Genomic DNA, 288,358 nt, shown 5'->3' with positions numbered 1-288,358 from the left:
TTAAATTTTACAAAGCTTGCTGTCTACACTCTTTTCTGTTACTTTTTGTAAGCGCCTAGACTAGTAACAAACGTAACAATCCAAAGTCAATGAGCACGTCATTATTCTAATTAAAATTTTAAATGATTCTTCTTGAATTATATCTGAACAATTTCTAAAATCCTATAACAGATGGATTTCAAAGACTGATATGAGACAGGAGTGAATTATTTGTTTTTCAAGTTCATATTTATATACATTTTCACTTGACCTAGATGCGATTGATTCCAATCAAATTGTAAAAAAGTGTGTTTATAGAATATTCAAAACACAGTCATGGACTAATTTTACGTATGTAAACATGACGTTTATAAATGACCATTTTGTTAAAGTACAATATACAATCATGAACATTAGTTAAGAATACATTTAAATATACCTTAAATTATTGTAGTGATATATATCGTTTATTAATTACAATTATTACCAGAGATTAGCAGTAATTATTGGTGACCAGTAATTGTTATTATATTTTTGCACAGTAGTTATTACTATTATTATAATTATTAATATGACCCAGAAGCGACAGCTGACTCGACAAGATATAGAAGTTATTCGTGCGTGTTGTGGTAAAGAACCCGTGGAAACTACTCGTAAACGAGTTCAGATTGGATGGCTCTTTATAAATACCTTGTAAATACCATGTCTATTGTTCAAAGAACTTTATTTCGTATTATTTTGGTGTATGATTGACGAGTGTATTGTGTGTTATAGGGTACACAGCTTGGCCTTACTTAAGATGAGCACTTAGGTATGAAGAAGAAAAATGCTAATTCCGCTTGGTTATTTTCACTTCATGGACTTCAAAGATAAATTGCAAATAAAAAGGGGGAAAAAAAAGAAACAGTCGATAACCTTTTATTTTACTTTTTACATAGTTTGAACAAATCTAATCTCACATTAATATTTCCGATAAAAGTCTCCAAATAACATTTTACCAAGGTGAGGGGCGTGACACTACCTTGCAGGGCATGCCTAAGGAGTTTTGGCGCCCTAGGCGCCCTATGACTGTGTCGCCTTCAGCCTAGTTCGCCTATATGGTCGGGTTGGCAGTGTTCTTGTGCGTGTCACTGCTGACAATCTAGTGTCGGTTTGGGTGTTTTATAGTGATCCTGTATCGTCATGAGATATTTGACTTGTGTTACCATGTGGAAGACGTTTCAGACCAGAAAATTTAAACTACTTAAAGAAGCACGTAAATGGTTATCACACGATGAAGAACAATGTAATATTATCAGTGCTGGATTACACATTAAGAACACTAAGCACGTGCTTTGGGCACCAGCCCAACAGGGGCACTAGAAAAAAAAATCAGATTAATTGTTGACAATAAAATTGAATGAATTATGCATGACCATTTCGATTTGCATGTAAGAATATTTTGATTTAGAATGATGGCAACGCTGGTATTTTCCAAACTGTTTAGCTTTAAATATTGTTTTTCAAGTTTCACATTTTGTGGGATAGGGGCACCATAATATTTTCAGTGTTTAAGGCCCTGGGAGGACTTAATCCGGCACTTAATATTATCGCGAAAAAAACTTTTACAGATAAGTCCGTAGTTGCTTCTGTAGCACGAGAGTAGTATATAGGGACGATTCAGCGACAATGGGAATTAGCATTAAAAACACCCCTGGGACTGTTTAGCGACTATGTAAATTTAACATTAACCACCCTGGGACTGTTTAGCGACTATGTAAATTTAACATGGACGAAAAACCCTGGGACTGTTTAGCGACAAGGGAAATTAACATGGGAAATAGATTTTTGGACTGTTGAGCGACAAGGGGAATTGAACTTGGGAATAAGGGACTGTATAGCGTCAAAGGAATTTAAACAGGGTGGGACTGTATAGCGTCAAGGGAAATTTAACATGGGATTATTTTTTTTTTTTTTTAAAACAAAAAGGGGGGTAGGCAATGGAAAGTCAATCTCTTTTCGAGACCTATGAGTGGCCCTGAAAAGGGCCTTTGGGTTTATGTTAATGTATCCATTAACATAAAGGGCACCGCATTGGTCTTCTTGTCCTTAGGCTGCGTCTCACTGTAGGACCGTAAATCAGGACTCTTTTGAGGCATCCTTGTCTTTCTACGTAGATCCTACGTATCCACAGACTGGTGTCTGTCCTGTGGACAACTGTCCACTTGGATCGGACATACATGGGTATGTCCGTCTGGAACATCATTGAAGACACAAGCGTAGAAGATTGCACATCGGTCCACATCTTGAGGCACCAAGAACAGGTGAATCAATGCAGTGAACTGCACTTATTTATAGGTAGAGATAGGATTGAAACGGATTGAGTTTGTTGACCAATCCAAACACGCGTTACAAAATTCAGTCAGCCCGCATCCAATCCGAAGAGAGCAGTCTGTGACGTCACGTGGTCTATATAGATTCGCTAGCGCCTGTGTGCAGTCAATCTATGCGACAGTGATTCAACATGACGGAAACTCAGAAAACGATCCATTGGGGTGCACCAGCAGTGGAGACCGCCCAAGGGAATCCGGACTTACTTTCAGAAGAGGTAAATTGGGATTTTGTGGATTTTCTTACCTCGCAAGAATTTGTTCCGGAACCTTCGTCACCTTCATTACCGCAATTGGAGAATTTTAGACAGAGACAGAAAGAAGAATTGGAGAAATTTATACAACGACAAAAGGAAGCGGAACAAGCTTTTCTCCTACAGCAACAGCAGCAAGAAGAAGACGTAAGAAAAAAAACAACAACAAGAAGAAGTAGCAGCAAAGAAACAAGAGGGTGAAAATCAAACGGTCACGGTACTGTTGGACATAGGGGCCCCGAGTGGCCGAGTGGTCTAAAGCGCTGTCCGTTACGGACCACTGCCATCTCACCTCTGTCTGCGTGGGTTCGAGTCTCGGATTCAGCCAATGTGGGTATGTGAGAAAGCTTGCCAGTAGCTTCTCGTGGGTCGGTGGTTCTTTCCGGGGTTTTCCCGGGTTCTTCCTCCACCATTAATACTGGCCGCCATATATGGCCTATCGTGTGCTGAAAAATGGCGTTAAACCCTACAACAACAACAACAACAACAACAACTGTTGAACATTTTAGCGGAGTTAAGAAGTCTGAAACAAATGTATCAGACTTCTTTATTACGACCGAAGAGAATACGACCTTCCCGAGCTAAACACGTCAACCCTGTGACTAAGCCTATCGTACCACCCTTAGTGATTTCAACCAAATCATCATCATCAACAGTACGCAGTCCAGAAGTAGGCCTTGGCCGTGGCAAAGGCTTAAGGCAGTTAAAGTTGATTGCTTAAACTCACCCCTACACCAAAACCCAAAGGCCCTTTTCAGGGTCACCCACGTCTCTCGAAAAGAGATCGACTTTCAATTGCCAATAACTCAAAAATCAACAAAAAAAACCATTTAACCCCTATAGTACGTGTATATGAGTGCGTGAGTGTAGCTTCTTATTTTAAAATGAAAACTCAAAGACACTTACCTTATATAATTAATGTATTCTTTTATCAATAGTTACAATCCAATTCACAATTCACAACAGAGCACTTTAAAAAGTTCTTACACTCCTTCTGTTTCATTGTTTAGTCTCTCTGTTTTTTAAATTTCTTCACCGTCACATTCTTTTCCTCCTCTTCCTCTTGACTTTCTTCCCTTCTTCTTTTCTTCTCCTGTTTCTTTTTCTTTACCTGGCTGCTTTCTTCCTCTGAAGAATCCCTCTCTTCTTCTGAAGAATCCCTCTCTTCTTCTGATTCCTCTTGTTTCTTTTTTAGGCAATCTGGAGACCAATGTCCTTTTTCTTGACAATAATAACAGGTATCTTGACTTCTGTCTCTTTTAACCCCTGTTTTTCTTTTTTGACGGTCTGGACACTCTGAAGACTAATGCCCTTTCTTCTGACAGATATAGCAAGTATCTTCACTTTTATCTCGAAAGGAAGGAGAATAGTCCGTCGGCTGGTCTGAAGAAAGTTTTCTAATGACCCCTCGCAAAGCTCTGATGAAACGTTCGATTTGGCTAGTCTCTTCCATCGTTGTGCTCAGTTAGAGAGTGAAATGAATAGTGAAAGGACAAGACACGCACCCTTTTATATACGCTGGTCTGCCATGACTATAAATTAGCCTATGGTGTTTAAACTTTAGTCATTTGACGTTTTTCACTCAAGATGAAACGATCCTATTCATTCGAGAAGAAAGAAGAAGAAAGTAAGAGGCAGAAACGTGATCTATCGCCTCGTACCAGGGCTGAAGTCTTGGCACAAATTCATGCCAGTGATTTTGAAGAGGACGTGAGTGAACCAGAATCCGAACCCTCTAAACAAAGTTCACCACCCTTAGTCAACCCTGAAAAGTACTATTCCATTCGAGAGACGGAAAAGCGCTCCTCTAGAAAATTTAGAACCACGGCTTACAAATACACAGTGAAGTTTAAAGATTTCAAGGCTGAAGTACCGTTAGAGAAAGCAGAAGGGTTCATCACTTGGGTGTGGGATTCTTTGCTCACCGCACTCAAGCGACAGTGTCAACCCAAAGAAGACGATCGCTTGAGACTTTCCATACAACATGACGGTTTGAAATCCCCTGTTTGGATCGAGTTTAGCAGACCCGCAGAACTAACTGCTTCCAAAGTCATGGACAAGATTCAACACGTGCAACAATCTAATGACCAGTTTGACATAACCGATGGAAAAGCCACACTGGACATGACCCACGTCTCTCCTCCTCAAGGGACCGGACAACGCAATAAGGTGTTACTGGTGAACGACCTTCGCAGCACCAAAAAGAGTCTCCTCCAAATTCACAATTCTCAAGACCAGATGTGTTTAGCCCGAGCCATCGTGGTGGGACGAACCTATGCCAACAAGAACGACACGGTAGAATGGAAAAGAGCCTGGAAAACTATTCGACAATCGGACCGAGCCAAGCAACGAAACGAAGCAGAACTCCTGTTACAACAAGCCGGACTGTCCAAAGACACACCCTGTGGCATTCCTGAGATGCAAAAATTGCAAGATACCCTAGCTCCACTCTACACCTTGAAAGTGCACCCTCAAGAAGTGCGCGGACCTCTGTTGTTTCGAGGGAAAGACTTTAAGGATGGAAAATACATTCATGTCTATTATCACGATGACCATTTTGATACCATTACCGCCATCCCCGGATTCCTGGGATACAGTTATTACTGTGAGAAATGCGACTATGCCTATAACAATCGAGAGCAACACAAACATTGCGGATTGAAATGCTCAGGATGTTTGGCCTCTCCACCCTGTCTGAGCGAAGGACAAGAAAGAGTACATTGTCCTGCTTGTCTGCGTACGTTTGTCAGCCCTGCCTGTTACCAACAACATTTGAAGATGCAAGGTTCACAGCAGAAATGTGCTTGTCAACTCCTGAGATTGTGTCCTACGTGTGGACAAGGCCTACGTACCAATAATGCCAAGGCACACGTATGTTCAGGAAAGAAAAAATGTCACATTTGTCACCACATCGTGGACTTGGAACACGAATGCTACGTGCAAAAATACCAACCCCCACCAGAGAAAGAGGACGGTCACAAGAAGAAAGGCAATTTCATCTTTTTCGATTTCGAATGCATGCAAGAGACCGGTATTCACATTCCTAATTTCTGCGTGGCTCATCGAGCGTGCGAGAAGTGCATTCAAGAACCTATCTTCAGTCATTGCCCTCACTGCAGCAAGATTCCTGGAATACGTGAAAAAATCTTTCGGGGACCGAACACGCTAGCCGATTTCGCTCGATGGGTCTTAGACCCCATCGACAAGACGTGGAGCCAAGAGGACATCGAACGTTACGGAGATTGTCATCGTCATGCCACGGTGATGGCTCACAATTTCTCCGGATACGATGGACAGTTTCTTTTGAGGTACTATACGGAACATGGCACCGAACGTCCTAAAGTCACTTTGAACGGAGCCAAACTCATTTTCATGCAAGTGGGACAAGTACAGTTTAAAGATTCGATGAGCTATTTGGCCATGCCTTTGAGTCGAATGCCTAAAACATTTGGAATGACAGAAATGGCTAAAGGGTACTTTCCACACTTTTTCAATACGGAAGCCAATCAACACGCCGTTCTACCCCATTTGCCTGAGGCTCACTATTACGACCCCGACAACATGCGTACCGAACAACGAGAAGCTTTCTACGCTTGGTACCAGGCTCACGCCTCCGACCCTTTCGACTTTCAGGAAGAAATGCTAAAGTATTGTCGTTCCGACATGGACATTTTACGGCGATGCTGTGGAAAATTTCGAGAACTGTTCATGGAACACGGAGGGGTCGATCCTTTGAAAGAAGCTTGCACCATTGCCAAAGCGTGTTCCTTAGTGTACAGGCAACGATTCATGCCTGAAAACACCGTGGCTGTCATCAGTCCTCAAACGACCAACTATGTCAAACGTCAATACTCGGTCAAAGCCCTACGCTGGTTACATTACTTGTGCGACAAGGAAGACAAATGGATTCAGCATGCCCGCAACGGAGGAGGCGAAAAGACCATCGGAACGCATTCGGTCGATGGTTGGGACTTAGAAAACCCCAAGATCGTGTACGAGTTTAACGGTTGCTTATTTCGCGGATGTCCCGTCTGTTACCCTGACCGCGACACTAAAAATCAGTTTTTACAACGAACCATGGAAGACTTGTACCAGGCCACTTGTCAGCGACGCTTGAAGTTAGAACAGGAAGGATACCAAGTGGTGGAAATGTGGGAACACGAGTACGATCACCGTTTGAAAACCGATCCCGAGTTTAAACGCCTTGTAGAAAGTTACCAGTGGGTGGACCCCCTGAACCCAAGGAATAGTTTGTACGGAGGTAGAACCAATGCCACCTGTTTGCTGTACCAAGCCGACGAAGAGAAAGGAGAAGAAATCAAATACTCGGATGTGTGTTCGCTGTATCCTTACGTGTGCAAATATTGTCACTTTCCTGAAGGGCTCTCGCAATTGCTGACGGAACACATCGACCTGAAAAACATTCGACAATACGAAGGTCTGATCAAGTGCAAAGTCTTGCCTCCCACGGACTTGTACCATCCCGTGCTACCTCACCATTGCCAAGGCAAACTGATGTTTCCTTTGTGCCGTACTTGTGCCGAAACGTGCAACCAAGATCAGCCTTGTCAGCACACCCAGGAAGAACGGGCCTTGACGGGGACGTGGGTTAGCGTGGAATTGTTCAAAGCTCTGGACATGGGATACCAACTGTTAGAAGTGTACGAAATTTGCCACTTTCCCAAGACACAACAATACCACAAGGGTGACCCCAGTCAGAAAGGCATTTTCGCAGACTACGTGGATGCCTTTTTGAAACTGAAGCAAGAGGCCAGCGGCTATCCTTCCTGGTGTCACACTCCCGAAGACCAAATAAAATTCAAAGAGAAATACCGGGAACAAGAAAGCATCACTTTAGACCACATCGAGAAAAACGAAGGCAGGCGATCGTTTGCCAAAGTGATGTTAAATTGCTTGTGGGGTAAAATGGCACAACGTCCGTGTTTACCCAAGACGGAGTATTTGACAGAACCTTCCCGCTACTTTCAGATGATTCACGACAAAACCAAATTCATGAAACACGTGGACGTCGTTCGAGAGGATTTGATCTTGGTCAATTACGAAGAAGATCTGGACTTTGTACAAGACGACCCTTTTGGAAATGTCATCATTGCGGCTTACGTGACAGCTCATGCTCGCTTAAAATTGTACGAAGCTTTAGAACTGTTAGGGGAACGCGTCCTGTACTTTGACACGGACAGTTGCATTTACATCCATCACACGAGTCAACAGCACCCTGACATCGAAGGAGACCGTTTAGGAGCCTGGACAGACGAGCATCCCGATGACAAGATTCTAAGTTTCGTCAGTGGCGGTCCAAAACATTACGGCTACGAATACCGGGACCCACAAGGAGAAGTGCACACGACGTGCAAAGTGAAAGGATTGACTCTGAATTATCGTACCAGTCGAGTGGTCAACTTTGGGGTATTGAAAGAAGCCTTGCAATCTGGAGAAGATGAACACTTTAAAGTGACCACCTATCAACCCAACAAGATTGTACGTTTACCCACTCACCACATCGTCAGTCGACCCTTGGAAAAAGTCTATCAAATCGTGTACCAGAAGCGAGTGCGACTTCCCAATCATTTCACTTTACCGTATGGACACGTCGGTATTGGTCTGTATATAAAAAGGAACTCTAGGCAAGATCGATAGTTCATTGTGACTACCAAGCGAACAAGATAATACTTTGAAAGAGTCATCGTTCCAGTTTGGGGATTGTAAAAAAGTTGTATCTTCCTCTAGTGTGACTAATATTAGATGGATAAGACCCAGGCATTGCGACGGAAAATGTCCGGAAGGAAACTGCGATTGTCCATGTGGTTACCATTGTAATTGCGTATCGGAGTTTGCAGACGAGTGCGATTGTGAGCCTTGCGATGGGAACGATGCTGTACGCTGTGACCTTAGCGATGCCGTAAAGCATCATGGGAACTTTAGTGCCCCTACCCCTATCATGGAAAGTGATGCTGTGCGTGTCAAACCTGAGGGATGCGAAAGCGATGCCACTCGTCCTCTTGGACATTTTACTGGGTTTCGTTTTAAAGGGGAATGTCGACCTTCACGTTTACCTCCCTACGGATGTCATCCAGCCCTGAGCAAACTCCTGTTCATGTCACCCAACCCTCATCGAAACGAACCTGTGAAAGACGAATATTCGTTTCCTGTGCGTTTGTCGGAATACTGCGACTTTGAAAATCGTCTTCAATCGTTCAAAGGAAAATGGCCTAAGTATCTGGGAGGACCGACCCCCGAAGAATTAGCCAGAGCCGGATTGTTCTACTTGGGCGAAGGAGATAAGGTCAAGTGCTTCAGTTGCGGTGTGTCACTTCACCACTGGGAACCACAAGATTCGGCCTACGTAGAACATGCTCGATGGTCACCGAATTGTCGCTACTTACCCTTAGTGGGACCGAGACATTGAAGTAACTTACCATGTCGTTGAAGAAGAAGAAACCAGATTGGTTAGGAATCAAATGTTGGACATCACCGAGACCAGTATTTAAACTTCATTTCAAAAACGATATTGAATCATTACCTAAAGAACTGCAAGAGAAGATTTACAAGGAAGTTTGGCAGGGATTTGCCAGAGTGAAATCTCAATGGGTCACTGTAGAACTTTTGTGCCGAGAAATTCACAAGAGGAAAGTGAAAAAAGTCAATCAGTGTGTTAGATTTCTCTGGGTCAAGTGTGCATTCGTCCTATTATATCACTTTAGACCGTTTACATCAAAAGAGTTCAATGAGATTCTTGGACGTTACCCTGAATGGCAGTGGCCAGAAATTACTCACTATGTGGATTACTTTTGCTCTAGGAGAAGATTGTGAATTGTACGGACTGACCTATTCATGGATACTTTGCTAGAGAACATTCGTGCTTTGCCTGTGGAGTTGAGAGAACGCATTTACCGAGAGCTGGTCAAAATACAGGTGAAACGTAAAGAACAGTTGCATCCGTTACGTCACCGGTGTTTGAACCACTGGTACCTGAATGCTATACAAGGACTGACTCAGTTGAAAGTGTTCCATTGGACAGACATTGATCAACAACCCCTGGTTTTAAAAAGGATTGGTTTGCTATGGATGATTCTATCTACTACAATGTGAACTTACTGCATCGAATTCCAGAGGAAGAGTTAACGAATTACCGACATCTTTTACACAATGTCATCTTAGTGAAAGAGGAAACTTCTCAACGAATTTTAATGTGCAAATTAGTGATGAAACGATTTAGATTCGACACTGAAGTAAAACCATGTCTGTGCAAACGGTACATTTCTTCTGTCAGACAAAAGAGGATTTAGTATGACCTATTCATGGATACTTTACAAGAGAACATTCGTGCTTTGCCTGTGCAGTTGAGAGAACGCATTTACCGAGAGCTGGTCAAAATACAAGTCAAACGTAAAGAACAGCTGCATCCGTTACGTCACCAGATCTTTAACCACTGGTACCTGAATGGTATAAGAGAACTGATTCGTCAGAAATTGTTTCAGTGCTCAGACCTTGTTCAATACTTCCAGGGCCCCGATGATCCACGTGTTGATCATTTTGGTTACTTCGAGATTCACCTAGTGCAACGCATTGAGGAAGACAAGTTAAAGGATTACCAACATATTTTACGTGGAATCTACTTAGTGGAAGAGGAAATTCCTGAACAAACTTTGAAGTTTAGGTTACAGTATGCAAGATTTAGATTCCCCACTGGAGAACGAAGATCTCTGGCTAGAAAGTACGTGTATTGTTTCCGAAACAAAGAGACTATAAAAACAGGCTGCCATGCCACGACTTATGTCGTATGTAATTGAACAGATTCCGTGGAGGGAACTCAATGACCATATTCAAACCGTGGATCATTACCATCGATTATTACAAGAACTGTGTCCATTCAATTTGGGTCGACAAGTGGTGTGTGTCTTAGTGACTTGTTTTCTGGGATTTCGTTTACCAGCCGATTCCTTGTGGACTCTTTACGAACAGTATTTACCACCCCATTCAACATGAAAGTGGTGCCTTTAAATGTTCACGAGAGACTCCTTTTGCTCAAAGCCTTACGTTTTCATCTGGATACTTGTCGACCTTCACGGGAAAAAAAGATTCGTCAACTTTTAGCTACCCAAGACGTGTATGACGATGTGTGTGTAGCTTGTGACTTACACCCCCATTGGACAGATGTCCGTGCCTGGAAAAAATGGGATTTTGAGGCTTGGACCCAAGAAGTGGCCCAGTTTGCTCGAGAGTTGTGATCCTTCCTTTCAACGTCCAAAGAAAAAAGTTACTTTTCAACCTGTGTTAGTCACAGTACCAGAAGAACCCGTTACCCAGGACAGAACTGTCGTGGACAGGCCTGAAAGACCCTTTCGGGAGGACACTTGTGTGACCTTACCCCCTATAGAACTGGTCAGAACATTACCCAAAACATGTTGTACAGACACTTGTTTCTATTTCATGTTGATGGTTATCATATGCCTTTTATCGTTGTACTTAAGCCTTTGGCTTTTATGTATTTTTGTCTTTCGTATTCATGTTGAAAACATTCAATAAACGTGTCCTGAAAAAAGTATATAAACTCTCGTCTTCTTTGTTTTCGTGTCACAAGTGACATTCCTAACACTATGGCTACCTCTACTGTCTCTGCTCCCTCTTCCTCCACTGTCAAAGTCATCGACGAACACTTAGATCGTGCCAGTTGGGAGGCTTTGTATCTTCGCCATCCCTTTAACATGCTCATTGCTGGACCTAGCGGTTCAGGCAAAACCGAATTCGTCAAACGTTTGATCGAACATAAACATCATTTGATCGATCGACCACCTCAGCGGATCGTGTGGTGTTACAAAGAGTGGCAATCGGCGTACAGCCTCTTGCGAGAAAGTCAAGGCGATTCCATCGTGTTTGTGGAAGGCATTCCTAAAGAAGACGACGGCATCGTCTCTGACTCCCGTCAAACCCATTTGGTCATTTTCGACGACATGTTAGGAGAAGACGAAGAAGAAATTAAACTGTGGTTCACGCGCAAAGGGCATCACCGTAATGCCAGTGTCGTTTACATCACCCAAAATTTGTTTCAACAAAGTAAAGCCCATCGCACCATCAGTCTCAATGCGCATTACGTGGTCTTGTTTAAAAGCCCTCGAGATAAATCGCAAGTGCAAGTCTTAGCCAAACAGTTAGGAACGCCTTGGCTGACTCAGGTGTACGACGATGCCACTCAAACGCCACACGCCTATTTACTCGTCGATTTGAAACCTACGACTCCCGATGATTTGCGATTTCGTACCCACTTGTTTCACCACTGGTGCCAAGACGGAGGGCCTGTCCTGTACACGTCTCCGTCCTCGACTTAATTTCACTCCACAAAAAAAATTCTATAAAAACCTCAGACCCTTTTCGTCTGTCTCACATTTTGAACATGACGTCCCTTCAGTCGCATCTTCCCGTCAAATTGATTCGTGCCTTGTATAGCATCAGTCGAGAAAAAAATCCACAAATACGAGCTCGTGTCTTAGAAGCTAGTCTCAAAGAAGTCTTACGATGGTTCAAGGTGACGGCACGTCAATTACTCCAAGGAATCATTCAGATTCCTCATCAAACCAAACGCTTTTTTGATCGAAACAAAGTCGCTTTGACCCAACTGGCCGATCCCTGCATCGACACTCAAACCAAAAAACAAATCATTTTGAAACCTGGAGGGAGCGGTACTCTAGGAGGGGTCATCATTCGCTCTCTCTTAAGATGGGATCCTAATGCCCCCAAACTTCTCCCCAAGAAAAAAGTCAAACGAAGCTCCAAGAAGAAGAAAAAGACCAGGTCCCCAAGGAGAACTTCTCCAGTGGCGGGACCCTCCTCTTACCAGACACCACCCCGGAAAAAGAAAAGAAGCCCCCAGAAAAAGAAACAGAGAAAAAGTCCCCAGAAAAAGAAAAGCCCACAGAAGAAAACTAGTCGCAAGAGAGGCACTTCGGCCAGGACGCAACCTTACACTCGCAAACCACGACCTGCCACGGCGGTGACTGCGTCTCCGGCAGCCTCACGTTCATCCACTTCTCCGTTGATGACACCAAGAACTGAAGAGTACTTGGAGACGTTGATCACACTAAGAACTTCTCCGTTGATGACCCCAAGAACTTCCCCAGTGGCAGGACCCTCCAATTTAGTGGCAGTTGCTGCTGCTCACAAGTACCTTCTCCCAAAATCAAAGTTCAAGAAAGATCGGGCATGTAACAAAGTTTACTGGATTTGTCCAAGCAAGAACTGGCTCGATTTAGTCCGTTGCGTACCCCTGCACGACGTGTCATGCCTGTCCTGAAGTTGATACGACGTAAAGACAAGCAGTGGCGACGCGTTCCAGTATAAAAAAGGCCTGTGACCAAGTCGGGGTATCAGTGTTTTTGGTGCTGAAGACTCAAAGATGTCACCCTCCAAAAAACATCCGTCTTCTAAACAGCCCCAAGGAAAGAAAAGAAAAGGACTGCCTCCTCGTTTAGTCAAACATGGGGACATGTTATCTGTCCTGTCCAAAGCTTCTCCACCCCTACGAAAAAAACTCATTCAATCAGCCTCCAAAGAGGTCATCGATACCGTGTGCGAATGCTGTTTGAACGTCTTGAAAGGCACGATCCCTTTGTCCAAACACCAGAAACAATGCTTAGGCAAACATCGTCACGTTCTTCGCCAAATGGTTCAAAAGAAAATTCCCATTCGTCAAAAGAAGAAGATGTTGGTCCAACGTGGAGGCATTTTCCCCCTCTTGTTAGGTCCCTTACTGAAAGGAGTCTTGGGAACCATGTCGGGAGGACTGGTGGGAGCAAGATAAAAGGGCCCTCTGAAGTCCCAAGATCTCAGAATCGACCCCTGACAACCCCATGGAAGGACGAAAACTAGCTTTAGTGCCTTACAAACCATGGATGGAATACCATCGTTGGCAAGAACAACGCACCCCACATTTACCTCCCAATCCCCATTTGAGCGAGATGTCCCAGTTACAACACGAATTGCAGTCCTTGATGGATCGCCAAGATTTGTCCGAAACAGAAAAATCGCAAAAGTACGGTCAACTCTTGCAACGACTGCAACTCTTTCACCAGAAAGCTTTAGACAAAACAGCTCTACCCACTCTGAAAGATTTTAAGACCTTGATGAAAAGTCCAGCACCATCATCACTACCACCACCACCACCACCACTACTACCATCCCCAGGGGTCACCAGAGATGCTACCCCACCAAGACCTGAGGAAGAAGAGATGCGAGAAGTGTTTCAAACACCGTCAGCAGCTCCCATTTCGAGTAAGATTGCAGCATCCTTGTTGACCCCGTCCCCCACACCCCAACGAGAAGAAATGAAAGCTTGGGTTAAAAAGATGATGTCCACTCCTCCTTCGACAGAAGTGAAAAAGAAAGAAGGGAAGCCAGAAGTGAAAAAAGAAAAGAAGACCAAAGCCATTCCATTGCCACCTCCACCACCACTACCTTCGACTTCTACTCCCGTAGCCCATCGGACACGTAAATCCGTTTCTAAACCACCCTTTCGTCCCACTCAAAGTAGCATCACCGAAGAGTGGGTGACTTATTAACACACAAACACAAAAAATGGAAAAAGTGTTAGCCAGCATTTACTACGATCCCTCCCACCCTGCAGGTTACGCAGGAGTTCAAAAATTGTATCGTGCTGCAAAATGCGACTGAAAAGTCTCCGTTTACCTCAAGTGCAACGATGGTTACAAGAACAAGCTAACTACACTTTACACAAACCCATTCGACGCAAGTTTGCCAGAAGTCGCACCCGAGTGGAAGGCATCGATCATCAATGGCAAGCCGATTTAGCCGATGTCTCTCATTTGGCCAGCTACAATCGTGGCTACAAATATTTGTTTTGTGTCATCGACGTCTTTTCCAAATTTGCCTAGGTCGTGCCCTTGACTTCCAAATCGAGCAGCGAGTTAGTGCGAGCCCTGCAACGGGTGTTGAAACAAAGCGGTCGTCACCCTCTTCGATGGCAAACGGACAAAGGCACCGAATTTCTGAACCAAGCTTTCCAAAAAGAATTAAAGAAACGTGACATTCATTTTTTTACCACCGAGAATCCCGAAACCAAAGCCAGCATCGTGGAACGTTTTCAACGCACTTTGAAAGAACGCATGTGGAAATATTTTACGCATCACCACACTCTGAAGTACATCGACATCTTACCGCACCTGGTGCAAGCGTACAACCAATCTTACCATCGAAGCATTGGACGTGCCCCGCAAGAAGTGACTCCCGACAACGAAGTGATGGTGTTTGAGCGCCTGTTTGGTACGTCCCCGACGAGGGCTGTCCCCAAGAAAAGTGGAGAGTTGACCGTAGGAGATTGGGTGCGTATTGGCAAAACCAACGCACTTTCGACAAAGGTTACTTACCTAACTGGACGACCGAATTGTTTCGTGTCACTGGACGAGTGCATGGCCGTCATCCTGCCGTCTATAAATTGGAAGACATGAACGGAGAAGTACTCAAAGGAACGTTTTATTTGCCCGAGTTACAACGTGTCACCAAAAAAGAAGACGACGTGTACGACATCGAAAGCATTCTCGAACGCAGAACCCGTAAAGTGGGCAAACGACGTGTCAAAGAAGTCAAAGTACGTTGGAAAGGATATCCACCCAGTTTTGATTCTTGGATCGACGCTTCGCAAGTCATCGACTATAAAATGAAGTGACCATCATGCCCTTTCACACAGACGCAGCTACGTCGACCACTCCTTCACCTAGTTCTTCTCTGCAAGATTTACAAAAACAACCCTTGTGGGTGTGGTGTGGAGAACGTGAAACCTAAAACACAAATCGTCTTTTTCTGCCAAATCTTCGTGGTGTATTGTGTCATCGGTGCAGCCATCGCCAATTTGAGTTTGCAACAAGGAGACAAACAATTGTGGACCATTTTATTGAGCAGTTGCATCGGTTACCTGCTTCCTAATCCCTCCCTGAAATTCACCTCGAACGCTAACCACGGGAACCTAGTGTCCAGTGTCAGTGCCAGTCACCACTCCAACAACAACAACCCTATTTTGGGCGGAGACACGCCTCTGACGTCCAGTAACCCCTCGGACAGCCACAGAACTCTGGAATTATGAGTCACCAAAACCAATTTTACTTAACCTTACCTAGTGACAGTTCCATGGAGGTGTTTCCCAAGAACACGTTGTGCTGTTACACGGCCAAATTACCTCAGACCATCCCATTAGATCACGAAGCCCATTGGGAAGTGGCTTTAGTGGAAATCATTCACCCGACCCAAGTCCTCAATGTCCTTCCCAATCAAAAATTTTTTACGGTGGAAGTTCATGACGAGTCAATGCAAAAGTACTTGAATACCCATGTCAAATATGACAATAAAACCTATGATGACAAAACTCAAAGGTGGACCTACCAGTTGTTCGTTCCCCCAGGCTATTATTTTAGTGGTCAACATTTGGTCAGCACCATTACCTCCAAATTTAATGTCGTGTTTCTGAAAGCTTTGGAAAGTGTCAAAAACGGTGTCACCCTGGAATACCACAAAACAGCTCGTCGCTTCTTGATGAAATTTGACGGGAGTAAAATCGTGTCCATTTTATTTTGTCCTGAATTGTTTGACATGTTGGGCGGAGACATGAACCTGAGAATGGACATGCTCAAGAAAACCCAATTACCAATCATTTACGACAACGAGTCTTTTAGCAAGTTTTTTCGTGCCCCGGTAGAACTGAACCAAGGACTGAATTTGATGTTTGTGTACTCCGATGTGGTGGAGTATAACGTGGTGGGACACACCTCTGTGCCGTTACTGCGTGTCATTCCTTTCAAAGTGGATTCTGCCACGAGCGCTGACGAGGAAGGTGGAAACACTTGCCACGTTCACCGCGAATTTGTACATCTTCACTATTTGCCTGTCAGCAAGTCGTATTTGGACACGGTCAACATTGCTATAAAAGGAGATCTGGGACAAAATATTGCATTCACCAAAGGAAAAGTCACGGTGAAACTCCATTTTCGAAAACGGTTCTCTCACGACTCGTAAGTCATGTATCCAGTGTACCGAGGGGTTGCTCGACAGCGAGGACACGGTTTAGGAGATATGTTAAAATCGGCTTTTCGTTCGGTGGCCCCGGTGTTGAAACCGATGGTGACACGCGGATTGCACGCCTTGAAAGATGCGGCATTGACACAAGGCAAAGAATTTCTCCAAAATGTCATCATCGACAAACAAAACCCCAAAGAAGCTTTCTTGAGGGCAGGCAAAAATGTCTTGCTGCAAACCGGCCGACGAGACACACCTATAAATGCCCTGCACGCTACCGAGTCAGGCATTCAGCAAGAACAAGGCAGAAAGAGACGACGAAGAAAACACCCTTTCACCAGACTTCACACGTCTAAAGCTAGAAAGACAAAGAAAAGAAGAACCGTTCGAGACTTAGACGTTTTCGATTATTGAAAAACAGAAAAAAATGATGCACCCAGAGTCCTGTGCTTGTTCCAAGTCAGAACTGGAACTGTTTGCCATGCCCCCCACCATGATGACGATGCAAGAATCCCAGTGGGTGGAATTTCATCCCGTCTGCTCTTTGACGGATTCCGCTCCCATCGAGTTTGAAATCAAAGGACAGCCCGAAGATTACATCGATCTGAATAGCAGTTACCTGTACTTGAAAGTGAAAGTGATCGAACCACCCAACGCTAACCTAGACGCTGATGAAGCAGTAGCTCCCGTCAATAATTTCATGCATTCCTTGTTTAGCGAAGTGGACTTGTACTTGAATAACAAACTGGTCAGCAACAGCATGGATACTTACCCTTATCGGGCCTACCTGGAAAATCTCTTGACGTACGGAAAAGAAGACAAGAACACTCATCTGGATGCTTGCGTGGTATGGAAACCTGACAAAGCGACTAAGTTCAACAGCCTTACAATTGCTGGGGATGCTCAAAATACAACGGGATTTGTAGAACGACGAACGAAAATTGCACAAAGTCGTAGAACTGATGGATCGCTTGCATCTAGACATGTGGTTACAAGAAAAATATTTGTTGAACGGGGAGGATATCTGCCTGAGACTGAATCGTAGCAGTGCCTCTTTCCATTTAATGGCTGCTGCTGATGCCACTTACAAAACTATCATTCAAGAAGCCAGACTCTACGTGCGTCGTGTGGAAGTGTTGCCTAAAGTGGGAAACGACATCAGTCAGACGTTGAACAGAACGACCGCCAAGTATCCGATCCGACGAGTGGAAGTGAAAACGTTCACGATTCCCACTGGACAGCGATCCATGATCGAAGATCATCAGTTCCAAGGACAGTTACCCAAGCGTTTAATCGTCGGTATCGTCAAGAATTCAGCCTTCAACGGAGCCTACAACGAAAACCCTTTTGAGTTTCAACCCTACATTGTGTCCAAAATTGAAGTCAGTCGCGATGGCAAAACCTTGTGTACCCGACCTTTCGAACCTAACTTTGGTGCCGCGACGAATTACTTGAGATCGTACTTGTCCCTGTACGAAGTTACCGGACAGTTAGGAACCAACACCAGTCACGGTATTACGTACGAGGATTATGTAGGAGGCTACGCTTTGTGGGCTTTCGATTTCACTCCAGACCAAGGCAGCGACGAGGGACATTTCCACCCTATAAAATCTGGCCAGATTCGTGTGGAAATTCAGTTTACTACAAATCTACCAGAGACGGTGAACGTCCTCCTGTATGCAGAATTCGATAATACCATAGAAATCAACAGTTTGAGAGAAGTCATTCTAGACTATTAGAAGCCATGGAAGACTGTTATCCCTCTTTACCTACTGGAGAAACTTTGGACATGGAATGTGAGGAGACCGTGGAAGAAGAAGAATCCCAAGACGAAGAAGTTATCATGATGAAGTCAAGATGGCCAGAACAAGAAGCCCATTTAGTCTCCTGTTTTACTACATTCCTGACAGATGTAATGAAAGAATTGATCAAGGAAGAGTGCTATGGATGTCACAACGATCATCCCAGTCAAATTCAACACGACAAATGTCTGATGTTGAGCCAAGAAGAAAAATTGGACGAATATCTGGACAAAGCTTGGGGTGTCATCGAGATAGAATTCGTGTTGAACGAGTGGTATAAAGGCTTGGATAAACATTCTTCTCCTCCATTAACGTCTCTGGAGCGCCGTCGCATCGCATCTCTCTTTGACCAGAATAAGAAGTCGGAGCCAAATGCCTTTTACTTGTCAGACATTTTCAAGCAAAAGGTCAGGATCGAATTGATGACTTATCATTACCTGTGAAGAAAAAAACATGGATACCTGGGAAGTTTATTACCTTTTGAACCACAGTTCGTACACGGCTTCTTGGAATCCTGTCGTCTGTGCTAAAGATGAACTCCCTCATCGCAAACCTCAAGACCATCTAGCTTATGTGATCAACACGGACGACAGTCATCTCCCAGGAACCCACTGGGTAGCCGTCTACTTTCCTCAAGAAGGATGTGTGGAATATTTCTATTCGTATGGATTGCCTCCTTTGGAAGACGATATCATCGACTGTATGAGAAGAAATGCTCAGACCACCCGATTCAATAATGTGAAATTACAAGGCACAGATTCCTTGGTGTGTGGACAGTACTGTGTGTATTTTCTGCATCATCGCAGCCTGGGCTATTCCTTAGAACATTTAGTGACTCATTTCGATCCTCGTTCTTCTTCTAGAAACGATGTGAAAGTAGATCAATGGTTTTGTGACCATTATGCTTATCTTTTGTCTCAAACTAGGAAACGTTGTGTCCATCAATGGCCTAATGACTTCCAACAGTGGAAATCACAATTTCATTCACAACGTTGCCAGCCCTGTCCAAAATAATGTGTAAATTGAAAAAAATGTTTGTCATTTGAAAAAAATGTTTGATGTTATATTGTTGGATTATTGTTAAAAATGTTAGAGTTGTTTGTTAGTGTTAAGTGATTTTGAATAAAAAATGTTATGTTTTGAAAAAAAATGCCTTTGTGGTTTGTTTGGCTATAAGAATGTTGATTCATGCTCTTTGACTTCTCTCTATCCCTCTCATGACACTCATTGAACGTTGCGGCTCAAAAACCGTAGAGGGATGTTTTCCTTCACGTCCGCGCTTTGACTTTAAGAACCGGGGCAGTTTCCAGTCTAACCATCCATTGTCGACTCATCCTCCTACGAAGATGTTCTCCAAACTAGCTAAGCTAAACGAAGCCTACTTGAATTTGCATAGGGTCAGACACAGTCTGATACCGAAGCCAGAAGAGATAGAGAATGTGAGAATGTTAAAAGTCACTGAAGACCTGATAGAAGAGCTCTTCAGAGAAGAAGTGAACAGGGAGAAAGAAGAATGGACAGAGAAGTACAGACTTCAGAGACAGCAGCAACGGCAACAACAACAACAGCAGCAGCAGCAGCAGCAGCAACCTGAACCTGACAGAGGCTTTGTCAATTGTCGTATCGACACCAAAGAGTTCTTCTTCTCTTTCAGAAGAAGCAGACCTATCGTCAGAAAGTCTATCCTCAGAGGACGTCGCATTCTTAGAAACTAAAAGATTGCCATAGCAAACAAAAAAAAACAAACAGCAGGGCTACCCAATACTCTAGAAAAGAAATAACAATCGATTTGCCAATGTGTGTAGGTAGAGTAGTGTGAATATAAACACTGACTCTTTTGTGATGTGAGTGTATGTGTTAGTGTGGATAGTAGATCATGATCATGTTTTTTGTTGTTTTTTTTTGCTGTTTGACGTGCGTGGAGAGTAGATTTGGGGTTTGATTGGATTGCTTTGCGTATGTGAATAGTATATTATTCGTTTAATAAATTTTTTTTAGAATAGTGATGGGCAGTATAAAAAAGTGAGTGAGTGTTTCTTTTAGGTCCGCGCGTTGTTTGGTCATGATCTAGGTAAGATCAATTTTGTTTTAGGGGGATGTTTTCCTTCACGTCCGCGCTTTTAGTATAAATTGAAAATCGCTGGGCAGTCTAGCTACCCTGTTCACTCGTTAACAAGACAATGAATACCAGAATTGTAAAGCTTCTAGAACTCCAGATGCACCGGGAATATGCCAGGCGCATACTAAATGAACTGGCCGCGGAGGCCATTGTCGAAGAGGGAAGGATGAAAGAGGAGGAGGAAAGAAGAAAAAAAGAAGAGGCGGAAAAGGAGAGAAGAAATTTCAGAATCCCAGAGACAGAAAATTGGGATTCTGAAGCCACTTATCCCGCCTCTGCACTCCCAACAAAAAAAGGTAAAAGGAGACTGGGGAAGAAGATGTGTGTGTGGTGCCAGGCCTGGAAGGTGCCATCATTAACCAGGTGTCACTGGAGTTCAAAAATAAACAGCCCTTTTCAGGGCTACCCAAACCTTTAGAAAAGAAATAACAATCGATTTGCCAATGTGTGTATGTAGAGTAGTGTGAATATAAACACTGACTCTTTTTTTCTTGTGTGTGTGTGTGTGTGTATGTGTGTGTGTGTGTGTGTGTGTGTTTGTTTGTAAGCGCTGACGTAGGTTTGTGTGGATAGTAGATTTGGGTTTCATTTTAATGCTTTGAGTGTGTAAATAGTAGATTTTGGGTTTGTTTATTGCTGCTTCACGTATGTGGATAGTAGATCATATGAAATGAGAAAGGTAGGGGATGTTTTCCTTCACGTCCGCGCGTTTTAAGTGATAATCTAGGTAATATCAATTTTGTTTTAGGGGGATGTTTTCCATCACGTCCGCGCTTTAACTATTAAGCTAACAGTGTTAGCCATTAGAACCCATTCCACGGAATAAAGACAAAGAAAATGGTGGTAGCAACAGCGTTACTGAATCATTTGATAGGCATTTATTATTGGATAGTAGATGTTACATTTGTCATGGAAAAGATAGAGAAAGAATTCAAGTTAGAAAAGTGTCTTGACTGTTTTAATAATTTGAAGGAAGCAAAGGAGATAGTAACAGGAATGATGGAAGAAGAGGAAAAGAGACTGAGAGGATTGATTGACCCGCCTTATGTAAGAGTGGGAAGTTTAAAGGAAGCACTTGAAAATGTCATCGAAGTCAGGTGCTTCTTAGAAAAGACATTGAATTGGACGGAGTGGCGATACGTAAAATGGGGGTTGGACCAGCTGACAAAAACGGAAGAAGTAATGAGGAAAGTGATGACGGAAGAGGTAAAGAACATCAAAGAAAAGTGGACTAAGGAAAGAAAAGAAGAAGAAAATAGAAAGAGAAAAGAAAGCTTTGAGAAACTCAACAATAACTGGATACGAATACAGGAGAAATTCCGAGCGATAGGCCATCCTGACTGGATGCCTGAATCAGAAATAAAGAAGAAGACAGGAATAATGACAAAAGTTAGAAGATGGCTACAGAAGTGGAGGAAATAAAAGAAGAAGATGATGATGAAACCAAATGCCCTTTTCAGGGCCACTCATAGGTCTCGAAAAGAGATTGACTTTCCATTGCCTACCCCTTTTTTATTTTTATTTTTATTTTTTTTTTTTAAATCCCATGTTAAATTTCCCTTGACGCTATACAGTCCCACCCTGTTTAAATTCCTTTGACGCTATACAGTCCCTTATTCCCACGTTCAATTCCCCTTGTCGCTCAACAGTCCCAAAATCTATTTCCCATGTTAATTTCCCTTGTCGCTAAACAGTCCCAGGGTTTTTCGTCCATGTTAAATTTACATAGTCGCTAAACAGTCCCAGGGTGGTTAATGTTAAATTTACGTAGTCGCTAAACAGTCCCAGGGGTGTTTTTAATGCTAATTCCCATTGTCGCTGAATCGTCCCTATATACTACTCACGAGACAAAAATACTGGAAACTAATTCCGAAATCATTCATGTTAAACATTCATCATTCCTGTGTAAAATAAGATCACGGAGGCCTTTGGAATGTAAGTTATAACGTCGACACGTTATTTGTGTCGATATGGTCGCGTGTTATCCTTGGTTTTCTCAGGTTGATTACAATGTTCTAAACCTCCAATGGCGACACGATTTAATTTTCCTCCTCGATGCATCGGAGCTGAATTATCAATTTTAGGCTCGTTCATGATGTAAATTTTATAACGACTATGGTGACGGATTATGCATTTTCATAATGAACTTTATCAGTTCCAGTTAATGTTCCTGGTGACACTGATGTAGACAACACATGTACACGTTGTCCACGACGACTTTGCTCACGTACTGATTCCATTTTATCCCGGACAACCATTTGGTTATCACTATCTAACGTGATAAATTTAACTAGGAGAAAAAATCGTTGTTTTGATTCCAATATTGATATAATTTTTGTGCGCGTGCTTTATCCATTCGTCCATCATTGATAATATTATGTCCTCGTACCCTTCGATATGGCATAAAATCCTATAATCCCGACGCTGTGGATCTAGTTGTTGAATATGCCATGTTGTAACAACATTAGACCCGTTGAGAACTGGGTGTAATGATTTTTGCTTTCTGTTTGGACCGCTACAAAAAAAATGTCTGACACTGGGAGCTTAAACCTGATCCAGCTCACATGCTCTTAATGGAAGCATTTTCCGTCTCGGGATCCGAAATTGCATCTGACCGTGTAGAAGTATAGTCTTTAAAGGACTTTGCCCCAGAGATTTGGATTGTACAGCAAAAGACCCTTTCAAGGCTTATATTTAGAACAAAGGAATTTTCTTGTACACACATTGTTATTACATTCTTTTCTTGGTGTTTTTGAAAATGAGTTTGAGAATGTAATTGAAAAGAAATTTAACACAGGCGGTAGAAGCCATGAGAAATTTTTTGTAATAACTCATATAGACTGTTAGAACTGCACTTTACGTGTTAAATTTAAGGAAATATCTTGTGGAAATGGACGTGGAGCTAAAGAACGGAAATTGTAAAAGAAAATTAGAATGGCCCTTAATCTATATTACGATTCTTCTACCAATGCTTGCTACTGTCTTATCTGGTATGGAAACCTCTCTACAAGTAGTGAATAGGGATAGTATAGGGTCTATGGGACTTATCATTAAAAACACCCCTGGGACAATATAGGGTCTATGTAAATTTAACATGGAGAAAAATCGTGGGACAATATAGGGTCTATGGGAATTAACATGGCCAAAAACCCATGGGACTGTATAGGGTCTATGTAAATTTAACATGGCCAAAAAAACCCTGGGACTGTATAGGGTCTATGTAAAATTGAAACAGGGAGGGTCTCTATTTTTAAAAAAAAATAAAAAATAAAAAATAAAAAAGGGGTAGGCAATGGAAAGGCTATCTCTTTTCGAGAAATATGGGGGCCCTGAAAAGGGCCTTTGGGTTTATGTTAATGTATTCATTAGCATAAAGGGCACCGCATTGGTCTTCTTCTTGTCCTTAGGCTGCGTCTCACTGTTGGCCCGTAAATTAGCACTCTTTTCAGGCATCCTTGTCTTTCGACGTAGATCCTACGTATCCACAGGCTGGTGTTTGTCCTGTGGACAACGGTCCACTTGGATCGGACATACATGAGCATGTCTGTCCTAAACAGCATGGAAGACACAAGGGTGGATGACTCAACTGTGGTCCACATCTTGAAGCGACGAGAACAGGTGAATCAATGCACTGAACTGCGCTTATTTATAGGCAGAGGTAGGATTGAAACGGATTGAGTTCATTCACCAATCCGAACACGCGTTACAGAATTCAGTCAGCCCGCATCCAATCCGAAGAGAGCAGTCTGTTACGTCACGTAGTCTATATAGATTCGCTAGCGCTTGTGTGCAGTCAATCTATGCGACAGTGATTCAACATGACGGAAACTCAGAAAACGATCCAATGGGGTGCACCAGCAGGGGAGACCGCCCAAGGGAACCCGGACTTACTTTCAGAAGAGGTGAATTGGGATTTTGTGGATTTTCTCTCCTCGCAAGAATTTGTTCCGGAACTTTCGTTACCTTCTTCATTACCGCAAGTGGAGAATTTTAGACAGAGACAGAAAGAAGAATTGGAGAAATTTATACAACGACAAAAGGAAGCGGAACAGGCTTTTCTCCTACAGCAACAGCAACAAGAAGAAGAGGTAAGAAAAAAACAACAGCAACAACAGCAAGAAGAAGTAGCAGCAAAGAAACAAGAGGGTGAAAATCAAACGGTCACGGTACTGTTGGACATTTTAGCGGAGTTAAGAAGTCTGAAACAAATGTATCAGACTTCTTTATCACGACCGAAGAGAATACGACCTTCCCGAGCTAAACACGTCAACCCTGTGACTAAGCCTACCGTACCACCCTTAGTGATTTCAACCCAGTCATTATCATCATCATCAACATTACGCAGTCCAGAAGTAGGCCTTGGCCGTGGCAAAGGCATAAGGCAGTTAAAGTTGATTGCTTAAACTCACCCCTACATCATAAAGAGAAAAAGGCCCTTTTCAGGGCCACCCACATTTCTCGAAAAGAAATACAATTTCAATTTGCCAATAACTCAAAAAAAGAAAACCCACCCATTTTACCCTTATAGTACGTGTCTGTGTATGAGTGCGTGAGTGTACGTTCTTATTTTAAAATCATAACTAAAAGACTCTTACCTTATATCATTAATTTATTCTTTTATCCATTTTTTACAATCCAATTCACAATTCACAACACAACACTTTAATAAAAAGTTCATTGACTTCTTTTTTCTCCTTGTTTAGTCTCTCTGTTTTTTGAATTTCTTCACCGTCTTTTCCTCATTTTCTTCCCTTCTTCTTTTCTTCTTCTCCTGTTTCTTTGCCTCTTGTAAATAGAATTGTCTTTTTTCTTCCTCTTCTTCCTCTGAAGAATCCCTCTCTTCTTCCGAAGAATCCCTCTCTTCTTCTGAAGAATCCTTCTTTTCTTCTGACTCCTCTTGTTTCTTTTTTGGGCAATCTGGAGACCAACGTCCTTTTTCTTTACAATAATAACAAGTATCTTGACTTTTGTCTTTTTTAGTCCCTGTTTTTGTTCTTTTTTGACGGTCTGGACACTCTGAAGACCAATGCCCTTTCTTCTGACAGATATAGCAAGTATCTTGACTTTTATCTCGAAAGGAAGGAGAGTAGTCCGTCGGCTGGTCTGAAGAGAATTTTCTAATGACCCCTCGCAAAGCTCTGACGAAACGTTCCATCTGGTTAGTCTCTTCCATCGTTGTGCTCGGCTTGAGAGTGAAATGAATAGTGAAAGGATAAGACACACACCCTTTTATATACGCTGGTCTGCTATGACTATAAAGTAGCTCATGGTGTTTGAACTTGAGTCATTTGACTTTTTGCTTTCAAGATGAAACGATCCCATTCATTCGAGAAGAAAGAAGAAGAAGAAAGTAAGAGGCAGAAACGTGATCTATCGCCTCGAACCAGGGCTGAAATCTTGGCACAAATTCATGCCAGTGATTTTGAAGAGGACATGAGTGAACCAGAATTTGAAACCTCTAAACCAAGTTCACCACCCTTAGTCAACCCTGAAAAATACTATTCCATTCGAGAGACGGAAAAGCGCTCCTCTAGAAAATTTAGAACCACGGCTTACAAATACACGGTGAAGTTTAAAGATTTCAAGTCCGAAGTACCGTTAGAGAAAGCAGAAGGGTTCATCACCGGAGTGTGGGATTCTCTGCTCACTGCACTCAAGCGACAATGTCAACCCAAAGAAGACGATCGCTTGAGACTTTCCATACAACACGACGGTTTGAAATCCCCTGTTTGGATCGAGTTTAGCACCCCTGCAGAATTGACCGCTTCCAAAGTCATGGACAAGATTCAACACGTGCAACAATCTAATGACCAGTTTGACATCACCGATGGAAAAGCCACATTGGACATGACCCACGTCTCTCCTCCTCAAGGGACCGGACGCAAAAAGATGTTATTGGTGAACGACCTTCGCAGCATTAAGCGTAGCCTTGTCCAAATTCACAATCCTCATGACCAGATGTGTTTAGCCCGTGCCATCGTGGTGGGACGAACCTATGCCAACAAGAACGACACGGTAGAATGGAAAAGAGACTGGGAGAACATTCGACAATCGGACCGAGCCAAACAACGAAGTGAAGCAGAACTCCTGTTACGACAAGCTGGCATGTCCAAAGACACACCCTGTGGCATTCCTGAGATGCAAAAATTGTAAGATGCCCTAGCTCCACGATACACCTTGAAAGTGCACCCTCAAGAAGTGCGCGGGTCTTTGTTGTTTCGAGGGCAAGACTTTAAGGATGGAAAATACATTCATGTTTATCATCACGATGAACATTTCGATACCATTACCAGTATCACCGGATTCCTGGGATACGGTTATTACTGTGAGAAATGTGACCATGGTTATAATAATCGAGAGCAACACAAGCATTGTGGATTGAAATGCTCAGGATGTTTGGCCTCTTCACCCTGTCTGAGCGAAGAACCAGTGCCTTGTTCAACTTGTCTGCGCACGTTTGTCGGCCCTACCTGTTACCAACAACATCTGAAAACGCAAGGTTCACAGAAGAAATGTGCTTGTCAACTCCTGAGATTGTGCCCTACGTGTGAACAAGTCATATGTACCAATGCTGCCAAGGCACACGTATGTCGAGGAAAGAAAAAATGTCACATTTGTCACCACATCGTGGACTTGGAACACCAATGTTACGTGCAAAAATACCAACCCCCACCAGAGAAAGAGGACGGTCACAAGAAGAAAGGCAATTTCATCTTTTTCGATTTCGAATGCATGCAAGAAACCGGCATTCACATCCCTAATTTTTGCGTGGCTCATCGAGCGTGCGAGAAGTGCATTCAAGAACCTATCTTCAGTCATTGCCCTCACTGCAGCAAGATTCCTGGAGGGCGTGAAAAAATCTTTCGGGGACCGAACACGTTAGCCGATTTTGCCCAATGGGTCTTAGACCCCGTCGACAAGACGTGGAGCCAAGAGGACATCGAACGTTACGGAGATTGTCATCGTCATGCCACGGTGATGGCTCACAATTTCTCCGGATACGATGGACAGTTTCTTTTGAGGTACTATACGGAACAAGGCACCGAGCGTCCTAAAGTGACTTTGAACGGAGCCAAAATCATTTTCATGCAAGTGGGACAAGTACAGTTTAAAGATTCGATGAGCTATTTGGCCATGCCTTTGAGTCGAATGCCTAAAACGTTTGGAATGACAGAAATGGCTAAAGGGTACTTTCCACACTTTTTCAATACGGAAGCCAATCAACACGCCGTTCTACCCCATTTGCCTGAGGCTCACTATTACGACCCCGACAACATGCGTACCGAACAACGAGAAGCTTTCTACGCTTGGTACCAGATTCACGCCTCGGACCCTTTCGACTTTCAGGAAGAAATGTTAAAGTATTGTCGTTCCGACGTGGACATTTTACGGCGTTGCTGTGGAAAATTTCGAGAATTGTTCATGGAACACGGAGGGGTCGATCCTTTGAAAGAAGCTTGCACCATTGCCAAAGCGTGTTCCTTAGTGTACAGGCAACGATTCATGCCTGAAAACACCGTGGCTGTCATCAGCCCTCAAACGACCCACTTTGTCAAACGTCAATACTCGGTCAAAGCCCTACGCTGGTTACATTACTTGTGCGACAAGGAAGACAAGTGGATTCAGCATGCCCGCAACGGAGGGGGCGAAAAGACCATCGGAACGTATTCGGTCGATGGCTGGGACTTAGAAAACCCCAAGATTGTATACGAGTTTAACCGTTGCTTATTTCACGGATGTCCTGTTTGTTACCCTGACCGTGGTACTAAAAATCAGTTTTTGCAACGAACCATGGAAGACTTGTACCAGGACACTTGTCAGCGACGCCTAAAGTTAGAACAGCAAGGATACTAAGTGGTGGAAATGTGGGAACACGAGTACGATCACCGTATGAAAACCGATCCCGAGTTTAAACGCCTCGTAGAAAGTTACCAGTTCATGGACCCGCTGAACCCGAGGGATAGTTTGTACGGAGGAAGGACCAATGCCACCTGTTTGCTGTACCAAGCCGACGAAGAGAAAGGAGAAGAAATCAAATACTTGGACGTGTGTTCGTTGTATCCCTACGTGTGCAAATATTGTCGCTTTCCTGTAGGGCACCCGCAATTGCTGACGGAACACATCGACCTGAAAAACATTCGACAACACGAAGGCTTGATCAAGTGCAAAGTTTTGCCTCCCACGAACCTATACCATCCCGTCTTACCTCACCATTGTCAAGGCAAACTGATGTTTTCCTTGTGCCGTACTTGTGCCGAAACGTGCAACCAAGACCAAGCTTGTCAGCACAGCCAGGAAGAACGGGCCTTGACGGGAACCTGGGTCAGCGTAGAATTGTTCAAAGCTCTGGACATGGGATACCAACTGTTAGAAGTGTACGAAATTTGCCACTTTCCCAAGACACAACAATACCGCAAGGGTGACTCTACTCAGAAAGGCATTTTCGCCGACTACGTGGATGCCTTTTTGAAACTGAAGCAAGAAGCCAGCGGCTATCCTTCCTGGTGTCACACTCCCGAAGACCAAATAAAATTCAAAGAGAAATATTACGAACAAGAAGGCATCACTTTAGACCACATCGAGAAAAACGAAGGCAGGCGATCGTTTGCCAAAGTGATGTTAAATTGCTTGTGGGGTAAAATGGCACAACGACCGTGTTTACCCAAGACGGAATATTTGACAGAACCTTCCCGCTACTTCCAGATGATTCACGACAAAACCAAATACATGAAACACGTGGACGTCGTTCGAGAGAATTTGATCTTGGTCAATTACGAAGAAGATCTGGACTTTGTACAAGACGACCCTTTTGGAAATGTCATCATTGCGGCTTACGTGACAGCCCATGCTCGCTTAAAATTGTACGAAGCTTTAGAACTGTTAGAAGAACGCGTCCTGTACTTTGACACGGACAGTTGTATTTACATCCATCACCCGATTCAACATCACCCTAACATCGAAGGAGACCGTTTAGGAGCCTGGACAGACGAGCATCCCGATGACAAGATTCTAAGTTTCGTCAGTGGCGGTCCCAAAAATTACGGCTACGAATACCGGGACAAACAAGGAGAAGTGCACACGACGTGCAAAGTGAAAGGACTGACTCTGAATTATCGTACCAGTCGAGTGGTCAACTTTGGGGTATTGAAAGAAGCCTTGCAATCGGGAGAGGATGGAAACTTTAAAGTGACCACTTACCAACCGAACAAGATTGTACGTTTACCCACTCACCACATCGTCAGTCGACCTTTGGAAAAAGTTTATCAAATCGTGTACCAGAAGCGAGTTCGACTTCGCAATCATTTCACCTTACCGTATGGACACGTTGGTATAAAACATTGGTTGTAAGAGGATAGCCACTCACCAGAAAGATGACTTCGTCACAGCAAGAATCGAGTGAGAAACCCGATGAGAACTCCAAGTTCAAACCCTACCATTTTCCAGTCTTCTTACCTGACTATTGTGATTGTGCCCGTCGATTGGACACGTTTCAGAAATGGCCTACGGATAGGGAAGGATTACCTTCTTCGCATGTTTTAGCTAGAACAGGATTTGTCTACTTGGGACCTGAGTCAGGATTGGGATACGAGGTACAGTGTTTCGCTTGCGGACTGAAGTTACGAATGGATCTATGTATCTATAAAGATTCAGCTATTCTGGAACATACTCGATGGTCTCCGCACTGCCCTTACCTTTCTATGGCCTTTCCACCCATCACACTACGGTACAATGTTGACGGTACCTTAGAGACGGTACCTTCCGAAACAAGACATAAAAAACGTAAAAAAGGAAAGATGTACAAGCTGGAGACTGCATTGCGACTAGTATGAAAAAGGGCTATGGTCAAGATCGATAGTTCATTGTGACTACCAAGACCGAGCGAACAAGATGAATACTTTGAAAGAGACATCGTTCCAGTTTGGGGATTGTAAAAAAGTTGTATCTTTCTCTAGTGTGACTAATACTGGATGGATAAGACCCAGGCATTGCGACGGAAAATGTCCGGAAGGAAACTGCGATTGTCCATGTGGTTACCATTGTAATTGCGTAACGGAGTTTGCAGACGAGTGCGATTGTGAGCCTTGCGATGGGACCGATGCTGTACGTTGTGACCTGAGCGATGCCGTAAAGCATCATGGGAACTTTAGTGCCCCTACCCCTATCATGGAAAGTGATGCTGTGCGTGTCAAACCTGTGGGATGCGAAAGCGATGCTGCTCGTCCTCTTGGACATTTTACTGGGTTTCGTTTTAAAGGGGAATGTTCACCTTCACGTCTACCCCCCTACGGATGTCATCCAGCCCTGAGCAAACTCCTGTTCATGTCACCCAACCCTCATCGAAACGAACCTGTGAAAGACGAATATTCGTTTCCTGTGCGTTTGTCGGAATACTGCGACTTTGAAAATCGTCTTCAATCGTTCAAAGGAAAATGGCCTAAGTATCTGGGAGGACCGACCCCCGAAGAATTAGCCAGAGCCGGATTTTTCTACTTGGGCGAAGGAGATAAAGTCAAGTGCTTCAGTTGCGGTGTGTCACTTCACCACTGGGAACCGCAAGATTCGGTCTACGTTGAACATGCTCGATGGTCACCGAATTGTCACTACTTACCCTTAGTGGGACCGAGACATTGAAGTAACTTCTTACCATAATAATTTGTTCATGGATACTTTACAAGAGAACATTCGTGCTTTGCCTGTGGAGTTGAGAGAACGCATTTACCGAGAGCTGGTCAAAATACAAGTGAAACGTAAAGAACAATTGCATCCGTTACGTCACCGGTGTTTGAACCACTGGTACCTTCAGGCTATACAAGGACTGATTGAGTTGAAAGTGTTCCATTGGACAGACATTGATCAACGACCTCCTGGTTATAAAAAGGAATGGTTTGGTATGGACGATTCTATCTACTACATTGTAAACGTACTGCATCGAATTCCAGAGGAAGAGTTAACGAATTACCAACATCTTTCACGCAATGTCAACTTGGTGAAAGAGGAAACTTCTGAACGAATTGTAATGTGTAGATTAGTGGTGAAACGATTTAGATTCGACAATGAATTAAAACCATGTTTGTGCAAACAGTACATTTCTTGTGTCAGACCAAAGAGGATTTAGTATGACCTATTCATGGATACTTTACAAGAGAACATTCGTGCTTTGCCTGTGGAGTTGAGAGAACGCATTTACCGAGAGCTGGTCAAAATACAAGTCAAACGTAAAGAACAATTGCATCCGATACGTCACCAGATCTTTAACCACTGATACCTGAATGGTATAAGAGAACTGATTCGTCAGAAATTCTTTCAATGGTCAGACATTGTTCAAAACTTTGAGGTCGCTAATGATCGACATGTTCATGATTATGGTTACTTCGAGATTCACCTAGTGCAACGCATTGAGGAAGACAAGTTAAAGGATTACAAACATATTTTACGTGGAATCTGCTTAGCGGAAGAGGAAACACCTAAACGAACTCTGACGTTTCGGTTACAGTATGCAAGATTTAGATTCCCTACTGGAGAACGAAGATCTCTGGCTAGAAAGTACGTGTATTGCATCCAAAAAAAAGAGAATATAAAAACAGGCTGCCATGCCACGGTTTATGTCACATGTCATCCAACAGATTCCGTGGAAGTAACTCAATGACCATATTCAAACCGTGGATCATTACCATCAATTATTACAAGAACTGTATCCATTCAATTTGGGACGACAAGTGGTGTGTGTCTTAGTGACTTGTTTTTTGGGATTTCGTTTACCAGCCGATTCTTTGTGGACTCTTTACGATCAGTACTTACCACCTCAATGGCCTTAAATGGTCACGAAAAACTCCTTTTGCTCAAAGCCTTGCGTTTTCATCTGGATACTTCTCGACCTCAACAGGAAAAAAAGATTCGTCAACTTTTAGCTACCCAAGACGTGTATGACGATGTGTGTGTAGCTTGTGACTTACATCCCCATTGGACAGATGTCCGTGCCTGGAAAGAATGGGGTTTTGAGGCTTGGACCCAAGAAGTGGCCCAGTATGCACGAGAGTTGTTCAAGGAAAAAAGTTACTTTTCAACCCGTGTTAGTGACGGTGCCAGAAGAACCCGTCACCCAGGACAGGACTGTCGTGGACAGGCCTGAAAGACCCTTTCGGGAGGACACTTGTGTGACCTTACCCCCTACTATAGAACTGGTTAGAACATTACCCAAAACATGTTGTACAGACACTTGTGTTTATTCCACGTTCATCGTTATCATGTGCCTTTTATCCTTGTACTTAAGCCTTTGGCTTTTATGTATTTTTGTCTTTCGTATTCATGTTTGATAAAAAACATTCAATAAACGTGTTCTGCAAAAGTATATAAACTCTTGTCTTGTTTGTTTTCGTGTCACAAGTGACATTTCTGACACCATGGCTACCTCTACTGTCTCTGCTCCCTCTTCCTCTACTGTCAAAGTCATCGACGAACACTTAGATCGTGCCAGTTGGGAGGCTTTGTATCTTCGCCATCCCTTTAACATGCTCATTGCTGGACCTAGCGGTTCTGGCAAAACCGAATTCGTCAAACGTTTGATCGAACATAAACATCATTTGATCGATCGGCCACCTCAACGGATCGTGTGGTGTTACAAAGAGTGGCAATCGGCGTACAGCCTCTTGCGAGAAAGTCAAGGCGATTCCATCGTGTTTGTGGAAGGCATTCCTAAAGAAGACGACGGCATCGTCTCTGACTCCCGTCAAACCCATTTGGTCATTTTCGACGACATCTTAGGAGAAGACGAAGAAGAAATTAAACTGTGGTTCACGCGCAAAGGGCATCACCGTAATGCCAGTGTCGTTTACATCACTCAACATTTGTTTCAACAAAGTAAAGCCCATCGCACCATCAGTCTCAATGCGCATTACGTGGTCTTGTTTAAAAGCCCTCGAGATAAATCGCAAGTGCAAGTCTTAGACAAACAGTTAGGAACGCCTTGGCTGACTCAGGCGTACGACGATGCTACTCAAACGCCACACGCCTATTTACTCGTCGATTTGAAACCTACGACCCCCGAGGATTTGCGATTTCGTACCCACTTGTTTCACCACTGGTGCCAAGACGGAGGGCCTGTCCTGTACACGTCTCCGTCCTCGACTTCATTTCACTCCCCATGAAAAAATCTATAAAAACCTCAGACCCTTTTTCGTCTGTCTCACACAGTGTGAACATGACGTCCCTTCAGTCGCATCTTCCCGTCAAATTGATTCGTGCCTTGTATGGCATCAGTCGAGAAAAAGATCCACAAACACGAGCTCGTGTCTAGAAGCTAGTCTCAAAGAAGTCTTACGATGGTTCAAGGTGACGGCACGTCAATTACTCCAAGGAATCATTCAGATTCCTCATCAAACCAAACGCTTTTTCGATCGAAACAAAGTCGCTTTGGTCCAACAGGCCGATCCCCGCATCGACACTCAAACCAAAAAACAAATCATTTTGAAACCTGGAGGGAGCGGTACTCTAGGAGGGGTCATCATTCGCTCACTCTTAAGATGGGATCCTAATGCCCCCAAAGTTATCCCCAAGACAAAAGTCCAACGAAGCCCCAAGAAGAAAAAGAAAAAGACCAGGTCCCCAAGAAGAATAACTTCTCCAGTGGCAGGACCCTCCTCTTACCAGACACCACCCCGGAAAAAGAAAAGAAGCCCCCAGAAAAAGAAAAGTCCACAGAAGAAAACTAGTCGCAAGAGAGGCACTTCGGCCAGGACGCAACCTTACACTCGCAAACCACGACCTGCCACAGCGGTGACTGCGTCTCCGGCAGCCTCACGTTTGTCCACTTCTCCGTTGATGTCACCAGGAACTGAAGAGTACTTGGAGACGTTAATCACACCAAGAACTTCTCCGTTGATGACCCCCAAAAGAACTTCCCCAGTGGCAGGACCCTCCAATTTAGCGGCAGTGGCTGCTGCTCACAAAGTACCTTCTCCCAAAATCAAAGTCCATGAAAGATCGGGTATGTTACAAAGTTTACTGGATTTGTCCAAGCAAGAACTGGCTCGATTTAGTCCGTTGCGTACCCCTGCACGACGTGTCATGCCTGTCCTCAAACTGATACGACGTAAAGACAATCAGTGGCGACGCGTTCCAGTATAAAAAGACCTGTGACCAAGTCGGGGTATCAGTGAACTTGTAAAAGATGTCACCTCCAAGAAGCCACAAAAGAAAGAGACAAAGGCAGACGCGTCATCCGACAAAGCGCTTAGCCAAGCATCGACGTTACCCTAAGAAAAGACACAGTCGTTCCAAGAAAAAGAGACGTCAACAAAGGGGAGGATTCCTTGGCGATTTTGGGAAAAACATTGTCACCTTTATGACAAAGCGATAGTCCCAAAAAAAAGATAAAAGGGTGTGCGTTAAGTCATCGACGTTAGTGTCTGTTCGGTGAATGTCCCGGAACCCACAAGCAAAAATGTCACCCTCCAGAAAACCCCAAGGAAAGAAAAGGAAAGGACTGCCACCACGTTTAGCCAAACATGGGGACATGTTATCTGTCCTGTCCAAAGCTTCTTCACCCCTACGAAAAAAACTCATTCAAACGGCCTCCAAAGAGGTCATCGATACCGTGTGCGAATGTTGTTTGAACGTTTTGAAAGGCACGATCCCTTTGTCCAAACACCAGAAACAATGCTTAAGCAAGCATCGTCACGTTCTTCGCCAAATGGTTCGAAAGAAAATTCCCATTCGTCAAAAAAAGAAGATGTTGGTCCAACGTGGAGGCATTTTACCTCTCTTGTTAGGCCCCATACTGAAAGGAGTCTTGGGAACCATGTTGGGAGGACTGGTGGGAGCAAGATAAAAAGACCCTCTGAAGTCCCAAGATCTCAGAATCGACCCCTGACAACCCCATGGAAGGACGAAAACTAGCTTTAGTGCCTTACAAACGATGGATGGAATACCATCGGTGGCAAGAACAACGCACCCCGCATTTACCTCCCAATCCCAATTTGAGCGAAATGTCCCAGTTACAACACGAATTGCAGTCCTTGATGGATCGCCAAGATTTGTCCGAAACAGAAAAATCGCAAAAGTACGGTCAACTCTTGCAACGACTGCAACTCTTTCACCAGAAAGCTTTAGACGAAACAGCTCTACCCACTCTGAAAGATTTTAAGACCTTGATGAAAAGTCCAGCACCATCATCATCATTACCACCACCACTACCATCCCCAAGGGTCACCAGAGATGCTACCCCACAAAGACCTGAGGAAGAAGAGATGCGCGAAGTGTTTCAAACACCGTCAGCAGCACCCATTTCGAGTAAGATTGCAGCATCCTTGTTGACCCCATCCTCCACACCCCAACGAGAAGAAATGAAAGCTTGGGTTAAAAAGATGATGTCCACGCTTCCTTCGACAGAAGTGAAAAAGAAAGAAGGGAAACCAGAAGCAAAAAAAGAAAAGAAAACCAAAGCCATTCCATTGCCACCTCCACCTCCACCACCATTACCTTCGACTTCTACTCCCGTAGCCCATCGGACACGTAAATCCGTTTCCAAACCACCCTTTCGACCCACCCAAAGTAGCATCACCGAAGAGTGGGTGACTTATTAACACACCAACACAAAAAATAAAAAATGGAAAAAGTCTTAGCCAGCATTTACTACGATCCCTCGCATCCTGCAGGTTACGCAGGAGTTCAAAAATTGTATCGTGCTGCCAAAACGCGACTGAAAAGTCTCCGTTTACCTCAAGTGCAACGATGGTTACAAGAACAAGCTACCTACACTTTACACAAACCCATTCGACGCAAGTTTGCCAGAAGTCGCACCCGAGTGGGAGGCATCGATCATCAATGGCAAGCCGATTTAGCCGATGTCTCTCATTTGGCCAGCTACAATCGCGGCTACAAATATTTGTTTTGTGTCATCGACGTCTTTTCCAAATTTGCCTGGGTCGTGTCCTTGACTTCCAAATCGAGCAGCGAGTTAGTGCGAGCCCTGCAACGGGTGTTGAAACAAAGCGGCCGTCACCCTCTTCGATGGCAAACGGACAAAGGCACCGAATTTCTGAACTAAGCTTTCCAAAAAGAATTAAAGAAACGTGACATTCATTTTTTTACCACCGAGAATCCCGAAACCAAAGCCAGCATCGTGGAACGTTTTCAACGCACTTTGAAAGAACGCATGTGGAAATATTTTACGCATCACCACACTCTGAAGTACATCGACATCTTACCGCACCTGGTGCAAGCGTACAACCAATCTTACCATCGAAGTATCGGACGTGCCCCGCAAGAGGTGACTCCCGACAACGAAGTGCTGGTGTTTGAGCGCCTGTTCGGTACGTCCCCGACGAGGGCTGTCCCCAAGAAAAGTGGAGAGTTGGCCGTAGGAGATTGGGTGCGCATTGGCAAAACCAAACGCACTTTCGACAAAGGTTACTTACCTAACTGGACGACCGAATTGTTTCGCGTCACTGGACGAGTGCATGGCCGTCATCCTGCCGTCTATAAATTGGAAGACATGAACGGAGAAGTACTCAAAGGAACGTTTTATTTGCCCGAGTTACAACGTGTCACCAAAAAAGAAGACGACGTGTACGACATCGAAAGCATTCTCGAACGCAGAACCCGTAAAGTGGGCAAACGACGTGTCAAAGAAGTCAAAGTACGTTGGAAAGGATATCCACCCAGTTTTGATTCTTGGATCGACGCTTCGCAAGTCATCGACTATAAAAAGAAGAAGTGACCATCATGCCCTTTCACACAGCAGACGCAACTACGTCGACCACTCCTTCTTCACCCAGTTCTTCTGTGCAAGATTTACAAAAACAACCCTTGTGGGTGTGGTGTGGAGAACGTGTGCCTAAAACACAAATCGTCTTTTTCTGCCAAATCTTCGTGGTGTATTGTGTCATCGGGGCAGCCATTGCCAATTTGAGTTTGCAACAAGGAGACAAACAATTGTGGACCATTTTATTGAGCAGTTGCATCGGTTACCTGCTTCCCAATCCCTCCCTGAAATTCTCCTCGAACGGGAACGTTGTGTCCAGTGCCAGTGCCAGTCACCACTCCAACAACAACAACCACAACCAGAACCCCATTTTGGGCGGAGACACGCCTCTGACATCCACTTACCCCTCGGACAGCCACAGAACTCTGGAATTATGAGTCACGAAAACCAATTTTACTTAACTTTACCCAGTGACAGTTCCATGGAGGTGTTTCCCAACAACACGTTGTGCTGTTACACGGCCAAATTACCTCAAGCCATCCCCTTAGATCACGAAGCCCATTGGGAAGTGGCTTTAGTAGAAATGATTCACCCGACCCAAGTCCTCAATGTCGTTGCTGATCAAAATAAATTTGATGTGGAAGTTTATGACGAGCAATTACAAAAGTGGATGGATGACAATAGCAAATATGACAAGAAAACCCCTCCCACAAAAACTCAAAAGTACACCACCTATCACTTGTCCATTCTCCCAGGCTATTATTTCAGTGGTCAACATTTGGTCAACACCATAGCCACCAAGTTTAATGGCGTGTTTGGGGAAGCTTTAAAGAATGCCAAGAAAAGTGTCACCCTGGAATACCACAAAACAGCTCGTCGCTTCCTGATGAAATTTCCTGAGGGGGATAAAATCATGGGTTTCTATTTTTATGATGAATTGTTTGACATGTTGGGCGGAGACATGGAGATGAGGAAGAATGTAGAACAAAAAAACCCCCCCGAATTATCAGTCATTTTCAGCAACGTGTCTTTTGGCCAGTATTTTCGTACCCCGGTAGAACTGAACCAAGGACTGAATTTGATGTTTGTGTATTCCGATGTGGTGGAATACAACGTGGTGGGACACACCTCCGTACCGTTACTGCGTGTCATTCCTTTCAAAGTGGATTCTGCCGCAAACGCTGACGAGGAAGGTGGAAACACTTACCACGTCCACCGCGAATTTGTCCATCCTCACTATTTGCCGGTCAGCAAGTCGTATTTGGACACGGTCAACATTACTATAAAAGGAGATTTGGGACAAAATATTCCATTTACCAAAGGAAAAGTCACGGTGAAACTCCATTTTCGAAAACGGTTCTCTCACGATTCGTAAGTAAGTCATGTATCCAGTGTACAGAGGGGTGGCTCGACAGCGAGGACACGGTTTAGGAGACATGTTAAAATCGGCCTTTCGTTCGGTGGCCCCGGTGTTGAAACCGATGGTGACACGCGGATTGCACGCCTTGAAAGATGCGGCACTGACGCAAGGCAAAGAATTTCTCCAAAATGTCATCATCGACAAACAAAACCCTAAAGAAGCCTTCATGAGGGCTGGTAAAAATGTCTTGCTACAAACAGGCAAAGACATTTTAGGCCGACGAGACACACCTATAAATGCCCTGCACGCTACCGAGTCAGGCATTCAGCAAGGACAAGGCAGAAAGAGACGACGAAGAAAACACCCTTTCACCAGACTTCAAGCGAGAAAGGCCAAGAAAAGAAAAACCGTTCGAGACTTAGACGTTTTCGATTATTGAGAAAGAACAGAACAAAAAATGATGCACCGAGAGTCTTGCGCTTGTTCCAAGACGGAACTGGATCTGTTTGCCATGCCCCCCACCATGATGACGATGCAAGAATCCCAGTGGGTGGAATTTCACCCCGTCTCCTCATTGGTAGCCTCAGCTCCCATCGAGTTTGAAATCAAAGGACAGCCCGAAGATTACATCGATCTGAATAGCAGTTCCTTGTACTTGAAAGTCAAAGTTGTCGAAGAAGACAATTCAACCCTAGAAAATACTGATGTAATAGCTCCCGTCAACAATTTCATGCATTCCTTGTTTAGCGGAGTGGACTTGTACTTGAATAACAAACTGGTCAGCAGCAGCATGGATACTTACCCTTATCGAGCGTACCTGGAAAATCTCTTGACGTACGGAATAGACGCCAAGAACACTCATCTCGATGCCTGTGTGCTATGGGAAGCTGACGAAGCTAACGAGTTTGAAACAAAAGAAATTGATACAAAGGATAAAACTAAATCATACAATGAGGGATTTACAGAACGAAGAAACAGAATCATAGAAAACAAAAGTTTAGAACTGATGGATCATTTGCATTTGGACATGTGGTTGCAAGAGAAATATTTGCTGAACGGGGTGGATGTCCGCCTGAGACTGAATCGTAGCAGTGCCGCTTTCCATTTGATAGGTACTGACGCTTGCAAAACTGTCATCGAGGAAGCCAGGCTCTACGTACGACGCGTGGAAGTGTTACCTAAAGTGGGTAACGACATCAGTCAAACATTGAGCAGAACGACCGCCAAGTATCCCATACGACGCGTGGAAGTGAAAACCTTCACCATTCCTAGGGGACAGCGATCCATGATCCAAGATCATCTGTTCCAAGGACAGCTACCCAAACGTTTGATCGTTGGTATGGTCGAGAATACAGCCTTCAACGGAGATTTGGGTAAAAATCCTTTTAACTTTCGACACTTTGGCGTGTCCAAAATCGAAGTCAGTCGCGATGGCAAGACCTTGTGTACCCGACCTTTCGAACCTGACTTTAAAGAGAAGAATTACTTGAGATCGTACTTGTCCCTGTACGAAGCCACCGGACAGTTAGGAACCAACACCAGTCACGGTATTACGTACAAAGATTACGCAGGAGGCTATGCTTTGTGGGCTTTCGATTTCACTCCAGACCAAGGCAGCGACGAGGGACATTTCCACCTTATAAAATCAGGCCAGATTCGTGTGGAACTTCAGTTTGCAGACCCAGCCCCTGATGTAACGGTGAACGTCATCCTGTATGCAGAATTCGACAATACCATAGAAATCAACAGTTTGAGAGAAGTCATTCTAGATTATTAGAAGTCATGGAAGACTGTTATCCCTCTTTACCTAGTGGAGAAACTTTGGAGATGAAATGTGAGGAGACTGTGGAAGAAGAAGTGATCATGATGAAGTCGAGATGGCCAGAACAAGAAGCCCATTTAGTCTCCTGTTTTGCCAAACACTTGGTCGATAAAATGACGGAATTGATCAAGAAAAATTGTTATGGATGTCAAAACGATCATCCCAGTCAAATTCAACACGATAAATGCCTAATGTTAAGTCAAGAAGAAAAATTGGACGAGTATCTGGACGAAGCTTGGAGTCTCATCTCGAACAAAGACGTGTTGCACCAGTGGTATAAAGACTTGCGTGAACATTCTTGTCCACCATTAACCACTCAAGAGATCCATCGTATCGAAGCTCTCCTGAATCAGAGTGAAGAAACAGAACGAATAACCGTTTATTCGTCAGACATTTTCAAGCAAAAAGTCAGGATCGAATTGACAACTTATTATTACCTGTGAAGAAAAAACACAAAACAATGGATACCTGGGAACTTTATTACCTTTTGAACCACAGTTCGTATACGGCTTCTTGGAATCCTGTCGTCTGTGCTAAAGATGAACTCCCTCATCGCAAACCTAAAGACCATCAAGCTTACGTGATCAACACGGACGACAGTCATCTCCCAGGAACCCACTGGGTAGCCGTCTACTTTCCTCAAGAAGGATGTGTGGAATATTTCGATTCGTACGGATTGCCCCCTTTGGAAGACGATATCATCGACTTTATGAGAAGAAATGCTCAAACCACCCGATTCAATAATGTGAAATTACAAGGCACAGATTCCTTGGTGTGTGGACAGTACTGTGTGTATTTTCTGCATCATCGCAGCCTGGGCTATTCCTTAGAACATTTAGTGACTCATTTTGATCCTCGTTCTTCTGCTAGAAACGATGTGAAAGTAGATCGATGGTTTTGTGACCATTATGCTTATCTTTTGTCTCAAGCTAGGAAACGTAGTGTCCATCAATGGCCTAATGATTTCCAACAGTGGAAATCACAATTTCATTCACAACGTTGTCAGCCCTGTTTAAAGTAGATTGTCTATTGAGAAAAAAATGTTTGTGATTAGAAAAAATTGTTTGATGTTATAGTGGTGGATTATTGTTTAAAAAATGTTAGAGTTGTTGTTGTTTAGTGTTAAGTGATTTTTGAATAAAAAATGTTGTGTTTTGAAAAAAATGCCTTTGTGGTTTGTTTAGCTATAAGACTGTTGGATTGATGCTCTTTCATTTCTTACTATCCCTCTCATGACACTCACTAAACGTTGCGACTCGAAAACCGTGTGGGGGATGTTTTCCTTCACGTCCGCGCTTTGACTTTAAGAACCGGGGTTGTTTCCAGTCTAACCATCCATTGTCGACTCATCCTCCTACGAAGATGTGCTCCAAGCTAGCTAAGCTCAACGAAGCCTACGTGAATTTGCATAGGGTCAGACACAGTCTGATACCGAAGCCAGAAGAAATAGAGAATGTGAGAATGTTAAAAATCACTGAAGACCTGATAGAAGAGCTCTTCAGAGAAGAAATGAACAGGGAGAAAGAAGAATGGACAGAGAAGTAAAGATTTCAGAGACAGCAGCAACAGCAGCAACAGCAACAACAGCAACAGCAGCAGCAACAACCTGAAGCTGACAGAGGCTTTGTCGATTGTCGTATCGACACCAAAGAGTTCTTCTTCTCTTTCCGAAGAAGCAGACCTATCGCCAGAAAGTCTATCCTCAGAGGACATCGCATTCTTAGAAACTAAAAAAGAATGCCATAGCAAAACAAAAAAAACAGCCCTTTTCAGGGCTACCCAATACTCTAGAAAAGAAATAACCATCAATTTGCCAGTGTGTGTAGGTAGAGTAGTGTGAAAATAAACACTAACTCTTTTATAAAAAAATGTGAGGGTATGTGTTTGTGTATAGGATTGTGTGTTTGTGTTTGTAAGTGATCACGTAAGTTGGTGTGGATAGTAGATTAAAATCATGTCTTTTTTGGTGTTTGAGGTGTATATTTGGGGTTAGATTGGATTGCTTTGCTTATGTGGATAGTCTATTGAAGTGATTTATAAAAAATTTTACAATAGTGATGGGTAGCATAAAAAAGTGAGTGAGTGTTTCTTTTAGGTCCGCGCGTTGTTGTTGTTTTTTGGTCATGATCTAGGTAAGATGAATTTTATGTTTTTTAGGGGATGTTTTCCATCACGTCCGCGCTTTCAGTATAAATTGAAACTCGCTGGGCAGTCTAGCTACCCTTGTTGATTGATCAACACAAGAATGAATAGCAGAATAGTGAAACTGTTAGAACTCCAGATGCACCTGGAATATGCCAGGCGCATAGTAAACGAACTATCAGCGGAGGCTATCGTAGAAGAAGCAAGAATAAAGAAGGAAGAGGAGGAGAGAAGAGAGAGGGAAGAAGAGGAAAAAAAACTAGAAGAGAGGATGTCGTACAATATTCCCGAGACAGAGGATTGGGGTGCTGAAGCGAATCATCCCGCCTCTGCACTCTCAAGGCAAAAAGTAAAAAGAGACTGGAGTCAAAGATGCGTGTGTGGCGCCAGGCCTGGAAGGTGCAACCATTAGATAGGTGCATCTGGAGTTGAAAAAAACTAACAGCCCTTTTCAGGGCTACCCAATACTCTAGAAAAGAAATAACGATCAATTTGCCAATGTGTGTTGGTAGAGTAGTGTGAATATAAAAACTAACTCTTTATTTATAGTGAGAGTGTATGTGTTTGTGTGTTTGTGTTTGTAAGAGCTCTGGTATGTTTGTGTGAATAGTAGATTATAGGTTTCTTTATTGTTTCTTAGCGTATGTGGAGAGTATAGTTTGGGTTTGATTATATGAAATGAGAAAAGTGGGGATGTTTTATTTCACGTACGCGCGTTGATGGGTCATGATCTAGGTAAGATTAATTTTATGTTTTTAGGGGGATGTTTTCCATCACGTCCGCGCTTTTACTATAATAACCCACCACGTTCGTCGTTCGAACCATTCTACGGAATAATAAAAACGAAGATGGTGGTTGTAAGTGACTTGTTCAACAATTTGGTACATATATACAACTGGATAATAGATGGTATCTATGTAGTGGAGAGACTGGAAAAAGAATGGAAGATAGCAGAGTACCTGGACTACGCTAAATGTCTAAACATAGCAAAAGAAGTGATAGCAGGAATGATTGAAGAGGAGGAAAAAAGATTGAGAGGTATGATAAATCCCACCTATGTCAGAGTGGGAAGCCTAAAGGAAGCACTTGACAATGCAAGCAAAGTCAGGTGCTTTCTTGAAAAAATGTCACATGGGACAGAGTGCTCTTATGTGGAGAGAGGCCAGGAAAGACTGAGGAAAGGAGAGGAGTTGATGAGAAAAGTGATGGAGGTAGAAGTCAAGAAGATTAAAGAGAGATGGTATAAAGAAAGAAAAGAAGAAGAAAATAGAAAAAAAGGGATGAATTTGAAAAACTGAACACAAACTGGATGAAAATCCAAGAGAAGTTCCGGGCCATGGGCCACCCGGACTGGCTGCCGGAAACAGAAAAGAAAAAGAAGAAAGAAATGATGGACAAAATAAGAGGATGGTGGAAGAAGTTAAGAAGTTAAAAGAAGAAGAAAAACCCAAAGGCCCTTTTCAGGGCCCCCATATTTCTCGAAAAGAGATAGCCTTTCCATTGCCTACCCCTTTTTTTATTTTGTTTTTTATTTTTTTTAAAAAAGATAGAGACCCTCCCTGTTTCAATTTTACATAGACCCTATACAGTCCCAAGGGTTTTTGGCCATGTTAAATTTACATAGACCCTATACAGTCCCATGGGTTTTTGGCCATGTTAATTCCCATAGACCCTATATTGTCCCACGATTTTTCTCCATGTTAAATTTACATAGACCCTATATTGTCCCAGGGGTGTTTTTAATGATAAGTCCCATAGACCCTATACTATCCATATTCACTACTTCTACATAGCGACCATAATGATCAAGACCGGATGGCCTCAGTGACATATGCAGGAGAGTCTCATGAGGGCAAAGTGCTCCCTTGACTGTATTGTACTCGAATAAATCAAGCTAACTAGATAATATCCCCTGACCCTGGTCATTTGATGAAGGTAATCAGTAGACTTCAAAGTCACGTTGATAGACTGCACAAACAACTGAACAAACTTGCTGAAAAAAAAAAAAAAATAGCACTTGTTACAGACAAAATTTCTGCCCAAAAAGACGCACCTAAACCATTATAGCAGAGGTGGGTAAACTTTCCAGTGCAAGTGCCGCATACACAAATTTACACCTTGTCGCGGGCCGCATAGTTCATTAAGTAAAATAATAAATATTTGAAATAGCAAAAACAAAAGGTTTTCTAAATAACATCATAATTAATATTCAGTTGTTAATATGTTGTTAATATTTGAAAACTTAAACTTCAAAAGAAGCACATTTATTTGATAAACAGAGTAACATACACAGAGTCAGTGCGAATGATGACTTGTTCCTAGGCCGCATGAAAACCCTTGGCGGGTCGCATGAAAGCCCTTGGCGGGCCGCATGCGGCCCGCGGGCCGTAGTTTGCCCACCCAACACACAGAGTACACAGAGATTATCTGTGCCTCAGGTCAATAAGTATGCCCAAGAGGAAATGAATGTTGCGCCAGAAAATAGCAGACAAAATCTGACTCCAGTCAGTAATGAGAAAAAACAAAAGAAAATTTCAGATCCCTCAAACAATAACCTCAGCTCAGGAACGCGACATTCAAAATAATAATCTTCTGATACGAGGCTTATTTCAGTAAACCATAAATATGGAAGGACAGGGGAGAAATTATTTTTAAAAATACATGCTGTATGAACGGAACGCTAGATGAGAGTGTGTCATGGTTTAGGTCCTAAGGCAAAAATCCATTATACTAATGGGTCATAGGGGTTCACCAGCGATGCCGACCACAAGAACACTAATGTCTCTACTATTGGTGGCGTTACCTCCCATACCACTATCAATAATACACATATTTATATTTAAAAAATGTGACAACAGCAATCGGGAAATATCTTGCAAGGTTTAAACTTATGCTCACTATATGAATAATGATAAAATCATGCAGATGCAGCTAACGTTTATGTATTTTTAAGTAATGATATCTCCTTGAGTGCACAATCAAGAACTAACATCTTGAACTTATAGATAAATGCGAACGTTATTAATATAGGACATATAAATATACGAGGACTAAGGGGCAAAATAGATCAAATAAGACTTAGGCTTACATCACTAGAAAGTAATGTCCATGCTTTTGGAATTCCTGAAACATTGTTAAAGGATAACCATTTAGATAATTTTTATTAGAAAACAATTACAATATACCCTTCCGTAAAGACAGGAAAAAGGCTAAATTAAAGACAGGTGACTTAAGCCTTTTGTATGATAATGAGAAAGAAACCTGAAAGCGGTTTCGAATGACAAATTCTTGGTATTCTTGTTGACAATAAATTACTTTGGTCCGAGACTATACGTCTCATTACAAAGAAAACAAACTCCTATAATTGGATAATAACAACAATAACATATTTTATTCTAAAACAGTACGTGTCACTTTTTTTTGCAAGAGCTTCATTCAGCCCCATTTGGATTACTGTAATATCATGTGAGGAAATACTTCTGATGTTAATATTAAGAAAATATTTCTGCTGCAAAAACGAAACTGTATAATAATACTAGATGGTCACCCTGGAAACATTATAGAGACAATGATACTTTAAACATCCTAGCTTTTCAAGTGCTACTTCTACGGAAAGCCAAAATGGTGTATACATTTTCTGTGAAGTCAGCCCTAGTTTACCTAAGAAATAATTTTAAATGCAGAGAAACCAGCAGCACCCCAAACTTAAATCAACGACTGCCCAAAACAGCCTAATTCCAAAACCAAAGAAAGAATTATTTAAAAACGGTTTTTAATATTCTGGGCTATTTTATGGAATAATATCCCCCAAAAAATCAAAGAATCTTATAGCATGTCAGCTTTTCACCATAGGTGCGTGATATTAAATGGATGAAATCTAAATTTTAATTAATACCAAATGATCTATCCACCTCTTCCAAGAATTTTTTTTGTATATGTCTTTATATGTTATGCCATTGTTTAACTTTGACTAGTAATCCCCGATAATAACTTCACCTCTTAGTGTGCTTACAATTGTATGGGTCTGTAATTTCTATGTACATTATTAATGTATGTGAACATGTATGTATAAGACGGGTAGTAGTTTATTGCACTCGGTATATATCTGTACATTATATTTGAAGTCTTCAAGGTAGGTTAGTATTGTTTTGTAACTAACTGAGTTCACCTCATGAAATAAAATCTTTTTTTTATTATTACTATAAGAAGAAATTCATTTCGATCATATTTAAAATGTTCATCTAAATCATGACAAACCTTTCGCGAAAGAACCACTCCATGTGGGGTTATTCTACTGAGATTAAATGGTAATGTAATTTAGTCTCAGCTTGTCGACTTTATTCTTCTTCGTACATAATTAGATCAATCTTAGAACAAAGTTCATTGAACATAGCATGCGATCTTAGTGAATTTACTCAGGCAAGTAAAATATTGCTCTTACTTATTAAGAGTCAATTCACGATAATTTATTGCCATCAGTTACATTAAAAAATAAGCGTGAAAATTTAAATGAGAAAATGATTGATGATGAAATGTATCTTAATTCGTATTAACGCAGAAGCTTTACTATCTTCGTTGCAGATATTCCAAAGAACCTAATTCGCGCACTTTTTTACACAACGAATATCGAGCCTTTTTACACCAATCTCGTATATTTTCCAGCAACATTCATTTATACATCATTGACTATATCGGTATGTTTATCACGTAAAAAGCAAATTACAAGGTTTTAACGGTCATTATTAAATATATATTTTTCATTTTTAATTCATATTTTGCAATACAAATGATAAATTGTTGATTAACATAATAAAGTTCCTTTTTTTGCTGCAGCAGCATTTACGTTTTATATTCTGGTCATAATGTATTTGAACGAGCGGAAGAAGGTCCACTCAGCCACCCACTCACCAACCTCCATACTGCTTCAAGTGTAAAATGAAGAGGAAGGGTCATATTAAGTATAATATTTTCGGAAGAGTATGCATGCTTTCAGGGAAATTATTGTCAGCTATTTTCAGTCCAACTTCATAGACAAGTGATACATCTGAACGTATTTATGCTTGTGAAGAACAAGTACGAAGGGCATGCAATACGAGCCAACAATCAAAGCATTTTTGTGATACGTGTTATCAGCTCAATTCGCAAATATCTTTCAGTTGATGCCACTAAAACACTTGTGTGTTCATCAGTACTTTTTAGACTGGACTATTGTAACTCAATTCTGTCTGGTTCATTTCAATATCTACTCCAGAAACTTCAAAAAGTTCAAAACACAGCTGCTCGGATCATACTAAGAGTACCACGATCAGAGCACACCTCCCCGCTGCTCTGTACCCTACACTGGCTATCCGTTCGATCCAGAATCAAACACAAAATTTGTTCTCTGTGCTACATTTCACTGTCGGACTCTAGTCCAACATACCTATCTGACCTCACCCATGTGTACACACCAGCAAGATACTTACGCTCCTCTTCTGACAATCGTATACTCTTTATTCCCACTATGAAAACAAAGTCATATGGACAGCGTTCTTTTGCATAACAGGGCCCAGCAACGTGGAATGAATTGCCCACAGAACTTAGACACAAAGACACAGTGATCACATTCAAGAGGGCTCACAAAACTAACTTATTTCGACTGCAAGAACAAACTTAAAGACCTAATAATGTTTCCTACCTGAAATATTCCCCCCATGTTTTTTTTATTTTTTTTAAATGTTTTTCTAATTTCGTGTTGTTTGTTTTTGTAATAATATTATTATGTTTCTTATCTTATAAGTGTTGTCTAATGTTGTAAAGTGCTTAGAGCTTCTAAAGATTAGGCGCTATACAAAAGTCCTCATTATTATTATTATTATTATCTTGACCCAGAAGATTAATACGTGGAGCAAGCATGTCGTAGAATGAATGGTCTTAGCTTCATAGTAATTAATCTAATGTATGTAGATTACTGCTCAAACCGATATATATATCTATCTATCTATAAAGCAATTTGATACACCAGTACTATTGGTATATCAAATTGTGATCCGCCAATGGAGCAAAAATATGCATATATAAACATTCTTGCACCTGTACTGTTGATTCTAGATAAATAATGAATTTCCACTAATTGATCATTAGTGACGTATGAAAACAACTATTATAATAATCCCCGTTTTCTAAATGAATTTAATATGGTACACATTTTCATTGCAATCCTTTCTGCTTTCCTTTCTCCCTCCATCTCATGCATAAGGGACAAAATACGCAGAAATATGGAGTGAGAGAGAAAAAGAATTTGGGCTGGATGAAAACCTTGAAACCGAACTTACACCAAGTAACCTACAAGAATATTATTCGTCGTAACCGTGTGTGTACACTTTCCTTGAGATGCACCAACAGTGTTTATATGATCAATGATACAAAGTTGCAATGGCCTGCCGACACTGTACGGTTAATTTATTTGTTTACGAGACACACATATTGTATTTACTGCTTTATTATTATTGTGTTTTATTAGTATTGCTGTTTCTTAAACCTATTATAATGTTCTAAAAGTCGATTATTATTAATTAAATATGAAAATGTTCAAAGGCCAGCCCCCCCCCCCCCCAACATAATAGCAAGATACGGGCGAAAATCCATGAAAAGACGAGCGTAGAGGATTTTTGCTTGTCATACGACATCTCTGGACCAATGAATGATGGTAAAAGTTAAGTTACACTTCAGAGAGAGAGACAGACAGACAGACATACAGAGAGAGAGAGAGAAAATTTTCTGAGTTTATGGTCGGTAGTAATGTTAATTCAAGCAGAATAATGATTTAGATCAATTGTAATTATATTATATATTTTAATTGCCTCTTGTTGGTTCGTCATCTCGCTTAGTTTCTATGCCACATTTATTTCCACGCGCTTGTATGCGAATGGCTGAGCGTTCAGTGTTTGTAGTGCTCTACTTTCTTCATTAGAACCATCTTTCATGTTTAAATCATAAGTGTGTCTTATATTGATCTAATCAACGTTAATAAGAATATAAACTCAAAAAAGAAAATAATCAACTTATCAATATGCAAAAGTGGTTGTGAATAGCCAAAAGGCACAGAACTACATTATGTAGCGGACACTCGGCAGCGATGTTAGGAGTCCATTCAGTCGGTCAATACACAGTTGCCTGTAGTCAATCTGAACTCCATTCAAGGGGCAAATATGTGTACTTGTATGTGATATAAATAAAATATATGCATAGTATGTGCGTTGTATCAATGATATATTACTCGTTAAATAAATGTTTCATTAAAAGGAAACGAGGCTTGCCGAGTTTTCTTTTATTGAAAAATGTACGCATCTCGTGGTATATATATATATATATATATATATATATATATATATATATATATATATATATATATATATATATATATATGAGGGTTTTAGAAAATATTTGGAAAAGAAAATACTTTTAATAAAACACCTTGATGCAGATCTTCTGTGAGAAGTACCTTTATCCCAGGTACGAGGAGCCAGTGCGCATGTTATACAACGAATTACTTAGCTTTTAAGCGATTCCTGCCAGGTATGATGATAATCAGTCAAGGAAGATATAACACATAATGCAAATGAAAACCAATGCCAAAACAAACCACAAAAAAACTTGGCGCTGAAATAGTGAATGCAGTATCTCGCTTTGTACTAAAATAGACTTGATAATAACCTCCAGAAGTTTACCCTCTTAGTCAAGTTTCACGTTAAACCCGATTGAAAGGTCCCGCTTCCTAACTTCGAAACGGTCTTGCAGATGGCGATATGGCTAAATAAATGTATGCACTTTTATGTCGGCTTCAAGTATTATTAAAGGATTTGGACCAGGTCATGCATCGCAGCCTCTGCAGACTTCTTGACGGAGAAGATAGGACGCATGACCAGTTTTTTTAAAAATTGACCGTTGACGGGAACCTTTTATTTGCTACGAAACCTTGGTGGATCGTTTGGGTTTATGGTTTTATATCTTTAACACCAGATTTTAGCAGATTATTGGCTGTTGATTGCGGTCAGCGTATTTTATGTAAAAAGAAAACTCCGGGAAGAACCACCGACCACGGGAAGCTACTTACAAGCTTTCTCAAATAACAACACTGGCCAAGCCCCAAACTGGAACCCACGCGGATAGAGGCGAGATGGCAGTGATTGGTACAGGTGACCGCCTTAGACCACTGGGTCACCTGCGGCCCCGTGTCGTTATGGCGACGGAACCATCTGATCTGAACTGAATATAATTTGGGTTTGCTTAAATGGCATACAATTCCCTCACCCACTATGCTGAAGCCAGTGCCATCAGAAATTGGACAGTGTTGGCAGCTTCAACAAACTTCTAGCTGACGGTCCAAAATGATCTTAATTGAACCATGGCAGAAATTATATATTTATTTCCTTTAAGACTCTGGGTGAGAAATTTTGCCCCAATGAAGTCACAACTGGCTGATATATCTGGTAAATGGTTTTTTTTTTCATGACCTATATCATCTCCACCATGATTCCTGAATATTTGAGATCATGGAGCCGTAGACTTTGATAGCACTTGTGCCTAACTGTGGGACTGAGGAACGCAACAGGACGACGCTGTTGAATTTGCAAAATTCCATGAAAACACTCTACGTTCCCTGGAACAATTTCAAAGTGGAGATCTTCTAGCTCGTTAGATTCTATTCACGATCACAAGCCTGACTTTTTTTCTTCCTTTAAGTGGCTCCCCTGAAAAGAGGCACAAGTAAAAAAGTAATTTGTCCGGGCAGGGATTTTTAAGAGAAATCGTTTGTTGCGGCACTGGTGTAGGAAGGATACTGCGTTGTAAATAATCATAATTTGTTGATAGAGTTGACCAGAAAAGGGACGCTACTGTGCCAAGACAACCATCTGCGAAGGGTGCATTAACAGATGAACGAGGAGAATCCGCCACCGCTGCACTGAACAGACCGAGTAGTTAAAGTAACTCTTTCAGAAATCCATTCCCTACTGGACACAGACTAAGCTAATTGGATAATCCATGTCGCGCGTATTTGAGATAGGTAAACAAGGTTAAGACTCCTAAGAAAATATTTCATGCGCAGCTGTACGAATGATGGGATGGACTGAGGTCTGACTTGTTCCAATTGATTAGAAACCCTAAATGGGACATAGTTATTTGGACCCATCACCAATGATAAACATGTGTTTATGTACACTCTTGGAGGATGAAGTCGAGATACGACCTGAGGAGAGTGGCAACACAGTTAAGGACCTTGATAATTGCCCATGGGCTGGTGTTGAGACCGAATGGGAGAGTGCGAAAATGGTATATAGTTTATTAGAAACCGAACCAAAGGAACTTGCGCGATGACGTGTATAAAAATTGAAATTATACATTAGTTTTAACTGGCCACAAAATTCATCCCTTTTTACAGACACTCTGGCCGACTTTGCTTCTCCATTTTCAACCTCTTTGCATCTCGGTACTTGTTGAATTGGCTGACTGGCTCGAGATTTCCTTGGACTTTGGGCACTAAAAACAACATGGAGTAAAACTGCCTGCTTTTCGAGTAATGACCAGATCTCCATCTGCAAAATGTCTGCCTTCTCACATTCGGACGGCAAGTCTGTCATGGAAGTTGGGGTTGAAAGTGGAGACTTAGATAAGTGAAATCCAAAATCCCTCTGAAACAAATTGGATCGCCGTAAAAGTGAAGGAGTCTGGCATCCACCGGCTGTTAGGAATTGATGCAGAAACCTCATTTCCTCTCTCCTTTATTAAATTGCCTCTGGAACTGAGGGGCATGTTGCTGCCTAAAGCTTGATCGCGGTCGAAATATAGCTGAGAATGATTTAGCCTGAAAACTGGTGCTGGAGGAAAAACAAGTTTCTCAAGGGTGCAGAACAGAGAGCCAAGGAATGACGCAGTTTACAGCACATGAGCTCTACAGGTGTCTTGTCAGATACAGATATCGCAATGCGATATTAGCCATCGCAATGTGCGCGGCCGTTAATGTTATCAATCCTGGCCGTGGATTCCACACATCTGCTACCTCAGTTTTCATCATGAGAGTAAATCACCAGGTCTTGAACATATAAAATGGGACAATTTTTCACAGTTTTAAAGATAACACGTAGGACATTCTTATCCACTGTATACAAAAATGAGTTGGTCGAATTCACCAGTGCAATGTTCTCATCCATGGATATTATCTTGGTGCTAAATGTCAAAGAATAAAAACGATATCAGCATGATGACACTGATAACTAACCTTCTGTATAAAGAAAGTCTTACGAATTACTTTCGTCCTCTACTTTGTTTGTCCTGTGATTGAATATTTCCTTGACCTTCACCGACTGAGGAAGTAGATGGAAAGATGGCTGATTGTCGTCATCTTCCATGTTTAATGAGGCTCTAACCTTATATGCTTGGCTTGTAACTGACAGGATTGGGTACTCAGAAATCGCCACAACTCCATAGATTTCTACCACCGCTGCCTTAAAACGAAACTCTGCTCCATGGTGGGGTTGGAATATGCTATGTCAGTGAGGTTATCCATCCACTCCTCTGGAGGTTGTCCTCCTCAGGCATTGTGTGTACATCAGAGCAGAACATTTCCGGGGACAGGGACAAAGCAGTGCCATCATCCTGTCTAAAGCTGGCTATCTTCCCAATAGGCACACCGTAGAGTTTACTTGGCAGAAAAGCAGGGAAAGTGCCATGGATCATCTAGCTGCCATGTATTGCCAGGAAGTCTGCTCACTAGTTGGATGGACGGGCTGGCTGGCTGGTCAAACAGCTTGGTTATTGGTTGGTCAGTTAGACTGGTGCAGAGAAATGTATGGATCAGCTAACAAGACCCATGTACAACTTCACAAACAACGGTTTTGTCAGCTGGAATGCTGCATTGGTTGTCAAAACAACAGATTCATGGTCAGTCATGAACCTGTATGACTGGAAATGCTGGATGGAAGGCTGGCAGCTGAAAGTGGTGTAGTGTCAGGACGGATGCCCAAATAGATTGTCAAAGTTTGAAATATACTCTTTGTGCCCAGACTTACAGGCCCTAAGGTCAAACTCAAACATGTGGGGGGTATATATGCCCAAAAGGCTTCTTAATAACGGGAAAAACAGTCTCCCATTTTAACCAAGCCATCAACTGTGTTATTGCCTCTTGCTCTACTTGTCTTATCTGCAACTCCATCACTGTCTGTAAAGAATGCAGGGCTAACAACTCTGCAATCCCATGTTCTTCTATCTCAATCCAATGTAATTGTTGCTTTAAACACTGCTTGCATCACTTTTTATTTTGAGGTGTGAGGAATCATATTGGCGTGCCCCACTACAATGGTCAGAACAATATTTTAGGATGTAGATTCAGGTTGTCACATTTTAGTGTACTGAACTTCCTATGTCTCTCTTTGCACTTAAGACCCCTCACAGTCAAACACATTCTAACCACAATGTACAAGCACCGCATGCTGTATTGGAGGAACACTTGGTACAAGCTAGGCATATCTCATACATGTCCTCCATAGCTTTAAATCTCTTATATTTAATGCATTTCATTACCATTTCCTAAATGTTTTGGAAAGACAAGAATGGCCAAAAATTAAGACCCCCATCCCCAAAAAAAACCCAATTGTTCGCATAAGCAAATAATCAGTGTTTGTTACTGAACTCATTAACCCCTGGGACCGCGTTTACATGACAGGAGGTCGTAGCCTACTGCCGAGCTCTGTAGTGTCAAGGTCATGTGTGATACACTATAGTGGGTGGTATTATAGAAAGGTAGATGTAGCTCTACAATGATACTAAATAATCTGGACATTTTAGTTGCACTACAAAATACAGAGGGAAAAACCTAAGTTTTTGGACCTGATTTTTTTCCACCCAAAATTCGCCCATGGTCAGAATCTGATATTGTGTCTAGATATTTGGAATAAAGAGTGGTCTCGATAAAAAAATGATGGGTCCATTAAGTGAAAAAAAAGAAGAATAAAACCTCCAACTTTTACCCTTCTGCTTGTGCACGAACAAAATAGCCAATGAAAAACGATATTTCTAACACAACTAGGAATTAGGTTAATGGAAAATCACTTGGAAGTCGATGTATTAACATGTATTCAGAAATAGTCCACAAAATGTGTTTCCTACTCACATTTCAGGCAAAAATGACAAAAACCTCCAGGGGTTAATGAGTTAAATAAGTAGGAAAATACATGCAGTGTGCAAATACCCAAACATAGGCACCAGAACTACCATGTTTGAACACCAGGTCATAAAACAAAACAAAGCCCACAATTTAGATAAAATTAAAATAAATTATCAACAAAAATTTAGGAAAATAATGATTGTTATTATGGGCTTATTGCCAATTCTCAGCATATGAGAGGCTGTCAATGGCAGCCAGTATAACTGGTGGAGGCAGAACATGGGTAAACCCCAGTAATAACTACTGACCCACAAGAATTTACTGGCAAGTTTTCTTACATAGCCAGACTGGCTGAGCCTAAGACTCAAACCCACATGGGCAAAGGTGACATGGCAGTGATCGATAAAGGTGAACACTTTAGACCACTTGTCCACCCATGTCCCAAGTAATGATTGCAACATAATGTAAATGTCTTTAGAGTCAATACTGTACTAACTTTATCAATAAATGATTGGTGTTTCTTGGAATTTTGAGAGGCACTGCAAACAATGTTGATCATATTCATCAAGATCAATAACTGAGTAAACAGTAGCCTTCAGGCAGTGATAAGGATAGGTAATGGGTAAGAGTTTCTTTCCTTTGTGTAGCTGTTATATAGATGGGAAAGATAAAGTTTTTGTCTTTTCACCAATGCTACGTTCAAGATATATCAGAGCTTCTTTCCTAATGTTTGTGTGTTATTGGCAAATGAATTCAAAGGTGAAACAATAGTTCCCACAAAATTATATATTTTAACCTGGCCAATTTAACGTTGACAATATTACTGAAATAGTGCTCTCTATTTCTCACCTGTTTTCACATGTCTGACATCCACACTGGCTGATGTAAACATGGTACAGCTGATGGTCTTGTCACTGTACTGATATTACTGATATAATGAAATAATAGAGAATAAAGACAGAAGTGTGATCCATTCGTTTATTACCAGAGTTTTATCAAAAGTAACTATGGAGAGAATCCTGAACAGATACATTTATAATTTAAGTAGAAATACCGCAACTGGAACAAAACAGTTCTACTAATAAGGATTGTGTTAGACTTGTCATCAAATCTGATTTCCAAATACACAAACCCTTTTAAGGGGTCCTATTCCCACATAAACACCTGCTTCTTTTTACACAGCAGCCTTACATGATTACATACAAATTTGTTTTTCTTTTACTTCCTTATACATGACATGTGCATAACACTGTATCACAAAACAAAGCTGACAATCTGACAACTCAGTGAACACAGACATAGGTGGTCATCTTCTCCCCCTCCTCTTCATGGCTGCTGTACATTGGGGACAGTACCATTTTCCCTTAGGAGCCTGCGTAAGACCAACACAGCCATAGTGGAACCACTCGATTGGACACTGAAATACAGAAATTTTTGTTTTGCAGTGCAAATGAACTGAATTTATTAAAGAAAATGTTTGTAATAAGGTACATGTAAATTTTCATGTTGTTGGGGTTCTTTTGTCCAAAAATAGGTAGAAAAAGATCACAGTATTAATGACACATAAGTGTACAGAACAGTTCCTCTGAATGCCAAACAATCAATTTACACAAGTACCTTTCAGTTCAATTTTTTTCCGGAATTTGTTGAGTGATTGTGAAAAATTGTTCTAATGTTTCTTTTTCTCAAGTATCTTAAACTATATTTGATGGCAGATAAGCATCATTTTGTAAAACATTTAAAGGCCTTCCATCCAGGATACTTTTTGTACAGTTTGGTTGAATTCTGTGAAGCCATTTTTTTACTAGTCATTTACAAACTTTTTATATTTTTAGGACTGGTAGTCACAACTGGATTGCAGACTGGCATAACTGACACAAATTTTAAAAGGCCTTCAAGTTTATTATTTTTATTTCTGTCAATTTTGGTCAAATTCTTTTAAGTAGTTTTTGAGAAAAAATTCACATTTGTTTAGTAACATTGGTCTTACTGGAAATCAGACAGGCATGCTTAAATTAAATAAATAAATAAATAAATAAATAAATAAATAAATGAAGGGCCTTCAAGCCAGAATGCCTGTGAACACTGGTCAAAATCTATTCCAAGTTTTTTGATGGGACAAGTCTTTTTAAGTTTTTTCTTTTTTTTTTGTAAATGCAGTCATAGTGGTCATGGACAATGATCATTTCCATACAATTAAAGGCCTTTATGATGTTTTCTGTCGAATTTGGTCTAAACAGCAGGATCTTAAGTCATTACACTCATTAGTAGTGGCAGCCATATTGACTGGGGAATTGGTATCATTTGTTTCAATTCAGAAAACGTTTATGTCAGTATGCTGTAAAATTTGGAAAAAATTTGGATAAACTGATTCAAGCAGCTGATTTATTGGATGGCAGTTTAGAGAGTGTGTGATTTGGATTTTTAACATAGCTATAAAAAAAAAAATTCACTCATACTGCCACAATGCCTGCAGTGTAGCTGTTTATAGTGATATCTAGCACTGGGGAACCCAGTCACATTATCCTGAAACCAGGCCAACCAATCCTAACGCTAACCTCTTAATGCTGAGCGCCTAGTGAGGCAGCTGCTAGTACCATTTTTATAAGTCTTTGGAATGACTCAGCCATGATATCCGACATCCAAGGCAGATGTCTTTTTAAGGCAGTTGATTTTTTCTGTAAGTTTAACCAGTTTTCAGTAAAATGTAACAAAATATAACATACTGCTATTGTAAAGTTGGAAAACATGTAATTTAAAACGTTTGGTATTCAAAACATATGCAGAGATGATAAAATAATGTTCAACTGAAAAGTTTGTAAAATATACATAGACCTTATTTACCTTTAGTACAGTTGCACAAACTTTAGTTCCAAACCCTATGCAGCTCAATGGCTTGTTGCCATCTCTCATGCAATCCTTAGAAAATTTTCTTTATTTTACATGATGATGGCAATCATATCTGATGCCATGTGACATACTCAAATTGACACATGATATCCAATAACTGTAACTGTATCACTCCCTAGTTTTATTAACAAGAATCTGCATATTGCTTTTTATTCTTCAGTACTGATTATTAACACTTTTTAATGGGCTTATTTTCCCTTTAGTCTTCAATATATACTGCTTGTTAGATGCCTTTTTTTTAAAAAATTTCTATAATCAACAGTTTGACCATAAAGAAGCTTTGCATGAAAAAATGTGTGCAGTTCAAAGCATCTGAGGTACTACTGTAAAGTTAGTCTGGTTCCCTGATTAACTCCACTAAATATAACATGAAACCTGGATTAAAATCAAACATGAATGAGCCAATTATCCAGATTTTACTGCAACATTCTTTTTTCCATAGGTTTTGCTTTTATTCCATAAGTCTGTATTTTAAGGGTCGTTTTTAAAGACCGATGGCAAACTCATAAGAGTTGGCAGGCCTGCATTTAATTATTGTGAAGAAATTTGCTGTATGACCTTGGATTCCTTTCTTGAACTGATCAAGAGTCAGACAATTTTCAAGAAAGTCAAGTCTGAGTGAAACTGCTGAAGATGACAATGTATATTCAATATGGAAACTTTGTTCTGCACAAAGAAAAACCACACAATGCAACAATCTATACATGTGCTGAGTATCTCAAACCACAGATAATCATGTTAATCATTTATTCAAAACTTAACCTTATCTACCATTAACTGTTATTATAAACAATATGACTAAATCAATGTACTTAACTATGTGTGCATGAATAATCATGTAAGGTTGGGTCAGTGATGAACAAAGCAAAACAATTAAAAAGTTTACATTTGATGATTATTATATAATTAAATGACAATTTATTCTAAATTAATTTCTACATAATATTTAGAAAATACATAAAGATGAAAACTTACATCTTCATTATCACAGCCGACCATTTCACCATAAGACACTTGATTGCACAAGCAATATCTGGGTTCATTAGGGTCATTCTGCCAGTCTACTGGTTCCCCATTTTCATCCACTATCTGAAGTTCTGTGTTGTACTCCTCAACTGGTTCTAGTGTTGTTTGAAGAGGTGGTGTTGGAGTGGGTGTTGGTTGTATTTGTACTGGCTGTTTTTGTTGTTGTTGCTGTTGCTGCTGCTGTTGTAATAATTGTGCTGCTTTCGATGTTTGTCTGAAAATGAAGAAAACAAACCACAATATGATTTGAAAGACACCAAAATTTAAATCATTTGTTTTTTAGTGGTAGGCAAGAATTATTTAAAACCAACAACAGGATTTCTTATACAATAATGATAAATGTCTCCAAGGGATATATGACGTGCTGATAGCTATGACCTTTGTATTAGTTGTAGTGAAAATCCTTTTAGACATAAAAAGATGTTTTCTCTCCTGCAAAAGTATGCCAAGTAACAGCACTACGAACATTTTGTCATATCAAGCGAAAGCACAAGTCAGACCTCATGTGACACAAAATGACAATGCTAATGCCAACACAAAGTTGAATTAATTCCACCCTCACCCCCCACATGAGGGATGAAGCCCCCATGCAAATGGTTACCATAAGGTTAACTTTTATACCAAGTTTAGTGAGGTTCCACCCACTGGTTGATAGGTTATAGACAGAGAGATAGCTGGTCACACAGAAGGAGGGTAAAACAATATCTCTGACATTAAAACATGGAGATAATGAGTATTTCTTGTGTCTTGCTTTTGAAACAAGATAGAAAGAAGAATCTAGAGTTAGAGAGATCACCGCTTTGATCATCCATCACATGCACATTAAATACATTTCAAAACATAAATTTTGATCCCTAGGTAAAATCTAAAGTGTTTCATGTACAAGTTGGTATAACCTGAAATCATTATAAAGTCAGATAAGAGGGAAGATTAGGAACCAAGAAAATGTCAGGAACTGATGCCCTGCACTTTTATTTGCAAGTTGGGGAGTGCAGTTTTAGTACAAGAAAGGACTAGGTGACAATGGTAATATAATAAAGGAGTTAATTTACATTTGTAAAGGAAAACACTGATGCTGATGCAGGACATTAACAATCAATGGACAAGCATACACTTTTGTTGTAGTTACGTAGAAGCCGTCTTTTCTTGAATAAGGTCTAAAATATTAATGGGATGTTAATAAAAATGAGAAAACAAATTAACTTTTTTGGAAGGGGGATATACTGAAAATGCATAATCTGAATACATCTAAATGTAAGGCGTAATTTAGTGAAAGAAAGTGTAATGATTATGCCAAAAGTGTAATGGTTGGCATGTATGTGATGCAGACTGAACTCTGAAAATCCAACCTAAGTCAAGATGTCATCAACACTAAATTGCAAAGCTATGTTTAATAATTGAAGTCAACAGGAATTATAGGAATTATTTCACAGAAAGTAAAGTGGGTAAGCTGACAATCAGGGGAAAAAAACTTTGCAAAAAGTTGTTGCTGCCAAACAAGATGTACCTAAGCAACACTGACAATCAAACTCAGCCTAGGTCTCATTAATATCAGCTGCTCCCTAAATCTGTTTATATCCAACAAAGCTGTCTTTGTGCAGAAACAAGTTGTTGGGTCAAACAATCAGGGGCCATAACTGCTAAATGTAGAATGCTGACAAAGGAACTCAGCCAAGGTTTTATCAATAATCAGGACTACTTTCCAAATTTGAAAGCAATCCAAATGAAATTGAATTATTGTGCAGAAATAAAAGTAATCAGGTCCAACAGCCTAGGGCTACAACTCCCATATATAATAAAGTACAAAATGCCTATTATTAAAATCAGCCAACCACTTATTAATATCAAGCGGTCCACCAAAATTTCTTGAAATCCATTCATAAATAAAGGAGTTGTTCTGCTCAATATCAATATCAATATCAAGCCACATATATGACTTAGTTGAAAAGCAAAAAAAATAAAGGAAGTTATGAAGATGTGCAAACATGAGTTTGACAATCTGGGATTGTAAATCTGGTAAACGATGATTTAGATTGTTGACAGTCAAACTACAGCCCTGTGTCAAAAAAATCAAGCAGCATACCAAGTTTGGGTAAAATGTGATAATAAATGAGTGAGTTCTTGTGCATAAACAAAAGTAGGTGGATCTGACAATTAGGGGCTAGAATTCTGCTAAATGATGTTCAATGTTGGCAATCAAACTCATCACGATAAAGCAGCATTTGAAATCTGTGTGAAATCCAATAATGGTTAAGGGAGCTATTGTGCAGAAACAAACATGGGATGCATGGACAGACAGAAAGAAGGATAGGATAAATTTAATATGCCACATTTTCAAAATAAAAAGAAGAAAATTGTAGTGTAAAAAGCGCAAATACATTTCTGTTGTCATTGGCTTGGAGATTCCATCTCCAACCCTTCCTCCACCTGATGGCATTCTGAAGAAGTTAAACATTAATTTATTACCATGATTACTTGCAATACAAGTCAAATAATAAGCCAAAAAATACTTCTTGATTTGATAACATTTGTTACTGATCTTTTATGACATGTAACAGATCGATAGGTAGGTTAAAAACAAAGAAAGATAAACAGATTGGTTTCAGTCTCACTTAGTCTTTTATGGTAGACACAGGCACAAGCCATTACGATACATTTTAAGGATTCATAAATTATATCCAGTGAAAATTCAGTATACACCTTTTCCTATATAAAAAAGGAATGCCTGTTTTAGGAATGCAGTACTCTACTCCTAGCAGGGTGAAATGGTTTAAGATGCTTTGGTTATATTAGACAATTTTGAAAATACCAAGAGCTGCATCCCCCTACCTGACTCTTCTGCTAACTCTGTTTCAAAATAGGTACCTTCAAACATGCAAGGACCCCTACCGACTTTGATATGTTAATAGTGACTGTGTTATTGGTTAGAATTGAGACACATATTATGTTGATGTTTATTTTTTAAATACTGATTAGTGCTGATTGCAGTGTACATGGCTAACCAGTGGCCAGTTGAATAATTATGTATTATTTTGTCTTTATTAATTATAAAAGATCACTTAAATAGAACAGTTTAATATTAAATTTAAATTGTGTTTACTCAGCTCCATTTTGAAGGCATTGTGTATATACATATTGGAGAAAGGCAAAGTGCCTCCAAGTCCTTTACAATCTTGAAGACTAACTCATACTGCTGTGCAATTGCAGCTGTTATAAAGCAAATCAATTGTAATCTCAAAAAATGGAATAATTATTCAGTGAAAATATAAATATCTGTGATAAAATCGATCTATAACAACCTCCATAATTATAAATTTAGATTCATCTGACTAATAGGAAAGCAGCTTGTGTGATTCCCCTATAGAAAAGCTAGTGTCATTACAGAGTTATTGTTACTCTCCAAGAAAAGTCACAGAGATTGGAGACAAATGGAAGCAGCATATCAGGTGATTTCACTGGTGAACAAGTGCTTGTTTATTCCTGAATATAGCAAAACATCAACTGTGTGATCATCACAGTATTTGTAATGAGATTATATAAATAATGACAGGGATCATATAAATAATGACATGGATATATAAATAATGACAGGGATTATACAGATAATGACAATCATAACAGTGATATTATTTTGACACAGAACATTCCAAACTTTTATCATATTCACGACATCAAGCTAGAAATATTTTCTTACTTTTTAACTCTCTGTGATCTAGATGAGGACTCAGAAGCAGCCAAAGTGGGTGTGGAGGGTTGTGATCCAAAGCTGTGACTTGCAATAGCCATTTCTTTTGCAAGCTCTGGATTCTTGGTCATGGCAACATAGCTAGCTTTCATACTTGGAGTTCTTCGGCCCTGCTGCTGCATCTGAATGAAAAAAATAAGTGTAATTGATGGCACTTAACTTTGGCAATTTTTTCAAAAGAATATATCAGCATAAATAACTTTTCGCAAAAATCTAGCTGAAAGCTTACTTGGTTTTTTCAGCACATCTCTCTTAACATACAACTAGCAGTGTTAAATTTTGGTGCCATTGGCATTCACCTGCAATACAGCCAAAATTTAGTTTTATAAATTAGGCTAATGACCTCACAAAGAATATTTATCCGATCATATCATATCATTAAAGTAAACTGCAATGTATTTTTCTTACCAGTTTATGTCATTCATAATCACATGAAATATAAATCAAAACAGCTGTAACACAACGGTTGGCCAATGAAATGAAATTGATCTCAAACAAATAATCATTACTGAAGAAGAAACATCATTCAGACCATAAACATTTGGAAAATCAATACAATTGAGACATTATGTTTGAAGGCCAGGCTTATCCCATTGGAGTTGTAGCTAGTGCTTATGGGTTTACACCTTTTTTTTCTTGCCTTAACCAGTATGAAGAACAGCTGCCACAGACATGATTTTGGTCCTCCATAAAAAAACTTTAAAAATCTGAAGGGAAGGTTTGGGATCTTCCCCCAATGGGGTCTCGAGGAGAAGCAGGGGATCCAAAAGCCCTCATCCAAAAATGAATTTTAATATCATAAAAAAACTACTCCTGGTGAACTTATTATCATAATATTTAACAAAATAATCATTTGAAAAATTAACAAGATTCACAAAATTATCAACTTTATTTGAAGAATTACACAATATTCATTGTCACATCAGACTATACTCCAAAACAATTAATGCTTAAGTTATTTCATGTGTATATCAGATCTTCACACGGTAATTCAGTCACAAAATTTTTCAATTTATGCAACAAAGATTACACTTTTCCTCTTTTCCAAAATACTCTGTAAAATAAAACACCAAAATACATTAACTATATGCAAATAATCACATCAATTCATTTTTCTCTTCCCCATTTTTGTCAGAAAAAAAGCCCAATTCTGCTATAAAATGGAGAAAATTGTGTCTGCATTCACTATGTGCCTCAGATAGCATCTGAGAGAATGTAACAGGTCCTGCAACTTTGACTCTCTCAACAGTTCAACTGAGGACTGAAAGCAGATAGTTATTTGTTGCTTCCCTATAAAGAGTAACCTGTTTTCTGAAATGAAACAAGGCTGCATGATTTGTTAGTATGATTGAACTGTTGGAATGTAACTGAATGCAGTTAGTATCCATGGACAGAGCATGCAACTCACTCACCACTGAAGCTGAAGCTAGTGCAATCAGGAAGCAAATCTTGTAAGATACCTGCTTCAGTGAGGTGGTAGACAAGGGTTCAAACTTAGATGAGTTGAGCCATGTCAAGATACAAGAGAGGTTCATTTTGGGAACAAGGTGAGTGAACATGGCCTGGGATATGTTGCAACTGGACGAGTTTGGAAGGTCCTTGCTGCAGCCAATGTCGTCTCTTCACTATGTCTGAACATGGCCAAGATCATGGAATGGTATCTCTTGGTTGTGATATGGGCTACATTCTTGTTTTCAAAGAAGAGAAGAAAGAAGTTAACCAGTTGGGAGATGGAAGCTGAGAGTGGTGTTATGTCACTAAAGTAACAAGAATCGTTGAAAATGCTCCCCTCATTTGCTTTCAAAGTGGAGAGTGGTCTAACTGCTACAATACTTTCCAGAATCTAAGTGCGAATCTCTCTTTTTCTTAGGTCAAATAAGGAGTTTCTCTGGACATGGATGGAATAATGGTGCCCTCAGCTGCTTAAATTTAGGGGTTGCTACAATTTTCCTGTGTATGGCTCACAAACTCCAACAGATTGTTGATCCAGGATCTGTCCCACGGAAGAGACAGTCTGAACTATTCTGCAAGCCATGGCTGTTTAGTTTCAGTATCAGAACCACTGGTGAGAAGGTACATGCCCATATTCCATCCCATCTGATTAAAAGGGTGTCAACAGCTCATACTTCTGGGTCCAGGAACAGAGAGAGAAAGTGGGCAGTTTGTTGTTCCACCTCATCATGAATAGGTCTAGCACTGGTTCACACCATAAAGTGCAGACTCAAAGGAAGATGGATGGATATAGACAACTTAGTATGAAGAAGTTGGCTTTTCCTTGATAATGAGTTGGCGAGGACACTGAGTCTGCCTGGGATATGTCAGACTTGAATGTTTATATCATACTAGGCACACCAACAAAGGTACTCCAATAATGCAAAGGTCAAATGATTATGTTCACCCTAATTTGAAGAGGTAGTTCATTACAACTGAGTTGTCCAACATTAAAAGAATGGTCTTCTTTTGGATGATCTCCTTCCAAGCATGAAGGAATGAAGAATGGCCTTAATTTCCTGGAGACTTATGTGAAGAACCTTCTCTAGCAGCATCCACTTGCTACAGACTGTCACAAAGTCTGGTACCAAGTGTGCCCCAAGCTGACAGACTGGCATCTGTACAGATTGTGATTTCTGGTTGTGGGGCTTCTAAAGGTATTCCTGCCACCAGTTACTGCCTGACCACTGATGCAGGAAGTGTTTCATTTTGTTTAAGATTGTAACCTGGTGACCTAAACAACCTGAGATTAGTCACCACTGTCCCAGAAGGGCTATCTGTAGAGGTGTATGTAAATGCAGGTAAGGTATAACAGGTCTGCTGCCACACAGACAGGCCAAGTGGCTGAAGAAACTCCCTTGCCAATATAAATATCCTGGTGGATGCTTTCCCTTATGCATGAACTATACTGTCAATGCATTTGGTTTGAAGATGAACCAGGCTGATATGAGTCAGAATCTCCATACCTAGACATACATGCCAAGCTCTGCAAGAGTTATACACATAACTGAATTCAAGTGGGAAAATTGTGTTATTTGGACAAATGTGTAATCTATATATTACATGCCACAATTACAGTACACTTTACGAAAAACATGCATTTTTTTTAGCTACTAACCTGGTTGTTCAGCTGGTCAAAATTCTTGTCACAAATAGGCAAAATCAATGTAGATAAGTATAAAAATACAAATGCAAAATATCCTGACAAATTATTTATATTCAGCACTCACTTTAACTAGTCTACATATGTAACTTTTGCTGACTGATCGTGAAGTTGTGAATTCTGCAATAAGCACGTCAATCATGTGCTCAATCCGAGGGCTCTATTACATCGCTTTCATTTAAAGTTTGTAAAGCAGTTTTGTTTTGCCCTGTTTTTGATTTGACAATTGTTGAAGTTTGAAAAGATCCATCTGCTCCAACATTTTCAGTCATAACATCCATAAATCACACCAATAAGCCTGTTCTGCTTAATATCTGGTGCCATTTTCTTAAAAATATAGACTGGTCTGCTACTAAACAATCTTATGAAGATTTAGAATTTGCGAGGAAAAGTTTCAAATTGAAGAAGGCCATCTGTTTTCTAGGAAATGTGTCACATACAGTTGTTGTAAATAGAAAATAAGGAAAGCACACATACATCTAGGCCATCAAGTACTCTTACATTATTCATATGCAGCAGTAATCATGTTAACAATATGTTCAAATTTATGAGTAGAATTAAAAATATGATAATAAAAATGAAAATCACAACTTTTTTCCTTTATTTTTATTTAATTTTTTAGTACTAAAATAACATAATCCATATACAAACCTGCGTAGGATGTAATTAGGTGAAAAAAGTATAATTAGGTCAGAAACATAATGGTTGGAATGTATACGTAGATTAATAAAATGTTGAGAATGGACAAGATTCAACTTCTCCATATTGACTATCCACCCTAAACTGGAAGTGAGGGAGAGAACGTTGTTTAATTATGACCCAAAACTGAACTTATCAAATTTTTGGGCAGCATATCATCCAGGTATGCTATTGCTTAGGTGGAGCAGGATGTTTTGAAGTGGGATATGGCATAGTCAAAGGGCTGAGATTGAGGCCTAATGGAAGGATGAGGAATTGGTACCCTGAAGAAGCTGAAGCAAAGGAATTTGCATGATATCTTGTGAACAGTACATGGAAATAGGCGTGAAACAGGTCAAGATTGTGTATTTGTCACGTTGCACAAACATACAGATGGATCTTGCCATCTCCTTCCTGAACTTCAAAGCAGAAATAAACTGACTGAGTCTGCTGATGTCTATGACAAGTGTGGATTTTCTGCTGGTTTCTGTCAAATGTCTGACTGTTGAATTACTTGTGATGTCCATCATGAAGGTGAATGATGAAAGGAGGGGGTTAGGAGAATGAAATCCATGGCACTTCCTGAATGACTTGAATTACCCATTCATTTGTTAAAAATATGTTGTGGAAGATGAATGTCACCATAGGGCAGGAGAGATGGCATGTCACTGATGGTTGATAGGAGGCTGGGGGAGGAGAAACTTTGTTTTCTCCCCCCTCCCCCATCCTGGCCTGCTTTCAAAAGTTAGAGACATATAGCTGCTGAAAAGTCTCCTTGCTCCAAAAGGCTGTCACTTTTGCTGAGAATTACCCCTGTGGTCTTTCTGTTGATAATTATCTCTTAGCTGGTCACCCCTGATGGGGTTGTACAGAGACAGGGGTTTGCATGAACCCAAATTAAAAGGGCAAAATCATAAGGAAGGTTTGGTTTTTTAGTTTGTGGTTCTAATGCCTTTTTCAGCACTTGATACACATGGCGGCCACTACATTTGGTGAAGACCCCAGGAAGCACCCCTGACCAATAGGAAGCTACTGCCAAGCTTTTTCACATACCCATGCTAGCTGAGCTGAGTCTCGAACACACACACATATAGAGATAAGATCTCAGTGACCTGTAAAGGCCTTGGACCAGTGGGCCACCTGATGCGGTTGCCCCTGGTGGAGTTTCAGAGATGAAGATGACAGGTGTGCATCTCTTCTTATCAGTCAAAGTAACATGAGGCTGTAGAGAGTTTGCCAACATGTGGTGAGCAGCACTAATGACTACTTTGGAAATATGGCATAAAGATTTATGGCCTTCTTGGCTATCCAAAGATAACAAGAGACATCAGGTCGAGTAGAGAGGTCTAAACAACATTCCTGACCAACTTAGAAGTGGCATTAAATACTTGTCTATTTCATAACAGACTGAAACAGAGCTGTTGAAGGCATTAATATCTTTGTCAGAGCTAGGTACATCTGAAGGATAAACATCGATATGTGATTTGTACCAATGTGATGAGAATGTTTGTACCAGCATGATGAGAAAGTTGAAGGAAAATGACTCAATAAAAAGGCAGCCCTTGAATTACCAGGGTTGCCAACTTTATTCGAGTGACCTGGTAATATCTGCAATCTTCATGACTGAGGTAAATTCTTAAGGACTGATATTCATCATCCTTATCAAGATCCAAAGAGGTCTTGACCTTGAAGGCAGTACTGATTGCTGGTGGAAGAAGTCTTTCTGACAGAGGCAAAAGTCTGTACACCTCTTTCAGGTATATCAACCTTTTGACCCACTATACAACTGAAAATAACAGTAGGAATAAGGGGATTAGTCTGTACAAATTACTACCCTTTGTCTATAAATGATACAAAGATGGAAAGATTATTTTCATCTTTCTGCGATGTCAGGATTCAAAAGTAGCAGAGTAATTTCCTAATAATGTGATCACATAATGTATTTGGTGGAGAAAAATACTTGACATAGTGAGCATTACGTCATCTGCTAATGTTCAGCATGAACTCAATGTTAATAATGTTTTCCAAGGCAACAAACTAAAGAAATGTATTCTATGGAACCCTTGTGTTACAACAAACACCATTAAAGAGCAGTTCCCCTGCATTCATTGTATGAAAAAATGCAAATGCTAAACTATGGGCCTTACCACTTGCTGAGTTGCTGCTATTGCTTGTGACGCTGCAGCAGCTATGGCTGCATTACTGCCAGCTCCCATGTGACCTGGAAATAAAAATTGAAGTCTACAGTCAACCAAGCTCTGTCAATGTAGTACTCCCCCACCACCACCCTGGCAACAAAAAAAACTTGATATTTTAAATGATTTAAGAAATTACCATTTGGGTACAATAACATATTTTGTCACAAATTAGTGGTGAAGTCCATAATTGTTAATACCTACCAAAATGTTTATTGAACAGAGTAACCGGCAGATGACTACACATTTGTATAGATACCTTGCTTAATTTATGCAGTACACATAATGCCCTGCAACTAGTTATGTCAAGTTGCTCTAGGTGCACAATACGTGACATGTTGTGCTTCATGTGTAGTATGAACGAGGAATGGTAAATAGGTTAATGCCTAGACTGCTTCTACCTCTGACAAGGAATTCTGCAACAAGAATGCCTAGTTGTACATGTCAGCTTTTGTACGCAAAGCACATGCTAAATGAATAATAACACATGTAATAAGTACCTCACTGTAACGAATAATATATGCCAGTGTAAAGAAACCATATTGCCTGATATACTAGGGAATGCTATATTAAGCTATTTCATACATGTCAACCTTTCAAAAGACAAGTAGGAAGAATGAGAGAAAAAAATATGGAGACTGGGACCTAAAATTGGGAGGTTTTTTAAAGCCTCATTTTCGTTAAAAATTGACAGATCTTCCGGGTCCAATACATGTGAAATTCTCAAAAAAAAACATTTCTTGCTGTGATGCACCTTATTTTCCACCAGGATGTACCCTCTTGTCATATTCGGGTCAGCTATGGACAAACTGCACAATAGCTAAAGGTTAGTTTTAAGTAAATAAGCAAGAAAGCCAGCATGACTAATTAACAGTTAATCCTTATCACTGCAATCATCTTGTGAAAAGGACTAGTCCTCCAACATAATTCAAGGAAACCATGTTCTACAGTGTGTGTAAGCACCAGCAATTGATTGGCAAATAAACGATGCCCTATTTTGTTGTAACTAGTGGTGCCTAAATAAGGTGCTCCTATACCATAATGCAAAGGTTCAGTGATTTTGTCCCCTCTTGTTTGAAGAGGAAGTTCATTATGACCAAACTGTCTAACATTATCAGCACTGTTTTCCATTGGATGCATTGTTCCTTTGCACCCCCCACCCTCGACAAACTGGCATCTGAACAGATTCAGATTTCCAGCCATGGGGCTTCTAAAGGTATTCCTGCTGCTAGCCAGTCCCTGTATTGCTGCTGAAGCAGAAAGTATTTGATTTTGGTTGAGACTGTAATCTGATGATCTAAACTATGTGAGATCGGGTAACATTGAGCGTGAACAGGCATCTGCAAAGGGCAAATATAAAGGAAGCCAAGGTAGAATAGGTTTGCTGCTGCTTCACTGAGCAGGAGGATGCCTTCTGCAATTCATGAATATTAATAAGTGACTGAAAATAAGACGAACTAGGTTGAATCAAGTTAGAAATTTCATATCTAGATGAACAAAATAATTGGGCAGGGACAAGATCCGGCTTCTCCACAATGACTATCAACCCTAGACTACAAATGAGAAAGAGAAGGTTGTTCATATGATGAACCAAAACCAAATGTTTTTGCAGCGTATTGTCCAGTTATACCGACATTGTTGTGGAAGATGATGTCCTGAAGTGAGATATGGCATAGTCCCATGTCCTGGTGAACACCTTCACCATAGAATTGCTAAGCTAATTCGCAGTAGGTGATGCAAAGGTATTTGCATGACACTGTGTGAACAGGTATATGGAAATAAGCATCAGACCTTGTCATCTCCATCTTCAGGGCAGTAAAAAATTTACTGAGGCTGCTCAGATTTATTATGAGTCTCAATTTCCTGTTGGTTTCACAACCAGAAACAATCTAAAATTGAAACCTTGAAGTCAGGATTTTGGACTACAGCCAATTTTGTCTGTAAAATGTTTGCCTTCATGGGATCACTTGGCAACTCTGTCATGAAGGGGAATGACAAGAGTGGTAACAACAGGATGAACAAGTTCCAGAATCCCTCGGAAATAACTTGGATTAAAGTTACCAATTATTTTAACAACCATGGTGATTCTACCTATGAATCCCTGTCACTTCTGGCCTTCCTGGTTAGACAAAACACTGCCACAGATATCTAGCTGTGAGGGGAGGAATTTGACACAAAGTTCTTGACCAACTTAGATGTGGTGTGAAACACTTGTCTATCCACTTTATAGCAGAGTGAAACAGACATGTTGACAGCAGTAGTATCCTTGTCAAGGCTAGGTATATCTGAATGATAAACATGGGTATGTGATTTGTACAGTGCATTGAGACACATGAAGGCAAATGACATGCCAAAAAGTCTGCAGTCACGAACTTTATCAGAGAGATGTCTGATAATTTCTGCAATCTTCAAAAACTGATACAATTATGAAGGACAGATGCTGGTCATCATCATCCATGTCCACAAAGGCTATTACCTTGTATACAATGTTGACTGCTAGTGGAAGAGGACATTCTTACAGTGGCAAAATTCTGTATATTTCTTTGATCGCCACCATAAAAATAAATTCCACCATTCCATGGATAGGTTGGAATGATCAGGCAAAAGTCTTTGTTGTTCCACTTGTTGACCAGGGATTGTCATCCAAGTCCAGGGATATAGCTTTTGACCTGTCAGTATACCATTAACATTCTACCTGTCAAATATTCTAGTAGAACCAGATGCGTTATGTCCAGCAAAAAGTGTGATCTATCTGGGAAATGCCAGTCTGGCATGGTCAGTTGGACGGGATCTGATGACTCAAAAATCTGAAGCTTGTTTGCCAAGTACTGGTATCATGGATATGGTCAACTGGCCAGGTGGTGAGGGCAGTCTGCTGGACGTAACACATCAAAACTGTAGGAACTGTTTAACACATGCTGTTCACCAGCCAGAGATGACGGAGTCATGATGCCAAAACCTACAATCAGTTGTCTGGACAGTTGGACTGGTTGGTCAACTGCTGAGTTAGCATAAAGTAAATGGTATATAACTTATGGGCCACCATGGAAAGCAAAGGTGTAAAGTAATCCTGCATGCCTGGCTTCAACGTTCCTAATTCCATACACAAGTGGAATCGCTTGGTGTTACCTCAAATGGATCTAAAGTGACCATCACCATTGGTACTGTTTTAATTATTGTTGTAGGAGGTGTGGGCAGCATCTCAATGTCCCACATAAAATTGATCAACAATTCTGATTTTGCATGAATGCTTAATACTTCATGCCCAGAAGATTTGCATATTCCTTTTTTGTTGCTCTTCATTTGTATTTTCAGGGTGTTGGACTAAATGTCTTCTTCCCATAACAAACACATGATACATATGTAAGGAAGAACATTTTGTGCAGACCAGGTACATCTCATGGTTGTCCTCCATGACATTAAAGCACATGCACTTCTTGCATTTAATTGATATCACTGTAATGAACAAGTTAAAAACAAACAACTGCATTGTTCAAATAGGCAAACTCACATTACCACAATGTTTGAAGAGTGAAATTTAACAGCACAACTCAATACACCAGTGAAAACTTTAATGCTATCAATGAATATCACATGGACAATAATCACAAAAACTGCATGGATTTGAATAAGCTCACTTGAAAAACTGCAAATGTTGTACACACCAGGTATATCAACAGTTTGACTTGCTATATGACTGAAAACAAAAGAAGGAACAACCAAAATATATATGAATTGCGTTGGATTCTTTGTTATTAAGGTTTATAAAAAACAATAAAAAATTTCAACTGGTGGTCACAGAGCAGGAACATGGGGAGCTAATTTGGAAGAGTTACTTCCCTTCATCTAAATGATGTCTCTTTCAGGGAATGCTGGATTGTGATGTAGGAGAATAAGTTCCTCATGTTAATGTGATCAGGTAAAAATTTATTTGATGGAGGAATAAAGATATTTACAGACCATGAAACATAATTCTACCAGATCTGCATTTCATACGCATTAATTCTGCATTCCAATCATGTTCCATTTTAAGTCCATTCATGTCTGCTTTTCTGCAACAATCTCATCATTTTCCATGTATGGCCTCAGAAAAGCATTTTAGTTTTTGTTTATAGCTTGCATACAACACTTTCTTTTTGTTTCTTACAGTCTGAAGGCATTTTCCAAAACTTGGATTTTTATTTTCAATGGTATCAGTTTCATATCTTGTCTAATTAAATAAAATAGGAAATGCATAATATTCAAAGGACAGAACTCTGTTTCTTTCAAAATGAATCCATCATTTCATCTGCATTTCATTTTTGTTTCAAAAGTTAATTACACATTAATTACCCATTGCATGTTCTGCAACTTTACCATGCGATGACTGTGGATTCTAACATGAGGCACATGTAGTCAAGATATTACTTAACTGGCCTATTTTATAACCTAGATTACATGTAATAGGCATTGAACATGGATCTGAAAATACAATATAAGAAAAGGGGCTACAGTGGAAATAATGATATTTGACTGATTATATTTCCTTTAAAAATACCTAGATTAATGTCATAGATAACCTGTGGTAGAATCAATGATCAAGGAGATGAAATAGGATGGACACAATAGACTTGCATGACCCTAATGTTGCCCTTCTAGCTTTAATTAGATTTCTTGACCTAGATTAAATGTTTGAGAGGAAAATGACATATTACAGTTGAACATGCAGATACAAGTCCATGAAAAGAGTGGGTATTAAAGTTCAAACTTGAACTTTCCTACCTAGACTGTATGTTAAAGGAGATGCTGTTGTACTAGAGTTGAACATAGAGATGGCAGGAGAGCTGGATGCCGAGTTTGATTTCTTGATTGCTAGTGTTTCCCTGGCTGCTTCATTAGCCAGTGTAGAAAAAACCTTGTCTGTAGTCACTCGCTTTTCTGTGTGGTTTGTCTGTGTTACTGTGGGCAATTTTCGTTCTGTGAAATACAGATGGGTAGCAATAAAACATAATTAGAAAATTGTATACGTGGAATGAATTTGATAACAAATCCAACAAATATAAAAACCAATTTTAGGCACAGTTGTAGGTCCTGAAAACCATTTAATCTGAGGTTGGTTTTCCACAAGTTTGAAGAATAGATCATGACAGCATAGCACTTCTTTTATGTATGTAAGAAAACTATTATTATCAGGACATCTCAGATTTCTTTGAATATATTATAAACTTCAACTATGCAAAATGAATCAAAATGTGACTTAATTATCAACATGAATTCTAAGATTTGAGAAGAAAGATTAGCAGCTACTCAGACTATAAACTGAGGAACATAGGCATATTGATCCATCTGTGTGGACATAACCAATTCTATATGGCAAATGATTAGTACTTATTTATATTCAGGGGAAAATCTTATTTAATGGTTTTATTGTAAATATTTATGCTTTACTAATTAACAGAAGCATATTCAAATTTATATGCTGAAAATCGAACTTACTTTCAGCTCTTTGATTCTGATTCTGCGGCTTGTCCATTTCAAGAGATCCTTAAAAAAATTAAATGCACTTGAAAAGTATGGTTAAATGAAGCACTGCAGAATGAACAAATGTACACATGTATGAAGGCATAGATAATGTATTAAAGGGCAAACCTTCTCGTTTGTACAGTGTTTTCTGCTTGTGTCCAGGAACATTTATAATTCAACAAAGGTCTGGTAAAATGAAAAAGAAAATTCTTCCAATGAAAGAATGAGGGGTTCCTTAATATTGGAATATAGATATTTCATTGACAATATAATGTAATGCCTTGCAAATTTGGCTGAAGAAGACTATTTATTTCTAGACTCTGCAGAGATGAAATTGCTCATAGAATTCCAAGTGCTACAGAACTCATGATTATTTGAATAAATCCAATAAATACACTGTACCACTTCTTTCTGATTGTTAGACTCCACCAATTGTGTTTGCTTTTATTGTAACATACCATCTGCCCATCTAAGCAGATCTCAGGTCAAAATATACATCATAAACATGTCTCAATCCCATCATGTCCTATGGGAGAGGAAGTGGTGTTAAGTAAATAGCAATTTTCTTGGAACTTGCTATAATACATGCTTGTTGGTTCCTTACATTCTGAGATTTAATTCAATCTCAAAAAGTGGATGTTTGCAATACTGTAAAACCTGCCTTGAGAACCTAGCCCTTTTGCCAATAAAAAAATGGTCTCTCCAGGCAAGTGACCTCTTATTATAGGTCTGTGAAGGCTAGTTTTCAAGGTCCAAAACTCAACTGGATTTAAGAAAAAAATAACAATTTCTATACATGTATTTTAATCTTAATTAAAATTTCTTGTTAAAATATTAGGCTTTTATCTCAAAATAATTTTGCATCACAACAATGATATATCAATCATAACATTTATTTTTGTCAAAATATTGACATGTCAATTGCAATAATAACTGTAGTGCTTCTGATCAGACCTTATATACACATTTGCCACTTGCTGAAACTTGTGGACAAAAACTGGCTGCTTTCTGTCGCAAAACCATTATTTAAAATGCTTTTAAAAAATATATCCTAACTTCTGTTACTTTATTTTTTGTCTGGGGGAGTGGTGGTTGAAACTGAGCAAATGCATGAATTACAGGATGTTAGCTCTTCGAACTTGTTATTCATTACATCGCATCAAAGATAAAATGTTTCATAAACCTGTATAATATCTCTAATACTCAACACATACAAGCATGAGGGTCAGCATGTACTCCAGAATAAGAAAAAGACCTGCAGTGATCAGAGGGGTGAGGTGTTTGATTCCCACCATAGGATCAACCTGGATTGGTCACCATGTTGTGTCTTTTGGCAAGACACTTTATTCTGTATAATAGTTGCTGTGCCATAAAACAGCGAAAAAATCCCAAACTAAACCCTAATAAAAAAATGAGCCTCTTTTACAGATGTAAATGAAATGTCACATTTATTTACTACTACATAATACTCATTAAACTTAACTTTGTGCTCACTGCATAAGAAATTTTTAAAACACTGAATAATTTAGATTTTTCATGCATCAATGTTTGTGAAACATATTCAATCTTATTCTATATATTTAAAAAGAAAATAGTATACATGTAAGATATATTCATATTCAGTTGTTGTTGTTGTAGCTACCATCCAAGGTGTAGAGAGGTGCTGTTTTGATGTGAAATCATGGATGACATGTAACAAGCTGCAGATGAATGATGATAAAACTGAGGCCATTCTGATCACAACACAAAGACTTTCTCATTCACATCCTTTACCTCAAACAATAAATATCTGCAACGCCAACATTAAATTCACACAATCAGTACGAAACCTAGGTGTTACTCTGGACAGTACTCTCACATTGCACCAACATGTCATGAACATATGCAAGGCTGCATATCTTGAGCTGAGACGCATCAGCTCAATTCGCAAATATCTTTCAGTTGATGCCACTAAAACGTGTGTGTTCATCAGTACTTTCAAGACTGGACTATTGTAACTCCATTCTGTCTGGTTCATTTCAATATCTACTCCAGAAACTTCAAAAAGTTCAAAACACAGCTGCTCGGATCATACTTAGAGTACCGTGATCAGAGCACACCTCCCCGCTGCTCTGTACCCTATACTGGCTATCCATTCGATCCAGAATCAAACACAAAATTTGTTCTCTGTGCTACGTTTCACTGCTGGACTCTAGTCCAACATACCTATCCAATCTCACCCATGTGTACACACCAGCAAGATACTTACACTCCTCTTCTGACAATCGTATACTCTTTATTCCCACTATGAAAACAAAGTCATATGGACAGCGTTCTTTTGTATACCAAGGCCCAGCAATGTGGAATGAATTGCCCACTGAACTCAGACACAAAGACACAGTGATCACACTCAAGAGGGCTCTCAAAACTCACTTATTTCAACTGCAAGAGCAAACTTAAAGACCTTATAATGTTTCCTACCTGAAATATTCTCAGTATGTTTTTTTAAAATGTTTTCTGATTTCATGGTGTTTGTTCTTGTAATCATATCATTATGTTTTTTATCTTATAGGTGTTGTCTAATGTTGTAAAGCGCTTAGAGCTTCTAAAGATTAGGCGTTATACAAAGTCCTCATTTTTATTATTATTATTTAAGGGTTTAACATCATTTATAAGCACATGATAGGCTATACATGGTGGCCAGTATTAATGGTGGAGGGAGAACCCGGGAAAACCCCGGAAAGAACCACCGACCCACAAGAAGCTACTGGCAAGCTTTCTCACATACCCACAATGGCTGAATCCGAGACTCAAAACCCATGCTGACAGAGGTGAGATGGCAGTGATCCGTAACAGAGAGCGCTTTAGACCACTCGGCCACTCGGGACCCCTTGATATTTAGTAATGGCAGCCATATTTAATGGTAGATCAGCATCATTTGAATAAATCTGAAAAACTTTTATGCCAGATTCCTACCTTTTCAAGCTTAGGTAAATTCTGTTCAGCAGTGTTTGAAAAGAAGCTGTCTAAAGTTTTCTTTAGTAACTGGCCATATTTGATATAGATCTATCTCACATGAGGATGATTTCTGTAAATTTTGGTAAAATTCTTTTTTTTTTTTTACATTAAGTTGTAAACAGCACCTGTGAATGAATGAGACAAAACAGATGAAGGACCATCCTAATGACCAGGTCAGCTAAAAAGCAAACTCATCCTCTGATATCCCACCAAGTCACAGTTACAACCACTTTTCTTGCTGCTGATGGTGGTCTTAATTGTGAGGTTTGAATTATTTCAAATATTGCAATGAAGTACTTACTCTTTTCCAAAACTTCTGTTATTCCTGCATTATCTGCTTCTAATTCCATTTTAAACTTTGACAATTCCTGGTCAAGTTTTCTTAGATGACGATCAACCTTAGAATGAAAAGAATATCAAACATCATATAATAATTTTGATGCCAACATATATGGCATCCATTTCTTTGCCGAACACTGAACTTCTTGCCCCTATCCAAACTTACGCTGGATCACTTATTTACACGATGCAGAGATTGGTACATAGGACTTGTCAGCATTTAACTGAAAACCAGGGATCCTGAACACGGAGTTCAAATTGGCGATATTTCTGTCAGTTTAATTTATAAATCCAGTCTTAATGATTCTCCTCGAAAGCAATGTATGTCAATTCTCATATCTTAAAAAAAGGCATCACACTGTGTTCTAAGATAGCAAATCTGACCATTATCATTCAACATACCTGTAATACTCTTGTGATAAAAATTTGTGTGGGGACTATTTGAATTAGTACAAAGAGGCACAGACTCAAGTTAACCTTGCATATGACAGAAAGATAATATGGTTTTGTTCAAGAGCAACAAGAAATATTGCCCAAGTTTGCCCTGTACTGTGACTGTCCTTTATAGACAAATTGCACTGTATCTAAAACACTCAAAGATAATACTGAAACAAATCGGGCTTGAATTTCAACAAGATTTGACTTTAAGTCCAGAACCCAGTGATCTGATTGGTTGAAATTTAAGTCCGACTTAGGACTGACCAATGATATATCTTATTTCAAGACCTAATCTGAGACTAAGGCCATAATAAATTTATCAGATGGACCTTATTAATATATGTCAAACCAGTAAATGGTGACACAATATTACTTTTCTGGCATTGACTACATCATCATTCTTGTCAACAATATTGAGATTTGTGTTTCAGGTTTTCCAAAAGTCATACAATTTTTACAAGTGGGGAAAGCATGGTGACTCTGGCTAGTGTGAGAGGCTCAAAAGCTAGTGTGCAAGTTTCATTTCCAACCTAGATCAGCCTTGGTCAGCTGCATTTGTGTCTCTCTAGACAAAGAACTTTACTTATTATCACTGCATTTGTGTCTCTATAGGTAAAGACTATTGCCATATCTCTGTATTTGTCTCTCTTGGTAAAGGACTTTACTCACATTATCTCAGAATTTGTGTCTCACCAGGGCAAAGGACTTTATTTTCATTATCTCTGCATTTGTGTCTCTCTAGGCAAAGGACTTTACTCCCATTATCTCAGCATTTGTGTCTCACAAGGGCAAAGGACTTTACTTTCATTATCTCTGCATTTGTGTCTTTCTAGGCAAAGGACTATTTTCCAAATCTATGTATTTGCTTCTCTAGGAAAAGGACTTTATTTCATTATCTCTGCATTTGTGTCTCTCTAGGCAAAGGACTTAACTTCCTTTATCTCTGCATGTGTTTTTCTCTAGGCAAAGGACTTTACTTCCATTATCTCTGCCTTTGTGACTCTCTATGCCAGGTCTCAAACATGTGGCCAACAGGATACATGCAGCATGCCAAGCTGTATCAATTGGCCCACCAAATAATTGGCGGCACAAGTGTCATGAGAGATAACAAAGGTGGTGTGACCCTTAGGCCACCAAAAGATGCCTCATGTGGCCCTCAGTTGGTTTGAGTTTGAGACCCCTGCTCTAGGCAAGGATTTTACTTCCATTATCTCTGCATTTGTGTCTTTCAAGGCAAAGGACTTTACGTCCATTATCTCTGCATTTGTGTCTCTCTAGGTAAAGGACTTTATTTACATTATCTCTGCATTTGTGCCTCTTAGAGCTGAATATTTTATTTCATTATCTCCCCCATCAGTGTCTCTCATGGCAAGGAACATTATTTAAATTATCAATGCATTAGGCTTCTATGTGCTTATATGCCATGATTCATATTTCACCTGCTCAATTCTGTTCCGAGACTTGACATAGCAGTCATCAAAATCCTGATTTTTATATCATCTATTTCAGTTTTAACACATTTGTTAATGTGATTTGTGTGGGGGAAAAACCCACTTGAGAATCACACAAATGAATGATCAATGAGAATGTTGACAGAAACAATGCAAGAAAATAAGCAAGATACCAGAGCATTTAACATTGTTTTAACTAACAAAAGCTTTCTCCTTTATTCATTCATTTCACATACCCACTGACCACTGTATCTAAAAATTAAATGATGTTCATAATATAGGTTTAAAATGACTTTCATAACTTATTTCTAACAATTTTTGCACAATATCCAGATACTGTTCATTTACAAAACTTAGTAAAAGAACCATTTCATTAGTCATTGTAAAATGTCAACCATTTCATAATAAGCATTTGTTTTACATGATAAAAATAATCAATTATACTCACTAAATCATAGATATGATTAGCAAGTTGTACTTTTTCATCCGCTTCTTCGAGTGTTTTATAATAATCCTGAAAAAGAATATAAATAAAACTGATCTTTGAAAAATAGCCATTTTTACATCTTTAGTAAATACTGAACAACAAATTGTTTCAAATGAAATTTGTGATATGGATTCATTTTTGTGTAGGTTCACATAACTTTTAATTTCTTGACAAAGTATCAGATATCTTAAGTATGAACCTATTAAGAATGTTATTTATTCTGAGAATACTGATGAAAATTATATACATGTGTTCACATGACAAACTACAGGATGAAGTTTATCATAAATATGCTATAAGGAATTTATGACTTGATTAAATTTCTGTCCAAGAACCCTTTTTTTTGGTATTACTTATTTCACAATGTATGTTGACAAATATGGTGGCAAACAATAATTTCAGTGGAGATGAATCTAAAGTCTCTTTACATTATATGAAAACTAGACACTGGCAATCAACAGAACATCACAGCGCAATATGCAGACACTAGCAATCAACAGAACATCAAAGCACAATATTCAGACACTGGCAATAAAGAGAACATCACAGCGCAATATGTAGACATTGGCAATCAATAGAACATCACAGTGCAATAATGCAGACACTGGCAATCAAGAGAACATCAAAGCACAATATGCAGACACTGGCAATCAAGAGATCATCACAGCAAAATATGCAGACACTGGCAATCAAGAGAACATCACAGCACAATATGAAGACACTGGCAATCAAGAGAACATCACAGCACAATATGCAGACAATGGCAATCAAGAGAACATCACAGCGCAATATGCAGACACTGGCAATCAAGAGAACATCACAGTGCAATATGCAGACACTGGCAATCAAAAGAACATCACAGCACAATATACAGACATTGGCAATCAAGAGAACATCACAGCGCAATATGCAGACACTGGCAATCAAGAGAACATCACAGCGCAATATGCAGACACTGGCAATCAAGAGAACATCACAGCGCAATATGCAGACACTGGCAATCAAGAGAACATCACAGCGCAATATGCAGACACTGGTAATCAAAAGAACATCTCAGCGCAATATGCAGACACTGATAATCAAGAGAACATCACTGTTCAATATGCAGACACTGGCAATCAAGAGAACATCACAGCACATATGCAGACACTGGCAATCACGAGAACATCACAGCACAATATGCAGACACTGGAAATCAACAGAACAACAAAGCACAATATGCAGACATTGGCATTCAACAGAATATCACAGCACAATATGCAGACACTGGCATTCAACAGAATATCACAGCACAATATGCAGACACTGGCATTCAACAGAATATCAGTACAATATGCAACACTGGCAATCAACAGAACATCACAGCACAATATGCAGACACTGGAAATCAACAGATCATCACAGCACAATATGAAGACACTGGCAATCAAGAGAACATCACAGCACAATATGCTGACACTGGCAATCAAGAGAACATCACAGTACAATATGCAGACACTGATAATCAAGAGATCATCAAAGCACAATATGAAGACACTGGCAATCAAGAGAACATCACAGCACAATATGCCAACTCTGGCAATCAAGAGAACATCACAGCACATATGCAGACACTGGCAATCAACAGAACATCACAGCACAATAATGGCTTCACAGTGCCAATTAAAAGCAAAGTTCCAAACATAAAATAAGGAATTGCAAAAAAAAGGTCTTAAAGAAGAATTCCACAAAGTTTTTAAATGGTCATCCAATGGTGATCCAAGTTGCCTCAGAAATTAAAAAGCATAAAAATATAATGCAAATTAAAGAGGATTACTTGCAAATGCTTAGTGCAACAGCACATAACAAAGCATATACTGTAATATGTGTATCGAACATGCACCAACATAATTTTAAAAAACCCAAATACAGTGAGTAAAGTGTTTTTAAAGAAATTCCTGGAATTAAATTTCTAAAGTATGTTATTGAAATAACTGCATCATGATTTCAATACAAGAAAGCTAAAAAATTTCATAATAAAGTTTCCTACAAATCAGATACGGATGTAATGAGTATGCTACAATTCACATGACCTATTTCTTGCAACAAGGAAAACAGAATATTCACAAAATGTTCAAATCTAAAGGCACTTTAGTACCATATTTTGCTGGGATCAGATGCATCCATCTTTTTATATTGACTATCAATGATGACAGATGTATCTCTACATGCTACCTCAGCCTATGACAATGTCAATCCAATCGTAACAAGAAATCTAACACTTCTCCATCATTGAAAATGACATTATTTACAACTTTCCTATGACTGTAACAAATTAATTTCAAACTGAAATGTTAAACCTTGTATAGCACAAATTACTTCATAATCTTGAAACAATATAAACTGAAACTGAGAAGATAAAATATGCATGCCTTCTAGTTTACATTTCCTTTGACACTTGATTATACAATACATTCTAAACAACTGTCCAGTTTAAGAACTTATTAGACCTTAACAGCATTTTAGATGGTTCAGACCTGGCCCATGAAAACTGACATGAACATTGTCTGAAATTCAGGATAATCCACAAAAGTTCAGGTCAGGTTAATGATACTGATTGTACATATAATACAGAAACTGTAATGGTGAATTAAATGCAATTTTGTCCATATTAAACCTTAGCAAATTAAACTTCATTTTTAAAATCTTTATTAAAAACATCAGCAAAGCCAAAACCAAAAGAAGAATTTCATTCTAATAGTCAAATAATAAAACAACAGACCTGACACCGCACACCTGGGTAAATGACACACATCAGCTTGAAAATGCAAATTCACACATATTTCAGCTGTTGAGGGGAAAGAAATGTTGAAGCACATAGTTGCTACACTGCACATTAATGTTAATGTAATTTATCTTCTTTCCCAGTTCATATATAATAGATCACTTTCTCTGCAGTGTCATTTATACCACAAGGATTGTCTCCTAAATATCTCTTAGCCCCCTAGGGAATAGGCCAGGTGAGCTAAAATAAGGACTCTTTCATTATCTGCAGGAAGCAATAATTATGTGTCCTGCCACTAATCTTTTACTGATGACTTAATTATTTACTTCCTTACTCATGACTGACCATATAAATATATTTGTTTTGGTCAAGATATTCTCTTAACCAATTCTTGTTCATTATTTTAAGCAAACTTGTATTTCCCATAATTGTAAAATTGTTTTTTATTACAATGTTTATAAAGAATCGACTCTAGTGATCTGAGAGTTTTTAATTTTTTAGTGAAAAGATTTGAAAATATTTTTTCCCCAAGTTTAAACCGAAAATTAAAAAAAAAATATACTATTTTTAAATCCCATTAAGATCACAATAAAAAGAAAGATAAAATATTTTTTTTCGAGCATGGGGCTGACCTTGTCTTGATAAGATATATTCTATTCTCTATATAATTTAGCTGCTTAATTTCAATGTTTTCAAACATACTAGTTCATTATGTAGTGGACACAGGCAATAAAATCATGTAAGTATATTAATATCATTAATATGATGGATACAGAATATTTATATAATAATGAAACAAATGCAATATCATGTTGTAAGGCGCCAGCTTTATCCAATGTATGTCTGTATCCAATGTATATTTTACAAAAAGGTAATGATATTGTAGATTTGACACAGACAAGTACCTAGCCCTTGAATATAAATTATTTTAGCATCTAAACCCAATTTATATATTTTCCTGCAAGAAGATTGTAGATTTGATCCCTAACAAGTGTCTAGCCTTTGAAAATCGATTATTTTGAGTATCTAAATCAGATTTATATATTTTGCTGCAAGGAAATTGTACATTTGACCCCTAATAAGTACCTAGTCCTTGAATATTGATTAATTATTTGAGCATCTAAATGTCATGGACATATTCTGCTGCATAGATACGTACTAAACATTGTTAAAAATATCCTAACTGACTGAGATATGACCTTGTGCATCACAGATGATGACACTTCGACCAGTAGTAAGGTTATACAATGTCTATACACAAGAAGACTACAATCACCCATGTATCACTGTCTTCAGGAGATCAACTGTTAATTTGAACACTTCTTAAATTGTTCTGTCCCTTTTATCATAGTGAAGACACTGTGCACTTCACTTATTGATGAGGAGTGATGTCATATTGCTAATACACTATTCTTTCCTAGTAGTGAATACTGCCATTGGTCAGCAAATTGTAATTATACTGCCAGACATTAATAGTGTAGTATTGGTCAGAAAAAAATGAGTTCAAAATTTCTAAACAAATGTAGTAACTTTTTCATTACATACTCAATTTGCTTTTCTACCTAAGGCTCTACAATAAAAAGAACACTATAAGAAACAAAGTAATTGAATCTCAGCTAGATTCCAATGTATATAGACAAGTGTGGTTAAACAAATACAGTATAACAGTATTCATGTTCACACAGCAATGCCCATCAACCTTTAAACTTGCTATCATACTGCATGCTCAGACATTTGTTATAAAAAGAAATCGCATTTTGATCTACTTAAAAATTAAATTTAGACTCATATTGTGAATGATTGGGCCTTGGAACAACTTCACCATTTGGTCTGGAACGGAGCGATTTGTTTTTCTCTTGATCCATTTAAATTCTGTTTTATCTAGTTGTGATGAACTGGAGTTATCTCATGGGTTGATTCCATATAATGTACCTATGGCTGTGGACAGCAATCTGCACGTTTCTGTTCTGCCACTGATATTTTGGAATCATACATATTTTTATCTTGGGGAATATCAAATTCAATTAGTTTTGGAGTGCAGTAAATTCTCCTTTGGAATATGATTTCTGTTGGAAATGAAGTCTAAGTTGAAGCATACTTTTGGAACCAATGTAATTGTAAATAATTGAAATAACTAAGAAAGTGTATTTAGAGGAAATTCAAGATGCAGAAACAAAAGTACATTTATTGCTATTGTTTTTACCAGCTATAGATGACATTTGTATGCCCTGTCACTTGCATGATCTATGTTCCAGGTACCCCATTTACATGACCTGTGTGATTTGTACAACAGATACCAACACTTTCCCTAAAAGAGGGAATATTGCAAAGCAGTCGGAGTGTGAGAACACATTTTGCCAGCAGACAAAAAGGCTTCTTTGTCATCTTGTTTTACTGGTTCTAAAGCTCTTGCTTTTCTACCAAACCTGCCTTTTTCAGTTCCTGTTTTTCTTGCAAATTTAGTGTTTGGATTGACTTGTAAAATGGGCAGTCTGAGAGAAGGGATAGCCCTTGACTGTACGATGCCTTTCTATACTATATTATGAATCATTATGAAGATTTCTGCTAATTAATTGTTTAAATGATCAGAAAGATATTTTCAATACTGGATGTCCAATATCTGTTACCATAAAGCCAATGCTGAACACTGTGGTCATCACATTCAGTTGCTTGCTTGGCTGAAAGTTTCTTTTATGACTCAATGAACTCATCCTCATTGCCAACTTTATCATCTCTATTTTCAAATGGCTGAAACAGTTTGCTTAGATCATCCAAAGGCAAATCTAACAAATCTAAAGCTCTAGCGTCTCCTACAACAGCATACATTATTTACAATAAAAAGTAGTTCCTAACACATGATGCCATGCAATATGAAGCAGTGCAGTATTGATAAATACTGTACAATTCTGACAATGTAGAATTAACAGAGGAGAAAAAAAAGAGTTTATGATAAACAAGTTTATCTAACAATTTAAAGATTTCAACAAGCATCTGCTTATGCTGCATGAAACTTACACACAAATTAGGTAAAAATTAAATGAAATTTTGAGTATTAATCAGTATGTTTATACTCCTTACCTAAATTTTGGTCAATAATCAGACATGATTTTGGACTTCCAAAAAAAAAAGCTGAAAAAAGTTTAAGGGGGTTTTGGGGGTTCGCTCCCAGCTGGGTCTCGAGGAGCAGTGCCCCTGATCTGGGGGTCCAGAAACGCATTTTACAATCATAAAAAACTGCTCCTGGTGCAACTTCTGATCACAATATAAAACAAAATAATCATTTGAAAAACTAATAGACTTACCAAAAATTTTCAACTTGACTTGAATAATTTTACAATATTTATTGTCACATGAATTTGTTCTCCAATACTATTGATGTTGAAGTTATTTCATGTGTATGTCAGTGTTCACATCATAATTTAGTCACAATAATTTGTCAATATTTGCAGCAAATATATTATACTGCTCTCTTTTCATAAAAAATCTGTAAAATAAACACACAAGTACATCAACTATATACAAATAATCCCATAGATTCACTTGTCTTTTTCTCCACTGGACACAACCTGTTGGTATGCCAGTTGAGCTCTTTTTGTGGCAAAGATATATTTAGCCTTCCTTTTTGCCACCAAAGATTTTTTGGGGTCAATGTGCACTCATTACTTTTCCTTCTCAACAAGAGCCTTTTTCCTTTCAAGCTGGTTCTTGTATTGGCAACATGCAATACACATATTCTGACAGAGGGCTACATCTGTTTTTTCATGCAAAAAATCTTTCTTCTTATAGTAATTAAGTGCACTTTTTCCAGATGCCTTCTGAGCTTCAATTTTTCCATATGCAGCTTCTTTTGTAGATGCTCTTCCAAACAATGGTCCAAACTCTTCCAACTGCAATTACCGTAATTCAGATCTTTCTTGCAGAGGTCACAGAATGCCAGTCCTCTAGTATTCAGTTTTCGTATAAACTGACCAACTAAATTTCCGTCAACTTTTCACTCCAGCCATTCCCATTTCCATACATTTTTTAAAACCTTTATCTAAACTATTTGTGTCATGGTCTCTCTCAACAATTTGGGACACCATGTTTTGCAAGCATGCTTCTTCCTTCCATTGCCATCAGTTTCCCACACAAGAAGATTCACTGGATGAATTTAAACTTTTGACCAATCAGAATAGTCTTTATGAGACTCTTGTGCTAACTATATGGAACGAATACTTTACAAGGGTTTTTGCGGAATGGGACTGGACACACCGTATAAAAATAAAAAACGAATTGGAGATGATACATAAAATGGACTATACCAAGAATAATCTGATTCAAGTCAGAAGAAAAGCAGAATTCCGCTTTAAAACGGAGAAAAATCAAGTCTGAATAATATAAAATATCAGTCATGTGTTGAGGAATGATGCCCAACTAAAATACCTACCTAATCCATTTTATGTCCATTGTACAATATGTTCAACAATCACTGTGAACTGTTGGGTCAGATGTTGAAAATCTGGCCTCTCTGTGACAAAACATTTCAGTAACAAAATGTTTCTCTGGACTTTGAAATCTTACTTTAATTTGATCAAGTATTTTGATTGGCCAGAATATTTGATTGGTCTTTTGATTGGCCAGAATATTTCCAACTTAGATCTGGTGGCAACTAAAGTTTTATGATGGAGAGTTTGAAGTCTTTGAGAAAACAGATAAAAAGAGAATCCAGCAGACATCCTAAGCCTTGGACAGGTGACCAGTTACCACTGTACATACCAAAAGATGAGGATTTTCGGGCTTTTCATACTGATGTCAAGTTAATTTGTTGTAGACAGATCTGAGCTATAATAATTCTTCAGATCAGTTGGATTTTAAAAGGATTAATTCTTTATTCTCTGGAAATATTTTGAGGAGTGCTCACACAGAAATTTTGGAAAGACACTGCTTACAAATTTAATTTGGATTTCCAACAACAGAGTGCCATTATTTGTATTTCTACAAGTATCTGTAGATAAGCACAGTATTGACTATCGTCATCCATCTTGGATTTTACATCAGGATTCGAATTTGAAATTATTAGAACATTTATTACTAGGACTTTTGCAATTTAATTCGTGGATTAATCTTAGATTATTTTTGGATTTGATTCTTGAACCATAAGTTCTTCTCTTTTTTTTCATTTGTAAAGAATTTCCTGGAAAATAAATTATTTGTTAAATTTTAAAAAGCTTGTTGTTTTCACTCTTTCTGTGTTACTGTACGAGCCTAAACATGTAACATAGAAATAAAATACCAACTTGCTACACAGAATCATATACAAAGCTGCCAACATCAGGAAAGATGACCGCTCCAATGGCCTGGTGGTTAGAGCGTCCGCCTCGAATGCGGGAGGTCACAGGTTCAAACCCCGGCAGAGTCATACCAAAACTTACAAAATGGTACTAATAGTTGCCTCACTTGGCACTCAGCATTAAGCAGTTAGTGTTAGGACTGGTCGTCTTGGTGTCAAGATAATGTGACTGGGTGGGACATCATGCTACATGTCTACGGCATGATGCCCCAGTGCTAGACACCACTATAAACTGTCACACTGCAGACATCATAGCGATATGACTGAAAAATTGTTAAAGCTATGTTAAAAATCTAAATCAAACACACACACACACCAGGAAAGATGAGTGTTTCTGTGGCAGAAAAAAATGAAGTCTCTAAAGATAAATGCCAAAATATGTTGGCCATCATTAACTTTAGCTGAAGGAATCAAATTCTGAACCAAAGTGGGCAAAACAAATGGCATCACCAATGTACCATCCACTCACCTGTTTAATTTTCTCATATTGTTCATCTTTCCAATCTGAGTTCACATTAGGCATTAAACACTTCTTAAAGAATGTTGTCACTCTTTCTGTTAAACTGTCCAGCTCATCTGCAACAATAAGAACAAAAAATAAAAGACAAGAATGGAAAGCTAGCAGGTATTCTGAAAGATGCCCATTTATTTAAGCACACACACACACACACACACACACACACACACACAATTCCACGAAGGCAATTTTTTGAAGTTTTATGAAAAAGAGATTTTTATGCATTTTTTAGCAAACCTTATTCTCAGTGATTCAATTCTGACGTGAAAGCCAAAACATTAATTTGACGATGTACCCTTACTGCAAGTTCTGACACAACATGATGGAAATACCAGAGTTTCCCTCAAAAAATGTAAAGGTATAGAGGGTACAGTACTTGTACTGTCAGTTGCAACCAATTCTACATATAGTTTCTTATCATTTTATACTGTTCTGGTTTCTTAGTCTCTAACCACTGATTAAATTATCCTTTCATCATGATACCCTTTTTAACTCTTTCAAGATGGTTCCCAGCATTCTGCTTGTATAATGTAATTTGTTTTTCTTCTCTAATTTAAGTACGATAGACCCTGTACTATATAGTGGTCGACAATTAACACTTCATCACAACACAGTGGTCTACACTTAACACTTTGACACAATATAGCTATTTACACTTAACTCTTCCAAGTAACAACTGATCAAACAAGTTTTATGCTAACATGTCAGCTCCCTGTAATTTTGCCACCTGTTCAACTGCATCCTTTTATAGATTTCACAGACTGTATGATCAAAGTGTAACTTATGTAGTACAAGGTCAGTCTCCGCATAAGTACCCATATGACAGGCATTATAGATTTTAACAGATTTCATTACATACAAATGAATGAACTGTAAGTTGTCAATGTATTTAATTTATCTGTGACAAATTCCACCCAATAATATTCTTGTATCTTACACTGATTTTGTCTTTACTTTTCCTATCTAGCTATCTATCATAGATCCAGTTTAGACTCTTTATTTTTCTAAGTGCAACTCCAACTCACTGATCACAAGCCACCCATTCAGATGGATCTGACTTTAAAAATATACCTCAACTTACTTGAAATTAGCTTTCTGCAGCCTAAGAAAAATGGGGGTGGGGTGGTTGGACGAAGTCAAGATGACTTCTAATCAACCAAATGCCAGGAAATTCCATATTCTCATGGTAACTGATATGTCATTACAAGGCCTTATCATGATTAAAGTTAGTGTAAATGGTTTCTGTAATTAATCAAGTAACACATGCATAAACAGAAAATCATTATATAATCCCATACAAGACAATTACTATAGAAACATTGATTTTTAGGCATTCATACTACATCGTGCCACTGATTTTCCAACATCTGTCATTACATTATGTAGGAAATTCAAATATGTAGGACATACAAATATGCTGAACATGCAGGATATACAAATATGCAGGATATGCAAATATGCAGGATATACAATTATGCAGGCCATGCAAACATGATGAACATGCATATATGCAGGATATGCAAATATGCTGAACATGCAGATATACAGGATATACAAATATGCAAGAAAATGCCATGATGGTTGGCTTGCCTTTTGATGTAAGATGTTTACCATAAAATACACATATGAGCAAACTTGCTCACAACAAGTGAAAAGATACTGAAAAATATGCTAACGATAGCTGAATGATAAGTCAGACATATGCCCATAAGCACAGCAGACCTGTTTACCCAGAAAGAAGTCTACCAGCAGTTTAGCTGAAATCATGCCCATACATTTTCTTGTTATTAAACACCAAACTTGTGTGACATTATAATGTACATACATCAACCGTTTTATCACAACCTAAACTTACTCTGAACCTGAAGATCCATTTCTCTCATCTCTGTCAACCTCTCCCTCATCTCCATTGGTAGATTTTCTATCACTGGAAAAGAAAAACCACACCAGTTATATCTACACTGACATCAAGTAACTATCTACGATGACACTTTATCAACCTTTAATAGGTTAGTATACATCAACTTCTGGTGTTCACAAAAACTAAAGGTGCAAAAGTCTTGTGTATGGAATCATCTCACATTTTGCGCTGTTCTTGACTTGTTAAAATTCAGTTGAACTACTCAAAATGAAGAGAGCTTGAGGTGCTTGTTTATAATACATTCTGATTTAAGGTTCAGGGTCAAAGTGATTAATTATTATTGTATACTATTATACTTCATATATTTCCATTGGTTGAAAATCCAGGTACTAAAAGACATTATACCTGCTGAACTTGTGTATTACGTCCATTTTGCTAGGTTACATTACCCAGCAATGCCTAAATAATGTAACTATTTCATTAGTCAACTGTTAAAAAATATCAAGCATGGTAGCTGCTATGATCCCACTGTGACAGTTATGTCATCAGTAATATGGTCACATGACTGGTCATTTGCATCATCAGCTGGATGATAGTATACTGTGGACTTAAGTGTTGAACATGGATATTTGCTTCTCTTTTTTTTAAAGAAACCAATTAAGTCTATGAATCCTCTACGGGATAAAAATGCTTTTAAATTTCATATTTTGACATACGAATCACAAACATGCTATTTTAGGTAGGTTTTAAAAATGTTTGTAGTTCATTTCATTGTGACCTTGGCCTTTTGTTACTGAAATAGACAAGGTTCTTCCTTAGCCCAAGTGCAATGGATCCACACAGCTTAGTAGTAGTCAATGGTGGATAACTAAAGTTATTGTGAATAAATACTGTATATGTATATAAATCATCAAACAGTTGGTTATAATTCATAATCTTTGCACACTTCATGCATTTCTTTCACGCAATGTTTCAGCAATGGCATAATAAATATTTTCTTTTGGAAAAACAACTAATTTACTTCAATTTTAGATTAGTTATAATTAAGAATAATAATGCTAATTCAAATATATTAATATCAATGACTAAAGTTGTCATACTTCAAAAGCCAGGCTTATATTTTGAAAAAAAGAATGAAAACAAGCATTACATGATCAAAAAGAATAAAACTGACTAAAAATGAGTGTGGAAAAAGGTTTAGTTACCAATTTAAAACTGCTTTTAACAGATGAAAATTACTAAGAGTCAATATGAAAGAGTGTAAAATTTAAATAAGGAAACAGAAAATGTACTATATGGTCTCTCATAATTTTCTTGTTTTGTCTTTTTCTTTTTTTCAATGCTTCAGTAATGTGTACAATCAAAAAGTTAAGTTTCAAGTGATTAAGTAATGATTCATACCACTGACAACCACCCCCACATATAACTGTCAAGTTTCATTTTGCATGTTTTCAGGCTATTACTTGTGTTGAAAATATGTAATCTGATATTAAAGTTTAAGTGACAAAGTTAGCTTTTGCCAAATTTTAAAAATGTTCCCATGTGAACAGAGCCTAAAATTATATCACTGATCAGATAGATGCAATGTCACCTTTCAACAATTTTGCAAATTAGTCTCAAACCAGCTTCAGTATGCACTTTGTAATAAACTGAAACAAATTACCCATAACCAGCCTTTACACCTATCCATGTGGCTATATTACAGGGGTATTTATAAAGTTCTTAATATTAATGCATTGTACAACAAAATTCTTTCTTAATATTATACCAGTGCATCCCCTCCAAGTATTCCCTATGCACATCTACACACTTTCTCAGTCTAGTTATCCAATTACTAAATGCCCTTTTGTATTTACTTTTTGGTACATTGTTCATACACTGGAAAACTGCACTTCCAATGGCAAAGATGCATTCAAAACATCTGCTCCTCTATGACAATGGAATTCAGCTAAACATCAATTGGCATTAAATCATAGCTGTATGGAGGATGTGGCAAGGGTTGGATGCTGTGCTCCTTTCAGAAGTCTGTCGAGACAATGGATTTATGTGCCTGTGCATTGTCATGGAGCAAATGGATACACTGAGAATAAGTGCATGGATGGTCAATTCAGTAGTGCTCCACAACTTCTGGCAAACTTTTGGGGCTTACAAATGTCCAGTGACACTAGCAGAATTAGGCATAGGTACCTGAAGCACTGGGCAATTGCATTGAAAAAATAATGCATATAAAACTCTCCTGACAGTCCAACCAAGTTGTTTGGGTCTTTTAACGGTCTGTGCTTGTTTTCTCCTGTCCAAACTTCAAACATCTCTAGTTAATCTTTTAATATCCGGCAAATATTTGTTTGGTGATTTCAATCTGTGTTTTTCATCAGCCGATAATAAATATGAGCCCAATCTTGCAAAAACTTTCTGAACTTACAATGGTTCTCCATTACATTAAAAACAGCTGACAATTAATACCCATGATAACTGAAATATCTTTAACCAGGTGTCAACCATCCTCATGATTTACTGTCATTTAAGGAATAGTAATTTGTTTTTGTCTTTGACATACAGCTCAATTGTTTGTAATTTTAATTACATACACAAAGAAGAAACATTGCAATTATAATAAAAGTTGTATGTACTTGTAATATTTCTTGAAATCTTATATTCCTCTAATTAGGTAACACTCACACTAATTGTCAATGAACACAAAACAGCGTGTAATATTCAACTAGGTGAAGCCTCATCTTGTACTTCTCTAATACGGTCCTACTCACAGAAATTGTCAGTGAACATAAAACAGCATGTGATATTCATGGGTGAAGCCTCATCTTGTATATTCTTGCTTATGATAATGCCTTTACTTCATTTTTTTTGGTCAAGATCTTCAAAACTGTTACTTGATCATCAATGCCAGTTTATATTCTATAAGAATGGGATCTTCAGTAGTCATGGGCACTTTTCTGTCACATTAAAAATGGAGTCCCCTGAAGGGACTGACACTACTGTTTTAAAAGAATTTCCAAAAATTCAAGATTTTACCACTTCTTTTTAACTGTGGAGTGTTGAAACCTTCTTTGATATTCTTCAATGATAAGAACTGATCCCTGTGGTAGCCATATTGGATTTATAATGGCCACCATTTTCATTTATGATAAATCTCATGCAACAAGACCATCTATTCAGAAGAATTAGTGAAAAGATTTTGATATGTTTGAATTAGTGACAAGATTTAGATATGTTCATTGTGGCAGCCATTTTGGTTGTCTGTGAGGCAATTATTTAATTTAAGAACTAGATATTGTAAGAAATGTACTGGTCAAAACCCTATGTCAATATTGCTATTAATTCTGGGGGGTGTTGTAACAAAATAACAATATTTTCAAGATGGCAACCATGGTGGCCAAACTGGATTTCAGATCTTGATCCTTTTCAATCAGGATCAACTATACACCATAAGAAAGTCTTTTGTGAAAACCTAAATGGCAACAAGATTTTAAAGATGGCTGCCATGGTGACACTATTTTAGGCCATACTGGCACCTCTTCCATTCAGGACTCACTGCATATCACAATTTGTATGGTGAAAACAACATGTTGATATGAATATCCATTGAGAAAGAGTAGCAATAACAAGACTTTCATGGTGGCAGTCATTATGTGCTTAAGAATAGCACCATTTACATTCAGGACCAGCTAGACATCATAGAAAGTCTTTTAATGAAAACCCAATGTTGATCTGACCATCCATTCAAGTGGATTAACTATAACAAGATTTGAAAGCTAGCTACTGTGATAGACATACTGGACATCTGGGTGGCACCATTTGCATTCAGAACCAACTAAGCATCATGAGAAGTCTTCTGGTGAAAACACCATGTGGCTAGGAATTTCTGTTCAGGAGGAGTAACAATATTTTCCACATAGCTACCATGGTGGCCATATTGGCTACCATGGCCGCCATATTGGGTATCAGACTGGCAACATTTTCCTTTAGGACCATCAAGACATCATCGGAAGTCTCCTCATGAAAACCCAATGCTGATATGAGCACCCATTCTATTGGTGTATCAATAGCAAGATTTTCAAACTGGCCTTTGTGGTGGCCATACTGACTGTCCAGGCAGCACCATTTTCATTTGGGAAAAGCTAGAAATCATATAAAGTCTTTTAGTGGAAACCCCATCTTGATATAACCATCCACTGTGTGGTATCAATATTTTCAAGATGTGTACTGTAGTAACCATATTGGATGAATGAGCAGCACCATTTTCATTTAAGACCAACTAGATCATGGTGCAATATGAGTGTAAAGTTTTTATGGTAATGCTCCAAATAGTTTAGGAGTAATGGATAAATGATGGACAACAGCCCGTCACATAAGTTCTTCAGGTCTAACAGCAGAAAAGCTAATAAGAAATTGCCAAAAGCCATGTGCAAACATGATCGATCAGAAGCGTTTGGGAGATGGCCATTTTATCTGCACAATGATTTGCAAATTTCACCCCTGAACAAGGGTCCCTTGAGGGACTTTATGCTCTAATGGCTAAAAAGAATTCCATGATGCAAGGCAAGACCATTTCTTCTTTTCAACTGTTGAGAGTCAAAGCCATCTCATATTTATGAGCAAAAACAAGAATTTTAAATTCAGTGCTGTGGCAACTATACTGGATGTATGATTGGCAGCAATTTAAGACCAACTAAACATTGTCTTTTGGTGAAAACTTTATGCTGACATGACCACCCATCCATGAGGTGAGGATAATAAGATCTTTAAAATGGCCACCATGGCAGACATACACAGGGTTAGATCATCAGCATTTTCATTAAAAACCAACTAAATATCATAAGGAGTCTTCTGGCAGAAAGCACATATCAAAGTGATTGTTCATTAAGGAGTTGACAGCTGGTATATTGGATGTCAGATCAGCACCAGTTTTATTTGAAAGTTGATACCATAATATGTCTTTTGGTGAAAACCCCATGTCAATATTAAAATCCATGTATGGGGAGTAGCAACAAGATTTTCAAGATGGTTACCAAACTGGAGCTTAAACACCACCATTTTATAGTTTAGTATGCATGTATGTAGTATTGTTTTACATCACCCAAACATAACAATAGCTTTATGGTGTCAACAACAGGTAATGTTAGAAAAATGTAAAAGTAAAAACCAAAACAATTTAAGAAGATAAACCCTTCCAAATAAATGTACTGGTAAACATAAGGAACAACAAAATAAAATATTAAACATAAAGAGGTTAAAATACTGTAGAATAAAGGTAACACATATAAAGCAGATTATTTTTTTTATATCAACTGCATTTCCCCAACATTTCCAAGATCTTCTCCATGATAATTTAGAAGCAACTTGATATCACGTTTATATGGCTTTGAGCAATAAAATGATTTTCAAGATGAGTCAAAAAGGATGTCTGACTGACACCATATTCATTTAGGCATCATAGTAAGTAGTGTTCAAGTCATGTTGAATGATTCCATCTCAGTGAAGTAGCAATAACAACACCTTCAAAGTAGCTGCTGTGGGGACTGGATGTAACACAACAGCACCATTTTCATTTGGAACAATTAAACATTATAAGAAGCTGCCAGTGAAAGCACCATGTCAACATAACTTTCCATTCTGAAGGAGAAGTGACAAGATCTACACGATGATTTCCAAAGTGGCAATTTTTTGTCAGATTGACACAAATATATTTAGGACCATTTAGATATCACAAGTGTTCTAATAGAAACTTCATGCTGATAAGATGTTCTATTCAGAAAGTGTAGTGATACAAATATTTTCAAGATGGCTGCTATACTGGACATCAGATCAACACCATTTTCATTTCAGGCATGATATAAAGTCTTTAAGTGAAAACCCACATGTTGATAGGATCATCCACTGAGGAGCAGCAAATAAGATTTTCAAGATGGCTACTGTGGCTGTTGTATTGGATCTCTAAATGGCACCAGTTTCAATCTGGCCATTACAAAAAATCTCCTGGTGAAAACCCCATGTTGATATGATATTCTGTTCAACTGGTGTAGCAATAATTTAAATTTTAAAACAGGTTCTTTTGTGGCCATATAGGGAGTTACAATGGCACCATTTTTGTACAGAACTAACTAAAACACCATAAAAAGTCTTCTAGTGGAAATCACATGCTGATATTCAGGATGAGAATCAATAACATTCTTAAGATGGCCAATGTGGCAGCCATACTGGATGTCCAAACTACACCATTTTCAATTAGTATAAAATGGGATGAAAGCATTTGCAAAGTTTCATGGAATCCTCCAAGGAGTTTAAAAGTAGCAATAATAAACTAGCGGTAATGGATGTATGGATTACAGGTGTTGGAGACCAACAAGAAATCCCATTAGCTCTTTAGTCTATAGTCAGTAGAGCTAAATATTCACCATTCTGCTACATAATAAATTTACTTCACAGACAACTAAATTATTTTAGTAAGTTTGCTAAATTTTCCAAATACCTGAAACTAATAAGTTTAATCAAAGAAATATTAGGTTAAACTTAAATTCCTATTTTCAGTAATAGTACTGTTTATGTCCTAAGACTTCACTTTGTTTTATTCTTTAATGATGCAGCTGGTTGATTTTAATTCTGTTCCAGTGAATCCTTCTTGTTTGTTCATTTCTTTTTGTTTCTGGTTACTATGCTGGTTATCCTGCAGTCATACACTTTTGGAGCCCCAACTATGGACCTATTTAGTGAGGCAAGAAAATTAAAACTACATAAACTGAACAATAGCCTTGCATGACTAAATTTTCTAAAAACAGAATTATTTGGTTGGCATAATTTTAGTGTTTTTCCCAACAAACAAAAAAAAATTGTTCATACCATCCCAAATGAAACTTTGCAGTAAATCATTGGCAGTTTAAAAAAACAAACTGTAATAATAAAGTGGGGTCTGTAATATCATTACTTTACATACATTTACATATTGACAAGATGACAGCAATTTAAATGTGCATGAGTAAATTTGATGTCATAAATCATACCCTCAAAACATATATTGTAAATTAATTAGTTTTACAATGACTAAACTTTCTCATTGTAAATCTTCTCTTTGTTATAATAACAGCTAATTATCAAACACAAAATAAGTTTCTTTTCTGCAGTGCAGTTCCTGTCAAAAATTGCACTTTCTAAAAGAACTAAACTTTGCCAACATGAATATCTAATTATCAATTTTATTATACATAATCAAACAAACTTTTTTAAACTTTGAAATGTACCTAAATTAATAATAAAATACTTTTGAGACCAATGTAAATAGTGAAACATGTAGAGATAAGAGCTACAAACCAGACTATAGTATTAATACACCCTTCTGTTTGTTCTGTACCTTCTTACTGATTTTAAAAACAAAAAAGCAAGGATATAAAAAAATGCTCAAAACTTATTCATTTTATTCACTATGTATAATTTCTAACACAACTGTTGCCATGGGGCCCCAAACACCGTAAACTGATTGGTGTTTTGAATAAAACAGGAGTTTCTTTAGTAACAAAGTCACCATATCTGCATGGGTGAGTCTAATGTTTTCAAATGACAGATATGACCTAGTCCACTGTCTATGATAATCTCAATAATTCTAGAAACTTTGAAGTTACATGTCTTTGAGTTCCTCTTTTTTATTTGTTTATTTTTAAAGAAATATTAAAACAAGACATTGCGAGTCTGGATGCAGATGACAAGAGAGTACTGAAACTGTTTTACAAACCAGAAAAGGACAGTGAGCAATCTTTCTGTCTGTTTACATCAAGAGCTTTCATTTGTTTTGAAAAACCAACAAGTTTACTTTGTCAGGTAGCCCCTATGGGCAATCAGATTGAAATTATAAATTGATGAATGAAATGACTGTTTTATGCAACTGTTATATCCTTGATGGTTTTTATTTTTAAAATCAGTAGTGGGGGACAAACAAATGGGAGGGTGTGTGAATACTATAAATTCACTATATTTGTCTCTTCAATAGGAATATCACCTTAATCAATGAACTTTAAACTCTTTAGAAAACTTGCTTAGATACAGAATAATTCAGAATAAGTTGCAAAATCAGCTAGTCTGTTTTAATTCCTGTTGTTCTGAAGAAATCTAAAGCCAGAGACATCACTGATTATCAGCCGACTCATCTGTTCTTTGGTGAAAAAAATTGTTTCCAACCTTGACAAACAAGCTTTTCTGTATGAAAGCATGTTTTTTGCCGTGATGTGAAAGGAACAGTTATGCTGCACTGTCAAAAATTGTTGTGCACTACTTTTACACAAAATACAGCTGTCCTCCGTAACATATGTATCCTTTCAAAGATCTTGGCATGTCACACTCTTCATGTTGGCACATACTGAGAGTCAAATCTGGGCTGCACAGTAGTACTAGCACAGAATAGAAGGAAAATTCTGATCCAATGTTAATGAAAAAACATAAATTCTGAATAAATCTTTAACATTATTTTATAAAGATCGGAAAAGCATGGGGATTAAAGTCTTACCTTCCACCATTTTGTCTGACAGAAAAATTGACTGTTATAGGACACTGGGTTATTAAACTTATTGCCCTGTTTTGACACGATTCAGCTGATGCCAGTTCAACTCATTATGCCACCACAAACACAAGGTCACATTTGCCAGCTTATATTTTTTAACCTAGGAGCCAAGATTTGATATGCAGTGATAAACAGCTTGAATATTTATCTTATGCATGACTTCCCTCATTTTGGGCCAACTTTCAATAACAATTCTGATGTCAATGACAAAAGTGGTCTGGAAAAAAGTGTAACAAGAAAATAGAGGTGGTGTGTAATAATTACCTTACATAAAGATAAATAATGGAGCTATTAACCTCTGCAAGTCACATTTTGCATGATCCATGATGGTGAAATATAGGTTTCCAAATGCCATCTTGTGTTTAGGGTGGCAGCATTTTGACTTTTCGATAGGCGGCAATTGGCTCTGACATCAACCATCTGTGGAGTAATGTTGGAGATCTGGACTATTTTTACCTATGCTTTTTTTCCAAATGGGCAGTGTTTACAAAAGATTTTTTTCTCCTACTTTGAAATAATGAATTATGATTATCAATTAGTAACAATGTACTTGTACATTGAGAAATAAATTATGCTTTGGGTTCAATGAAATTTTTTAGCATATGATAGGGTATACATGGCAGCCAGTATATCTGGTGGAGGAAAAAACGGGGCAAATCCCAGGATGAACTTAAGACCCACAGGAAGCTACTGGCAAGCTTTCTCACATACCCATGTTGGCCAAGACTGAGACTTGACAGAGGTAAGATGCCGGTGATCTGTAAAGGCAAGTGCCTTAGACAACTCAGCCACACAGGGCCCCAAAATAAATGAAACTGCCTAAAATGTTCCGATTCAGCTTCAGTGATTAACGTTGTTTGCTGTGATGTAATTAGGAATGTAGAATGCTATGTAAATACACGTGTGATGACCATGCATGACACTAGCAAGTATGACATGCATTTGCCCTTTGTGGAGATGTCATTTAAATTTCTTTGTTATTGTTTACTCAGAATAAAAAAGTTATTAGAATCTTGTTTTAGAAAAGCTATACATTAAGCTGAAGGATTGTGGTCTTAAAACCTCAAATTAGCAACTATAACATATAGAACACTTTAACCAAGGTTCTAATATTTTTTATTCAGTCTGAATATTATATGTATCGGATGTTAAAACATAAGGATTCTTTTTTAAAATGCATCTCCTACTGTGAAAAAATTTAAAGTGAGCTTTGAGGACATGTAAATTTTGCAGAAGGTTTGCTGTTATCCTGTTTACTTTTATTATACAAGATGATTTGCACATAACACTGACCTACGGGCACTGAGAAATTTATGGGAAATACTATCTTTAATACTGGTAGTTGTGACAGACAAAGATACATACAATGAAAATAATTTCCTTTACCAAATTCTCTTAATTTCTATCAGAAAGTCCTCATAAAGTCCTTCCAAACTATGCTGATGGGGTAAATAAGCTTCATGAAATATGCATTTAGACAACTACTGATATAGCACAGCAACAGCACTTCCTGTGGGCAATATAATAGGCCCAATGTGTTCTCATGCATATTGTAAGAAGCAACTAATGGAGACAGGAACCACAGTGGCTCAGTAGGTATTGCACTTGACTCATGACTGAAAGGGTGCCGGTTAAAGTCCTACCACTAGATCAGTCTGGGTCAACTACAGAACTGTGGTGTGTCCTAAGTTAAAACACTGTACTAAACTGCTTCATCATTATACAACTTGTGTTGCCAAGCCATAAAACACCAAACCAAAGCACTCTGACTTGCAATGGATACTGCATTATATAAAGAAAATCCATCAAGGGATTTTGGAAATATAAGAAAATGAACAAACTATAACTTTGCACAACTTTTCTGTGACCTTGATTCCAAAGCTGGTGGGATTTTTTTATATCAAAGTCTCTATTTAGTGGTTTCTCAGAAGCCATTAAGTCTTTTTTGATTTTTTGCAACAGTAGCCAAACATGATGGCCTCATTTGTAAACACTTAAAGTTCTTCATGCCAGATTGATCTATGCAAAAAAAGCTCTTCATGCCTGAATGATTTGTGTAAAATTTGGTCATATTCTGTTTAGTGTTTTGTGGGAATTTTTTTTGTCTAAACGATTTACAATTTTTATTAACAATTACCACATTAATATAAATCTGAAAACCCTTATTATGAGACTGCTTTCTGTCAAATTTGATGAATTTCTGCTGAGCATTTCTACAAAGACATTCCAATTGTTTCCATTTTTTAAAGTAATTATGGCAATATTTATTAGTAGATTGGCATCATCTGAATCAATTCTAAAGCCATTTGTGCCAGGGTGTGTTCCATAAAGTCTGGTCACAGTCTGTTGACCAATAACTCATCAGAACTCATTTAACTCTGTTTCTATTTTGAGCAACTCTTGCCAGCTAGTGCATAACACTAAAAGAATTAAATCTGGTCAAAGTACAAATTTGGTCTCTGTGAAGAAGCCATTTAAAAGTCTTTCTATTTTTGCAACTGTCAGGGATTTTGTATTCACTATATTGGTATATGGATAATGTCAGTATGAGAACCACAGTACTTTGAAAATTAACCTGTTTTTGCAGTATTCTTTTCATAAACAGTATGCAAACTTTCTGCTTCAGTTTTTACTGATTTTGCATAATTTTTTTGTCTTTTTCAATTTCAATTGTTTAAAACCTTAAATGATTTCTGAAATATCTGCCAATAATATGGTTGTACTGCACATTATATCCATCCTGTAGCATTGCAACATACCAAAATTGTAAATAGGGAGTTGTAGATTTTTTTTGCATGAGCTTGCATCAATTATGAAGGCAAAGTCACTACTCTTGCTGTATTCTTGGCTGAAATTCCTTAAGGAAAGCTTTAATCCAACAATAAATGAAAACACTTGCAACTTCAAAATATAAACTGATCTTAGTATCTTCATACTGCGAAAGCAATATTTGTATTATTCAGTTGCTCAAGTTGCAAAGATCAAAAGACAGTCGACTTATGTGAGAAGTCTGATTAATGAAAAATTAAAGAAGCCATATATGGCTATTTGTTGTGACCCATGAACCGAAACTTTACCTGCCTTTCTATACATATATGAAAATTGAATTACCCCTAACCCTAACGAAAAGGGATATAATTCGTATCTCTTCTCAGTGATGAACTTTATTCTTCGCAAATAGCTTTAATTCACAGGCAAATAGATGAAGACATCTAACTTTATCCATGACACTGGCACAAAAAGTGACTTCCATTTCTGCCTCGACATCTTTTCCACCATCCAGCAAATAAACTGCTTCAACCTTTACTCTAATGATAAATAAGCCACAGTGGCTAGCATCCTGCACTGATGTCTGAAATGATGCAGGTTAAAGTCCTACCATCAGACTAGCTAGGGCCAGTTACCATGTCCTTGGGCAATGGACTATATGCAATTTTCCTGGGCACTAAAAAATCTATCTGTGCGGATGTGCCATAAACCACCAAACCAAAGCCTCACCTTCGAATCTGATACCAAGACATCTTTTTACATGGTCAACGTAACTGGAGTTACATGTATAAGCAAGATAAAAAATACAAGTACTTCAATTCACCTGCTATCCCTTTATCGAAACATTGCCTTCCTCATGAAACAAAAATTCTATTTGCATAGACTGAATGGAGATATGCTCTATATACCACTTAAGAAAGGGGGAAACTATTGTTTGGTTAGGAAACACCAGGCTACCAACTACAGCGGGCTGGTGACCATTACATACAATTATAGGAAAATTGGGAGGGATTAGAATCGCCATTGTGAACAGGTGACTGCGAGTAAAGGTGACCATTAGGATAGGTTTATCTGTTGCTATTTAGGCTAAAAAACCTGATATCATGGAACTAACTATGGGTCTTAAGTCTGCAAATGGCAATTTTGGTTGCTTACTATCTAAGATCCCTGCCCTTGTCTCTTTTGTTTTACACAAGAACAAAAACAATAGAAATTAATGGTAGATGTGGGAGAAATCTGTTGCATAAATTTGGTGATGACTTGAAGAAACACTGCAAAACGAAATACATGTGGATCATTTAAATGCAACTGTATCTAAATTTGCTTCATAAAAAATTATTATTAGAAAAGCAAGAAGTGTATTTAACTTGTACATTCGAAAGGGCCTTATAGATATTTCAAATAACATTTAATAAACAGCTTTGCAATGTTTATATGCACAAAGATCATTAAACACCGCAAGGAACAAATGAAGTTTACATAGAATTCTTATATTTTGCCACTTGTAAATAAATAAAATTTACAAAACAGTGCTCAAATAAACTCACAAGCCCCAACTGAAGTTCCACAGCCTGGATTCCAACTTTCACATGCCCAAAATTTCCTCTTTTTTAATATTGTCACACAATGTTGCAACAGCTACCATTCAAATATAAATTCAATAGGGTTCAAAGAGGTTTGAAGGTAATGCAAGTTTAATTAGTGTTGTTTGCAGGATGTGCAAAAAATTAATGGCCCCCATCCTCATTTTTTTGCTGGCATGCTTCACAAAGAAAAACTCCTTCAACAAAAGTCTTGGAATTTACTTTTGTTGGGCTTTGCTGATAACCAATTGCTTCGTAAATTGGCTTCAAAGATGAATTACAGTTGAACACTATTCCGTCAAATGAAATGATCATGCTTTGCATTCTATATCTGCAGTAAAAATCCAACTTCAAAGAAATGTTAAACTTGTAAATATTATAATACATATAGCTAAAACATTCTCATTCAAGGCAATGATACGTAATAACTTTTGTTCTTGTACACGCATCTAACATCTCTTGACCTATCTACTTCCCGATCCTACCTATGCAAATTAGCACAATGGGCTCACCCACTGCAGCCTTCAAACACATCTCACTAGCTATTGTCAGTCAATTAAGTAATATGTGAAATACTGGTTTATACCTGACCTCTTTGCCTTTAATTGCCGCTATTTAAACTGCCCAAGGGATATTTTTTTACATCAGTTTGAATCACGACTGTTTACTGTTTATACATGCTATATGTAACAGGCATATGAAAGCAGTGTTTTGTTGACATCACGTGACTATTGGACTTATGATATCACTGGCATGCAGGTTGCAAGATTTGTGTAGTTGTGTGGGTAGTAATGCAAATGGTGAGTTCCAGGTCAAATTTCATCAATGCTATAGTTTCATCTCGTCTGCCAGCAGATTAAAAACATAACAAATGCTATACAATGCTTCAGGTATTTCTGTACATATAATGTATTTGTCTCCAATACTGATTTTGTTGTTGTTGCTGTTTTAGGGTTTAACACCATTTTTCAGCACACGATAGGATATACATGGCAGCCAGCATTAATGGTGGAGGAAGAACCCTGGAAAACCACGGAAAGAACCATCGACCCACGAGAAGCTACTGGCAAGCTTTCCCACATACCCACATAGCCGAATCAGAGACTCGAACCCACGCAGAGGTGAGATGGAAGTGATCCATAACGGAGAGCGCTTTCGACCACTCGGCCACTTGGGGCCCCGTCTCCAATACTGAAGCAAAACGCATACCAAATTCAACCAATAGACGAAAACAAAATACCACAATACTTACCATTTTAAAAGAGGCAATTGTCGCCAGAATATTCTGTTCAAAATAATATTAATTTTGGACACACAGGATACCACCCCCGTGTTGTCATGACTCACGATATGTCGGTCTAATCTGCACACAGCTTTGAAAAGATATGATGTTTATCCCTTATGCTATAGAAATGAAATAAATTACTTTGGACTGTTTCTGTCAGCATTTCAGTTGAATAATTCAGTTTTGCCTGTCACCCCTGCTTGGGTATAGGCCTTCCCACAAAAGATTGCCTGAGACGTCTGTCCTGTACCATCCCCTCAAGCTGACTCCAGGTGTGACCCAGCTTAGTGATGTCCACCTGAAGGTCATGTCGCCAGGTGTTTCTTGGTCAGCCCCTTCTCCGCTTGCCTTGAGGACTCTACCTCAATGCCTGTCTGCTAATGTTGGTTGGCGGCTTATGTAGGGTGTATCCTATCCAACCCCACCTTCTCTTCCAGGTCTCATCCTCTACCGGAACCTGGGAGGTTCTCTGCAAAGTTTGGCATTGCTGATGGTGTCTGGCCAGCAGATCTGGAGAATTCTTCTAAGGCAGCTGTTGATGAAGGTCTGAACTCTCTTTATGGTTGACTTGATGGTTCTCCATGTCTCTGCTCCATACAGTAGGACTAACTTCACAATGGAGTTGATCAATCTGATCTTGGTAGTCAAGGAAATTTCTTTGAAGCTCCAGATGTTCTTGAGCTGCATGAAAGCTGTTCTCACTTTTCCGATCCTTGAATTGACATTGGCATCTGTGCCACTGTGCTGGCTGATAATGCTGCCCAGGTATGTGAAGGACTGCACCTCTTCCTGGGGATTTCCCTGCAGTGTGAGTGGGTTGTTACTGACATATTTGAGCTTGAGGATCTTGGTCTTGTCTTTGTGGATGTTGATGTCAACCTGTGCTGATGTGGCTGCCAGTAGGTTGGTCTAGTCCGGCATTTGCTGCTGACTATGGGACAAGAGTGCTAAGTCATCAGCAAAGTAGAGGTCCTCAAGTTGACTCCACAATGTCCACTGGATCCCATTTCTCCACCTATTGGTGGACGTCTTCATAATCCAGTCTAACATGAGAAGGAAGAGAAACGGCGACAGCAAGCAGCCTTGCCTCATGCCAGTATGCAATAGGAAGCTGTGTGCTGTCCTGCATGAATGACTGCAGAACATTCTGTTATAAGCGTTCTTGATCAGGTTCACCAGCTTGTTTGGGATGCCATAGTGGTGAAGAAGTTTCCAGAGTCTCTCTCAGTCCACGAGTCAAGTAATTTTGTCAGGTTTATAGCTAGTTCTACAACATTCAATGTAACAATGCTTATAAATGGCAAGAGATATTAAGCAGACTCAGAGGTCTTGCTAGGATTTTAAAACTAAGAGTTCAGGACTCCCACCATCAAAAGTTGCAGTCCCTTCTTTCCTACAGAATCTATTTTTAGATGGAGAGGTTTCCGTAATGTAATCACTCACTATAATATAGCTTCATTACAACAGTCCACTGACAGGATCACAAATTTATGGTTTATTTTTTTGTATACGTACTTGTAGTAATTTTAGGCAATAATATGTGATTTGCTGTTTTTTTCCCATATTTTTGCAAATACGTGTCAGAAAATAGCTTAGACCTTAAAGCGCATCTCGCAAATTCCACAACATAGCATTGTCCCATATGTTTCTGACCTACATAATTTGCATTTTAAAGTTAAATCTCTAATAAAATAATACATAGGCTTTGGTTTCAATGATTTGTATATTTTTTCTGAATATATTTGCCTGATGATTTAAGAAAACAGACAATCTAATAAACTGGTACATCCCAGACTTAGCAAAGTCTGCCATTATTTCCTATTAGGCCTACTGGTTCACTTACAGTTTCAAACTAATTTTATGATGAAATATTGTATAAAAGGCAGTTAATATATATCCAGATCACCGATTCTCATCTTAAAACACAAATTTGAATGCTTTATCATCAAAGGATAGCATGCAGGAAATTGATAGCTGCTACCTTACTCAGAAACGGGTTAATGGTCAATCAGCTATCAAAACATACTGCTTGTGAATGGGCAAGAGTTTGTTTGTCAACATAATTGATATAAAAACTAGGCCTAGCTACTGATGCCTTGATGAATGCATTTCGCTACAACACTAGAACTAACCGGGCTAAGGCGAGGGGCATTTAAAAAAAATATGGTATGGTCAGTCAATGAACCTCTTAAATAATCACAGGGTGAAGACGTTTTTGCTTTCCTAGCAGAAGGCGGCAAAGTTTACATCGAAAATGAACACAATATTGAAAGATAAAGTTGTTTATTTGATGTACTTTTATAAATGACCACATGTAAATCTCTGGGTCTTTCTGCCTCTGAATTCAATCACTGTAAATATCAGTACATTTTCCCACCTGGCCGCCAGTCAAAGCCTTTGAACTTGCCGCCCAGCTATTGCATCATGTTCTTTTTTTATGTACTCTCATAAAATAGCAACATGTATGTACATCAAAGGGTCTTTCAGTCACTGAATTCTGTCATTGTAAATATCAGCACAGCTAACTGATCAACACATTTTCCCACAAAGCAGGTGGCTGAAGCAGGACTGGCAAGTCTTTGAATTTTGCCGCACACCTATTACATGTGTATGGAGGACTCCCGCCTCAGTGATTTTCTGTGTCCCAGATCAAAAATTGGCGTCCAAATATGTGTAATTAAGCGTTTCCGAGATCTTTGAGACTAAACCGATCTTGTAAAAATATTAGTAAATTTCAACATTTTATGCAAAATAAGCTATTATGTGGAAGAGAAACAACAATGAATAGGATGTAATGTGTTTACAACATCTTGTTTACAGGGAAATAATAGTAAAGAATTTAGAAACCGACTATATGCAGAGGAATTTCTTGAGAATCCTGTTCTAGTGGCAAGTTGACACGTTGGGTAGCAGATGATTTTGTATGTGTGGGACAACTTCTTGCAAAAATGGAAACTTGGATTAAGATGCAGAATTTTTTTTAAGGTAAACATTTCCATCTTTTAAATATTGTATTTATCTGTATGATTCTAAAAGATACATAGTATTAGTAAATAGGATTTTCTGAGTTACAGGTTCAAGAAGGTCATGCAGTGGGTCTTCATGCTGACATTTAGAAATCACATTTTCATATGCGTTTCAAGTCAAAATGTGGGATAGTTTTGTACATTTTATGAATATCACTTTTCTTAATTAAAAAAATGATCGTTCTTCCTTGATATAAAATGGCTTTTTTTACCCAAAATAACACATTATCCAAAGTTTACAAAAATGACGTATCGTTGCTCAGAACTAATTGACCAACATAGTGGTACTTGCAATTTCTGAGAAAATAAATCATATTCCTAACAATTTCATGCATGTACATCTCGAAAGGTCATTAAAGTTTGCTAGGCTAACTAGTAAGCAGCTATCCTACGCTGACAACGCATTGTGTCGGCAAATTCCAACTTTTTTTTTATAGGCAATGGACCTTGACCTTACATCCCAACATTGTCCAAATATCAAAAATGAGGTGGTTAGGGTCCAAGGAAACTCTGATTAGTATATCGTTTGCTCAAATTATTCGGGGAAAAATTTGATCAAAATAAAATATTTTGTAAATTAATTTATACAATGAATATTTCACACTTTGAAGCCTTAACTGAACTCTCACAATGTATTAACTCCTTTCTGTATTATAAGGTAAAAACTGTGCAAAACATCAGAAACATTATAAAAATGTATTTTTATTCATTAAATCATTCTTCTTTATCGTCTTAAAAATTTTTCCTATTCTACCATCATGAAAAAATTATGTTTCAAATCTGAGGAAATGTTGACTTTCCACACACCAGCTGAAGACGGGATATAATTCAAGCGTTATCAATTACTATCTACACCGACTTAAACCTCATTACAGTCAGTGGCTTTGTTTCGACAAGAAAGTGGCCTATTAATGATTCCCTCGGTATCTGAGAATAACATATGATACATTATATATAAAATATATTATGAAAGAAACTAACTCTCCAAATAATCCTCTAGGTACAACATTTTTGCCTTAAAATTGGTCGCGTGTAACTTCCACAAATTTGCTGTCCCTTTCCAACTTTCAATAGACAAGTCGAATTTTATTGGCTGTTAAGAAACAGTGCCAAACAGTTAATTACTCATATTTATTGCCCTGCAAGCACTTTCAGAAAAAGTACCCTGAAAATGTGATGTACCATGAATACATGTGATTAATTTAAGTTAACAAACTTCAACTGACGTGTGAAAGTAAATATTTATTAATTAAACTCTAATGAATTAAGTTTCTGCTAACCAATCAGATGCAGCGTTACATGTAGTATTTCTGGTCATCAAGCCGCCATCATTTACATTTGGAACATGTTTTTCATTTAAGTCTTCAGCCGAATATGTCCGAATGGAATATTTCCGTCCTCTGCTATCTAGGACAGGGCTGAAAATTTCGCCGACATGATGTACTTATTAAATGGTCTAAGACTTGTTACTGGCGGAAGAAGCGTCAGAAATGTCGTTGAGCTTCTTAAGAGAAATTTGAGTTTTGAGGTAGATTAAATGGACATTGTCAGTTAATACATTTTAGAGCTTGAACAGTATCAACATAAATCGTTCTGTCCTTGGAAGCCAAGACCAAAATTATATTGCAAGATTGCTTGAAATTGGTGCACAAAATATTGGCATCGATTAAAGAAATAAATTAGTCATAAACATGAAACTTGTTTGCAGTGTCTGGTGAATGTCTGAAAATGTGCACACAAAAAATAACATGACAAAGAGCAAGTTCAAAGACTAAATGCTGGATACCATAAATTAGAAAAATCATTAAGGGCAATTCCAACAAGCTTTACATGACGTGGTCAGGCGTAGTCTCCGCTGAGGTAAAATAAGAATCACATATTATGACTTTCCTATTTTCGCAGTACTTAACGTTTGCACTGAAGTTGTACATGATATGCATTTACCTTTATTAAGATGTTTGGAATATATGGGTACCCGGTGGCAAAATGGTCGAAAGTACTCACCTTTACGGATCACTGTCATCTCACCTTTACTTGCGTGGCTTTCAGTCTCTAGCTCGGCCAATGTTAGAAAGTTGCCAGTAGCTTCCTGTGGGTCAGTGGTTCTTACTGGGTTTTCCCAGATTCTTCCTCCACTAGTTATAGCCTATCTTGCATTGAGAAAAAGCAGTAAACATCAAAACAACAACAATACCAAATTGGAGTATATATTATTAACTCTAGAAGAAAACAAGTAGAGGTTTTGTTTACAAAGTTTCATCTGCATGGAAGACATAATTTATCTAATGTCGCTGTTTATCTTGATTAAAATGGAAACCTATCCAGTTTGTATAGTATTGAGTATATTTAACACATTGAATCAATTGTTGACATTTTGCTAAATTTACTGATGGAAAATTTGGAATAATGGGAAAATGTGCAAGTTATCCACATATTTCATGAAATAAATATGATATTTGGTTAATGTATCAACTTAAAAATATTTAAATATAATTGGATTGAATCAGCCATACATTTTATTAACACAAATATGTATTAGTGTTTCCATTAGGCCTTAAAATGGAAGGGTCAATGACTCCTAGACTGAAATTTCCAAAAGTCAAAATTGAAAACTAAGACTAGGCAAAATCTTAAACCCAAGAGTCATGAGAACCATGTGGAGAAAGAAAACACTTTTAAAGGAGACCAGAAACCAATGGAAATATAGAATAATAATAAAAGTACTATAGCAGAAAACCTTATTCTGAAGTATCATCTGCGACCGTAATGCCAATATTTAAATATTGGCCTATCTTCTAGGAGCTGAATTTCCGTGACCTCGTATGCAAAATTTCCGCGCCTATTCGGTTACTTTCGGAATGTGACGTCATAGTAGCGACTCCAGCAACCCAAGTGGGAGTTGCCAGAGTAAAAGACAATACCATTTTGCGTTGCTTACGGGTGTAATAGAACATTAAGAAAAGCCTGTGGACATATTTTTTTTTTCTTTTTCGAAAGATAAAGGCATCATGAAAGAATGGGTACATTATTACAAACGAATCGAGTTCAAAGCAACACCATATAGCACTATGTGCTCGTTACATTTCTCAAAGGAATGTTACGAGAGGGATCATGAAAAAATAGCAGCTCAAAGATACGCAAATGCTAGGCCTAGACTAAAAGTTGGCGCTGTTCCAGACATACCTTTGGACATTTTAAATCCTGGGAAAAGAGTTAAACGTGTGAGTTACGAAAATAAGCAGAAGGACGAGTAAGTGACCACAAAATGCAACAATCAATCCACATACCTTTTATCTAAAACAGCAGTGCTAAAAACAAATCTGATAGCCCGACACCCTGGACCCTTCTGGTTTTAGTTCCGGCCCATCCTGTATTCAAAGTGAGGTGCCTGTCAGGCTTGTCGAAACAAAAATTGTTTGCCTGAGGAAACTTTGATCGCGCTGGTGAAAGGAGTAAATGTATTTTCAAGATGTTGACATACATGCCTTAACACGGCACAATCTAAATCAAATCACCACTGTCCTAGGTGAAATTTAGATTTGATTTTAATCAAATGGAAGCTTTGCTAAAAATAAGAATCTAAACCTGTCGTGTTTCGAGAAAACGCAATTTTCAGTAATCTTATAAAAATTTATTTTTAAAAAAAAAATGCATTGTTTACATGTAGTATGCATAAACGGTAATCTGTATTAATTGGAACTGAAATAAAACTATTCCTTGGGCAGTTTAAAAAGCAGCGATTAAAAAAAGGTCAAAGTTTCACATTAACTGTCTGACAATGGGGGGGGACTATTGACACCCCACCCCCCTTGCCCCAATGTGCGACCGCCCATTTGACATGCCTTTTCTCGCTGTGATACGCCTTATTATTCCCCCATGACAAGCCCCTTTTGCATATTCTGGTCAGTTCTGGCTAAATTGCAAAATAGCTGAAGTTTTGATTCAAGTACGCAAACAATAAAGCCGGTGTGACTAATGAACAGAATCCTTATCCTTGCCTTGATCTTGTTAAAACGACTGCCCTTTGGACATACTTCAAAGAAACCATGTTCGATAGTGTGTGTGTGTGTAAGCACCAGCAATTGATTACTAAATAAACGATGCCTATTTTGTTGTTACTTACGATGCCATGGACTTCATTTTAACAGTTCAAATCTGCAGTCACAAGTTACCGTACATGTGGCAACTGTTTTTCTCAAGTTTTATGCCCCACCTTATTTCCTTTGGTTTAAGTCTTAATGCATGTAACACTGTTTGCTGAATAAAATATTTATTCAGAATTAGTGCTTTAGGGCCACATATACTGCATGGTATATTTTGTTTTATTCCTTGAAATTTAATCGTGGTAATTAAACTTTTCATATACGGTAGAGGAATGTCAGGTGTTAACTGGCCGAGTTTCCTTGGCGGAAATGGAGATGCGATTTTGTTTGCAGAGAAAATTTCAACGTGATCATTCATTTAAGCTAATTGGTGACAATTTTATTCTTTTAATTATTTTTTTTTACTATAGTACTGCTGTAGTTGTTTAAAAAATCTGAAATTTACTTGAATAATGTTTAATCTTCACGTTCTATTTACTGAAGAAGAAAAAAAGAAAGAAAAAAACTGTTGTATGATATTAATTATTTCGTCCAGTGCCGGGTTTAGACGTGTGTGCGTGTGATTTGAATTTTTAACGTAGCTTTAACAATTTTTCATTCATATCGCTACGATGTCAGCAGTGTGGCAGTTTAGACTGTGGATTGCATACGTTATATTTAAAAATGGTTTGGGTTGGGTTTTTTTTCTTCTGACAAATGAAAATTGACTGACATAATGTAATAATCGGGACTTCGCTGCGCAAAATTGAGAGATATTACGAGATCGGGATGTAGATGAGGAAATACTCCCAAAATCGGGAGGTTTTTCTCCCGGCTTGAGAGTTGACAGGTATGAACTGTCCGGGCTTGTGGAATTTCATTCAGGACTTTAGTTTATTTAAGTCACCAGCCCGGGGCCTGTGCCTAACAAATTTCTTTCAGCACTTACCAGTACAGTACATAAACTATTATATCAAACTGCAGATTCAACTTTTGAATGTGCATCCCAAATGTGGTCTCCTGTATGCCTCGCTCGCCAATGTTTATGTTTGTATTCGAGGACTGGCTAGTATAGCGTCACGGTACCACGTGATCTGTCGTCTCATCAAAACTCGGAAAAACTCGGCAATTTACGGAATCGTGGTATCTTCCACGCAATATAATCACTACCCGCTTGCGATATTTAATTTATAAACATTGTAGTCGAATTAAAATCTGTAGAGAATTACATACGTAAAAGGAAAATTTTGATTTCTAGTCTCCTTTAAAACTCATTTACAGCTATTGTCAAACATAAAAGCATCAAAAGGGTATTCTTTATTACACAAACAACACAATTATAACATAAAATATCAATAAAATACCAAAAGAAAATTTGAACATGACCTATTAGATTGAAATGCTGGATTTATAAACCTTTGGCATTACTGATAATGGCTTTGTTTGATATAGCATAATCTGTTATTCACCAGTGACAAGGCAATAAACTAAGATCACACATCAAATTTCTTCCACAAATCCCTGATTTTTTGTGTCAATTTTGAAGGAGTGTCTTTCTGTTTCTTTAAACCATGTTTATTATAACAGACTGGGTTAATATGTTAGTATCACACTGATGTTTCCCAGAGAAATAAGTCAGATTATTCCTTTTGAGCCATGATATTTATATATAATACTTAAATTTGAAAATGGAGTTTGATATAACATAATGCCATGCAGTCAACAATAGAATGATGCACACATCATAACTATAATGCTAGAAATGATCAAATAGGAAGTTGTTTGCATGTAGACCAGAAGCATAGCCAGTTGATAAGAACAAACTGAAATCTTTAATTACAAACAGTTTTTGGGTTGGTTAGTATAGCAGCATGAAAACAAAGATGTAATACTTATCCCAGTCAATTCTCTTTTATTTCCATCAGTTTTTAATTTCTAGTCATCACAGAAGATATACAATCTTACTTAATAAAGAGGTGTTTAATTATCACAATCGGTGTCAAACAATTTGATTATCTTTTCAAAACAACAGATCAAATTTGACATCGATGGTCATTACTGAAAAATCCAATAACAGACTTTCGGGAGAACAATGCATATTTGTTTGTGGGTCACACAGGTGCATTAGCATGGTTGTTCAGCAAGAATGTCAAAGGTTATCATTTGGTGTTTTACACTTAAGGCAAAATTTCTTTGAGGGTTAAACTGATGCATAGAGCAGAATGCTCATGCATTAGTTTTTAGGCCAGATATGAAATTCATGTGTCATAACCTGTTACTATGGGTGAAAGGAAACCATGTATAATATGTCTTATTTTAAAAAAGACTAAATTTTATACAACAAGTTCATTGTTTTGTTTATTATTATTTTGTAATTTTATACCTATTGCATATTGTATATGTTTGTGTTACCATCATCTTCTCTGTGTTCTTCCCATTAATGTTTAATATTATTGGCAGGGGTCTCAGAAACTTGAGTTTCAGGGTCAAATATGCATGACATTTTTAAAGGACACAGTTTTCCATTGTAATGTGCCCCCATGATGCATCTCTTTGTCAACAGTGATGCTACCATTGTTTTGGTCAACCATGGTCAATATGTGGAATATCTGATCGTTCTGATTTTTGTAAACAGACATGAAGCCAGTGTTACTAATTATCAGCTAATCCTTTTTTGATACTATGACTTCAAAGAAACATGTTCTATTGACTGTATTTGAGTGCATGCGATTGTTTGGCAAATGAATGAAGCCCATTGTTGTTTTTAAGGTGTTTGAATGGTTTGCATATCTGATGAAAGTAGGCTAATCAGAACTTTCATAGTTTGTTGGACAATACTATGCAGATAAAAAAAAGTAATAATCATAATCATGGCTACATGTGATTTAGTCTTGGGCTTTGCAGTACAGTAGACATTTTTTAAACTGCTTTGACTCGTAAAAATGATTTCTGTTTTCATTTTTTGGGAAACAGACTTGTGTTGTAAAATGATACTAGTGTTTAAGAAGGCAAAAAATAGATGAAAGTGGGAGCACAAGTAAAGACTACAATTAGAATGGGCTCAGAATGCATATTTAATGGTGACTCCATGTTGACTATGGTGAAAAACAGAGAGAAAAATAGCATCAGAACTTTGAAAGTATGAACAAAAAAGCAGTTCTTGGAGTTTAAAAACAGAGAACCAGGTGCAGAGATTCTGTTACACTGAGATATGCTGGTTTTTACTGGTATAATTTGTCCTTTTACTGGAAAAAAAATTATGCTGTCTGTATTCATGTACCGAAAAAACTGTATGATGTGTTTTAAGTCTTTAAAGTTAACTGTCTCAGCATCAAAGTCAATCAGAAGCTGATCGGTTCTTTTCATGCAGTTGTAGTCTTGTAAGTCTGCCAACTTTGATCAAATATTGACAATAGCAACGCTGCACCAGCAGAAGAGTCATCCTGGCTCATTGATGGATTCGGGTGGTGTAATGGTTTCTACATAAGGTATAATACTGCCTTCCTAGTTTGCTAAAACACAAATTACAATTAGGGCTGGAGTTCCCATGGTTATCAAATTACTGAAACATAATATTGGATTGCTGCTGCAGCTTTGCAAGTGAGGGAACTTGGAAGCCATGTTCATCACAGAGTTGCTGTCAAACAATGACTGAAGCCATCAAAAAGATAAGGCAGCTCTCCTTCTGGTGCTGTTGTGTGTGACTAATTGCTTGTGCATGCATTAAACCAGCAATAAAAACTAAAGCACCCAGTTTTCTGGTTCACTGATGCCAGTCCAAACTTTGATTTTGTTTTTTCAGATTAATAACCACATGTTTTTGCCAAGGGACTTGCATGGTTTTGATTTTGTCACTTTCTATTTATAGATGACCATAGTTATGTGATCTATAAACCATGCTGTAGTTGAAAGCTTTCATTCAAACAAGACCAATAAAATTAAACATGTTATGTGGTGCATGTAAACACCTTAACTATTTACTTTATAAGTGAACTCTGAACCAGTAGTGTTAATTGTGTGTGTTAAGTTGGTGACTGACAGTGACAATAGTACAGTGGGATTATGTAGTTCAGGTTTCCTCTGACCCTTCCCACTCCATTCTAGATATTTTGATATTTATGTTGGGCTTTGAGGTCAAAGTCATTTGGTTATGAAACAGGTGGAATTCACTGCCACCTGTAGAAAGCATGATTCATGAAGCGTAGAGAACTTATCAACAATGTTTTTGTTGGTATCACATGACTACCGCTTTGACATGTGCTCACTGCTTGATGAATCTGGCTTTTAGGGTTGCTGCAACAGCAAAAGGGTCTCTTATCATTGTTCTTGGAACAAATATGTTGAGATTTAATTATGCTTTATTTTCTTTTATAGACATGTGACTTACATTTAATATTTTCCAATGTTTTATACAACAGCAATGGAATGGGTTTATTGTTGATATCATGTGAGTATTGGACCTCTGACGTCTTGGACTTGAAGTTCGTGAGATTTATTTAGTCATGTGGCTAGCAATGCAAATGGCCAGTACCAGGTCATACTTAACTGACACTAGTTTTATCTCATCTATCAGTGGAGTAAAGACATAATGAATATTATAATAAATAATTTCTGAGAAAATAAATAATATTTTTGTCAATTTCATGTAGGTATAGTTTGATGTAAGGTCATTCATGTTTGCTAGGCCTACTGATAAGGGGCTAACTGTGCCATGGCAGCAAATTCCAGCATTTGTCAATAAATATCAGAATGTCAGAATATCTAAAATAAGGTGGGAAGGGTCAGAAGAAACTAAGGCTATGGATTACTCTTCTGTTGTGTGTTGATTTGCGATATTCACTGTAAACACAGCTGCTGTAAAGGCCAGAAACACATTCATTTTCTTTCTCTGGTGTATTATTTGCAACATTATTTGTCCTACTTTATGCAAATGATAATCTGTGCATTGATGATATTGGCTCATTTGCATTTGTACTGTTAAAATTCTGCTTTATATAGACTTTTTCCATCCTTGTTGGTATGAAACTGTTGTACAATCCCAGCGGAATCCTTGCAGGTGGTTCAGTAAAAGCACTTGGTGGGTGGTGTAGGGTGTAGGACTGCTGGAAAGCAACCCTTTCACTCAAAATGGAAACAGTGTGACCCCGCTATATCAAAGCGGTTGGGATCCATAGATCCCAACAGTGTCATAACCAACCAAGTCACTTATCTGAAGAAAATGATGCATGTACCAAAACTTGGTCATGGCTGAAACGGGGTGGGGGCTAATAAAAGCAGGCACAAAAATGCATGCTTTTGATTAAATGAAGCAAAGTAGTCTGAAATAAGCTTGTATATTGATGACTGACACTTGTGTAGTACAATCTGTAATCTGTTAAGTATTGTACATGTATACAAAAAAATCCAGGGTGGCCGAGTGGTCTAAAGCGATCACCGTCATGGATCACTGCCATCTCACCTCTGTCTGCCTGAGTTCGAGTCTCAGGCTCGGCTAACATTGGTACGTGAGAAAGCCTGCCAGTAGCTTCTTGTGGGTCAGTGGTACTTCCCGGGGTTTTCCAGAGTTCTTTCTCCACCAATTATTCTGGCCGCCATGTATTGCCTATCCCATTAGAAAATACAAATATATATTTTAAAAAGGGTAGTCCTCATTTGATTAGTATCTGATTGTCACTAAACAAGTCACGGCGAAATTGTCACCAGTAGGATTGGCTATAGCTATTTACATGCTACATGTACTTAAATCAGCCTAAATTTTGGTCAGCTGGAGACTGCTATCATCTTGTTCAGGCTACCCAGGGGATGTGTCTATTCATAAGGAAATGAAAACATGAACAAATTAAAAAGTTTAACAAATATCCTTGCAAGATACCCCATCATCAACTAAAATGACGGCCATATATCTATGGTTTAAAAAATTGGAAATTTAATTTGTGTTTTTTGCTGCCATTGGTATCCATTGTCAGCATAAACTTTTTGTCATGCAAAAAGGAAACTATCTTGGCACAATAAACATGTTCCAGTCACATTGGAAAATGCAACAATCCATTAGATTCTATTGCTTTTATTCAAGTTTTGTTCTGGCTTCCTCTGATGAAAGGTTCTTTGTTTTTACAGTAAAAACTAAAATGAGCGACCTCTGCCATGACTGACTACCTGTCATTTCCGATCACAATCGTAATACACATATCGATTTTATTATATACATGCTCTGTTATGAGCAGCCACCTGCTGAATGTGACCAGTGACCGCAATGTCTTGGCAAAATATGCATTTTGACACTGCTATGAATGACTGCATCGCAAAAACGAGGATAAACTCCACTGACCTTTATTTAATCCTAAGAACATCCGCTCATACAATTCTATAAAAAAAATTTAAAAACATTAGGCTGGTTACGAATGTCTGAATTTTTTTTAGCCATGCTTATAGTGTTTTATAGTTTTTGTCATATACCAAACTAATGTATTAGGTAGATTATTTCCTAGTCTGGTTCCCTGCGATTTATACTCTTCACGTTGTTCTCCACTATTTGTATAGGGGTGAGCAATGCAGAGGGCATACAAAGCAGGGAACCAGACTGAATATTCCTGCACTTAGCCTGCCTGCTTCCTGGCCTTATCATAGGACCTGGCATCCTTATGAATGACCATATCACAAGAACAGACAGACACCACTGACCTATATGTAATCAATTGTTACAACAACTGCTTGATTAGTAATGCTTGTTCTGATCAAAAACAAACAAAAGGAATATTTAAAAAAAAGGATTGTTGCTACCGGTGATAGATGCTGCAGTCTGTAAACCAGGCTAATGTACATGTCATGAATTGCCATTGTAGTGTCAAAGTTGACGTAGTGGTCATATATATTGTTTGTTTTTAGAGTTCATCCTTATTGCCAGGGGTGAATAAGGTCATTATTTATTAAACCAGCAAGAGAGAATCATTTGCAGGATTGGATTGATAGTGTTCAAGACTTGTGATATTTGTTGTTTTCCCTCAGTCTTAAGTGATTACATCCCAATCACAAAGCTGTCATCTATTCAAGTTGGTATGACTGGGTTACACACTTTGCTTATAGAGTTAATCCCAATATGTCATCTTTGAATGAAGCTATTGACTTTTGTCTCTGAGTAAATAGTTCTGTTTCTGGATGAGATAATGGTTTCTTTTTATTTCATTAATTGTTAGATATGCAATGCATGTGTATAGAATTTTCATGTTTTCCCATAGCCCAGTCAAAACGGTCTTTACGTTCGATATTACAACTGAACACTAATAATTTTAACACCTAGAACCTTAATAACAATGGACTAACCTCCAGCTGAAAAGAGACAAATTTTAAGGTTGGAAAAAAATAATTATTCTAACTGAAAGAAGTGAAATTGAGCAGACCACTCGCAAAAAAGTGGTTTAAACATTGGTAATTCAAATTTAGGTTGTTATAAAGGAAAAGGAGTAAATCAGAAATGATTTTTTATGCTAAAATATGTGATCTTCAAATGTAAATGTGATCTCATGTTTAATGATTGAAGTATGTCTTTATTGCTATATAATTTTGTTTTTAAATTAATGCATGCAATATTTTAGCAAGAACTTTTAATAAAGTATATAATATATGTACAGTTATTGTGGTTATTTTTCTTGAAATTGTTTTGAAACTGGACCTTGGAAACTGGTCTTTTTGTGCAAACCTGCTATGAGAGACCACCTGTCTTGAGAGACCACTTTTTGTTGGCAGATGGGGCAATCTTATAACAGATTTTACTGTATTGAAGATTATTGTTTGCTTTCTTTGATGAAATGTGCATGTGTTATTTAAGTCATTGCTAAAAGACAGCTCTGGAAGATGAAACAGATGCCCATTTCTTACTGTGGCCACAGCATTAAATAAATTTAGCACATTGAGACTGAATTGTTTGTTTCATTTGCTTAGTATTTATAGAGAACAATTGGTGGTTCAGAGATAATAGTTTTCTTTGAAGTTTCAGCAATTTTATTTTTTCTAGGTACAAAAAAAAGGAATTAGTCATCGTTTGGTCACTTGTAGCAGTTACTATTCCTGCTTTAAAATGTTGGCCGATTGTAGCTAATCCTGGCAGCATGACATTGGAGTGTATCACAGCATACAGTCTCAGGCCAGATGTCAGCATAAGTGGATTATGATATAACAATGCACTGTTAAGATGGTTTGTCAATATAAACAAAGAATTTGTTTATTTCACAATAGATTCAGTGTATTTTATATCAAATTTTCTGCTTCATTTCATGGTGCCTCTGAATGGTGCCACTCAAACCCAAGATTGTATATACAAGTAAACAGCAAATAATGTTGCAAAACGAAATGTCCGGATGATGGTATATTTTGTTGCCAATAAGGAATAAATAAATCGCAATTTAGACATTGGTGAAGCGTAAACTTTTTGCACTTGATTTTTTGTACTTTTAATGGGGAAAAAATTTTATGTATGAGGAGCCATGCCACGATTGTCTATTTGAATTCAAATGCAAACTCTTCTCCAAAATGATAATAAACTTTTTACGCATTATTTTTAGACCTCTCCAGTTGCCTACTGGTTAGAGTGCCCATCTCATATGCAGGAGGTCACGGGTTCAAACCCCAGCTGAGTCATACCAAAGACGTATACAAATGGTACTGATAGCTGCCTCGCTAGGCGCTCAGCATTAAGAATTTAGTGTTAGGACTGATTGGCCTGGTGTCAGGATAATTTGACTCAGTGGGACATGATGCAACATGTATGTGGCATGAAACCCCAGTGCTTGACATTGATATAACTGCCACACTGCAGACATCGTAACAGCATGACTGTAAAATTGTTAAAACTACGTTATAAATCCAAATTACACACACACGCATTATTTTTCATACATTTAAGAAAGAAAAAGATTTTTCATGTATGAGAAAAATACATGTTTATGAAATTTTGGGAAAACACCAATATTGTATTAAATCTAAATTTGTGTTATAACAGAGCATGCTGTAACAGGTCAAACTTTACTAATTTGCAGATGTCAGCCTGTAGCAGTCACGAATTTAACCTGGATACACCACGTTCATGTTATATCCAAATTTGTGTTATAACAGAGCATGCTATAGTTGGGTCAAACTATAATTTACAGATACATCAGCCTGTAACAGTCATGAATTTAACCTGGATTACTTAATTGTTGCTAAGGGTTGCCATGCTATGCAAAGAGTTGGACTGTCCCATATGCTTTTCAGAAAATTCGCAAAATTCCACACAGTGAAACAGTGAATACATTAATCAGAAAACCGCTCTTGTGGCCTAGTGGTTAGAGCATCCCCTTCGGAAGCAGGAGGTTGTGGGTTTGATCTCAGGCCGAGTCATACCAGAGACTTACAAAAATGGTACTGACAGCTGTCTCGCTAGGCAGCATTATGAGGTTAATGTTAGGACTGGTCGGCCTGGTGTCAGGATAAAGTGACTGGATGGGACATCATGCTACATGTCTGCGGCATGATGCCCCAGTGCTAGACATCACTGTAAACTGCCACACTGCAGACATCGTAGCGATATGACTGAAAAATTGTTAATGCTATGTTAAAATCCTAATCACACACACACACATTAATCAGAATAATGGATCATCCTGTACTTGAAGACTTTGATAATCAGGATGCCTTACATACATTTTTGTTAAGTCAAAAAACGTAAAAAGCATAGAAACCAACATTTGAAAAACTAGTTTGCAGTATGATATAAAGTATTTCGGACAAGTAATGTAAAATAATTTCTCTTTAATGTGATAATGAGGCTAAGAATTTAATCCAGACATGAAATAAAATAATGATCATGTACTTTTTCATGTTCCCTTCTATCCTGTTGAGAAACCCACGTTGGGATAAGCACACATTAGTATCATGAAATTGTTATGTATATTTAATTTGTATTTGTCTGGGCTTTTCTCCATTATTATATTGTAAGTATATCTGTATTTTTTATCAGAGCATAGTCCAAAATCAAGTTTACGGTTTACCTGAACAGTGACATTTTTGTTGTAAACAACATAATACATAGGTAATAATTCTCTGTGATTATATAATAAATAATCAAATCATTTTTAATGAGGTAAACATGTTAATTTGAATCTGAGTCTAGGACAGGGGGTTGGCAACCTACGGCACGCGTGCCAGACTTGGCACGCAGAGCGATTTTCAATGGCACGTGGAAGACCCCCCTAAAAGGTTGTTGTTGTTGTTGTTGTGGGGTTTAACGCCATTTTTCAGCACACGATAGGCTATACATGGCGGCCAGTATTAATGGTGGAGGAAGAACCCGGGAAAACCCCGGAAAGAACCACCGACCCTCGAGAAGCTACTGGCAAGCTTTCTCACATACCCACATTGGCTGAATCTTAGACTCGAACCGCCACAGACAGAGGTGAGATGGCAGTGATCCGTAACGAATAGCGCCCTAAAAGGTAATAAGTGGGAAAAAAAAAATTTTTTCAATGCAAGTCAAAACAATGTAAGTCAGCATAATTGCTGCTGCGTGCACTGGATGGCGCGATATCCTTTTCTAAATATTTCTTGCATTATCTAGGTGTCGCCACATGTCCGCTTTCACTGGCCAGCAGCAGGCTATATTAGTGTGGCGCCAAAAGCGCTACACCAGTCACTGCATGCTGCCACTACTGAGGGACGCGGCCAACGTGTTAAACGTTTATAGTTTTATTGCTGTTTCTTATGTTCTTGTATTAAATACAGTACCCCTAAAATGGCCGAAAAAAGGCAAGAACTTGATCAACGCCCATTTCAAGAAAATTGGACAAAAGAATATGGATTTATACAACATAAGGATCGTGCTGTTTGTGCTTTCTGTTGTGAAAGTGTTGTGTGTCGTACATATAGTGTACAAAAACACTATGAAACCAAACATCAATCCAAGTTTAAAACCTCTGAAGAGAAAAATGAAGCCATCAAAACGGCTATTTCTGGTTTCAAGAAACAAACTGGTATTTTGAGTCAAGCAGTTGGAATGAAGAATAAAGCTACTGAATGTAGTTACAAAATTGCTCAGTGTGTGGCTTTGAAATCAAACCTTTTACAGATGGAGAGTACATCAAAGAAACTTTTTTGAGCAGTGCTTAAATTCTGTTAAGTGATTTACCAAATAAAGAAACTATACTGTCTCGGATTCGAGAAATACCAGCTTCTGCAAGATCAATTGAGAGGCGCATAACTGATTTGGCTAAACAGTTAAACGAAAGACTGGATTAAATCAAGCTATTGTATTTAGCGTCGTTCTTGATGAAAGCATTGACTTGAATGACTTGCCACCCCTAGCTGTAGTCGCACGATATTGTGAAAATAATCGTATTTATAAAGAGTTTGTGTTGCTTGTTAGCTCTTCATGATACAACCAAAGCAGAGGACATTCTGACTGCATTCGTAAGCTGTTTCAAAAATCAGAACATGGAGTTGAATAAATTATTCTGTGTAACAACTGATGGTGCTGCTGCAATGGTTGGCAAAAACAAAGGATTTGTCACACTTCTTGAGAATCACGTTGGACGTCGACTATTAAACTTCCATTGCATTATACACCAGGAGAGTTTGTGTGCAAAGATCTCATCATTGGACTTGCACTCTGTGATGGTAACTGTTGTTAAGATAGTCAACTTTATAGTTTCCCGCTCTTCATTGATTCACAGGTAATTCAAGTCTCTTCTACAAGAAATTGAGAGTGAATATGCAGATCTCCTGTTGTACAGCAATGTTCGCTGGCTTAGTCGAGGTAAAGTCTTGAATAGATTCCTTTCTTGTCTGGAAGCAATTAAGGTGTTTCTTGATGAAAAAGAACAACATTTTCCGGAATTGAATGATGAGGACTGGCTGTTGAAGCTGATGTTTCTGACAGACATAACGACACATTTAAATGAGTTGAACTTGCATTTACAAGGACAGGGTCAAACAGTACTTGAACTTTTTGGCTACTGGAAAGGATTTGCGCTGAAACTGGACATATTTTGCCGTGATATCAATGCCAAAACATTCAAGTACTTCCCAAATGTGAAGGCTCATTCAGATCGTTTTACAGTGAATATAGATGAGCTTCAGAAGTACATTGAAACACTCAAAGTGGAGTTTGCTAAACGAAGTCAAGACTTTCAAATTCATGGACCCATATTTTCATACCTCATCAAGCCTGACTTGCTTGATCTGACTACTACCCAGTTAGATCTGGATCTTTTTAGGTGGATGGATATTGACGATTTTGAAATGCAGCATGTTGAATTTAAGACATCAGAATTATGGACATCAAAATTTGCCAAATTGCAGAAATCTCTGGAAGGAAACTGCTTAAAAAAGTCAGCTGCTAATTTCAACTGATAGACTTCCCTCCCTGAAGCAGTCATCTGTTTGAAGAAAGTTGCATTTGCTCTACTTTCAGCTTTTGGTTCAACTTATACTTGTGAACAGATTTTCTCTCACATGAAAGCTGTTTTAAGTCCACAAAGAAGTCGCCTAACACCTGAACACTCCGAAGCCTCTGTGAAGCTGAAAGTGACCAAATATGTACCTGCTATTGAACAATTAACCACGAGCATGCAAGGACAAGGCTCACATTAATTGAGATACAGATTAATTACAATTGAAGTTTTTATATTCAATTTCTTTAATTAAACATTAATATAATAAATTCAAGATCAAATTTATTTGTTTTAATAGTAGTATCTTATATACGAGTACTTATATAATATATAAAAATATGGTAGAGCAGGTAGACTTATAGGAATATAGGTTGTTGGCACACTGAATGATTTAGAAATCCTACTTTGGCACGCTATTATCAAAAGGTTGCCGACACCTGGTCTAGGACATCAGTTTTCCACTTGGAAATTTCTAAACTTTTTGACAACTTTGAATGTTTTAGTGAAGAGACTGACCTATATTCTGGCTCTATTGTTGTGTCATACCAATATTTTATACCAATGTTGTTTGCTTGAAAAGTTACTCATTCCTACCTTAATGTTCAAAGTGGAATCAGTCTTAATGTTGTGTTCAGTTTTTAATTTGGGTGGATTTTAAGTGTATCCCCTAGGGGTGCAAGATTGAGTCAAAAATCTCCTTGGTGTCAGAACTGGGGGTCAGACTGAGTAAAAACAAACTCTGGTTTCAAAACTAGGGATTAAATGAAAAATGTGGGGGTCGCTGAAGTACAAATGAACGTAAAGGGAAAAACTGAATTTATTTATTTAGAATTCACTAGAATTACAAAGTGCCCATTAATACTTCTTGAACTAGGTCATTAAGTTGGAATTATATTAAATTCAGTGAAGGATGTTTTGGATTATATGATTGTGATACATCAAAAGACTTTTAACACATCACCTCATTCCAGACCACTGGCACATAAGCACATATGAGACTACAGGTACAGGAGCACGTTCAGTGTTGGAATTTACTTGGAACACCCAACATTTTTTGAAATTTACAAAGCTTGTTTGTTTTCACTCTTTTCTGTTACTTATCTTAACACCATAGAGTCATAATAGAAGATGTGTGAAACAAAGTGTATTATCATAAAAGTGAAAACATTTATATCAGTGAAGCATAAAAAAGCATATATATTTACATAGTATTTTTATTTCCTGAAGTTATAACATGATTCAATTCAAATAAATGATATCCATCATTTCTTCACTTCCATCAATAGGCAAGTCCTTCTGTACTAATTGTCATAATGTAAATCGAAATCTTCTGTGTCAGCTTGTTCCTTAACAAACTTCTGATTCTGTCATCATAGAGAATGAACTTCCACATTCCCCCCAAAAATGGAACATTACAGTTTATTATGTAATTGACATGTAAAAGGTACAAAACTTGTGAGGACTGTTCTTCACTAATTTAATGAATAATCATGTACATATTGGTGAAGCTATCCAAGATATATTTATTCCAAATGTCAAAGACATAACTGGTTTAAGTCCATGTATGGCAGTTATGAAGTTTGTAGAAAATAACTCCCAGATTGAGGTTACACCTTTCACTCGATAACTTGCACCTGGATAACTCAGAAACTGCCTTATAACACATGGTCAGGTGTTAATCCCATTTTGGTTGTCTAGAAAGTACCCACAGATCTGATCTGGCAGATTTAGGCAATTAAATAGACTGGCTACCAGCACTTAGGGAATGTCCTGATACTAGTGTCCAAAAATGCCCTTTTGATATTCAGAAATTCTTCAGTTTAAAATAATTTTAGTGTTGTTTTTTTTTATTTGTCTGCCTATCCATCCATCTCTCCATCTATTGGTAGCATTCTTTTCAGCTCAGGTTAATGTTGGCTGTGTTAATAGTCTTTCCCAGTTCAGGTGCAAAAGTGGCTGTGTGAATAGCCTCTACTCTGCAGAATCTGCATTGCTGCCTCATGTAGGAACGAATGAAAACATGAGTGCTGTTTTAGTATCAGTGTTCATGAGGTCATTGCAAGTATCATTCAGTTCTTTGTCAGTGGTGTTGTCTGCATCATAAAAGCCAGATTCAACTTTGTTAGCAGGTTCTATAAATTCATCAATTGACAGTAGGGGTGCAGTTTTGATGACAGGTTTTTATACAAAGCATGTTGTGGTGGAGGCTGAAATACAGTGGATGTCAGCAGCCATTTCCAGGCAGAAAACAAACTGGCAGGTGAAGTAGAATAGAAAGGGAAAATCACATTAATGTCCTAGTCCAATGGACTCAGAAGAAAAGGAAAAAGAAAAGAAGAACAAATGAAAGCACAAGTGTTGCAGCTGGAGGAGAAAGTAGAGCAGCTAAAGATCAGTGTTTAACAGTGACTTTTTTGTCATTTGCATTTCATATTTCATTACATTTATTTACATCTTTATTGTGTTTAGTTTTGTTTCTTGTATTAAAATTAGCAACTGGAAGTAGAGCACTTGATACTGAGACTGAAACTGATCATCAAAAAGTCATAGAATTTCATTTCTTCTGATCTGTATGGACCAAGTGTTATCTACACTTTCTTTACCAGGGCAGATCTCCAAAACCAAATAAGATATCTCTATGAATTTAGTACTTTAATTAGATTAGCGGTGTAGATGTGATACTTATACAAGACCTACGGTGTAGATGTGGTACTTATATTAGACTAGTGGTGTAGATGTGGTACTTAGACCAGTTTTGTAGATGTGGTACTTATATTAGACTAGTGATGTAGATGTGGTACTTACATTAGACCAGTTTTGTAGATGTGGTACTTATATTAGACTAGTGGTGTAGATGTGGTATTTAGATTAGTGGTGTAGGTGTGGTACTTATATTAGACTAGTGGTGTAGATGTGGTACTTAGACCAGTGGTGTAGATGTGGTACTTAGATTAGACTAGTGGTGTAGATGTGGTACTTATATTAGACTAGTGGTGTAGATGTGGTACTTAGACTAGTGGTGTAGATGTGATACTTAGATTAGTGGTGTAGATGTGGTACTTAGACTAGTGGTGTAGATGTGGTACTTATATTAGACTAGTGGTGTAGATGTGGTACTTATATTAGACTAGTGGTGTAGATGTGGTACTTAGACTAGTGGTGTAGGTGTTGTACTTATGTTAGACTAGTGTAGATGTGGTACTTAGACTAGTGGTGTAGGTGTTGTACTTATATTACACTAGTGGTGTAGATGTGGTACTTAGACTAGTAGTGTACATGTTGTACTTATATTAGGCTAGTGGTGTAGATGTAGTACTTATATTAGACTAGTGGTGTAGATGTGGTACTTAGACTAGTGGTGTAGGTGTTGTACTTATATTAGACTAGTGGTGTAGAAGTTGTACTTAGACTAGTGGTGTAGATGTTGTGCTTTTATTAGGCTAGTGGTGTAGATGTACCTTTTGCAATTTGCAGTTCTTCATTTTAAAGACTTTAAATATTTTTGTCATTTGTTCATCCATCCAACCATCACTTCACACTTTTATTTCAGGTGTGTAACTCCAAAACCATTCAATATATATTGCTGAAAATAGACCATATCTCTATGAAAATATACCTTTGATCTAGTTGTGCCTGATGTTATTTATAATTGTACAGTTTCTGCATCATTAGGTTTAAATGCATTTGTCCATCATTCCAAAGCAACACTAAAAAACTGTTAAAGATTCATCTATGGTACTTGGCACACTTATTAGACTAGATGTGTTTTTGCTGTTCACAATTCTTGTGTTTTAATATTCTTAACATTTTGTTCATCCATCTCTCCATTGTTCACACTATCATTTCCAGAACATAACTCTGAAAACAATACAGATGCCTTGGTGAAAAAAATTCATTTCTTCACCTTCAGTACATGTATTTGTATTTTTTTGTAAGGTTGTCTTTTAATCCATCTGTCCTTCCATGATGCACACTTCTGTTTCTGGAACTAAACTCATTATGCCTATCACTTTGTTGTGTACTTTTTAAAACAAATATCTATCTTTGATCCTTCTGTGTCCAAATAATATACATTTTGTTGGGGTGGACAAATTGATGATTCTATGATCTAGTTAGATCTACTGATCATAGACCAGGAGTAAATTCTTTTCAATTTGTAGAAGCGAGATTGTCTTCTAAGAGACTTTTCTTAATTTTGTATTAAAAAAATTTCTAGAAATTGCAGAATAAATTAGTAATTTGAGACATCAAGCTTCTTTTATATACATTTGTGAGAATAGTACTGAATTGCTGCATGCAAAATCAGTACATTAATCTATTACCTTGTGTCTCCATTTTTATCAAAGAAATTTCTCAAAGACGTTTTATTGAAAAATAAAATGGTAGACTGTCATTACCTTTACTCAGTATTAAAAACTACTTGCACTTTGTAGGTTACATAATTGATTATGTAGTTATACAATTAACATGCAAAACCAGGTGATATTTGGAGAATTTTTAAAGCTATCAATCCAACTGTGAAGATTTTTTTCATCAAATATGCTAAATTTGATAAAGCTGTAGCAAATAATGGTCATAATTTGATCATCAGAAATGCTAAATATGTGATACAGTGTAGCAGATAATGGTCATAATTTGATCATCAGAACTGCTAAATCTTTGATACACTGTAGCAAAATATTGTCATAATTTGGTCACCAAAACTGTTAAATTTATCATACGATACATCTGTAGCAGGTAATGGTCAGTATTTGGTCATTGAAACATAAATTTGTGAGACAGCTATAGTGGATAATTCTCAGTTTGGTAATCAGTGCTGCTAAATATATGATGCAGCTGGTGCAAGTAATTGTCAGAGTGTGAATATAAGGAATATTGACATTTCACAGATTATCATCATAGTTGATAGTTATTGCCAAAATTGCTACAGATGATTAAAATTTTAACATGATTTTAAACTAAAGCTTTAAATTTAGCAATTTACAATTCTGAGGCTTGTCATGATGTCTGCAGAGTTTTGCGTCCTGGTGTCTGCAGAGTTTTGCAGTTTAAAATTACTGTTGCTGTTTAGTGTAACCAATTTCAAGGTTGTACTATTATCTCAGGGACATAAGTTGTTAAGAAAACAACTTAACAAACTTAGCATTAAAAAATATTGCTTGGCTTTAAAAAATGCAACAAAGGAACTCATTTACTGAAAATCATTAGCAGAAAAACAATGAAGAGTAAAAAGTAAATAGGAACAAGAGCTGAAACAGAAAATGCCACGGTGCAGCTCTTTTCTGGTCTTCTAAATAAATGAACATGTCAGTGTTTTTCAGAGGGAAGATATGGGAACTACTTTGTACTTTTCTAGTCCAAGCCAAGATAATCCTTTATTATTTTTTTATATACAAAATGTAAGGTTTTCCATTTTCAAAATAAAAGGTCAGTTTACTTAAAAGCAAGGCAATAGAATGATGTAGGCTTTCAGTTGATAAATTTTTAGATAAAATATGGTATCATTTCAGATAAGGAAAAACTGAAATACTAAAATATTTTATTAAATTCTTATGTAATTTATTTCAGGCTACCAAGAGAACATGTCTATATGATTTTCATGTACAGCATGGTGGTAAGATGGTACCATTTGCTGGCTGGGAGATGCCATTGCAGTATAAGGACTCAATTTTGGAGTCACATCTCAATGTACGTGCAAATGCAGGGATATTTGACGTGTCACACATGCTGCAGACCAAAGTATCTGGCAAAGATCAGGTGGAGTTTATGGAAAGCCTGACAGTCAGTGATGTACAGAAACTGAAAGAGAGACACGCAGTTTTGTCTCTTTTTACAAATGAGCAAGGAGGCATCTTGGATGATCTAATCATCACAAAGACAGAAGAAGGCTTTCTGTTTGTTGTATCAAATGCTGGCTGTGCTGAGCAGGATCATAAGCTGATGCAGGTAACGAAGCTGTATGAAGAAAAATGTTCATTCTACCCAAGTAGATAATTTAGAAAACAAAAGACATATGGCAATCTAGTACACAGTCTTATTCTAATCTGTTATAGCAAACACCTGATCAGTAGTCACCCATATAAAAAAAATGAGGTCCCATTTTTAAATAAAGCGCACCTGTATGTAAAAATCACCTCCTGTTCATCTGACTGTATCACACTAGTTTTTAGATTGAATAGTTTCAATTGTACATAGGATATTTTTAAAAAATTCTGAGGATTTCGTTTTACTTTTTGTTTCTTTGAACCTGTCAATAAATTTATTGATGATCAATAGACAAAATAATGTTTGCTGCATTGGTCTACATGCACGTGATGTACTATAGATAAACAGCTGACATAAAAATGTCAGAGGAATACAATGCTGCTACTGAGCAAAGAACATACTATAAAGTATGGGTGCTCTTAGAGAACTCTCCAGCCCCGAGTGGTCTAAAGGGTGGCCGGACAAAATGGTAGCAGACAAAATGTTAAGTGGACATAATGGTATGGATAAAATGATGCTGACAAAATACTATGGACAAAATGGTATGGGACAAAATGGTACTAGGATTAAATGGTATAGACAAAATGATATGGATAAAATGTTGCAAACAAAATGGTATGGGACAAAACAGAATAAAATGGTACATATATTAGAATTTCGCTTGCTAATGAAAATAATAATTACCTAAAATCATAATAAAATTTAATTTTTATACACATATTAAAATATTCATGCATCCATAAACTAACTGAAAAAGATACCAATACAAATGATTTTTATTAAATTCGTGTAACTTTGGAAATGTTAATTGTATTTTATATTAAAAAAATCAAGTGAAACTGCAAATAACTTGTGTCGAATCTACAAAATGCAACGATACCAAATAGTAATTCAATGCAATTTTAATGACTGAAAAAATTCACAACAATTAAAAAAGCAATTTATGGCAATATACCTGTGCATTCAACCCAGACATAAACTAATGGACCATAGTTATTCAGATCATCTGAGATAGAGTTTATGTTGGTCTCATTATTAAATCAGGCAACTAAAAATAACTTTATGATGGCCTTCAGCATCCTGGCTTTCTGGCATTGAAATAAAGCATTTACCATGAAGCCTAGGAATAACTTGATCTAGTGTTTGTGTCACGCTTCCATGCTCTTCCTTGCCTTTAAAAGTTCTTTTAACTACACTTAATTTTTGGTGTCCCGTCATTTGTGTGCATGTCAGAAATGCGCCAACAATATATTGCAGCAATTGTGACATTTGCGATTAGCGGAAAAGTGACACCCTAGAAAGACTGGTAAGACTTGCGAGACCTGTGTACTGACTGCGACTAGGTTAAATAAAGTTTGACCTCATATGATAAATTTTATTTGAGTGTGCCTTGGATGAGTGACATTTTTTAGTTTATTTTTTCTATTTCTAAAATATTTTATAGTAGTCAGAGGTTTTGTACTTGTCTTTTGTCATGTAGCTTTATAGTTTACGCTTTATTTTTCTTGACTTGCTTTTATTTTTTAAAATTTTAAAAAAAATTGTTTGTATAGGTAATTATTATTAATCATCCATGGTCAGTTCACCATAGCAGTCTGTTAATGTTATTTAGTAAATACTTGTCTGTTTTTTTTACATTTCGTATTAATAAAATTGTAGTCGTACTGTTTTGTCTGTACCATTTAATCCTAGTCCATTTTGTCCCATACCATTTTGTCCGTAGTATTTTGTCTGCACCATTTTATCCATACCAATTTGTCCAATACCATTATGTCCACTTAACATTTTGTCCATACCATTTTGTCCGTACCAATTTGTCCGCTACCATTTTGTCCTAGTACTGTCTAAAGCACTCACTATTCCACATCACTGCCATCTCACCATGTCTGCATGGGTTCCAGTCTTATGACTGGTTAATGTGGGTACATGAGAAAGCTGGCCACTAGTTTCTCATGGGTCGTTGGTTCTTCCTTTGGTTCTTTTTCAAGCAGTTATACAGGCAGCCATGTATAGCCTATCTTGTGCTGAAAAATGTTGTTTACCCCCATGACAGCAACCAGCTGATATCAGGGTTGACTTGGATAAAGTTTATGGATGTCATTCGCATTCTGTGATGTTTTCATCATTTTAAAGATGGATGTGATCCTTGGAAGATGACCTATGTTCTGGTATAAAGGGGCCAGTTGAAGATGCTCAGGACAAAGTGGAAGATATTTTTCTGTTATCATGGGAATTAATTTATCAACAGTTTTTCATATATTGAATATTCATTTAAAAGTCAGAATGGTTTGTGCAAGATAGGTCCTGAATTTTTTAACAGCTGACCAAAAACAGACTGGTTGAAATCACCAAACAGCCACTTGCCAAATATGAAAAGAATGACCAGACACATTTGAATGAGATCACATGTGAAAGTAACAGTGATGAAATATGGACTTACTCTTTTTGAACAGATATAAGAGAGAAAAATAAAGTTTGGATTGGAGAAAATGATCAGAGACCACACATTGCTGTCAACAGAGTTTATGTGCCATATTTATCAGTACAAAAAGCCCTACTGTCCAGTTCTCTGCTTCTGTCACTGGACATTTTTATGCTTCTAAAGTATTACCTGAAATTATGGAACACTACCAGACCACTGTTTACACACTGGTACCCAAGATATCCATCTACTCTGTGACCATGCACCACTGCAATAATCTGCCACTATGACAACTTGGCTCGTCCTCCATACAGCCTTGATTTTAGCTTCAGGCAATTTTGCATTGTGAAATACATCTTTTTAGCACATGAAAAGCATGCAAAAGAATGAGTACAAAATGACATTTAATAATTGGATAATCAGATGAGAAAGCATGTAGATATGCATTGGTTGTACTTTGAGGCAATTTGAAAGTGTAGAGGTGTATGGTACTTACTTTGAGATAATGGACATACACACTGTTCACAAATAAAGAACTTTGTTGTTCAGCCCACTAATATTCAGAAAATTTTAAATGTCTGTCATATGTTAAAACTGATTTATGATGGCTACTAATAAATGATGGTATCAGATTATGAATTCTACACTTAGCTTAATAAAACTGATTTTTTAAAATTCCTCACAAAAGCAGATGGATTACTGAATTGATGAATAATTTGATTACCTGTAACTTTTAGTTTTTCTTGTATGCAGTCTATGTCCATTGGCTTTTCCTCATGTTGACATCTGATGTATTGGTAATAGGTAAAGATGAGAGATTAATCCTGACAAAATGCAGATACACTCTTTATTCTTAAATGATTCAGGAGTTTCAATATCATTTCCAAGATGAAGTAAGATTTGGACATAACTGTACATTATTATATGGTCACTAAGAACATTTATTTGGGTGCCATATGAGTTTATCTTGAAGTCTGTCAGTAACAAGCTGTTTATATGCTGTGAAGGTATGTGATTTGATAATAATACTCAGAGGACTTAGTTTTGGCTAACAGTAATGTGACAAATTGCAATGAGCAAACAGTTCATATTGTTTTTTTTTGTTTGTGACCCTAGCATATTGATTCCATGGTGCATATAATGTTACCCAGATCCATACATCTAGTAATTTATATATATTTGATCTGCTCATTAATTTTTTGAAAGATTTAATAGGCTGAAACCAAATTTGGCATGAGGCTTTAGAAGGTCTAGGTCAATTACAATTTCATCCTTTATTTCTAAATTGAAATAAGATATGAACCCTGTTTTACAAAGAACTTTGCCATTGCATCATGAATCTTATTTCTGCTTAATATGTTTGAAGGACTTCATAAACCGAAGCCATATTCAGTATGAGGATTTAATATGAATATTGCCAACATCAAATTTGATTTCACATTTTATTTGCCCAAGCATTTTGGCTCCTGTTTGAGATTTTTGCCCTTACATTATGAATTGTAGTTTCAAAACTTTCTTACAAACCATGGGTTGAATATAAATATCAAGAAGACCTTGGTCAAGTTTAATTTTACTTTTTTCTATCTAATTTGAGTTATATTCCTCAGTTTTTTTTCTAAACTTTACCCTTGCAAAATGAAAAAAAGGTATCTTCATTTGTACCATATTGGTGGAGGCATCTGTGTATGAAACATTTGTCCTTCATCCCTTGGGTGCATGGGCGTAGAAATGGTCTCCATCCATCCGTCATGTGAATGGTTTATCATCCATATCTATTGTTAAATTTGAATCACTTTATCTGTATAGCTTCATCTTAACAATTCTGAGTATGAGTTAGTGATAGCATGTTCTGTACATATTTCTTGGAGTTATGGCCATTGATCTTCTTAGCATGGACAATGTTGTGTAAGACAGTAACTTTGTTGACCATTTACAGTACCATTAGCTGTCATTACTCTTGCCTTGAGAAAACAACAAGTGCCAATTTATTTAGTAGCATCATGACCAATCTGTGCATGCACCATTGATTCGCATTATTAGTTCCTGAATTATCATGGGGAAAATCATCACACTTCTCACCTCCTGGCCACCCCACTTCTTACAATAGCAGCTGCAACTCTTTGGACAAGCCCCTATCATTTCAGACAATTACGGTTTTCACCCTTTCCTGATTGAACACTTACATCTTTATTAGCACCAGTTTTCTTGGGTTCTCTGGGTCTCTGGTCTTTAAATCAGTTACTTGACTTACTGTTTTTTTTTATCCTGTGCCTGCTTAACCATATCAAAGATATTTGTGAAGGATTTTACATTCAGAAATAAATACAGCTTCTTAACACAAGTGGTTAACAGCTGGTCCCTTTGTAAAAGTCTGCAAAACCCTCTAGTGATTTTTCAATCTTACCACACACGACCCACTGCTGTAAATATTTCCCGTGCTACTGAAGAACTGGGTGAACATTTAGCCTCTCTTGGGTTTACTATACTTAAACGTAACCTGGTCATCTTCAGACAGGAGTAATTTTGGGCCTCTCAGCTTGAGTCAAGGTTATCAGTGCGAAAAAATAATTGAAACAGAACAATAGTTGCAATTTGAAATCTCCAAAAGGACCTGGGTACTCAACAAAGTATAAATACGCATGTAGTCATTCATGCTATCTGTGGAATTACTACTGCAGCCACCATTGGCTTTGTTGCTGGAATTATGACTACAGCAATTATCATAGGCACACCTGTTGGATTTGCCCTCAGGATTATAGAAATAGTAATCAGTGTGACTGGCAGCACCGGAAAATGTATGCAGAAATGAATTTGTGTCAGTTTGGAAATAGTGTCCACCAAAAGCAGTCTTAGCACAGTTAGGAAGCTGTACTGTGGCCATCAAAGATAGTATTATTACCACGGCAGGGTTCAAGTCTTTGTTGATGGAAAATGAAAAGATCCCATATAACTCCACACATGGATAGGGTCTTATTGTATATATAAATAGTATATAATACTATAAGACCATATATATAATGGTAGTCTACAATTCAAAATGTCTTCAGAAAGCTCCACTTCACCTAAGGAGTAAATTTTTTCTTTTAAAATGTTCAAAGTATATAATATGCCAAAAAGACAAACAGACCCCATGCCACAAGTTATAAGTTATTGTGGAAATACAAAGCCTCCTTGCAAGATATGTATGGTATCAGCTCAACCAGATTATCAGATATTGAATGCTCTCAAATATTACCCAGAAATAAATAAAATCTGGCATCAGTATGAAGTATGAACAGCCCATAATTGATAGTATTCGGTCATTGATGACATATTCGATGATGTGGAAGACAAAATATCATCACAGGACAGAAATATTGCTGAAACTGAATCAATATTTTGAAGACATTAAATAAACTCTTAGAGCGCAATGCTTTCAGCAGTAGTTGGACACTTTAATGTAAAAATTATTGAGAATTTTATGGAACAAAAGTGGTAAAAAGGAGGCAAATCGTTGACAAAGGATTTGCAAGGTGAAGTAAATGAAGAAATCCATAAAAACTTAAGACAGCTAATAGTTTTCTTTCTTCTTGTGCAAGCCAAGTTGCTTTTGATAGCACCAGTAGGTGGAAAGTAGAGGAAACCATTAGGGCTTTCTTACACGTGGCCCTTCCATGGGCAATCACGACTTCAGGCAGTTTTGATCAGAAAGGAATGTATGGAAATTCCCGAGTAATCTTATTACTAATTTATTGATAGCAAGAGCATGCTTTCCATTGTCATGACAAAAAAATTCCAATAATTTAATACCATATATACTTGCGTATAAGCCCGTTCACATATAAGCCAACCCCCCCCCCCCAACTGATTTGGTAAAACTGTTCTAAAGTGCATGACCTGCGTATAAGCTGACCCATAATTTCTAGACTACCGGTACATCACAAGATGCACAAAGTGAGTTCTAAATACATTTATTTAGGCAAATCACATTATTAAATAAAATGAAAGTAAGAAAGCTAATTTATATGTTGAAATAAAAACAATTCTGAAGTGTTAAGTCTTAATGGAAATTAAATTAATCCTCATTCTAAAATCATGAATTATAAAAGTTCTATCACTTTTAGAATCCTTCAAAATCTGGCTCTGCATCAGACTCTCCAAACAGTTCACGAAACTCAGCTTCTGTTACGGGCGTGCTTTCATCATATATATCGTCATTGTCATCATGGTCATCCGATAGTGTGTCATTCTCCTTCTCGCTCTCCTCGTCATTGTCGGATTGAAATATAGCATCATCCTCTGTTCCATCCATGGCATTGCTGATACAGCACTTCCTGAATGATTTTGCAATCATTTCTGATGGAATTGAGTCCCATGCTTCTTTTACCCACTTGGCAACCAAATCGATGTCCGGCCTCATTAAATTCCCACCTTTTGTCATTTTCACAGCCCCTGAACAAACCCATTCTGCCCACATCTTTCGTAACTTGTCCTTAAAAGGTTTGTTAAGGTAGACATCAAGAGGTTGTAACACTAACGTTAAACCTCCTGGTATCACAGCCAGTGTTGTTTTCATTTTCTTTGCGGCCTTTTTTACTTCATCGGTCTTACTTCAATTGATCAAAATATGATTGGTTTCAGCATGGACATTATTCAAGTATTTTGACAGTTTATAACTTTGAGCAGAAACCATGTCCACTACCATATCTCATTAAACAATACGTCTGAGAGTCGGCATGTATTAGTAAAGTCATTGGCATTGTGCAACAAAACAAACCTATTATCCCCGAGGCATTTACCACAGATTAATCATATGGTAGCTATTGTACAACACTCTACCGCTAACAAACCACTTTGCTTAACAAACAACTAAACAACAGTAGTATATAAACTGTGGCTGCCGATTACTTCTAAAACACCTGTCAAAGAAATCCTACAAATTATATTGTTTTACAATTATTCACGCTGACTCGTATATTGCCCTGTTATTTACCCTTCCTAAGCGTGCACACAACAAACCCCTATGGAGCCTCTCGCTATTGTTCCTTTAAGACTATCGTACATGTATTTCTACTCTTGATCAAAATGTTTGTCGTATATACCTTTAGTATCGTAATTCTTTTATTTTTTCATGTAGATTCTTTTCATATTTACGCTGAAATAAGTTTAATGATTACTGATTAGCTGAGGGTTAAATACTTGACTGGAGATTACTAATATGGCGGTTCTTTTGGAAAATACACGTACCACCATGGCTCAAATAACACATATGGCTGCATTTCTGGTGGATGGACATCTGTCAAATAGACGTCAAGTACGTTAAAACATGTTTTTCATTCATTATCCTACCACTTAAGTTAGAAAAGAAATATTTGTTTCACTTCACGACAGCACAAATCTTATGAGCCATGTGGCATCATCAGGCATGTGATCTCATCTTCGGCGATCGACAGAAACAATAAATACTGGAAATCTGGGGAAAAAAGTGTTAAAAATTTCAGACTTGGACCTTGGCCCTCAGATAAGCCGACCCCCCTTCTTCCAGGCCTTATTTTTTTCCTAAATTTTTCGGCTTATACGCGAGTATATACAGTACTTTTTAAATAAAATAGTTGTATTCATTACAAACTAATTTCAAATTTTGCAAATATAGTTATATTTATGAACCTCATATGTTTGATCAGTGTCAAATATGCCTACATGGAAGCTGAAGGGGATTTGGAAAATATTTGGATTTAAAGTGATATTTCTTGTTTTTGTTAGCATATGTTAATGTGTTTGTGGTAAGTACATGCATTCCTATGTAAGACCAAGAACTGTCCTTAGATTTTTATGAGAACAGTTAGAATTTTTTATTTAATTTCTCTAGTCCACTAAATATTTTCACTTCTGTTGAGTCAGTGTTTTTATGTTTTCTGATTCTCTCTGCTAAACATCTTGTCCCAGGTGTTAGCATCCCAGTCACAGTTTTCCCCATCAATTATATCAATAGTATAGCTAGTATGCTGTATGCTTCAATGTCAGCACTTCCTATTTTGATCTTGGATGTCAGCACAATGTCTTTCACAGGGTGTCAGCTATAGCATTAGCTTAATCATCCCACTTTACCTAGTTTTTAGATTACAGTTTATACCACAATTAAGATATGCATAGCAAATTCATCAGGTGTTTGTGTGAGATACTGACCATTCAGTTTGTGTGTGTGTGTGTGTGTGTGTGTGTGTGTGTGTGTGTGTGATTTTCTTTGGAGCTGAGATACTTTATTTTATCTCATAAATATATATTTAGGGTATAGAAGTGGCTGACCCTGAAGAATAAAAAATTTCAAACTATCTTGTAGGACACAGTGTCCATGTTAGTGGCAACCTATTGTTCCTTATTTTTAGCTTGAAAGTGTACATTTTTTCGTTACCTTAGCTTGTGCAGTTAATGAATAGCATTGAACATAATTGTTGTTTAAAAATTACAGTAAAGAGGGAAGAAAAAAGTAAAAGTTTCAATAGAGGTAGTTTCTAATAACAGTCATAAATGTAAGCAATGTATTCCTTTTTTTCTCACATGCAATAGTTGATGGTAATACATATGCATCAGTTTTTATGTGGTTATCATCTAAATAGGGGATCCATAATCAACAGTGTTAAGATTCTTTGGTAATGTGTGTGAATATTGATGATATAAATATGGTCTTTTTCAAAGTAGTTTCTGATAGATTGTGTAATTGATGATACCTTTGATGCTTGGCCTTACTGTACTTTGTTTCAGACAAAAGCTGAAGAAATGAAAAAAGATGGATATGATATCCAAGTGGAGACAATCTGCAATGCTCTCATAGCACTCCAAGGTAGAGTTCTATCTATACTATCTTAGCTCAGACTTGCTGATGGTGTTAACAGTGATATGATGATATTGTATCCCAGTCTGTCTTGTGGAGGCATGCTATAAACATTAATCTGTGTGTCTATCAGCAAAATAACTTTGGAACCAAAACTATACTAAAAGGCTTGAGGATGGAAAAAATTATTAGATTTTGGATCTCACTCATCAATCACTACTTGTGTATTTTCATAATTATTAATAACAAGGGTTCTGCCGAATGGATTGTCTTACATTTCTCAGTTATCTTGAGAGTTATTTGTTTTCAGACTTTAACATTAAGTTAATGTCAAAGCCATTTCATTACTCTGTGTAAGCATTCTAAGGAAACGCAGATTAGCAGTAGTGGCCATGGGTTGCATCTATGGATATTCGTCTGGTTCTGTGTCATCCAATCTTCAACATACAGTGATTTGTACAGAATTATTTTTGTCAAAATCAGTATCTTTCCATCCCAACATAGTATCCAAGGGAACTACTACGAAAGTTTGTCAGTCATCTATACAATGCAGTGGGACCAATTGGTTCATATAGTATGCATATATGTTTTTACAAAAACTTCTCTCCCAGTTTCCATGCCTGCTGAAATGGAAGATCCCTTAGTATTTCTTTATTGCCAAAACTCTAGTTGGAGTAAAATTAGTGCAAGAAACAAAAATTTTTAAATATGACATCCTTTACCTCAAACAATAAATATCAGTAACACCAACATTAAATTCACACAGTCAGTACAAAACCTAGGTGTCACTCTGGACAGTACTCTCATGTTGCACCAGCATGTCATGAACATGTGCAAGGCTGCATATCTTGAGCTGAGACGCATCAGCTCCATTCGCAGATATCTTTCATTTGATGCCACTAAAACACTTGTTATGTTCATTAGTAATTTCTAGACTAGACTATTGTAACTCAATTCTGTCTGGTTCATCTCAATATCTACTTCATAAACTTCAGAAAGTTCAAAACACAGCTGCTCGGATCATATTTAGAGTACCACAATCAGAGCACACCTCCGCACTGCTCTGTACCCTACACTGGCTATCCATTCGATCCAGAATCAAACACAAAATTTGTTCTCCATGCTACATTTCACCGATAGACTCCAGTCCAACATACCAATCTGACCTCACCCATGTGTACACACCAGGAAGATACTGATGCTCCTCTTCTGACAATCGTATACTCATTATTCCCACTACGAAACAAAGTCATATATACAACGTTCTTTTGCATACCAGAGCCGAACAATATGGAATGAATTGCCCACTGAACTTAGACACAAAGACAGTGATCCCATTCAAGAGTGCTCTTAAAACTCACTTATTTTGACTGCAAGAACAAACCTAAAGACCTAATAATGTTCCCTACCTTAAATATTTTCAGCATATTTTTTATGTTTTTAATTTTATGGTGTTTGTTTTTTGTAATAATATCATTATATGTTTATTTTATGTTATAGGTGTTGTCTAATGGTGTAAAGCGCTTAGAGCTTTTAAAGATTAGGCGCTATACAAAGTCCTCATTATTATTATTATTATTATTATTATTTAAGGTTACAAATAATGGATGATACAATTACTTGATTCTGTTATCATGTCACTCTAATTTTACAATACCTTCATGCATATAACATAGGCCCTGCTATGCCTAAGGTACTACAGCCAGGTGTGGATTTTGACCTCAGAACTATGCCCTTCATGACCAGTCGTATGGCTAAAGTTTTTGGCATTCCATACTGCAGAGTGTCTCGCTGTGGCTACACAGGAGAAGATGGTGTTGAGGTAAGTCTCTTAACACTCCAAATTCATCACATTTTGTATAATTTGGTATTTATAATTTTCAATTCACGGATATAAAATGCATGTCAAGCTGCAAACAGATCTACTTTCTGCATATGAATGCACTTGCAGACCATATTTCACACATCATTTTTCTTCATCCCATTGCAAAATGTAGAGAAAAAATATCTTCTTGTAATATGACAAGAACTTGACATGCATCAGCATTACTATACTATTTTGGTGATTTTTGTGTATGTATGCACACTTTTTCCATGGAAAATAGCAGGGATATTTATACTCTCCATTCACTGCCTATCACACCTACTACTACAACTCCATTAAGCAGATTCCACCAACTTGATAATTTGCTTGCCTCATTGAAGACATTGTGATTATGTACTAGATTTAGTGTATCATCTAATTTTCATTAAGAACTAGAAGCTTACATATTTTCTTTTCAGTACTGGTCAGTTTTAAATATTTTTTTAAAAACACGAATCTGCTGGATGAAAAATACAAGTATACTTGATGTAAATGATGATACTTCTCCTGTGTCATGGCAGTAGGGAGTGTGACTTGGGATCTAACAAAATTCTACATCTTTTTGTTCCAATACATCAAGATATGGTATGAAATTAATTGTGTGGAGGAAGATTGAATAAACCCATCCTTTGGTTCACAAGCTAAAAAAAAAAACAATACTTAAAAAGGGCTCTAGGATGAACCCAGGAAACTACAGAACTCGTTATATTCTACCTACATTATTAGAAATCTTTGAGAAACTGATTGCTAAGCAAATATATCATTATGTCAAAACATTTTCACTTTTTCACAAAACTCAGACTCTTGGCTTCAGGAAATCAATGAGGCAAATCTAACATGCATGTCATTTCTGTTATACTTTTATCTAAGTTAAAATGCTATAAATTTGATAATAATGCCTTAAATTGGTTCTCATCATATCCATGCAATGGAACACAAAAATCACTGTTGGAAATGTTCATTCTAGCTCAATAGAGATTAATCATGGTGTTCCCCAGGGGTCTATTTTAGGCCCCTTGCTGTTTCTTATTTTCATAAATGACCTTCCTCTGTTGACAAAGCACTCAAACACAGATTTATTTGCAGATGATACTACTATAAGAGCTTCAGGTAATGATATAATTACTTTTGAAGCTCTACTAGATTCTGATATTAGAAATATTGAGATGTGATATATACAAAATAAAATGGTCATAAATGAAACAAATACAAAATGTATGGTAATATCCTCATCAAAGAAACATTCCACTTCTGATGAATCTGACAATAAATGGGTAAATTATTGAAAATGTTGAGGAAGTGAGTGTAGTTGAACATGATATCAAGTCGGACAAACATATTGACTACATCTGTAGATCTCTATCAAGTAAAATAACTTTGAACAAAATTAAGAAGTACCTACCTATATAAACTAAAGTAATGTACTACAATGCCTACATTTTGCCAGATATTGACTATTTTTGCACAATAGGGGGAAATGACCCCAAGAGCCAGTTAGAAAAAATAAGATAAAGAGCACCTCTCCTAATTCTGGATAAATTGTAATATGCCCAAATATATGAGAGAACTATGTGCTGAAATTCAAGGGCCATATCCTTTATGGCCACTTGAGATTCCTTGACCCAAGACTGAACAATTTTGATGTAGTCTTAAGTATTCTGGAACAAAGATATCAAATTCTTTGCCCACATCAGTTAGATCAGCCGCCTCTGTTGACAGTATTAAAGAAAAATTCCTCAAATATTTGAAGCTTGATTCACCTTATTTCTACATATCATTATATTTTTGTAAATGTTCTGTTTCTATTTAAATTGTCATGTCTCGATGCTTGCTACTCTTGTCTTTTGTTTCATCTGTTTAATCTGCTGAGAGTAATTTTAGGTCGTATCACCTGATTGTTTCTTCCATTTTAAATGTTGTGACTTTACTTTTCCTACACATTTTGTTAGTAAGATTCATGCATTTATACTGTTAGATTGTAGCAGAGGGCCTCAAGGGAGACTAAATTCAATAAAGAATTATTATTATTATTAGTTTGCATGAAAGGTTGGACATAACTTTTGCACATACATTTAAAATGGATATGGAATGGAGAGGGATGTCTGTGATAGCATGACATCTGTAAATGATCTTACTTTAAATACATGTGTTTTTCTCTGCCTAGATATCTGTTACATCTGATAGAGTGGAGGAACTTGTGACAGCTTTGTTGAAATCCAGCATGGCAGGTGTTAGGTTAGCTGGACTTGGGGCTCGTGACAGTCTACGTTTAGAGGCTGGCCTTTGTCTGTATGGAAATGACATTGATACCACTACAAACCCAGTTGAGGCATCATTGTTATGGCTTATAGGCAAGAGACTTGCATTTCTACTACAATCTTGACAACTTTCTAGTGATATTGTGTTGCTAAAGCAATCAAGTGCAAATGATATAACCATTTAACAGGATGATATAGTTTATCTGTAGAATACTTTGTACCTGATCACATTAACATTAGAAATTAACTTCTTCTGCCTCCCAAATCCGACCCTTCCTTGAAAGATAAAAATATTTGTCTTTACTATTTATATCAAAATTGTACTACAATTATTCCCCTCTTACAAAACCACCCCTTCTGCAACAGGAAATGGCCTTATAAAAGGGGTGGCCTTTATAGGAGATGTGAATAATAATTATGTGTAATGTATGAAAGACATACATGTCAACTGCCTACACAAGAGGGTTTTTTCTCCCTAGTTTGGGGTGTCTCCTGTTCCTCCCATCACTCACTGAAATCTCCAGTGTACACAGAATTAATAGTGAGACATTTAATTGTTTCTATATTTTTTTCCTTCACATTGTTTTCTCCATTATAATATGTTTACTGTAATCACATGACTGCGGCCTGGCTTAAGCAGTGCAAAACAATGTAGTTGCTAATTTCACCCTTTCATCCAGTTGGCATGGTCGTGCATGGCTGACTTCATTGTTTGAAGTTTGTTTATATGGATTGTACTACGTGAGCAGAAGTGATTCTGAAAAGATTAAAAATGTTTAATTGATTATGGTTGGATTAAAAGAGCTCAAGTCACTACCATGTATGATCAAGAGTAATTTGGAAAGGGTTAAAGCTGCTAATTGATCATGTTTGGATTACTCAAGAGTTCAAGTCATTACTATGCATGATTCAAAGTAATTTGGACAGGGTTATAGCTGCTAATTGATCAAGAGCTCAAGTGGCCTAAATGTAGACAGGTTTGACTTAAGTGTTTAAAACTAGTCAAGATGTCTAAGCATGCCATTGACAAAACACCAAATTCCCTGCAACTGAAATATCACTCGAAATTCATTGATGGTTGGAAACAGGAATTTCAGTAGTTGCAATCACAATAAAAGCTTATTTTTAAACTCTGTACATGGGGTAAGATTGACATCACATATCATGAAGAATCCTGATTTAAAACTTAGCATATTGATGCTGATTATTTAGGCTTTAATTCCATGCCACTGCATCTTGATTTATTTAGTATTAAGCAAATAGCTTGGTCAGTAATCTGGGTAATGATTACATTTGCAGTAAAGATGAGAAGGTTGCACCCAGTAGGGGAATGGTAGCCAAAGGGTCTCATCATTTCACTGCCACAAGCCAAATTAGAAACACTAGATTGGATTTTTTTTTATTTTATAGATCAGTCTTTGTGGAATAAAAACTAAAGACAGCAACAACTGAATTTGATATCTTAAGCCAGTGCATAAAAATACATGACTTTTGCAAAAATAAACCCTGTAGTTCTTACACACATATCACACACTAGAATTATACCATCCCTGGCTAGGATCACTTGTAGTAATAAATGCTGAAAGAAAACCAGCTGGAAGGCCAGTGTCAACAGGGGGAAAGCATGAGCCTTTTTTACTGCAACAAGCCAAAAAAAGAGTTTAGGGAAAGAATCCTTCTCAAAAACTAAAAACTTTCTGGTCAAATTCTTTTTTTCTTCTTTTTTTATGAATGTATACACCAACAGACTATAATTTAATACAGATATATAAAATCCTTTAACACTTTTGGAACCAGAAGGGGTCATCTCAGAGCTCTCCACCTTAACATAGATGGAGAACAGAGGGGTCCACAAATAAAGCAGTAAAGTTCCTTATTTTTCATTAATGTTTTAATGAAAAAAGCCTTATATATATGGATAAATTGGCAAAGAAATAACATTTGATTTTAAAGTATATTGTAAAAGCTATGGTAAAAGCTATGGTAGACTGGTCAAGTGACCACAGTAGAACATAGAAATAGAACCAAAAATATCTTATTAGACACATATTTTGTTTTATTGGTTTATAAATGCAAAAATATGAAAAGGAACCTTCCTAATAGCTGAGATGACACATTAAAGACCGTTATAGAAGGGGACCAGATGGATACCCAAAGGGGTGGCATTGCGCAGGCATGCTGGCCTCCCTACTCACTACATCTCTCTCTTGAAATGCAATCCAAAGAAGGAATTCAAAATGATAACTAAATAAATTATGACCTCGTATTATGAGAAGAATAATTAAAACTGGTCACATTTACGGAACACAAAACTAATGTGTATACCATAGAATACAGTAGAACATGTGTAGTACAAATGCTTTAGAAAATTCTATATTTTTCTTTCAAAACACGATAATAAAAAATTATGAAAATTTCCTACAGCTGAGTTGAAACATAAAAGACCTCTATAGGGAAATAGGGCAAGAGAGCCCCCCAAAGAGGCAGTGCAAATGCATAATGGGCCCTCCACTCACTATATGTATGCAATGTGATCCAAAGAAATTAAAATGCTAAATATATATTAGAAATTAAGTAAATGCATGTAATCTGTTTTGAGTATGAATATGTTCTAACTGTGGAGATATACACCAGAGAAATTTCATATGGAATTTTCTCATTTTTATGTATAACTGATTTCCTTTATATGATAGTAAAATGTAACAAAACTATAGATACAGTTTCCTTACAAATATATTAATTAGGTCGATAAAGAGGCTTATCCCCATTTGAAAGAAATAAACTAATTAATGAGCTAATATAAAAACTTTTAAAAAAACAACAGAAACAGAGAAACTATAAAACTTATGATTACTAACATATGCTTTAACATTCATGGATAGGTACAATAAAAGATAAAGATGAGAACAGGGATCCTTGACTTATAGGGAAGTAAAAGGCTTTGATCCTGCAGGGCTACATGTCTCATGTGAGGTAGATGGGCCTGCAATGGAAAATGAACATACAGTACTCGTATTATCTGGGGAAACACAAACACTCACAAATAAGTAGGAAACTAACAAAATTTCCCTGAAGAAGGTAATACTTACACCACTATACATTTACATAACTATATATATTATAAATCTTTTTTTTCTTCTCCACTTCCTTTTTTGGTGTCTCAAAAATATAGAGACACACTACTATCATAAACACATAGCACACAAGAAACCGAAATGACATATGCTAAAACATGCTTTTTTCTTCAATATCACTTTTTCTTTAAAAAAAAACTAACAAAACACTCTAAATGCATCTCTTGCAAAAAATATTAAAAAAATAAAAAATCATCACTACAAATATATAATGTTAATGTACAGAAATTTTAAAGACTTGCATGAATGGAGCTGAGTCAGATCCCCGTCAAGCCCAGATTAGAAAAGAATGAGCAACTGAGGCAGAGGACAGGGAGAAACAATATTATGGATATGTACACATACATCAGTAAATAAAAATTCACAGCCTTGTATACATATATACATACATGCCAACCATTACGCTTTTGGCACAATCATTACGCTTTGTTTCACTAAATTACACCTTGTGCGTAACTGTATTCGGATTATGCATTTTTGGTATATCACCCTCCAAAAAAATTAATAATTTGTTTTCTCATTTTTATTAACATCCCATTAATCCCACAGACTGTATTTTAGAAAAGACGGCTTCTGTGTAACTACGACATAAGAGTACGCTTGTTCAAAGACTTGCTTGCACTTTCCTAACAGTATTATGCTCTATTTATAGCAGTTGCCCTACTTAAGAAACATGCTGGTTTCTTCTTTCAACTTTTGACCTCAGTTTCTATTTGTAGCAGCTGTATGGCTTAGTTAGGAGAGAACAGACTGGTTTTCTAACTTTTAATCTTTACTCCCAGAATCTTTGTTCTAATTCAGAACAGAACCAGTCTGTAGGTATTTGGCGCTAAAAGTCAAGTCAGATTTATTTTAGTCGATGCGTATTAGAACAAAAATATTTTTCAAATAATTTCACAGATGGATTAGGAAAAGACGAAAAACCGATTCAGAGATGAATACATGAATTACACAATACAGCATTCCATTCTAAGGATCTTCATGCCCCTTGCAGGCTGCATCGAAAGGATTTTAATATTGGTCATGGTGGTAAAACAAGAAACCTTGAATTAGGTCGTTCGCTAACTCCAGTACTGAGGTAACTTCTTTTTATACAGTAGAACTAAATTGTGGACATGAATTTAATAAATGCAGATGCATTATCTACCGAGTTCTTAATAAAATACGGAGAACCTCTAGCGGTAGAAGATTACATTGGTCCTTTGTTCAGACGGATGTTTCCTGATTCCAAAATTGCAGAAAATATGCATGTGCAAGAACAAAATCTTCTAATATTGTTAGGTGTTTAGCAAAAGATACTTCACTTAAAATTGCAGAAGCCATGAAAATTGGGCTGTTTAGTATTGCAACAGACAGGAGTAGTGATTGTGACAAAAAGTTGCACCCAGTCTGTGTAAGAGACTTTGACAACGAAAAGGGCAAAGTCAGAGTGCTCTTCTTTCATTACCAGAATTAACAGTAGATTCCACTGGAGAAAACATTTTATTTATTTGCTTGATAATACTTTGAATAAACTTAAGTTGGCATAATTTTATGGGGTTTTATGCTGATACTGCATCAGTGATGATTGGAATTCATAAAGGAGTTGCATTCTATATTTTGAAAAATGCCTCCATCATTGTACATATCAGGTTGTCTCTGTCATATGATGCACCATGTTGCAGGAAAAGCTGCTGATAAATTAGAAGAACACCTGAAGTATCAAGTTGGCACTCCACTCTACCTGACAATGTACTTCATGCAGATAGAGTTGATATTTCATCTTATTTGCCATCTAAAAGACCCAAAAACTGAAAGATATAAATTTCCTCTTCTTTGTTTGGCTATGAAAGGAATATTGGTTCTTTACCATTCTAATGCTGACTGTGAGAGATTGTTCACAAAATAAAACTGAATTCAGATCCAGGCTTTCTAACCCAGCACTTAGTGCTTTACTGGTGTGCAAAACATTCATAATCTCAGCTGGTACAAAGTGTTTTGAAATATAATATGAGAGTTGATTGCTTTTTAAAGCTCAAAGTGTTATATACGAAAACTTGAAGCAGTAATTGATGTTAAAAGTCCAGAGGGGTAAATAATCATTTGTACATATGCTCATTGAATTTTTATCATGTTATATGTGGATTACTCTTTTTTTGCTCAGATTACTCTTTTTGTCCACTTGGATTACACTTATTCCTTGCCAGAGGTTGGTATGTATGTATATGGATAAAGAAAACGAAATTAATAAATAGCATTTAGTTTTCTTTTTAATGTAAACTAAAAGTAAAGAACTATTTGAAGATTAAGATCATCAAAATATCAGTCCTTACAGAACAGTTTTATGGCAATAACACGATAATATAACATACACATGCCTAACATGTCATGGAAGAAACATATGGAGATAAATCCTTTAAAATTTTCAGATGCCATAGGGTGGACACTTAAAAGGTCATTAGTTTAACAGAGCTAAAGGTCTGAGAAGTATCCACAAATAAAATGGCTTTAAACTTTAATGGACATCAATTATCTTTTGACTGACAGTTTTGTGGCAGTTAAATTTAGGACACATCTTGACTGATGAATCACTGAATTGTATGTCGATGTTGCCAGTTTACAGTATGATCTTGCTTTTCTGACATCTGTTTATCCAACTATAATTCCAATACAGCCTTAGTATTAGTACAAGACAAACTTAAAAAATTTTATCCAGTAGAAGTTCATGATGGACACAGGTCTCAGAGAATGCATGAGACTAGGCTGAATTAACAAAAATCACCTTGTAATCTTTATAGGTCAGCGCAGAAGAGAGGCAGAAAATTTTCCTGGTGCCAGTAAGATCCTGGCAGAGATAGAACATAAACCAAAGAGAAAGAGAGTTGGCTTCCTGTCCACTGGTCCTTCAGCAAGAGGTATTGTATAGTAGTTGATAGAAGTGAAGTTTCAGAGATTCTTTTTCAAGTTCCATTCGTCCAAGTTTGTCCCATTCTTTATGATATAAGTGAGACTTCATGTCTGTGCTAGCGGACTGTTCATTTCAAGTCCTTTATATATCATGTTCAGTATGTATTGTACTTCTTTGCCTCATGCCTTCTCATTAAAGGGGGGGTACCTGCATTTACACCTGTTCATCCTTCTGTTCATCTATCCATCCATCCATTCATCAGTCCATCCATCCATCCATGACTCTTTTGTTTCCACTCTTTAAAACTATCTGAGATTAAGAACTGAAACTTTGTATATTTGTACATGATCCTTAGAAGGTATGTTTCATACCAAATTGGGGGTCCTATCTTCCAAGTCAAGATGAAGGCTGAATATTTTTAGTTTTCCATCACATTTTCATTTCTGCTGAATAACTTTCAAGCTATTTGAGATTAAAGAATCAAACTTGGTTTACTTATATATCATCATTAGATAGTGTCATGCTCACTATCTTCAGGGTCAAAATCACAGCTCCGAATTGAAAGTTTTCACTCCTAATTTCCTTTCGACTCTGTAGCTTTCAAGCCATATAAGATAAAGGAGGAAACTTGGTATATCATTAGAACATGTGTCATTTATTACATTGGGAATCCTATCCTCAAAGTTTAGGCCATATGTCAATATTGTAAGTATTCCATTCCATTTGTTACCTTTTGAGCTGTTTGAAGTTAAGGGATGAAACCTGCTCTGCTTACATGTCAGCATTAGGTGTGTCACATATCATATATGATGTCCTGTTTTCAAGGTTTTGGGTATGATTTTTTGTTTTTAATTTTCTATCACACTTTCCCTTCAGCTACGTTAGGGTTGGTTGAGCTTAAGGGATGAAACCCACTGTGCTTATACATTTATACCATAGATGGGGTCCTGTTTTCAAGGTTGTGGATATGATTTGATGCTTTTAGTTTCTGTCACACTTTCCTTTCAGCTGCATTAGGGCTGGTTGAGATTAAGGGATGAAACTTTCTATACTTACCCATCACCATTAGAGGGTTGTGTTACATACCCGATACGATAACAAATATTCAAAGTCAAGGTTATGGCTTATTATTTTATAAAATAATTTTCCATCACACTTTTTAATCCAGTCTGTAACTTTAGAGCTTTTTGAGATTAAGGAATAAAACTTGGTATACTTATATATCATCATTGGAAGGTTGTATTATGTACTGCACTAGGTAACAAATTTTCATTGTCAAGGTTATTGCTTATTAGCTTAAGTTTTCAATCACAATTACCACTCCAGTTTATAACTTCAGAACTGTTTGAGATTAAGGAATGAAACTATACTAATCATTAGAAGGTATGTTATATACTACATGTGATATATTCTAGGTGAAGGTCACAGATCAGTATTTTAAGTTTTCTATCAAACTTTCCTTTCTGTTCTACAACTTTATACCCCTTCTAACTGTACAGATAAAAATATGTGAACTAATGTGTCTCATGTACCAAATTATGGATCATATTTTCATAGTCAAGTCACATGTCAGTATCATTGGTAATTTCTGACACATTCCTCTCCTCTTGGTAACTTAAGAGTCCTTTGAGATTAAGAGATGAAACTTGCTATCTTATCAATTGATGTATTGGATACTAAATTGTGGGTCCTTTCTTGAAGGTCAATGTCACAGGTATGTATTTTAGGTTCAAGTAACATTTCCCTTTTACTTTATAACATTTGAGCTGTGCAGGATGAATGAATGAAATTTTAAATACTTATTTTTTTAAAGTGAAATTTGGTACACTTGTATCTCGTCACTAGAAGTTGTGTTGCATTTATGTTCTATTTTCAAGGTCAAAACCCTGGATATATATTATGGTTACTTTTGTTTCAGCTTTTATTATAGCTTAAAGGCTGTTTCAGTTTTAAGGATGAACACTGGTAAATTGCATTTCTCCAAAGTTGAGAACTGGGCAGTTTGGTTCTAACTTCACACACATGACAACAATTTTAAGTCAAGACCAAGAACATTTGACTGGTCCGACTTAAGTTTCATTTTGTCAGATCTAAGCGATAATTTCTAAACTTAAATTTAAGTTTAGATTTAAATTAGTTTGGAGAAGCTGCAGGATAGAATCTGACGTAAGTTGAATAAATCACATTTTCTTAGTATTGGCCCAAACTTCAGGACATTGAGACAAGGCCTTCTGATCCAGAATACACAGTGCCTACCACTGAACCCTACTACCCCAGCAGAGTTGAGTCTTGCTGGAAAGTGGTTTAAAAAAGGTTTATTATGATCAGGTTCTTACACCAATACACACAAATGAGGTATTGGCTGATATTTTAGGAGTGTTTTCAATATATAATAATGAATACTGTTGTGGGGCTTGCATGTACATGTGGGATGTGTGGGTATGTGCACTGGGTTTTTAACTAATTTAGCAGTGGTGGAGATGCAGATTGTTACGTATGAGATATGACTATTTATCGAGGGAGAATTTCTTTGGCAAGATAGAAGTACAAAGTGAATATGGTTTGTTTTTAATACCACTGTGTGGCATATGAAGCAAGTAATACAGAATGGTTATGCTATTTCCAGAACTTGATATTTAAAAATAAAGAACCTTTAATTTCTTTTATCTTATCATCCAGCTGGAAAGGTTTAAAATTGTCTGTCTCTTTGTTTGAAATCAGCTGGAACAGAGATCTATGATGAAACTGGAAAGAATGTCATTGGCAAGGTAACCAGTGGATGTCCTTCACCTTCACTGAAACAGAATGTTGCAATGGGATATGTAGAATCAACCTTTACCAAGACTGGTACCAAAGTCAAGTTTGAGGTCAGGAAAAAGATGGTGGATGCTGTTGTGGCAAAGATGCCTTTTGTGCCATCAAATTACTATTATCCAAAATAAACTCCTTGCTCATAATGATAATTTTTTTATTTTAAACATGATAATTATGCCTTTTTGGATTCAGGTACAGATGATGAACTCTCCCAAGTTTTATGAATGTTGATTTTAATACCTCTTTGTTAAAATTTTGCTGAGATTTCTACTGCAGTGGAAAAATACTTCGATTTGTCTTCCACCAGTAGCAATGTCAGTGCAAAGTATTTTTAGCCCTTGGCATAATTTTGGGGGTACAACTTCTGTCTTTTTGGATATATAATTGTCTTTCTTAAGAATTTATAACAAAACATTTGGAAGAATTATACAAATATATTAAGATTATACATTTTAGCAAGCTAATTAATTTTTGAAAAAACTTTTGTTACTTTGATAGAGGAGTCATCTTATATCCACTTGTTCTGTTACTGTCAGAAAAATTTAGTTGTGCAATTTATGTGATATTAAAATAAATTGTTCAGTTGTAAAACCTGTGGAGATGAATTGCATTTACAGTAATATAGAAACCTATAAATTCTAAGGTGATAAGGTCACCAGTCATGATCATACTAAGGCTACAAAGACAATAATGGCTTCTGGATATTGACTTTTGTTTGCTAAATTCCTACTTAGGGAACTGTTCAGTACAGGTTGGGTGTATAATGTGCCATTTATGGTACTCTTGTTTACAGTTGAAGCAGCAAAGAAAGCACACACTGTTAACTGGCCCATTATAAAAAGGCTCAAGCTTGCAACCAGAATCCAGTAATGGCAAACATGAGAGAACCTAAATGCTTACTAGAGAATCTCAGTATTTTATTACATGTCCATGCTTTGATACCATATTTATGTATGTGTAAGGTGCAAACAACTGTAGAAAAAAAAAAGCATCTTAGATTTAAATTGGCCAACACATGCATGTCAGAGACTATATTGTTGTTTCCTGGACATCACAAGTTAGATGAACAGTATAATCCCAGATCTGTCATTGTATTGTTTGACAGCATATATTAGCCTATTATGTTTGCAGTTGTCTGCACCTTGTTCTAAGGTAAACATGGTAGATTGATTCAAGCTAAGGCTTGTGTACAAGCAAGAAAATGTAGCAAAAACATTGGAATGTATATTTTGACCAGTGCTGCATTGCAGGTGTTAATTTAAATGTCATGAAATTAAACTGGGACCAAATCTTATGTATGGGTAGCCAAGTTGTAATTGTCATGAATGAAAGTAATTAGTACATTTAAATTTATTTCTGTTATAATCGTTCTTTTTTTCATCCTTGAGATATTGTTCCTATTCTATGGGCACTTCCTTAAGACCTCAGTTTAATTTGGACAATCACATTTACAGGTATGTACATTTATTTTGGGTGAACATTTTGACAAATGTGTTATATATATATATATATATATATATATACACACACACACACACACACAATTATGAGATCTATTTCAGTGGCTGGAATAAGCAGAGTGATAAAGCCACTTTGTTGCCTCTTAAGAGGATCAAACGTTGAATTTACAATGTTAAACTCTCTTAAGTTTTGAGTAATTTTTCCAGAATCATGTTGTACAAGTTTTTGTCTGACTGCTGTTGTTCATTATTGGTCATATATCATTTTGTGGAATTACCACAGAATTGTAACATATAAGCAGACACAAAAAGACAATGTAATTGGCTGCCACATAAATTCAGCCTATCATGATGTACACAGAATGGTAGAAAAGACATTATTTAAGTATATTTCTATAGTTACTATTTTAAACTCTAGGCATTCCCTGTTATTAGGTGTTCATATTGTTTGAATTATCAGTTTTTATAAATGCATATAAAGCAAACAACATATAAAATGTAAGAACTACAAATAAACTACAAAATTTAATACCCTGTTTCATGATTCAGCTCAGATCAAAATGTTTTCTATCCACCCCGATATATTAATGAAATTTGAATATATAAGACTTGTCAGTTTGCTGCAAATAAACTTTACTTTTGTGAAATTTTTTATGATTGTCATGCTTGTTCTGGACATCTAATGACTATTAAAGTTGGCTATGGAGACCAATACTGTAAATTTAATTATTTTCATGGACACCTTTTTGTAGCTTTGCAATGTGTTATAGCTCATATATTCCTAAAATTTCTGGACATGCCAGTGATAGAATTGGTATTTATTGCAAAGAAATGTGTGTGTGTGTGTGTGTGTGTGTGTGTGTGTGTGTGGTCAGATATGTCTTGAGAACATCTATTCTGTCAAAAATAAGTAGTCTCTCAAGACAGGTGGTCTTTCATAACAAAAGGGCCGATCTTCAAGGTTAGAATTCAGCTGTGTTTAAAAAGATAAATACTCATGGTGACTGCACTTATATTTTTTGTCTTTATTAACATCTCTTGTTAAAGTATTTCACAATATCATCTTATAATATTTTCACAATATCTTCTTATAATATTTTTATATGGTAGAAAAGATAACATAAAATAGTCACATTAATATTTGCAAAGATGTTAACCTATCCATGATAGTTGTAATAATGACTAGTAGTTCTGATGAAACCTAGGGGAAATGTGGAATATATATGTACCTATTAAATTAAAAGGTAGAATAACCTCATCTAGATTAAATTATTTTAAAAAAGACAAATGCCTATTTCATCCAAGATATCAAAGAATATAACCAATGTGCTAAGATTATAACAGTTTTTGAAATCTGATAGTGTCACCTTTGCCTTGGTAACATAATAAAGCAACAAAAAATAAAAACATTTTCCAAAGACAGTAGAATTACCTTGTGTGAAATATGCTCCATAGACAAATAATTTATTTGATGTAGTTTGCAGAAAACAGCGTGAGAAGATATTTGCAACAGACAAAAACTTCCATTGAACCTCTAAACTGTATAGGTCCATGACTGCTTCTTTAAAAATGATTTTTGGTTGATCTTAATTGGGATTTACTTGACTTTGGCATTTAGTGGCAGTTAGTAACATGTACTTTAGTCAGGTTTACAGTCAGCAGCATGTGATGCTATCTGTAGGTTTAAGGAAACCAGTAGCCAAACACAACTCATTTTTGTTTCTTTTTTCGTCTGGAATCTACAGTCTTCCTGCAGACCTTTATCAGTGATCAGGGTTTCAAGAGATTAAATAAAGGTCTGTAGTGTTTGTATTTGGTATTTTAATGCATTCATTCATAGAAGTGTATTTTGCTTAAAAAATTATTGTTGCTGGTCAAATAAACACATAGTTATTTTTGCCATTGCATATACAGTAAAATTGATCCACACACAACAATTTTAATCACAAATGACAGGTGATCGCTTTTTTAAGGCTACATAAATTAGGTATGATTGTATATATTATATATTTTTGTTGGAAGCAGCTACAGAATCTATCAAAATTGGTACTCCATGAATAAATTTGAATTCCCAGTTTAATTTTGTTTTCTATATTTCTCCAATATCATAAGTAGTTTTGCAAGAGATACTAAGAATTGCCATTCTAATAATATACGGGACATTTGTATCTGTATACGTGTATATTTACATACTTGGATGAAATGTTTCTGTTTACAAAATTACGTGTGCTTTTTGTACAAAAATCTGAGTGTTTGATAGACTTTAGAATAGCAGATCTTTATTTGTTTATTAGTGCAAATCTAAAATCATGTTCTAAAATATGACTGATTTAGGCATTTATTTTCAGTAGAGCTAGGTAGATGAGATGAGAGTTTCTTTTACAAGTTTACATGATCTGTGAAAATTTAGATCTTTAATCTTTAACAAAATTTTCTTTAATGTTTATGGAATAAGTTAATTTGTATTTTATGAAGTGTTAATTTTTTTAAAAAGAAGTGCTTTGTTAAAAATGCTTTATCCATATTTTGATCTCGAAATTTAATTTTGAATTATTATTGTCTTTGTCAAATAATTTTAATATAACCCTCCATTATTCTAACTTTTTGCAGTGGAAGTTTGATTTAATGATCGTTTTGGCATCCGTACTTCTGTTAATACATACATCCAAATCCTAGATTATCATGAATGTTAACATAGTTTCTGTTTTATTTCAGTATCATTTTTTTCCATCCTTATCAGATTTGGAATTTAGTTAATGGACAGGCTCAACATTAAGGTCATCACCAGCTTCTTGTTTTTATCTTTACTGTGATACTTGAAGCAGTTAGCTGTGTAAATATTGCATGAATATGTCAGCATTATGATGCAATTCTTTTGTAAGATAGCATGGTAAATTTTTTACGAAAGATAGACATTTTTACATAATGATTGTAATTTTGTTACAACTTCATTCTGCTATCAAATAAAAAAACAATTCTTTTTATGTTAACTAAAAAGATATCTTTTGTTATAAAATTAAATTACCAGTCTATTACAATTAGAAACTATAAAAACCTATTCTTATGTTTATAAAATTAAAATTCATGCTCTAAATAGGCTGAAAAAACACCAGTTTCAGATATTCAGTAAAATTGAGTCATTGCTGATGAGGTCAGTTAGCAGTCATTGATAATGAAGTCATTTAGCAACATATACTTTATGTAGATCTTTTAAAGGTAGACCTGGATACTATTTACTTCAATTGTGAATCTTGTAGACATTTCACATGCACTGCAAAGACTTAATGTACATTCATTGACTGGACCAGGAGATATAGGTATTTAATTGCCACCAAAATGTGGCCTCTGCAGGAACATGCAAGCAAATTTATATAAACATCCTAATACTCATAGCATGGGATGTCATTGGGTGAACTGTGCATATTGTGAATAATCACAATAATGCCAATAAAACTTGCTTTTTCTTGTGCAACATGGTATAAATGATGTGTCTATTTTCGTTAAGGTTGCTTCACTACATCAGACACCAAAATTTTGTTTTGATTAAAATGTTTCATATACATTTGTGTTCAGCACTAACTTGAGGTTGAAATCTTGCTAGATTTACCACAAAAAGAACATTTCAGTAATACAAAGTAATGTCAATAATATTGAAACTGAGTATATATGACAATGAATATTTTGAAACCAGCAAAATGACCATGTTGTTATAATAAATAAAATTGAGTGGAGTGTGTTTCTGACTCAGAGTAGATCATAATGAATAGCATAAAACCACCAAATTACACTAACAAAAGAAATGCTGATGTGTGACCACTTAAGCAAGTTGAAGAAAATAAACATACAGCATTGACAAATGAATGATCAAACCAAATGCTCTTAGAAATAATTGTAGACTAAAGTCAGAAATAATTTTAAACTAAAGCAGAGGTCAGAAACAAATCTGGAGAAGAATGTGGAGACTGGGAAAAGCAAATATAATTGAATTAAGAAATTAGTAACATATATGGATTACTCTATCACTGAAGGGAATGGATCATATTAAAAGGCACTGCTAACAAACAAAACAACAAAAGCCTAAAAGCTTCCAAAGGAGTTAATAATTGTAACCAATACGCAGGGACTATGGTATAAATACTCTATACGGAAGGCAATATTGCTGCAAAGTGTAAAGAATTGAACATCCGAGATGTAGTCTGTAAAAGGGAGGATGGTTAATGTGTATGGGCCAAGGATATGGAGAACAGACAGGGTCTGTGTTATTTCTAGTTGTTGACTTTCTGCTACTTTCAGTCTAGTGGTAAATATAATTATTCTTATATGGGCAAGGGTAATTTCTGTCCCAGAAAGGGTAAGTAACACAATAGTGATAGGTAAGAATTACATCAGTAAAATTAGTTTTAACCCACACCACTAACACCATCACCATCAAAATCAAAAACCACATATTTTTATCTTTCTTAAATCATTTTCTTCACAAAAAAAGATGTGCATATCTTTTGTACAATGTAAATAACTGGATACCAAATACGTGTGTTGAGTGTCATTTATATTGCACAAAAGCACCTGACATAGAACATAGGATTTAACAGCTGCAATTGTAGCTTAGCAGTTGATTAACAGCAGAGGTTTGATAATTTGACAGTTGATGAAAATTTCATATCCCAGCTTCAGAAAAAATGTGTTATTTATGTTCTGTGAGCTTTTGGGCTTGGTGCATTGCATTTAACAGCCTGAATTGTTGCCACAGGAATAACAGCATATGTTTAAAAACTGAACTAAATATATTGCTGACATAAATAATCGACAATTGTCATCAGTCCAAGACTAATCTCTCCTGGTCCTGGGTATGGCCAGCCAATACCTGAAATTATATACAATTTGGAGGAAGGGGGCAGCCATCATTTGCTCCATCTCTCTAATGGATGGTAATATTGACATCACAGTTTTCACTAAAAGTCTTCCTATGATGTCAAGTTGGTGCTTTTTGAAAATTGCCCTTTTGATGTCGAATATGGCAGCTGTCTTGAAAATTTTGTTTACTGTTATTCCTCCTGATTGGACGATCAAATTGAAAAGAGATTTTTCTAAAAGAAACGTGATGTCTGATTGGTCCAAAATGAAAATGTTTCCCCCTTGAACATCCAGTATTACTTCTTATACCTAGCTGGTCGTAAATGAAGACTGATGTTGTTAATAGGACCTCCATTTTCATGGACCTCTTTTGAATGTTGTTATTGTTACATATCCAGAATTGATCATCGTAGTGACATTGGCTTTTCACAGAAATTATTCATATGATATGAAGTTGGTTTTAAATGAAAATGATGCTGATAAGGCTTACAATATGGCTGACATGTTGGTGATATTAGTTATAGCTACTTCATCTGAACTAATCCTCATTAAGATGTGGAGTTTTAAACAGAGAAACTTAATGTGATATCTAGTTTGTTGTAAATAAAATGGTGCTGAGTGGTAGTGGTCATCAGAAGATTTTTGTTTGGAGGGATCATTTTGTCAATCTATGGTTTTCACAATGAAGGTTCTCACTATATGTAGTTGGTCATGAATAAAAATGAAGCCAATGTTATCTCAACATTTTTTAAAAGTCGTCTTGCAGCTACTTTTTCTAAGCAGGTAGCCATAATGATGTTTAAGACTAGAAAAAAAGAAAACAACCCATATCATGCTTGTAATTTATGGTTATTGTTCTATTAAAACAAGACTGATTTAATGTACAAAATGGTCACATTGAAGGCTATCCATAACATCTTTATGTGGCTACTTTTCTTGAACAGATGGCCTTGTCAGCATGTGGAGTAGTGTGATAATAGTAAGTTTCAGATTTTTGTTACCAATTAGGGTTAACTCTTCTAACACATGACATTACTGCACAGCAAACATGTGCTACAATAAATACACACAGGCATTAAAACACAAGGTCTGAACATTATGTATCCGAGATTGTAACCTATGTGTGCTGCCATGTGAGGTTACCACGGTGTGTCCCAGTCAGATCAATACAGCTGCATTGAGCTCAAAGGCAGATCACTCTACATAGGTAACACATAAATGATTCATTATTAGAAAATTATAATGGGCTATTATACCATTAGAAACCACACTGTTTGCTACATATAGTATTATGAAATAATTCATGTCTGTGACCAGTGCAGCTATTCAGTTACCAGACCAATGATTTGTTTGTAGCATCAAAAAAAAAATGTTTAGCCAAATTACATAACTTCGAATTGTCAGAGAGGCTCAGAAGTTATGTAATTTTTCAAGGATATGCAGAGCATCTTGATAAATTAACTGTGTTAAGGATTGAGATGGAGTGAGCACGATGAAAACCTGGCAAAGAATATATAGCAAAATTTGTGAAAAGTCACTATGATATTGTAAAAGAAAACTTTATCACTGACATTGACTGAGCCACCAAGCAAAGACTTGTGAAAACAGTGAACCACCACAATTAGAGAAATGCCTTCATCTTTAATATGCAGATTGCATCCACACTCATCTACCCTGAGAAAAAATACCAAAAAAATGTATAATGATGCAGATTAAAGACAGCAGGCCATATCAGATGATTACCAAGATATGCTCGATAATAAAGAACCATAGCTGACATGTATTAGCATGACAAGTCAGTCACCGTTTTTGGATATAAATGTTCAAGGTATGGTCTTGTACATGTTGGTGTGGTATTAATAACAAAACATTAGGAGTAATATGACCTAATTCCTTCTTGGAGAAAATTTTATTTGCATCATTGTATAATGCAGTAATAAGTGTTATTCCAAGCAACATGGGAAAATATATGATATTGCAGAATGGTCAATGGCTGAAGTTTTTCAATTCCAGCCTGGACAAACTGGTAAACAACCATGCAATGAATGGTAATGACTGCTTTACAATTACTTGTTGATACAGTGGAAGATTGAAGATTTGGCTTGCTCACCCATAAAGGAGTGTATGCATCTGAGTACATGAATGTTTAAGAGAATTTGGCTGAAATTCAGTAGCCACTGATTGACTCCTTCCATTCATCATTATCCTGTGAAGGCATTTCTGTCAACAATTACATGCACAGGAACTATGTCTGGACCATGTTTGGTTGTCAACCTTGGCAGCTATCAGATTTGTATCTGCACACCAACATGTTGCTGCTCACAGATATCTTTTGATGTGTTTCTTGATTCAGTCATATACATGCACAAATCTCCCTCACATTATTCCCATCACCAGAAATGTCCTGGAAAACCATGATCATGTTGGATCTGCTCAGTGATATTGATTTGTTTATTGAAGGTGGTATCTATGAAAGAATTTCCATTGCAACTCTCAGTTATGCTTGTGCAAACAATCTTCTCATGGACATATATGATCAGGCTCTCCCAGTTAGTTTTATACCTGGACACTGACATCCAGGATAGTTGGATGATGATGCAGTCAATGGTAGTTGGTGGATTCACATGGATCAGTCCCACGGATGTATACATACACAAACATGTACACAACTACAAAAGCAACAACAACCATGTAGACTTCTTTGAAGGTGACCAGGAGTATTCAGACAAGCTGCACAGCACCCATAATGTTTATCAGCTGGCCCCAGAAATGTTGTTGGTTCCATGAGACTTACAAATTACTGATGACTCGATCAAGCGGCTGATCAGTGTTGACATTAAGATAATGTATTCAGATATGGACTCACTGCTGATGCACACTGTCACGGATAACATCTATGTGGGCATGTGCGAGACATCACTGGTAAATGAGTTTGATATCAGCGAGTAAAACCAACAAGAAAGTCGTCAGAAAATTCAAAGATGAGTCGTTGGCAGTCCAATATGGTGGACTCTGCCCAAACTGTACTCGATAGTGGTTGTTCACGGTGGTGGTCTCTTGAGCACAAACACTAAGAGGTCTCAAGGAGTCCCACACATGATTGTAGAGAGAATAGCTTATGTATGTGTACTGTCTTTCAAAGTAAGTTTGTCCCCGCTGGATACCAAGTTATGGAATTTCACTGATGGTGTCACCACTTACATCTAAAGGCATGTTCAGATCCCAAAATAAATTTGTTGATAATTCTGTATCCATTGGAACGACTTGTGATTCCTCTTGCATAAATACCCTAATTGGAGGCTTTACAGCTCGTTTATCCGTGTTGGATTGTAGCTAGTTCGCTGCTCCGGAATATAAATATGGTCTGAGATCGTGAATACATCAACAGACCACACCAGGTCAGTATCACGATGTTGTCTTGCTTCCAGCTTCTCTGGTGCATATAGATATAGAGCCAAATTATTTCCGAGTTTAATGGTTGTAAAACTATTTTGTGGGACGTGCTTACAGTTGTCTGACGATGTGTTTCTTGAATTCTTGAACATAATGGTGTCAGAATAAAAGTTTCACAAGTGTACGGTTGAATCGTTCCATACTGTATGCTAACATGTAAACGATGCACCAGAACATGATTTTTCATGAACACGACAAAAAAAATTTCTTTACCTAGATCCACCTGCTGAGCCATTATCATGTTAGTGTAAAACATGCATAAATGTGTGAGTACATGTCTGAAACTTTTATTTAATCTTTAGAAGTCAACGGTTTGGATTCTTTGATGGTTATTTTTATGTATGTATGCGTACCAGATCATGTGGAAGAAAGATTTATACTTGGTGAACTTCGTGGGAGATCCTCGTTCCAGAATACTCATGGGAAATTTGCCTTGGTGCTGGTAGGTAAAGCTGTCGCAACGCCTGTTTGGAAAGCCACTCTCGTACCCAAAAAAAAGTGTCGACTGTGATATTGCTGCTGCGGTTAACAAATCTACCAGGGGCACCATCGAGTAAATATCCTGGTGAAAAGTATATCCCTGGATGGAATTACAACAGGCCCGGGTTAGGCTAGATATACGACTGGACTCGAATAACTGGCCAGCCGCCAGAGAAAAATTGTAAACTTCATTGATGCTGCATGTCAATGACATAATCCAGCGTATGTGCACGTCAGCGCGCCGTCGTGATATCATTGAATGCGATCAATCCTTCACTCGTAGAAAGAAACGTCAGACGGATCATCAAAGGAGTCGATAAGACTAAGATTGTACTCGGTCCACGCACTGAAGGTAAAACCGTAAAATAATAAATGTGGACGAGAATACGGCCTTGATATACTACAATATGTGTGGGCATTGGAAAGGTAAAGCAGCTATTGAAACAATTGCGAGCGCAGCAGCAGCAGAGAGGGTGAACAGACCACTTAAGGGAGTGGTCACCCTTGTGTTTTACCAAAAAAAAATAGTGACCACTCATAGAGGTCAATTACCACGTCTACGATTATTGTTTGTCCCAAACAGAATTGTAGACGAGCCCTCTCTGCTGCTATCAGTCTTGGGAATCATCATCTGAATCATGGGAATCTTCATCTGAATCTTCGGAATTTGTTCTATGTTTCAAGTAATATTCAAGTTCTGATGGTGGTTTTTCTATTTTTGGATTTATGTTCTTTCTGTGTTTATAATATATCATCAAACTTCTGTATCGATCTCCACCGCAATTTTTACAAATCTGATATAATCCTCTAACGCCGTTGTTACATCCAACACAACTTCATGGACCAGCATGAGGATTTTTCTTTATAAGATAATTATGTTTCTTGCAATATTCTCCACGGCATTTTTTATTACAATTGTTAGTGGTTCCTTGACGTAACCACGCACAGTTGTTCATTATATTAATGATATCTGTTTAATTCAATTTAATTTTATCATCACCCCTGTTACCCAAATATTTTATCAATACCCACACGATATCTTGTTCTTGGATCATGTAAATTTATTGTTATAAATCCATGCGGAGTAGCTTGCGCTCGTGAGAAGAAATTTTTGAATTTAATTATATCCATGTCACCACCACACCAAGTTTGATGAATATTTCGCAACGTGTGTGTGTCTACGCCATTAAACACAACTAAAATGTTGCAGTTGTCTCTGATCACCTTCGGAATTTGTGTATATCGTTGAGTAACATAGATCACGTCTGTATTTTTGTGTCTACCTCGGGAAAATATTCTGGCTGGATTTGATTGTTTATCTAGCATCACATCGTCGTATACAACTAAATTATTAATAAATCCGTCTATGGAATCTACGGATGGTGCTTCATCAATATCGGTTATAAACTCTATAACATCATTATCCTCATCCAGTAATCGCGCGTTTTCATTGAAATCTTTAAGTACATCATAACATCGTTGATCATCAACGGATGGTGCTACTAAATACAACTTATCCCATTTCAACCATCTCATTATCAGATTAAGTAATAATTGCGTCTTACCCGATCCAGATGGTCCTATGATAATCATTCTGATGGAGTTCGGTAGCGCAGGATGATGCTTAACTGGCTCTCGTTGCCGAGTTGCTGAGAAATCAATTATATCCATATATATTATAACATGAATTTATATTGTTTACGCTGTAGAGTTAAAACTCCAACCACTGATTTAGCTACAGTTATAACAAAAAACAAAAAAATAGCATACGGTGGAAAATGTTCTATATGCGGTAGAAAGAAATTTTCGTTTTTACCTAATAAGCGTGGTGGTGATATTGCTAATTTGATGTCAAAGTTTCCAGGTGCTCCATGGGCTAAATACAGTGGAGAAAAACATCTACCAGGATATAATTATTGCGGTCCTGGTACTCGACTCGATATCAGGCTCGATAATCAAGATCAACCAAAACTAGGCGAGGAACCAATAAACGCTATTGATCGAGCTTGTCATGCTCATGATGTAGCTTATAAAAGTCAAAATCTACAACATAGGCATATTGCAGATGTAAAATTAATTCATTCATTAAATTCTATAAAAAATAAAAATATTAGAGAATCATTAGCTAATTGGTTAGTAAGATCCTCGATGAAAGGTAAATTAGCGATTGGGGCTGGTAATTAATAATGGAATCAATTTATTATTCACCGAGAGGATACTGGAGAGGCAAAGCAGCAATTGGTAAACTCGCTGATGCAGCGGCGGTTAAACATTCTACTGCTAAAGCGTGGTTGTCCAGGCAGGCAATATGGCAAATTTATCTACCACGTCCTAAACAAATTCAGTACGCGTATTTCGATGTCAGTGTTCCTAATGAAGTTCATCAAGCTGATATTCTGTTTTTACCGCATGATACTGTGCGTGGAAAAACGTACAAGTACGCGTTAACCGTAGTTGATGTTGCAAGTAGATATAAAGAAGCAGAGCCGCTATCAGCGAAAACATCATCTGAAGTAGCCGATGCGTTTGAACGAATTTATCAACGAGGACTCGGACCACAAGGTGGTCTGCGATGGCCACAGCTTCTACAGGTTGATCCTGGTAAGGAATTTCTTGGTCCAGTATCATCGCTGATGAAACAACATAATACCAAAATACGACGAGGTCATACTGCAATTCACCGTGATCAAGCAATTGTTGAGCGATTTAATCGAACACTTGCTGAACGGTTATTTGGATATCAATACGCGAGGGAATTTATTCAGGATAAAAGATCTCGCGAATGGGTTGCAAGATTACCAGGCGTGATAGCTGCATTAAATAATGAGATCACACGAACAACCAACATGAAACCCATTAGCGCGGTCACAAAAATAAATATACCAACACAACGAAAAGATGTTGGAAAACAAAAAATATTAGGTGATGTCACAGTCAGATATTTATATGAGCCTGGTGAACTTGAAGGTGGTAAAGCGAGAGCAACTGATCCTATTTGGAGTGTTACCACACACAAAATATCTACCGTGACAAGATCCACCGGGAGAAACGTAGGCGTTTCCAGACCTGCAATCTACAGATTAGATTCGGCCGCTCCTCAACGTGGATTTACACGTGAACAACTACAAATAATTTCCGCGGATACACAACTACCACCAAAATCACTCCGGTGATTTCGATCACTTAACTAGCACTAGTGCCAGCGCCTCTACGTCGATTACACTCGAGACAGGTTAACATGGTATTTTCTCGTGTATTACTCGCGACTATTATCTTTTCTATCTACGGTAAATTGTCTTGAATCATTACTCGAATATCGCCATAACATTATACAATTACAACTGGTGCAATGATTGTTCTGCTGCTGTTTTAACTCAATAATAAATTCAACATCAAGATCAAAGTCACGTTTATTTTTTTTATCAGATTGTTTGTATCCGATTAATTTTTTTCTTATTATATCATCATCGATGATGTTAAATTTATCAACGATTTCAGGAATTATAATTATACGTAATTGAGATATATTTCTGACCCTCGATACCGCCAAATAAACTAAATTTGACCACTCGATGCGATCGTCTACAATCCAGACTCGTGTATCAGAAATAGTTAATCCCTGAGACGAGTGGATTGTCATAGCGTATCCCAACACCCATGGAGATTTGTCAGCGCGTAATGCATCTTCGACCACACTGATATCAACGGCGACAATATCATTTAATACGAGATTCTGTTTCCTTGACTCTGTCAAGGGTCCTGGAATATCAACATTAATATTCTGTTTTCGTGTATCTGATGGTCTATAACACAACGGTACGGGTAGTTCTGAATATTTTTCTTTATGTAGTTGAAATAACTGCTGTTGTAAAGCGTCTCTGATTATTTTTCTACTTGCTACGATCAAATCGGTGGGTCTCCATAATTTCAAAAAATCACTCACTGATGTCTCTGAGATCACTCCACGTATTATTTCACACTGAATTTTGTTTGATTGTAATCTGATTAATTTTTTAAACTCCTTCAAATTTGCATCAAGAGCTCTATGATCATCATCTATTTCTTCGTAATAATCAACGAAATTTTTTAACCAATCATGTGGAGATGGTCCAACAAAGGGCGGCGGTTGACCATGATCGCCACACATTATTATGGCGGTATTTTTCGTCAACAACCAATCAAGAAACATTTTTAATGTATCCAATGAGACCGTACATATCTCGTCCCAAATAATTATTTTAGGTATATATTTTTCTCCCATCCGTTCAGGAGTCCATGTATCTCCGCGCCACCGAAAGAAACTATGATACGTGCACGATTGTACTTGCCGCTGTTTCATCTCACGTGCGAGTCTATGTGTGGGTGTCAGCACGATTATATCTGAATTTCTAAAAACATTAATCGTTCGAGTTGTTTTGCCGCATCCACCAGGTCCATTGAGATATACTGTCTTATATCTCGTTATTGGATCACTCAACGATGGTGCTTTCGACATTTCTGATATTTTATTACCCTCACGATAAAAATCTCTCACTGGAACATCTGCTGATTCTACATAATTGTGTAATAGTTCCTTTTTTATTCTCCACGAACCCCATCGTTCATCATTACTTGTAAATTTCATGACAGATTCTAAATATTTACTTGAAATATAAAACGAATCTGTTGCGACTCTGACTGCGGTCTCAGGAAATCTATTAATCATCGATAATAAATTTATAGAAACATAAGCCAACATGGAAGATCTTAGATGAGTATATTGCGGGGATACGTCATTTATGTAACTAACGATCGTACCTAATTTTGTTCCGTCGGATAAATAAACACTCTCTCGATTTACAAATATATTTTTCGCTGTTGTGTCAGCGATTATAAAATCGTACTCGGCATCATCTAAAATTAATCGTGCGTGATGTCTTTTATAATCATATGCACCACCTTGAGTAAATTTACCTATAATTTTTCTACCGAGATCTTTTGCGGTTTTGAGTTTATTAGGAATATCATCTTCGGAAACATCCTTAAACTCGCTGATAACTTCAGAATCTGACATGGGCAACCAAACTTTGGTCTGTGCATGATATGATATAATTGCCTCACTGACCACCAACGATGTCAGTATCATACAATCTAGCATATATCGCAACAAAACTATAGGTGCCCAACGTTTTTCACAAAAATGTCTACCAAACCAAACATAACAAATCTTGTGAAGATTTTCGTTAAACTCGAACGATTCAATACAGGCGAATCCAGTCAGATCAAAATCAGGTAATGGTCCATTAATTGCCACTCGCGTCATCTCGTTTGTTGGGTGACCAAATCTTTCAAAGTACGTAGAACAATCTCCGTATCCCAGAAAACTTCCTGGATAACATGCAACCATATCAACCGAAATAACATCATTGTAATTGTATTTGGTATTCCATAATCCGCCATGTCCATATTCGACGCAACTTGCACGTACGTCCTCGAGTAAATCAAATCGTGTTGGTTTCCATGAATTTCTCTCTCTGGCGAAATGAGCCGCAACAGATGGAACGGTAAAACAATTAGTTAGTAATTTGTCAGTATTTTCCGCGTGCTTGCACTGTAAAAACGTCGCAAGATTTTTCATCTCGTCATGGAGGGATTCTGTGCGATATATTTCACCGTTTGGTTTGACAAACTGATCAAATTCACCCTCCTCATTACTTTTAAATAACCATACCGATACAGGATCGGTTTTACTTACTTCGTTGATAAAATCAAACATATCTGCCCCAGAATTATCTGGGGAGTAAAATCTAACAGTTCGATCACGTGGAAATATTGTTACCGCGTTAGTCCATGCGTGCGCGTTATGATCGATAATATTTATTGGAGCTCCCTTCGATTTATATTTCGACTGGTACAGTACTTCTCCCGTTATTGTCGCCACAGTTATTGGAAATTTTAATATTTTTCCTAACTCAGCAACATCTTTTATTGTAGCACCGGTATCCTTAACCGAATCAGCCCACGAGTTTATTTTTTCACGCCTTAAATCGGTTAATCCATTTCCACGCATCGCGTTTGTAAAGTGTTCTATTACTCGCTCGGCTACACAATTTAACCTTGAAAATTTCATCGGCGCTAGTTTATCAACGTTGGGTTTTTTATTTATCTCATAGATTCCATAAATAACCGCTGTTACAGGATACGCTCGTTCATAATACGGTTTGTCAATACCTGTCAGTAGACCCGGTCTGGAATTTTTACTTAATATGATAGTTTTATTATTGCCAAGGACAGGATCATATTTGTCACGGATAATCCAACTATCTGTTTCTGTTAATACAATAAATTTTACTCTGAAGAAATATTTTTGATTGCCCTCGTATTCAGCGATGTAGTTAATGATAGTTGCCGCTCGCTTGTCGTTCATTGTGGCGTCCGTGACAGCTTCCTTGACTCCGTCAGTGCGTATGATCTTGAACGTTGACCATGTATGAGATGCACCATCCGTGTAAAATTCTTTCTTAGCGTCGTGAATTTTCGAGATCAAACTTTTATTTTTCGGATCAACCAGATCTCGTACTGGCAAGTCAGAAGATAATCTGTCAAGGTTGAATTTATATTTAACAGGCCTAGTTTGGGATAATCTCTCAAACTCGTTCATATAATTAAAACAAATATTTAAATAAAGAAAATTATATATATATACAATGTCCCAATGCAGATGGTTGATGATCGGCTCGGTAAATCGATGCAACAAATCCTGTAGAAAGGAATTTTGTTGGATGCACTCACAAAACATACGACGAGGAAGTCTAGGACCAATACCATGTCTACGGTGTGGTATTGGAGTGCGAGGAAAAACAGAATTATGTGGAAAGTGCGGCGGGAAACGGTTCAGAGAACTTAAAAGATATTATGACAAAAAAATAATAGCGGTGAAAACGCTATAAAATCCGTGAGGGATTATATATCAAGATTTCAGACAAACAATGATTTAAACGTATAATATTATTATAATGGAGCAAAATATATTTGTCCCACATCCTGTCATAACAAACTATGAATCAAATATTAATGGTATCATCAGACACTGCAAGTTGAAGAGACAAGTTGGTTATATTAATAATTTTGGTTATCTAATGTTCACATGCGAGGGGGGAAAGAAACATTATCTATGTCATAGATTTACGTATGAATGTCATAATGGGATGATCAGTGACGGTCTTGTTATTGATCATATTGACGGGGATACTCAAAACAATAATTTATCCAATTTACAAGCTATCTCTCACAGCGAGAATAATACACGTGGAAATACAGGAAGATGTAAGACAATCGGAAAGAGGGTAGTAATTTCCACAAACATAGAAACTGGCAAAGAAATTATATTTCAGTCTATGAACGCGGCTGCGAAATATTTTGATATTCACTCGCAATCAGTACAAAGAGCGGCAGAAAAAATATATAAAACCACCTTCTCGAAAAAATATAAGCAGAAAATTACCTTTCAGTATCAATAACTATCATCACCACATTATTAACTATCATCACCACATTGAATTAATTTTTTTAATTTATGTCACAGTAGGTCCTCCATACACTACTGAATTTTTGATTATATAAAGGGGAGATTACTTTGTAATATATAGTTTTCTTCGTAGATTTTTGATTTTTTATGATCGTAATTAGTCAGTTTAACTAATTACATCGTAACTAATTACATCGTAATTAATTACTCGTAGAAGTATTATTTATGTTTTTTAAATATTTCCCCATCATACAACATTACGAGAGATCATGACAATGTTATTGATCCGTAGGAAGCTGTGTGTAGAACAGAAACCGTTGTCATGGTAATCGACCTGCAGGTGTGTGTTCATGCCACTGTTATTATTGATTCTCAGTCTGCTTAGGAAAACCGCTGTTATAAATACAGAAACTGTTGTTATTGATTCTCAGTCTGCTTAGGAAAACCGCTGTTATAAATACAGAAACTGTTATTATTCAGAAACTGTTATTATTCAGAAACTGTTATTATTCAGAAACTGTTATTATTCAGAAACCGCTGTTATAAATACAGAAACTGTTATTATTCAGAAACTGTTATTATTCAGAAACTGTTGTTATTGATTCTCAGTCTGCTTAGGAAAAACGCTGTTATTATTCAGAAACTGTTATTATTCAGAAACTGTTATAAATACAGAAACTGTTATTATTCAGAAACCGCTGTTTAGTGTAAATATTGGTTCCTTAGCTATATAGCTAACTATATATTAACTTCCAAAACATATGTTCGTAACAAGGTTTGATAGCTCAATCAGTATGGTATTGGACTGTGACGCTCGCGGTCCAGGATCAAACCCCCATGGCTGACAATTTGTCGGTGGTGTACGCATAATTGCGATTTTTATAATAGTGGGGGGAACCGCAACCCCCCCCCCCCCCGCTCAGCAAAATTCCCACCCACAACATTGACTTGTGGGTGATACATATTTTCGTATCACCCACTGGATTAATTATTGTGGGTGGGTTTTTGCTGAGCGTACATGTTTGTACTGTCCTTAGTTAAGTTATATGTTTGTGCCGTTCATTCATAATCTGAGCTCGCTAATACACTCGATAGGGGCTCTTCATTCATTGTATATAACCATTTCATTGTATATATCCATTTCATTGTGTATATGTTATATGTATATCCTCTAAACTTGGTAGATTGCGGTGGCAAGCTACGAGTTTAATGAGGATTGTGCTGTCCTTAGTTAGTTATATGTATATCCTCTAAACTTGGTAGATTGCGGTGGCAAGCTACGAGTTTAATGAGGACTGTGCTGTCCTTAGTTATATGTTATGTGTATATCCTCTAAACTTGGTAGATTGCGGTGGCAAGCTACGAGTTTAATGAGGATTGTGCTGTCCTTGTGCCGTCCTTAGTTAGTTATATGTTATGTGTATATCCTCTAAACTTGGTAGATTGCGGTGGCAAGCTACGAGTTTAATGAGGATTGTGCCGTCCCCCCTCTTGGGCCTCTAGACCGTTGTTTGGCGGGTTAGGGGCTCTCGTAGAGGGAATATTTGCCTAATGAACTTGGTAGATTGCGGTGGCAAGCTACGAGTTCTTGGTTGTGCTGTCCCTGAAACATCCCGACGAACTCGCTAATACACTCGATAGGTGTTCTAGGGATATTTTTTTTATTTTAAAGATTCATATATTATATAATGAACCATGAAAATATCAATGATGTAATTGTTGCTATTAAAAAATTAAAAAAAGATGGAATTAATATATCTGATGAACTTAATCCTGAAAAAATAGTTTCTGACTTTGAGATTTTACAAGAACGTAAAACCCAGGGGACACACACACTATCATCTGAATACAGGCTCATGAAACGGATTCAGGCGGCAATGTTTCAGTCGCTAGCTACCGTAGAAGATGATCATGTGAAGGAGTTCGTTCCTCTCTCTGCCGCCGTAGAAAGAATTAAATCGTTATTATCCCACGAGTATGAGGCAAAGAAAACGATTAGTACCCGTATAAGACTATTAAGAAAAATAATGTTAGATCGTGAAACGATCCAGAGTAACTTCGTTACTGGTGAAACGATCCAAAGTAACTTCGTTACTGGTGAAACGATCCAAAGTAACTTCGTTACTGGTGATAATGAAAATGAAAGTTTTGGTAACTAGGGTCCATGTCAACGCTGACCACGTGTATTGGTAGTCAAAATCAAGAAAGTTCTAACTTTGTCAAATTGTTCCTAATAAATTTTATTTATTATAAATTTTATTTATTATAAATTAATTTTATTTATTAATAATATTATTTTTACTGAGGATTTATTTGTTTTTTTACTGAAATTTAACAAAATTGTACAAATTTCTTAATTTTGACTACCATTTACCCCATCAAATTTACAAAATTGTACAAATTTCTTAATTTGACTACCATTTACCCCATCAAAAACATAAAATTGTACAAATATCTTAATTTTACAAATCATTTATTCACCGAATTAATTTATTTATTTCTGAATTAATTTATTTATTTACTGAATTAATTTGTTTTTTTTACTGAAATTTAACAAAATTGTACAAATTTCTTAATTTTGACTACCATTTACCCCATCAAAAACATAAAATTGTACAAATTTCTTAATTTTGACTACCATTTACCCCATCAAATTTACAAAATTGTACAAATTTCTAAATTTGAGTACCATTTACCCCATCAAAAACATAAAATTGTACAAATTTCTTAATTTTACAAATTATTTATTTCTGAATTATAATTTTATTTCTGAATTATTATTTATTTATTTATAACTCTGATGGGTGAGTTGGTAAACCCTCCATTACATAAAGATCTACGACAAAAGTCTTACGACAAAAGTCTTACGACTTTACATACAGATTTATTACAAGTTCTTCTTCACGTATGTCAATTAAGCGATTAAGGTGGTCTGTGAGTTTAAAATTGATTCGTGTTAACATATTATTGTGACACCGCAAATACACGGGATTAGTTGGTTCTTGCACGATTAAACTTCCAGGGGGAACTTGTGGTGTGAACGTGTACAGGATGTATCCTTGTTGAGCTTGATTTGATCTTCCGAGATCTATTTGATAGCTGCCATCGATTACGTCACAAACCAGATTGACCGCGACCGTCGGTGTTATATTAACGATCCCCGGAGATACGTGTCTTCCGCCGCCATGTGGATCATTATCATGTCTAAGAACAGCTGCTGGTGGTGCTAGTTTTTTCCACGCATCGAGTATTTTAGGAAAAAACTCATCAATGACATCACTGACAGATTTTCTTAACTCGGTTACACTATACCCGGGAAATTTAAAATTTGGTACATCGGCTTCTGTTAATTTATATTTTTCTAACCATCTTTTTGCATCATATCCTTCAAATGATTCTAAACTAACCATCGCTTGAACTATTCGGTTATTAAAATATTCCATATCTGATATAAGCTGATTTAATATTTCCACACGCGTGATGATTTTTTCACGCGATGACGCTGATATGTCAAAAATATGTTCATTAAAATATTGATTTAGTTGATCTAGTTGTTTTTTACATTCTTGATTGATTTCCTGAAAATATTTAATAATATCACTCCGATGAAGACTAAAACTATTTGCTTTTTCCCCGGAATTGTTAAAAGCCCATAACTCATCATAACTGAAAACGAAAAACCTGCTGAGCATCGATTTACCTTTTAAAATACGTAGTTCTTCCCCGTATGATGGATTAATTTCATGATATGATTGTCTATCCGTGACATAATCAGACTTTTTCGGTTCTGGTGGTATCGGTGTTATCGGTGGTGATATTTCAGGCCAACCTAGTACGGATCTTATCGTGGATTGATAAATATCAACGGCATAATCAGGCGAGTTTATTTCAATCGTCGAGGACAGGGTGGGTTCATGAACATTAATTGATATTTTTGATTCTTTTCCCGTTATTGATTTTATTCTACGCGCAAATTCCTCACTGATCTCTTCAATCTCGTAACTGCCAGTTGGTATACCAACAACAACCCAGTCAGGTGTTCCATCGGGTTTGTTGTTGTTAGCAAATACAAGCGAATTATTTGCTGGTGTACCATTAAATGATTTTGATCTGATATTTGGCCAGCTGTAATATACTCGTAATTGTGCTAGTGCTATTTCTTTTACTGGAATTGCAGTGGGAAAATTAACACTAAATTCAGGATTAATTGAACTTACCGAGATCATCGTTATCTTTGGCGGAGTTGTGTTGGTCACGATCTGCTGGAGTAATTCTGTCATTATTGATACTTGTATCTTTAATACCTTCGTCGTATATTTTGGTTATCATTGAAAATTCGAAATCAGATATAATTCCATCACTGAGACTCGCTGATAACAACGAGGATAATTTCGAGTATGCTACCGTCGCTGTATGTAATTTTATTTTGTAATCGAATAATTTTTCGTTCGTACAAGTACATATTTTTTTTGTGATGATATTAAGCACACCTGCAATAGTTGTTGCTGCTGAAATACAAATAGTTACAGCTACTGGTGCCATCGTTGTCAACGCTGATAATATTACACCGGTTCCAGCAACAACAGCGGATACTGAATAAACAATCACATCAACGATAACCAATCGTCGTCGATATTTTTTTACTTTTACTGTATATTGATCGACTTGATCTTTTAGTGCCGCCTGCCATTCACGTGCTTGATTGTATCTGTATTGTGCATCGTCCATATATATTTTTATGCAGTAACCAATTGAGGTGTTTCAGCTACAAATTCCAAACACCACCAGAAGGATGTTGCGGTTAATTTCTTATCATCTGCTTCCAGAATAAATATTTCTTCGGTTCCGCTATTTAATACAACAGATACAACCCCGGAAAACCTGTCTGTGGAATGACGCCATGGAAACGTTGTAAATATTTCAAATTTTGCAGCACTGAACACGGACAACCTGTACACGCCAGTGACTGTTGCGGTATATTTGATAGTATTATTTTGCTGCGACCATGTTGCAAATCCCGATGATACCGTGCATACGATGTTTGTGATATGCCCGGGAGTTATTCCAGCTGGAATTTTAATCAAATTGGTTTTGCTGACAATCTCAGGAATTCCCGCTACGACGTCTTGCTGTGTTTGTTTGATCGTGTCTAGGTTATTTTTGATATCAACGAGTTTCATGTCAATGGCGCGTGGAGTACCGAAGAATTTATCTATGGTATCATCGGTTTTTTGAAAATTTCTTCGAAATCTTCCAAAAGCTCCTGCGTGAACGTCATACTCAGCCCGTAACGTGGATAATTTACCGTCTACGGTGCCATAGTTGACGTCGACGTATTTTTTTGTTGCTGCGTCTTCGTCAGATGTTGGATCTCTTAAAACTACTATTTTGTTCCCGTTCATGCTAAGTTCACCCATCATTGTGTCACCGGTGTTTCTCACGCGATTAGCAACACTTTTTGCAATTTCATCTCTGATGGTTTTAAGTGACATACTTGAATCTCTGATTCTACCACCGTCAGTAAACACGGGAATATTATCCGTAACTGCACCAAGTACTCGTCGAACTATATCATTCCATTTGATATTGCTGGTTTTTAGTTTACCATATCGATCTTGAAAAATAACAACTTCATCTGGGTCAACTCCAGCCAGGTTCATGATATCAGCGAGGTCATCCTTAGTCACATACTTCGACAGATCAACGTCGCCGAGCTTTTTCTTAACGCGTGAAGAAGATCTTCCGTAAATGTCAACCATTATATAAGATCCTTCGGATCTAAGATCTGTTTAAAACGCCTTACGCGCAACATATCGGTTGCTTGTATAATCGTGCACGACTTTATGTGGCGGCCTGGATGATTTTGATATAGCGTCGAGTACATTAATTACTTCACGGCCGCATATTGGCGGATCTGTCATTGTTTGTGTGGGTAGCGTTGAATACCAAACTTTGTAACCAGAGGTTTTTGCGTGGAGTGGTGCGACATACTTGATAAATTCAACAGGTGGAGCTAACCCGTACGAATCAAAATAAACAATTCCACGCGGGTCAACCGCGTATGATACCCAATGAGTACCGGGTCCGGAACGTTTGTCAAGATTAATAATACCTGTTTCTAGTTTGTTTGGTTGTTTCGGTAATTGATCTCGCATAAAAACACCTCTAAAGGCAGATATTTTTAATTTTTTAGCGGCATTAAGTAAATCAAAATTTGATGCTGGAACGTCTAACGAAATGACCCTGGAAGCCTTAGGCCTCTCCCCCAACGAGATCCTGGCAATCTTAAGCCGCGTCCCTTTTTTTTGTATCCTTGCCCTGTTGCTTTCTTTAGTGCCATTCCAGCGGCTGTTCCAACAGCACCTAACGCGGCCGCTTTTGCTACGGCTGGAGCAGCTGCAGCTATTAATGCCGGAATGGCCGCAAGTAGTGGAAATATACCACCTGTTTTAACCATGTCTTTGATGGAGCTCGGGGAGAGATGGAATTGAACTCCAGTTTTTGATTCTAGGGCTTTATTGAAATGTTTAATCTGATTATTTGTCAACGATAATTTGTTTGGACCACCACTAATATGATCTCGTTTTAGTGATATTTTAGTTCCGCATTTGTTGGCGGTTTTTGATTGAAGCTTTTTTACCTGACCAGGAGTCAGAGTAACATTAACATGACTATACGACATTTTTATATAAATAATATTTTTCTAAATAACACGATTAAATATTTTCCACCGGTGCATCAACGACCCTCATTCGACCACTGCCACCTTCAAGTAACATGGCTTTGTCGCTAAGTATGACCGCGATCGCTCTGTAGAAGCCGGGAACAATTGGTGGACCGGGTATATCAGGAGGAGGGTTAGTAACATGAGCTCGAAAGTGTATATCAACAACAGATTGTTTGGATAAATCAAGATGTTCTAGTGAAAAATAATAAATCGGATATAGACCTGTAAAATCTAGTTGTGATATTTGCAAACCGGTATCTATATTTTGATCACGTCCCATGAATGACATTAAACGATGATATGCGCGCGCTACATGATTTTGATCAAAATTTAGTTGTATATCCTCGGCTGGTTCTTGATGTCCATTTATCCGTAAGGAAACTTCATTAACTCCAAGGTTGTCAAATATCATATGTGAACGTTCTTGATCATTTATCCTAGCATTATCTTGTAGTGAAATAAAAATATGTCGTGGTGCAGAAACACCCTGTTGTGATGCTATATGCCATGTAAATAAACCATTAATATTGCTTTGAGCAGCATCTGTGGTTACTGTTAACCATGATAGCAATGATTTACCGCCTTGATCCATAAAAGATAGTAATTTTTGTTCCTTAGTAATAGATGGAGTCATTACTGGCATCCATAGTGAAAGTTTTGATATATTTACTTTACCATCAGCAACACCATCACCTCGCCAGATTGCATCATTATCATCACCTTTTCTTACGAGCACAATTGTGTGTTTAGCTCCAAAGATGACTTTTCTAACATTTCTGCAAAATCCAAAGATGTGAGATAATGGAATTGCACACCTCCCGACAGAGCTGATCGGCGTGTTGCAAATCCTAGGTTGTAAGTCGTACTAACACTTTTTATAATATCAAAAGCAGCAGCTGGTCTGGCTGCGTGTTCAAAGTCAACTGGCTGTGGATCAGATGCAGTAACTTGAGGTGTCTGTAACTTAATATACTGAACATGATCAGCGTTGTCAGTAATATCCTTAGCAAACATCATTGTTGGACCAGCTGATCTTGTAAAGTCGTCAGAATATCTCGCCAGACCAATTATTGTTGTAGCAACGTCGACATCATTCTGAACTGATTCAATATTTTTTCCATCAATCATGTATGTGGCGCCACTAAATAATGCCATGATCCCGTTGTTGACAAAACCAACACGCAAATTAGCAGCATATGGCGTATTAGCTACAACATTCGTTACAAGTCTACCTTCTACTTCAATAAACGCCTCAGCGGGCAAGAAATATCTACTTGTATCATGAACCTGTAATTCGATTCTCCCTCGCTGATTTGGTAGTCTTGCGTCATAAGAATAAAATTGATAATCACGTACCGACTCGTACTTAAGGACAGGTGCCTCCATATCAAATGCTGGGTCTGATTCGCGCCTGAACATTTTTATTATAATTACCATTTTTCCAAATGATGATCATCGTCGACGAAGCCCGCTTCCTGCTATTAAATTTGCTGTTATATTTTTTTCTGCTTCTTCAGATATCGCCGCTAGTTTTTGATTTGCAGCCTGATTTATTATTTTACTTACGTCTGCGGGCATCACCTCAGTACTTGCCAGTTTCACCGGTGGTTGTTGTTTTCGTCGCAATAATCGTGCTAGTCTTTCTTTGATCGCCGAGAACGCCTTACCAGCAACATTGACAATTGCTCCAGGAGCTTTATCACGAACAATATCAATAGCCTTCATCGATAATTGTTTTGCAACAGGTGCTACTTTTGGAGCTATCCTTGTAAATAATCCCTGAATGACATCACCAAGTCCATTTCCGTAAATAACACTATAGATTGGTAATCGTGAGTTTACCGCTCTAACCTGTACAGGTTTACGATGATTATTATGCACAATCATCTTATTTTATTTACCATTTATCTAATCGCGGTGACTAATCATCAACGAGCTCATCAATAAGTTCTCGGTAAACGCCAATATCCATGATACACCTTGAAATAGTCGCCGACAAATATCAGCTGCTTCATTGGTTATTTCTGGTGAATTATTTCCGGCACGTTTTCCTCCTATGAGAACTTCTAACCGTGACACGTCATTGATGATATTATCAGGACATAAACCATGTCCTGTTTTAGATTCATCTTGAGGTGTTTTAAATACTGGTGGTTGCATTACCGGAGTAAGTACTTCAGTGGTGGCCGGGGGTGAGTCACTTTCTCGAAATCCATGTGGTGAACCTGTCGGTGTAAATGTTACAATCGGTGAAGAAATTTTACGTAAAGGCGAAGAAATTTTCTTCGAGGAGTATGATTTAAGTGACTCTTTAGCCTTTTTAATTTCCGACCTCAACCTTTGCTGCGGCGAAGAAGATTGTTGTTGTTCTATTTGTTGCAGAGGTGGAGGAAGCTGATACTGGGAGAATTCTTCTTGTTCTAGTTGTTTCAGTCTCTCTCTATAAAGTCTTTTTACTTCTCTATCAAGACTTTCGTATTCTAGACCTCTAGCTTGTTTTTTGTTGTAATATACGCGATATATCCATTTAATGAAATTATCATCATTTGTTTTTTCATGACGGGGTTTTAAAATACTAGATTTATCAAATATATTTTTTAATATCATCTCAGGTAATTTCTCTCTTTCACTATTTCTAATAACATCAACAACCCCTTCGTTAAATCTTGCAATTAATTCTAAGTTTTCTCCTGCTGGTTTGGGTTTGGATACATGTTCTTTTTGAACGTTGGTGACTTGAGTACGAAGTTTTCCAATTTCTTCAGGTATTTCCTCAACAACAGGTGGAGGCTGAGCCGCAGCTATTTCCCTGGCTATGCCAGGTGGAAGATCTCGTAAAATCTTCTTTGCCTGTTTAGTTCTTCTTGCTATTTTTTCAGCCTGCGCCGCAGTTTGTTTTGATACCGGAAGAAGATCTTCTTTGATGACTGTCGTAACTTTCTCAGTAGCTGCAGTGACGGGCTTAAACAGTTTTTTAGTGTCCTCTTCGTACTCAACTCGTGCTTCTTGCTGCGCTTGTAGATTTTTTCTAAATGAGTCTTTGACAGGAAGAAATTTTTTAATTGCTTCTAATCGTTCTCGAGCTGTTCTTGCAGTATGAGATTCTGGTTGTATCATTTTATTATAACATAATAATTTAATTAATATCAGCAGAAGAGGAGCAGCAGAGAGGGGTGATGATAAAATTAAATTGAATTAAACAGATATCATTAATATAATGAACAACTGTGCGTGGTTACGTCAAGGAACCACTAACAATTGTAATAAAAAATGCCGTGGAGAATATTGCAAAAAACATAATTATCTTATAAAGAAAAACCCTCATGCTGGTCCACGAAGTTGTGTTGGATGTAACAACGGAGTTAGAGGATTATATCAGATTTGCAAAAATTGCGGTGGAGATCGATACAGAAGTTTGATGATATATTATAAACACAGAAAGAACATAAATCCAAAAATAGAAAAACCACCATCAGAACTTGAATATTACTTGAAACATAGAACAAATTCCGAAGATTCAGATGAAGATTCCCATGATTCAGATGATGATTCCCAAGACTGATAGCAGCAGAGAGGGCTCGTCTACAATTCTGTTTGGGACAAACAATAATCGTAGACGTGGTAATTGACCTCTATGAGTGGTCACTATTTTTTTTTGGTAAAACACAAGGGTGACCACTCCCTTAAGTGGTCTGTTCACCCTCTCTGCTGCTGCAGCAGAAGTCTCCAACGAGGTCAAATGAAGGCGTGTAACAATTGTTTGCAATCGACCGGCAGTCGACGGGTCGCATGAGATACGATAGGAACGAAAGGCAAAGACGCATGAGGAATAAAGCAACTTAACAACTTGTAAACTGATTGTTGGATGCTGACGTCAAATTGTATGTAGCAAGCACCATTGAATGAACTGGTGTTGATCTCCTGATTGATACGGGTGATAGTTATTATCCTATCTAGAGAAGTCTATCGAAGGATCAAACCGGATGAAAGGCCAAGCCTGATTCCTGTGAGAGAAAAAGTCACTCTCGCAGATGGTAGACTCATGTCGGTCGATGAGAGGGGACATTTCAAAATAAACCTACCTGGGGTTCGTCGACGACATAAAATGCTGGTTGTTGACATTTCAGCAGAGAGACTTGGATTAGATTTTCTCAAATCTAACTCGCGTCGACTCTATGTTAGTAAAAATCGACTTTCCATCCACAAGGAGAATTTACCTTGTATGTTTAAAGGATAAGTAGAATGCGCCCGAATAATTGTCGCTGAAACAGTGAACGTTCCAGCGATGCACGAAACGGTTGTTCCAGGGAAATTTGACAATTTGTCTTCAGCAGTGCAAAATTAGAATGGTAGACCAGTATCAGAAGTTTGGAGAGCGCCACGATATCTTAGTCTCGAGTACGCTGGTCATAGCTGGGGAAGGAAATTTGTCATTACGGATATAGAATGCAACAGCAGATAACCAGACGCTCTATTCTGGGACATACACTGCTGTCTTAGAAGTATTCAGAGAATTCGTCGACTTGGAGGGGAGAGCGACCGTTCATTGTCTTCAAAATAAGGAGTAGCAGCTTCGAGTACCGACTCACTTGGAAGAACTGGCTAAGGCATCAAAAGAAACACTCTCTGAAGAACAGGCAAGAATGGTGGATACGTTTCTGTCTATCAGTCACTCTTTGCTCTATCTGGTGCTGATTTTGAAATGACTACGAAGGCGCGACAAAAAATTGAAACGGGGAACTCGAGACCAATAAAACTATTGAGAAGCATGTGAACAAAATGTTCAAGAAAGCGATAATTTCACCGTCTTCCGGTTCATGGTTGTCACCAGTGATTTTAGTAAAGAAATAGGATGGCACAACGAGGTTCTGTGTCGACTACCTTGTCTTGAACGAAGTGATTGATAAAGGCGCATATTCTCTACCGCGCATCGATGAGTCGCTTGACACGTTATCAGGAGTAACTTGGTTCTCGACCTCAGACCTAATGAGTGGATATAGGCAGGTAGAAAGGAAGCCAGAGGATCGGTCGAAATCCGCATTCGCAACTACGCAAAGATTTTTGTTCCATGTTATGCCGTTCGGGCCCTGTAATGCACCCGGGACCTTCGAAAGACTGATGGAGACATTTCAGGCGGTGCTGCTGTGGCAGATGTGTTTGGTGTACCTCGACGACATAGTAATCTTTGGACGCACGTTTGAAGAGGAGTTTAATCGTCTCCGACAGGTCTTTGACAGGTTGCTGAAAGCTCGTCTAAAGTTAAAGACCAAGAAATGTCGTTTGTTCGCAAAGGAATTCAAGTAATTGGGACATATTGTCTCCAAGGAGGGGACACATGCAGATCCAGAGAAAGTGTCTGCCATGATCGACTGGAGAAACCCAACGTCGCAGACAGAACTTTACAGATTCTTAGGACTTTGCTCATATTATCGAAAATTCATAAATGGTTTTGCCAATATTTCAGCTAGCTTACACCAACTAATAGAAAAAGGGGGTCCTTTTGCTTGGACTGAGAATTGTCAGCCTTCATTTGACGAGTTGAAGAGGTGATTGACGACGGGCCCTGTATTAGCGTTCTCAGATCCTGGAATGTCCTTCATTCTTGAAACAGACGAGAGCGACAGTGGACTTCGAGCGGTCCTGTCGCAAGTTCACAACATATGCGAGAGGGTTGTAGCATATGCTGGCCGATCGCTGACGAAATCGAAAGATACTGCGTTACAAGTAAAGAGCTATTGGCAATCGTATTCTTTGTGAAATATTTCAAGCATTACCTGTATGGAAGACGTTTCTCGATTAGGACACACCACAGCTCCCTGAAGTGGTTACTCCAGTTCAAGAATCCTGAAGGGCAACTCGCAAGATGGATTGAAGTCCTGTCGCAGTATCAGTTTGAGATTCAGAATCGTCCGGAAGACGATTTTCGTTTCATATCAGCTAATTTTCGTTTCGCTAAAGTTTATGTTTGATTTAAATGTTAGCGGGCTTTGTTGCACCGTCTAGCGTTTTAGTTTTTGGGTCACGTGATTCCGCCTGGGGATATATATGAAACGGTATGGTGTGAAGACGCACCCTTGCAAGTGTAGGAGTATAAACACCTCGCCAGAGCAAGCACATTTGGTCGCAGTTCGCCAAAAAGGGAGTAGGCCAGGCCGGGGAAATGTAAAAAGAGTAGAGACCATGTCTTTCGGCGACCAAAATACAGGTACTACAGCTTGTACAAGAAGCGCGAAATTCTTGGAATACCGACCTTGCGACAATATACATTTTTACTGAAGGTCTCTCCTCGTCATTTCGCCCTTTTCGTCTGTCTATTGATCTAGAGCGAGTAAAGACCCGCCACTATGACCTGGTCTACGACACCGTCGGCGACCTAGAAGGACGACCAGTCTGAGACCCATTCGACGACTCCGCGACTCATTTGACACAGTCTCAGTCGACGACTCGGCGAATCAATCGCTTACACAGTCAGCGACCCAGTCGGCAACCCCGACAACGATCCAGTCGACGACCAGAGAGCGACTCAGTCGACTACACAGTCAGTGACCTTGCGGACGACTCAGAGACCCAGGAGGACGACTCAGAGACCCAGGAGGACGACTCAGTTGACGACCCAGTCGGCGACAAGAAGGCAGGAATAAGACGGTATCCCGCTGGGGGTAGAAATCTGTCGCACTTTCGAGGACCAGTCCTCAGACAGATACACCAGGTGTATCACTCCAAATACAAAGACCTATACTAAAGAACCCGAGATAGCGATAATTGGGATAGTGTAGCCGATGGAGTTTCCGCTACAGTATACAACAATTGACATTCAACATGGCACGAAAGAGAAAAGATTAACCACCATTGCCTTCCATTTGTCGGTGAAGCCTCGGCAATCAATCCATGATGCTATCTTTCCAAATTTGGTTAATACGCTGAATATAGTCTCGCAAAATCCGAGATAAACCCACTTGTTGCCGAGCCTAATTATTCATCCCTGTCAGCTCTCACTCCGGGAGAATGAATCTCCCGATTATTTATTATTTTTTTTTTGGGGGGGAGGGGTCGTTCAACGCCTATCTCCCGACCTTATATTTCCTGATCTTTGCACAGAACTATTATTACATTAGGCCTTCCGATTTTCATTTTTTTTTCAAAACAAAAGAAAAAAGACAAATATTTATATCGTATGCAATCCACGGAAGCCATGTTCCAGAGATGCTGCAAAGCCGAGCTATTGCGAAAATTGCGTAAAATTCGTACGAATTCGCTCATTTGGAAATCAGTGATGCGCAAGAAGTGCCGCAAATTGGTTTAAAGTCGCACGTTTGAAAATGTACTCCACGCAGTATATGCAATTTTTATTCAGCCATTCACCCTTAAAGTCATGCCGGTAGAGGTATGGTAGTGATTGTCGCGATATGTCCTTTTTCCTAACTGTTTTACACATCAAGGTTTTTCGGCTTAACATGAATGGTTGTTAAAATTTGATTGGTATATTGGGCACTTGAACAAGCATTATGTCGTAGTTTGAACCTTGCATCAAGGACGTTTTACAAATTCGAGTTTATAATACGGGTTACCTATATAACCCAATCAAGCCGATTCACAGCGGGGTTCATCTTTAGATACTGGCTGATGATAATGATGAAAGCAATTTATTTTTAAACTTATGAAGTATATGAGATTATTGGAGCTGGGAAAGTGTTAATGGAGATACCGGTGAGTAATTTTGAACCCGAAAATGGTGTTAAATGAAAGTCACATAATAAATTGTAAAAGGACAAAAAGGCACATAATTCTCAAGATATTCTGAGAACAACGACAGGTAACCTGTCCCCTGGGGCAAGTTTATCCAACATAGAACACGACTCCACGGTGGTTTTTTTGTATCGCGTGACTACCGTGTTGACATGTTGTGTCTTGTTGATGACTCTTTTTTTCCAGGTTGCTGGCAAATTCCAACTTTTCGATAGGCAATTGGTTCTCGCCCAATAAACCAACCTAAATGTCCAAATATCAAATATCTCGTAGGAAGGGTCAGAGGAAACTCGGATTATTGACGACCTTGACCATAACATAATAATCTTGTTGTTTACGACAATGTGATACTTGACGGACAAGATAACCATGCCAGATTTTTTTTTTCGTGGCCAGCACAAACACAAAGACGTGATCTGACTCAACATATATGCATACGTGCCTAAAGTGATCAAAGAAAACTGTAACATGCTGATTATATTTCGTGGAGTTTACGTGCACGACTATGCAACCATTCATTTGACCTGTTGTGCTACCGACCACTGGTTAATGCCAGACCTGCCAAGCCAAATGAGTCCGTCTCAGTTCAGTAGTTTATTTTTTCCTTAAGACTGACCAGTTTTCAGTAAGGTGTAACAAGATATCAAAAACTGCCATTGTAAAGCTGGAAAACTTAATTAAACGTTCGACGCAGCGACAATAAACATTATGTTCAACTGAAAATGTTGTCAAGTACGCATATACTTTATTTACCACTAGTACAGTTGCACAAACTTTAGTTCCGAACCCTATGCAACTCAATGGCTTGTTGCTATCTCTCAACTTCACGAACCGCTCCGTTGGCCCAGTGGTTAGAGCGTCCTCCTCGGCTGCGGAAGGTCGTGGGTTTGATCTCCGGCCGAGTCATACCAATGACTTATAAAAATGGTACTAACAGCTGCCTCGCTTGGCGTTCAGCATTAAGAGGTTAGTGTTAGGACTGGACGGCCTGATGTCAGAATGAATGAGTGGGACATTATGCTATATGTCTGGCATGGTGCCCCAGTGCTAGACATCGTTATAAACTGCCACACTGCAGACGGAATCGGGTCACACTTAGTACTTCCAGTTTCAGTGCCAACAAATGTAGTTCTAGTCTATTTTCAGAACATTTTTTCCTCTCTCATTTTGGTGGTGATAGAAGAGTTATTTATGCATGTTTGGTAGGGATTTAAAGGTAATTGTTTATTCTTGAGAATATGAGCTCAGGGTGTGGTTGTCATTGTGTATTTCGGCGACAGTGCACAGTGAGTAATAAGGCCTTGGTGATGATCCGGAAGTGAAATCTGTGTTCTGTTTACATGCTGCTCTGTTGACAGCCCAGCATCTCAAAAAAGAGCAGGTCAACCTTTGACAAGAACTTCACCGTGAAGTCATCTTTGAAGGTATTTTAGATTAGCATATGATTTGTATTGATTGTCACAACAGTGGAAGGGTCAGTACTGAGAAACAAATGTAGAGAACATATAGTAAAATTGTGTTCTATGACCAGACATCGTAGGGATATGACTGAAAAATTGTTAAAGCTACGTTTAAAATCCCAAATCACTTAACTTGACGTAATTCTTGGAAATTCTTTTTCCATTTCACATGATGACGACGGCAATCATATCTCCAGCCACGAGACATACTTAAATTAGCATGTGATGTCCAATAAACGTAATTGTGTTCTTTCCAGCCTTTATTCACAAGTATCTGGATACTCCTTTTCATTCTTCTGTCTTGATTATTAACACTTTTCTTGTAGCTTATTTTCCCTTTCATCTTTAACATGCTTCTCTTTCTGGACGTCATTTAAAAAAAAAAAAAATTATAGAATCATTTTGATCATGCATACACTTCGCATGAACAAATAGATGCAGTTTAAAGCGTCTGGGTGCTGCTGTAAAGTTAGTCTTTTTCTATGATTAATTTAACTAATTCTAATATGAAACCCGGATGGAAATAAAACGGACAAACCAATTACAGTATCTGGATTTTTAGGCAACGATCATTTTTCCGTAGTTTTTGCTTGTATCCCGTCGGTCCGTATTTTAAGGGTAATTTTCGTAAGACAGGTCTGTAATGGGTTTCGGAATATATTCGCAGAGGCCAGCCGGGACCCGTATGACTTCCTCATGACTGACTTGAGTGGTGAACACGAACGTGTAAAACTATTTAACCACCACCATAAATATATACAATGACGAAATATACGAGAGATGCAATAGCTGAGGTTACTGACCGATGCAGCAGAGCTACCCGCAAACACTCAAAACTTTTGACATTAATATATAATATAAATGTTAGTGAACATGTCAAAGCTATGTTATAGTCGCGATATATCGCACACGAAGACCTCACGGTGGGCTTTGAAGAAACAATTGCACCGCTAATCAAAGCCACGAGCGAAACCTTGGAAAGGGTGAAGAAATTAGTGAAAACCACCACATAGCTGATGGGAATAGTCACGGAACCGGGTCTACTTGTCAAGACAGCTTTGGGCACCAAAGATATCAAGAAACCTACTGAAAATAATTTTTTGAAGAAAAAAAACGGCTGAAGCGATCAGACGTGTGCCAGCACAGCTGTTATAAACTTCGAATAGGCTTAGAGAAAATGCAAGAGGATGTCGGAAAGAGACTTAACGCAAATTCCACCACCACCCTTGTATCAAGCAAAGTTGCAAACAATTCATAAATGTAATAGACCCGGCAAATGATCTTTATCAATCCCCTAAAGTTTGCCGCCGAAATACCCATCCCCAAAGATTTAATAAACTACGTTGGAGGGTGAAATACCCGTTGATACGCGCCGGAGTTACAACAACAGTGAATGGCTCGTATAGGCATTTCCGGAGTTGATGGGACTTCCAAGACTCTGCAGTACTAGAGATATGTGGAATGATTTTCATAGGATTGTTCGTATGGCTCGAACCGTAGGTGCTGAAACAATCCAGCCATACCGGCATAATTTTTCAGTACATATGAAAAAATAAGGTCTGCGCGATTCGTTATCTGGAGAGGGTTCTGCCTCCCAAGAAGGATGTGTCTCCTGAAGAAGAATATTACTCCCCATCGGAGGATGCTGGGCCTCTCAAAGAAGACCCACATGCGCCTAAATATGGAGAGAAAAAAATGGTCGAGGAAACGGGGCAAAAATATGCAGGGTTGAAACCTGCAGGGTTCAAATGCATGTCTGTAGACCAGTAAAAGGTCAATTAACTTTTGGACAGGCTGCAAACGCTCATGGAGTCAGTTCGCGCTGGTAACAACGCAATAGAAGTCATCAATGAGGACGCATCCAATGGTCAGTTGTTACTCACCGACGATATTATTGACTTGGGAACGTAACACTCAGTAATGCACAAACTCACTGAAGACATCGATGATGTATATGATGAACAGACGTGCACCAATGATGAGGCGCTTCCCATTTGACCTGGAGTCAACGCCGTTATACATCGTGTCGTTGTAAATTCAACTCCAATCGCCACCTCAATGATCATGATATCGTGAGCGAAACCAGAATTTCACAGTTTTTCCGACACCAATCACTGCAATGGTATCCAGCACAAAAGAGATCGCACTAGCGTCGATGCGCGTTTATCCTAGTTGGCTTAATAAATACTCGATCGCGGTCATTTGGGGGTTTCAGTGTGAATAACTACTCATGTTCTCGTCTGAGGGTGGTCGAAAAGTTATCTGAAATGTAATTGGACTTTCCACGGGCACATCAATGAATGATGATATCCCACAGAAGATCACACTGGAGAACAAAGAAGACTAAAATCTATATACACGTACACTCGGTTCTGCCATCTCAATCTCCACAGTACGAGGTTGATCTTGCACAAACATCGCCGAGAACTTTTTTTCTTTTTTGTGTGGTTTGCCCTAAGATTTTAATGAGGTTCCCACAAATAAATTAAACTTACGCATGGGAAACAATACTGCATCAGACACTGTCGGGAATCTGACCTGTAATGATATCTGTAGCAGTTACCGAGCGAACATTTCATGTTTTATCATGTTCGTTTTCGTGCGCGATTCGTCTGTATCACATATTCGGATTTTGCTGAGAGCTTCACATGTTTATTTCCGAATCCAAACGCACAGTCATGTTATACCAAAAGGACACCAGAAATCCTGCAGTTTGGCGTGCTGATGATGGTAAAGTCATGTAGTCAAAGTTAGCATTGTGGATGCCTGTGATAATCCCATTGATAGCGACAGAAACATGTTTGTCATTGTTTAGGGGTTCCAGAAGCACATCACCGCAGTTATTGTCATGCTCACCAGATTCCTATGAAGGCGCTATTTAGCAATTAGCATGGGTAAAAAAAAACACCTTTAGTGTCAGTGCACCAAAATTAGTATTCTCCGCATTTCAAAATACAGAGTAGGGAAATGGTGGATAGACTAATATTGTTGGTGTTGTTATGTGGTTTAATGCCATTTTTCAGCACAACATAGGTTATACATAGTGGCCAGTATAACTTGTGGAGGAAGAACCTGTGAAAATCAGTATCAACTTCCAGAAAAGGAAATACTGTTGAATGACTTTGTTATTAGTTAGGATGCTTCCTAATAACAAAACCACCATTTTGGGGCTATTACAGTAATCTTTCAAATTTGTTTTGAACCTGTATTTTTTTTAAACAAAGGTCTTCTTCACATCATTTAGTAACAACCACTTTTTTAATGGTGTGATAACAAGGAATATCATCTCACAAAACGCCAATTATGGCACACAGACATGGATGTTAGTATATGCCAATTATGGCACACAAACATGGATGTAAGTATGTGCCCATTATGGCACACAAACATGGATGTCAGTATGTGCCAATAATGGCACACAAGCATGAATGTAAATATATGCCAATCATAGTACACAAACATGGATGTAAGTATATGCCAACCATGGCACATAAACATGGATGTATGTGCCAACCATGGCACATAAACATGGATGTATGTGCCAATCATGGCCCACAAACATGGATGTAAGTATATGCCAACCATGGCACATAAACATGGATGTATGTGCCAATCATGGCACACAAACATGGATTTAAGTATATACCAATCATGGCACATAAACATGGATGTAAGTATGTGCCAATTATGACAAAAACGGATGCAAGCATATACCAATTATGACACTCAAACATGTATGTAAAAATGTGCATTTTCATAACTTTTTTTGTTATCTTTATAAGAAAGGAACAGGAAAATAAAACTAAACAAAACAAAGTGGTTTCTTTGAAATGTATTTGAATATGGTCCTACATGTGAATATGCATAATTGATTGCAAACCATAACAAAGATCACTCTTACTTCCATCATAATTGAGAGCAAACACTATAACTGTAGGAAGAACATGGGGTCATATTCAGTTAATAGTGATATTTACAGCAATATAAAACCTATCAAAGTAGATAATAGAGAAACGTGTCTGTTTTGAAGTGCTGTATATTCAGATATTTTCATACATAACTCATGTCCAACTAGTTTTAAACTAGTGCTATGAGAATTACCTACCCTAACATTAATTACATGTCTCAACAATAACAATGATGACAAGTGTTTACAAAACTTGAGAAACACTGAATGGATAGCATGCCTTAATAGTACTGTTTACTTCTTAGCAAAGACAGTCTGACAATTCTTTTGCACTGAGAAAACATTTCATGCATAATTAATGTAAATTTACCAGTAAATGATAGACACATCATGTAGCTATACTTTTTCAGTTTGTTGCCAGACTGTATTTGGAACACATCAAAAGATGTTTGCTTTTTTCCACTAAAACCTGATAATCATTGGATTATTCATTCAAGCTCTCGTCTGTGCATTACCATATCATCCTACTGATACTATTTCAGACTTGACTAGAAATGCTCAAACGGTACAAAAAATAAATCTTGAACATATTTATTTATCATGGAGAATTTTTCATTAAAAAAAAATACAACTACAAAAAGAAAAAGAAATATACTCATGCTGAAAGTCACAATAATGACAAACATTTACTTATTGCATTTCAAGATATGAACATCAGACATCACTGAAAACATTGTGTCAAAATGCAGAAAGCCCATGGCACTTATTAAAACATTTCCTGAATACAGATCAACTGTAAACAATACAGAAACTTAGCAGGCAAGATCAATAAAATACAGCATAATGCTTAAAAAAAACCATAATGGTTCATTTTTAGAATTCAAGGTGCACCCATGCTTATTCTCCACTCCTTTAGATTTTTATTATCACAACAAATACAGAGTTAACAGCATCATATTAAGTCCACTAAATATCTATGTATTACAGATTAAGAACTTAATATGATATTAAGTCCATTACTGAAATGTGTATTATAAACAGAGAACTTAATAATGTGATATTACTGATGTATGTATTATAGACACAGAACTTAATAATATGATATTAAGTCCATTACTGATCAATGTATTCTAGTCACAGAACTTAATAGCATCATAATAAATCCGTTACTGATTTATGTATTATAGACAGATAGCAAAAAAGCATAATATCGAGTCCATTACTGATCAATGTATTATAGACACAGAGCTTAATAATATATTATGTCCATTACTGATATATGTGATGTGATGTGATTTAGATTTTTAACGTAGCTTTAACATTTTTTCAGTCATGTCACTACGATGTCTGCAATGTGGCAGTTTATAGTTATGTCTAGCACTGGGGCATCATGCCACAGGCATGTAGCATGATGTCCCACCCAGCCACATTATCCCGACACCAGGCCAACCAGTCCTAACACTAACCTCTTAATGCAGAACGCCAAACAAGGCAGCTGTTAGTACTATTTTTATAAGTCTTTGGTATGACTAGGACTTAACAGTGTCTAATGAAGTCCATTACTGATTTATGTATTATAGACTTAGGATATAACAACATCATATTTAGCTCTTTACTGATCTTTGTACTATAGACATTATATTAAGCTCTTTACTGATCTTTGTACTATAGACATAATATCAAGCTCTTTACTGATCTTTGTACTATAGACATCATATTAAGCTCTTTACTGATCTTTGTACTACAGACATCATATTAAGCTCTTTACTGATCTTTGTACTATAGACATCATATTAAGCTCTTTACTGATCTTTGTACTATAGATATAATATTAAGCTCTTTACTGACCTTTGTACTATAGACATAATATTAAGCTCTTTACTGATCTTTGTACTACAGACATCATATTAAGCTCTTTACTGATCTCTGTACTATAGACATAATATTAAGCTCTTTACTGATCTATGTATTATGTGAGTCTTTGATATTTAAAGAGTTTGTTGATAAGGTCTCAATTTCACCAACACAAGTTTTAAGTCCAGACTTAAGACTTTTGATTGGTCAATTTTAAGTCAGACTTAAATTCCAGCCAGTCAGATTGCTGCAATCTAAACATAAATTACATCAGGACATAAATTCTATTGGTAAAATACACATATTGTTAGCAAAAATGTACAGCCAAACATGTAGGCCATAACATTTTATGAGAAGTACAAATTGGAACAAAACTCCTATATATTTTACGGAGTCCCCATATATCAATATATACAGATCATACATATTAATAATAATATTTGTAACAACTATGTATGCTTTAAACCACACACACCTCAGTTCAGATATAAAACTAAGTCTTTGGAACCTCTAATATTAGGCACTGGCTACAACTGATTCAGTTTATTTCTAAGGCTAGCTAAATAGAAAAATTGTTTGGGAGGATCAATCTAAATTGATCTTAGTTATCTAGTGATGTCTCTGATAAGGAAAATGTTATAACATTAAGGAATATATACAGTATTATTACACACGAGATGCTTTTTCACTGGCTGATATTATGTTATTTGATTTCTGATAATTTATGATAATGCATTATCATGATATCAAAAGACTTTTTATGGCATCTCACTCTTGTAATGATTGCATATATGAATTAAATGTATTATTAAATCATGTAATAAAATAATACGTGACAAGTGATATATTTCACTGAAAATAAAGTTTTATAATTAAACCTGTAAACCTATGAAATTGTACAATGTTTCATACTGGTCAATATAAGGTCTAATGTTCATAATACTTCATTTCACTTCAACAAAGTTTTTAACAGAATTAGTATACCATTTACAACAACAACAAAAAAACTTTCACAGTGATAAACATAAATATTTTGATATTCACTGAATCTTGACATTTACAGTCATCTATATTCAAATACCTCTCAGAACGTGTAGCATACATTTAAAAAAATGGCTAAATGTGACCGAAATATTTCAATTTGAGATTTTATGGTTTTGGAAATCATAATTGGTTTCTAGCCCTTTTCCAATATATTAAATAATATCTTGAAATATAATCCTAGAACATTTTGGTGGAAAAAGTCCCACGTGACTTAGTCCTAGGAAATGAACACGACCAAGATTTGCATTACTTTTTGCCACAATTTATTGATACAACAAAGATCTCAAAACAATTAACCTATAAAAATATTTATTATAATACTAAGTCAAGTCGTCAGGGAAATAACTTTGTACTCCATATATTTCTTCAGTAAGCCTATACAAAAGAGACTGTATGCAAAATATTTCTGAAATTAATCAATGTGAAATGTGCAAATGTGAGGTCAGACTCAGCCAACTGTCTCTAAGTTCATATTATTTTTTTATTGCACATGTACATTGGGTAATGCCAAGCTTCATTAAATCTGATTAAGAACCCTGTACAAGATTAACACATGTTTGTTTTTTGATGAATTTCTTCAGCTATAACAAGATTTTTGGAAAGTTTTAATGTACAGAAATAATGGCAAATTTTTATAAATGACTTTAAATAATTAAAGCACTGGATGCTTCCAGGAAATGTAAACAGTAGAAATTTTAATTAAACTATAAAATTGTGTAGCCTTAATGGAACACAAGAACACTGGATATGGCAAGAAACAAAATGAATCTAGTATTATTCAAGGAACACCTGCACTCTATATTCTCTTTGTGTATCAAATCATAAGTTTGTGTTACACTCTATGAAAACCATTAGGTATCTTGTTTATTAATATATGTCAATGTAAAAATGCATCATAAATAAAAGTTTGGAAATGTATGAACATCAAAAGATATGATAAAATTCACAGAAATTGTACCTCTGTATAAATTCTTTCCTTTCATGTCAAAAAGATAAAATAACATACCACTTAACTCGAACAAAATATAGCAAAAAGTTGAATAATTAAGTACAACATAATGCCCTATTGGGATGCATATAATAAATATTTGTATATTTACATGGTTCACATTGTTCTTGGATATGGTAGATATGTTTCATACAATATCTCGTAAGTTTTAATTTTTAATGTAGATAAAATCTGCACAAAAAAATGAACTTAAACTACTTATCAGCACAATTTTTCCAGACAAATTTCTAAAATAAAACTTGTTACACTGAATACTTGGACTATGCGACCCGATACCTAAAATGCAGTAAATTTTGAAGATTTTTAAACATATTTCTGAGTCAGAATTTATTTCTAAAGACTTTGAAAGAAAAACAGGTTGGTATACACGAGAACTGGGTGCAATCATCTCTAGAAACTGTTCCTGGTAGGTTGATCCTTCTATAGGAACAACTGGAACATAGGAAAAATTTGGAGCATACACTTCTGGTTAATCCTTTAAGTGGATAAAGGCATTCATACCTGTACTTTCCCTGCTTTAAAGCAAGTTGGTTAATGCATTTGTTTTCAGCATGAACAGTCATACTATATGACAAAATAAATGACGATTCCATCAAGCCCTAATAGCTTGAGAAAAGAAATTTTTCCATTCTCGTAGTGTTTCATAAGATACATAACCAATAAATGACAATTCCATTAAGCTCTAATCTTTCCATTCTTAGTGTTTCATAAGATATATGACCAATAAATGACAATTCCATTAAGCTCTAATCTTTCCATTCTCATAGTGTTTCATAAGGTACATGACCAAATAAATGACAATTCCATCTAGCCATAAAGAAATTTTTCCATTCTCGCAGTGTTTCATAAGATACATGATCAATAAATGACAATTCCATCAAACCCTATTGGGTTGCAAAAAGAAATTTTTCCATTTTCAGTGTTTCATAAGGTACATGACCAAAATAAATGTCAATTCTGTTGAGCCATAGCAGCCTGAAAAAAGAAATCTTCTTTTCTCATACACTGTTCAGAAAGTCATTAATTTCAATTAGTGCTAAAGGTTCTGTACAATTTACAACAGACAAGGCCTATAGAAAATGAATTTATACTGTGACAGCAAAATATAAACATGATAAAGACATATAATTACATAGAAAAGTTTCAACAAATTAAGGATAGAACTAAGCTTGAAAATATTACCATTTATGGCTGTCATTTCAAAGATTACACAACAGTATAAAAAAAACAGTATATTACAGAAAACAATTAACTACAGACTATATAAGTTGTACTACTGATCAGAAACGGGTAATTTTACTAAATCTTCACTTCATTTACAATCCATCTGAATTCTATTCACATTTGCACTGTCATCTATCATTGAATCATTATTCATTTATAGTGTCAAAAATCTGCATCTATATAAGTTTCAAAACATCATTTTCTTTTGTTTTTGCATATTCAGAATTAAAACATAAATGCATTTACCAAAGTTTTTTTCCCTTCCCTTTTTGAATGTTCAAGAAAGAGAACTACAGCTTTTGTATCTTGTTTTATTAAAGGTACGCTTGAGACAATGAAAAAGACAGCATTGAAGTTTCAGTAAAATATAACTGCAACTGCATGCAATAAGTGTAAAAATGTAGTCATACAAAATATTCACCAAATTTTATTTATTACTGTACAGACTTGCTTCTAAGTTGAGTCAAACTGCAAAAGACAACAAAGATCCTGATATACCATAGCATAATGGGCTTGCAGATCAAGGTCTGTGTTGTTGTCTACTGATTATTCCTAACAATCTGCACAGACCCAGAACGTCCGGCACATTATATGCTGGCAGATCTGGGTTCATGTAGTTTACAGCTGGGCTTGTCTGATAAGCGAATATATATAGTATATAATTTCATTCAACTAATGATTGTAGAGATACAACCAATGGTGATGATGTCATCACATGAATTAGTTATTTTGTATTCCTGCCTCAACAAAAACAACTGAACTGTTAATAAACGCTAAACAATTTTTTATTTTTTCAAAATGGTTTTCAGCTGGAAATTTAGCAGCAGCATGAGAATAATCAATTTTAAATTCCTTCATGAAATGAATTTCATTCCATTTCATTTAGCATTATTTCGTTTGCATTTATTCTGCATTCTCTGTGTTCATTCTGCATCCTGTTTTCATTTCACTTTTTAAAATTACCCATTTCACAGTATGTAGTAAATTTTTTCTAAGCACCTATTAACTGTGTTATATAATGGATTCAGTTTACAAATTGGAACTGAACTGAATCCAAATATGTCTAATTTACATAAAAGGAAATGAGTACACAACAAAACCTTTGCCTGCATAGTCAAAAATGAATATGTTATTAATACAACATCAAGTTTTACATAGCCAAGGAATCGTTAAGAGAACTCATTACTCACATTCTCTTTCTGCCTTAAATGCAAGCATAATACCCAATAAAGTCAATGGATTTTTAACTTCAAGCAATTACTGCAAGGATATTCTATAAAAAAAGTACATTTTGTCTCATGATTCACTGGCTGAACCTTTGGCAAGATCTGCCAGCAGTTTGATACAAAGGTTTCATCACTTTTTTTCCTATGCAGTGGGCATAACATGTTACCCAGCCAAGCAGACATTGTTTTTTACTGTATTAGAATAATTGTATGCTATCATTTCAGCTCACTGCTCTGCCCGGTCTTATACATACCAGTAACAAGTCACCCCAGGTCTATTGGTATACATTAAGGGTTTCCCCAAGATCTTACCCTATCATATCTAGCCGGTGCTTAGCCCAGTCTACCAAATATTGATGTGGTAACTTGGATTTTGTCAACTCCCTAGCAGCCATGGCTACCTTTAGCTGGTTTTTGCGGAGGTAGAGTTGTGTATCTGTCTGCATCTGTTGGATGCGCTCTGGTCGAATTTCATCCAGACCACAGTCTTCTGATAAGTATGGGTTAAAACGAAAATAGGACTTGGGAGGCAGAAGGTCCTTCATTGTTACATGTACAGCTGAAAATAACACAAAAATTATGTTTACTGCAGTTGGCATGCAGGTATAATATAATAATTCCTTCTAATACAGCTAAAAATGAGAGGAATATGTTCATTATCAGTGTAGTTACTCAAAACTTATAAAAGATAGGTCTGTCAAATCAAAATACTGGAACAGATATGGAACTATGTATTTGGAGTCAGGGCTGTTCCATTTAAACATACATGGTGCCCAGGGAAGGCAGTTTTTAAAAATTATATGCCAGGGTACTTTGATTTCACAGTGTTCATATTAAAATAAGAAATTTTAAATTGTATCTATGGGTGGGTACCCCACTTCAAAAGTGCCTTCCCTGGGTCGCATGTATTTTTTAATGGAACAGCCCTCAAGAAGTCATAAAGTCAATATTAAAAAATGAAAATTAGTGAAATAAAAGATATTGTATACAATCCCTAAGTTATGGCCCAATGTGTGTGTGTCTGTCTGTGTGTCTGCAGGTAATGGGCTAATTAAAAATTTGTATGATTTCAAATGAGAAAGATTATAATAAAATTAAAGTCATCATATTCCAGACTAAAGCCATTTATTTAAAATTCAGATGGGTAGTGGGTGTTGATGCTGCATTGTCAAATACGCTGCAGATTTTAATGCTAACAATTTAAATCGAACTCATGTAAAATTCAGAAGTTTACTACTGCAAATGAGGATGTATCATACTTGAATTATTAATTGGGATGTCTAAACTGGTTCTGTTTCAGAAACTTTAACTTGCGAATAAAATCTCTGAAACTGGGAACCAGAACACCCACACCAAATATATGCAGGATTTATATGAGTGGGTAAGATCCATTCTACCTACCCTCGGTGTCAGTGGCACTGTCTACAATCTTGGTCACTTTATCTCTCAGACTGCTTTTGGTAGGGGAAATTTCAAGGTTAGGTTCATAACGGCCATTACCAATAGAAATCACACACTGTATTGGTTGATCAGGCCACAAAAGCTTACACTCATGCAAGCCAATAGCTGTTGGGTTGTTTGACAATATTCCACCATCCTGTACAGAAAATGACATTTAATAAATTATTTTTAACATCTGAACAAAAAAAAGACTCACTTTACATAGTGACTGCTTTGTGACTAAAACTTTTCATTAGGGTTATTGTAGATACTACGAGGGAATAAAAGACAAATATACTAATTTAATTTTCTGGCTCGTTATAATTTAATTTCTTAAACAATCACATTAACTTTAGAAGAATAGGTAACAGGAGTAGAAATGCATAAGAATCCAACCTATACCATGGGCACCCTTTGGAGTGGGTGGATGAAGGTTAAACCACTGTCCTACAATGAGGACAGCACAGCTAATGGTCACATAATAATAATAATGAGGACTTTGTACAGCGCCTAATCTTTAGAAGCTCTAAGCACTTTACAACATTAGACAACACCTGTAAGATAAAAAAACATATAATGATATGATTACAAAAACAAACACCATGAAATTAGAGAACATTAAACATGCTGAGAATATTTAAGGTAGGAAACATTATTAGGTCTTTAAGTTTGTTCTTGCAGTCGAAATAAGTGAGTTTTGAGAGCCCTCTTGAATGTGATCACTGTGTCTTTGTGTCTAAGTTCAGTGGGCAATTCATTCCACGTTGCTGGGCCTTGGTATGCAAAAGAACACTGTCCATATGACTTTGCTTTCATAGTGGGAATAATGAGTATACGATTGTCAGAAGAGGAGCGTAAGTATCTTGCTGGTGTGTACACATGGGTGAGGTCGGATAGGTATGTTGGACTAGAGTCCGACAGTGAAACATAGCACAGAGAACAAATTTTGTGTTTAATTCTGGATCGAATGGATAGCCAGTGTAGGGTACAGAGCAGCAGGGAGGTGTGCTCTGATTGTGGTACTCTAAGTATGATCCGAGCAGCTGTGCTTTGAACTTTTTGAAGTTTCTGGAGCAGATATTGAGATGAACCAGACAGAATTGAGTTACAATAGTCTAGTCTTGAAAGTACTAATGAACACAAAAGTGTTTTAGTGGCATCAACTGAAAGATATTTGCGAATTGAGCTGATGTGTCTCAGCTCATGATATGCAGCCTTGCATATGTTCATGACATGTTGGTGCAATGTGAGAGTACTGTCCAGAGTAACACCTAGGTTTCGTACTGATTGTGTGAATTTAATGTTGGTTCTGCTGATATTTATTGTTTGAGGTAAAGGATGTGAATGAGAAAGTCTTTGTGCTGTGATCAGAATGGCCTCATAACCTGCAAATATATACAAATAAGAAGGAAGATGCTTCCTTGTTGAAAAAAAATCAAGAAAATCCAGCAAAAGCACTAATCCAGAGACCAGATGGAAGGTTCTGGTGACATTAATAAGTTCTGGTGGTTGTTAGAGTTACTGGACCTTCCAGATTAAAATTTTGTCTATGAAAAACTAGATCATGCAATAAAAACACGAGAAGGTTGACTGTGCATGCTGAAATGTTTCATTCTAAGACAAGGGTTGTTGAGATCGCTGTAATCTCGTGAGATGAAATCTTCATGAGCTGTACCTGATCTCTTAAGACCTCTGAGTATGCTGAGTGTATTGCCCACCTGAACTACTAGATCTTCTTTCTGGTCTTCAACGAAATAAAGAGACACTGTCATGCCCAACAATATGACCCTGTGCACTTCAATCAGCACTTGCGAGCACAGACCGGCTTTTGCATCATCACTTCATTTGACATACCGATCAAGGAGACAGAGCAGATGAACAGTCTGAATGCCTACTGATGGAAACCTATTCTAAGCAGAAAAGCCTAGTTGTCTCTCGAGAAATAATCATCTGATCTGAACTGGAAATAGTCTGAGTCATTTAAAGGCCATGCAACACACTCGCAATGCATTAAGCAAGAGCGATCGGAAAACACATTTTATTCGATAGCAGCTACAGTAAGGTTCTGGACAAAGGTTTGAACTGTTTTGAATTGAGACATGTCAAAATCCATGAAAGATTCCATTCAGAAAACAGGGTGGGGCATTTTGGCCTATTCAAGTCAAAATTAGCTAGTACATATGAAAGATGCTTAACATGATCAATATCCCCTCTTCCAGGATACCTGTGGGAACAGTGGTGGCCCAATGGTTAGCTTGTTGGACTCCCAACCAAAAGGGTCTGATACCATGGAGTGTCCTTGGGCAAGGCACTTAACTCCAATTGCTGCAGCACTAAATAACCTACTTGTGTTGCTGTGCTGTAAACCTAAAACCAAAATCCATTATGCCTGAACGTACTGGAGATCGAGGAACCAAATCATTTGATAAATGGGGCTAACTTATTCTCCACAAAAGCCAGAGGATAAATCAAGCCAACTGCAGTAATGAGACACTCATATGGATGACCCTGCACCAGTCTCTGATAACCCACCCCATTTGTTTGTAAAATTTTAAAGTAGATGGCCTTCATACTCATGAGATTCTCTCAATGACTGAAGGGTTGAAGCTGTTCTGGTTAGAACCAGACATGAAGGAGAAGCTTGTCTGGGCAGAGGTGAAACTTTGCAACTGTGGCTATTTGAGAAGGTTGGGCCTCACCAGGATTTTCCTGGGCATGTCTATTACTAAATCAAGCCAATCATTTGCCCAGGACTTGTCCACTCTGAGATGAGCCCTCAGTTCCTATGCTGTCCAGTGTTTTCATATTTCCCCATTCCCACCCCATTTAATAAGATGGGTCACAACCCCCTGAATTCTCCTGCATGATCAGAACTTCAACTTCACATTGAGCTGATCCTTCCAGAACTAAAATGAATTTACTATAACATTCATTCTAGAAGGCTGATATAATTTTTCTGCTCCCCACTTCTTGCTGAATGTGTTGAAGCTGGGCAACAAGTGGGACCTCCAACCAGACGAGACTGGCATCCAGGCTAACCATAACTTCTGGTTGGGGTTTTTCAGCAGAAAATCCTTTTGAGCCACTGTATATTGTGACACAATCCCAGTCTGCATCAAAACATGCTGATCATGTTACCAAGAAAAGAGGTGCCACTAGGCTAGTAGGGCTATCATCAAAGGATGCAAGAAAAAGGATGCAAGAAAAGGTGTTGTCTGATCAAAACTATTTTTAAAAAATTATTCTACCAGGCAGCAAATACATAAATATGCAATACTACACAAACATTCTAAGATGGAGGGGTTGAAAAACAAAGATATCCTTGGATTCTGAGATGCCAAGTGGTATGATGTTGACCCTATCAAGCAAAAGCTAAAGCTGAAAAACATCTGAGGAACCACCTAGTCACTGTAATAGGATGTAAGTGGATGGAGTTTTTTTTCTTTGTTTATATGGTATAAAGAAATGATAGGTACATTTTTGTCTTCCTGGGAGACTATATTCTAATGGTAGGAGAGTTTATTTTCTAAAGTTAATGTGATTGGGGAATGTATTCAACAGATAAAAAGCCTCCCAATCATCAACAAAAAAAAAAAAATCTGAAAAAGCCCTTTTCCCCATCCTGAAAATCAAATTTTGAATCTATTAACTATTAACTGTATCCAATTTTGAACATTCATGCAACAGAAGTCACTCAACAAATTTATAAAATTGAACATGCCCAAAAGATCTCAATATTCAACTAGATCAAGATTTTCACTGAGTAATTTATTGAAATAATAAACATGCATATGTAGCCAGGCCTGAATGTCACCAACAAAACTGAAGTTTAAAACTTATATTTAAGTTTAGAATCCACCAATCTCATTGGCTGCAACTTAAATCTGACTTGAAACTGACAAAATAAATATCTCAAGTCTAGTTTTAACCTGTATTGGTGAAACTGAGTGGCTCTAATTTGTTCTTAAAGATGTGCTGACACACCACATTCCCTTATCTGATTAAGGCCTATCAAACCAATTTCAATTTCTCTAATATAATGCTGTAACAAGAGGTTTATTCAGTTTACTATTAGAACCTATTGTATGAATGTAAAGACTAAATTTCACAAATATATAAATGAAGCACTGCAACACTGTCTTGAAATGCAGTCAATTAATTAGGTTTGTTTTAGATACAACTTGTCAACATTTCTTTAAATTTTTTTTATCAATATGGTAATAAACAATCCAAAAATGTGACCAATCCTCAATACAAGAACACTAGGTCATTTTTGTTTATTTCATACAATCTAAAATGTGCCCACTGAATTAAGATCACTTCTAAACAGGAACCATTTTTTCCAAATCCTATTAGGATATACTCCAAGGTTTTCAAAAAAAATTTAAGATATACGTCATCTGCCTGAAGTTAAACCTTTGCAGTGAAAACTGCCAAAGATTAGGACTTTTTCATTACATTTGATCCAGAATATATCATTATAGATGATTTTTGGGGTGGTATTTAAAGACTGGATTCATTCAGCCCCTACTCAAAGCCAGCTTATGAACTAGCAAAAATGTTTCCAAAATAATAAAAATATGGTACACTGGCATGTCCCTGTTGTGCCAATTGAATTTTCCCACATGTACACTCAAAAACAGTTTGAAGCGCCTTAATTTACCTTTAACAAATATGAAGAAAATCTGAATAGTTAAACTGGTTTAATACTCAAACTTTTAGTAGGTATACATACTTGCTATCTACAACTGGGTGATCACTACGAGTGAAACCCTGTGGTAATCATACTGAGGTAGATACATTAAGCATTTTCTGCATACTGAATGGTTAAATAAAACTGATTTTAGGCCAATATAAGGATTCCCAGATTCTTTATTAAACGACATAAGATCCCATAGGTAAAATGCTAGGAATAGCTTTTCATTAAAAATTTAAGCCAGTGTAAAATGTGAAACAGTGGAATGAAACATTAAAAATGGCTTTATTGTGATTTTCTCTACAGAAAATTACCTGGTGAACATAATCCCCCAGCACAAACTCCTCATAGTAGCCTGGTGCAGCAGATGATGCCCGAATAACTTCCCACACTTTGTGCTTACTGTTACCCGGGTACTGAGAGTATACGCCAGATGGATGATTGTAGTTACGAAACATGAAGTTCTTCATCTTTGGCACATTCATCACTGTTGAAGCTGCCGACATCTGAAAAAAGAAAATTATTCGAAACATCAATCTATTTAGTTTTCTTACCAGTACTTTCACTGCATATCAGAACATATACAAAACCAGTATCTGCATGCTACATTCTTGGATTAATTGTACCTGTATATAAATGAAATGATTTGGAAAAGAATACAATCAATGCAGAGGTGTCCTTAATATTGAGTGAACTTGTATGAACTTATTTTCCAGCTGGTCTTAAAACATCTGACTACCATGCATCTTATTACATCTGTTATTTGTATCTAATGATACATGCACATTAACTACATGTCTATTGTATCTATGTAAACATGCAGATTAATTACATGTCATTTGTATCTATGTATATATGCAGATTAATTACAAGTCATTTGTATCTATGTATATATGCAGATTAATTACTTGTCATTTGTATCTATGTATACATGCACATTAATTACATGTCATTGGTATCTATGTATACATGCAAATTAATTACATGTCATTGGTATCTATATATACATGCAGATTAATTACATGTCATTGGTATCTATGTTTACATGCAGATTAATTACATTTGTCATTTGTATGTGTGTATACATGCCAATTCATAAAATGAAACTTGGCATTCTTTTAGAAAAGAGTGAATGCAGGATTTCTCCCCTCTATACAAAATAAATACTCATTTCTGCAAACTGGGTCTTACTGGACATAGACATTAGTGAAGATTTAATGGAGTAAACTGTGCCCCTTACATTTCTAAATGGGTCTTTACTTGATGAAGTCACTGTTGTGACCTTAAATGGGGAAAACTGTGCCTCTTACATTTCTAAATGGGTCTTTATTTGATGAAGTCATTACTTCATCGTGGCCTTAAATGGGTAAACTCTGCTTTTTACATTTCTAAAAGTTCCTGTATGATCACAGATATTCATTAATGTTTAAATCCTACCATCAGATCAGTCTGGGCTGGCTATCATGGAGTGTAACTGGGCAAGACATTAATCCCAGACCAATTGCCTCATCACTAAATAACCTACTTGTGTTGCTGACAACAGAACTGATTGCATGACTCAGAACCTGCTGTACTTAAAAGTGTTAAAATAAATGAATTTAGAAGATCATTGGTTAAGATAGAGCTTAGCTGTAGTACTCTCCCAAGATAGATTTGTATCAGTTTTAAAGTATTCATGGTCACTGTCACTCACCATTAAATCTTTGAAGAGACTTAGATATCTGACTTTCTTAAAAAAATTCTTTAATTTCTTTGTAGTGGTTTAAGAAGACATTGTGGCTAACAGTCTGTACTGTATTAAGAGTCATTACATGAACATTTCTAATCCATGAAATATTAAAATTCCTTGATATTATTCCATGAAAAACAAATAAACAGGATACACTGTTAAGACTGTTTTAAACCAATTAGTTCATGCTGATGCCTAAAAACACTGCAAATGCAGATGAAGAAATGGAGCACAGGTAGTGTACACCTCTTACATTAACCATCTGTGTATACTTTTTTAACCATTAGACAAGCAGTCCCTCTAGTCACTAAACCCTTAATATATTCATATTGCATTAATCTTCAAATTTCCTCCAGTCTCAATGATGGTAGTGTTATTGATGGACATATATATATAAAACTAATAATCAGCTTTCTACTTACTGCACAGAGCTTTAATATACTGTGGTTTCAAAACTATTCACGATGTACCAGTTTGTTTTTTTTTAATTTTGTTGTTGGCATCAACCACAAATTTAAAGACCCAACAAAAATATTACCCACATGTGATGCTGAAACTCCTTGCCCTGTTTTTACTGAAACATCCTGAGTATTCTACAAAGCTATCTGATAATCATTACTGTAATATGACAATAAACTATTAACTTATGTCTGCTTCATTTTAACCTTTTAAAAAAAATTATAAAGCATTTATATTGTTTAAATGCTCATGTATACAGGATCCAGTAACTGTCATTTCCACTCACTGCTTTAAATCAACATGTGAGATTGGCAAGGACTGAGAGAAACAAGAAAAAGCACAAGGTATTTAAACACTAGTATTAATGAAAGAAAAATAAAGAATAATAAATGATAACATTTTATGGATTTATGACTTATTCAAATCAATCCTTCATTGACAGGTGTTCAGTTTATGCTTATACAGGAGGCAGTGTTGTTATAACCACTCTACTTATCACTACTTGTGGGTAGCATAGTTTTGTTCTTTTGTATTCTTTATTTTGGATAATTATTATGTTAAACCACAAAACATAAATACCTACAAATATGGAAACTCTGATAAGCAAATTCCACAAAATTAAGTACTGTCAAAAAATGTATTTTTTTGGTACAAAGCCATAAAAAGTGAGACCCTCAAAAATACTAATAAATGAAACCACTGTACTTATGTTGCATCAGTCTTAAAATTTCCTCCTGACCCAATGATGGTGTTGTTATTGATGGACATATATATAACTGATTACACAACTGGTTACCAGCTCTGCTACTCAGTGCAGAGATTTTACACTTTACATAGGCTTATTGCAGACAATATGGGTGGAAAAATTAAAAAAGTGGCAAATAAAGCATCTTCAATAAAATAAAACATATATAACCGTTCAAAAAGCTTACAAAGCTTTCAGCCAAAGCAAACTCACCAACTGATCTTTGCCTTCATGTTCTCTTCAGAAAATCATCCAAAATTTACATCACTGGCGTAACATGCAAAACTGTGTTTAAATTACTGGGAATTCACTATTTTTCATTGGGTACAATTTTACATAGATTCTGTAGTTACTTCAAACTTGATGCTCAACAAACAACGATCCTCATGTGAAATAAACAGGACCCCTTCCCAAATCCAAGAATTTAAGCACAACAAAATAAATTCAATAGACTGCAAAACCATGAAATCTGACATCCAAGAAAGAAAAAAAAAAGAATTTACTGTATGTTCTATGTAACTAGTAGTTATGACAGATCAAGAGAAATATTACCTTTGGACAGATTGGATCTCTGGAAAAATCAATCATCCTCTTCTCTCCCATCTTTGTTCTGAAAGAAACAAAAATCTTAAAGTCTCCCTTTATAGAACTTACTGAATCAGAATTGTCTGCATGAATATAGCAAATAAATGTATTAAAAATTTATGATTTCCTTGAAAGAAATCTGGGTTTTACGGGAAAATATCAAAGTGTACTATATTCTCATTCTGTAGCTATATACATTTTATTTAAAGTTACCCTGATCAGGAACTGAAATACCCTTAACAAAGTAGTCTAGGACCAAAACAAAATTGAGCTTAAACCAATGCATTAAAGTCCTATCCAGTATTGATCACCAAATAACATTCAACAAAAGGTCAGACATCCTGACTTCCTTTTATTGATGATCATCTGCTTCAGAATTATCACTGATTGCATTTCATTATATCAGTCCTGGCTTTCACCAACAGAATGCAAGTAATCTCTAGAAACCACTGATCTGATTGGCTTGAGTTTAAGCCTAATTTAAAATTGACCAACCAAATATCAACAGTCAATTAAATACCTTTTTTTATATGGACCAATATGATTTGATGGCCCCAATTTATGTTAGTGGCCCCATAACTTTTGTTTTAAATATCCCAACAGAAATTTAGTAAATCTTGTTTGCCAGTACCTTTTCTTTATTCCAGTCATATCCATTACATGTAGTGATGGGAATCGGTCAGAAATTCATAACCGATAATTGGTTCCACTTAACCAACTGATAATCGTTTATAATTGGTTACTAAGAGCAAATTTTAATTTCTGTTTGTTATACAGTTATATCTTTGATCAAGAGCTCAAGATGTTAGTAAATGGACAGGAGTAATCTCTTTTAATGACATGTATACTTTAACCTGATAATAATATCACATTTTAGTCTATTGTGCTATGTTATTTTTGTTCTACATCTTTGATGAACGTAACTTTGTATGGCTGATAAGTCATATGCAACTGAAATACTGCTACAATCCCCCAAAATCCTTTCATTCATATGTGATGTGTCTATAATTTTAAGTGTAGAAGGATATGGTTTTCTTGTTTGTCATTGTTTACAAATAATGTTGCATTTAAAACTGAAACAAATCATCAAAATGTGTTTAAATTTATTAACTCCACTATTTAACAACATGATCATGTAATAAAACTATATGTTCCTAATTATGAAATTTTGCACCTATGAAATATCATATGGTTTTATATTTGTAGTTGTGAAGGGAATTAATAAATTTCAGGTCAACTTTAGTGGCTGGGAGTTTTACTAACCTTTGTGCTTTGCATACAACTAAAAAGTAGTCTCCCTTTGCATACAACTAAAAAGTAATCTCCCTTTACACAAAATCGATTATGGAGTTTCACAATCGATTATCTTATTGGTTCGCTCAACCAACTGATGATCGATTATAATCGATAATTGGAACAACACTAATTACATGTATTACTAGATCAGTAATTATACTTTTCTGAGAGAGATCTTTATTCTGCCCAAAATTAGGTCTACTTTGATGTCGGAATGTGTCAGAGATCATGGAGTGGTAGCCTTTGAGCCAAATGTTTCTCTTTGAAGAGCCAGTGAAAAAGTTGATCAGCTGAGGGATTGAGGAACTCAGAGGGACAATTTTATTGCTATGGCACCAGTCCCTGAAAACTCGCCACTTTCCTTTGTTGGCCTTCTGGGTGGTGGGCTCTAGCGATTCTCTCCACAACTGAAGGCTTGTTTGTCTAACAAGGTTGTCCAGACAAGAGCCAAGCATGAAGAAGAAGACAGTCATAGCTGCCAACCCTCACGAATTTGATTCATGCCGCAAGCCAAAAATTCACGAATTCTCAATCCTCAATTATTTTAAATCTTTAATAAAAAATAACCAATTTCCCATTAAGTGCTAGTCGTGATATTCGCAGTTGCCGAAACGGTCCAGTACTGCTGGTCGTGATAATAGTAGATCTACAGCCAATTAGTACAGTTGGCCTGGTAGCAAGCATTAAGAGTAGTTTTACAAATGCTTTTGAGAGAAACTGGGGCCTAACCGGAATTTCGCTCCACGCATGCCTCACCAACACTGATTTGAATTACCGTTCAGCACTGTTAAACATGGTTATTGCACCTTGAGTCAGAAAATTGCCAATCTGGCCAAATCTAACATTGACAACATAGCAATGACATTCAGAACTAGCTTTGACATGGCATGCAGCACATTCTTTTACCAATGGGTGCTAGTTTTTGTAGGGCTGGGAAAGCAGTACTGAAGCCTTCTGAGTTTTATACCAGAGAGATAAGAATGTCGCTGGAACTTGGCTTTCTAAGAAGAAACACTTAGAATTCCTCGGGTCACCAATTCTACCTTAAAGCCAGCCAATGATCTCCTTAAGTTTAGCATATTGGGGAAGAAGCCAGAAGGACGGTGTCTCTTCCTCCTCACTGAACTCTGCTGATGCTTTAACTTTATAGTCCTGAGTAGCAATGGGGGTGGAGGGCATTCTGAAGTTGCCAACATACAACATATTTCCTTGACTGTAGCCTTAAAGCTAAATTCAATCTGTTCCATGGTTTGATCTGAATATGGTTGATGCAGCTCTGGATAAGTCATAACAGGTGGCATCATGACTCACTTCTGTCCTCTTTGAAAATGTCATAACTCTCCCATGTGGAAAAGCAGTTAATATATGGAAGTCCAGCATTTCAGGAATGGCTAGCTGATTTGCCTGGCATATGGATAGTATGGCTGCTGGTTGTACAGAAGATGGTCTGGCTATCACCAGTACCAGCCACTCCAAGGGCCTGGCTGGACAGACTGATTTCTCGCTTAAATCTCCATCATAGTAAGGGTATTGACCTTTTTGCATTACATGCATCTAGTTGACATTTCCACTGAAACAACACTAGAGAAAAACAACACAAATTAGTAATTAAGCATGTTACTAACTCACTAATATCACTCTTGTTACTAACTGAATAAGCGAAAATAGTCAGTGTCACGTTTTAGATGCTTTCATGATCACTTGTGTAGCAGACACTTTATGTCTTGGTTGATTAAATTTGTTTCTGAATGAACTAAAGCAGACGTTTTGTTGACTGTCACATACCAGCTGCTTTGCTACATTCTGCATTAACTTTTTTGATACAATGTTTTGGATTTTGGCAACAGACACCTTTCATAAAACTGGTGGGTACCTACAAATAACATGCAAGTTACAAGGAATAAGCTGTCTCCTTTAGCTGGTAATAAGAATGGCAAAAAATATCTTTACAGTTTTATATCCTGAATTTCCTCAAAATGTACTTTCTTAGTTCTGTAAATCCGAATTACATGAGCCATGTCATGGGTTCTCAAGCCTGATGACGCATTCTGAAACTGTTTTTTTGTTGTAATTTTGACTATATTCTAAGTGCAATTACATCCTCCTTACTGCACTCAAAATGAAATAAACATATTCTAGAGGGTCTTTTTGATAACTGAAATTGGATGATTTCATATTTTTCCCACATTATGATTTCAAACATTCAATGGCAGAACAGAAACACACTTGCAAATGTAAACACACTGCTCCATCGCCGCTGAAATCCAAGGTACTTCGTGCAGAATTTGTACATAAATCCAGTCCATAATCACGAAATTTCATAGAAACGACAAAAATACCAAAATCTACTCATTCCTGATCAAATGGAAAAGTTGTTGCAATGCATATTCATTCACAATATGATTCCAAATTTCAATTTTAAGTAGACCAAACGTGATTTTGTTTCAAAAGATATGACTAGCATGTGACTAAGTTCAAATTTATCTGGCCGGAGTTAAGCGTGCATTAATAATGTTCTTATTGTGTAATGATGAATCTGCACTTGTGTATTTAGTTTGTAATATGGCATACATTCAATTACTTTGTTTCGTATAGTGTATTTTTTAAACATAATTAAGCCTTAGGAAGAATAAGAAAATGAACATATAATAAAAAGGTTACTGCATTTGTATGGGAAAATATGAACTCGTTTTGTCAGATGGATATAATGCACTCCCAAGGTCATGCAGTATTTCCATCTGAAAAACACGTTCATATTTTCCCACACAAATGCAGTAACCTATAATTATTGTATATGAAAACAAAAGTTATGATTCAATTAACAGTATATTAACCTGAATATGTTTAAATGACCTTTTATTAAGTCCATATTCATTTCAAGAACTGATCAAACACTACTCATTCAATGAATTGATCAAAGACTGCATAGTACTTTGCTGTGTAAAAATGTTGTGCTGTTTCCTTTTTTTCCCTCTTAAACGGGACAATCAATCAACCCTACAAATTTCAAGTTTATCTGGCTTGACAGAAAACACAGGTTACTCCAATGGATAGAAAAGCTGTAGAAAATACAATTACCTGAGAATTTCCTCCCACAGCCGAGCATCATAGAATGCATGGTTCCAAACCAATTTCCCTGTCCCAACATACTTGTTCCTAGTGAACATCAAGCGGCTCATCTCCTTGTACAGTTCCTCACATTCAGTGAGAGGAATACGGAACAGGAACACTAGGGCAACAATGAGGGCACCTGTACTTACACCACAGGCATAGTCAAACAACTTAGCCAGTTCAGTTTGACACATTTGCTCAAGTTGCCGCAGTGTTTCTATAGCAACCAACCCTCTGAAAGTAAATGTTAAACAAAGTTTAATGAAGTGGGAATGAGTTTATCTATGAAATGGAGTAAAAGTTTCTTAGAAAAAAAGATACTGCTTGACATATAAATATACTCAATAAAAGCCATGATAACTAAGCAATATAAAAACATAATACTTTAGGAGAATACAAGTAGATAAAAGGTGGAGGGAGTTGTATCCCTCTTTCCTCAAAGAAGGCTCATTCTTGACCCCTAAAGTAGGTGAAGCAGCTAAAAATCTTGTGTAATACATGGATGCTATTATTGACATATGCACAGGTGTGGCTAACAGGGAAAAATACCACACCACACCCTGCCAAATCCTGCAGAAGTCAAGCGGCTGCATCATTATGAAGCTGCCAAATGATTTGGGAAGATAACCTTTTGTGTTGCTGCTGTATGCCCCATCAGGTCAAACTGAGCTTTTTGGGATCAAAGTAATCTCTGCCCGCTTTCCCAAGGCTTGGATAATGTCAGTTACAGAATAGTTGCATATTAATGTTAAACTCACAGCTACTACCTTAACTTTCAAGCCAAAATGTCAAAGAAATTCATTTGGTTCTGGGTTAATTTTCTATGCACAGCACAGTTAACCCGTGAAATCCAGTACAACAGAGCGTAAGCCAAAATACTGACCTTTTCTCCCCATAAAGGCAGAAATTATAGAGCTCTTCCTCTTTGCACTGGCTCAGTTTATTTCAGGTACTCCTTTAAAGCCCTAACTGGTAGTGTAGATTCCATTGATACAAAGATTTATATGAGGAAATAGGTTTCACAACAAAAGACTAATTTCACCATGAACATTAGCCTGTTCTTAGCAATAAAAGCAGGGATCATCATGAGTGAAATTCATTATGGCAAAACTGCAGATAGTTCCAATCAACCAACAAAAAAGGCATGCGTCTCAACACTTTTCTTGAACTGGGAAGCAGGTTTTATAACGGGGATGAGCCAAATATACTCTAGACAGAGGGGCAAATGGTGCTTTATTGAGCAATCTAATAAACCCACTGCATATTCCTTTATGGACATTGGGCCAAAGAACTTGGACATGACCAGGTCAAAGTTCAACAGAAGGTTGGAGAGGTTTTTGTTGCCCTATATCCTCACTTCTGTTTCTGAGATTGTGGAACAGAAGCCTTTTACAGTAATGTGTGCTTACTTCTCATTTTTGAAAAGACACAGGAATAGTTAACTGTTTAGATTACTTTGGCTTTTAGTGTTACTGCTCACATCACTGGGAGAAAACTCTCTACTTCTCCTCATTTGCTTAAAGGGACTGAAGATTCTGTTCACCACCTGTTATCAGAAATGTTTCCCCTCGAGGATTTAATTGTTGGAAGACTATTGGAAAAAACTCCTTGATGATATGGCCATCCATTCAGGAGAATTCTTGATAAGATTTTCATTGTGACAGCCATATATAAAGTCAGATCAGCATCATTTTCATTCACAATCAGATATCATAAGAAGTCTTCTGGTGAAAATTTTGTAATGATATGACTTTATTTTTAGAAGGAAGAGCAATAATAAAATTTAAGACGGATGCCATACTGGCCTTACTGGATGCCAAATTGGCATCATTTTCTCCTAGCACAAACCAGACATCATAAGAAGTCTTCTGATGAAAAGCCCATGTCATTATGACTTTTGATTCTGGAGGAGTAGGGATTACAAGATTTTAAAGATGGCTGCCTTGCTGACCATACTGGTCATCAGCTTGGCACCATTTTCATTTGGGACCAACAAGACATCATAAGAAATCTAATGAAAACCCAGTGTTGACCATCCATGCACTCCACAACAGCAAAAAACGAGATTTTCTAGATGACTCCTGTGGTTATACCAATCAGGTTTGTCAAGAGAAAAGCTAATTTGCCTGGGAAATCTTTGATCACACTGATGAAATGTGGGATGTTATTTTCAAGTTGTTAAAAGACTAGTATTTTTAATATTTAGCCAATGTATGCCCATTACCCTTATGATTATCAGCTACTTACTGTAATTCTATCAAAATGTGTAAACTCTGTGTACAAAGCTAAGCATGTGACCTATGAATGGGGAACAGATTGTCCCAATTATAATTAGTGCTCATGTATACTTCAACATACATGTTATTCTACTGGCATTAGGACAAATATAGCAATTTTGAGGCCGTCTACAACACACCATTTTATAATTGAAATCTACCACTTTTGAAAGCTAACAGTTTTAAAAAGCATTACAAAATCTAGCCATAACCAGTGTACTGAGTACCAGAACTATTCCAGAAGTCGTTACAACCAGTGCAATGATGCATGCCTGAGTAATTGGATTAAAGCTAATGTGTATACAACAAAATGTTAACTGATTAACTTAATGTAGCAGACCTGCCACCTTGAGTGGAATGAAAATCAGGATGCCAAAAAAAAATTAGGATTTGGAGGAAAAAAACAAAACAGGGTAAGTTTTTGCAACCATATGTTTACAAAAACTTTACAAAGGAAGTTATATCTCCACTGTCTATTCCAATTACTTAACATAAAAAATGTATGGTACAGTCATGCCTAGAAAATCTATCATTCTTCTATTATCATCTTTTATGCTGATATTTAGTGTTAATTCAATCTAAAGTTTAAAAAGACATCAACACTGCTGATCAAACAAATGAGGAGGGTATTGACAGAGCAACTGAACAATTGTAGACTACAGGAACCTGGAGGAAAACATTGTTTTATGTGAAATATTTTGAGATCTGAATAAACACAACAGTCAAATTTAATATGATGTTATTTATTTCTGTTCATAGTTAAATGTGTGGCATTTGCAATGTTGTTTGAAAATAACAGTAAATTAATAGCGTCCTGTTGGGCACATGGAAATGGAGTAAGGGCTTGTGATTTTTTTAAAAAATTTCTTTGAGCTCTTATGTGTCACAGGAATAAACGGAATTGTTTTTCATTACTGCAGAAAACAAAGCACATCAAGATTTTTAGTATGTTATATGTACCAAGTGTCAAAGGCAACATGCATAGAAATATTTGAAAATCTGACTTTTGAGATTGAGAATGCTCATTTTTATCCATTTAATTATGTGCCAAGCAGTAAATATGTATCAGTCTCCTTTATTTATCACATAAAAACATTGCTTGTGGGTTCACATCTTGAACAAAAACTTCCTGGTGATTAACCATTAGAGATGTGTGACTCTTATTTTCCAATACACCAGTTAAATGAAATCTCATAAGTTACATCATTAACAATTAACACCTTCTCACCTTAAAATCTGTGACATGCATGAAATAATCTTTGACAAGCCAATTGTTTAGAATCGCAAATTCACAAACAGCAAGAGGTTAGGTTAGGGCATAAAAATATGCAAATAGAGGGATACAAACAAAATATGATTAAAATGTAAATGCTAGGTTAAATAGAAATATTTATTCCAAATTTGTCAAAACTTGCTTTAAATTTTTTAAGTTTGTCAAAAATTTGAGTTAAGTAGTAAATATTCACATTATCTCATCTGCTGCTGCACAAGAACATGTGAGACTAACAGTGACACTGACAACAAGATGAAAATGTGAGACTAACATTGACAGTGACAACAAGATGAAAATGTGAGACTAACACTGACACTGACAACAAGATGAAAATGTGAGACTAACACTGACACTGACAACAAGATGAAAATGTCATAGATGAAAGAACTGGTGGACAGTTAATAGAAGCATGTATGTATCAAATGTCATACATATATGTTGAATGGTTTTTGATTTTTGATGGAAAAAGGCACATCAATGTTACTAGTATGATCTAGTTGCAAGTAACGTGAGCCATAGGGATATTATATATAATATTTGAGTTCTGCCAGAAAAAAGGCACATCTGGACTGCTAGTATGATCTATGTACCAAGCAACAGTTTCATAGGGATACAAAGAATTGTTTCAGATTTTTGCTGTAAAAAGGCACATCAAGATTTTTAGTAAGATATACATGTCTTTACCAAGTGTCACAGGGGTATATTGAATGACTTATGTATTAAGTGTCACAGGGGTATATTGAATGACTTATGTAATAAGTGTCACAGGGGTATATTGAATGACTTATGAACCATGTGCCACAGGGGTATATTGAATGACTTTGGATTTTTGTATCAAGCTTTCTAGGATGATATATGTTCCAAATGTCATAGGTATATAATGAAAAATGGTTTTGGAGTTCTGGTCAGAAATAAAAATGTGGGTGATAGATGAATTAATAAACCAATGGGCATAATAAAATAGTGAATCTGAAGAATTTCTAACAGCAAGAGGAATATCTAGTCTCATTTAATAGGTTTATAGTTTCACAGAGATATCTTGAAAAATACTGGGTGTCTTGCACTGTAGTCAAATGTTTCAATGATGAATGGATCAACAAATGGACAAAAGCATTGGTAACACTAAAACTGATGAATAATGAATATCAAAAAAGGGCACAAGTAGTAAACTAAGTGTATCAAATTTCTGAGACATCTTAAAAACCTTTGGAGTATTGTCCCACAAATGAAAGAGTGAATAATTGATGAATAATTGATGGACAAAAACATCTGAAACTATAAAATTTTATTTTAACAAAAGGCACATCTGGATGGCAAGGCTGATAAGTGTATCCAGTTTCTTAGAGTAGTCTTAAATTGTGGTGCTCCTGAAACAAATGTGTGATGGACGGACTGATGAACACCATTTAAATATGCTTTAAATATTTAGTGGCCACCCTTCATATTGCTGGATCTTCATAATTTTCATTTTGGGACTGAGAGTACTGTAACTTTAAAATGTGATCACGAAAAGTGTAAAACTTAATCATTTTTTTTTTGTGTGTTTACACCCACCTCGTTCCTCCTCCATCTATGGTCAGGAGTCTTATTCCACGGCCCCTTAGAGGTGGAACATTGCCAATTAATGCTAGGCCTTCTAAAGCTTGCATCTGAAGTAAGTTGTCTTTGGACTGCCGCATTTTTAAGAGGCAAGGAAGAACTTTCTCCTATAACAAAATTAACAAGCAAATACAACATTCATAATTAGTTACACTGAAAAGGAAGTTATGTACAAATAGAAATTATTAGTGTTTCTGAGAGATCTATTATTCATAGCTTAGGAGAGTTTCATATAGGGGTAATTTTCATCTGAACATATACAATTTATTGACAAGAAAAGAGTGAATAACCTGGGAGGGGGGATAGAGCTACCATTAAGATTTTGTAAATCTATGTCCAGGGCCACATTTGTGAGGAAACTGTGAGTTAATAATAAATACAACAATCATATGCAAATATTTTTAAACTGGAAACCCATGGACCACCCATAAGGTGGAAGTTCTTGAAGAAAACTCACAGCTTTGAACTGTGAAAAGAGAATGACTGCAAATGATCAGAATAGGAATAATATTGATGCAAGTTAAATTGCTGCAAACATTGTTTCTGTCAAATGGTTAAATATCTAAATCTTAACACTCATAAAGTTTTTAATTTGTTTTCAATATTATGATTATTTTTTATTCAATACTAACCACATCCCTTTACAGAGCAAAACAATTTATGATGAATGTGATTTACACACATTTCATGCAGTAATTACCTTGATAGCTTCTGTTCTCATGTCAGGATATTGTAAAAGGTGTTTACAAAGCTCTTCGGCACGTTTTAATTTGGACATGTTTGAGGCAGCTGTTTTTAAATTGTAGACTAAATCCCTTGTCCGTCTTTCTAGTTCACTTTGAGAGACAAAGTCTGGTCTTACTGCATGTTTCTTGGGTCGTGCTTCTACAGTACTGACTTGTTTCTGAGGCACAAAAAAGGAAGCAAGGTCTGTCAGATAAGGCCATTTCGATTCCTCCTCTTTATCATCTTTCTCTGTTGTATTTTTTACAACAGTTTTTGTGACATTCTCAACAGTGGCAGAGACTGGTGGTTGTAATGTCTTTTGCTTCATCACAGCTGTTGTATCATAGAATGATATAATACTGCGATTCATATCTTCTATATGTTGTTCAAATGAATGTTGTTCTCTATTTACACTCTCATCCAACTTTCCAAAGCTCATCCTATTTTTTAGGTTTCTTTCTAGCCGTTTAATTTCATTTTTCTTATGAGTCATGGTTTCCATTAGCTTGCTAGTGTCCTTTCTAAATTTACCCTGCACCTGACTTACTACTGAGGACACCTTGTCATAGTTTGTGAGCCATTTTACTGGGTATTCTAATGTGCTCATCACAGTTCCAAAAGCATTTCTGGTCCTGTAGGATGTTTTGGAGTCTTCTTCCTGTTCATCTTTTTTATCTGAACTATTCTGCTTGGAAATCTGATGACTGTCATATGGCATTGTACTCATAACATGGTTAGTCTGATTAACCACTGACCAGTATGTGGATGGCTGCTGTAGATTTGTCCCAGCCAGACACTTCTCCTGAGCTAACAATTTTCCACAAGTTTGTGTGGCTCGTACAGCACTCATTTTGATGATCTAAACTCAGTATCACAAATCTGTCTCTGGAATAATAAGGAAAAGTTGCTCGTAAAACAATAATCACCCTCATAAAAGATATGTTAAAAATTTCAAACACTGAAATCTTAATATTTCTTCTAAAATCACATACATAACTGATAACGAATACAATCATGTAATTTTGTACAACTTTTTCTAAGGCAATCTGAAAAGTAACCTGTACCTATCATTCTGGGCAACATGTAGTTCTAATAATTTCAGTAACATGACACCCCACTGTCCAGCACCCAAATGCTGGAATGCAGTACTTGTATGTAAGTGTGCAAAGTCAATAATCACCGACAATAACTTGAGTCAATTATGATCAAAATCTTTATTCAAACTGATATCATTAAGATCTTGCCAACATGAAGTTTCACTGCTATTATTTGTATAAAAATTCTTAATTCTGGTGTTTTCACAATCCATTAGGATATGCTAGGTCAATCAAGAGTCAGAATATGGTCAAATCTGCTGATCATCACACTCATCCTAGATCTTGCTTGCTCTTATTTAAACAAGGGTCATACATTTTTTAAGAATTAGTCAAAATCTGTTTATTAACAACCACATCCTAGATCTTGATTTCTCTAAGTGTATCAAGAACCATAATTCTATGAGAAATAGTCAAAATCTACTAATCATTAAGGACCTTGATGAAGGCAAACTTTATGAAACAAAAACTGTACATATTATAATGTACACATAAAATGTCTACTCTAACTTAACCAAGTCACAATTCTGTAAGAATTAGTAAAAATCTACTAATCACTTGACAAAATGCAACAATTTTTAAAAAATTAGAATCAGACCACTTTACATAATAATCAATATTAGCTAATTAGAGTTATTGCACCATCTATAAACAGGGGCCTTGGGTGGCCAACTGGTCTAACTCACTCGTCATTATTGATCATTGTAATCTCACCTCTGTACATGTGGGTTCAAGTCTCGGTCCCATCCAATGTGGGTATGTGAGAAAGCTTGCCAGTAGCTTTCAGTGCGTCAGTTGTTCTCATCAGGGTTTTCCCAGGTTCTTCCTCCACCACTTCTATTGGCCACCATATATGGCCTACTGTGTGCTGAACAATCATGTTAAACCCACAACAACAAAAACCAACTATAAATAATAAAATAACTACTTTAACAACAACAACAAAAATGATTTTTTTTCTAGTAAAACGTTTCTTCAAAAATACTTACCCGATCATAATACCTTTGGAGAACTACCACTACACTGCAAATCCAGCATCTTCGGCTAAAATGTTTTAGCTACAAGGTGGCTCTCTACAGTTTCGTATTTTGCACATTTAGGATTTTAAAGAAAAAGAATTTTCCCTGCTTTCCTCACTGGTTATACTGGCTATTTAAAAAAGACCTTGTATATCTTAGGTATAATTCAAAGAACCTTTAATTCCCTTTATTTTGGTATATGATTGATGGGTGTAATATGGGTTATAGAGTATACAGCTTGGCCTTACTACAGATGTGCACCTTTCAAAAAATTGCTAGCTCCACTTTGTCATTTTCACTTCCTGAACTTCAGAGGTAAATTGTATAAAAAAAGAGCAGATAACTTTTTTTACATTTTATATATTTGGTAATTCATTCATTGCCCTTTCAGAAGCTGGTATTGTCTAATCTGGCAAAATTCATTGTCCCTATTTTAATAGCTGCTATGGATAGTGTACTTTAGACAAATTCAGGCTGATTTTTTTAGCACAAAGGAGCATTTATTTTAGTTAGCAGTGTGTTTAAATCATGTACAATTTCCAAAAGTACAATATCCAAAGAAATATCATCCACATTACATTAATGTAGCATAGTGGTATGCCACCATTCTCAGAACTGTGCATGTTTTAAATGCAAACAGCTTCACCTTACATACGTCACTCTCTCAAAAGTACATAATAACTGGTCAGCGCCCCCCATAAAGAGAATATAGGTATTATTACTGTATGATTTAATTATGATTTTATGGCTGAAACATTTAAGGCGCAAGCATCAAAACAGTCTTTTTGAATAACTCTCCTGCATTTCCCCCCACCAGACAGTATTTATGAGTGTCAGACTCTCTAACAAGTCCAGCCCCCACCCCCATGATAAAAAGTGAGCTATTTTAAGAATGCACATTACATTTTGTAAAATTAGCAACCAATGTTATGCTGAATGAAAGGAACATGAAACTAGCCAGAATTATTTTTGAGACATCAACAATGAATTTTACAGTTTGAAAAGGGATGGAACACATCAGGTTCATAAAGGTCAAAGTGTAAAATATTTGCCTATTGTTTAATATGGAAGAAGCTAATTGACTTTCTCATCATTTATTTTTTATTTCACTGCAAATAAATGAAAAGAAACATTTTCACTATATATTTCTTTTACTTATTGCAACAGTGTTAAATTTAAGTGGACTCTATTCCTATAATCTAAGACATCTAATTTCCCCATAATTAAGGTCACTACTCACACAAACATGCCTCATGGCAAATTATGTAAGCAAGAGCAAAATGAGCATAATTAGCTTATTTTCATGCTTAACATCAATATGAATGTACCATTTTATTCAGAACATCATACATAATTATATGAAAATAAAAAAAATAATTGCATACATTTTTATAGTTGCTTTAAGGTGGCGCTCTACAGTTTCGTATTTTGCATAGGGTTAGGATTTTAAAGAAAAAGAATTTCCCCCGCTTTCCTCACTGATTATACTGGCTATTTAAAAAAGACCTTGTATATCTTAGGTATAATTCAAAGAACCTTTAATTCCCTTTATTTTGGTATATGATTGATGGGTGTAATATGGGTTATAGAGTATACAGCTTGGCCTTACTCCAGATGTGCACCTTTCAAAAAAGTGCTAGCTCTACTTTGTTATTTTCACTTCCTGAACTTCAGAGGTAAACTGTATAAAAAAAGAGCAGATAACTTTTTTACATTTTATATATTTGGTAATTCATTCATTGCCCTTTCAGAAGCTGGTATTGTCTAGTCTGGCAAAATTCATTGTCCCTATTTTAATAGCTGCTATGGATAGTGTACTTTAGACAAATTCAGGCTGATTTTTTAGCACAAAAGGGGCATTCATTTCAGTTAGCAGTGTTTAAATCATGTACAATTTCCAAAAGTACAATATCCAAAGAAATATCATCCACATTACATTAATGTAGCATAGAGGTATGCCACCATTCTCACAACTGTGCATGTTTTAAATGCAAACAGCTTCACCTTACATACGTCACTCTCTCAAAAGTACATAATAACTGGTCAGCGCCCCCCATAAAGAGAATATAGGTATTATTACTGTATGATTTAATTATGATTTTATGGCTGAAACATTTAAGTCGCAAGTATCAAAACAGTCTTTTTGAATAACTCTCCTGCATTTCCCCCCACCGGACAGTATTTATGAGTGTCAGACTCTCTAACAAGTCCAGCCCCGCCCCCCCAATGATAAAAAGTGAGCTATTTTAAGAATGCACATTACATTTTGTAAAAATAGCAACCAATGTTATGCTGAATGAAAGGAACATGAAACTAGCCAGAATTATTTTTGAGATATCAACAATGAATTTTACAGTTTGAAAAGGGATGGAACACATCAGGTTCATAAAGGTCAAAGTGTAAAATATTTGCCTATTGTTTAATATGGAAGAAGCTAATTGACTTTCTCATCATTTATTTTTTACTTCACTGCAAATAAATGAAAAAAAAACATTTTCACTATATATTTCTTTTACTTATTGCAACAGTTTTAAATATAAGTGTACTCTATTCCTATATTCTAAGACTTCTAATTTCCCCATAATTGTCACTATTCACACAAACATGCCTCATGGCAAATTATGTAAGCAAGAGCAAAATAAGCATAATTAGCTTATTTTCATGCTTAACATCAATATGAATGTATCATTTTATTCAGAACATCATACATAATTATATGAAAATAAATAAAAAATAATTGCATACATTTTTATATTTGCTTTACAGTTTCGTATTTTGCATAGGGTTAGGATTTTAAAGAAAAAGAATTTCCCCCGCTTTCCTCACTGGTTATACTGGCTATTTAAAAAAGACCTTGCATATCTTGGGTATAATTCAAAGAACCTTTAATTCCCTTTATTTTGGTATATGATTGATGGGTGTAATATGGGTTATACAGTATACAGCTTGGCCTTACTCCAGATGTGCACCTTTCAAAAAAGTGCTAGCTCCACTTTGTCATTTTCACTTCCTGAACTTCAGAGGTAAATTGTATAAAAAAAAGAGCCCATAATTTTTTTACATTTTACATATTTGGTAATTCATTCATTGCCCTTTCAGAAGCTGGTATTGTCTAGTCTGGCAAAATTCATTTTCCCTATTTTAATAGCTGCTATGGATAGTGTACTTTAGAGAAATACAGGCTGATTTTTTAGCGCAAGGGAGCATTCATTTTAGTTAGCAATGTGTTTAAATCATGTACTAGTGATGGGAATCGGTTAGAAGTTCATAATCGATCATCGGTTGCACACAACTGACTGATAATCGATTATTATCGGTTACTACAAGCAAATTTTAATTTTTGTTTGTTACAGAGTTATATCTTTGTTCAAAAATTTAAAATATTAATAAATGTACAGGAGTAATCTCTTATATATATATATATATATATATATATATATATATATATATATATATATATATAACCTCATAAAAATATTACATTTTTTTTATTGCGTTGTGTTATTTTTGTTCTACAAAAGCAACTTTCTTTGGCTTATCAGTTTTATAAAACTAAAACACTGTTGCAATCCCCTTGAATACATTTAATCATTGGTTAAAAGTATAGAAAAATATGCTTTTCTTCCTTGTCATTATTTACTAATACTACAATCAAAGCAGTTAATATTTAAACCAAAATAAAAACACCAATTACAAAAACTTTCAAATTTATTAACTGAACAACTTATCAGCAAAATCATGTAATTATGTAAAGACAGAACATCTACAGCTAAAATTCTTAAAACTTGACTAAAATGTTATCCAAATTAAACAAAATCAAAGGTTTGACTACTACAGATCGTCATTTTTCAGAATACTGATAAATGCACTAACAATAAACCAATCATTCACATTTAAACTGAAACAAAACACCAAACAATGTTTACATTTATTAACTTGACAGCTTAACAGCAACGTCACATACTGACTTAAAAAATCTAAGACTAGAATTCTTAAGACTAGATCTAAATGTTATCTATATTACAAGTTAAACAGAAGGTACAATAAAATACAAATCAAATGTTTGATGAATCATTTTTCAGAATATTCTTGTGTTTGGTACACCGACACTACCAATAGTTAATGTTTTTGTTTAAGAATATTATCAAGTCCATTGTCACAACTTAAATGAGCCTGTTTCTTGCTGACAAGATGTCCAGCCAGACTAAATACTGATGCCAGGTACTCTTAGGTACTCTTGAGCTAGTAAGATGGGGGTAGAACTTGCAGTTTTGTTTACACCACTGTAACATTGTGAGACGGAGCAGCAGCTAGATATCTAGAAACCTCCTGGTGAATGACAGCTGTTAATGGCTGTTGACTTTCACCAAGGCAAACAACATCTTGTAACCAATCATCCATGTCAACACTGACCGTTGCTTTCTTGTTTGGTGGACTAGGTATAACACAGTTTTATCGTTGTCATCTCTGACATTTAGTAGTGATGGTACTATAGGTAGAGGTGGCAATGTGTCTGAAGCTGTTCATCACAAGTCCCTGGCTCCACTCTGACATTCACTTTGACATCAGCCATATCAAGAGCAACCTTCAAAAGCAGAGCATGTCCATCTGCTCGCTCATTGTCAGGTAGAAACTCAAGATCCTTCATAGTATGATTCAATAAACAGCCCAACAGATCTAGATCTTTGTCCTGTGTTCTGTTGTCAAGTTCTTGTCTCATTACATCTTTAAGTCTGGCAATTGGAGGTAGATCATTAACATTCGTTTCTATACATTTGTTAAGTTTAAGAAGTATTGGGATAACTTTATGAAGGGTTGGTGATTTTCAGCCAATACCTGTTCGTCAAATGAAGAGACTAATTGTTCAATGTTGCAGCTGCTGACTTGCTTATGTTTGGGTCACTGATATTAGCCATAATAGCAAGTGTCTGCTCAAGCAGTCATTCAAGCATATCATCAGTGTTACTCCATCTAGTCGGAGCATCCATCTTGAGCTTGTGTCCTCTAGTACGTACGTCAAGTAGTAACTGCTGCTTACTCATTAACAAATCATTTATGCTTGTGCTTTGATGGAAAAAGGTCACAAGCTTTTACCCCTTTGCAATGATTCATGACAGTTCTGGTATAGCTAAAGCTTTTTTCACAATAAGGTTGATTCTGTGACCGTAACAACCAAATCGAGTCCACTGAAGTATATCATAAGACTTTATCTCATTGGCTGCATTATCAGTGACTCCATTTGGAGTTGGAAGACTCCAATGCCTCTTAGTGGCCAACAGGATTTCTTTTATGTTTTCCCCAGTGTGACTGCCTTCAACTTTTCGTGTTTCTAACAGAACACTTTTCAATTCCCAATCTTTGAAACTAAAATTTGCAGTCACTGTACTATAACTTTCTGTATTTAATGAAGTCCATGCATTATGAGTAACAGCTATATCAAGAATATCATGTAGTTCCTCTTTCACTTTTTTTCAGCCTGGTCTTTCATCTCAGCTAGTTTGGAGAATACTGATTTACGGCCTGGAATTTCATACCTGAAAATGTAAAGTATGAAATATTTAGTCACGGTAGTCAAACAAGACAGGGCATATGTATTTGAAATATTCCTTGTGTCTAAATATAGTGAAAACAATGAATTTATGGAATGTTTAGTTAGACAGGACAGCACTGTATTAATGAAACACTACTTAATTTAGGTATGAAAATTCAAAATTCAACACCTTACAGTGCTGACATCTACAATCAAATGGACTAACACTTTTTTGTTTTCTCACTGTCAATTTAAATAAATATTAATAATTTATAGTGTTAACATTCAAAACTTACTTTGGATTAAGAAGCATCACAAAGTTTCTAAAATATTTATGGTCAACGAGGCTCAGCGGAAGAACTTTGCCAACAATGAGTTTCAAGAGTGTGTCATCAATTTCTTTCTGCTTTGTAGCTGACATCCTCTCCGTTCGCTTCTTAAATTGTTCATAAATCTTAGTCTGTTTCGGTGGGGAGGGAACATCAGCACCTCTTGTTGATCCAGCTTCCTTGAGGTCATGATCAAGCTGAAAGGCCAAAATTTGTAGTATTACCTGGAATATATTTGAAATAAAAATGTTTGTATATTGAATTAAAGCAAACAACAAATAATTTATGCACAAGTATATTAAATCAATTGAATCAAATTATTTAAAAAATGAGACAAGAAGGATTTAAATTAATATTAAATCTGCACATATATTTTAAATTCAATCTGCAACATTTTAAAATGTGCTCATTTATATCTTTTTAAATAGTCACATGTCTCAGGGAACATCTGTAACAAACTTCAGAGATCACTTTTCCATCATATATTATATGCCTAATAGCAGGATAATCTTCTGATCATTTATGTATTTCAAGCATAATCATGACATGGAGCTTTATTATGAAAAGAAATTTGAAGTATTTTAATGACAACAACACATGTTATATAAGAGGAAAGCACAAAGTACACAAACGATTTAATGAAAACAAAACTATTAATTTAAAATTTTAGATACTGGAATTCCATGAAACATTTTGATTCTCTGAAATGACAGTCACCAGATGCATGGTCCATTATGTAGACAGCATACATATATGTGGTAACTTCACAATTGCAGCTCATTTATTTTATATTAGGGTGCTCTATCTCCTAATAATTGCATTTGTCATTGACAACTATATTTTTTTCCAAATTATCCTAAAAGTTTCTAACTATGGAGTATAGTTTTATATTTGGAAGTTATGAAGGGAATAAATAATTCAGCTCTACTGCAGTATATTGTAAGGCTTATATCATACTTTTTACAGTCCTACAATGTAAGGATTTATCACATAATTTTGTTTTCGTGTAGCACCAAAATAAAATTAGAATACTGTTCATTTTTTATAGTATATACTGGAGTATGTGTTTGCCAAATATATAAAGAACTAAATGTATCCCCTCGTTGATTTCAATAAAAATAGCTGGACCTACCTTTGTTTGCATATTCCTTTCTGCAGAGTTTGCATGTGACCTTCGTCATATCTAAATTTGCCTTTGTCCACTTGCATACGACCTTCATCGTATCTAAATTCACCTTTCTAGATGGACCCTCCTGTGCTTTGTAAAATCTAAAGTATGTCCAAACATGAGAACAAGCTTATCCTCCAGGATATGAATATATTGTGTTGGGATCATTTTCATCCATGGCACGTGTACGATATTTAGCGGCGTTTTAAAAAATTTGTTCAGAATCCTCAGGTTTCTTCCCAACAAACAAGGAGAGGGAACTAGTCTGTGCAGAGTGCTTCACAGTTGTCTCCCTTACCATGCAATCGATTATGGGGTTTCACAATCGATTAGCGAATTGGTTCACCCAACCAACTGATTACCGATTATAATCGATAATCGGAACAACACTATATAAAAGATAATAAGAAACGCTATATACTACAAGACTACTACAAGAAAATGTCTTGAGATGCACATCGGAGTCTGGGGATGCTACAAGAAAATAAAGTCTGTGGTGTGTAAGACTCTTGGTGTACTACAAGAAAATTACTTTTGTGGAACACAGAAGTCTTAGAATATCTGACGAAAGAAAATGCACAATCAAGGATAAAAGATCAAAATGCTGGTTTTACATACGATAGTTTTGAATTATGACCAACTAATGCAACTGATCATGCAATCCAAAAAAGAAGAATGGAAACACCCAAAAAGAAAATGATCCATGATTGCTGGACAAACAATATTAGAGATGAAGTCTCTTTCATGAGCCATTTTCTTAATACCACCTAATGTTTACAATATCCACTTCAACTAAAGACCTGCCAATACTAACAAGGCCTCAGTAAAGTGCAAGGAAAGATCACATACTGCTACTATCAACTTGAAAAATATACATTAGAAAAATTCAGAAGTGTGATCTGATGCAGTGAAGGCTACATTATCTTCAATTAAAAAGTTCATAAAGTATACCTGGACCATAATGATCTCCAATTTGATTTAGGATAGTGATGTTCCAAACCTCATGGAGGTCAATGGCTTCTTCTTAGATCTCTTAAATTTATATAATATTTGCTTTTTTAAAGAAGCACAGTGGAACCCCGCTATAACGCGTCCCGATTTAACATGAATTCGGATATAACGTGGTCGTGGTGTGGCTCCCGAAATTTCGTATATCCGCACATGAAAAAAAAACATTTTTTTCCAAAGTACATGTACATGAAATAGTGTATAAATAAATTGGTATCACTACTGAGAAGAGATCGCGTATGGATTCCAATTTAATATGATCGTGGCGTTGTTCCTGAAATAGGGTGTAAAATGTTTATTATCATTTTGGGGGAAGAGTTTGCGTATAAATTTTAATATAATACGATCGTGGCGTAGCTTCTGAAATTTAACAATGTCACCAGGTTCTTAAAGTGTTATGCCAAAAATAAACATTATCGGAAACGTTACTTATTACTGATCCAGTAAAAAAAAAGCCGCCAGCATGTTTGCTGGGCTTGGTGGTGTTATTAGATGCAATCAGCTGACCAGTAAATAATGTCCGCTTTATTAGCTGGAAATTGAAAGGGTATGAAATTGTACATGCGTTCAGGTTTTAAATAAAAGTAAGTCGTTACGTTTGCAGGTCTACTACACTTAGTTCTCGGGTTTTACATGTGTATGGGGTTGGCTTATGAACTCATTATTAATTTCCAATTTTATTATAAAAATATTTTACCGTTATGGAAAAGCAAGTTCACAAACGCAATTCATTCTCTGCACTTTGCGCAAAAAAAAATTGATTTTCATTTTGGGGAAGAGATCGTGTATGAATTTGAATACAATACGATATAAAATACGATTGTGGTGTGGTTCCTGAAATTTTAAATACATGTACGTGTATTTTTCTCGTACCCAGAAAAAAATATTTTTTTTAAAGTAAGAGAAATAGTGTGTAAAACGGTTATTATCATTTTGTGGAAGAATTCACTTATGAATTCGAATATAATACAATCGTGGCTTGGCTTCTGAAATGCAACAATTTCACTAGGTTCTTGAAGTCTTATGCCAAAATAAACATTATCGGAAATGTTACTTATTACTGGTCCATAAGTAAAGTCAGTAAGTCGTCTTTGTGATTGTCTTCAATTAATTCTGTATACAATCATTGCTCAAACAATAGCCGACATGTGTTTCTTCTTTAACTGCATACACAACCAATCAGCAGACAATGCGGTGGTTGATAAAAGATTCTCACAATTTAATAAATATCAAAAAACGAAAGCCGCCAACATGTTTGCTGGGCTTGGTGGTGTTATTAGACGCAATCAGTTGACCAGTAAATAATGCCTGCTTTATTAGCTGGAAATTGAAAGGGTATGAAACTGTACATGCGTTCAGCTTTAAATTTTTCTTTAAAAAGTGACCCATGACCAATGCAGGTCTACTGCACTTAGTTCTCGGGTTTTACATGGGTATGAACTCGTTATTAATATCCTATTTTTTATAAAAATATTTTACCGTTATGGAAAAGCAAGTTCACAAACGCAAATCGTTCTCTGCACTTTGCGCCATGATTAGTATAGTAGTTATCACGTTTCTTTCGATATTCACAAAATCTGAAGTAAAATTACATGTACGCTGAAAGCATGTGTTGATTTGTAATTATTCTGTTGTAGTCGTTCAAACGAAAAGGCGTACAAGCATTAATTATTGGAAATACAATGGATAAATGTACACAGAAACACATATGAGAAAATTTTAGCAGTATGAAATTTGTACAGACACTGTTCATATATCCTGTAACGTAATGAACCGTACACGTCTTTCTTAACCTAATTTTGCTGTTAATTTTTTCCACTGAATTCAGACACATAATGATGTGTGACAAAATTATTGAATAGTTTAAATATGTATGCAATTTTTGCAATGGAATTACTTATTTTATGGATTAATTTCAAGCCCCCACGGTACGATATCAAACGGCAAGTAAACGGTGTTGATACTATGTTTATGCTATATATTAGATGTTGAATTCAGATACAATGATTAGGGGAAAAAATATTGAATATTGTAAATCAGTGTGCAAGTTTTCAGTGGAATTACATGCATTATAGATGAACTGAATGCCACGACGGCACAATAGTAAACGGTGTTGATACCGTATTCATCATATACCGTAGACATGAATACATGTGTATGTGCCAATGAGTTGTTCTCTCAAAAATGTAAAATACTGCAAAACCCCGCATTAACACAACCCTGATATTAATGCGATCCAATTTTGTGGACACCAATTATCGCGTTATAGCGGGGTTCCACTGTATTTGCATGATGGTGGCAACCATCTCATCTGCCAGGAGCAATACCCAGACTGACACATCATAACATCCAATAAATGTAACTGCCAGCCTTCCTATTTTATTTCCCCAAGCACAGCCAATAATCTGCATATTGTTATTGTACTTCTGTGTTGACTATTTCAACCTTAAGGAGAAGCATTGTCCCTTCCACATATTTTCATTTATTGGATGTCATTTCTAGATAACGCTACAGGACATTACAAATCCAAATACTGTTGAAACAAGAATTAATTGGATAAAAATAATTGGTCTCATCAAACACAAAATTGCTGATGTAATTGAAAAATTAGTTTGTACGATCATTTGAGCTTTAAGTGGGAAAGTAGACAAACCAAAAAGTTATGGTATACTAAAACATGATTAAAATTAAGTTAACAGGCTTATGTTCTTGGTTATGTTTACTTTTTCAATTCAAGGTCTTTAACTTTAAGCAAGACCGCTCTGGTTGTCTAGTGATTAGAGCAACTGCCTTGGATGCAGGAGGTCATGGGATTGAACCATGGCCGAGTCACACTGTTCTACTTTGCAAAGGTAGGACTGGAACAATCCATTATAGGCAAATCAAAGATAAAAGTTATTACATATTATTGTGTGTGTGATTTGGATTTTTAACGTAGCTTTAACAATTATTCAGTCATATCGCTATGATGTCTGCAGTGTAACAGTTTATAGTGATGTCAAGCACTGGGGCATCATGCTGCAGACATGTAGCATGATGTCCCATCCAGACACATTATCCTGACACCAGACCGACCAGTCCTAACACTAACCTCTTAATGCTGAGCACCAAGCGAGGCAGCTGTTAGTACCATTTTTGTAAGTCTTTGATATGACTCAGCTGGGGATCGAACCCATGACCTCCCACATCCGAGGCAGATGCTCTAACCACTAGGCCAACGGAACGGTCACATACTACTGACCTGAATGAGAATGATTAAATCATATATATTATATTTGTGAAAAGTCTGTGAATAGCGGCATCATTTCTTTGAAGTCAGATTTTACTGCACATATAGGGCCTAGAATGCAAAGCATGATCATTTCAGTTGTCGGAATAACATTCAAGTTTAACACATTTCTGAAGCCAATTTAGGAAGCAATTAGCTATCAGCAAAGTCCCAAAAAATAAATTTCAGAGTTCTTGGTTAACAGAGTTTTACTTTGCAAAGCATACCAGTGTAGTGATGAACATTAATGACACTTGCATTACCTTCAAAATCTTTGAACCCTAATGAATTTATATTCAAACTGTAGCTATTGCAATGTTGTATGACAATATTAAAAAAGGGGAAATTTTGGGCATGTGGAAATAAGAGTCAGGGCTTGTGGAATTTCAGTCAGGCTTGTGAGTTTACTTAGTTTAATTAAGTCACCAGCCTGGGACCTATGTCTAAAAAACATTTTCTTTGAGTACTGTTTTAACTTTTGTAAAACAGTTGTTGTGATATTATCCTGTCATGTTATGGAGCCATAAGCAAAATAATATCAAACTTTCAAGAGCAAGTACAATTTTCAGTCAGCTTGCACTGGGGCAAGCTTTTACAAAATTTGTATTTAAAAACCCTATATAACGACACATAAGTAACATCTTGATCATGTAGGCATTTGCTTCAAAAGCATGGTCAGATTAATGCACCAGAGGTACCAGTGTAAAGTCAGTTCAGTTCTCTGACCAACTCCACTCAAACTGCTATGGAAATCATGATTCATTCTTGATAAATATGGAACCATAAAATATTTTCTGCTATTATTCCCTAAATCCATGATTTAAAGGTCACATCAGTATAACTTAAAGTCAAATTATATGGGTCAGCAGGTCTGCAAAGGGGATGATGATGGTTACAACCCTGTAGCAATGAAGAACACCAGCATAAAGTCCAAGCTCATTACTGGAACTTACACTCTGCAGGCTTACAGAACCAAACCTGCAATACATGGAAAGTAACCTGAAAATAGAATGCATTTGTGGGTCTGATGTCACCTGTTCATTAAAATATGCAATTTTGCTGCATGCAAATCATTCCAGAACAAACCCATGTACACTTTAAACACATACCGGTAATTGGTAACAGCCATATCAAGTGCAAAATTCAAAATGGCCACAGGACAGATGGTTGTGCTATTCCAGGTGCATTTTACAAGTCACCAAACATGATTTGTTCAGGAAATATAATCTACATGTCACCAAAAGAACCCTTCAGCCAACGGCAGCTGCACAGCCATAAGAAATACAGGTAAGTGTATAAAATATACATCGATGTGTACAGCTAAATTTGGATGAAGATAATCAATATCATCATAGGTGAAGGGCTGATTTATCGGCCTATAACATTCAGTATTAAACAGAATCTCTTACTTGAGGCACGTGTTTTGCTTTACATCATTCTGTATGCAGAGCATAAATTCTATACTGACAGTGGTGTACTTGTGACAAAATACATGCTGATGTGGTGCTTGTTACTCACCCACCCACCCACTTGCACCCCACCCGTTATTTTCAAAATGAAAAAAGAAATAGATAGTGAAAATGTTTCTTTGTATTCATTTGTAAAAAAATTTTCAGAAATTAAGAAATAAATGATGACATTCAAATATGCTTTCTTCCATATTTTAGTGTTAGAAAAATATGCAAACATTTTACCTTCGCCATTTGATCTCCATGAACCTGATCTGTTACATCTATTATGTATATTTAATTTGCATGGTTTGTTAGGGGTTCTTTTTTATTCATAATATGTTATGGGTTATGTATAACTGTATCTTGTAGTTGACCTTGCTCAAAATCAATTTCATTGTCTACCATTGGTACATTAGTACATTAGAGACTGCAGGCCACTACAGGCATATCAGCACCTTCAACATCGGAAATTATTTGGAATACCACTAAAGTTTATTCAGAACATTACTCAATAGGACTTGTAATTCTAGGATTATTTTTTTAATACATTTTCTCTTTATACTCTAAGGAAATAAATTATTTGTTGAAGTTTACAAAACTTGCATGATTTTGCTTTTCTATTACTTATTTTAAGACTACAGACCCATAATATATTCCTTTTCAAGCAGTAAAATGTATTAGTCACATCTCAGGAATATTTGTGGCATGTTTTATGTTCCTATCTTTCAGCATAACATAGGTTACTATATGGAAAGAATGCAATACGCATTTTTAAAATAGCTCACTATTTATCGTAACAGGAAAGGGGTGGCTTGTGTGGAACTTTGCAACATATGAATACTTCTGTGGAAGAAAAACATGAGATTGTTTTTCAAAAGGACTGTTTTGATGTTTTGTTGATGTAGGGTTTAATGCCATTTTTCTGCACAAGATTGGCTATACATGACGGCCAGTATAAATGGTGGAGGAAGAAACCGGGAAAACCCCAGAAAGAACCACCAACCCACGAGAAGTTACTGGTAAGCTTTCTCACATAACCACATTAGCCAAATCCAAGACTCAAACCCACACAGACAGAGGTGAGAATGAAGTGATCCATAATGGTGGGCACTTTAGACCACTCAGGGCCCCTGACTGTTTTGATGCTTGCAACTTAATTGTTTCATTTATAAAAATAAAATGAATCAGACAATAATAATACCTATGTGGTTTTCATGGGGACACTCTACAGATAGCATGAACTTCTAAGAAAATTACAGATGTAAGGTGAAGTTGTTTGCAATTGCAATTTGCATAAAGGAGAGAATTTTGGCATGTCTCTACGTTACTTTCATGTACCGTGGCTGAAATTTCATTGGATATTATACTTATGGAAACTGTACATGATCTGAGCACACAGCTGACCAAAAATGACTACTCCCATGTGCTCCAAAATTTAGCCTGAATCAGTCTAATATTTACTATGTTCAAGAGTTATTAAAATTGTGAGGAAAACCTTGGAAATTGTTTTTCTTTCACACTTTAACCCTATACCAAAGAGAAACTGTAGAGCAACACCTTAGGAACCCCCTGGTGATAGCAAGGTCAGAACTTATAATTTAATGAATGAAATGACTGTTTTGCATTTAAAACATTTTTATCAGTTACATACTTTTGTTTCAAAATAAAACCTTATTACTTAAGTAATATAATGTGCATTTTCAAAGAAGCCAAACATTAATGTTCTCAAATCTGCAGCAAAGATAAAACCATCTGATGAAAAAAGTATGACAGTAGAAAGGTAAAACAGCTGAGTGGAAGCAAAACAGAAATTTAAAAAAATCCAAAAAGAACTTGTTACTAGCACGTCATAAAACAACACAAAAGGAGTACTTACTAATTTAGAATTAGAAAAGAGTGAGTTTTCTGATGGAGTTAACAACATTGAAATATGCTGTGTTTAGCATTCCTGGCTGTCAGATGAAATAAGACGAGCCAATTATTTTTTAACATTTCGAAAATGTGACTTCTACCAAACTGAATTAATATTAAATATTATTCCAATGTTACAGTTTTGAGGATAATGTTTTAGGCATCATCATTTAAAAAAAAAGACTTTTTGTTGTGTTAATTTAAACAATATACTGTAAAATATATCTGATTAAAATCAGATCTCCACTGTTCTATATAAAGGACATAAGATTCCCAGCTTTACCAAATGTATATGCTAGGGTAATCTGGTCATATTCCGACCACCGAGGTCGTTGATATGAGATCAACAACTTCATTAGCACACTACTGTGTACCTAAAAACGACATGGGAAGCAGTCAATCTGGCTTCTTGCAACAAGTTTCACTATTCAAAAAGCATATAATTTGAGTTCTTCTAACTGAAAAGTGATTTTATTATGACTATATACAAGGGGTGTAAATCTGACCGTGTTGTAGCTTATTCCGACCTGTGATATGTGTAATTCCGACCACCATATATTGACCATACATATACAAGTTTCATCTAAAAAATACAAAGAATTTGTTTATCTTGACAGATTTAAAAGCTTTAAATTGTTTCTATTTTCTTTCAGAAAGAGAGATAGTAGATAGAAAGCTATAGTGTTATATAGATAATTGTGATGTTGTTATTGAGATAATTGTGGAGAAGTAACATTTTTTAATTTAGATTCATACCTTTAATTTTTTACTTTTTTTTTAATTACATATTTATTCCTTTGTTTTTTCTTCAAAGTTCAATACAAACTAATTATAATTCTACATTTTCTTTAAGCTTGTGTTCTTGGTAGAAATTGCCCTCTTATGATAACGAACCTGGGGTAAATCAGACCACTATATGGAACATTGCATACTATTGTTATTTGTCATAAAAATGTGCAATTTTTACTTTTTTTTTATAGCAAGACAAAGCTTTATTTTAAAGCTATGTTGTTGTTGTTGTGGGGTTTAACACCATTTTTCAGCACGATAGGCTATACATGGCGGCCAGTATTAATGGTGGAGGAAGAACCCGGAAAACCCCGGAAAGAACCACCGACCCACGAGAAGCTACTGGCAAGCTTTCTCACATGCCCACATTGGCTGAATCTTAGACTCGAACCGCCGCAGACAGAGGTGAGATGGCAGTGATCCGTAACGAAGAGCGCTTTAGACCACTCGGCCACTCGGGGCCCCTTTAAAGCTATGATAACATAATTATTTATTATTGAAAGCTATACAAATCTTGGATGATCGATGCCTGACTAGGGTCCTGAATTTTTTTATGAATGCCGTTTCTGAACTTGTGCGGAAAAGAGAATACTGAGATGATTAAGTCATTTTGTCAGGCGATGCCCTTGTCCCCTGGAAACATCTTTACTATTTGCATACGCATGTGCACAAATAAAAACAAAGAACACATATATTTGCTGTAAACAGCAAGAAGTACATCCACGGTCAGAATTATCCTGCTGGTCGGAATATGACCATGTTACCCTACCATGCATACATTTTTTCGGTATTAACGCGATATCAGAGCAACTCCCCTTGCAAAACCTGAAAGATACTTGACGTCTGTCTATCGATCGTTTCCCCGCAATCACCTCATACTGGAAATTAAATGCATTTCATAAAGAGCACAGAACAATAAGGAGAAATATCTAATATCTTGAATATGTTTTTCATTTACTTATATGCCTATCGCTTATTTTACGGCCCCCGACACCATGCAACTTACATGGTTTGTTCCTCATTGGATCTCTAATTTTATCCTATCTGTGACTTAAATTTCAGGCCAGCGTCATTAAATATAGCTAAAAGTACCTAATTTGTTTTACACGAAGTATTTTAAACGAATCATGTACTTTAAGCTACATTTAATGACCCCATTTAATGACGCTGACCTAAAATTTTACCGCGTTTAAGATAGGATACATTTCGCGATGCTATGTGCAACGAATACATTGTTCATGAAAATGATTAACTGCATCTTCAAAGATTTTTTTTATATAGCATGAATGATCCCTTTATACTATCCTAAAGATTTCTCTTCAAGATTTAATACCTTGAAATAAAATAGTTTTAAGCTTACCAGCCTCTATTTTGTTGCTCTTTTCGTGATATGAACTGATCCTACTATCAACAGTGTTTTGGTTGTGATGTCACTATTACAGCCTCGACCTTCCATAGTCTGATTATAAGACTCGTTTTCATTGGTCAAATGTAGGTGAGGTGATATTTATGATACAATTACTTAAACGTCAGAATATCAGAGTCAGTTTTACTACTGAATCACAGTCATATAAAAGATGTCTTTATGATAACAAGAAAATAAGCCGTCCTCCTTTTACATATGAAAACAAATCGCACTCGCCAGATAATATGTACTTTTGAGAGAGTGACGTATGTAAGGTGAAGTAGTTCGCATTTAAAACATGCACAATGGAGAGAATGTTGGCATAACTCTATGCTACATTAATGTAATGTAGATGATATTTTCTTTTGGATATTGTACTTTTGGAAATTTTACATGATTTAAGCACACTGCTAACTAAAATGACTGCTCCCTTGTGTTAAAAAATCAGCCTGAAATAGTCTAAAGTACACTATCCATAGCAGCTATTAAAATAGGGAAAATGAATTTTGCCAGACTAGACAATACTAGATTCTGAAAGAGCAATGAATGAATTACCAAATATATAAAATGTAAAAAAAAAGTTATCGGCTCTTTTTATACAATTTACCTCTGAAGTTCAGGAAGTGAAAATAACAAAGTAGAGCTAGCATTTTTAAAAGATGCACATCTGAAGTAAGGCCAAGCTGTATACTCTATAACCCATAGTACACCCATCAATCATACACCAAAATAAAGGGAATTAAAGGTTCTTTGAATTATACCTAAGATATACAAGGTCTTATTTAAATAGCCAGTATAACCAGTGAGGAAAGCCGGGGAAATTCTTTTTCTTTAAAATCCTAACCTATGCAAAATACGAAACTATACAGCGCCACCTTACGTGCTATGCAACACCAATATAAACAGGTTCTAAGGTAATGAATGGTCCAGTTACTTGTCTTGATCTTTCAAATGCCTTGAAAAAATGTATAGAATTCATTTTCAGCGTTTCACCGACTTGAAATAAGAACCCAATATGTTCCAAATCATATGAACATCGCTAGAGTAGATTGTTTCGGACAAGTTAAGACCTAACCGCAATGTGCTTGTAGGTATTTTGGTGTTTGGCGGTTAGCACCACTTATGCTGCGACAAAAAAATAACCAAAAAAAAACCTAGAAAGTATATTCTGATGCGATCGGAACATTGCTCGGTCATTTCCGTCATATCAAGGAATGAAGTAGTTTTGAGAATATACATTAACTATCTGTACGCTAACGTTTGACTGCACCATAAATATTAAGGCAGCAAAGGCCGAAAGTATTAAGATAGTAACTTTGTCTCATTCAGTCACCATATTGTTCCATGTCAATGAAGTAGCTCAGGTCTCACTGGACAGTTTATCTGGTGAATTTTCATCCGACAATGACCTACTGCAGAAAAATGAGAATAATTGTACACTGAATATACAAATAAAAACAAACTAATGATTTTTGTTGAAAGCATGCATGTGAGAATATACAAAACCAACACTGCCACCAACCCCACTTTTTTACAATCATTTTTGACAGCAAAGAGCTATTTTGAATATTTTCCTGTGACAAGGCAGCTAAAAGAATTAGTATGTGCCTTGTGCATGAATAAATTTCACTAGTACTATAACAAATTAGCATACTTTTCATCACCCCTCAACCATCTAGATTTTTAGATATTTACCTCTGTAGCAGACATACATAAATAAATAAACCAAGTAAGCTGTTCATTTGCAGCCCAAGTTATGCATTTGATCTCCAGTGCTATCCAGTGAGACCTTAATAATTTATATGCCAGTCTCATTAGAGGAAACACTTCTCAGTTTCAAAACTTTGGACAATTCTGAATAAAATGCAACCTCAAAAAGTGTAAAATTCACAATCGTCTGTTTCCTATGATGTATGGCATTTGTCGATGATCGAGAGCATGATACAGAGCAACAGCTATGAGACACCTTCACACTTTCATTTTACTTTCACACTTAAACATACAATTTCCTTATAACAAGTCAATGTCATCATTTTTCATAATATATCCTATAGTGTTAGTGCCTGGTGATATCAGTGATATCTCACAGCAAAAATAGTGCTATCTATGAAATCTCAAAATGTAGTGAATAAAAGAAGTAAAAGAAGCCAAGCTGATTCTCTTGTAAAATAACTGCAAAATGTGCATGCAAAGTACTTAACAAAATATGAACGATGTACAGCATATATAAACTGACCAGAACTCTCTCACTGATTTCATGAAGGTTAAATCTATACTAGAACAGAGAAATCTGAGGTAGACTGGAAGAGAGGCAACTCATCAGGTAACATAAAATGTATGTACCAGTCTTTGTAAACTGAACCACATCAGTTGGGAAACTTAAACAATGAAATTCTATACCCAGATTCATCCCGTCTGTTTATAAAACAATATGTATGGAGAATGTATTTTATGAACACTAAGAAGGTCACCTTTGCATCATTTTGACACTGGCCAGCACATATAATTGCTGAACCTGATGCTATTTAGAGAAGTTTGTTTTGCTAGTGATTCTAACCTGCATAGAATCAAATCTAAAGCAAACAGAAAATCATGCAAAGTAAAAAAGGGAGGAGATATAACACAATGTAAAAAGGGACATCCATTTCACTTAACTCACCAAAAACTCCAATGAAGCTGATGCAGATACCTCTGTTCCTGGAAAGCTCCACAACAAATGGTGCGGCTGACTCCCAAGGAATGCTTTAACATTGTCCTCGCTAATAATGTCACTTTGTTAGGTGTGTTTCCATACACCTTGAGGCCAATAAGAAAATAAAACCCTAAACTTCTTATATAGGTCATTATAACTTAAATTTCTGTAATTAAGATGAAGGGGCCCCGAGTGCCCGAGTGGTCTAAAGCGCTCAATGTTCCGGATCACTGCCATCTCACCTCTGTCTGCGTGTGTTCGAATCCAAGGCTTAGCTAGCGTGGGTATGTGGGAAAGCCTGCCAGTAGCTTCTCGTGGGTCGGTGGTTCTTCCCTGGGTTTTCCAGGGTTCTTCCTCCACCAGTTATACTGGCCGCCATGTGTAGCCTATCTTGTGCTGAAAAATGGCATTAAACCCTAGAACAACAAGAACAAAAAAATTAAGATGAAATCTATGTATTGAAACATTACACCATGAGTAGATACGTATGTAAAAGCATTAAATTAAGGAAATATGCTTAGTATATACTGAAAATATTGATAAATTGAATAAATATGTGAAATACTTCAATTAAATTACCTTGCATGAAACTTACAAGCCTTTTGTTGTTCATTAGCAGAATGGATCAGAAGCAATACCTGATAACTCTAACAGTGTTGAGTTAACTCCCTTCTACTATGATTAAGTGCTATCATATCTATAGGAAGTGTAAGTTTGGAATACCTAACTATGTCAGATTCAAGACATGGAGGTAATAAGGAAACGATTTATGGCGCAGTGAATCATATTTGACAAGACTGAAACAATGACACCAATTCTTAAGGTCCCACTGGACAGATTGTCTGGTGAATATTCATCCAACAATGGCATATAGCAGAAAATGAGAATAATTTTACACTGAAGATACAAATAAAAACAAGCTAAAGATTTTTGTTGAAAGCATGCATGTGAGGTTTTCACTGGCAATCAGGTTAATTTCTCATGCAACTGGTGGCTTTTCTACTAAACCAACACTGCCACCAACCTCTCTTTTTTTACAATAATTTTTGACAGCAAAGATTTTCCTGTGACAAGGCAGCTAAAATAATCAGTAAGTGCCTTATGCATGAATAAAGTTCACTAGTACTATAACAAATTAGCATACTTTTCATAACCTGTCAACCATCTCTATTTTTAGATATTTACCTCTGTAGCAGACATACATAAATAATAATAATAATAATGAGGACTTTGTATAGCGCCTAATCTTTAGAAGCTCTAAGCGCTTTACAACATTAGACAACACCTGTAAGATAAAAAACATATAATAATATTATTACAAAAACAAACGCCATGAAATTAGAAAAACATTAAAAAAATTAAAAAACATGCTGAGAATATTTCAGGTAGGAAACATTATTAGGTCTTTAAGTTTGTCGACATAAGTGAGTTTTGAGAGCCCTCTTGAATGTGATCACTGTGTCTTTGTGTCTAAGTTCAGTGGGAAATTCATTCCACGTTGCTGGGCCCTGGTATGCAAAAGAACGTTGTCCATATGACTTCGTTTTCATAGTGGGAATAATGAGTATGTGATTGTCAGAAGAGGAGCTTAAATATCTTGCTGGTGTGTACACATGGATGAGATCGGATAGGTATGTTGGACTAGAGTCCGTCAGTGAAACGTAGCACAGAGAACAAATTTTGTGTTTGTTTCTGGATCAAATGGATAGCCAGTGTAGGGTACAGAGCAGCGGGGAGGCGTGCTCTGATCGTGGTACTCTAAGTATGATCCGAGCAGCTGTGTTTTGAACTTTTTGAAGTTTCTGGAGTAGATATTGAGATGAACCAGACAGAATTGAGTTACAATAGTCCAGTCTTGAAAGTACTAATGAACACACAAGTGTTTTAGTGGCATCATCTGAATGATATTTGCGAATGGAGCTGATGCATCTTAGCTTAAGATATGCAGCCTTGCATATGTTCATGACATGTTGGTGCAATGTGAGAGTACTGTCCAGAGTAACACCTAGGTTTCATACTGACTGTGTGAATTTAATGTTGGTGTTGCTGATATTTATTGTTTGAGATAAAGGATGTGAATGAGAAAGTCTTTGTGTTGTGATCAGAATGGCCTCAGTTTTATCATTATTCATCTGCAGATTGTTACATGTCATCCAGGGGCCACGAGTGGCCAAGTGGTCTAAAGCGCTCTCCATTACGGATCACTGCCATCTCACCTCTGTCTGCGTGGGTTCAAGTCTCGGATTCAGCCAATGTTGGTATGTGAGAAAGCTTGCCAGTAGCTTCTCATTTGTTGGTGGTTCTTTCCGGGGTTTTCCGGGGTTCTTCCTCCACAATTAATACTGGCCGCCATGTATAGCCTATCGTGTGCTGAAAAATGGCGTTAAACCCTACAACAGCTACATGTCATCCATGATTTCACATCAGAAATGCACCTCTCTACACCTTGGATGATGGCATCAACTTCAGTTGGGTGGCTAGATTTGTATATTTGGGTGTCATCAGCGTACAGTTGGTGAGACACTGGATGATGATCTATGACACTTGAGAGCGGCTGAGTATAGAATGAAGAAAACAGGTCCAAGAACATACCCCTGTGGAACACGACAACATAGATCAACTGGGCTGGAGTGTATTTCATTTGCAGATACAATTTGTGTCCTGTTACCAAGTAGGACTTGAACCACAGTAAGGCTGTATCATGAATGCCAAATACATGCTGGAGACGGTGAAGTAATATATCATGGTCTATTGTGTCAAATGCTGCAGACAAATCAAGGAGGGTGAGGACTTTTCTCAATTCAAAGCAGAGAGAATGTCATTAAATACTTTTAGAAGAGTAGTTTCAGTACTGTGGCAAGGATGATATGCAGATTGTACGTTGCTAAAAAGACTGTTTGAATTCAGTTGAGATACAAGCTGGGATAGAACAACCTTTTCTAAGATTTTTGATATGAATGGGAGATTAGAAACTTGGGTGGTAGTTCTTTAAATCGGTATGGCCTAGTGTTGGTTTCTTCAGCAGAGGCTTTACAATGGCAGTTTTGAAAAATGATGGGAATTCCCCGGATAAGAGAGAGGTATTAATAACATCAGTTAATGAAGGCAATACTGGATCTAAGCACTCAAGCAGCAGTGATGTTGGAATTGAATCAAGTTCACACGACTTTGGTGCACTCTTCATCAGGATTGTACGTACGAAATCCATAGAGACAGGTTCAAATGCTGCTAATGGTTGCCGCTCAAATTCTGTATCCCAACTGTATGGTGACGACGAGTCAATTGAAATTGTGGTGCCAAGCTTATCTCTAATGGTTTGTACTTTGTCACGGAAGAAATTTGAAAACATGTCCTGAAGGTCGACTGGAGAGAAGGTAATTGGAAGTGGTGTACATTTGTTCCTTGACATTTGCTTGTTTTTAATTTCAAAGAGTTCTTTGCAGCTGGAACTTTCCATAATCTTAGTACTGTAGTGGGCTGATTTCGCTGCGTGGACTATATTTGTGATATTCTTCTTAGTGGCTTCATAGATTTGCTTATGAATAGTGAGTCTGGTGGAAAGCCAAAGCCTCTCAGCTTTACGGCAGTCTCTTTTAGCAGTGCGAAGCTGGTCCCTAATACTGCTATACCACGGAGAACACTTTTGAATTGATACTCTGCACTTGGTAGCTGGGGCATATTTGTCAAGCAATGAACGCAGGCAGTTGTTGAGCTGTTCTGTTATAATTACAAGTTCAAGATACAAGCAGATATTTCTTACCTGCTGAAGCATTTATTGAAGTAGAAGGTAGAATTTTGCAGGATGATGGTACAGGAGTTGCAATTGGTGAGATAGTTGCTTTTGTTAACAATGGTTTTATGGCGTTGTTTGACAGCGCTACATACATGATTGATGGAAGAAATAGTGAAACAATTCAAAAAGATGTTGATGTTGCTACAACAGTAATTGGTCTTGCAAGATATTCAGATGATCCTACAAGATCAGCCGGTCCATCAATGATGTTTGCTAAAGATACATCTAATCATCATGAACATGTCAAGGAAGTTGAGGGTACTGGAGGAGCAGCTGATGGACCAGCAATTGTATGAATCAATACAAGTTACAACTTAGGCTTTGCTACACGCAGAACAATGTTAAATGATAAAGTAGCTTATTCATGTGTAATTCCACTGTCACATATTTTTGGATTTTGCAGAAATGTTAGAAAAGTTATTTTTGGAGCTAAACATACAGTTGTACTTGTAATAAAGGCTACTGATGATGATGCTATATGGCATCCTGCTGCTGCTCACAGTTGTATGGTAAGATTAACAAAACTTTCATTGTGGGTGCCAGTAATGACTCCATCGCTTGCTGAAGAACAAAAATTAATTCCTTTTATGAACCAAGGTGGTAAGTCATTGTTATCATGGTTGACAATGACCACAGATAGCGTTCAAAGTAATATTGCTGGGTTATTTACATGGCAAATAGCACCACAACAGGGAGTTTCTGCACCAAGGCATATATTTATTGCTTTACAAAAAACTGATCGATTAAATTCACAAGAACGTAGTCACATGATATTTGACAATCTTGCGGTTAGTGAAGTTTCTTTATGGATAAATGGACATCAAGAACCATCTTAAGATATATTATTAAATTTTGACCGAAATCATGTAGCACGTGCATATCATCGTTTGATGACATTTATGGGACGTGATCAAAATATAGATACTGGTTTGCAGATATCTCAGCGGGATTTTACAACTCTCTATCCGATCTATTACTTTTCTTTGGAATATCTTGATTTATCTAGACAATCTGTTGTTGATATTCACTTTCGAGCCCTTGGTGCTAACTACAAAGCAATTGCAGTTATTTTTTCAGATAAAGCAATGTTTCTTGAAGGTGCTGGTGGAAGAATGCGAGTTAGAGATGCACCAGTAGAAAACATGTAATTAAATCACTTATCATATTATAAAAATGTTGTATAGTCACGTTAATGTCACTCTAACTTGTGGTCAAATGACAACATTACAATCAAAATTTGCAAGTAAATGCGGAATAAAAATATCACTAAAAAAAGATCAAATTTCTAGTGGTGGTCCAAACAAATTATCATTAACCAAGACTCAGCTCAAACATTTTAATAAGGCTTTAGAATCCAAAACCGGAGTTCAACTTCATCTTCCTCTGAGCGCTGTTAAAGACTCAATTAAAACAGGCAGTATATTAACACTAATTGCAGCTATACCAGTGTTAATATCCGTTGAAGCCCCATCTGTAGCAAAAGCAGCTGCACTTGGTGCTGTTTGAACCGCTGCTGAAAATGGCATTAAAGAAAGCAATAGGACAGGGATATAAAAAGGAAGGGGTCTAAGATTACTGGGAACCCCTTATTGGTACGGAAAAGGTTTGTGACTTCCAGGAACACTTCGTTAATCCGTCCAATGTCTAACTTTGATTTACTTATGCTGCTAAAAAGAATATAAAAATTTCAGAGGTGTTTTTATGCTTGACCAATTGCCAAAACATCCAAACAATTTTGAAACAGGTGTTATAAATCTTGAAGATAATTCAGGGCCTGGTACTCATTGGGTGGCATACGCAATTGATCCACGTGGAATCGTTTATTTTGATTCATAATGGTTGGCTCCACCAATTGAATTTTTAAAATATATACACAAAATAAAATCTCCAGCCTGGTATTGAACATTACCAACAGAAACACTAACTGATCCACCGATATGTTGTCGTGAGGCAAAACTACTTACTGACTCTACCGGTGATAGCTTAACATGACAGTTATCTCTCTTAACAATAATGGAAGATGATTTTTTGTTTATATTTTTTTGAAAACGCCGATTTTTGATTATATTTTCTGCAGCACATTGTACCGAAGGCATGCAAATATCAAAATATTTGCCAGCTGCATGCATCGATGGGAATATTATTTCTTTCACAGTCTCTATATTTACAGACTTAATTTGCCCTCTTTGCAATTGTTTTATATTTACCAGTACCACCACATGCAGAATTCTGACTGCGTGATACTCGCAAATTGCGCAAATCATTATTAACTTTTTAGCCATCAATATGATCGATCACAAGACTGTCTCTGATTACTCTGTAATAACATTCAAATATGAACCTATGGCATAAATAATGTTTCTTTCCCCCAACAGAAAATTTGAGATAACCAGTATTAGTGACACTTCCGATTGTTTATTTTAGTCAACAGTGTTTGATTACACCATCACGATTTGCTTCGTAATTCGTTATGATAGGATAGGATGTCTTACAAAGTCTTGGCTTGAGTGTTTAGCAAAGTCTTTTTGCTCCATTTATATATAATATTATTTGTTAAATTGGTTATTTGTCTAAATATTACTTTGAAAATCTTATCAGACAATCTTCTATATTTTTATAACCTTGTCACTGTCATTACTTTTTTTTATCATAATATCTTTTAAGCTCTCTCTATTTTTATCACCACATGGCATACACAACTGCGTTTTTTGTCTAACTCCAACACCGCATTTCAAACACGGTTTTGGTCCTAGCCTTCCATTACAAACGCTTTGCAAATGATGTCCGCAGAATTCGTTTATGCAAGCTTTGTTACAAGGAGCCGTAGAACCTATTATTAGCCATCTGCATTTATCCTTTGTTTGACTATATATATATATATATATATATATATATATATATATATATATAATTTCAATTTAAATATTTGTCTTAATTATAATATGGACGAATATGAGAGATTATCTAAGATCAAGCCTTCTAAAAATAAATTTAATCTTGACAGAATGTCCCCTGACTTACCGATAAAAGCTCTGGTTGATCTGAAGAACAAAACCTTGATTAATACAATTTACGACGCCAAGAAAGAATTTAGCAAAGATGACGCATCTTATGTGTGGTCAACATTCAAAGTCACCGATGGTGTGGGTGCTACGTTGAACGACAAACAAGCGGCATTTATCATTAATTATCTCAACAATCGAAAATATCTTTTTAAAGTAAAACTTATTGTACTAGCAGAAACAGACAATTGGATTAAATCGTAACAAATATGATCCTGTCCTTCATAATGAAAATATTTCCATACTGAATAAATATTCCAAACCAGGAATGTTGACTGGTATTGAAAAACCATATTATGAAAGAGCGTATCCTTTAACTGTGGTTATTTATGGAATTTATCTGATAAATGAAAAACCCAGCGTTGATAATCTGAAACCAATGCAATTTTCAAAAATAAATTGTGTAGACAAACGAGTAAAGGGACATTTTACCGTTTCGACTCATGGAAACGGTCTAACAGATAAAAGACGTAAAAGAATAAACGAGTGGGGAGAAATAATTAAAGATACGGGAGCGTCTATCAAAGATGTCGCTGAGCTAGAAAAGAAACTAAAATATCCAAAAACGATAACCGGAGAGATTTTGTACGAATCAAAATTTTAATCAAAAGGAGCTTCGATTGAAATTATTGATTATAATGCGCATGCGTGGACTAATGCAGTAACAAGATTTCCACAAAATCGAACTGTTAAATTTTACCAAGGAGATATGTTTGATTATATTAACAAAATAAGTAAAAACGATCCTGTATCAGTATGGCTGTTTCAAAGTTCTGATGATGGAAGGTTATGATCAGTTTGTACGACCTAATGGCGTTATTTATCGTACAGAATCTCTCCACAAAGAAATTAAAAATTTGCATTGAATTATACAGATGATGCTGAATGATTACTGAGTAATTGTTTTACTGTTCTGTCAGTTGCGGCTCATTTTGCTAGAGAAAGATTTCATTGAAGCCAACTCGGTTTGATGTTCTCAATGATATAATATCGAGTTGTGTCGAATACGGACACGGTGGATTATGGAATACTAAATACGATCACAGAGATGTTATTTCGGTTGATATGATTGCATGCTATCCCGGAAGTTTTCTATGTATAGACCGTATTCATGTGACGTCATCAGTTTTGGTGTGCGCCATATTGGATTACAACGCCAAGTGTATCACTGTACAGCAACACTACTAGTACGTTTTTTTCACGTTTTAAGTTTGAATCAGTTGCAATGGTAAACTTTTGTGCCGTGTTCGGGTGCGGACATCGTGCTGATCGTGAGAAAGACTTATCATACTTCAGGCTTCCCACAGTACGGCAGAAACATGGCGAACAGACACTACAGTTGTCGGAGGAAAGACAGCACATGTGGCTGTCAAATATTGGACATTCTGATATAAAGATCAGCAATTTTCCATATACACATGTATGCTCAGACCATTTTGTGAGTGGTAAGTTGAATGAACTTTGGAGACTTTTGTTATTCATACAGTATTATATAAAGATAGCAGTTCCACCCCACGATTTGCTTTGTTCCCTTAGTCAAGTTGATAGGAAATTGAAACTAGCATGACTAGATTTTGGCTAATAATAATCATGACTTAATTTTTTTTTGGCTGAGGCTGTTGAATATCTGTTTACAAAATTTATTTATTTTCTCTGTTAGAATATGTATATTTGTATGTAGGTATACAGCCTTGCATGTAATTAATTTGTATGTACATTTAAACATTTTGTACATTGTATTGTTTGTAAATGACAAGCCACTGTTTCTTAATATGTTGATGCAAACCGTCACTAAATCAAATCTGTCAATGTCTGCCAGCAGCATCTTGATACGTTTTAATGATGTTAACCTTTTGTGTTATATTATAAATGGGATGTGATGGTAAAGTCCATGAGATTGAAATATGTTTTTATATTTAGGTGATAAATATATTTGTAGATACACAAGCTGAAACAAAGAACTGAATGGTATACTAATTGTGTCACCAAATCAAAGACTGTTAACATAGTATTATTTTCATTTTCAAACATTAATATATTATAAATTGCTTTGCAGGTAAACCTGCTGACCTGTATGACAAGACGAATGTTGAATGGGTACCGACCTTGAAGCTTGGTCATGTCAAAGTCTTGCCATCTCCATCAGCTGCCACTGACAGATACAATAGAGTATTGGGTCGCGTCAAGAAATGTAAGAGACATGATGCTGCTGAAACCCTTGTGTCACTCCAAGATATATTGGTTGATGACCAAACATGTTTGACAGAAGAATCTGTGGATTTCAACACAAGGGAGATCCAAACTGATTTAATGGGTCATAATATGGAGGCAATGCAACAAGAGTTGAGAAGACTGACTATAGAAAACATGGAGCTGAAGTCGGAAATAGCTAGCCGTAAGATGACCGCAGAGAGTTTGGAGGGCGATGATGACAAAGTCAACTATCTGACTGGTTTGCCCACGCACCTCATCCTAATGCAAGTCTTTTCACTCATTTCATCATACTTGATAGAGACTCATTTATCATCTTTAACAAAGTTTCAACAACTGATGCTAACATTAATGAAACTACGACTCAATGTGCAAAATGAATTTCTTGGGATAATATTCCAGTGCGCACAGCCAACAGTGTCGAGAACATTTTTGAATACACTACATGTGTTGACTCGTTTACAGTCTCTTATCAGATGGACTGAGAGAGAGGAGATCAAGAAGACTATGCCCATGGAATTCAGATGTTACCTGAATGGTAAAGTCATAGTAATAATCGACTGTTTTGAAGTCTTTATTGAAACTCCTTCAAACGCAGAAGCTAAAGCTATGACTTGGTCTTCGTACAAACATCATAATACAGTTAAATTTTTAATTGGTATAACTCCACAAGGTACCATCTCTTTCCTTTCCCAAGCATGGTGCGGCAGAGTGAGCGACAAGTTTGTCACAGAAAACACCGGTTTTCTAAATGAACTGCTACCTGGAGATGTTGTTATGGCAGATCGAGGTTTTGATGTAAAAGACAGCATAGGAGTTATGATGGCCTCTGTCAAGATGCCAGCTTTTACTAAAGGAAAAAAGCAAATGCCAGCTTTAGAACTCGAGGAGTCAAGAAAATTAGCTCACCTTCGCATTCATGTGGAACGAGTAATAGGACTCATGCGACAGAAGTATACCTTTTTGTCTGGAACTGTGCCTATTGATCATTTGCGAACCACTGATGACAAAGGGTTGACAACTATTGATAAAGTTGCCCTAGTGTGTGCTGCATTAACAGACTTGTCACCAAATATAGTAGCATTTGACTAAAAGTGATCATGCTATTGTCTAGGAATGTGGGATGTTGTTGTATATGTAATTAGGAAGGGATGTTTATTAATCTATAATACATGAGAAAGATCTATTGATATTTACTGTTTTCCTTGAAATAGTGCAGTGAGACAGAAAGTGTATGCAGTGAGAGAGAGAAAGTGAGTATTGAAGAAGTCAAAGCTGTTTATTGTGTTTTTGTCTACAGACATTTTCAGTTTAAATAATAAATCAACAAATACATTGCATTGTAAGATATGTATTGATATTTACTTTCGTCCTTGAAACTGAAAATTGTATCATAAATTGTAGAATTGGCATCAACTCTACATCTCTTTATATCGCATATATGCACTAATCATAATACAGTACTGACAGATCAAAACACAAGACTTGTTTGCATTTTGGCTCTTGAATACATAAAAAACATTGTCAAACACACAAGCATGTACCATTATAAATATATCAATCACTCATATTAACACTAATCATAATACAGTACTGACAGATGAAAACACAAGACTTGTTTGCATTATGGCTCTTGAATACATAAAAAACATTGTCAAACACACAAGCATGTACCATTATAAATATATCAATCGCTCATATTAACACTAATCATAATACAGTACTGACAGATGAAAACACAAGACTTGTTTGCATTATGGCTCTTGAATACATAAAAAACATTGTCAAACACACAAGCATGTACCATTATAAAAATCTCTCTCTCTCTCTCTCTCTCATAAATGCAATAATCATAGTTTTTGTAATTATTATAAAAATGAAGCACACAAGACTTGTTTGCTTTTAGGCTCTTGCGTAGATACTACACTTTCGAGTCACTGGACTTTGCTAACCCTACTCTTGCTACATGATTTTATGCATTCAGGGCAATACCATTTTCCTTTTGGCTTTGATGCAATGCCTACACAGTCAAAATGAAACCACTGAAACTGGCAATTTCGATCATCACAGGCAACCATCTGTCCATATTCCTGATCCTGGCAGAAGCACCATACAGGCTCTGATGGCTGGTGTGATGCATTGCTTGGTTCTGGTGTTGTCGCTTTACTATTCTGTAGTGGCAAACATGTAGGCTCTGATGGCTGGTGTATTGCACTGCTTGGTCCAGGTGTTACCCCATTATTATTTTGAAGCGGTAAGCGTGTATAACATCTGGCCAACAATTCTGGCAGAACTCCAACTCTGAAAACATTGAGTGCTTTTGGAAGCATATCTTCCCAAAACGCATGGCATTTCTCAATCCTCTCAATATGAATTGATTGTCTTGTCCAGACTACAAAGTCTGCATACTTTGTATCACATACAAACAATTGGCATTGAACTTTGTAATAATGTTCATGTCTTCTGTCGAGAGTTAGCCCACTGTTGCAATCTCTCACAAGGAATGATTTTTCAATGTCATCTTTACTCAGGTCCATGTCTCTCATTGTATACGGGCACTTGATCTCTAAAGATCCAACTCCACAACAGTCGCATGATGTGATGCCATCTGGTGATGCTCCAATCTCTGGATGAGTAATGTGAATTACAAGACCAGACGAACGAACCATGAAATTTGTATGATTTTTCTTCATAGCTTCTATGTATTGATGCTTGGCTTTTGGCTCATATGTCAATCCCCAACTGGTCTGAATTGACTTGAATTTTCTCAGGTCAGGATAACATATGTTTTTAATCAGGTGAGGTGCTGGCTGTGTTGAGTTTGTATGACAAACTGCTTTGAATTTTGAAGCAGTTATTCTGCCTGTTCTGTGTTTCTGCCATAGTTTACTCATAAACTGTTCTCGTGTTGCCTGCTCCAATGCTTCTATCTGGGATATGGTAACCTCAATTTTTAATTCATTGCACAGTTTCCTAATTTCACATAAAGGAAGTTGATGCATCTCTTCATCAAACAAATCTGAAAGCAGTTTGGGATACATGAGTTGTGCCTCTTTTGGAATGAAATTATCACTAAAGGGCTGAACTATACTCATAATAACTGGCTTCACCTGACCCTTGTTTATCTCGTGCAAAAAGTTGATAAGTTCTGTCTCACTGATGGGTGGTACTTCCTTATGTTGTCTTACTCTGGAAGGAGTTGTTTGTGTTCCTGTGGCTATTGCCTCATCCAATTTTTTCTTCTTCAACTGCGCTGATGTGAAGTCGGTCTCAGCAACAGGTCTGTAATTGATTTGTTTCAGCGGTGCAGGTAGTAACCAGTATGCTGGAGCTTGTGTTACCGTTTTTTGAGTCGCGCAGTTTCACTGTTGCTTCTACTGCAAACATAAGAGATGCCACATGAGAACAGACTTCACCCAAACCTGCCATACAGTCACAGTGTGCAGTGCAGATGGTTCCAGTCTTCTCTGCAATAATCCATGGTTGGGTGGGCTTTTCTCTCAGTTTTTGTGAGTGGAGTACCTATAAAAAAAAAGAGGACAAAATTACAAGAAGTTGATTTTTGTTCCCCATTCAACATGAATCCAAAATTAAAATGGATCTGATATTTGCTTGCATGGAATACACTAAGGTTACATTTCATCCAGTGGCTGAGAAAAAACTGTGTTCTCTCAAATGGCAAAGCCACAAGTGAGAGTACTAGTTGTTTTTTTTAAAAATCCATATTAACTGAAATCTGAAATTTGGGAGTGTATTTCAAATATGCATGCAAATGCTTGCGTATCAACAAATGTTTCTGACAGCTCATTATGAAAACTGGCATCTAGACTACATATTTAACTAATTAATTTTTGTAGGTGGTGAAATATATATGTACATGCACTCGTAAGCTATCAATCTGCATAAACTGAAGTGTCAACATGCCAAGACGATTGGGGGGGGGGGCTAGAGGATGGGTGGCAAATAGATGAGAGAAAATGGAGAGAATGGGTGGTGGAAGCGAAAGAGAAAGAGTTTGAGAGAGAGAGAAAGATGATGATGATGCTGATGATGATTATATTACCTTTCCCTGCACAACGTGGTATCCATTTTTCACATACACAGCAACTTCTCTAACCCATCCAGAAGTAAATAGATTGTATGTGTCAAGGCTTTTCCAGGCTTTCATTTCCTCTAAGGTATAGCTGCTCTTTGCATAAGTCAGATAATTTATTATATCTGGGTACTGAAGGCTTGGGAATAAGACCTCCATAGTACTCCACTCTGACTTTGGTATTTGATAGGGATCTAAATCATCTATCAGCCGGCATTTACTTAAATATCTTTGCTTCAATGTACTGTCTAACGTGTCGATATGTATCTGATTTTCTCTGATTTTCACTGGCTTCGACATTGTTATATACTCCACGTTTGATTAGCAACCACAAGTGTCAACCTCCGCTTGTAATCCAATATGGCGGCGTGCTTATGTGTGCACATTAAATTCTGACGTCACTGAATACGGTCTATGGGAGAGTGTTCTGAGTATTTTGATAGATTTGGTCATCCCACACACGAAATGACCAGTGTATCGATAAACGGACCATTACCATATTTTGACTTGACTGGATTCGTTTGTATCAAGTCATTCGAGTTTGCTAAAGGTCTTCGTCCAATTTGTTGTGCTTGGTTTGGCAATCATTTTTCAGAAAAAAAATGTGGGTACCAACAGTATTATTACGATATATGCTCGATGTAAAAATTACTTATATTTCTGACAGTAGGTGAAGCAGTTATATCATATCATCCGCAGAAAGAAGTTTGGTTACCACACCAAAATAAATATTCTGATGATGAAAATCGGGTGTTACAAAACACCCAAATCCACCCAAATCCACTCAAATCCACCCAAATCCACCAAAATCCACACCCTAGTGCAATCTTTCGACTTTAATCTCCACTCAATTAATAAATAAATGACAAATCGCTCCATTGCATCACTTCATCGCTCCATCGCCTGGCCAAATACTACAAGATGTAGCGATTGTCCCTAAAAGGATTCCATATAAATGACCTATAAAATATATAATAATAACCAAAAACAAATGTTGCAAATATTTTATTGTCATACAGAAAATGTTATATTGATTCAATATTATGATGGTGAAAAAGAATAATTTGTAAGTACATTTCTTTGGTCATTTATAATACTTTTTAGTCCGTTCTGATGCTGGCCGTATCTGCTGGCCTGGCTTTTTCCCAACATTTTCGGAAGCCTTGGGACACTTAAAATCTATGTTGCTGGCACTGATATATCTGGATTTTGTTGTTGGTGGTGGTTTTGCCAGCATGAATTTGTGTATATGCCTGTCTTTCTCCATTTGTGGCATACCATGCCATATTAGTTGTGGAATAATATGCTTTTCCATGAAAGGTGCTAGACGCCAGTCTCCTTTGCTATAAACAGCACATCTGAGAAACAGAATTTGGTTTTTCATAATAGTTCCGATCTCTTCAATAAGTTCTGAGAATTTGTTTCTGTCCCAATTAACTGCTGCCTTTAACTTATGGTTCATGGACTCGCCGTTATTATTAGTCCATGGTGCACTGATTACTCCTTCGCATAATGGGCGGAAAATCTTTGCCAATATGATTTAAAAACTGGAAATTGTTTTAAATAGGGTTCCAAATTCTGACATCTTGATTCAAACTCCGTATCATCTGAGGCAAAAATTACTCCATCATTATTTCCAAAAATGATTTGGAGTATTCTTTTACGGGCCAGTACACATGCCCCATTTTCTTGAAGATGTCGTTGGACATTGTCATACATGTGTTTGGTACATAACAAAAAATTTGCATGCGGGAATTTGGCTTTCAGGGCGTTTGTCATGCTCTTTTCTTCATCACTTCCAATGGTTAATCGCGCTTTGTATCCAAATCAATCGCTTACCTGTGAGAAAAATTTCCCGTAAGTTTCCTCTTCGGCATCAAAATGTATCATGCACGGCCCAAACATTACCGGAAAATCGTTTGTTCTATTGCTAATCACACATCGGTTTTTGTAGGAAAAGACTGTGACATAGAAATTTCCCAAGCTGAAAGTTCTATCAACACCTAGAACACTCCCATCATCACCTTCACAGTTTCTGATCGTATCATCCATCTGTTGGTTGCTATAAACAGTGACAACCGGTTTTTTGTGTTTAGTCAAAATTATTTCTTGGATGACTGGATTAGTGTGAAGCTCACTTAAAACACTAACCACATCATCAGCTATATTTATTTTGGAGTTGATATTTTCTTCACGTTTTCGTTTGTGGTCTCTGAATTTCTTGTCGTTTATTTGTTTCATCGATTTCGGAGCAGTGAAACTGTTGTCTTCCATAAGTTTTGTGAGAACGCTGCTGACGTTCTCATGCTTTACCTTTCAGCTGCTCTCTGAATAATTTTTGGGTCTGTCCTTACATATGGCTCCGATTTCTTAGAATTTCCATGCTTTATAAAGATGGTTGGCATTTTGCCGCAGTATTCCACAATGGCCAGCATTTTTTTCTCTACAGGAAAAGAATCGGGCAGTCCAGCAATTGTTGTTACGCATTTTTTGAATGATTTGTCTTCCATCAATTTAGTATAATATCTATGCAGTGTTAAAACACTCGATGGCTGAGGAAATATTGGTTCATATGTGATCTCTCCATTGACCATTTTCTTGACACAGTACTGTTCCTTTTTCATATACACTGTACGTACTTTGTCAACAGAATTGGTGACAACAAAAGTCTGATTAACGGTTGTAGCACTTCTCCAATCCCAAACACCGCAGTCATCGGGGAAGTTTTTGGCACCATTGTCGTCATCAGATGCTTCAATGACAGTGTATACGTCGCTTTTTATTCCTTGTGGGATGCTTTTTTCTCCTGTTTCAGTAGACATGATAACTTTCAGTAATTCATCGTTGGTCATGAACATTCCAGGGTTGCTAGCTGGCATCACTGCTTTTTTTTGTTGTTGAGTTTAATTATAGTAGCGTTCGCACAATTGTGCATGTGCCACTTTTTTCTGACTGCACCGCAGCCTGCTAGTTGTTCCTGGGAAAGGGGATGGTGCCACCTCCCCCAGGCTTTTATGGATTCAAGGAACCCTGATAGTTTGGCCTCAATCTGTGGGTCCATGAAAGCCCCTACAGTTGAATGGTTGGCTGTCATTAGTGGGAAGGAGAGCTCGGGAACGGTCCTGCTTGCTTTACATCGCTGGTTTCTTGTTGCATTTGCCTGCTTATTTGTTTTGTTTTCGAGATTTGTTTTTTTTTTTTTTCTTCTTCAAAATGTTCTAAACGGAGGGGGGATGTTCTATGCTGTTTATAGAGGTTCTTAGTAGATATCATGTATGAAGAGAGATTTTCAAGGTTATTATGGTATTACTAGTCGAGGTGTTTAGTGTGTGTTTCCTACGTTATGTTATTTATAAGTTTTTAGATATTACCTCTTTAAGTTATTTATTAATTGATGTTTTTAGAGATTGAATGTTATTTATACTTTATTTAGCAAGAGACCGGAGTCCTAGCCGATTACACGGTTCGTTAAGGACATCTAGGACATCCGATTTTATGGTTTCCTTAGTTTTTTTTATAGGTGCTTCGTAAGTGAATTATTTATTAATACTTTTATAAAATTGAATGATATGTTATGGTTTTTTATGTGGTGGCTTCTAAATTTATTTAGCTAAGTTACTGGGTCTTTTGGTTTTGTGGGGATAGTAATTATATTTTGTTCCAAAGTGCTGCTGAGTCTATGAATTTATTTATATTTTTATATGCTGATTGTTTATTTTTATTAGAGTCCATAAGTAACTCTGGGTATGTGTGTGGTGATCCAATCTCTTTTTGGTTTTTGATAAATATTTTCTGAGCGGGTTGATATTTTGGGCATATATTGAATACGTGGTGTAGATCTTCGGTGGTGTGGCAGTTAAAACAGTTAATGGTTGCTGGTTTGGGTCCTATAAACATTCCAAAACTGTTTGCTAGTTTAGTTTTTCCAGTTATTATCCTGTTTATGGTTTTCTGTTCTAAATAGGTACCCTTAGGTAGCTGTATGTTCCTATCTACGATTTTTTGGGTTTCATGGTACTTTTTACCTTTTGTGGAGGAGTTCCAAAAATCTTGCCATGTTTGGTCTATATATGTTTGTGCGAAGCTTATTGCTTCTGTAGATCTATAGTTAAGCTTGATAGAGTTTTGATCTCCTAGTTTGGTTTTTGCAACTTTGTCTGCTGTTTTGTTGACAGAGATTCCAATGTGCGACGGTATCCACATGAGCTCGACTAATTGATGTGCTGTGGTGATATCGTCAATTAATTGGCATGCTCTGTAGAGGAATTGTTCCCTAGAGTGTGTATTGCGATTTTAGATCGATTTGATAATGCTTAGGGAATCGCTTATAATGACTACTTCAGGTATTTGGTTGTCTTTGATCCATTTTATTGATTCAAGTATAGCCCAGAATTCAGTGGTGTAAATGGAGCAATAGTCAGGTAATCTGGATCCCGTTTGTATATTGAATTCAGGGATGACTATTGCTGCTGCTGTTCTTGGTGGGTTGTTTGTTTTTGATCCATCGGTATATATTTTAACATAGTCCAGGTATTTTTGGTTGATTTCGTTTACCAGTACAGGTTTTAGTAAGTTTTCTTGTCCTTCTTTATTGCCTAATTTGGTAGCTTCAGTGTTAATCCTTGGTGGTTTTTGTAACCATGGTGATTTGTTCTGGTCTGTATTTTTTGTTACCTGTTTTTTTAGTAGAGGTATCTTTTCTCTTAGTTCAAGGATTACTTTGCCACTTGGTGTGATAGGTATGATTTTGGGTTTGAAGACAACTTTACACTTATTTATAGCTATTTTGGTGGGATGGTTGTCTGGGTGGGTATCTAATCGAATGGAGTATCGGAGGAGCAGTTCTTGCCTACGTAATTTTAAGGGTAGTTCTCCTGTTAGTGTTTGTAGTTCTTCTAATGATGTTGAGGGGAGTGTTCCTGTGCATAATAGCAAGGCTTTTCTCTGGATAGTGTCAAGTTTTTGTAGTACAGGCTGCTTAGCCAAGTTATATGCTTGGCAACCGTAATCCAGTTTTGATCTAATTAGGCTTTTATATATCATGAGGAGGGTTTCCTGGTTGGATCCCCAGTCAGTCCCTGTGATGTTCCTGAGTAAATTGAGATCTTTGTTACAATTCTGGGTGAGTTGTTCAATGTGCTGTTTTCATGTGAGGTGGTTGTCAAAGAACATTCCTAGGAATTTTACTACTGTTACGTATTTGATTAATTGATTTTGTATATAGAAGTTTGGATAGACTAGGTTGTTATTTCGTTTGGGGGTGAATATGATTGCCACAGTTTTTTCATGAGATATTTTGAAACCCCATTTGTCCGCCCATCTCCCTATGTTTAGGCTCTGCTGGATTTCTTTAACTACTGTGTTACTGGCAGGATTTCCATTCCTCCATATGCCACTATCATCTGCAAATTGTGACAAGTTTATATTTGTGGAGGCTACATTGAGGTCAAGGTCGTTTACCATTAGGTTAAATAGTAACGTACTTATTACACTGCCTTGCGGTGTTCCATTTTCAAGTGAAAATTCTTCCGAATGGGTGTTGCCTATTCTTGTGGTAATTTTCCGGCCTGTGAGGAAATCGCCAATCCAGTTCAACAAGCGTCCAATTATTCCAAATTGGTTTAATTTGGCCATTAGTCCATTGGTCCATACTAGGTCGAACGCTTTTTCTAGGTCTAAAAAAAAAGCTATGAGGTTGCGATCGGTTTTCCTATGTGCGTTAAAAGCGAGTTTGATGTCTGTTTCCAATCTGAGAAGTTGGTCAGTGGTGGACCGTTTGTTCCGAAAGCTACATTGATTTATGGAGAGTAGGTTATTGGTTTCTAGGTGGTGTTTTAACCTATTTGCGAGTATTGTCTCCATTATTTTGCAAATATTGTTTGTAAGGGAGATGGGTCAGTACGAATTTATGTTGTTGGGATCTTTACCTAGCTTGGGGATTGGTATTACTATGGCCTGTTTCCATTTGGTGGGTAGTTGGCCTTTATCCCATATCCTATTAAAGAGTTTGATTATGGGTATTGTTATATTGATAGGTAGTTTTTTGTAGATAATGTGACCTAACTGATCCTTACCAGGGGATGTTTCGTTTTTGGATCGTAGGGCTATCTTCCATTCATGTACTGTGATGTCGCTATTTAGGTGAGATTCTTTTGTTCCTTGGTCTTGAAACATTTGAGGTTGGGTTCCCTTCATTAGTTTTTTGTGTTCTTGAAAGTTTTTGGTGTGATTATTGTTGCTACTCATGTTCGAAAAATGCTTCGCTAGGAGGTCTGCCTTATCTTTATTTGTTATGGCATTTTTAATTTTTGGGGCTGAGGTAGTTGCTTTCCCTTTTATGGCTTTTATCTTGTCCCATATTTGTTTTGAGTTTGATTTTAGACACAGTTTAGAGCAAAAGGTTTGCCATAGATTAATTTTAGCAGTTTTTATAGTTTGTTTTAGTGCTTTTTCTTTATCTTTATATCGATAGAAGTAGATAGAATTTTTGGTGCGTTTATATTTATTTAAGGCCCTTTTTTTGTCTTTGTGTGCTATAGTGCACTGTTTAGTCCACCATGGTACAGGGTTTTTATTTTGGATATTAGTTGTCTTTGGTATGCATCGGTTAGCTGCTTCTATAATTGTGTCTGTTATGTTATCATAATACATGTCAATACCTGGGCTTTCTAAGTTATCTGGATTTACTCTAGCTAGTAATAACTGGAATTGGTCCCAGTCTGCCTGTTGGTACCTCCATTTAGGTGGGGTTTCGTTAGGAATGTGTTGAGTTTTTGTTTGAATATTGATTGTGATGGGAAAATGGTCACTTCCTAACGTATCTTCCTGATCCACCCACCAATTTGTGATTTGAGCCAATTTTGGGGTAGTGATGGTTAGGTCTATGGCTGAGAGAGTGCCATCCTCAGGGTTTAACCTGGTGTTCGACCCGTCATTTAAGATGACCAGATTGTTCTCAGTTATCCATTTTTCAACCATTTTTCCTCTTTGATCTTTCTTTTTACCTCCCCATAATTCACTGTGTGCGTTGAAGTCTCTACAGGTCATTAGATTGTTGTTGTTGTTATTAGTGATTGCCTTTAGTGAGATTAGGTTGGTAGGGCAGAAGGTACCCCCTGGGTCGTATGCATTTATTATTTGAATGTTTGTGGTTCCTATATTTATCATTACTGACATTATTTCGATGCAATTATTGATGTTTAGGTTAGGGGGTACTTCTATTACTTCATAGTAGATTAGTGTATCAATTAAAAAAATTGCTAGTCCACCCCCTTTCTGCCCCATGGGTCTGTTTTTAAAGATTCCCTGGGTATAGCCTTGTAGTTTGGGCAGGCGTTTGTGTTCTTGTGTTATGAGGGTTTCCTGTAGGCAGATTACGTCTGGTTTTATGGCCGTATTATTCAGTTTGTTCTGCAGTTCTGATAGGTTTTTAAAGATTCCTCTGCAGTTCCATTGCCAGATGGTGATTTTATTATTTTTTATACTATTCATTTTTGACGTTGTCTTTATCTGTTAGTCTTGTGGTCCAATCAGCTAGTATGGTGAAAATGGTTTTGAGGGTTCTGATTATGCTACTGAGATCTTGCATTATGGTTCATGTTGTTAGGTTCATTACTTCCTGTATTAATTCTGTGCTGGGGTGTGTGTTAGATTTGGGGATGTTTGGGGTGACAGTTTTGTTTGTATCTGGAGTGTTATCAGGGTGGTCATGGTTTGTTACAATGTGGGTTGTAGTTTTTGGTTCTTTTGTTTCCTGATTCGAGGGTATGTTTTGTGGTGCAATGTTTTCCCTTCTGATTCTGCGTGGAGAGTTTTGGTGCTCATTGATTGTGTTTCAGAGGTAGATTTTGGTGTGTTGGGGTTGTTTTTACAAATAATGTTTTTGGCAGAATGGTAGGTGAGGTGTTTTTCGTTCATTAAGTCCACTATTTGTTTCTCTTTTATTGCAAATCTGCATTCTGCCGATCTAGGATAATGGTTTTCTTTACAGTTAGCACATTTTTGTTTAATTGTGTGGCATTCTCCTTTGTGTTGACCTCTGCAGTGCTTACGTCTTGGTTTGAATCTACATCTGAGGGCATAGTGTCCCCAGTGCAGGCATTTGGTGCAAAATCTTGGCCTATTTATGTAGTTTTCCAGCTTATGGTACACTCCTGACTGTCTTAGTTTTATTATTGAGGGCAATGTGGGTGTGTGAGAAAGCTTGCCAGTAGCTTCTCGAGGGTCGATGGTTCTTTCCAGGGTTTTCCCGGATTCTTCCTCCACCATTAATACTGGCCGCCATGTATCGAGTGCTGAAAAATGGCGTTAAACCCCAAAACAACAACAACAACAATTTATTATTGAGGGTATTGGCTCGGTACCCTCTGTAACTGCTTTGTTTGTTCCTTGTCCCTTGTGATTTTTAAGACGATATACTTTGGTGGTCTGTGTTCCATTTGCTGTGAGTCTATGAAGTAGGAGTTCATTGCTTATGTCATTGTTGTATCCGTTTAGTGCTATTACTTTTTTAAAGATAGTGGTTTTAGTGGGTTCAGCCAGATTAGTTGTGGTTTCACTGTGTTTGGAGTTCGAAGTGACTCGTGGTTTCCTCTGAGTGCTATGGTGTCTCTCTACTTTGATCTTTATTGGGCCTATAGTTTCAATTTGGATGAATTTTTCCACCTGTTGAATTGTGCTGCATTGGACAATGAGGTAGTTTCGCCTTGGTCTTATCAGTTTGAATTGTCCAGTGTGAATTTTGGCCAGTGTTGTCATAATACTATTGGTACTTAGACTAGTAATTCTGTTGCACCTGTGCTTATGTATATGGCGTGTTCGATGGAATGATAACTGTACATTTTGTCTTGGGGGTTATGTTGTTGTTTTATTTCCTGTTTTGAGTTAACCTTACCTGTGGGTTTTTTTGGGTTGTTTTGGGGTTTTAGCGGGCCCTTGCCATTACCTAGGTATGTGTTTTGGGTTGTTTGGGGTCTTTGGGTTGCCATATTAGTGATGCTGCTGGGTCGTTTTGTAGTGTCTAATTCATTGGATTTGTTCCCATAGGTTGGTGGTTCCCTTGCTGTTATTATCCCAGATGGTCCAGGAGTTTGGCTTGAGTGTCTAGTTTCTTTCCTAATGTTTTGATTTATTGTTGTTTGCTTGATTTCCTGTTGTTGGTTTGTTTGCATGCTTCTAGAATTGGTTATTTCAGTTTTGGTGAATTTTGGGGTGCTGGTTATGGTTGTGGCGTTCTGTCGTATTGGGGTGGGGTTCTCCCAATATAATTTAATTAAATTAAATTGAAAGTTCCACCCTGGCTCGTTAGGTTAGAAAGTTAAATTAGTGATGATGTAGATTACAGCTCTGAGCCCCCAGTCAGCAATGCCGACGGTTAAATTATAGAGAACACGAAAATGAAATTCAATCAATAACAATTTAATAAATGTGATAATTTAAAAACGATAACTTCCAATCACTCATCTTTCCCTCGACCAAGTGACAGCCTAATTCATCCCGTGATTTACAGTGTGAGTTCGATTTTCCCCCTGTCCTTGCATCTACTCATCTATTTCTTCCCGCTGATTCCTTCCTTCTTTCCGTTCCTCTAACTCCTTCTTTGTCTCTGTTTCCTCTCTACTATCTCCTCCAGCTTCGCTCCAGACTTCAACTTCTCCTTTCTCTCTCTATTATCTCCTCCTCCAACTCCGCTCCCAGACTTCAACTTCTCCCTCTTCTTCCCTCCTTTCCTCCGTCTCTCTATCCGAGACAACGGGACCAAACTTTAACTGGTCTGTCCCTCAAAGCTTCCTGTGAAAAACCACAAGGCGTTAACAAATGTTTAATCGAACCTCACCTCACACTATAACGACAATTAACCATCAGACAGCTGTCACTGTTTCGGCCACGCATGCATACACATCGAAATTCCCACACACTTCTTGCAGGGTAAACAATGGCGTAATAACACAGTATCAGCGAATTGTTATACAGACATCAATACATTGCGTCACGTCAGTATATACACATATATATTTAATCTCATCGTACTACAATCTGACAAAATCAGACGCATGTCTGTACATTACAAATATTCAACAATGGCAAAATCTATAATCATATGTGTTAGTCTACTATAAAATACCCACATAGTAAATTACAATATTAACTCTTACGGCGGCTGGCAAGCTATATAATTCTTTACAAATATCAACTCATTTCTTCAAAATATGCAAACATATTAACAAAACAAAGTAATTCTTCGTACTACGATTCTAGTAATAATAAAGTGTACATACGACCTACAATTAAAAATGCAGTCGCATTCCACAAAGACCGAACAAATATCTACTGACCTTTTGAAGCTTTCTGTACTTAGACCTTCCTGCTCTAAGATTTTCCCGCCAATAACGAATGGCTATTCGGAGTTACGCTAACCTCTTCTCTGGGTAATTTCTCTCAGCGAACTAACTTTTGCCGGAAAACGCAGGGATATCATTCTACCCAAATCAAGGTCTCCCCCCTATCTCGATTCTGATTGGGTGGCGCTGTGCCCCTGTCCAATCGTCTTAGCGGCCAGTTCAACCTGTCTGTCTGTTTGCAGGGGAAAGAAGTTAGGACACTCCCACTTCTTCAGGCAATTTCTTTTGATCTTGGAAACATTTCGACACCTAGGTGATAATTGGCTGTCTGTGCCTTCGCAACTCTAATGTCCGGTCCTTCAATTCTAGCCACAACAATCTTACGTAACGGATTAGTGCTAGCCTTCGGCAATGTTCGACATCAAACAATGACCCGTCAGAATTACCTTGATTATACATGTTTCAAACTGGGCTACTCGGGGTCGGGGTAAACATGACACCGGTTATGTGGTCTAATTGTGGGGAGTTTAAGGTATATAGGTTACTGTCAAATTCATTTGTTAGGTTTGGAATAGTGGTGTCTATATCTTCATTTGTGTTTGGTTTTTCCGCTTCTTCGAAGAGGATTGGCAATAGTATTGGCATTGTATTTATATTGTTCCCTGGAGTGTAGTTTTGTATTTCTAGTAGTTTCTGTTGGTGGGGTGGGGGTGTGTTAATTATATCTGCTGGTTTGTGGTTTGTTTGGTCTGTGTTTGAGACCAGAATTTGGGGTCCCAGTGCGATGTTGGTTGAATTCGAGTTTGCTGTGGTTGGTGCTACTTGCGTTAATCTTGCTTGTTTTACATGCTTTATTGGTGCTGTTTGGAGTTGTGATACATCCAATATTTTTACTGATTTATTGATAGGGTTGTTTGGTGGTTTGTGTGTTTGCGTGTTTGGATTGAATAGAGCCATTTGAATGATGACTTATCTTTTGTTTTTGTCCTAACCCAGTCTGCTCCTCCGCTAGAAGTCTCCTTTGTTTTCTGTTACGTGTTCCTATCGTTCCTTTGTTTGATAGTTGCTTTGTTCTGTTCAATTCCTTTGTTCACGGCTTGGCGGTTTGCTAATCGTTTCCTCTTCTTGGTATTATTTCTTTGCTCTTGTTTTCCTGTTCCTTTATTCTATTTTAATTGGTGATGGTGGTGGCCGCACTCAGTAGAACTTTTAAAATTATACACCAAGCCGGTTTTACACAGTAAACAAATCAAGCAAACTGAGAGATAGTTTTCAAACTTGACGTTATGGGAATGACCCATCGTTGCTTGAAATGGAGCTGACTTACGGTGAATATTGACCTCTGACACGTCAGATACGGTACAAGGATATAGTGATTCCCTAGATTCGTCGGCGGTTTCCGCTTCCATACTGAAACTGTCTTCTTCATACTCATCGGTTTGTAAAATGTTAGTTAAATCATGTAAACTTTCACTGCATTTCTGCGAATCAGGAGTTAATAAATTATCAACCTCGCTGTTCTCATATTCTTCATATCTATGGTCCATATCATCCTTATTATGTGTCAAAGGTTTTTTTGACTTACATTTCAAATTGACTACAGGGACAAAGTGGTTTACTGCATACCAAGATCCTTGCTTTGGGAGTTGCCCATGAGCATACCAGAGAATACTGATTGTTGAATGCCCTGCTGGTACGTCTGCAGACGGTTCGAAAGTCGTGTTCAGAGAAGTGTGTGCCAAGTCGTTCACGCCATTGACTGAAGGGTACAAAATCCGCACCGGACCCTGGATAATATAACATAGAGCCAAAACTGTCCATGCAGATGAGAAACCGCCAATTGTAGCACAGTCAATACAGGTAGCTTCAAAAGATGGTGAGAAACATTGTATGCGCTTCCTTTGGGGATGATTCATGTTGAAGCTCGTACCATGCGGAGACAGGTATGATACCGTAACTGTACTGACTTTGCTTTCGTCTCCATACAGGAGAAGGGACACTGCATTGAATAGGCAGTCGCCGTTACCAGTTGTGATTACTGGGTCACCGCTGACTTCATCAAAATATTTAATCATCACTTCCTTCGCAATGGCATCCACTCTGACGGGAGGGAAAACAACATCCTTGTCACATACTGGTTTAAACTCGATTTTAAAAAGGGTCTCACGTTGGACTGCTGTTGTTAACTTCGCCATGACCTTCATGTCGACTGCCTGTAATCAAGAGATTTATTTGTCAGAGAGCGTGCACAAGTGATACAATTACATTACCTTTTTTTGGGGGGGGGGGCACCAGACAAATGCCCTCCCCCTCCAATTTTTATATACTAAGGATTTATATCCGGATAAGGGTCCACATTTTTATTTATTTTGTGAATGTTTCCCCTTATACGGCATATGTCATTCTCCTTTATTTTAATAAAAAGTACTACAAAATTCTCGAAATATTTTTGTTTTTTTGTTTTTTTTGTGGATATATTAGTTATGGTTTAGTAGACATCTACTCTATTTGTGTGTATTGTTTTTGTTTTGTATGTCCATTTTCCTCCGTGTGGGTTTTTCTGCTACTCTTCCGCAGGTCTGGCCACTTCGCGTAGCGCCATGTGATTTAGCCCTGCGTCGTCTATGCTGCTTACTTTACCCACACGGTGGTTCCCTGTGTTCCCTTCGTCTGTATTAATTTTGTTTGAAAATAATAAGTAGAAAAAAAGAATAAAGGAGGGGGAAAAATGAAATATATGTTTTATATACATATATATTCATACCTGTACATACATACACACATATATACCTATATATATATACGTACATATATATACATATATATATACATACATACATATACACATACAATAATATGCAGTATACATATTAAATTAATTGAAATTTAGAATTAAATTTTGAGTAAGTTATTTAAATCAAATTTAAGTTTATTTCAAGTTTTAAGTTTTAGATTTTTCAAGTTTATTTTGGATGTTTGAAAATTGTTATATACGATCATTTGTTTATTCTTATAACTTGGCCACATTGCATCATTGTACCTATAATAAAATTTACGATTTTTAAAATTACTTTATTATCACAGTCAGTGTCTAGATATAAAATATTGTTTTTGTTATATTTATGTTTTTTATAAATATCCATAATTAAACTAATCCTACTCATTTTTGTTATTTCACATTGGGCTATCGTATTTAGTTTTGAAAAAATTTATTTTTTGCATAATGGGCATTTAGGCAATTGTATGATCATACGACGTTTTCTTGCTTCTTCGCCTGTACATTACTTATAGCCGTTGAAGATACATAGATTTGATCAATCCGTGGTGTTGAACGGTCGAGTGTGACTTAATCCGATTACAATTACGTAACAGATTTGAATGTGATGACAATTGACTTAATTAATTGCTGCTACAAATCTTGTTTATTTGTCAAAGGAATTTACTATATGCATATCATCGCACGCGTCTTTAACATCGACTATTTTTCTACTGTTTGACATTTGGCTGGCATAACATTACTAGACTTTATTAACCAATAATATATTACAATTAATAATAATAAGATTCCAAATTGAGGTTGACAATAACTTAATACAACGGTGAGTGGAAATAGACATTGACACGTGGACCATATCAAACTCTAATAATTGAATCATTTTAAAACAGTTTTCACACAAAAAGTGCAATACACTATATACACATGAATGCATTCTTGTCCCATCAGATGTGAAGGCTGTAACTTACATCATGTTATGAAATTCACCTGGTGCGACATGGTGCGATAGATTTGCAATGCTGATAGTGGCTCTGCTTCTTTATATCTACTTGCAATGTCAACGACAGTCAACGCGTATTTGTATGTTAATTGACGTCTCCCAATTTTTATAATATCGTGTAGTAAAACTAAAATATCCGCCTGATGAACTTCATTAGGAATGCTGACATCAGAACGTGCATGCTGAATTCGTTTAGGTGGTGGCAAATAAATTTGCCATATTGCCTGTCGTGCTAACCATTTTTCAGCATTGAAACGTGTGACATTTGCTGCATCAGCAAGTTTACTCATTGCTACTCTACCGCTCCAATATTCACTTGGGCTATAATAACTTGATTCCATTATTTTAATAATTGGTTAATTAATTACCAGCCCCTAATGCTAGTTTATCTTTCATCGCGGATCTTACCAACCAGTTGGCGAGTGATTCTCTGATATTTTTTATTTTTTTTATGGAATTTAAGGAATGAATCAACTTCACATCTCCAGTATGTCTATCTTGTAGGTTTTCACTTTTATAAGCATCATCATGAACGTGACATGCTCGATCAATATCATTTCTAGGATACTCTCTAGGTCATGGCTGATCTTGGTTATCAAGTCGGGTACCAGAACCACAATAATTATACACAGGAAGATTTTTTTTTCTCCTGGGTATTTAGCCCATGGTGTTCCTGGAAATTTTGACATTAATGTAGCAATATCACCACCCTCTTTACGTTGAATTCTGGGTAAAAAAAAAATGTTTTATCTGTTACATATTGCACATTTTCCACCATATGCTATTTTTCTTCTTTTTTGTTGTTGTTGTAACTGTGACTAAATCAGTGGCTGAAGTTTTAAATCTACATCGTAAACAATATAGGTTCATGTATATTTATAATATGGATGTAATTGATTTCTCAGCGACACGAAAGCAAGAGCCAGTAAAACATATTTCAGCATTACCAAATTCTTTCAGAATGATTATAATAGGTCCATCTGGGTCTGGTAAAACGCAATTACTGCTTAATCTTATAATGAGATGGTTAAAGTGAGACAAGTTGGCTTTAGCTGCACCATCAGTAGATGATCATAGATGTTATGATGTACTTAAAGATTTTAATGAAAATACAAAATTGTTAAATGAAGATGGTGACGACATTATTAATTTTATAACCGATATTGATGAAGCGCCGAGTGTTGGTGAATTAGATGGATTTATTAATAATCTCGTAATATACGATGATGTGATGTTGGACAAACAATCAAATCCAGCTCTGATATTTTCTCGAGGTAGGCATAAAAGTACAGATATTATTTATGTCACACAGAGATATACACAAACACCAAAAGTGATCAGAGATAACTGTAACATTTTAGTTGTATTTAACGGAGTTGATACACGTACTCCGAGAAATATTCTTCAAACATGGTGCAGTGGAGGTATGGACACAATTAGATTTAGAAACTTCTTTTCAAAGCACAAAATACCCCACACGGATTTATAACAATAAATTTCCACGATCCTAGAACAAGATATCGTGTAAGTAGTGAATGGGGACGATATAGCCTCAAAGGGGAAAATACATTACAAAACACCCTGGGACGATATGGCGTCAATGGAATTTAACATTGGAATACAGGCCCGGCACTCTGGGGACAAGGGGAATTTAACATGGGAAATTTTAACATGGATGGGACTGTATAGCGTCAAGGGTAAATGAACATGGATGGGACTGTATAGCGTCATGGGTAAATGAACATGGATGCGACTGCATAGCGTCAAGGAAAAATGAACATCTGAGATGGAGATAACACAGACAAAAGACAAACACTGATACTACACATTAAAAAACAAAATTTGGGGAGGCAAGAAAGTCAATTCTTTTCGAGGCTTATGAGTGACCCTTACATTCACTTCACTTATTATATACTATCCACACACGGAAAGGTGCCATAACTAACCCCATTATGCTATCCACACGCCGAGAAGCAAATCCAAACTCAAAATATACTATCCACACACGGGGAGAAGCCATAACAAACCCCATAATATACTATTCACACACGCAGAGATGCCAAATCAAACCCAAAATCTACTATTCACACACGGGAAGCAGCAAAAACATAACCACAATCTGCCATTCACACAGAAGGGAAGGTTAAATAACCACACACTCTACTATCCACACACGGGAAGCAGCAGCAAAAAGAAACAAAAGAAAAACACAAGCTGAAACAAAGAACTGAATGGTATACTAATTGTGTCACCAAATCAAAGACTGTTAACATAGTATTATTTTCATTTTCAAACATTAATATATTATAAATTGCTTTGCAGGTAAACCTGCTGACCTGTATGACAAGACGAATGTTGACTGGGTACCGACCTTGAAGCTTGGTCATGTCAAAGTCTTGCCATCTCCATCAGCTGCCACTGACAGATACAATAGAGTATTGGGTCGCGTCAAGAAACGTAAGAGACATGATGCTGCTGAAACCCTTGTGTCACTCCAAGATATACTGGTTGATGACCAAACATGTTTGACAGAAGAATCTGTGGATTTCAACACAAGGGAGATCCAAACTGATTTAATGGGTCATAATATGGAGGCAATGCAACAAGAGTTGAGAAGACTGACTATGGAAAACATGGAGCTGAAGTCGGAAATAGCTAGCCGTAAGATGACCGCAGAGAGTTTGGAGGGCGATGATGACAAAGTCAACTATCTGACTGGTTTGCCCACGCACCACATCTTAATGCAAGTCTTTTCGCTCATTTCATCATACTTGATAGAGACTCATTTATCATCTTTAACAAAGTTTCAACAACTGATGCTAACATTAATGAAACTACGACTCAATGTGCAAAATGAATTTCTTGGGATAATATTCCAGTGCGCACAGCCAACAGTGTCGAGAACAATTTTGAATACACTCCATGTGTTGACTCGTTTACAGCCTCTTATCAGATGGACTGAGAGAGAGGAGATCAAGAAGACTATGCCCATGGAATTCAGATGTTACCTGAATGGTAAAGTCGTAGTAATAATCGACTGTTTTGAAGTCTTTATTGAAACTCCTTCAAATGCAGAAGCTAAAGCTACGACTTGGTCTTCGTACAAACATCATAATACAGTTAAATTTTTAATTGGTATAACTCCACAAGGTACCATCTCTTTCCTTTCCCAAGCATGGTGCGGCAGAGTGAGCGACAAGTTTGTCACAGAAAACAGCAGTTTTCTAAATAAACTGCTACCTGGAGATGTTGTTATGGCAGATCGAGGTTTTGATGTAAAAGACAGCATAGGAGTTATGATGGCCTCTGTCAAGATGCCAGCTTTTACTAAAGGAAAAAAGCAAATGCCAGCTTTAGAGCTCGAGGAGTCAAGAAAATTAGCTCACCTTCGCATTCATGTGGAACGAGTAATAGGACTCATGCGACAGAAGTATACCTTTTTGTCTGGAACTGTGCCTATTGATCATTTGCGAACCACTGATGACAAAGGGTTGACAACTATTGATAAAGTTGCCCAAGTGTGTGCTGCATTAACAAACTTGTCACCAAATATAGTAGCATTTGACTAAAAGTGATCATGCTATTGTCTAGGAATGTGGGATGTTGTTGTATATGTAATTAGGAAGGGATGTTTATTAATCTATAATACATGAGAAAGATCTATTGATATTTACTGTTTTCCTTGAAATAGTGCAGTGAGAGAGAGAGAGAAAGTGAATGCATTATAAATATATCAATTACTCATATTAACACTAATCATAATACAGTACTGACAGAGATGAAAACACAAGACTTGTTTGCATTATGGCTCTTGAATATATAAAAAACATTGTCAAACACACAAGCATGTACCATTATAAATATATCAATCACTCATATTAACACTAATCATAAAACAGTACTGACAGATGAAAACACAAGACTTGTTTGCATTATGGCTCTTGAATACATAAAAAACATTGTCAAACACACAAGCATGTACCATTATAAATATATCAATCACTCATATTAACACTAATCATAATACAGTACTGACAGAGATGAAAACACAAGACTTGTTTGCATTATGGCTCTTGAATACATAAAAAACATTGTCAAACACACAAGCATGTACCATTATAAATATATCAATCACTCATATTAACACTAATCATAATACAGTACTGACAGAGATGAAAACACAAGACTTGTTTGCATTATGGCTCTTGAATACATAAAAAACATTGTCAAACACACAATCATGTACCATTATAAATATATCAATCACTCATATTAACACTAATCATAATACAGTACTGACAGATGAAAACACAAGACTTGTTTTCATTATGGCTCTTGAATACATAAAAAACATTGTCAAACACACAAGCATGTACCATTATAAATATATCAATCACTCATATTAACACTAATCATAATACAGTACTGACAGATGAAAACACAAGACTTGTTTGCATTATGGCTCTTGAATACATAAAAAACATTGTCAAACACACAAGCATGTACCATTATAAAAATCTCTCTCTCTCTCTCTCTCATAAATGCAATAATCATAGTTTTTGTAATTATTATAAAAATGAAGCACACAAGACTTGTTTGCTTTTAGGCTCTTGCGTAGATACTACACTTTCGAGTCACTGGACTTTGCTAACCCTACTCTTGCTACATGATTTTATGCATTCAGGGCAATACCATTTTCCTTTTGGCTTTAATGCAATGCCTACACAGTCAAAATGAAACCACTGAAACTGGCAATTTCGATCATCACAGGCAACCATCTGTCCATATTCCTGATCCTGGCAGAAGCACCATACAGGCTCTGATGGCTGGTGTGATGCATTGCTTGGTTCTGGTGTTGTCGCTTTACTATTCTGTAGTGGCAAACATGTAGGCTCTGATGGCTGGTGTATTGCACTGCTTGGTCCAGGTGTTACCCCATTATTATTTTGAAGCGGTAAGCGTGTATAACATCTGGCCAACAATTCTGGCAGAACTCCAACTCTGAAAACATTGAGTGCTTTTGGAAGCATATCTTCCCAAAACGCATGGCATTTCTCAATCCTCTCAATATGAATTGATTGTCTTGTCCAGACTACAAAGTCTGCATACTTTGTATCACATACAAACAATTGGCATTGAACTTGGTAATAATGTTCATGTCTTCTGTCAAGAGTTAGCCCACCGTTGCAATCTCTCACAAGGAATGATTTTTCAATGTCAGCTTTACTCAGGTCCATGTCTCTCATTGTATACGGGCACTTGATCTCTAAAGATCCAACTCCACAACAGTCGCATGATGTGATGCCGTCTGGTGATGCTCCAATCTCTGGATGAGTAATGTGAATTACAAGACCAGACGAACGAACCATGAAATTTGTATGATTTTTCTTCATAGCTTCTATGTATTGATGCTTGGCTTTTGGCTCATATGTCAATCCCCAACTGGTCTGAATTGACTTGAATTTTCTCAGGTCAGGATAACATATGTTTTTAATCAGGTGAGGTGCTGGCTGTGTTGAGTTTGTATGACAAACTGCTTTGAATTTTGAAGCAGTTATTCTGCCTGTTCTGTGTTTCTGCCATAGTTTACTCATAAACTGTTCTCGTGTTGCCTGCTCCAATGCTTCTATCTGGGATATGGTAACCTCAATTTTTAATTCATTGCACAGTTTCCTAATTTCACATAAAGGAAGTTGATGTATCTCTTCATCAAACAAATCTGAAAGCAGTTTGGGATACATGAGTTGTTCCTCTTTTGGAATGAAATTATCACTGAAGGGCTGAACTATACTCATAATGGCTGGCTTCACCTGACCCTTGTTTATCTCGTGCAAAAAGTTGATAAGTTCTGTCTCACTGATGGGTGGTACTTCCTTATGTTGTCTTACTCTGGAAGGAGTCGTTTGTGTTCCTGTGGCTACTGCCTCATCCAATTTTTTCTTCTTCAACTGCGCTGATGTGAAGTCGGTCTCAGCAACAGGTCTGTAATTGATTTGTTTCAGCGGTGCAGATAGTAACCGGTATGCTGGAGCTTGTGTTACCGTTTTTTAGTCGCGCAGTTTCACTGTTGCTTCTACTGCAAACATAAGAGATGCCACATGAGAACAGACTTCACCCAAACCTGCCATACAGTCACAGTGTGCAGTGCAGATGGTTCCAGTCTTCTCTGCAATAATCCATGATTGGGTGGGCTTTTCTCTCAGTTTTTGTGAGTGGAGTACCTATAAAAAAAAGAGGACAAAATTACAAGAAGTTGATTTTTGTTCCCCATTCAACATGAATCCAAAATTAAAATGGATCTGATATTTGCTTGCATGGAATACACTAAGGTTACATTTCATCCAGTGGCTGAGAAAAAATTGTGTTCTCTCAAATGGCAAAGCCACAAGTGAGAGTACTAGTTGTTTTTATTTTAAATCCATATTAACTGAAATCTGAAATTCGGGAGTGTATTTCAAATATGCATGCAAATGCTTGCATATCAACAAATGTTTCTGACAGCTCATTATGAAAACTGGCATCTAGACTACATATTTAACTAATTTATTTTTGTAGGTGGTGAAATATATATGTACATGCACTCGTAAGCTATCAATCTGCATAAACTGAAGTGTCAACATGCCAGGAAGATTTGGGGGGGGGGGGCGGTAGAGGATGGGTGGCGAATAGATGAGAGAAAATGGAGAGAATGGGTGGTGGAAGCGAAAGAGAAAGAGTTTGAGAGAGAGAGAAAGATGATGATGATGCTGATGATGATTATATTACCTTTCCCCGAACAACGTGGTATCCATTTTTCACGTACACAGCAACTTCTCTAACCCATCCAGAAGTAAATAGATTGTATGTGTCAAGGCTTTTCCAGGCTTTCATTTCCTCTAAGGTATAGCTGCTCTTTGCATAAATCAGATAATTTATTATATCTGGGTACTGAAGGCTTGAGAATAAGACCTCCGTAGTACTCCACTCTGACTTTGGTATTTGATAGGGATCTAAATCATCTATCAGCCGGCATTTACTTAAATATATTTGCTTCGATGTACTGTCTAACGTGTCGATATATATATCTGATTTTCTCTGATTTTTACTGGCTTCGACATTGTTATATACTCCACGTTTGATTAGCAACCCCAAGTGTCGACCTCCGCTTATAATCCAATATGGCGGCGTGCTTATGTGTGCACATTAAATTCTGACGTCACTGAATACGGTCTATGGGAGAGTGTTCTGAGTATTTTGATAGATTTGGTCATCCCACACACGAAATGACCAGTGTATCGATAAACGGACCATTACCATATTTTGACTTGACTGGATTCGCTTGTATCGAGTCATTCGAGTTTGCTAAAGGTCTTCGTCCAATTTGTTGTGCTTGGTTTGGCAATCATTTTTCAGAAAAAAATGTGGGTACCAACAGTATTATTACGATATATGCTCGATGTAAAAAATACTTATATTTCTGACAGTAGGTGAAGCAATTATATCATATCATCCGCAGAAAGAAGTTTGGTTACCACACCAAAATAAATATTCTGATGATGAAAATCGGGTGTTACGAAACACCCAAATCCACCCAAATCCACTCAAATCCACCCAAATCCACACCAAATCCACCCAAATCCACACCAAATCCACACACCCTAGTGCAATCTTTCTACTTTAATCTCCACTCAATTAATAAATAAATGACAAATTGCTCCATCGCATCACTTCATCGCTCCATCGCCCGGCCAAATACTGCAAGATGTAGCGATTGTCCCTAAAAGGATTCCATATAAATGACCTATAAAATATATAATAATGACCAAAAACAAATGTTGCAAATATTTTATTGTCATACAGAAAATGTTATATTGATTCAATATTATGATGGTGAAAAAGAATAATCTGTAAGTACATTTCTTTGGTCATTTATAATACTTTTTAGTCCGTTCTGATGCTGGCCGTATCTGCTGGCCTGGCTTTTTCCCAACATTTTCGGAAGCCTTGGGATACTTAAAATCTATGTTGCTGGCACTGATATATCTGGATTTTGTTGTTGGTGGTGGTTTTGCCAGCATGAATTTGTGTATATGCCTGTCTTTCTCCATATGTGGCATACCATGCCATATTAGTTGTGGAATAATATGCTTTTCCATTGAAGGTGCTAGACGCCAGTCTCCTTTGCTATAAACAGCGCATCTGAGAAACAGAATTTGGTTTTTCATAATAGTTCCGATCTCTTCAATAAGTTCTGAGAATTTGTTTCTGTCCCAATTAACTGCTGCCTTTAACTTATGGTTCATGGACTCGCCGTTATTATTAGTCCATGGTGCACTGATTACTCCTTCGCGTAATGGTCGGAAAACCTTTGCCAATATGATTTAAAAACTGGAAATTGTTTTAAATAGGGTTCCAAATTCTGACATCTTGATTCAAACTCCGTATCATCTGAGGCAAAAATTACTCCATCATTATTTCCAAAAATGATTTGGAGTATTCTTTTACGGGCCAGTACACATGCCCCATTTTCTTGAAGATGTCGTTGGACATTGTCATACATGTGTTTGGTACATAACAAAAAATTTACATGCGGGAATTTGGCTTTCAGGGCGTTTGTCATGCTCTTTTCTTCATCACTTCCAATGGTTAATCGCGCTTTGTGTCCAAATCGATCGCTTACGTGTGAGAAAAATTTCCCGTAAGTTTCCTCTTCGGCATCAAAATGTATCATACACGGCCCAAACATTACCGGAAAATCGTTTGTTCTATTGCTTATCACACATCGGTTTTTGAAAGAAAAGACTGTGACATAGAAATTTCCCAAGTTGAAAGTTCTATCAACACCTAGAACACTCCCATCATCACCTTCACAGTTTCTGATCGTATCAACCATCTGTTGGTTGCTATAAAAAATGACAACCGGTTTTTTGTGTTTAGTCAAAATTATTTCTTGGATGACTGGATTAGTGTGAAGCTCACTTAAAACACTAACCACATCATCAGCTATATTTATTCTGGAGTTGATATTTTCTTCACGTTTTCGTTTGCGGTCTCTGAATTTCTTGTCGTTTATTTGTTTCATCGATTTCGGAGCAGTGAAACTGTTATCTTACATAAGTTTTGTGAGAACGCTGCTGACGTTCTCATGCTTTACCTTTCAGCTGCTCTCTGAATAATATTTGGGTCTGTCCTTACATATGGCTCCGATTTCTTAGAATTTCCGTGCTTTTTAAAGATGGTTGGCATTTTGCCGCAGTATTCCACAATGGCCAGCATTTTTTTCTCTACAGGAAAAGAATCGGGCAGTCCAGCAATTGTTGTTACGCGTTTTTTGAATGATTTGTCTTCCATCAATTTAGTATAATATCTATGCAGTGTTAAAACACTCGATGGCTGAGGAAATATTGGTTCATAAGTGATCTCTCCATTGACCATTTTCTTGACACAGTACTGTTCCTTTTTCATATACGCTGTACGTACTTTGTGAACAGAATCGGTGACAACAAAAGTCTCATTAACGGTTGTAGCACTTCTCCAATCCCAAACACCGCAGTCATCGGGGAAGTTTTTGGCACCACTGTCGTCATCAGATGCTTCAATGACAGTGTATACGTCGCTTTTTATTCCTTTTGGGATGCTTTTTTCTCCTGTTTCAGTAGACATGATAACTTTCAGTAATTCGTCGTTGGTCATGAACTTTCCAGGGCTGCTAGCTGGCATCATTGCTTTTTTTTGTTGTTGAGTTTAATTATAGTAGCGTTCGCACAATTGTGCATGTGCCACATTTTTCTGACTGCACCGCAGCCTGCTAGTTGTTCCTGGGAAAGGGGATGGTGCCACCTCCCCCAGGCTTTTATGGATTCAAGGAACCCTGATAGTTTGGCCTCAATTTGTGGGTCCATAAAGGTCCCTACAGTTGAATGGTTGGCTGTCATTAGTGGGAAGGAGAGCTCGGGAACGGTCCTGCTTGCTTTACATCGCTGGTTTCTTGTTGCATTTGCCTGCTTATTTTTTTTTTAGAGATTTGTTTTTTTTTTTTTTCTTCAAAATGTTCTAAAAGGAGGGGGGATGTTCTATGCTGTTTATAGAGGTTCTTAGTAGATATCATGTATGAAGAGAGATTTTCAAGGTTATTATGGGATTACTAGTCGAGATGTTTAGGGTGTGTTTCCTACGTTATGTTATTTATAAGTTTTTAGATATTACCTCTTTAAGTTATTTATTAATTGATGTTTTTAGAGATTGAATGTTATTTATACTTTATTTAGCAAGAGACCGGAGTCCTAGCCGATTACACGGTTCGTTAAGGACATCTAGGACAGGAATCCTAGCTGATTACTCGGTTCGTTAAGGACATCTAGGACATCCGATTTTGCGGTTTCCTTAGTTTTTTTTTATAGGTGCTTCGTAAGTGAATTATTTATTAATACTTTTATAAAATTGAATGATATGTTATGGTTTTTTATGTGGTGGCTTCTAAATTTATTTAGCTAAGTTACTGGGTCTTTTGGTTTTGTGGGGATAGTAATTATATTTTGTTCCTAAGTCCTGCTGAATCTATGAATTTATTTATATTTTTATATGCTGATTGTTTATTTTTATTAGAGTCCATAAGTAACTCTGGGTATGTGTGTGGTGATCCGATCTCTTTTTGGTTTTTGATAAATATTTTCCGAGCTTGTTGATATTTTGGGCATATATTGAATACGTGGTGTGGCAGTTAAAACAGTTAATGGTTGTTGGTTTGGGTCCTATAAACCTTCCAAAACTGTTTGCTAGTTTAGTTTTTCCAGTTATTATCCTGTTTATGGTTTTCTGTTCTAAATAGGTACCCTTAGGTAGCTGTATGTTCCTATCTACGATTTTTTGGGTTTCATGGTGCTTTTTACCTTTTGTGGAGGAGTTCCAAAAATCTTGCCATGTTTGGTCTATATATGTTTGTGCGAAGCTTATTGCTTCTGTAGAGCTATAGTTAAGCTTGATAGAGTTTTGATCTCCTAGTTTGGTTTTTGCAACTTTGTCTGCTGTTTCGTTGACAGAGATTCCAATGTGCGACGGTATCCACATGAGCTCGACTAATTGATGTGCTGTGGTGATATCGTCAATTAATTGGCATGCTCTGTAGAGGAATTGTTCCCTAGAGTGTGTATTGCGATTTTGGATCGATTTGATAATGCTTAGGGAATCGCTTACAATGACTGCTTCAGGTATTTGGTTGTCTTTGATCCATTTTAGTGATTCAAGTATAGCCCAGAATTCAGTGGTGTAAATGGAGCAATAGTCAGGTAATCTGGATCCCGTTTGTATATTGAATTCAGGGATGACTATTGCTGCTGCTGTTCTTGGTGGGTTGTTTGTTTTTGATCCATCGGTATATATTTTAACATAGTCCAGGTATTTTTGGTTGATTTCGTTTACCAGTACAGGTTTTAGTACGTTTTCTTGTCCTTCTTTATTGCCTAATTTGGTAGCTTCAATGTTAATCTTTGGTGGTTTTTGTAACCATGGTGGTTTGTTCTGGTCTGTATTGTTTGTTACCTGTTTTTTTTAGTAGAGGTATCTTTTCTCTTAGTTCAAGGATTACTTTGCCACTTGGTGTGATAGGTATGATTTTGGGTTTGAAGACAACTTTACACTTATTTATAGCTATTTTGGTGGGATGGTTGTCTGGGTGGGTATCTAATCGAATGGAGTATCGGAGGAGCAGTTCTTGCCTACGTAATTTTAAGGGTAGTTCTCCTGTTAGTGTTTGTAGTTCTTCTAATGATGTTGAGGGGAGTGATCCTGTGCATAATAGCAAGGCTTTTCTCTGGATAGTGTCAAGTTTTTGTAGTACAGGCTGCTTAGCCGAGTTATATGCTTGGCAACCGTAATCCAGTTTTGATCTAATTAGGCTTTTATATATCGTGAGGAGGGTTTCCTGGTTGGATCCCCAGTCAGTCCCTGTGATGTTCCTGAATAAATTGAGATCCTTGTTACAATTCTGGGTGAGTTGTTCAATGTGCTGTTTCCATGTGAGGTGGTTGTCAAAGAACATTCCTAGGAATTTTACTACTGTTACGTATTTGATTAATTGATTTTGTATATAGAAGTTTGGACAGACTAGGTTGTTATTTCGTTTGGGGGTGAATATGATTGCCACAGTTTTTTCATGAGATATTTTGAAACCCCATTTGTCCGCCCATCTCCCTATGTTGTCTAGGCTCTGCTGGATTTCTTTAACTACTGTGTTATTGGCAGGATTTCCATTCCTCCATATGCCACTATCATCTGCAAATTGTGACAAGTTTATTTGTGTGGAGGCTACATTGAGGTCAAGGTCGTTTACCATTAGGTTAAATAGTAACGTACTTATTACACTGCCTTGCGGTGTTCCATTTTCAAGTGAAAATTCTTCCGAATGGGTGTTGCCTATTCTTGTGGTAATTTTCCGGCCTGTGAGGAAATCGCCAATCCAGTTCAACAAGCGTCAGTTATTCCAAATTGGTTTAATTTGGCCATTAGTCCATTGGTCCATACTAGGTCGAACGCTTTTTCTAGGTCTAAAAAAAAAGCTATGAGGTTGCGATCGGTTTTCCTATGTGCGTTAAAAGCGAGTTTGATGTCTGTTTCCAATCTGAGAAGTTGGTCAGTGGTGCACCGTTTGTTCCGAAAGCCACATTGATTTATGGAGAGTAGGTTATTGGTTTCTAGGTGGTGTTTTAACCTATTTGCGAGTATTGTCTCCATTATTTTGCAAATATTGTTTGTAAGGGAGATGGGTCGGTACGAATTTATGTTGTTGGGATCTTTACCTAGCTTGGGGATTGGTATTACTATGGCCTGTTTCCATTCGGTGGGTAGCTGGCCTTTATCCCATATCCTATTAAAGAGTTTGATTATGGCTATTGTTATACTGATAGGTGGTTTTTTGTAGATAATGTAACCTGACTGATCCGTGCCAGGGGATGTTTCGTTTTTGGATCGTAGGGCTATCTTCCATTCATGTACTGTGATGTCGCTATTTAGGTGAGATTCTTTTGTTCCTTGGTCTTGAAACATTTGAGGTTGGGTTCCCTCCATTAGTTTTTTGTGTTCTTGAAAGTTTTTGGTGTGATTATTGTTGCTACTCATGTTCGAAAAATGCTTCGCTAGGAGGTCTGCCTTATCTTTATTTGTTATGGCATTTTTACTTTTTGGGGCTGAGGTAGTTGCTTTCCCTTTTATGGCTTTTATCTTGTCCCATATTTGTTCTGAGTTTGATTTTAGACTCAGTTTAGAGCAAAAGGTTTGCCATAGATTAATTTTAGCAGTTTTTATAGTTTGTTTTAGTGCTTTTTCTTAATCTTTATATTGACAGAAGTAGATAGAATTTTTGGTGCGTTTATATTTATTTAAGGCCCTTTTTTTGTCTTTGTGTGCTATAGTGCACTGTTTAGTCCACCATGGTACAGGGTTTTTATTTTGGATATTAGTTGTCTTTGGTATGCATCGGTTAGCTGCTTCTATAATTGTGTCTGTTATGTTATCATAATACATGTCAAGACCTGGGCTTTCTAAGTTATCTGGATTTACTCTAGCTAGTAATAATTGGAATTGGTCCCAGTCTGCCTGTTGGTACCTCCATTTAGGTGGGGTTTCGTTAGGAATGTGTTGAGTTTTTGTTTGAATATTGATTGTGATGGGAAAATGGTCACTTCCTAACGTATCTTCCTGATCTACCCACCAATTTGTGATTTGAGCCAATTTTGGGGTAGTGATGGTTAGGTCTATGGCTGAGAGAGTGCCATCCTCAGGGTTTAATCTAGTGTTCGACCCGTCATTTAAGATGACCAGATTGTTCTCAATTATCCATTTTTCAACCATTTTTCCTCTTTGATCTTTCTTTTTACCTCCCCATAATTCACTGTGTGCGTTGAAGTCGCCACAGGTCATTAGATTGTTGTCGTTGTTATTAGTGATTGCCTTTAGTGAGATTAGGTTGGTAGGGCAGAAGGTACCCCCTGGGTCGTATGCATTTATTATTTGAATGTTTGTGGTTCCTATATTTATCATTACTGACATTATTTCGATGCTATTATTGATGTTTAGGTTAGGGGGTACTTCTATTACTTCATAGTAGATTAGTGTATCTATTAAAAAATTGCTAGTCCACCCCCTTTCTGCCTTATGGGTCTGTTTTTAAAGATTCCCTGGGTATAGCCTTGTAGTTTGGGCAGGCGTTTGTGTTCTTGTGTTATGAGGGTTTCCTGTAGGCAGATTACGTCTGGTTTTATGGCCGTATTATTCAGTTTGTTCTGCAGTTCTGATAGGTTTTTAAAGATTCCTCTGCAGTTCCATTGCCAGATGGTGATTTTATTATTTTTTATACTATTCATTTTTGACGTTGTCTTTATCTGTTAGTCTTGTGGTCCAATTAGCTAGTATGGTGAAAATGGTTTTGAGGGTTCTGATTATGCTACTGAGATCTTGCATTATGGTTCGTGTTGTTAGGTTCATTACTTCCTGTATTAATTCTGTGCTGGGGTGTGTGTTAGATTTGGGGATGTTTGGGGTGACAGTTTTGTTTGTATCTGGAGTGTTATCAGGGTGGTCATGGTTTGTTACAATGTGGGTTGTAGTTTTTGGTTCTTTTGTTTCCTGATTCGAGGGTATGTTTTGTGGTGCAATGTTTTCCCTTCTGATTCTGCGTGGAGAGTTTTGGTGCTCATTGATTGTGTTTCAGAGGTAGATTTTGGTGTGTTGGGGTTGTTTTTACAAATAATGTTTTTGGCAGAATGGTAGGTGAGGTGTTTTTCGTTCATTAAGTCCACTATTTGTTTCTCTTTCATTGCAAATCTACATTCTGCCGATCTAGGATAATGGTTTTCTTTACAGTTAGCACATTGTTGTTTAATTGTGTGGCATTCTCCTTTGTGTTGACCTCTGCAGTGCTTACGTCTTGGTTTGAATCTACATCTGAGGGCATAGTGTCCCCAGTGCAGGCATTTGGTGCAAAATCTTGGCCTATTTATGTAGTTTTCCAGCTTATGGTACACTCCTGACTGTCCTAGTTTTATTATTGAGGATATTGGCTCGGTAGCCTCTATAACTGCTTTGTTTGTTCCTTGTCCCTTGTGATTTTTAAGACGATATACTTTGGTGGTCTGTGTTCCATTTGCTGTGAGTTTATGAAGTAGGAGTTCATTGCTTATGTCATTGTTGTATCCGTTTAGTGCTATTACTTTTTTAAAGATAGTGGTTTTAGTGGGTTCAGCCAGATTAGTTGTGGTTTCACTGTGTTTGGAGTTCGAAGTGACTCGTGGTTTCCTCTGAGTGCTATGATGTCTCTCTACTTTGATCTTTATTGGGCCTATAGTTTCAATTTGGATGAATTTTTCCACCTGTTGAATTGTGCTGCATTGGACAATGAGGTAGTTTCGCCTTGGTCTTATCAGTTTGAATTGTCCAGTGTGAATTTTGGCCAGTGTTGTCATAATACTATTGGTACTTAGACTAGTAATTCTGTTGCACCTGTGCCTATGTATATGGCGTGTTCGATGGAATGATAACTGTACATTTTGTCTTGGGGGTTATGTTGTTGTTTTATTTCCTGTTTTGAGTTAACCTTACCTGTGGGTTTTTTGGGTTGTTTGGGGGGTTTTAGCGGGCCCTTGCCATTACCTAGGTATGTGTTTTGGTTTGTTTGGGGTCTTTGGGTTGCCATATTAGTGATGCTGCTGGGTCGTTTTGTAGTGTCTAATTCATTGGATTTGTTCCCATACGTTGGTGGTTCCCTTGCTGTTATTATCCCAGATGGTCCAGGAGTTTGGCTTGAGTGTCTAGTTTCTTTCCTAACGTTTTGATTTATTGTTGTTTGCTTGATTTCGTGTTGTTGGTTTGTTTGCATGCTTCTAGAATTGGTTATTTCATTTTTGGTGAAATTTGGGGTGCTGGTTATGGTTATGTGGTCTAATTGTGGGGAGTTTAAGGTATATAGGTTACTGTCAAATTCATTTGTTAGGTTTGGAATAGTGGTGTCTATATCTTCATTTGTGTTTGGTTTTTCCGCTTCCTTGAAGAGGATTGGCGATAGTATTGGCATTATATTTATATTGTTCCCTGCAGTGTGGTTTTGTATTTCTAGTAGTTTCTGTTGGTGGGGTGGGGGTGTGTTAATTATATCTGCTGGTTTGTGGTTTGTTTGGTCTGTGTTTGAGACCAGAATTTGGGGTCCCAGTGCGATGTTGGTTGAATTCGAGTTTGCTGTGGTTGGTACTACTTGCGTTAATCTTGCTTGTTTTACATGCTTTATTGGTGCTGTTTGGAGTTGTGATACATCCAATATTTTTACTGATTTATTGATAGGGTTGTTTGGTGGTTTGTGTGTTTGCGTGTTTGGATTGAATAGAGCCATTTGAATGATGACTTATCTTTTGTTTTTGTTCTAACCCAGTCTGCTCCTCCGCTAGAAGTCTCCTTTGTTTTCTGTTACGTGTTCCTATCGTTCCTTTGTTTGATAGTTGCTTTGTTCTGTTCAATTCCTTTGTTCACGGCTTGGCGGTTTGCTAATCGTTTCCTCTTCTTGGTATTATTTCTTTGCTCTTGTTTTCCTGTTCCTTTATTCTATTTTAATTGGTGATGGTGGTGGCCGCACTCAGTAGAACTTTTAAAATTATACACCAAGCCGGTTTTACACAGTAAACAAATCAAGCAAACTGAGAGATAGTTTTCAAACTTGACGTTATGGGAATGACCCATCATTGCTTGAAATGGAGCTGACTTACGGTGAATATTGACCTCTGACACGTCAGATACGGTACAAGGATATAGTGATTCCCTAGATTCGTCGGCGGTTTCCGCTTCCATACTGAAACTGTCTTCTTCATACTCATCGGTTTGTAAAATGTTAGTTAAATCATGTAAACTTGCACTGCATTTCTGCGAATCAGGAGTTAATAAATTATCAACCTCGCTGTTCTCATATTCTTCATATCTATGGTCCATATCATCCTTATTATGTGTCAAAGGTTTTTTGACTTACATTTCAAATTGACTACAGGGACAAAGTGGTTTACTGCATACCAAGATCCTTGCTTTGGGAGTTGCCCTTGAGCATACCAGAGAATACTGATTGTTGAATGTCCTGCTGGTACGTCTGCAGACGGTTCGAAAGTCGTGTTCAGAGAAGTGTGTGCCAAGTCGTTCACGCCATTGACTGAAGGGTACAAAATCCGCACCGGACCCTGGATAATATAACATAGAGCCAAAATTGTCCATGCAGACGAGAAACCGCCAATTGTAGCACAGTCAATACAGGTAGCTTCAAAAGATGGTGAGAAACATTGTATGCGCTTCCTTTGGGGATGATTCATGTACGATGTTGAAGCTCGTACCATGCGGAGACAGGTATGATACCGTAACTGTACTGATTTGCTTTCGTCTCCATACAGGAGAAGGGACACTGCATTGAATAGGCAGTCGCCGTTACCAGTTGTGATTACTGGGTCACCGCTGACTTCATCAAAATATTTAATCATCACTTCCATCGCAATGGCATCCACTCTGACGGGAGGGAAAACAACATCCTTGTCACATACTGGTTTAAACTCGATTTTATAAAGGGTCTCACGTTGGACTGCTGTTGTTAACTTCGCCATGACCTTCATGTCGACTGCCTGTAATCAAGAGATTTATTTGTCAGAGAGCGTGCACAAGTGATACAATTACATTACTTTTTTTTTTTTTGGGGGGGGGGGCACCAGACAAATGCCCTCCCCCTCCAATTTTTATATACTAAGGATTTATATCCGGATAAGGGTCCACATTTTTATTTATTTTGTGAATGTTTCCCCTTATACGGCATATGTCATTCTCCTTTATTTTAATAAAAAGTACTACAAAATTCTCGAAATATTTTTGTTTTTTTGTTGTTGTTTTTTTTTTTTTTTTGGATATATTAGTTATGGTTTAGTAGACATCTACTCTATTTGTGTGTATTGTTTTTGTTTTGTATGTCCATTTTCCTCCGTGTGGGTTTTTCTGCTACTCTTCCGCAGGTCTGGCCACTTCGCGTAGCGCCATGTGATTTAGCCCTGCGTCGTCTATGCTGCTTACTTTACCCACACGGTGGTTCCCTGTGTTCCCTTCGTCTGTATTAATTTTGTTTGAAAATAATAAGTAGAAAAAAAGAATAAAGGAGGGGGAAAAATGAAATATATGTTTTATATACATATATATTCATACCTGTACATACATACACACATATATACCTATATATATATACGTACATATATATACATATATATATACATACATACATATACACATACAATAATATGCAGTATACATATTAAATTAATTGAAATTTAGAATTAAATTTTGAGTAAGTTATTTAAATCAAATTTAAGTTTATTTCAAGTTTTAAGTTTTAGATTTTTCAAGTTTAATTTGGATGTTTGAAAATTGTTATATACGATCATTTGTTTATTCTTATAACTTGGCCACATTGCATCATTGTACCTATAATAAAATTTACGATTTTTAAAATTACTTTATTATCACAGTCAGTGTCTAGATATAAAATATTGTTTTTGTTATATTTATGTTTTTTATAAATATCCATAATTAAACTAATCCTACTCATTTTTGTTATTTCACATTGGGCTATCGTATTTAGTTTTGAAAAAATTTATTTTTTGCATAATGGGCATTTAGGCAATTGTATGATCATACGACGTTTTCTTGCTTCTTCGCCTGTACATTACTTATAGCCGTTGAAGATACATAGATTTGATCAATCCGTGGTGTTGAACGGTCGAGTGTGACTTAATCCGATTACAATTACGTAACAGATTTGAATGTGATGACAATTGACTTAATTAATTGCTGCTACAAATCTTGTTTATTTGTCAAAGGAATTTACTATATGCATATCATCGCACGCGTCTTTAACATCGACTATTTTTCTACTGTTTGACATTTGGCTGGCATAACATTACTAGACTTTATTAACCAATAATATATTACAATTAATAATAATAAGATTCCAAATTGAGGTTGACAATAACTTAATACAACGGTGAGTGGAAATAGACATTGACACGTGGACCATATCAAACTCTAATAATTGAATCATTTTAAAACAGTTTTCACACAAAAAGTGCAATACACTATATACACATGAATGCATTCTTGTCCCATCAGATGTGAAGGCTGTAACTTACATCATGTTATGAAATTCACCTGGTGCGACATGGTGCGATAGATTTGCAATGCTGATAGTGGCTCTGCTTCTTTATATCTACTTGCAATGTCAACGACAGTCAACGCGTATTTGTATGTTAATTGACGTCTCCCAATTTTTATAATATCGTGTAGTAAAACTAAAATATCCGCCTGATGAACTTCATTAGGAATGCTGACATCAGAACGTGCATGCTGAATTCGTTTAGGTGGTGGCAGATAAATTTGCCATATTGCCTGTCGTGCTAACCATTTTTCAGCATTGAAACGTGTGACATTTGCTGCATCAGCAAGTTTACTCATTGCTACTCTACCGCTCCAATATTCCCTTGGGCTATAATAACTTGATTCCATTATTTTAATAATTGGTTAATTAATTACCAGCCCCTAATGCTAGTTTATCTTTCATCGCGGATCTTACCAACCAGTTGGCGAGTGATTCTCTGATATTTTTTATTTTTTTTATGGAATTTAAGGAATGAATCAACTTCACATCTCCAGTATGTCTATCTTGTAGGTTTTCACTTTTATAAGCATCATCATGAACGTGACATGCTCGATCAATATCATTTCTAGGATACTCTCTAGGTCATGGCTGATCTTGGTTATCAAGTCGGGTACCAGAACCACAATAATTATACACAGGAAGATTTTTTTTTTCTCCTGGGTATTTAGCCCATGGTGTTCCTGGAAATTTTGACATTAATGTAGCAATATCACCACCCTCTTTACGTTGAATTCTGGGTAAAAAAGAAATGTTTTATCTGTTACATATTGCACATTTTCCACCATATGCTATTTTTCTTCTTTTTTGTTGTTGTTGTAACTGTGACTAAATCAGTGGCTGAAGTTTTAAATCTACATCGTAAACAATATAGGTTCATGTATATTTATAATATGCATGTAATTGATTTCTCAGCGACACGAAAGCAAGAGCCAGTAAAACATATTTCAGCATTACCAAATTCTTTCAGAATGATTATAATAGGTCCATCTGGGTCTGGTAAAACGCAATTACTGCTTAATCTTATAATGAGATGGTTAAAGTGAGACAAGTTGGCTTTAGCTGCACCATCAGTAGATGATCATAGATGTTATGATGTACTTAAAGATTTTAATGAAAATACAAAATTGTTAAATGAAGATGGTGACGACATTATTAATTTTATAACCGATATTGATGAAGCGCCGAGTGTTGGTGAATTAGATGGATTTATTAATAATCTCGTAATATACGATGATGTGATGTTGGACAAACAATCAAATCCAGCTCTGATATTTTCTCGAGGTAGGCATAAAAGTACAGACATTATTTATGTCACACAGAGATATACACAAACACCAAAAGTGATCAGAGATAACTGTAACATTTTAGTTGTATTTAACGGAGTTGATACACGTACTCCGAGAAATATTCTTCAAACATGGTGCAGTGGAGGTATGGACACAATTAGATTTAGAAACTTCTTTTCAAAGCACAAAATACCCCACACGGATTTATAACAATAAATTTCCACGATCCTAGAACAAGATATCGTGTAAGTAATGAATGGGGACGATATAGCCTCAAAGGGGAAAATACATTACAAAACACCCTGGGACGATATGGTGTCAATGGAATTTAACATTGGAATACAGGCCCGGCACTCTGGGGACAAGGGGAATTTAACATGGGAAATTTTAACATGGATGGGACTGTATAGCGTCAAGGGTAAATGAACATGGATGGGACTGTATAGCGTCATGGGTAAATGAACATGGATGCGACTGCATAGCGTCAAGGAAAAATGAACATCTGAGATGGAGATAACACAGACAATAGACAAACACTGATACTACACATTAAAAAACAAAATTTGGGGAGGCAAGAAAGTCAATTCTTTTCGAGGCTTATGAGTGACCCTTACATTCACTTCACTTATTATATACTATCCACACACGGAAAGGTGCCATAACTAACCCCATTATGCTATCCACACGCCGAGAAGCAAATCCAAACTCAAAATATACTATCCACACACGGGGAGAAGCCATAACAAACCCCATAATATACTATTCACACACGCAGAGATGCCAAATCAAACCCAAAATCTACTATTCACACACGGGAAGCAGCAAAAACATAACCACAATCTGCCATTCACACAGAAGGGAAGGTTAAATAACCACACACTCTACTATCCACACACGGGAAGCAGCAGCAAAAAGAAACAAAAGAAAAACACAAGCTGAAACAAAGAACTGAATGGTATACTAATTGTGTCACCAAATCAAAGACTGTTAACATAGTATTATTTTCATTTTCAAACATTAATATATTATAAATTGCTTTGCAGGTAAACCTGCTGACCTGTATGACAAGACGAATGTTGACTGGGTACCGACCTTGAAGCTTGGTCATGTCAAAGTCTTGCCATCTCCATCAGCTGCCACTGACAGATACAATAGAGTATTGGGTCGCGTCAAGAAACGTAAGAGACATGATGCTGCTGAAACCCTTGTGTCACTCCAAGATATACTGGTTGATGACCAAACATGTTTGACAGAAGAATCTGTGGATTTCAACACAAGGGAGATCCAAACTGATTTAATGGGTCATAATATGGAGGCAATGCAACAAGAGTTGAGAAGACTGACTATGGAAAACATGGAGCTGAAGTCGGAAATAGCTAGCCGTAAGATGACCGCAGAGAGTTTGGAGGGCGATGATGACAAAGTCAACTATCTGACTGGTTTGCCCACGCACCACATCTTAATGCAAGTCTTTTCGCTCATTTCATCATACTTGATAGAGACTCATTTATCATCTTTAACAAAGTTTCAACAACTGATGCTAACATTAATGAAACTACGACTCAATGTGCAAAATGAATTTCTTGGGATAATATTCCAGTGCGCACAGCCAACAGTGTCGAGAACAATTTTGAATACACTCCATGTGTTGACTCGTTTACAGCCTCTTATCAGATGGACTGAGAGAGAGGAGATCAAGAAGACTATGCCCATGGAATTCAGATGTTACCTGAATGGTAAAGTCGTAGTAATAATCGACTGTTTTGAAGTCTCTATTGAAACTCCTTCAAATGCAGAAGCTAAAGCTACGACTTGGTCTTCGTACAAACATCATAATACAGTTAAATTTTTAATTGGTATAACTCCACAAGGTACCATCTCTTTCCTTTCCCAAGCATGGTGCGGCAGAGTGAGCGACAAGTTTGTCACAGAAAACAGCGGTTTTCTAAATAAACTGCTACCTGGAGATGTTGTTATGGCAGATCGAGGTTTTGATGTAAAAGACAGCATAGGAGTTATGATGGCCTCTGTCAAGATGCCAGCTTTTACTAAAGGAAAAAAGCAAATGCCAGCTTTAGAGCTCGAGGAGTCAAGAAAATTAGCTCACCTTCGCATTCGTGTGGAACGAGTAATAGGACTCATGCGACAGAAGTATACCTTTTTGTCTGGAACTGTGCCTATTGATCATTTGCGAACCACTGATGACAAAGGGTTGACAACTATTGATAAAGTTGCCCAAGTGTGTGCTGCATTAACAAACTTGTCACCAAATATAGTAGCATTTGACTAAAAGTGATCATGCTATTGTCTAGGAATGTGGGATGTTGTTGTATATGTAATTACGAAGGGATGTTTATTAATCTATAATACATGAGAAAGATCTATTGATATTTACTGTTTTCCTTGAAATAGTGCAGTGAGAGAGAGAGAGAAAGTGAATGCATTATAAATATATCAATTACTCATATTAACACTAATCATAATACAGTACTGACAGAGATGAAAACACAAGACTTGTTTGCATTATGGCTCTTGAATACATAAAAAACATTGTCAAACACACAAGCATGTACCATTATAAATATATCAATCACTCATATTAACACTAATCATAATACAGTACTGACAGAGATGAAAACACAAGACTTGTTTGCATTATGGCTCTTGAATACATAAAAAACATTGTCAAACACACAAGCATGTACCATTATAAATATATCAATCACTCATATTAACACTAATCATAATACAGTACTGACAGATGAAAACACAAGACTTGTTTTCATTATGGCTCTTGAATACATAAAAAACATTGTCAAACACACAAGCATGTACCATTATAAATATATCAATCACTCATATTAACACTAATCATAATACAGTACTGACAGATGAAAACACAAGACTTGTTTGCATTATGGCTCTTGAATACATAAAAAACATTGTCAAACACACAAGCATGTACCATTATAAAAATCTCTCTCTCTCTCTCTCATAAATGCAATAATCATAGTTTTTGTAATTATTATAAAAAT

At 37.0% G+C, this 288,358-nt stretch overlaps 6 protein-coding genes and 1 pseudogene across 8 annotated transcripts; 4 read left to right on the top strand and 3 right to left on the bottom strand.

The window, feature by feature from the left end:
* Positions 1-55,692: 55,692 nt before the first annotated feature.
* On the bottom strand, positions 55,693-108,462 carry LOC149796131 (inhibitor of growth protein 3-like). 2 transcript variants are annotated; one of them, XM_089966044.1, is made up of 11 exons: positions 108,329-108,462; positions 90,116-90,187; positions 88,213-88,319; positions 79,612-79,677; positions 77,237-77,333; positions 73,912-73,959; positions 73,198-73,392; positions 68,389-68,462; positions 62,359-62,531; positions 58,614-58,878; positions 55,693-56,145 (listed from the first exon to the last, which is right to left on the bottom strand). In XM_089966044.1, exons 1-11 carry the CDS (start codon positions 108,354-108,356, stop codon positions 56,035-56,037), a joined length of 1,236 nt encoding a protein of 411 aa, XP_089822170.1. In that variant the 5' UTR covers positions 108,357-108,462; the 3' UTR covers positions 55,693-56,034. The 2 variants fall into 2 exon arrangements, with proteins under 2 accessions (XP_089822170.1, XP_089822171.1); XM_089966045.1 differs by lacking the exon at positions 90,116-90,187 and having other exon boundaries at positions 108,329-108,416.
* Positions 108,463-108,717: 255 nt separating this feature from the next.
* On the top strand, positions 108,718-157,219 carry LOC149796130 (aminomethyltransferase, mitochondrial-like). The gene is made up of 7 exons (XM_089966042.1): positions 108,718-108,875; positions 129,417-129,794; positions 138,997-139,075; positions 140,743-140,888; positions 143,095-143,281; positions 149,100-149,216; positions 151,931-157,219. The coding sequence occupies exons 1-7, from the start codon at positions 108,783-108,785 to the stop codon at positions 152,149-152,151; spliced, it is 1,221 nt and encodes a 406-aa protein (XP_089822168.1). The 5' UTR covers positions 108,718-108,782; the 3' UTR covers positions 152,152-157,219.
* On the bottom strand, positions 145,062-234,942 carry LOC149796129 (calcium-independent phospholipase A2-gamma-like). Of its 2 annotated transcripts, none has more exons than XM_089966040.1 (9): positions 234,837-234,942; positions 215,884-216,794; positions 215,139-215,290; positions 210,003-210,269; positions 205,596-205,653; positions 202,425-202,616; positions 197,376-197,571; positions 196,287-196,533; positions 145,062-146,171 (listed from the first exon to the last, which is right to left on the bottom strand). In XM_089966040.1, the coding sequence occupies exons 2-9, from the start codon at positions 216,757-216,759 to the stop codon at positions 146,153-146,155; spliced, it is 2,007 nt and encodes a 668-aa protein (XP_089822166.1). In that variant the 5' UTR covers positions 216,760-216,794; positions 234,837-234,942; the 3' UTR covers positions 145,062-146,152. The 2 variants fall into 2 exon arrangements, with proteins under 2 accessions (XP_089822166.1, XP_089822167.1); XM_089966041.1 differs by having other exon boundaries at positions 234,810-234,905.
* Positions 234,943-245,079: 10,137 nt separating this feature from the next.
* Positions 245,080-247,985, top strand: LOC149796128 (uncharacterized). Its single transcript, XM_089966039.1, has 2 exons — positions 245,080-245,873; positions 246,485-247,985. Exons 1-2 carry the CDS (start codon positions 245,654-245,656, stop codon positions 247,729-247,731), a joined length of 1,467 nt encoding a protein of 488 aa, XP_089822165.1. The 5' UTR covers positions 245,080-245,653; the 3' UTR covers positions 247,732-247,985.
* A 482-nt stretch (positions 247,986-248,467) lies between these two features.
* LOC149796127 (uncharacterized) lies at positions 248,468-251,032 on the bottom strand (annotated as a pseudogene).
* A 15,545-nt stretch (positions 251,033-266,577) lies between these two features.
* Positions 266,578-268,550, top strand: LOC149796126 (uncharacterized). Its single transcript, XM_089963931.1, has 2 exons — positions 266,578-266,581; positions 267,171-268,550. The coding sequence occupies exons 1-2, from the start codon at positions 266,578-266,580 to the stop codon at positions 268,415-268,417; spliced, it is 1,251 nt and encodes a 416-aa protein (XP_089820057.1). The 3' UTR covers positions 268,418-268,550.
* A 17,223-nt stretch (positions 268,551-285,773) lies between these two features.
* LOC149796125 (uncharacterized) lies at positions 285,774-287,613 on the top strand. The gene is made up of 2 exons (XM_089963929.1): positions 285,774-285,777; positions 286,367-287,613. The coding sequence occupies exons 1-2, from the start codon at positions 285,774-285,776 to the stop codon at positions 287,611-287,613; spliced, it is 1,251 nt and encodes a 416-aa protein (XP_089820055.1).
* Positions 287,614-288,358: the final 745 nt, after the last annotated feature.

Source organism: Sinohyriopsis cumingii, chromosome 7, assembly GCF_028554795.1.
Source record: "Sinohyriopsis cumingii isolate HCF-2022 chromosome 7, ASM2855479v2, whole genome shotgun sequence".
Classification (NCBI taxonomy): domain Eukaryota; kingdom Metazoa; phylum Mollusca; class Bivalvia; order Unionida; family Unionidae; genus Sinohyriopsis; species Sinohyriopsis cumingii.
This window is presented reverse-complemented; position numbering and strand designations above follow the sequence as displayed.

What these genes read in the sequence shown, in the direction of transcription:
- LOC149796131 (XM_089966044.1), bottom strand. Translation starts at nt 108,356, where the DNA reads ATGTTGTACCTAGAGGATTATTTGGAGA. An exon ending in AATATGAGAAAATTAAACAG is followed by an intron (nt 79,678 to 88,212) that starts GTGAGTGGATGG and finishes ATTCTTTTTCAG; the next exon opens with GATTATTATAAAACACTCGA. An exon ending in TCCTTTAACATACAGTCTAG is followed by an intron (nt 68,463 to 73,197) that starts GTAGGAAAGTTC and finishes TTTTATTTCCAG; the next exon opens with GTCACATGGGAGCTGGCAGT.
- LOC149796130 (XM_089966042.1), top strand. Translation starts at nt 108,783, where the DNA reads ATGATGTACTTATTAAATGGTCTAAGACTTGTTACTGGCGGAAGAAGC. An exon ending in AGGATCATAAGCTGATGCAG is followed by an intron (nt 129,795 to 138,996) that starts GTAACGAAGCTG and finishes ACTTTGTTTCAG; the next exon opens with ACAAAAGCTGAAGAAATGAA. An exon ending in ATCATTGTTATGGCTTATAG is followed by an intron (nt 143,282 to 149,099) that starts GCAAGAGACTTG and finishes TAATCTTTATAG; the next exon opens with GTCAGCGCAGAAGAGAGGCA.
- LOC149796129 (XM_089966040.1), bottom strand. Translation starts at nt 216,759, where the DNA reads ATGAGTGCTGTACGAGCCACACAAACTTGTGGAAAATTGTTAGCTCAG. An exon ending in ATAGATGGAGGAGGAACGAG is followed by an intron (nt 210,270 to 215,138) that starts GTGGGTGTAAAC and finishes ATTTACTTTCAG; the next exon opens with AGGGTTGGTTGCTATAGAAA. An exon ending in GAGATCCAATCTGTCCAAAG is followed by an intron (nt 202,617 to 205,595) that starts GTAATATTTCTC and finishes TTCTTTTTTCAG; the next exon opens with ATGTCGGCAGCTTCAACAGT.
- LOC149796128 (XM_089966039.1), top strand. Translation starts at nt 245,654, where the DNA reads ATGGTAAACTTTTGTGCCGTGTTCGGGTGCGGACATCGTGCTGATCGT. An exon ending in CTCAGACCATTTTGTGAGTG is followed by an intron (nt 245,874 to 246,484) that starts GTAAGTTGAATG and finishes ATTGCTTTGCAG; the next exon opens with GTAAACCTGCTGACCTGTAT.